This window comes from Mesoplodon densirostris, chromosome 9 (genome assembly GCF_025265405.1).
Source record: "Mesoplodon densirostris isolate mMesDen1 chromosome 9, mMesDen1 primary haplotype, whole genome shotgun sequence".
In the NCBI taxonomy this organism is placed as follows: domain Eukaryota; kingdom Metazoa; phylum Chordata; class Mammalia; order Artiodactyla; family Ziphiidae; genus Mesoplodon; species Mesoplodon densirostris.
In genome coordinates this window covers 99,140,972-99,398,332 of record NC_082669.1, presented here as the reverse complement: position 1 = coordinate 99,398,332, position 257,361 = coordinate 99,140,972, and the positions used below count along the sequence as shown (strand labels likewise).

The following is a 257,361-nucleotide window of genomic DNA, read 5'->3' as shown; positions in this document are numbered from 1 at the left end:
TGCACCAGCACCCCTCCACCAGCTTATAGCTATGGCCATATGATGGGGGTCCCATGTAACCAGTAAAGGAAGACGAAAAAGACCAAGTTGGGAGTATGGATGAGTCCCCTTAGTATGTGGGTACAAGCTGAAAATGGAAGGCAGCTACATTACAGTCATACTTAGGGGAGGCCTTGAAAAACGGTGGTGAAGGAAAATCTCCCCAATGGAGGAGCTTTGAGATGTGCACCAGGTCATCTGCGTTGTGTGGAAGGAGAATGGCCCAAGGTTAGAACAAATGTGGACTCATGGACAGTGATGTGTGGCCTGGCTGGTGGGTGGAGGACCTGAAAGGAAAAGATTGTAAAATCAGAGACAAGAAGAGCTGGAATTGAGGCACATGGATGAACTATAGGAGTGGACGCAAAGTGGGAAGTTGTTTGTATAATATGTTAAGCCCACTAGTAAATATCCATTACAAAAGATGTACCAACCAGACAAAGTAATTTGGCCAGTTAATGTAGCCAGCCTTTGTTGGAGCAGCTGTCCCACCCCTGCTACGTGATGGGTACCAAACAAAGACCCTACAGTGGCAAAAGATATGGAGGCAATACAAAAACCTACAGCGTGGACTGTCATTTACCAAAACAAATATAGCTACTGCCACCTCTAAATGTCCAATGTGCCAGCCATTAAGACCAAGGCTAAGCACTATTCCTTAAGGAGACCGATAGGATACTTGGTGACCAGTTGTGACATTGTGACATCTTTTTTCCTGGAAGGGCCAGAGGTTTACTGTCTCAGGAATAAACAGATTCCAGGTATGGGGTTGCCTTTCCTGCCTGCAGAACCTCAGTAGCACCACTCTGGAGGCTTAAAGATTGCCTGATCCACAGACATGGGATCCCACATAACACAGTATCTGACCAGAAGATTCTTTCCATTACACGAAATAGAGGAATGAGCCCATGAACATGGGATCTACGGGTCATATCACACACAGTGTAATACCAAAGCTGCTGGATAGATAAAATATTGGAATGGTCAGTTAGAGGTGCAGCCGAAGCTCCAGCATGGAGGCAATATACTGCAGTGATTACATTTCCTCCAGGACATCGTAGTATACTCCTTCAGTCAGATAACGTAGTATGGTGCTTTGTCCCCAGTAGAAAGAATAGGTGTGTCTTCCACAATGGGTGGAAGCATGAGTGGCCCCAGTTAGCATCATTCCAATGACCCATTGGGGAGGAAGAAATTTTTCTCTACCCTTCCAGTTTCTTCTGGCTGGTCAAAGAATTAAATAGACATGAGACAGATCAACAGAAGAAAATCAAAGTTTAATATCATGTATACATGGGAGAGACCCAGGAAAACTAAGTCCCCCAAATAGCTGAAACCCTCACCTTAAATACCATCTTCAGCTAAAGACAAAAGAGGATGTTGGGGGTGGTGGTTTGGAACTTCAAAGGGGAAGAGGCCATTCACACGGAGATGGAAAAGCAAATGTTTGGTAAATAAATGTTTGCCGGGTCACGCAGAAACAACGGGACACAGAGTGGACTCTGATCTCTAGGCCCTGTTTAGTGTTTCCCCTAACACCCCTAGCCCATATTCTTTGCAGGTATCTCTGGTGATAGCTCTATTTGGGAACAGACCCTCTATCTAAAAGTTTTTTAGGCAGCTGTGGGAAGGTCAGAGTTTCTTCCTGAATCTTTTGGGCCTTGATTATTTTCAGCTGGAAATAATCCACATGCTAAAGTGATATTTTGGGGCAGCAAGTTTTGCTCTCCTACAAATCCACTGAGCTTCCCTGTCCCCACAAGTCCGGGCTCTGCAAAATTAGAGGTCTTGGTCTCCAAAAGGGGCACATTCTTGCCTGGGGATACAGCAAAGATCCCATTGGATTACACGTTATGGCTGCCACCAGGCACTTTGCCCTCCTAATGGTGAGAGACCGGCAGTAAGACAAGGAAGGAATCACTGTCTTATCAGAGGTAATTGACCTGGTCAGCAGGAAGAGGTAGAGCTGCTGTTAGAGGGGAAAGGGAGGAATATGTGTGTAATCCAGGGACCAATTGTGTGTCAGTTGTTACTCTTTTGCCCAACTGTGACTGTGAATGGACAAGACAAGAGCAGCAATGGTGGTCTGAGAAGGTGCTTGGACCTCTTAGGAATGAGGGTTTGGGGTACCCACCCAGGTGATCTACTGAGACCACCTTAGGGTGAGGGGAATTAGAAATGGATAGTGGTGCCATCATCAAAAAGTCTACAAATAATAAATGCTGGAGAGGGTGTGAAGAAAAGGGAACCCTCCTGCACGGTTGGTGGGAATGTAAATTGGTGTAGCCACTATGGAACACAGTATGGAATTTCCTTAGAAAACTAAAAACAGAGCTACCATATGCTCCAGCAATCACGCTCCTGGGTATATACCTGGAAAACATGAAAGTTCTAATTTGAAAAGATACATGCACCCCAATGTTCTTAGGAGCACTATTTACAATAGCCAAGACATGGAAGCAACCTAAGTGTCCATCAGCAAATGGATAAAGAAGATGTAGTATATACAATAGAATATTAGCCATAAAAAAGAATGAAATAGTGACATTTGTAGCAACATGGATGGACCCAGACATTATCATACTAAGTAAAATAAGTCAGAGAAAGACAAATACTATATGATATCACTTATATGTGGAATCTAAAAAAATAGTACAAATGAACTTTTTTACAAAACGGAAATAGACTCACAGACACAGAAAATAAACTTATGGTTACCCAAGGGGAAGGGAAGGGAGGGATAAATCGGAAGTATGAGATTAACAGATATATATATAAAATAGATAAGCAACAAGGGTTTACTGCATAGCACAGGGAACTATATTCAGTACCTTGTAATAAACAACAATGGAGAAGAATCAAAAAAAAGAATATAGATATATACATATGTATAACTGAATCACTTTTCTGTACACCTGAAATTAATACAATATTGGAAATCAAATATACTTCAATAAAAAAAGAAAAAAGAAAAAGAAATAGATGGTGGTGGAGGGAAATGATGAGGACCAGTTGTGGTCCTACAACCAGGTGCAGTGACAGAAGCTATAGTTCATTCCATTAACTTCCCTCTTCTAAGTTATTTTTCAGGAATAGCGGCCCATCAGAGTGCTGAAAAAGCTATTTCCCAAGTATAGATGTTGAAAGAGATCCACGTGGCACAAAAGGTGGACTAGAGCGGACACAGGGCGTCACTCAGATTTCCCTTCAAGGCAGGGCTTGCTCTCCAGCTGCAAGGAGTGTGTTTAGCTGAGCGCCTCCAGCTTTAGCTCCTTCAGGATTCCAAGGCAGTGGTACAAGGGCCTAGGCTTTTCTGCCCGAGGCTAGTCTCCTGCTCCCCTTGGGCTGGCAGAGACCTTGTGAGGTCTGCATTGTGGTCTGACAGCCCTCACAGACCAATCCTGCTTCTTCCCTTGACTTTCTCTGGTGTTACACTCCAGGAAATCTGTACTCTCAACTCCATATCAGTGTCTGCTCCCTGGAGAACCCAACCTGTGACAACACAAATTTCCTAAATCTCTGCTTTTTTCCTCTCCACAACCCCTTAAATTGTTTCTCAGGGCCTCAAATTGAGGGGAATTTTATATCTCTAATCCCAACCGCTCTAGCCAAACTGTACTCTTCTCCAACCTCCTTTATACCCCGTTGCAGCACTTAACCACAGATTCCCTTATGTTTTAATGTTTTTTCATGTCTTCCCAAACATAAGCTCCTTGAGTGCAGGGACTATTTCTTAAACTTCTGTATGTTCAGAGTGACTAGCTAAAGTAAGGGCCACACAGAAGATACTGCGGTGAATTTAATCGATTTGATATTGAAAGCCCAGTCCCTGGGAACCTGTCAGACCACAAATCAGGCCAAGTGGATTAAAGGAAACTATAAAGTAATAGCTAGAGAGAACCTAGCTTTTGCTGGTTTTCATACCAAAGTACTGTATTCCTAAGAGACTCTGATCATCAACCATGAATTACCAATCGGAGAATGCCCATTAATCATTTTGAAGAATTTCTAGTTTGACAACTGAATTCTATCATTTAAAAAAAGGTTTATTACGGGGCTTCCCTGGTGGCTCAGTGGTTGAGAGTCCTCCTGCTGATGCAGGGTACACGGGTTCGTGCCCCGGTCTGGGAGGATCCCACATGCCGCGGAGCGGCTGGGCCCGTGAGCCATGGCCGCTGAGCCTGCGCGTCCGGAGCCTGTGCTCCGCAATGGGAGAGGCCACAACAGTGAGAGGCCCGCGTACCGCAAAAAAAAAAAAAAAAAAAAAAAAAAAAGGTTTATTACTTATCCCATCAATGACCCATTTCACCTGGGAGTGTTGGGAGGAAAACCTTTTGCCTCTTCCAATTTGAGTCCAGTGATTGGGTCCTGCAAATTAACTGACAATAGACAGATTAAAAAAAGAAAAGAAAAGATTCATTTAGCATGGGGGGGGGGTAGTTTCCAATAATGGAAACCTCCTGGAATAGCCCGAAGTAACTTTATATATCTCAATTTAACAAAAGGGGGGTTTTTAGGACTTCAGTGGGAGAGTATGGAAGGTTCTACTGGGCTTTTTGATGCTAATTGCAATGGACATTCTGCCTCCAGGGCAACTGAATTAGCAGGAAACTCCCTTGGAAGGGGTTTAAAGGTAGCTGTGTTTTCAGGAGGCTTTGTTTTAGTCGGATTAAGAGAAACTCAGATAAAATTTCTTTCTGTATCTTCTGTAGTTCAAATGTCCTCACTTTATACCAACTTTGGGGGTCCAAGTGAGTCCCCACTGGGGGAAAAGGTCTTGTCCAAATATCCAAAGAGAGAAACCTATCTGAAGCCTTGGGATATGTCTAAACACGCCTGCCCGACTGTGACTGATTGCTATCAGGGATTAAGCGGTGTCTGGGGCACCTCCGTTAGCGACTATAGACAGGCAAGAATGTGTCAAGAAGTGGTTCTTCAAAGAGCTCATAAGGAGGCAAAAAAGAGGGAGAGCAATCATCGTTGTCCTTTGAGAAGGAAGGGTGGTGTGAGAGAAAGTTCACATCGATCCTGGCCAGGAGGACCACGATCTGGGGGCCAGATTTGGGGAACCTCAGGTTCCCAGGCTCCAGCTTGTAGGCTGTGTTTACTCAGATTACTTCCTCAAGTAGAGTGAGGATGCCAATATCTAACTCGTGGAGTTGTAAAGATTCACTAATACCGGAGGCAGGGCGACGGGCTCGGAGCAAGCGCTCAGTTGGGTCTGTTCTTTCCGGGAATGGGTGGGGTAGAGAACCTAGGACTCCTCAAGAAAGCTCCCAAGACTCGCGTCATTCGTCACTTCGGCTGGCTTATAAAAACTCCACCAGAGCCCCGAGATCAGTTTTTAGTTTCTCTTCTTTCCGAAGAAGCCTCTCGGTGCCCAGCTGGGGAACCTGACCCTCGAGGAGCCGTCCGGTGGTCGCCGCGGTCGCCGGCAGATTAGCCCGCGCTTGTTCGCCCTTAGGTTACCGTCGCGATTGACTTTAAATCTGACACAGGACGGTGAGATTTGGCCTCTCGACCCAAGCTTACTGGGAAACCGAAACCGCTGGGCTCGGCTAGCAGCGGCGGCGGAGAGCGCACGCTCCCTCGCCCGGGGCGCGCCCAGCCCGCGCGCCGCCCGCGCCCGCCCCCGGGACTCTAAGTAAGTTTCGATTCTCCCTGGAGCAGAGTCCCGCGCCGCGGCCAGGCCAGCGCAGCGCACCATGGCTGACCCGGGGGTATGCTCCTTCATCACCAAAATCCTGTGCGCCCAGGGGGGCCGCATGGCCTTGGAAGCGCTGCTCAACGAGATGCAGCTCTCCGAGGCGCAGCTCTGCGAGGTGCTGGAAGAGGCCGGGCCCGACCGCTTCGTGGTGTTGGAGACTGGCGGCAAGGAAGGGGTCATCCGGTCCGTGGTGGCCACCACTCGAGCCCGGGTCTGCCGTCGCAAGTTCTGCAACAAACCCTGCGGAAACCTGCACCTCTGCAAGCTCAACCTGCTGGGCCGGTGCCACTATTCGCAGTCGGAGCGGTGAGTGCCCTGGGAGGGAGGGGCGTCTCCCCGGGTCCCGGTCTGGGAGGACTGTCGCGGCTGCTGCTCCGTGAGGGGCGCGCCCTCGCGGGGACCTCGCACCCGATGCCTCTTCCTCCAGCTGCTCACTCCTCTGCTTCCCTTCTTGCTGGGCCCGCGCTTCTGCTCTCGAAGGTTCCCTTCCCTCCAGCGCCTTCAGACCTTCCTTCGAATATGGCTAGCGCGCTACTGCCCCGGTGAAGACTACGATTAACTCCCCACCTCCATAAGGATAAAGTACTTTTGGGCAAGCCAGGGCCTAGACAATTTGGATGCAGGTTTGGGAACGAAAGAAAATGCCTCCATTCTCTGGAATCTTGACTCTTTCCCTCTCTGCTACCTTACCCCCTAGGTATTGTGTGGTCTTCCCAGCCCCCCAGCCGGCTCGATCCCGGGATCTGTCTCCATCGCTGCGAGCTGCGGGTCTCTGCTTGGCCTTCCTTTCCAAGCGCCTCCTTTCCCCTCATTATCACTTTTCTGATATCTGACTCTAGCCCGCACCACCAAGACCAGAATGGTTCTATTCAAGGTAACCAAATGATGGGCCCTCTTCCAGAGCTCCTTTCCCGTGGGCCCCGCGGTGGCCTGCACCGCTGACCGCCTACCCTTGGGACCACTTTGAAACAGTGTGCCGTATCTCCCAGGCAGCTGCTTCTGTGTTCCCACTTGTTCCTTTTTGCCTCCTGAATATAGGTGTGCCCCCAAGGTTTCAGTGAAGCCTTTTGATGTACCTGTGTTCCAGGCCTCTCCCCGAGAGCCCTCACTTCCTCGGGTTTAGTCGTCACATCTATAAAGATGGCTTCCTTGTGTACATCCGTTGCCCCGGCCTTCCTACCGACTCTAGGTTCTTCATCTCCAGGGGTCTGAGGAGCATCTGCCCTGAATATCCTGCCAGGCTGTGTCGAACTCATCTTCTTTCCCCCAGGGCAGGGTCTGTGACATTCCCCCCCAACCCCCAAACTCTTCTTCCTCCTTCATAATACCTTAAGCACCAAGTTCTTTTATTGACCAATCCCATCCCTTCCCTGTCTGGTTCCTACTTCGCATCTCTCTTCTAAGTGAATGCCTTGTTGAATTAATGAATGATTTTCTCTGACCATAGTCTTTCTCCCCATCTTTCCTATCCGTATGTACTTCTGCTAAATTATTTTTCTTGATGTAGTACTTGTCACACTTCCTCCATCCTTAAAGACTTTAAGTGGTGTCTTAGTGTCCAAAATGGTGGTCATCAAACTTTCCAGCATGCGTTTATTAGCGAAAAACTTTAGATTACTCACTCACAATACTTGTATGATAAAACATACAAAAGACAGATGTTTTAAATGGATGTGGTAGATGAGATAATTTAAAAAAAATTGTTTAGAGCAAAACTAAGATTTTAAAAATATGCTCCATTGTTATTAAAAAGAAATAGTTATTATGTCGTGAGGCAACAATTTGAAAGTCTATTTCTGGGTTTCAGGAAGTTACGTGTATGGAAGGAGTCATCTAAGTCGGCAAATAAAATCAGGAAGGAGGAAAAGAGGGTAGAGAATAGAAAAAAGAAAGGAACATTCTAGCACTCTACCGAATAACAATGGAGATGGAAGGCTTTGTTGTCATTTCTGTTGTGAAAAATTCTTCACCAGTTAGTGTTGACTGTTAGTTTTAAATACATAGGCTTCTTATCTTTTAATTTTTTACTATGAATATTTTCAACATACACTAAAGTAAAGAAAAGAGAATGATGAACCCCTACGTGCCCATCGGTTTAACAGTTTTCAAAGTACAGTAAGGCCAGTCTTGGTTCATTTATTCTCCCCTCCCCATCCCTGTCCTCAACTCAAACGTGTTATTTTAAACCAAAAGCCAGAGATTATTTGCTTTGTAAATACTTTAGTATCTCCAAAGATTAAACACTCTATTTTATTAGTATAACCACAGTACAATGATCACTTTTTTATGATTATATTTTCTTTTTATAAATTTATTTACTCATTTATTTATTTTTGGCTGCGTTGGGTCTTTGTTGCGGTGCGCGGGCTTCTCATTGCAGTGGCGTCTCTAGTTGCGGAGCACCGGCTCTAGGTGCGTGGGCTTCAGTAGTTGTAGCACAAGGGCTCAGTAGTTGTGGCATACAGGTTTAGTTGCTCTGCGGCATGTGGGATCTTCCTAGACCAGGGCTCGAACCCGTGTCCCCTGCATTGGCAGGCAGATTCTTAACTGCTGCGCCACCAGGGAAGTCCCTACGATTATAATTTTAATATCATATAATATCCAGTTAGTGTTCAAATTTCTCTGATTGCGCTATACTTGGACTTTCATTTTCAGGGAAAAAAACCTACACAGTCATAATTCATAATTGTTTCAATATGTTATATATTTAATATATTTAGAAACTGTTTTAATTTGTTACACGCAGTAGGTTTAGAAACTTTAGTTTTTGTTTTATTATTGTTATTATTTTGTTGTTGTTGTTTGCAACTCAAAACCATTTTAAGCTCGTAAGTTCGGTAGTTAACCTGCACTTTTTTATATTTTAAAAGAGGAATAATATGCTCTATATGAATAATATGGTCTGTAGGAATAATTTGGTCTATGCAAGTTTGGGTGGATTCTCTGGAGAATTCATTAAAGTCCTTTTTTTTTTTTCTAGTTGAGTGATAAATTCTTATTTCTTAAATGTATGGGTCCAGTCTTATTTTTTAAGATCTTTTTATATCACTTTTGAGTTTGGGAATTACAAATTTTTAATCCATTAATGTACATTGTGTCCTCATAATAAGGACCCTTGGGAGAATTCTTTTTCTTTTGCCTAAAAGCCTAGGAAACATATTTTTTCCCCAAGTATGTTTTAAAATATTTTCCCTTTCTTAGCAACTTATAAATCCTCATCTTCTAATACTTGACACGTGGGAGTCTAAGGGCTTTCTTTGTGTATATAGGTTGGTGGGCACTGTTGACCAGTTGATACCCATGTTGAGGTTACCAGTCAGTTTGGTAACTGTTCTCTGTTTGCATGAGGATAGTTTGCCTTTTGCTGGACTTCTACATTTTCCTCTGTAGTACTATTACTTATAGATGGGCTTTCTCCTATCAGTGCTACTGTTCTGGTCTTTTCTCTTATGTTGCTTTTATTTTTTAAATTTAAAAAATTTTTGGCTGTGTTGGGACTTTGTTGCTGCGCGTGGGCCTTCTCTAGTTGTGGTGAGTGGGGGCTACTCTTCATTGCAATGTGTGGGCTTCTTGTTGCGCTGGCTTCTCTTGTTGTGGAGCTTGGGCTCTAGGCGCACGGTCTTCAGTAGTTGTGGCACACGGGCTCAGTAGTTGTGGCTCGCAGGCTCTAGAGTGCAGGCTCAGTAGTGCACGGGCTTAGTTGCTCCCTGACATGTGGGATCTTCCCGGACCAGGGCTTGAACCCGTGTCCCCTGCATTGGCAGGTGGATTCTTAACCACTGTGCCACCAGGGAAGTCTCTCTGATGTTGCTTTTAACTATACATTTTAGTTGACAACAGGGCTTGCTTCACTACTGGATAATTAGTTTTGGTCCATCATTTTGGGTATTTCTATTTGCTTTGCTGAAACATACGCCCGCACGTGGAGTTCTAATCCCAGTTCTGGCACAAATAATACCTACCATTTGTTGAACAAATAACTGTCTACCAAGTACTATGATAAGCACTTTAGAGATGGTATCCAAGTTCATCTCTACTATGATTCCTGAGGTAGGTATTGTAAGTCCCATCTTTTAAAAAAAATATATTTATTAATTTAATTAATTTATTTGGCTGCATCGGGTCTCAATTGTGGCATGTGGGCTCTTCGTTGCAGCTCGTGGGCTTCTGTCTAGTTGTGGCGTGCGGGCTCTAGAGCATGTGCGGGCTCAGTAGTTGCACCTCACGGGCTTAGTTGCCCTGCGGCATGTGGGATCTTAGTTCCCTGATCAGAGATCTAACCCATGTCCCCTGCATTGGAAGGCAGATTCTTAACCACTGGACCACCAGGGAAGTCCCTAAGTCCCATGTTAATGTAAGGTAACTCAGGCCTAGAGCTGTTTAGAATTTTACCGTAGGTCACATAGCTGATAGCTGGAAAAGTTAGTGTTGAGCCCAGATCTGCATGACTTCTTAGCTTAGCTACTGGTGTCGTCAAGTAGCTGTATGAATTGTGATCTTTCATTAATTCAAGGTCAAGATATTGTTTTGCAAGCATGATTTCTGTTTAACTGTTTAAAGCAGGCTGTCTGTCTTCAACTAGCTTTGTGGTTTCTGCTAATGTGGGTGTTTCCTCCGGACTCTTTCCTGTTTGTATGCCTTTCCCATTTGCATAACTGAAACTTTGGGTGGGGGTGGGTAGATAGGAAGAAAACTAATTGAGGATTGCATAAATTGAAAAAAAAAAAACAACCAAAAAAATGCAAAGAGTAGTACAACAAGCATCAGAGTATATATATTCTGAGTATATAATGAAAGCTATGCTATATAAAAGAATATATAGTATAATAAGCTTATAATTCACCTCCCAGAATAAATATTTACATTTCCATTTTTGCTTTTTTTATTTTAAAATAAAATAAATACCATAACAGGCCTAAGGTTATTGTTTTTTTCTCTTCCCTAGTCTCATTTCCCTCTTTCCCCAGAAGCAACTTCAATCATGATTTTGGGGTGTGTCCTGCCCTTCCATGATTTAAAAATTTCCCCTCATATATATTTGTATTCATATACAAAGTGTAGTATTGTCTTATGTGTTTTAGAATTTTTACCCAGTGTTATGTTTTGAAGATCTATTCATGTTGTTATAAGGATCTAGTTTATTCATCTTAATAGTCATATAGTATTTCATCATATGATTTATACCACAGTTCAACAGTATTTCACCATATGATTTACACCACAGTTCAGCACCTATTCCTGCAATAATGGGCATTTAGAATATTTCTAATTTTTTGCTACAAAAAAGCATGCTGCCAAGACTATACATTCTCTTGGTGCCATGGCAAGAGCTTCTCCAAGGTAGATCATTAGGAAATGGAATTGCTGGGTTCAGTTCTTGCACAGCTTCAACTTTTCGGGATTCTGACAAATCAGTGTAGTAAAAGTGGTTGTACCAATTTATTTATTTATTTTTTAATTTTTTTATTAGTTTCTGCTTTATAACAAAGTGAATCAGTCATACATATACATCTGTTCCCACATCCCTTCCCTCCTGCGTCTCCCTCCCACCCTCCCCATCCCACCCCTCCAGGTGGTCACAAAGCACCGAGCTGATCTCCCTGTGCTCTGCGGCTGCTTCCCACTATCTATCTACCCTACGTTTGGTAGTGTATATATGTCCATGCCTCTCTTTCGCTTTGTCACAGCTTACCCTTCCCCCTCCCCATATCCTCAAGTCCATTCTCAAGTAGGTCTGTGTCTTTATTCCTGTTTTACCCCTAGGTTCTTCATGACATTTTTTTTTAATTCCATATATATGTGTTAGCATACGGTATTTGTCTTTCTCTTTCTGACTTACTTCACTCTGTATGACAGACTCTAGGTCTATCCACCTCATTACAAATAGCTCAGTTTCGTTTCTTTTTATGGCTGAGTAATATTCCATTGTATATATGTGCCACATCTTCTTTATCCATTCATCCGATGATGGACACTTAGGTTGTTTCCATCTCCGGGCTATTGTGAATAGAGCTGCAATGAACATTTTGGTACATGTCTCTTTTTGAATTATGGTTTTCTCAGGGTATATGCCTAGTAGTGGGATTGCTGGGTCATATGGTAGTTCTATTTGTAGTTTTTTAAGGAACCTCCATACTGTTCTCCATAGTGGCTGTACCAATTCACATTCCCACCAGCAGTGCAAGAGTGTTCCCTTTTCTCCACACCCTCTCCAGCATTTATTGTTTCTAGATTTCTGGATGATGGCCATTCTGACTGGTGTGAGATGATATCTCATTGTAGTTTTGATTTGCATTTCTCTAATGATTAATGATGTTGAGCATTCTTTCATGTGTTTGTTGGCAGTCTGTATATCTTCTTTGGAGAAATGCCTATTAAAAGGATCATACACCATGATCAAGTGGGGTTTATTCCAGGAATGCAAGGATTCTTCAATATACGCAAATCAATCAATGTGATACACCATATTAACAAATTGAAGGAGAAAAACCATATGATCATCTCAATAGATGCAGAGAAAGCTTTCGACAAAATTCAACACCTACTTATGATAAAAACTCTGCAGAAAGTAGGCATAGAGGGAACTTTCCTCAACATAATAAAGGCCATATATGACAAACCCACAGCCAACATCGTCCTCAATGGTGAAAAACTGAAACCATTTCCACTAAGATCAGGAACAAGACAGGCTGCCCACTCTCACCACTCTTATTCAACTTAGTTTTGGAAGTTTTAGCCACAGCAATCAGAGAAGAAAAGGAAATAAAAGGAATCCAAATTGGAAAAGAAGAAGTAAAGCTGTCACTGTTTGCAGATGACATGATACTATACATAGAGAAACCTAAAGATGCTACCAGAAAACTACTAGAGCTAATCAATGAATTTGGTAAAGTAGCAGGATACAAAATTAATGCACAGAAATCTCTGGCATTCCTGTACACTAATGATGAAAAATCTGAAAATGAAATCAAGAAAACACTCCCATTTACCATTGCAACAAAAAGAATAAAATATCTAGGAATAAACCTACGTAAGGAGACAAAAGACCTGTATGCAGAAAATTATAAGATACTGATGAAAGAAATTAAAGATGATACAAATAGATGGAGAGATATACCATGTTCTTGGATTGGAAGAATCAACATTGTGAAAATGACTCTACTACCCAAAGCAATCTACAGATTCAATGCAATCCCTATCAAACTACCACTGGCATTTTTCACAGAACTAGAACAAAAAATTTCAAAATTTGTTTGGAAAAACAAAAGACCCCAAATAGCCAAAGCAATCTTGAGAACGAAAAACGGAGCTGGAGGAATCAGGCTCCCTGACTTCAGACTATACTACAAAGCTACAGTAATCAAGACAGTATGGTACTGGCACAAAAACAGAAAGATAGATCAATGGAACAGGATAGAAAGCCCAGAGATAAACCCACACACATATGGTCAACTTATCTTTGATAAAGGAGGCAGGAATGTACAGTGGAGAAAGGACAGCCTCTTCAATAAGTGGTGCTGGGAAAACTGGACAGGGACATGTAAAAGTATGAGATTAGATCATTCCCTAACTCCATACACAAAAGTAAGCTCAAACTGGATTAAAGACCTAAATGTAAGGCCAGAAACTATCAAACTCTTAGAGGAAAACATAGGCAGAACACTCTATGACATAAATCACAGCAAGATCCTTTTGGACGCACCTCCTAGAGAAATGGAAATAAAAACAAAGATAAACAAATGGGACCTAATGAAACTTCAAAGCTTTTGCACAGCCAAGGAAACCATAAACAAGACCAAAAGACAACCCTCAGAATGGGAGAAAATATTTGCAAATGAAGCAACTGACAAAGGATTAATCTCCAAAATTTATAAACAGCTCATGCAGCTCAATAACAAAAAAACAAACAACCCAATCCAAAAATGGGCAGAAGACTTAAATAGGCATTTCTCCAAAGGTTGTACCAATTTACATTTTCATGTTTGATGTCTCAGTTTCCCCATTTTATAGCCAACTAGCACTTAGTATTATCAGATTTTTTTGATTTATGCCAATCTGAAGGGTATACAATGGTATCTTATTTTTTAATTTTAAAAGAATTTTCTCATTAAAGTTTTTATTATGTGATATTTAAGTCTTACGAGAATGTATAAAGCATACCGTGAATATCTGTGTACCCACAACTCAGCTTCAGAAATAAAATATTACACAGTTAAAACCCCCTGAATTCTCACCTTTGATCATCTCCCCCATTTTAGAGGTGATAACTAGAGATAAACATACTAGCTTTAGGTACGATTGACTAATAAACATTGTTTATATTTAAGGTGTACTATGTGATAGTTTGTTATATGTATACATTGTGAAGTGATTCCCTCAATCAAGATAGTTTGTTATATGTATACATTGTGAAGTGATTCCCTCAGTTAACCTATTTATCACCTCATCTATTTACTCCCATCTTTTTGATGGTGAAAACACTTTTTAAAAATAAATAAATAAATTTATTTATTTATTTTTGGATGCGTTGGGTCTTTGTTGCTGTGTGCGGGCTTTCTCTAGTTGTGGCAAGCGGGGGCTATTCTTCGTTGTGGTGCACGGGCTTCTCACTGTGGTGGCTTCTCTTGTTGCAGAGCATGGGCTCTAGGTGCACGGGCTTCAGTAGTTGTGGCACATGGGCTCAGTAGTTGTGGCTCGTAGGCTCTAGAGTGCAGGCTCAGTAGTTGTAGTGCATGGGCTTAGTTGCTCGGCGGCATTTGGGATCTTCCTGGGCCAGGGATCGAACTCACGTCCGCTGCATTGGCGGGTGGATTCTTAACTACTGCACCACCAGGGAAGTCCCTGATGGTTAGAACACTTAATATCAATGCTCTTAGCAAACTTCAAGTATACAATATTTATTATCAACTATGGTCACCATGCTGTACCTTAGATCTCCAGAACTTACTCATCTTATAACTGAAAGTTTGTACCCTTTGACCAACATCCCCTCTCCCCCACCCAGATCCCTGGCAAGTACCATTCTATTCTCCTTTTCTACATGTTTGACTTTCTTAGATTCCATGTATAAGTGAGATTATGCAGGTTTTTGTTTTGTTTTATCTTTCTGTGTCTGTCTTATTTCACTTAGCATCATGTCTTTTAGGTTCAAGCATGTCACAAATGGCAGAATTTCCTTCTTTTCATGGTTGAATATTTCATCTTCTACATATAAACCACATTTTCTTTATCCATTCATCTGTGGATGGACACTTAGGTTGTTTCCATATCTTGGCTATTGTGAATAATGCTACATTGAACTTCGGAGTGCAAATATTTCTTTGAGATACTGATTTCATTTCCTTTGGATATATACCCAGAAGTGGGATTGCTGGATCATATAGTGTTCTATTTTTAATTTTTTGAGGAACTCCATACTGTTTTCCATAATGGGCATACCAATTTACAATCCCACAACACTGTTCTGCATTTGATATTTATTTTTCCCACACATTTATTATTTTTCTACATGTGTTTATTTCTTTTTTAATTTTAAAAACTATTTATTTATTTATTTATTTATTTGGCTGTGCTGGGTCTTAGTTGCGGCACACAGGATCTTTGTTGCTGCATGCAGAATTTTCGTTGTGGCACGTGGGATCTTTTTTTTGGTCGCAGCATGCAGGATCTTTAGTTGTAGCATGTGGGATATTTAGCTGCGGCATGCAGGATCTTTTAGTTGTGGCATGTAGGCTCTTTAGTTGCAGCATGCAGGCTCTTTTAGTTGTGACATGCAGGATCTTTAGTTGTAGCATGTGGGATATTTAGCTGCGGCATGCAGGATCTTTTAGTTGTGGCATGTAGGCTCTTTAGTTGCAGCATGCAGGCTCTTTTAGTTGTGACATGCAGGATCTAGTTCCCTGGTCAGGGATTCAACCCGGACCCCCTGCACTGGGAGCACGGAGTCTTAACCACTGGACCACCAGGGAAGTCCCGGGGGCTTTCTTTCTTCATTTTACTACATCCTATTCATAGAGCTCAAAGGAGTCTGAGCATTCTAAATTCTAACTTGGCCTTCCGGGTCATTATGAAAGTATGTTTGTCAAGATAGGAAGAGAGAATACATATATATATATATACATATATATATATATATGTATATGTATATATTAGAACATATTTTATTGAACCATTTCTTAGCTTGATTAATTACTTTGAAGTGTTTAGATATTTGGTGCATGGGCCTCCAATTTTTTTTTTTTTTTTTTTTTTTTGCGGTACGCGGGCCTCTCACTGTTGTGGCCTCTCCCGTTGCGGAGCACAGGCTCCAGACGCGCAGGCTCAGCGGCCATGACTCATGGGCCCACCCACTTCGCAGCATGTGGGATCTTCCCGGACCGGGGCACGAACCCGTGTCCCCTGCATTGGCAGGCGGACTCTCAACCACTGCGCCACCAGGGAAGCCCATGGGCCTCCTTTTTTTTTTTTTTTTTTTTTTTTTTGCGGTATGCGGGCCTCTCACTGTTGTGGCCTCTCCCGTTGCGGAGCACAGGCTCCGGACGCGCAGGCTCAGCGGCCATGGCTCACGGGCCCAGCCGCTCCGCGGCATATGGGATCCTCCCAGACCGGGGCACGAACCCGTATCCCCTGCATCGGCAGGCGGACTCTCAACCACTTGCGCCACCAGGGAGGCCCGGGCCTCCATTTTATCATGCCTCAAACCCCACAAATTTTAGGAGAGAGACTGCTCTAGTTCTTTCTTTTATGAACAATAGCCTTGTTTTGTACAAACGTATTAAATTTATGTGTCAGTTTCCTTGTTATTAAAATATAGATTGTTTTCAGTTTTTTTGCTATTACAAACTGTAGTATTTTGGTACATCTTTCCTTGTGTAAACGTGCAAAAGTTACCTAGGTATCTAGTACCAGAATTCCCATATTTAAGCTTTAGGAGACAATACCAAATTGTTTTCCAGGTTTGTATACCAAGTTTTACTCCCACCAGAAAAATATGAGTATTCCCGTGTTTCATATCCTTGCCAATTGATGTCATCAGCCTTTTACAAATTGTGCCAATATAAGGAATGTGAAATTGTGCCTCATTGTGTTTTTATTTATTTATTTATTTTGGCCATGCTGTGAGGCATGTGGGATCTTAATTCCCAGACCAGGGATCGAACCCACGCTCCCTGCAGTGGAAGCAGAGTCTTAACCACTGGACCACCAGGGAATTCCCTCACTGTGGTTTCAATTCTTTATATATTCTCGGTCTCTGGCCCTTTTAAGTCGTGACACTTGTTTAAAGTTTAAAAAATATTTTTATATACAATTTTTACAGTTATTTTCATTTTCCATTTATAGTTACTACAAAATATAGGCTGTATTCCCTGTGTTGTACAATACATCCTTGAGCCTGTCTTACACCCAATAGTTTGTACCTCCCACTCTCCCACCTCTATATTCTCCCCCCGACCAATGGCAACCATTGGTTTGTTCTCTGTATCTGTGAGTTTGCTTCTTTTTTTGTTATATTCACTAGTTTGTTATATTTTTTAGACTCCACATATAAGTGATATAATAGAGTATTTGTCTTTTCCGTCTGACTTATTTCACTTAGCATAATGCCCTCCAAGCCCATCTATGTTGCTGCAAATGGCAAAATTTCATTTTTTTTTATTGCTGAGTTGTATTCTATTGTGTATATATTCTACATCTTCTTTACCCATTTATCTGTTGATGGACACTTAGGTTGCTTCCATATCTTGGCAATTGTAAATAATACTGCTGTGAACATTGGGGTGCATTTATCTTTTCAAATTAGTGTTTTTGTTTTTGTCAGATATATACCCAGTAGTGGAATTGTTGGATCATGTGGTAGTTTTATTTTTAGTATTTTGAGAGACCTCCATACTGTTTTCCACAGTGGCTGTACCAATGTACATTCTCACTAACAGTGTATGAGGGTTCCATTTTCTCCACTTCGACACCAACATTTGTTATTTGTGTTCTTTTTGAAAACCATTCTGACAGGTGTGAGGTGATATCTCATTGTGGTTTTGATTTGCATTTCCCTGATGATTAGCGATGTTCAACATCTTTTCATGTGCCTATTGGCCATCTGCATTTCCTCTTTGGAAAAATGTCTATTCAGTTCTGCCCATTTTTTAATTGAGTTGTTTGGTTGTTTGTTTTTTTTTAATGTTGAGTTGTATAAGCTGTTTATATATGTTGGATATTAATCCCTTATTGGTCATATCATTTGCAAATATTTTCTCCCATTCAGTAGGTGTCTTTTCATTTTGTTGATGGTTTCCTTTGTTGTTCAAAAGCTTTTAAGTTTAATTAGATCCCATTTGTTTATTTTTGCTTTTATTTCCTTTACTTTAGGAGACAGATCCAAAAAAAATTGCTGCAGCATAATGCTTGTTTTATTTATTTATTTATTTTTGGCTGTGCCAGGCAGCTTGTGGAATCTTATTTCCCCAACCAGGGATCGAACTCAGGCCCTTGGCAGTGAAAGTGCAGAGTCCTAACCACTGGACCATCAGGGAATTCCCAGTGCTTGTTTTTCAAGTTTGTCTTATGTGGTGTCTAATTCTTACTTGTTGCTTCTGTTTGCATTTTTCTTTTTCTGTCCTCTTAGCACTCTATTTTTGTCTATAATTGCCTTTACTATATTTAATTTTTTATCATAAAGTATACAGTTCAATGGCAATAAGTACATTCATGATGCTGTGCAACCATCACCACTATCTTGTTCCAGAACATTTTCATCATCCCCCAAAGAGGCCCCACACCCATCCACAGGCACTCCTCATTATTTCTTCTTCCCAGCCCCTGGCAACCTCTAGTCTTCTTTCTGTCTGCATGGATTTGCCTATTCTGGATGTTCCCTCTAAATGGAATCATCCAGTATTTGTCCCATTGTGTTTGGCTTCTTTCACTTAGCATATGTGTTCAAGGTTTGCCTTTTACTCTTGCATGTTGCGTGTCATTTGAGGGGGTGTATTTACCCAGGAGGAGTCTTCTTGGATGTCTCCTTTGTTCCTGATTGTGCTGTGTCCACGGAGTCTCCTTGTCAGGCTGATGCCCTTAGAGACATGCTGCTTTCTGTGATGTCACAGCACGGAGGGGTGTGTGCCCCATAAGAATCATTTGGGAATTTTTGCTCTCCTTTCAGATTTGCTTCATATTTATTTGAATTTGATCGAATTTGACTTTCAATTTCTGCAGCCTTCTGCAAAAATTAAACTAAGAAACTTAATAAGTGATACTGTGACTCATGATAAACAATCTTAAATAAGTGACAAGTAAGCATCTGATAACAAAATATTTTCTACTTTTTACATAATGTGGAGATGGCAGAATTAATGATTTAAAATAAGTATAGATTCGTTTTCCGTCCATAAAAAGTTTCTGATTTGATTACTGCTCCTGATCACATTTATTTCCAAACTGGTGTCTGTGATCTTTACCTACAGGCTACTTTGGAATTGAGAAAGGCCCCAAGATGGTGGTGGAAAAGGAGTAAAAGAATCTAGAAGAACCTAGGATTTCAAGTCCATTGAGAAATCAATTTAACCAAATTGGGGCACGAGAGTTAGACTCAGTTTGAGAGAAGAAAGTGGAGACCTAATTCATGATCTTTAAATGCTCCCCAACTAAGAAGAGATTTTAAGATGTTTCAGACCAGCGACTTCCCTGGCAGTCCAGTGCTTAAGACTCCACGCTTCCACTGCAGGGGGCATGGGTTCCATCCCGCATGCCTCGTGGCCAGAAAAAAAAAAAAAAAAAAAAGAATGTTTTAGACCAATTCAGAGCTTCAGGTTAAGAGAGGTCATCTGGGGAAGTAGTTTCCAAACATTTTGATTCCTCACCCCTGTCATTAGAGACCATTTTCAGCATGTACTCCTATTATGTATCTATTTATTTAAAAACTGTATGATGTATAACTTTTACTTTGTGTAGTAAATATTTATTAATTTGTTACCTTTTAAAAGAACTTTAAAATCAACTTTTGAGGTATGATTTACATACAATAAAATATACCCATTTAAAGCATACAGTTTGAAGAGTCTTTGAAGAGTCGTAACAAATGGATATACCCATGTAACCATCATCATGATCAAGATACAGAAAATTTTCATCAGTCCTAAAGGTTCTCTTATGCCCCTTCTAAATTAACCAATTAATCTTCCCTAATCCTTCACCTCTTTCAGCCCAGGCAATAATTTTTTACTTTCTTAGATACAAAATAAATATAAACAGTTGTAACATTTTTTCCCCACACCTTGATGGGTCGATTTTGGGTTGCCCCTGTGGTGTAGTAGGTACCCAGCTTTGGAGCAGTACTTCTCAGGCTTTGAAGTATATCTGAATCACTTGGGTAGAGCTTCACACAACAGAAATTCTGGTTCAGAAGGGGTGAATGGGGGCCTTGGAATTTGTATTTAACCATCACCCTAAGTATTCTCTTGCAGGGGTTCAGGAACCACACTTTCAGAAACGGTATCTGCAGATGTGCTTCCTGGCAGATTGCAAATGCAAGTTTTATGTGGCTTTAGAGTTTGAGGGAGTCAAAGTGAAATGCATTCTTTAGTGCTGAGTGAGCAAATGATGAAAAAAGTGTTGCATTCCTCCAAGGTTAGGGTGACATGTCTCTTACTCTTATATGATAGAACCACAAGACATACAGGAAACATCAGACATTCTACCCACTACGTCAACAAATTTTTTTTTTTTTTTTTTTTTGCTGTACGTGGGCCTGTCACTGTTGTGGCCTCTCCCATTGCAGAGCACAGGCTCCGGACGCGCAGGCTCAGCGACCGTGGCTCACGGGCCCAGCCGCTCTGCGGCAAGTGGGATCTTCCCAGACCAGGGCACGAACCTGTGTCCCCTGCATCGGCAGGCGGACTCTCAACCACTGCGCCACCAGGGAAGCCCCAACAAATATTTATTGTGTCACCAAAAGTAGGCTATTCTAGAAGCTTCTGCCCCTTTCTCACTGAAACAATCCTCAAACACCATTAACCAGTTAATTCATCTTTCTCCCTAGTTTAATATTCTTCTTAACTTCCAAAGGGATTTATGTTGGGAAGTGTGGCAGAAGGAGAAGCGTGTTCAAGGAGAGGAGCCTTGGTGACTTACTGTCTCTAATCAAGATTTTGGTGGGAATTCCCTGCCGGTCCAGTGGTTAGGACTTCATGCTTCCAACACCGGAGGCAGGGGTTCGATCCCTAGTCGGGGAACTAAGATCCCGCATACCCTGCGGCATCTCCTACCCTTCACTCTCTCTTCACTTCCTGTGCTTTTTCTCAGTCCTGATGCGGACTTAGGGCCATGGTCCCAAACTTTTGCTGCACACTGGAATCACTTGAGAAATCTTTTAAAAATACTGATGCCCAACTCCTACCCCTGGACATTCTGATTTAATTGGGCATCAGGGTTTTTAAAAAGTCCCTGGGTAGTTCTAATGGGCAGCAGAGTTTGAGAACCACTGATTAAAAGGACCAGAGAAATAAGTCAAACTGGGGAGATTGTCTACAATATTGTGGCACCTGCATTGTTTGCCTTACTCTTGGTACAGCTATAGGTTACAATCAGTTCCTCGGCCCCCCACCTCTCCCATCCTCGGTGGGCCTGGTCCCTTCTTGTTGCCCCCTGCAGCCCAGAGTCTTGCAGCCTACCAGCTGCATTCCCCTCGCCTGGCTGGGGTCCTCGGCCGTCTGCACCTAGGGCTAATCACGATCAGCAGTCAGGGGGCGACCTCTTTTTCCCACGTAATGTGTTCTGGGTAATACAGTTGTGGTTCAAGCAGGTCGATTTCTTCGGCTCCACCCTTTCTCTTCCCTGACATTGTTCCTTACCCTGTTCCTGCTCTCTGCTGGTCTACTCTGGTTCTCCCCCATCTGACTAGGGGTTCCAGATTCAGTGAACCATCCCTGCCTCTAGTAACTGGCAATTTAATCTCGAACGTCAGAAGTACAAACATATAGAGGATAGGCGTCTCATGACGTTAATACTTCTCAGGTTTTTTTTTTTTAATTTATTTATTTGTTTTTATTTTTGGCTGTGTTGGGTCTTTGTTGCTGTGCGCGGGCTTTCTCTAGTTGCGACGAGCGGGGGCTACTCTTCATTGCGGTGCACAGGCTTCTCGTTGTCGTAGCTTCTCTTGTTGCGGAGCACAGGCTCTAGGCAGGCACGCGGGCTCAGTAGTTGTGGTGCACGGGCTTAGTTGCTCCGCGGCATGTGGGATCTTCCCGGACCAGAGATCGAACCCGTGTCCCCTGCATTGGCAGGCGGATTCTTAACCACTGCGTCACCAGGGAAGCCCTCAGGGTTGGTTTTGATTGGTGACGTTTTATTCTTTAGATGAGTGTTCTCTAGATTTTATCTTTCACACATCCTGGTTCCTTTTTTTTGCCTGGCTTGAATCATGATGAGCTATTTCCTGTCTTCTATACAAATTGACTAGCTCTTTGATTTTGTCCACCTCCCACATGAGGTGTTGGGGAACAGAGCAGGTGAACAGGAGAAGAGAAGGGGTATTTTGATACAAATGACTGTCAAAAAACAAGACTTTCCTTAAGGTTATCTTTTATCCCGCTGGTCTGATTGTGGAGCCCAGGGTTGGCCCTGTGTTTGCTGACTTGTGAAGTGCTGGAGTTCACACGTGTGAGTATCTAGTTCAGGAACCTAGCTTAGAATTGCATCTGACAGGCCCAGCCAGCAATCCCAGCCTGGACTGCACATTGGAATCATCTGGGGTCTCACGTCCTGTCAAATTAAATCAATCTCTGAGGGTGTGGCCCAGGCTTAGGTATTTCTGAGCACTCCCCGGTTGATTATTATGTGTAACCAGGGATGAGAACCACTCTGCAAGCTAGACTTCATCTGTGATTGGGGGAGCATTTATTGCCAGGGTTAAAGTAACATTTTGTTCTGTGACTGGAAGAGAAGAGTGAAAAAGTCATTTGTTTTTAGGCTTTTGGCTTGAGATTCCTGAGAGACATTCCTGCCTCTTCCAAGGCCATCTTCGCTCTTGTTTTAAAAAGTTATCACCTCTTCTCCCAGCTCATGCTGTTTTAAGTTTATCTGCTCCAAGTGCAGGCAGCATTCTGCAAACACTTGTTTTCCCCTGGGCAGTTCATAATGGTTTGTGGGCAATCCGTGCCGGGAGGTGGGGAGTCCCTGTGGCTGTGAATCAACCTTCTGCCGAGCCCATTATTCTTTGCTGGAGAAGGTAGCCTTGAGCATCCTTGCTCCCAAGCATGCTCATTGGGCTAGCAGCATCAGCATCACCTCGGAGCTTGTTAGAAATGCATATTCTCAGCCCTCACCCCAGACCTACTGCATCAGAAACTGGGGTGGGCCCCAGCCATCTGTGTTCTAACAAACCCTCTAGATGATTCTTTTTTTTTTTTTTGCGGTACTCGGGCCTCTCACTGTTGTGGCCTCTCCCGTTGCGGAGCACAGGCTCCGGACGTGCAGGCTCAGCGGCCAGGGCTCACGGGCCCAGCCGCTCCACGGCATGTGGGATCTTCCCGGGCCGGGGCACGAACCCGTGTCCCCTGCATCGGCAGGTGGACTCTCAACCACTGCGCCACCAGGGAAGCCCGCTCTAGATGATTCTGATGTGAGCTAGAAGGTTGAGACTCACCCAGCAGGTCTGGGATGGGGCCTGAGAATTTGCATTTCTGACAACCTCCTAGGTGATGCTGATCAGGGGACCTCACTTTAAGAACCACTGGCTTTGAGAACTCCCAAGAGGCCTTGGGAGACTTTCACACTATTTCCTGGCTAAATCCTCCTAGCGACTATTAGGGACCTGGAGCTGGGACAGGGTGATCAGAAGAAAGTGAGAAGGAAGCTTCTGCATCTTAAACCTGAACATGGTCTCCATCAAGCCCTGACCGTGATGAGTGCTGCTGCCGAGCTTGTCTCCGCAATGCCAATCATAAGAAACAGTTTCTTTTCTTTTTTTGGCCTTGCCAGGCGGCATGCAGGATCTTAGTTCCCCAATCAGGGATCAAACCCGCGCCCTTGCAGTGGAAGCATAGAGTCTTAACGCTTGAACCACCAGGGAAGTCCCTAAGCAACAGTTTCTATCATTTATTGTGTCCCTTCTACACCGCATATGTGATTTAAAAAAAAAATTTGTTTGTTTGTTTGTTTGTTTGTTTGTTTATTTTTGGCTGTGTTGGGTCTTCGTTTCTGTGCGAGGGCTTTCTTTAGTTGCGGCGAGCAGGGGCCATTCTTCATCGCGGTGCGCGGGCCTCTGACTGTTGCGGCCTCTCTTGTTGCGGAGCACAAGCTCCAGACGCGCAGGCTCAGTAGTTGTGGCGCACGGGCCTAGTTGCTCCGCGGCATGTGGGATCTTCCCAGACCAGGGCTCAAATCCGTGTTCCCTGCATTGGCAGGCAGATTCTCAACCACTGTGCCACCAGGGAAGCCCGCATATGTGACTTATATGCATTCTCTCTCCTCATACCCTACTCTCAATTTTCTACTTAGTGCTAGGGAACAATAGTTTGAATAATCCAGAATGGCATTTTTTTTTTTTCTTTCTGGTTTGGAAAAATTTCAGACATGTCTGTTTTTGTTCATTTTTCCAGATTATGTTTTTATTTGCTTTTTGAGATCTGGGTTCAGTTATCAGCTCTTCCTCTTATTTGAGTCACCTTTGATTTCTCATTTTACCCAGTCTCAGTTTCCCAAAGTAAAAAGTAAACTGTTTCCTCGTAGGTTATAAATAACAGATGCAAGTTCCTGTCACTTAGTAAATATGTGATAAATGTTAGTGTCTGTACTTCTGGTCTTACTTCCCAAATAGGTGAGCACAAACTGCCCCGCCCTGAACAATATGTTGAAATTAGGGTGGAGATAAAGCCTCTAACAAGTTTGGAAAAGTCTAGGGAATGTGGGAAAATTGAGCAGGGCCTCCCAGGGACAGGGCTGCAAGTCAGAACTCAAGGCTAGATATGACATGCTGCTGTCTGAAGCTGAGTTCAAGGTGAGTATTATGGAATCTAGAGGAACGAGCAGTTTGCCTGAGGATGGAGATGAGAAATAAAAAGCGATCTGGGCTCTCAGACGGGCAACGTCAAGGACCCAGGCAGCGCAGCGTGTGCTGGGCGGGCTCTTCCTACAGGCATGAGTGTCTTGGGTGAGGCTGGCAAAGCCTGGACACTCAGGGCTCCAGGCAGAGGGGTTCTTATTAGATTTGTCTGGCTGCCTTCAGTTATTTAGAGGAAATGTTGACTTCCAGGACCTTGGAAGTGCCCCACTGCTCCTTGACTAGGACAGAGCAGGCACAGGACAGATATGACCGATGCTGTATCTTGCTGGGACCTGGAGAGGGACTGGGTCCTCATCTGTGACCCTAATCTGGCCACAGGAGAGGTACCATAATCTTGGCTCTGTGATCACAATATCTGGGCTGGAGCTCAAAGGGAAGAAAGGTTCTTAATTCCTCCCAGTTGTCAGATATCCCGGAGCCAGAGGGTAGAACCTGCCTAGCAGCAGGGTGTTTCAACAAGGTCATTTTCTGTTCCATATCAAGAGGATCGTTAAAGGCAGTACCCAGTGGAGTGAGATGCCTTGTGAGGTAATGAAGCTCGCAGGTATCTGGTAAAGCTCTAATAGAGGGATTTCCTGCTTTGGGCAGGAGGCTGGTCCCCTTCCTGCTGTAGAGTCTCTTCACAGATCGCCCCTCCCGTGGTGGTTGGAGGAGTGATAAGGTGGAGTCCCAGCCCAGCTGCTGAGGGCTCTGGGTCGTGGTGGCTGCTGGGGAGCAGTTATCTGAAAGCACAGACCCCAAGAGCAAGTGGAGAGCTGAGGTCAGCTTTATCAAGGAGTGCCAGACACACACTAGAAGCCAGAACTCCTGGTAGAGAAAGCCAGGAGAGAGCACGCCTGAGAAAACAGCTAAAGTACAGGCTGTTGCCAGAGCCTGACCAACCGCCCTTGAGTTGTGCATGAAGCAGTGTGTGTGGGGAGGGCTGGCTGGGTTTTAAGGACTTGGGCAGTGGCTGCCATGGTTGTTGATTCTGATTTTTCTCATGAGGTTCCACGGCTAGATAAGAAGGCAATTCTAGAGGGCTTCAGAAATGTCTTACATGCAGACAGCGTGAACAGTGTGGGACTATTAAAAGTCACTATTTGAATAGTGGCTTTTAAAGATTAATTCTTAGAGAATAACTTTTATGTAGATGTTTACATTTAAAAAATCATTGTCAATTTCAATAAGATAATTTTGCAGTCATTCGCATTTCTGTTTACTAGTGACAAACAACTAAAACATAATGGTGGCAACTGATTCATGTTTAATATTTGGGAAATGAGAGAACTATTAAAAGAAAGATTTTAATTCTCAGTAAGAAAAATAGAATAAGACTTGAATAAATGGAGAGATATTTTCTGTTCCAGAATCAGAAGATTGAATGTAGTTAAGATGACATAATATCCAATCTAATGTATGGCGTTAACACAAATTAGATTCACAATATGATCTTTTGTGGAAAGTGACAAAGCCATAATAAAATTTCTATAGAGGAAATAATAGTTAAGCACACTAAAGAGATTTTTGAAAAGGAATAAGCCAATAATAGGATAAATTATTCTGTTAATATTTAAAATACAGTGCAAAGGACATTTCAGTTGTATGGTATTGGATTCAAAGTAGAACCGTAGATTGATAAAAACATAATAAGGATTCCAATAGTTCTAAATTTGCTAAAAAGTTAACAAACAATAGTCCTCTATAACAAAATAGTAAGAAAGGAGTCCAATTTAATAGACGTTATTGGGCTTCCCTGGTGGCGCAGTGGTTGAGAGTCTGCCTGCTAATGCAGGGGACACGGGTTCGAGCCCTGGTCTGGGAGGATCCCACATGCCGCGGAGCAACTGGGCCCTTGAGCCACGGCTACTGAGCCTGCGCGTCTGGAGCCTGTGCTTCACAGCAAGAGAGGCCGCGATGGTGAGAGGCCTGCGCACCACGATGAAGAGTGGGCCCTGCTTGCCACAACTGGAGAGGGCCCTTGCACAGAAATGAAGACGCAACACAACAAGAATAAATAAATAAATTAATAAACTCCTACCCCCAACATCTTCTTTAAAAAAAAAAAATAGACGTTATTGAGAAAAGTTGATATAAAGCACTTCTGTCCTCCTCTGATGCTGGTTGTCAAAATAAGCTCCAGATATTTTAAAGAATTAAAGTTGAAAATACCTCTTTTAAAGGTGAAACAAAATGGTATAGTTATCTAGCTGTGGTGGAGGAATTAACTTCTCAAGTATTAAAACAGTGGGCTAAATTACGAACGGCGAATTGGAAGGATATGATTGTATAGAACAGCAATCAGATTGTTGAACAACGACAACCTTAATAAGTTCTTGATCAAAAGGGAAAAATGCAAAACTATTTGAAATACACAAGGCTGGTAAAGATTAGTATTAAAAAATATAAAGAACAAGGCTTCCCTGGTGGTGCTGTGGTTGAGAGTCCGCCTGCCAATGCAGGAGCGGCTGGGCCCGTGAGCCATGGCCGCTGAGCCTGCGCATCCAGAGCCTGTGCTCCGCAACGGGACAGGCCACAACAGTGGCCTCTCGTACCCACGTACCGCAACAACAACAACAACAAATATATATATATAAAGAACAGTAGTTTAGTACCCATTCTCCACTAGATAAACAGTTAAAAGATATGAACAAATACTATAAGTAAGAGGAAATGCAAGCATCAAGCCTACATTTGGGAATATTTCAGTCTTGCTAATAATTAAAGTGCAAATTAAAAGCATAAGTCTATTTCTTTAATTTTCTTTTTTTTTTTTTGGCTGCACCATGTGTCATGCGGGATCTAGTTCCCTGACCAGGGATCGAACCTGGGGCCCCTGCATTGGGCGCACGGAGTCTTAACTGCGTGACCACCAGGGAAGTCCCCCATAAGTCTATTTCCTACTTACTGAAGGAACAAAAGTGATAAAACTCTATGTTAATGTACTGGCGGGGAAATAGACATGCTCTCAGATTGCTGTTATGTTTTCTGGAGAGCAGGAGATCAAAATGAAACAGAAGCTGCAGGGAAACTGATTGTGTCCTTTGAGGCAATACTCTCAAAGGAATAAATCTCCAGAAATAATGTAAAAGAAGAAAGGTTGTTTGTACAAAGGTTGTAATGTAGTGAAAATCTGGCCATTACCTAACCTCCTGACAATTTGATAATGGTTGAGCAAACCAGGAAATATTAAGATCCCATCATATTAGCAACTGTTAAAACCATAAATCTGAGGACGTTGGCGATATTATAGGGAGTGTATGTAAGTTAAGAAGTCGAACGAGTTTGTTAGCTGAACACTGATAACTGTCTCATTATGTTTGTCTAATGAAAACATCGGTACTGTCTGGGTTTCTCAATGGTCTAAGTCAGTGCTTGTGGGACTTCAGTGTGATTAAATCATTTGGGGATCTTGTTGAAAGACGGATTTTGATTCAGTAGCACTTGGGTGGGGCCTGACATTCTAAATTTGTGACAAGCTCCCAGATAATGGTGAAGCTGCTGGTTCTCCCGCCATATTTTGAATAGCAAAGATTTAAATCTCTGCCATGCAGTATGGTAGCCACTAGTCATGTGTGGCTATTCAAATTTAAATTAATTAAAGTAAAGTAAAATAGAAAATTTAGTTTCTTAAGTCTTATTACCTATATTTCAAGTGTTCATTAGTCATGTATAGCTTACATTTTAGGAAGCTCAGATTATAGAACAATTCCATCATCATAGAAAGTACTATCAGACCTAAATCATCAGTCTTAAAGTGAAGAGGATTTTTATCTCTTTCTTTGTAGAGTTGTTTGAAATGTACAATTCTGAGCTTGTTCCATTCCTTTGTAGTCACAAATCATATAGGTATACATTGGTATGTAAGGCATAGAAGAGAGAAAGCAAGGAACAATTTCATCTAATTTAGTTTGATCAATGGAATTCTCTTTTCACATTGATTTTATTGTCAATCCATAGATGTGTTATCCTAATTATTCTTTGTCTCTCAATGGGCAGTCATTTCCACTAAATTTGTATCAGTTTCTTTGCCATTTTTTCCTCGTCCTACATTATTAACGTATACTAGAGGAGACATTGTTTGAAGAAGTATTGCAATAATTTAAAGTATACATGTGTGGGGCTTCCCTGGTGGCACAGTGGTTGGGAATCCATCTGCCAATGCAGGGGACACAGGTTCAAGCCCTGGCTGGGGAAGATCCCACATGACGCGGAGCAACTAAGCCCATGTGCCACATTACTGAGCCTGCGCTCTAGAGCCCACACGCCACAACCACTGAAGCCCACGCACCACAACTATTGAAACCTGTGCGCCTAGAGCCTGTGCTCCGCAACAAGAGAAGCCACTGCAATGAGAAGCCTGCGCACCGCAACAAAGAGTAGCCCCTGCTCGCCGCAACTAGAGAGAGCCTGCGGGCAGCAACGAAGACCCAATGCAGCCAAAAATGAATACATAAATAAATAAAGTATATAAGTGTATGATTTCTGAAAAAAATCCTCATATTCCCTTTTCCCATCTAGGTGTTTCATCAATTTATATTTTTAAAGTGTACTCTTGAAGCAGGACCAACCTGTATTAGTCACCAAAGGATGTGGGCATTGATTTTCATTGAAAGTTCCCTGGATGATTGCTTTTTCTTTTCTTTCTGTGAAGTGGAAACACTGACCATTGTCATTTACTTCCAGGAATTTATGCAAATATTCTCACGATGTTCTCTCAGAAGATAACTTCAAGGTCCTGAAAAATCATGCACTCTCTGGACTGAACAAAGAGGAGTTAGCAGTGCTCCTTCTCCAAAATGACCCTTTTTTTATGCCAGAGGTAAGTTCTAATTCCTTAGTTTGAAAAGCAGGGAGAGTGCTGTTGGCAGCGTGGCATCCTGGATGTGTTGGAATGGGAGCAGAGAAAACTGAGCACCAGGGCCTGCAGGTGGCAGTCAACAGATGATTGTTGCTGAGTTATCTGAGAGATTCCAACAATTTCCTTCCTATTGGAAGTTTTACAAGAATTGGAGTCTGGAATGCTTTCCCTGCCAGGCTGCTAGGGAACCCTGTGTGAGCCAGTGTGATCTGAAGAAATAGCAGTAGGACTAATTGGTGCCTTGCATCCGAGTGACCTCCTGGAAGAGGTGGGCTTTGAGGCAAGGTTTTGGAAGATGACAGGCTGTATTGGTTGAGGCTAAGTTATTGGAACAAAGGGACCTCAAAGTGCAGTGATTCAAATAAAATATTACTTTTTTTCTCTATCACTTGACAGTCTGGATCGGGGGTCATTAAACCATGGTCCATGGGCCAAATCCCACCTGCCACCTGTTTTTTTTTTTTTTTTTTTTTTTTTTTTTTTGCGGTACGTGGGCCTCTCACTGTTGTGGCCTCTCCCGTTGTGGAGCACAGGCTCTGGATGCGCAGGCTCAGCGGCCATGGCTCACGGGCCCAGCTGCTCCGCGGCATGTGGGATCTTCCCGGACTGGGACACGAACCCGTGTCCCCTGCATCAGCAGGCGGACTCTCAACCACTGCGCCACCAGGGAAGCCCCTGCCACCTCTTTTTGTAATTTAATTGGAACACAGCCACCCTCATTCATTTATATATTGTCTTTTTTTTGCCGCTTTCTCATGCAAGAGTGAGTTGAGTATTTGCAACAGAGACTGAATGGTCTGCAAAGCCTAAAATATTTACCATTTGATCCTTTACAGAAATAGTTTACGGACTTTGGGTCTTGCCCAGATGTAGGCAGGTAGGTATCCGATGGTCAGGCAGCTGGATTCCACGATGTCATGCAGGGACTCAGGCCAGTAGGTCAGCCTTATTATCTTATATATAATATATCCATTCTATTATTGGACCAGTAGATAATCTCTGTTCTCTTTTAACATGTGGCTTCCTCCTCCAGGTACAAGTAGACTCTTCTCACTGTCATCATTTTCTAACCAACAGGAATGTAGAGAGGGAGTAAGTGAAAGGCAAGCAGCTTTCTTTTTTAAAAGATGCGACTTGGACATTGTAAAAAGTGCATCTGCTCCATCTCATTCGCCAGAACTTATCATATGATCACACTTAGGTAGAAGGGAGGCTGGGAAATGTAGTTTCTGGCTGGGTAACTTGGTGTCCAGCTAAAACTTGGAAGCTTCTATCATTAGAAGAAAGGTAAGGACAATGGCAGATAATAACAGTCTCATCCACACAGGACTATTGACTTGAAAATCAGAGGATGCTGTTTAAAGAATGCTGTCTGACCTGAGAAAAACCCTTGTGTAGAGAAGTTAGCTTCACACTGAAAGAGAGGCATAGAAACATAATGGAAGACTCAAGTGGAATGGGTGGAAGGGACTGAGGTTAAGATAAGCAAAGGTGGGGACTTCCCTGGTGGTCCAGTGGTTAAGAATCCGCCTTCCAATGCAGGGGACTCAGGTTTGATCCCTGGTCGGGGAACTAAGATCTCACATGCTGTGGGGCAACTGAGCCCACACACGCCACAACTAGAGAGCAGCCCGCATGCCGCAACTAAGACCTGACGCAGCCAAAAATAGACAAGTAAATAAATATATATATTTTTTTAAAAAAAGATAAGCAAGGTTGAAATTCAGATGTGCTTTTATATATGACAAGATAGCTATCAGGGATATCTGGGAGGTTAAACATCTTTTGACTCTAAGCTCAGTGTGTTTCCCTTGAGGACTTAGAAACCTTAGGACATGAGGGGTGATTTTGAGTTGATCACTGAGCTCAAGAGAGATGGGAATGCAAGGCAGTCTGTAAAAATGTCTTCAGAGACGGAGAGAGTGGAGGAGGACTATATATGCCATTTCCGCAGGCATCCTTTCATTTAGGTACTTGGATTTCTCTCTCTCTCTCTGTCTCCAGGAGCCTAGGTTTAGAGGTCTTGTCTTGGGATCCCTATGGCCCTTGGCCTGTGTGCCAGCTCGGTCCCTCCTGGCTACCAGCATGGGGAGACGCCTTACACACCAACTCGTTAAAGGTCCCGTTGACTAACAGACCCACCCCCTCCTCTTCCTTTCATGTGAAGGGATGACGACAGGTGAAGTCTTGTTATGACCCTTGAGAGGAGTGTCCCTGGGGTCCAACCTTAGTCTAGTGTCAAGCTTGGAAGTTCGGAAAGGTCACTCATCAGGTTTGCTGTCTGCTTCTGTTCTCCAAAATCACCAAGGACTTTCTGTATCACGTCCCTGGAGAATAAGGGGAGTGACAGCTCTTCCTTTCTCTAGGGAAGAACCTACTAGAAGGTGGTGTTGCTGATGGATCCCAGAAAAGCCCATTGACAAAAGAGCTGGGAGGGTCCTCGTAGGAAAATGCTGTTGTCATCCTTTATCACACAGAGAGTCTGAAGTGTCATCTGAGGTTCTCTTTCCCTTTTAAGAATTCAGTACCCATGCTTAGTGGGTGGGGTGGGAAGGCTTGTGCTTGAAGTTTATTTTTAGCCAATAACTTAATTGCCATTTACCACTTGTCAGGGGTAGGATCACAGACTGGCAGACTGCACTGGTTCCTGAACCAGAGGTCTGAGGCGCTGGTTCCTGTAATGGAAAATCGACCAGAGCATCAATAACATAAGTCTCTATTTGACAATTTGGGGTAAGAGTGGTCCCTCAAGGAGTGTTTTAACTTGGGTGAGTAGGGCAGAATATTTTCAAGGTTTTAGCAGGAGGGGGTCAGCCAGAGTTCAGCTAGTTCCAAGCATAGTTGGTCAACGATGATCCTTCCATGTCTCTCAAAGTCCTGACTCTGCCACTAACCACCTCTGTGGTCTTGGACAAGGCACTTCATCCTTCTGCATCTCACTTTACTTATTGTTTGTTTTGCATTCATTCAACTAACACTCAGGAGTTCCTACAAGGGCAGGCTTCTGAAGGCAGCAGTGGACAAGACACACTGCCTGCCCTCAAAAACTTAAAATGTTCACACTCTTCCACTTTGCCTTGACCCGTGAGAACATAAAAGCATCAGGCAAATCTGACTTCCTCGTATAGAAACTTGTGTAACTGAGATGTATTTATTAAAAGGAAGAAATGATTTCATTTGTTTTGGCAGGAGCATTCTTACTTAAACATCAGCATAGAACTCGGAATGTTAACCATTCCTAGTATCATTTGTGAAGTTACTAATTATTCTTGTTTCACTCAAGCCTCTAGAACACTGGTTCTCAAGCTTTAAACGTGTGTCAGAATCACCTGGAGGGTTTGTCAAACCCAGATTGCTGGGCCCTACCTCTGGCCGTTCTGACTCTGTAGACATGGGGAAGGGCCCAAGGACTTGTATTTCTAACAAGTTTCCAGTTGGAGCTGATGCTGCTTGTCCAGGGACCACACTTTGAGAACTGTTGGTCTAGAGTCTTGAATCTGGATCATAGGCTCTATCGCAATGATATCTATTTGCATCAGGTTTAGAAGTTGTTTAGATGGCTTAAGTCCTGGTTGTTAGAGTCTGAATCCATGTCTTTGCCACTTGGATACATCATAGTGGCCCATGTTGACCTAGTTTGCTCAGAGTCTATTGAAACAGCTTATAAACGTTTTCATCTTTTTTTTTTTTTTTTTTTCTTTTTGTGGTATGCGGGCCTCTCACTGTCGTGGCCTCTCCCGTTGCGGAGCACAGGCTCCGGATGCACAGGCCCAGCGGCCATGGCTCACGGGCCCAGCCGCTCCGCGGCATATGGGATCCTCCCAGATCGGGGCACGAACCCGTATCCCCTGCATCGGCAGGCGGACTCTCAACCACTGCGCCACCAGGGAGGCCCAAACGTTTTCATCTTTAAGCTTCTTCATGTAATGATTCAAACATTTGCATCACATTTCATATTTTGCACAACACATTTATGTATTTTATTATTTAATCTGCTCAACAACTTGGTTAGGTGAGGAGAGCAAATATTTTCCTTCTTTACAGCAAAGGAAAGAGAGGCTGGGAGCAAGTAAGTAATTCAGATGTGAGGTCACATGTAGCTGCTTCCAGGGCTGCAGACTTCAACCAGCATCTTCTAGTCCTGCATCACCTGGTCTGGCCTCAGTGACAGTGTTTCTTCTGCTCTCCTTTCAGTAAGAACTACATCTTGGGCTTCCCTGGTGGTGCAGTTGTTGAGAGTCCGCCTGCCGATGCAGGGGACATGGGTTCGTGCCCCGGTCTGGGAAGATCCCACATGCCGCGGAGCAGCTGGGCCCGTGAGCCATGGCCGCTGAGCCTGCGCGTCCAGAGCCTGTGCTCCGCAACGGGAGAGGCCACAACAGTGAGAGGCCCGTGTACCGCAAAAAAACAAACAAACAGGGGCCTCCCTGGTGGCGCAGTGGTTGAGAGTCCGCCTGCCGATGCAGGGGATACGGGTTCGTGCCCCGGTCTGGGAGGATCCCATATGCCGCGGAGCGGCTGGGCCCGTGAGCCATGGCTGCTGGGCCTGCGCATCCGGAGCCTGTGCTCCGCAACGGGAGAGGCCACAACAGTGAGAGGCCCACATACCGCAAAAAAAAAAAAAAAAAAAAAAAAAAACTATATCTCTGTAGAGCTAGATATGTAGACATACCTATTTACATAGGAATATACAAATTATCTGCTTCAGTTGATCTTTTGAGAAACTGACATTCTGCCTAGCTGAGACTAGATTCTAGACTCCCAGCAGTTGTAGATAAGACCCACATGTCCTCTTTTGAAAAATTAATTAATTAGTTTGGTTGCACTGGGTCTTAGTTGCAGCAGGCGGGCTCCTTAGTTGCAGCATGTGGGCTCCTCAGTTGTGGCTCGCAGGCTCCTTAGTTGTGGCACACTGGCTCCCTAGTTGTGGCATGCTAACTCTTAGTTGTGGCACGCGTGCGGGATCTAGTTCCCTGACCAGGGATTGAACCTGGGGCCCCTGCATTGGGAGCACGGAGTCTTAACCACTGTGCCACCAGGGAAGTCCCCACATGTCCTTTTTTTTGGGCTGCACTGCACGGCATGCAGGATCTTAGTTCCCCAACCAGGGACCGAACCACGTGGAGTCTTAAACGCTGGACCGCCATGCAAGTTCCTCCACATGTCCTTTTAATAGAACAATGAATTGATATCCAAAGACAGGCCTTCCTCTTTGGGGTTCCTTTATAGCGTAGGGCTCCCTTTGGGTCCTGTTTAGTTCTATCTGTAGCTAGCCGTCTTATGTTGATTCTTCCAAAGGAGGTTAATCAAATTCAAGTTTCTTTCAGTTAGTTTGTAGGCCTCTTCTGCTGCAAATAAGTCATCGATTGAATGGAACTCATCAAAGATTGTGGAATACACATGCATTTTTTTCCTTTGATATATGTCTGCTTGCTTCTGATTTTTTTTTCTTATCAGGAAGTAAGAAAAGCTGCATTTTTATGATTTATTTATTTTTTATCGGAGTGTAGTTGATTTACACTGTTGTGTTAGTTTCTGCTGTACAGCAAAGTGAATCAGTTATACATATACATATATCCACTCTTCTTCAGATTCTGTTCCCATATAGGTCATTACAGCCGAAAGTTTTTTTTTTTTTTTCCGGTATGTGGGCCTCTCACTGTTGTGGCCTCTCCCGTTGCGGAGCACAGGCTCCGGATGTGCAGGCTCAACGGCCATGGCTCATGGGCCCAGCCGCTCCGCGGCATGTGGCATCTTCCCAGACCGGGGCACAAACCCGTGTCCCCTGCATCGGCAGGCGGACTCTCAACCACTGCGCCACCAGGGAAGCCCAGCCGAAATTTTTATATAAACTTTCCTTAACATGTGGCACATAGAGAAACTCTGGCTATTGTTTCTTCTCTGGCTATTTTATCTCTGTTTTATGTTTTATCTCTGGCTATTGTTTCTTCATTCTGTAGATATGCAAAAATTATAAGGGAGAGGGTGGAAGACAGACTTGTAACCAGCAGCCACCGTGTGAAAGGCTCCACGTCTGTGAACACTTCACCCGAGGGAATTGTGGTTATGGCAACTGCTTCCGGTCCCATAACCTGATGGACAGAAAGGTGCTGGCCATCATGAGGGAGCACGGGCTGAGCTCAAGTGTGGTCCAGAACATCCAGGACATCTGCAACAGCAGGCACCGCCAGAAGAAACCCTCTGGGTGGAGAGGTAAATGCGGTCTACTTTTTTTTTTTTTTTTTTTTGCGGTACGTGGGCCTCTCACTGTTGTGGCCTCTCCCGTTGCGGAGCACAGGCTCTGGACGCGCAGGCTCAGCGGCCATGGCTCACGGGCCCAGCCGCTCCGCAGCATGTGGGATCTTCCCGGACCGGGGCACAAACCCGTGTCCCCTGCATCGGCAGGCGGACTCTCAACCACTGCGCCACCAGGGAAGCCCTACTTTTTAATTACTAGAACAAACAAATAAACAGAAATCGCAAGGAGAGAGAAACTCTACCTATACTCACTCTACCTCATCACATAAAACTCTGTTTTCACTTTCATACGTTGTCCATATGCATACACAATTTTTACGTAATTATGATCATAGTATATGTGTGATTTTGCAACTCGATTTTCATGCTAAGCACTATCTCCCCCCACCATCAGATTTTTTAAATGTTTACCATTTTTCTAAAAGCTAATTGATAAAACTTTTTAAAAGAGGAAAATAATAAAAATTTAACAGATGGACTAGGTGTTAATATTTTGACATGGTTGTTTTATCATTTTCTCTCCATATATGTGGACATCTAGATACTCACACACACATCACATCTTTGTGGTTAAAGCATTTGAGGTATGCGGTCATCGGGAGACTTCACACCTAAATGTATCAGCATCGGCCTCCTCTAAACAAGGCTGTTCTCTTACATAACCACGCTACAACTAACACAGGACATTTAGTATTAATGCAACACTGTATACAATTTAATTTACAGTCTTCAGTACTATTATTTTGAGATTTGTTTATTTTTATTTTTTAAATATGGTAAAATATAAAAGTGGCCATTTTAATCTTTTTAAAGTGTATGTACAGTTCGATGGCATTATGTTGCTGTTGTCGTGCAAGCATCACCATCATCCACCTCCAGAACTTCATCATCTTCCCAAACTCAAACTCTGCACCCATCAAACAATAACCCTGTTTTCTCCTCCTTCCAGCCCCTGACAACTACCATACTACTTTCTGTCTCTATGAATTTGACTACTCTAGCCCCTTCATACAAGTGGAATCATACAGTGTTTGTCTTTTTGTGAGTGACTGTTTCCCTTACCATAATGTCTGCAAGGTTCATGCAATCCATGTTGTAGCATGCTAGAATTTCCTGCTTTTTAAAAAAAAGAATACATACATATAATTTTTTTTCAGTTGTGGTAGAAATACACAGAACATAAAATTTACTATTTTAACCATTTTTAAGTGCTCAGTAGCATTAAGTCCATTTACACTGTTGTGCCACCAATCTCCAGAACTTTCTTCATCTTGCAGAACTGAAACTCTGCTCCCATTAAACAGCTTCTTGTTCTCTCCTCCCCTAGAGCCCTGTGCCAGCCACCATTCTAGTTTCTGTCTCTATGTATCTGACGACCCTAGGGAACTCCTAGAAGTGGAATCACACAGTGTTTGTCTTTTTGTGACTGGCGTATTTCACTCGGCATAATGTCCTTCTTTTTGGGTGGGGGGCACTCCACCGCATGGCTTGTGGGTTCTTAGTTCCCTGACCAGGGATTGAACCTGCACCCTTGGCAGTGAGGGCACAGAGTCCTAACCACTGGACCACCGGGGACCTCACTTGGCATAATGTCCTTAAAATTCATTCACGTTGTAGCCTGTTTGAAAATTTCCTTCCTTTTTAAGGCTGAATACTATTTCACTGTATGGATATACCACATTTTGTTCATCCATTCATCTGCTGATGGACACTTGGGTTGCTTCTACCTTTTAGCTGTTGTGAATTATGCTGCTATGAACATGGGTGTACAAATATCTCTTTGAAACCCTGCTTTCAGGTTTTTTTGAGTATATACCCTGAAGTGGAATTGCTGGATCACATGGTAATTCTGTGTTAAATATTTGAGGAACTGCCGTACCATTTTCCACAGTGGCTGCACCATTTTACATTCCCACCAGCAAAGCACTAAGGTGTCAATTTCTCCACCTCCTCACCAGCACTTGTTATTTTGTTTTTTCTGGATAATAGCCATCCTATTATGATCAGTGAAGTGATCAGTACAATTTCTTAAGCATTTTGATGTTGTTTAATGGAATTAACACTTGCACTTTTTAATGTGTTTATGAAGCGGATATAGAGGAGATGAATTTTATGAAGCAAATAGAATATATAACTAAGATTCTGTGAGAGAATCTTTTTATGTTTGAGAAATGCTTTATCATTTACAAGGGACTTTCACCTAAAAGAGCTCATCATTGTTCCTCACAGCAAAACTGTGAAGCAGGGCAGGTGTATTATTGGCCTCACTTAATGGATAAGGAAACTGAGGCTTGGACATTTTAAGTGACTTTTTTTTTTTAATTAATTTATTTGGCTGCGTTGGATCTTCACTGCTGCACGTGGGCTTTCTCTAATTGTGGCGAGTGGGGGCTACTCTTCGTTGCAGCGCACGGGCTTCTCATTGCGGTGGCTTCTCTTGTTGCAGAGCACGGGCTCTAGGCATGTGGGCTCAGTAGTTGTGGCTCACGGGCTCTATAGCGCAGGCTCAGTAGTGGTGGCGCACGGGCTTAGTTGCTCCACGGCATGTGGGATCCTCCTGGACCAGGGCTCGAACCCATGTCCCCTGCTTTGGCAGGTGGATTCTTAACCACTGCGCCACCAGGGAAGTTCCTTAAGTGACTTCTATTGTGAGCAGGCTTAAATCATTTTTAGAAGAGTGAAGGGTAATGCTATGAATCAAGAAAAGTAATGTTTTCAGGGCCTCACAGGACTCGAGAGGAGCAGGGCTCACGTGTTCTGATTCCACATCTCGTGTTTTTTCTCCTGCACGACAATGCCCTCTCGACAGGGGAACATCTGGATGGACGGGTTTTGGTGTAGTTTCTCAATATAAATTTATTGTATGCGAGAGGGAGTTTTCTTTGTTGTCACTTCTAGTTAATCTACTTAGTTGATAGGAGGAGGATGCTTGCTTGTACTATATTCCTGCTGCCCCCTGGGTTTGGAAGAGAAAGGACCTCTCTTCCTCCTCTTTCCCACACACAGTAGCACAACTCACACCACATACACACACACACACACACACAGGCTCCAGCCACATGCACATAAAAACAACCACTTGCATACATACATTCCCCACACATACACAAACTTCATGCACGCACAACACATGTAACACATGCACAGGACACACTTCACACATGCCACACAAACACACATGCAATCACAGCACACAGACAGACTTCACACTTGTGCATGCTGCATACACCATACATGCATATCTCACCAACCGACACAAGTCACACACCATGCATGCAACCACACACACACATACACCCCTCACGTGTATACCACACATGCGTGTCACACACACACCTCATGCATGCACACACACCCAGCACAGCACACCCCACATATAAACATCACACACATGCACACCGCACTTTGTACGTACTCACGAACACACATGCTCACTCCCTCCCTCCTCTCTGCTTCCCGGGGGTGTGACTTACCACGTTTCTAGAGAGAGGCCAATTTTTCTTTTTTGGATATTGCTCATTTAAGCTTGGGCATTTGGGGGGCTGGATGAACAACTCTGGAAAATTCTCAAGCTTCAGTGAAATCAGACCTTTATTGTAGTTTCTTTTGTTGTTGTTGTTTTAAGTATCGTGAATCCGTAACTTAGGTACGCCTGTATCACAATATGGGCAAACTCTAAATGCTTTCGGGGAACTCCTCCCTGATTTGCACCAGTCTGTCTCTCCATTTACCCTAGCGGTGAGTGACTGGAACTAGAGAATTGTGGACAGCCCCACCTAAGAGTGTGGGCACTTGGGAGCTACATCTAAGTCCCATGAGAGAAGCCAAGCAGAGCCAGTGTCAGTGGGACCTTTATCCTAGGTCATAGGTGGTGTTTTCTGCAGGGCTGGCAGGATGACAGATTCCTGCACTCTCATAAGCACCTTCTCGAGATTTTCACACAAAAGTAATTTGATAGAAGTTCGGTAGCAAACCTGAAAGAGCTGAGGCGGAACAGGGCAGGGAAGTTAGTCACGTTAACACCAACTTCCATCGTCTGGTTTTTCTTTCCCAGGTCCTCCTTCACATCACAGAGATGCGGCATACAGAGGCCGAAGCAAGAGCAGAGACCGGGGCAGCGGGGACTCTCTTCCTTCTGCTGCGGCTTCTGCCCAGAGGTCCCGCCCCCCCAGCCCAGATCCCACCGGCCGCGGGTCTCCCGTGGACGATGGGCCTGTCAAGGATCTCACCCACAAGTTCACGCATTTGGGAAGTCAGGAGTGCCCTCCGCCTTCCTCAGGCTCGTCCGCGGCGGCCGGTCTTGGAGGAACCGGTCAAGGGGGAGCAAGCCAGAGGTTTGCAGAGAATGGCGGTCTGGAGGATCTCTTCTGTGGGAATCACAGCAATGCTTACTTCACTTTTGATTCGACATCAGCTCCCAAGTGGAAGGGCCCCGCATCCTGGCAGAATGACCAAGACACTGGTAGAGAGAGTTTGTTTTCTCCCAGTCAGGCTGTCTCCTTCTCTCCTCTTGGTTCTCCACAAACACCTGGAACCATCACCACCAGAAAGAGCACGGCCATCCTTTCCTCGGACTGCGTGAACACGGAGGGCAGACGTGGGAATCAAGACGGCCAGCACTTCCCGCTTTTTCATAATAACGTCGATGGCATGGCCACGGATGCCACTTCCGTGAGATCGTTAAATTACAAAACCACAGCCAGTAGGCAGAGAGAAAAATCGTTACCTAGGGGTCAGGACACCGGAGTGACTCGCAGTCATCTGCAGGCTGCTGGCCAAATGACAGCTGCCGACGATGGGGCCATGGCCTTTGTTAATGGTAAACACACAGAGAAGACATTCGGGGCTAGTCTGGCCACAGTGCCACCAAATGGCTCTAGTAAAGTGACAGATGAAGCTACCCGTGTAGGTAAAACTGGTGCCACTAGTTTTGGCTTCACATCGGCAGTCAGTAGGGAGAAAGATGTGTTACGCTCTGAAAGTCAGAGGCTGACAAGCCAGGTCCTGCCCACACATGGGGAGACCACTGCCCCGACACAAAGCAGCACTGACTCTGCCCAGGGTCCCTCATTGTACACCTTCCTTAAGCAACAGAGCTGCAGCCTAGGGGGCCCATGGTCGGAACTCTGCTCAAATCTCTCTTCCCCCTGCCAGCGAGATTACAACAAGGGCTCAGGCTGGGCTCTGTGTGAGTCACTGAGGGACGGAGGGGGGCCCCATGTCTCATGTCTGCAGCAGAGCAGCTAGGGCTAGTGGTTTCCCTTTGGATGTCCCTTAGCAGTATTAAAGGGCAAAGGGGTTTTGGTTAAGGAGCGCTACTGATGAGGAGATTGACATATGAAGGTGGAAGGACCGACCCTAGAACTGTATAGAATAAGTGCTACATTTATTGAGAACAGGAATAGTTTAACTATGGTTTAAGAAATAAACATAACTCTCAGGTGACCCAGATGTTCATGTTTGCTTTCATGTCTAGGCTCTCATGAGCAGTACATGAATCATAAGAATTTTCTTGAACGTGGCCCCCATTTCAGATATTCTTCCCCACTGTAAGACCAGATATCTTGATTTTCAGTTTAAATATTAGGATCAGCATACATGTATCCTCTTTTGTTTTGTAGATTCCGTGTCTGATGTTGCGAGTACCATATGTTCTACGAGGGATGAACATGGCTCAGACGAAATTTGTCTTGACCATCTGTATAAGGGTTGTCAACTTAGTGAGTAACTTACTTAAGGACTTTTCAGTTCAGAAGAGTGCGAGATTAGTGAGGGAATTCTTCTGGGAGAGATGAATTTTAGGTCAGGGCTTCAAGGAAACACAAAAGCAGTTGCCTATGCTGGAGAGCAGTTTGTCTCAGTAAATCCACATGTGGGGTGCAGAAAGGGTAACTGTAAATTTATAATCTCAGATTTCCATGTGGGTAACATGGCTTTTTGGGGAGCAGAGAATTTTGTTTTCTGATGAGTCTCCATGGGTAATAATGGAGACTGGGGCAATGCAGGTAGGGGCCAGCTTGAGCACAGGTGTAGCTGGGAAATGTGCCCGCAGGGCAGGCAGGATGGGAAAGGCAGGCCGTGAAAGGATGGGGAGAGTCAGCAGTGAACTTGGCCGAATTGCTCAGCCTTCTTTTCTGTCTTTTTAGAGAGGTGCAACAAAGTTCACTTCCACCTGCCCTATCGGTGGCAGATGTTAGATGCAAACACCTGGATGGACCTCCCGCTCATGGAGGATATTGAGAAGGCCTTTTGTGACCCCAAAGTCTGCACGTAAGTTGGTGGCTGGTCTGGCTTGTGAGATGCACAACATCATCAAAAGAAAGCCCAGTGCTATGCTTATGGGAAGAAGAAAAAGCAGTTTTCCTTCAGAATCCCATTCAGGTTAACTCTTGAGATAAAAATGACAAATGCCTGCTGAGTTAATGAGGAAAAATACGTAAGTGGGGCAGGTTTGAAGTCACTCAGAGCCTGGCTAATACAAGGGACTCTGGGAGTATTTGCTAACTCAGGTGAAATAAACAGGGACACAAATATGTGTTTAGTTATATTTGTCAGTGTGTCCTGCAGAACAGCACAATGTGTAGGTTGGTTTGTATTCCTATCAGCTCATCGTAGGACTATTAAAAGTACTAAATGATGAGCTCAGAAGAGCTTTGACTTAACTTCATAGTTTGAGAGAATGATTTGAGTCATTTCATATAGTTCTAGGGCAGGATTTTGTTGTCTACTTTAGCATTTTATACCTTCCTCTATGTTCGCTATTTTCTCTACCCTGGAGGTTTCTAAGAGGCTACCTTATATTTCTGCTTCTATTAGGGCTTATATGGGTGATACCACCCATGACCATATTTATAAGCTGCATCCTGTTTTACAAGGAAATTCTTTGGGGGGAAAATATGGATGTGTCGTCGTCTGCAAGTTTAGTGAATTTTTGGTGGAGATTCTGTGTTGCTGCATTTTGCCACTAGAGGGTGGCGTCAGCTGTTTTGCTTCTAGGTGTATTTCTCCCCCCCAGGTAAATCTGAAGCAGTGTTTTTCAACCTTAGCGCTATTGACTTTGGGGACCAAATAATTATTTGTTTGGGGGGGGCAGTTTAGCATCATTACTGGCTTCCACCCACTGCATGCCAGTTGTGATAAACAAAAATGTTTTTCGACATTGTCAAATGTTCCCTGGGTCACAAAGTCACTCCTGGTTGAACATCACTGATCTAGGAGGTGTTTAATAGAGCAGTAACTCTCAAACTTTTTGGTCTCAGGAGCCCTGTATAGTCTTAAAATGTATTGAGGATCTCAAAGAACTTCTGTTTATGTGGATTATAGCTACTGATATTTACCATATTAAAAATCACAACTGAGAAAAATTAAATATTTACTGATACATTAAAAATAACAATAATAAACTCATTCATGTTAACATAACATTTTAGATAATTATATATCTAAATTATATATAGTTATATGCACATATAACTATGTAAGTAAAACTATAAAAATAACTTTTCCAAAACAAAACAAAACCAAATTCACTGAGAAGACTGAAATAGTTATATATTTTTGAAAATCTCTTTATTGTGAAATCAAACATCATGTAGCCTCTGGAAAACTCCATTGTGCACCTGTGAGGGTATGAAGGTGAAAAAGACAGGTGATGTCTTAATATTATTATGAAAATAACTTTGACCTTGCTGGCTCCCTGAAAAGGTCTTGAACCACACTTTGATAACTATTTTAATAATAATTGAAAGAAACTGACCTACTGTGAGTTTCTAACCGACTTTCTAACAAACATTGAGCCAATCCATTGTTTTGTGTGGGCACAGTTGTCTATGGGGGATTATTATTTATTTATTTTTTTTGCGGTACGCGGGCCTCTCACTGTTGTGGCCTCTCCTGTTGCGGAGCACAGGCTCCGGATGCGCAGGCCCAGCAGCCATGGCTCACGGGCCCAGCCGCTCCACAGCATGTGGGATCTTCCCAGACCGGGGCACGAACCCGTGTCCCCTGCATCATGGGGGATATTTTTTGAGGGAAAAACACATTTTGTGACACCGTTGAATATGTGGGGTAGGCAGGTTACATTACCTCCCTGTAGTTCAGTTTTTTCTTTTATGTGTAAGACCAAAAGCTGTATAAGGGAAATTCAAAGATCCCTTTCAGCTCTCAAGGTTTAATTCTATCCTCTTATTAGGGAAGACCAGAGTGTAGAAAACAGAAGCATTTTGTTTCAGTGAAGCATTTTGTTAACACTAAACTTTTCCCTCTCAGCCTTTCTAGTGGAAATTATAAAATCAATTTCCAGAAGATGACTTGTAATTATAATCCCATCCGACGTCTGTCCACACCTTCATCTGTCACAATGCCGGCCAGTTCTCTCTTCACCACAAAATGGATTTGGTACTGGAGAAATGGAAATGACAAATGGGTTCAATATGGAGAGAAGGTGAGTACCATTCCTCCTTGTGGGTGCTCTTGTATAAACTTGCCAACTTCAGAAGAAACTAGTAGTACAGTGTCTGACACCTATGTGGTTACCCGTGGAGCAAGGACATGGTAGAGGAAGTGGTGCTTTTTTACATTATACCCAGCAAGCATGGACTCCAATTGCATCATAAAAAATTATAATTATTTTTAAGGAACTCCTTGATCCGTGAGCCAGCCAAATATCCTTCTTTCCTCGCTATCGGGGACTGGGCTGGAACCTTGAGATAGCTTTCTATGTATTAGTACATAAATGTACAGAGACTACTGCTTTCAGCCAGAAGAGGAGGCAAGACTGAGAAATCAGAAGACTGATATAGATGTTTACTAGGATGCAGTCAGAGTCTGGATTCAGATGGACTAGAAGATTCTAGACTTACCCACACAGGGACATAGTAAAGGGAGAGAAGTTTATTTTTTAAAATTTAATTTAATTTTTAAAAGTATCTTTATTGGAGTATAATTGCTTTACAGTGGTGTGTTAGTTTCTGCTTTATAACAGTGAATCAGTTATACATATACATACATCCCCATATCTCCTCCTTCTTGCATCTCCCTCCCACCCTCCCTATCCTACCCCTCTAGGTGGTCACACAGCACCGAGCTGATCTCCCTGTGCTATGCGGCTGCTTCCCACTAGCTATCTATTTTACGTTTGGTAGTGTATATAAGTCCATGCCACTCGGGAGAGAAGTTTAGATAAGCAGAGCTTCTGTCTAGTATCCTTTCTTTCCTTTGATTCATAGGATTAGAGAGAGAGAGAGAGAGGGAGGGAGTGAGCTTAAGTAGGCAATGAAATCAGAGTGATGAGAAAGAGAAAAGAAAAGCAAGAGATGAAAATGAAGCCAAAGACAAAGTAGGGATGAGGAAAGGCCAGCGTCAGATTCTCTAGGGTTAGAAGTGGATGGGCTATACATTTGGCTCTGTGCTCCCCAGCTGCCAAAGCAAGCAAAGGAACACTATCTGTTATATGGTCCCCTGTGCCTCCATGAAAAGACCATTCCAGTTACTCAGGAGAAGCACGGCTTTTTTTCTGTTAGTGAGGCCTGAGAAAAAGGTCTCCTATGGGGCCACACAGAGGGGACCTTGTGTGCTGTGGTGAGTGAGGTCCTCAGCCTTGGTCCCACCATCCGTGCAGTACATGGCGGTTTCCCAGCGGTCTTAGCGGCAGATACATGCTATCAAACAAGCTTTCACAGAACCTAAATGAGCAAACTAGGGTGAAGCAGAGCTGCCCTGTGCAAAGAGGACGGGACTCAGAGCTCTTTTCTTTCCCCTCCTGCAGTGACCTATCAAGCACCTCGGCATGAAAACCCCTGTGATATTTAGCTTTGTACGGGCTCTTCTCATATTTAAGCCGAGGATGATGTCAAAGCGCAGTTCCATAAAAGTGATTCTGTGAGGTGCCTGTGGAAATAGAAATTATAAACTCAAATTCTTGAGCCTTGGTTATTAAATAAAATAATTAAACGAAACGAAATGAAATTAAAATAGTAAACTATAGGTCTCAATGGTTCTTAGGTCAAATACTTGCAATTTTCAGTAAGATAGGGGAGAAGGGTTAGAAAATATTTGTATTCTAGTGACATCATGATCCCAGAGACCAAAAGGAACTTAAAGGGGTAAAAGGTCATGTTTAAATTTACACAAGTTCTGTCCCTCATGTCCCCTAGTAAAACATCAAGAAACTTCCTGATAAAACTTCTTTAATATGAAGTTCTCCCTGGGATATTCAGTCTGTGTTAAATGCACAGTTCTAGAATGTAACGTTCTACCTACGAACACAAAAAATGTTATAGCCATTGAATCTGTGGCACTTGTCTGTTGTAAGAAATGGAATGTGTTCTCTGAGGATGTGAATAAACTCTTATGGTCTCATATTAGTTCGACCCATCATTATATAAATTGAGTGGGCACTTCTGTTATAAAAGGAAAAAAAAAAAAGAAAGGAAGGAAGGAAAAAGAGGCCCTGGGTTTGGTGTTTTCCTTGCTGGTCATCCAAGTAAAATAAAAATGGTGGTACTGGGAGATCTGAAACACAAACATACGTTGCAGCCTGGTTTCTTTCATAGTTCAATGTATTATGGTCCAAGTTTACAGCTGTTTGATGACCTGGTTTGATCCAGTGTACAGGTTAGAATATTTAGAGAAAAGAGTGGACTGAATAGCTTTCAGACAGAGCCCTACAGGTTTTATTTCTTGCAACTGAATGTTTAATAAGAGTTGGGCATATATGTATAGCTGATTCACTTTGTTATAAAGCAGAAACTAACACACCATTGTAAAGCAATTATACTCCAATGAAGATGTTAAAAAAAAAAAAAAAGAGTTGGGCAACTGAGATTTCCGGGTTAGGAACCTCTCTGGTAGGAACTGGGAGAAATAGAAACTTTTGCCAACAAAGGGTAGATGCATATGTTTGACAGTGAACCCTCTGGAAGGTAGAATTGATATATGGCAGTTCAGGTGCTTGGTGGACCAGGAGAGGATGGTGGGCAACCATGGTGCAGGATGGAGTTACAGCAGGAGTGACGGGAGGGCAGAGCCAGGTAGCAGTCACGGGCTTTGCATCCGTCAGGGGGTGCAGATCCAGACCCTCAAGATGTTTACCAGCAGATAGCCAAGCTTAGTAGCTGTGAAAGCTGGCCTTTTGGGGCAGGAGTCCATGACCTGAGGGAATTGCCCAGGGCAAGGGCAAGCCATAACTCTAGAAAGGCAAGATCAAGGCAAACATGTAGGCACAAGACAAAAGCCAAGACCTGGTAACTGAAACTGAGGTATAAATTCAAGTCTTCTGGGAGAATGCATAATTGAAGGCTCTACCATTCATTCATTCACTCACCCATTCAGAACTGGAGTACAGTGAGGGCAGAGCCAGAGGAATGTCCCCGTGAACCATGAGAGGCTGTGCAGATGCTCAGACACTGACTTAATGGCCTCGTTCTCTCCGGTATGACAACCACTAGCCATATGTGGCTATTTGATTTTTTTTTTTTTTTTTCCCAGAGAAGGAAGGATTTATTTCTTGAAGCAAGGAAGAAGAACACTGGGGATCTTTCCCAAAGCAATGTCTCTGGGGCTATTTAATTTTAAACTTAAATTAATTAAACTTAAGTAAAATTAAGAATCAGTTGTTGTCACACTAGTCACACTTTAAGTGCTCTAGAGCCACATGTGGCTCGTGGCTACCGTATAGGACAACACAGAGAAATTTCCATTGTCAAAGAAAGTTCTAGTGAATATGGCTGATATAGACCCTAAAGCCTTGCTGGTCAAAGTCAGGTCCACAGACCAGCAATGTCAGTGTCATCTGGGAGATGTTCAAAATGCAGGCTCTGGGACTTCCCTGGTGGCACAGTGGTTAAGAACCCGCCTGCCAGTGCAGGGGGCACGGGTTTGATCCCTGATCCGGGAAGATCCCATGTGCTGCGGAGCAACTAAGCCCGTGCGCCACAACTACTGAGCCTGTGCTCTAGAGCAACTAAGCCTGCGAGCCACAACTACTGAGCCCGCATGCCTGGAGCCCGTGCTCCGCAACAAGAGAAGCCACGGCAATGAGAAGCCCACGCACCGCAAGGAAGAGTGTAGCCCCTGCTCGCCACAACTAGAGAAAGCCCGCGTGCAGCAGTGAAGACCCAATGCAGCCAAAAATAAAATTAATTAATTAACTTTTAAAAAATGCAGGCTCCAAAACTCTTCCCCCACTTCCCCTGAATCATAATCCAAATTTTAACAAGATCTGGGTGATTCGCATTTACATTCAAGTTTGAAAGGCTTTGACCTAGAGTTTGCAGATTCCTTCCAGCCAGGAACAGGGTTCTGCAGAACTGAGCAGGCAGTTGAGGGGTACAGGACTGTGGGGATGGAAAATTAAGGCAGAGATTCAAGTCATCAAACCAGGGTACCCAGGGAATTCCCCAGTGGTCCAGTGGAGGATGCTGCACTTTCACTGCTGAGGACATGGGTTCAATCCTTGGTCAGGGAACTAAGATGCTGCAAGCTGCGTGGTGCAGCCAAAAAAAAGAAAAAAACCCCAAACAAAGAAAACCCAAAAAAGTCCAGGGTGCCCAGAAATGATGGCTGCCTTCACCCACCCTTGCTCGCAGGTGTTTGCCCACTTCAGCCATTCTTTGGGGTCTGAGGAAGGCATATGGTTTCCCAGCGAATCATCTAATCATGGAAACTTAGTTTCCTACTGCCCACCCTGGATGGCAGTCTCTCTTACAGTCATCCCGATACATGTCCCAGCAGCCGTTGCAACAAACATCGTGTGGTATGACGTAACTGTTCACGACTGTAGTTCAGAAAGTTCTGCTGAAGTTAGCCTTCTTGTCCCTTCCTCCCATTTGTCCTGGTTCTACCTCCAGAAACACATCAAGTTTATTCCTGCTTTGCACTGTGTGCAAATACTTGAACCCAGTTTTCCTGTGCCACCATGTTCCTCCCCAGGCTAAGAGACCTCTCTATCTGGGACGCCTTCCTTGGAAGCTTTTGTTCTGGTTCTCCCCCCTTACATCCTGCAGGCATTTCCATTAGGGAAGGGGAATGCTGTGGATGTAGCTGAAGCCTGCAGAGTCTGGCCTGTCATTAAAGGGACCGGGAGCCCCTGCCCACCACTGGCTGCCAACAGGATCTTGCTGTCATCCTCCATTCTAGATCACGGGGAACAAGAACTCTTTACCATTAGATATCGGGAACCCCTGCTCTTGGGGGCTTATATCTGGTCTGTCATCCCTGACATAGGGTGGGGACAGTGGAATGGTGGCCTAGTCTGCCCCCTTCCTAGGATAACACACTTCCCTTTACGCAGCCTTTCTGGTGTTGAGACCCATCATATGTGCCTTGAGGCTGGAGATTATATCGTTCCATTTTGGGGGTGCCCCTTTCATTATAGCCAGAGGAGAAGGGCTTTATCACTCTCATTTGGACAGCAGTACACCTGTTGGAGTTTTACATGCCTTCATACCAGCTTTAAACGTGCTTTCTCATCGTGTGATGGGCTGATAGCTGTGACATTCTACTTCATGGCAGGGTGTTGGATTTTGTTAGACATCATGTCTGCACGTCGGGTACCAGTTGCTCTGTACACTTGAGTCATATTTTATGGAAGGTGTAAAAGACTTGCAAAGAGCTCTGCTTGTCAGGCCTCCACCAAGGGTATGGTCAGTTTCTGCAATGTAGAGCGTGCTCTCAGCCCCGCGGTGGAGACTACAGAAGGGTGTGATGTGGTCCCACCCGGGAAACTTGGCAGTCTGATTTGAGAGGCAGGGTGCATTCCTGTTCAAATCCCACGGCTAAAATAAAGTCATATAAGATATCATAGTAGACATTTCTTAAAAGCCTACCCTGAAGTCTTTACCTTTTTTTTTTTTTAATTAGAAAGACAATGAGCAAATTTCAAACATCGACTCTTCATACCTGGAGTCTCTTTTTGTATCCTGTCCCGGGGCAATTGTGCCATTTCAGGCGGGTTCACAAAACTACGAGCTGAGTTTCCAAGGTAAGTCTTTGTGTTTCGCAGTGGTGCCTGTTGCTGGAATCCGGCCTGTGGCATCCACGTGGGAGTGGGAATGGAGTAGCCTGGCGTGCTGTGCTCAGGACCCGGGTTCTTTTTAGCAAGGCAGGCAGTTCAGTGGGTGGGAGCCAGTGGCAGTCAGAAGACCCGTCCTCTGGAGTCTCGGCTCTGACACAGAGTAGCTGGGGACAGCACCGAGCACCCTGTAAAATGGGGGCATTGGATTACGTGGTCTCTGGGGGTACTTCCAGCTCTGCCATTCTTAATTTCTGACTCTAGGTGGGCTGCTTCCCAGACTGAGGCAGAATTTTCAGGTGCTGATGACTGCAGTAGAGACCTTGGGCCTGTGGGTGCCTTCTGAGTTTTGTTTTATTTTATTCATTCATTCATTTATTTATTTTAAAATTTATTTATTTTATTGTATTTATTTTTGGATGTGTTGGGTCTCCGTTGCTGCGCGCGGGCTTTCTCTAGTTGCGGCGAGCAGGGGCTACTCTTCGTTGCAGTGCACGGGCTCTAGGCGCGCGGGCTTCAGTTTGTGGCATGCGGACTCACTGTGGGATCTTCGCGGACCAGGGCTTGAACCCGTGTCCTCTGCACTGGCAGGTGGATTCTTAACCACTGCGCCACCAGGGAAGTCCCCCTTCTGAATTTTAGAACCTTGCTCTTCCTTTTAGGCTTCATCATCTAGGTCAGTGGTTTTATCCATCACCTTTTCTAAAGACTTTGCCTTCCGCCATGTTTATTTGAGCCTCCATAGGAAGATTTTCTGGTTACCTTCTACCCATCTGTCTGTTGTGTTTAGTAAGAAACCAGGGCAGAAACTGCTCTCCCTCTGAATGTATGGTCCCATCGGCTACATCCATGGGACACCCCCTGCGTGTGGTCAGATACTTGCCTTTTCAGGACCCAGCCCTGTAGGTGCTTTGAAAGAGGTAAAGGAGATTTTGTCAGGTCCTTAACATTCCCAGGTGGTACCTGAGATTTGGGTCCTGTACCAATTATGGTGTGTTAAGTCATATAGCTTTGAAGGGCCATTATACCAACTTTTGTGGAAAGCAACCTGGCAATACATATCAAGAGATATTAAAATATGTTGCTTTTTTATTTTCTCAGGAATCTTTCTAAGGAAGTAATTCACAAGAAAAAAATAAGCTATAGGCATAAAGGTCTCTGTTAAAGACTTACTTACAGTACTAAACTAGAGGAATAGCTCGTGTACCAGTAAGGTAGTGACTGAACACATTAAGGTATTAAATTTCAGTGGAGTATTGGGTGGTTGTTAAAAATTATGAAAACTGTGTAGTAAAAGCAAAATTTGATATTGTTAAATGAAGAAAACAGAACCCCAAGTTTGTATTTCTGTACTTTTTGGGTTTTATGTTATATTTAAAACAGAAATGAATTTTTAAAAAATTTAATGTGTATGATAAGTGCAGCAATGTATGCATGTGGACCAAGACTAGAAGGCAATAGAGAAAAATAAAAATCTCTTCTGTTGGGTGGTCAAATTAAAAATGCACTTAAATTAAAAAAAATTTTTTTTGGTGGTATTCTCTGTGGTGAAAGGTGGTGGAGAGATGAGAACCAATATACCTTGTTCCTGAATCTGGAGCAATTTTAGCCCCATAATTTTGTTCACTTGGTTCATAGAAACCAGTTCAGAGAAGTTTGCAGTATTCCAGACTACTTTCTTTCTATTTCTTATTTGCTCTTATTCATTAAACTAGTATTAGAGTGTCAGTTGTGTGTTAGGCCCTGTTCTGGATGCTGGCAAACCAGGCAACTTCAGAAAATAATTACAGCTACGGGGAAAATGAAGCAATGTGATGAAGCAGAAAGAGAATGGAGGAATCATGGGAGGGAGCCTGCTTTTATCTGAGGAGGATACTTTGGAAGGGAGGGGGCAGCCCATGCACATGGGAAGGAGGTGTGTAAGAGATGAGAGCAGACGTTGAAACTTAAATATTTTATGAGCTGGAAACCTTGAGAAGGTTTTGAGCAGAGCTGTGGCATGATCTGATTTGCTCTTTCTGTCATTGTTTGTTTGTTTTGTTGATGTTGATGTAAAACTATATTGAGGCATAATTGCTGCAATAAGATGCATCCATTTTAAGTGTGCAGTTGGATGAGTGCTGACAAGTGTGTGCAAATACTATTCTAATCAAGATCTAGAACGCTCCCATCAATCCAAAAAGTTTCCTCATGCCCCTTTGCAATCGGTCTCTCCTCTGCAACCAGTTTACTTTGTCACTATAGATTAGTTTTATCTGTTCTAGAATTCCATATACATAGAACCCTGTAGTGTGTACTCTGCATATGGCTCACTTCTTTCACTCAGAATACTGTTTTTCACTCATCTATGTTGTTGCATATAGAGTAGTCCTTCCCTTTTCGTTGCTGAGTAATATTCCATTGTAAGGATATACCATGGGGCTTCCCTGGTGGCGCAGTGGTTAAGAATCCGCCTGCCAATGCATGGGACACAGGTTTGAGCCCTGGTCTGGGAAGATCCCACATGCTGTGGAGCACCTAAACCCCTGCGCCACAACTACTGAGCCTGTGCTCTAGAGCCCACGAGCTACAACTATTGAGCCCACATGCCTACAGCCCGTGCTCCGCAACAAGAGAAGCCACCGCAATGAGAAGCCCGCGCACTGCAACCAAGAGTAGCCCCTGCTCGCCACAACTAGCGAAAGCCCTCGCTCAGCAACAAAGACCCAACACAGCCAAAGATAAATAAATGAAATAAATTTTTTTAAAAAAGGATATACCATGGCTTGTTTAGCCATTAACCTGTTGATGGGTATTTGGGTTGTTTTCACTTTTTGGTTCTTGTAATAATGCTACTAGGAACATTCAAACGCAAGTTCTTGTGTGGATGTAGCTTTTCATTTCTCTTGGATAAATACTTAGGAGCGGGATTGTTGGATTGCATAGGCAGTGTATGTTTAACTTTATAAGAAACTACCAAATTGTTTTCTAAAGTGGTTGTACCGTTTTATACTTTCACTAGCAATGTACGATGATTTACTTTTTAAAGAGCTCATGCTGGCTGCAGCTTAGACTTAGGTGTACAACATGTGTGAATTGAAAATGACATTTCACATTTGAGGTAGGAAAAAACTTCTAAGATACAGCTACCACATTCCAACCCATAATCGTTGATGCCTGTCATGGGTGACGTCTTGTAATCTGGACGCCCTAGCTCTCTTTACCACCTGACTTTGATTTAAAGATTAGATTAATTCAGGAATGCTCATTCACCCCTTTGTTTTCTGGGTCTTATACTAAGGGCAGTGAAGAATACAAGTTTTTATCATGAGTAATTTCCATCCAAAAGGATTTTCTCGATTCATACATGTCCAGTTGAGTCATGAATATTTGCTGTGTTACTAGCCTCTGAAAAATAACAATAAATCATTTCCTAGGACTGATTCTTGATTTGTGTTTTCTTTTTTCTGTCTAAAGGGATGATTCAGACAAACATAGCTTCCAAGACCCAAAAGGATATCGTCAGAAGGCCGACATTTGTGTCTTACTGGAATATGGAGCAGGTGAAACGTGGACAAGCGTGAGTGTCTGGAACGCCGCTTGCTGGCACACGTTTGAGATGTTAACACGCTGATCTCATTGAGTCGCTCATGAATCTGAACCCTGTTTTCTGAAATGTTCCTGCTCGCATAACACTGCAGTTTCCTTTTGCTTTAACGAGTGAGGTACTTGCTAAGCGGTACAGCGCGACTGAAAGAATTCTAGAGCAGGAAGTCTGTCTTTCCCTCCAATTCCCGGGGCACTTTGGGCAGATCTCTTACTCTGGGCTCAGCTTCTTCAGCTGTGAACGGCTGGTTGTTCCTAGGAAAGGATCAAATGCACAATTACTGGGTTTTTGTTTTGCTGTGGGTTCTTCTGGGGATCTTTAGTTTTGTTGAGTGGATTTATAGGGGCTGGGAGGCTGAGAAAGAAATGGAGAGAAAAAGGGATGTGGTAGCTGCCTGAGTAAAGGCTTTGGGGAAAGATAAAGTTGATGAAAGGGGATTTGTAAAGGAAGTTTTGCTGTGGGGATTCAGTGTGACTCTGTCAGCTCATGAAACTCAGTCAAACCTACATTGCTCATGAACATTTTTGGAGCTGGATTTTTTTTTTCCTGGGTCATGAGTGATTATGTAAAACAGACGTCAATGCAGGTGTGAAGTCGGTGTTCTAATTAGGTCCTTTTGGTTGTAAGAATTAAGGTATTGCATGGAAACGGGAAGTTACTAAAGGGATAAACGTGGTGTAGTAGGGAAAACAAGGTCTTACAAGAAGCCAAGGCTGGGGAGCTGAGCTCTCTGAGGGCCTTAGGACCGGGAGTTGGGTCCAGTGCTGCTTTAGGGCCTGAGGAGCCTGGGGTCACAGATCTTTGCCTGTGACCAGGTTAACGGCCGGACTCTGGAGCTACATGTTTAGGCTCAGATTCTGCCTGCTGCTTATTAGTTGTGGACAATTAGATTTGGACAAACTAATCACTCTGCATCCCCCCATCTGTAACATGGGCTTGATCCTAGTACATTTGTCAAGTAAATCTTAGCTGCTTTTCTTCTTATTCTTATTCCCCTGCTAAGAGACTCAGCAACCTTATCTATATGTGCATATCTGTCTTTATATCTCCTAAGACTTTTCTCCGGCTAATGCTTGACAATTTTAACCTCATTATTCCAATCTTTTTTTTTTTTTTTTTTTTTTTTGCGGTACGCGGGCCTCTCACTGCCGCGGCCTCTCCCGTTGCGGAGCACAGGCTCCGGACGCGCAGGCTCAGCGGCCATGGCTCACGGGCCCAGCCGCTCCACGGCATGTGGGATCCTCCCGGACCGGGGCACGAACCCGTGTCCCCTGCCTCGGCAGGCGGACTCTATTCCAATCTTTATATCCCTTCAGCTGTACCTTCTGCCGCTACTACCCAATTTTCTCTGAATTTCTTAATTCCAACTCCCAAGAATTAGAATCGGATCAGCCTAGCCAGCTAAGGTTCCCTCCAGTTCTTTTAACATTCAAATGAATAAAGTAAAAATATCGCAGGGTTGAGAGGCGTCAAGTACACTCCCACCTGTCTCCCCTAGCATAATCCTCCACCTCTTCCCTCCCCTCCACAAATATCAGCTCCTCAAAGCTCTTGAAATACTCTGTATGATGAATGGTACATAGTGATACTAAATAGTCAGCTAAGTGAGTGAGTGAATAAAATGAATTGAGAAAACTGTTCGTGGGCGGCTGTGGAGAGAACCAGCTTGAATCCTGCTGTCATGAGCCCAGAGGGGACACACTGCTTTAGGACAGACTAAGGGCTGTGAGTATTATTCTGAACAGCCCGAAGAGAAATGAACTATAGCGTTGTTGATGAGCACCTTACAACGTATTAATTGAATTTGTTCTGCACTGTACTGGCATAGTATGGAAATCAGAGCTTAAAATATAAATTGGGGCCAATTTCTTTCATTCCAAAAGAATCTTCATTTTACAGAAGGGGATCTTTCTTTTATTTTTTATTTTATTTTATTTATTTTTTTATTTTGTGGTACGCGGGCCTCTCACTGTTGTGGCCTCTCCCACTGTGGAGCACAGGCTCCGGACGTGCAGGCTCAGCGGCCATGGCTCACAGGCCCAGCCACTCTGCGGCACGTGGGATCTTCCCGGACCGGGGCACGAACCCGTGTCCCCTGCATCGGCAGGCGGACTCTCAACCACTGTGCCACTAGGGAAGCCCCAGAAGGGGGTCTTTAAAGAGTTTTTTTCCTTAAAGCATTTTTAAAATTTTAATTTTCTCATTATGGAAAATTTCAAACTTAAAATTGTACAATAAATCCCTATGTATTGTACATGTTAGTAGAGAACGCCCACGTGTATGGTTTCTCTGAAATACAGTTCATCCAGGAAAGGCAGGATTCTTTCCCCTGTACCCCTATTTTAGTGTTTATCACTTGACAAAGAAGCTGTAAGACAAACTTACTTAATGCTAACACATTAGGACCTTTGAAGGTTAAGTAGAAATGTAAAAAAGAGTCAAGGCTTTTACATTTTAAATCAATGGGAAAATAACAATTTACCAAATTATGAATGATTACCACCTTTTTTAAAAGCATGATTACTGATATGTGTGTACCAGGAATATGCAGGGATGTAGTCCAAAGAAGATACAAAGGGGAAGTTTTCTGAGGAACCTCACCTTAGTTGAAGTTAAGCACAGAAAGTGATTTGGGCACATGAAACAGGGAGCCAGGTGAATTTCTTTCTCTGTCTTGTTTGCAGCCATCAGCAGGTGAGGACCCAACCAGAGCCTTTCATCTCAGTATTTCTTCCTCAACAGGACACGTGCGTCTCATCCTCGAACGGCTATGAGGTACTTGGTTTTTACTTTTTAGTGGGTGAATTGTTTAAAGATGGGACAAAGTACGTTGCTACAAATGTGTGTATTTGAATGAATGAATGAGTGAAGGAGTGAGTGAATCGCTTCTGCAAAACCCTTGAATCAAGATTCAAAGGCTGACATCTAAATGGTGATTGTGTCATGTGCCACTTTCCCATAGAACAAGTCTTCTCCAGAGCATGTCATTGTTTCTAGAGTCCAGGCATATACGATCTCCTTGGGATAGATCCTCACAACAAACCTGTAAAATAGATATTCGATTCCCTACCTTACAGATGAGAAAACTGGAACTTACAGTAAAAGCGACTTGTCATTAGTTGGAGTTAACAAACAAGTTTCTATGGGAGTTGAAATGTGCCTTACCTCATCACCTCGCCTGGTTGGGGCGAGACTCTTCCTGGATCATTTAGCCTCCACATCAGACTCCAGCTTTGGGTGCAGGCAGCTCTGCTTGGGCTCCTTGGGTACCTCCAATGCCTCTGCCCCTGCACTGGCTTTAGGCAGAGAACTCACCAGGTCATTGGACTAACTAAGTCACACACCTGGGGATGGGGTGGGGCCGCTCTGTTAGCCTGAAGTCAGCCTGAACAGACGGGCTCCATGCCATGTCGTTCATCACTGGAATGGACTGCCAGATGTGGAAAGCCTAAGCCAGCTTCTTCCATCTGCTGTCAGAGGCCTGGCAAGGATACTCCATGGCACAGGCAGCCATACATTTGGACATATCATGCCTTAAATGTTTCCTGTTTCACACTCATATATTTTTAATTTTTTTTAGTTGTTTGAGATCAATAATGGCTCTCTGGAATATGCCAAAGTGAATGAGCGTTTTAAAGCTTCCATGAAAAATTTCAAGATTGAAAAGATAAGGAAGATCCAGAACGCAAAGCTCTTGAAGGCTTTTGAAAGGTTGGTGGCCACATTATCAGGTGTCTTGACATAAAGTTTGAGAGGATTAGTGAAGATCTATCTTTTAAGATTTATATTCACTGGTTCATTTTAGTAGTCAACAGTTTCTTCCATCTCTAGTTGTGTCTTCATTGTGTCCACTCAAGCTTCTCTCTTTCAGCTTTAGCTTTACAATTAAATGCTTTCATGTGTCTGTCATTTAAAAGTTTTCATATATTTACTTTTTACAGCTGTTGCCTTAATGTTAGTAGCTCCATTCTGAAAGCTAGCAGAATAAAATTTTAAGATGATTAGACTTTACTTGGGATTAATGTTATTAACTGGAGTGGATGAGGAACGTTCCCGATACTAAGTCTCACATTTCCTATATTAGGAAGAAAAAGGAGATGAAGAGAGACGAGCAAATCCTATTTTGTGCAGTGAGACGCACCCATGTAGAGTCTATCTGTGAGAATAATTTTGACCGGGTCTTACATGGAATTTGTGACACCAAATATGGAAAAGGTTTGTATGGGATAGAGAAGCCGAACTAGTAGAACCATCGCTCAGGCTCTACACATGCTCCTATTATGAGGTATATGTAATTATTTTGTATTAACCAGCACATCCAGGCTTTTACAGTCATGGAGACAAAATAAGCTCATGTTAACCTGAAATGTCCAAAGTAGAGTGGGAAATTGCCGTGGGACTTGATTACTGCACCTTAGCCCTGCTTCCCGTCTGTCTTCTGTGTTTTGCGGGAAGGGCAGGGCGGGGAAACCAAGGCATGTCATACATCTTGCAATTGTTGATGCATCTTGCACCCTTGTTGGTGACTTTGTCTACCATTGCTACTCAGTTCCGGCCATGGCTCTTCCTGACCTATGCCCATCCTACTGCCACTGCTATGTTCTAATCAAAGATGGGAAATGAGGCCTCTCCCAACTCAGGCCACACCAGTGGTCACACAAAACCTTTTCAGCTCTTTCTTTTTGTTCCTAAATTCCTTCATGCAACTCAAAAACCAAAAACCCAAAACCCAACCAAACAAAAACCAAAGAATCACTCATCTTTTTTTCTTTCTTTAAAAAAAATTTTTTGGGGGCTTCCCTGGTGGCGCAGTGGTTGAGAGTCTGCCTGCTGATGCAGGGGACACTGGTGCGTGCCCTGGTCCGGGAAGATCCCACATGCTGCGGAGCGGCTGGGCCCGTGAGCCATGGCCGCCGAGCCTGCGCGAACGGAGCCTGTGCTCCGCAGTGGGAGAGGCCACAACAGTGAGAGGCCCGCGTACCGCAAAAAAATAAATAAATAAAATTTTTTTTTTGGCTGCGTTGGGTCTTTGTTGCTGCGTGCGGGCTTTCTCTAGTTGCAGCGAGCGGGGGCTACTCTTTGTTGTGGTGCGCGGGCTTCTCATTGTGGTGGCTTCTCTTGTTGCGGAGCACGGCCTCTAAGCGTGTGGGCTTCAACGGTGGCAGCATGTGGGCTCAGTAGTTGTGGCTCACAGGCTTAGTTGCTCCTTGGCATTTGGGACCTTCCTGGACCAGGGATCGAACCTGTGTCGCCTGCACTGGCAGGTGGATTCTTAACCATCGCGCCACCAGGCAAGTCCAAGAATCACTCATCTTAAGGGAACAAGTAATAGTTTATCACATTTTCAAAGGGGGCTCAACTCATATAACTAAGATTAAATTCAACGGCCCCCCCCAAAAGCAAGAAGCCAAACAGTCAGTGAACAAATATTTTTGAGTGCCGTCTATGTGCTACATGCTGGGGACACAGTGGCGAACAAGTTAGACATGCTCCCCCCCACCATTACTTCACATAATTTAATGATTGCAAATGTTCACCTGCTGTAGATGAAAAGAACAGGCCCTGTGGACACCTGAACAGGTTGGAGAGGTATTCCTAAGAACAGGTGGTGTTCACCAGCCTCAAAGAGTCAGGAATAATTGGTCCAAGACATGGCCACGCAATAGACTTGACCCCAGGGCATGGGAAGCTAATGAAGGGTTTTAAGCTGGGGAATGACTAGATGAGCATTTCTTAAGTTTCTTAAGTTTAAACACATCACTAAAACCTACTGAGAAATGTTTGGAGAAAGCGGAGTAACCATCTTGAGTGAAATATAACATGTGTGACATTTAAACCCATCAGTTTCTCATGAGTCTCTTATGTCAGAAGTCAAACAAATATTTCTCCTAGAAAATGGAAATACAGTATATATATATATATATATACATGTTCCCAGGTCTTGGCCATAACTGGCTCTGATAGTGACATTCTTGGATGCTTAGTCTGTTTCTCCTCTTTTATGAACAGAAGAGTGCTGAAACGCTCTGAAATGTATTTGGATGGCTTGACAGTGTTACTCACTGGCTGTCATTCTTCCTTTAATTTGGTGAAAGGGGAGAGTTGTTCATGGCCAAGTATACGCCTTTGTGTAGCATGGATGCAAGAGGCCAGGAGGGCCCCCCTTGTTCTCCGGATGTGCAGGGTGTTCCTCAAGGAACCTTTCCCCATGCCACCCTCCCTTGTGAAGGTCAGGGAGGGGTCCTGCTCCTTGGCCTGTCTCCTGTTACATGGAATTAGGGGGTGTTTTTGTTCTGTTTGTGTTTTGTTTGTTTGTTTGTTTGTTTTTGCGGTACACGGGCCTCTCACCGCTGTGGCCTCTCCCGTCGCGGAGCACAGGCTCTGGACGCGCAGGCTCAGCGGCCATGGCTCATGGGCCCAGCCGCTCCGTGGCATGTGGGATCTTCCCGGACCGGGGCACGAACCCGCATCCCCTGCATTGGCAGGCGGACCCTCAACCACTGCGCCACCAGGGAAGCCCCTGTTTGTGTTTATTTTTAATGTTGGTTTTCCAGTCCTGTCTCCCATGATGCTGTTAATACGGTCTAGATAGACTGGTATGAACCACTGGGCCCATAATCTTAAAAAGATCAGGCAGTTATCTTAAAAGAGGCCAAGGGGCAGATCTCAAAGAGATGGCTACTCTCTGAGGGAAAAAAAAAGAACCCCTGTTGCATGCATGAAACCCCTCTGGATAGGCTGTTGTCTGTCTAATTTATACATGACTATGTGTAAGAGGTGGTAAGACATGCCTGGAAGGATAGAAGGGCTCTGGGTTACATCTTGATAAACTGGAGTTGGAAACCAGGCATGTAACAGGACATAGATGAGAAGAGTGGAAGGCAGGTGAGTAAGCAAGTTCCTACAGGCTGGAAGGTGGCCCAGAACTGATCAGACTGGATTGAGGAGAAGAACTGCAGCAGTTAGGTGAAAGCCACCCACCTTAACAGCAGAGGAGATTATAAAAACTCAGATTTGGATAAAAAGCAGAAGCAAAGTGAAATTAGAAAAAGAAGCACTTGTTTGGGGGGCTGCTACGCAAGGAAGGACCTGTCCTGGTACCAACTGGATTCAAGACCCTAGACGGGACATGTATAAGGTCAGGGAACATGTTTAGGATCCAGGGTGCAAGATTCTGCAACCCAGGTACCTCAGGATGCCAAATGGTTAGAAAGAAGGAAACAAAAATGTCAAGATAATCTGAGTGTCTATGTAGAAAACTCCAAAGAGTCTCCAGGGCATTGGAATGTTGGTGTTCTACCAGGGAGTGCGATACACGCATTCCTCTGCTCCTGGACTCCCCTGTCATCTCTGACTTTTAGTCACTGATCACCCTCTGGGCCCAGACCCAAGGTCCCTGAAAGACTGAGTCAGAGCCAAGTTGGCCCTTTTTGACTCTCAACCGGGAGAGGGTTCCTTCTCCTGGTCTTATTCAGAGTTCTTTCTAGTTAACAAAGTCTGCCATTTTTTGCAATGTATTTCTAGATCCTATTTTGGTAATCAAAAGCTGACCGTAATTCTTTCTCCTTATATATTCCTTCCAAGATTCTAATTCTCTTTGAGGCAAAGTATGTGTCTGGCTAAATGAAGGATAGTTGTGTATAAAGAATTGGAGGGAAAAAAGCATAATATTTTGACAGTATTATCCCATTACATCAGTTATACTGAATGAATGAAAAAATGAATCACAGTAGACTCTAGAAAATCAGCACATTGTGAAGTCTAAGTGTGATCTCTAGGACAAACAAAAGCTAGCTAGGAAAAAAAAAAAAAAAGTTGAGAGAAGAGTGTTTATGAAGACGAGAGATTGACAAAGGCCAGGGAGGCTGTGGACAGCACAGCACAGCACACTTAAGGTGTGGTGAGAGTGACGAAAGATGAGGTTGTAGCCGTAGGTTGGGGTCAGATCCTGAAAGACCTTGCAAGCCATGCTAAAGGGATGATGGATTTTATCCTGAGGACACTTGCAAACCACCAATGGCTTTAGGAAAGAAATGACATGTCTCTGGCTACAGTGTGAAGAGAGGATGGGCAGGACCAGGATTGCAGGTGGAGAGAACAATTAGGAGGTTGTTTCAGGAGTCCTGGCCAGAAATGAGGGTGGCCTACAGCCACGCAGTGGCAGAAGGAGGGAAGAGGATGTTGGATTTCAAAGGATCTGTTCCTTGAAAGGGGTATTTGCAACAAGACAGAGTCAGGTCTTAGGAGAGTGGGCTAAAAGGTTGGGTCTTTGGTTTGGATCATTTAAGCTTATGTAGACTCCAGATTATATAAGCATGATTTAAAAACAACTGATGCTGTGCTCGCTTCAGCAGCACATATAGTAAAATTGGAACGATACAGAGAAGATGAGCATGGCGCCTGCTCAAGGATGACATGCAAATTCGTGAAGCGTTCCATAAAAAAAGAAAAGAAAAGAAAAGAAAGGAGAAAAAACTCGGATGCTTTCTTTTAAAAATCAGGTTTTTAGGGTGATGGTTACTCTTTTCTCAATGGAGAATGATAAAAATATCCTCCAAAGATCTATAATGCCTGTATAAAGAGGCATTCTTCATTCAGTTATCATTGATAAACAAAAATAATCATATTAGCACACAGACTTTCTTAGAAGATAGAAAAAATTTAATTGAACAACTGTAAAAAAAACTCAGTGCCGTTAGGACATATGTACAGCTATCCCTGAATGTCGAAAATAGGTTTTATGGTTAATTCCAGTTGCTTTAAGTCAAATCTGTTTTTACCAGTAATTCCATACTATTTACACCTTTTACATGCATAACTGGAATTCACTTATCTGTAAATGTTAGCATTCTGGAATGTCTCTCAGGGTCTGAAAGAGTGAACAACTGTGTATAAGTAGCCCATGTTGTCATAAAATTCCTGTGCCAAAGATCATGTATGTTTATCCTTGGGAGCTCCCCAGAATCCATTTAGTCTTATGCCAATAACAGTGTTTTTTTCTCAGCCCAGCACGTGTGTGGAGTGGGAATAAAGAGATACTAGAGGCAGGCAGCAAGAAGAAAGTTAATAGCTTTTAAGTGGAGAAGGAGGAAAAATGATCTGCAAGGCACAAACACAATTTTTTTTTCTCATGCTGGAGTCATTAGTATAGGAGAAAACAGCTCTATCCACCTTAGTAACTCAACAGGGCATCCCTCTGTTATAACACCATATGTCAGAATTAATATCTGCATCTGAGGTATTAGTAAAATAAAGGGTAAAATGAGTTTGTTCTGTTTTTTTAAAAGCAGAGAGGTGTGTATGCTTTAGAAAGATTTCATTCCAAAACAGCTTGAATTGTTTAGAAGTTCTAGAAATTGACATACGAGGAATTGCTCTTTGTAGACATTTAAGAAATGAAGTGTGACTGTCCTGTGATGCAAAGAGGTGGGCAGTGCATACAGAATATGTAGTGGGGGTCCATCACAGTGAGAAATAATACAAATAAAGAGGGCACAGCCTCCAGTCCTAGTTTGCTTGCGGAGGCTATAACAGAGCAGCACAGAATGCAGCTGAAGGAGCGTCTCGGGTGGCACAATAGAAATGTGCCACTTTCTTTTGTTTGTATCCCTGGTCATTTTCCAAGTACCTATTGGCTCACTGCATAAGACTGTAAAAAGATCTTGATGGACCTACTAGTTCTTGAATTTAAGCTTGTTTTGGTCACACATCGGTAAGAAAAAGACAATACAACAGGAAAAAAAAAAAGATGAAAAAGCAGTTCAGAGAAAAAAAAGATGAAAAAGCAGTTCATATATTGGCATATATGAAATATGCCAATAAGCATATGAAAAGATGCTCAGTATACTAGTATTCATAAAATGCATATTAAAATCAGATCTTTTTGCCCAGTATATTGACAAAAATTAAAAGGATAGATAATATCCAATGTTGGCAAGAATGTGGAGAAACATGATTTTATTATTGGTGGTAACATTTTTAGATCACTTTTAGAGGGCAATTTGTGATATCAAACTTAATATGCTCGTATCCTATGACTCAGCCACTATAATTTTGCAGTCTGTTCTACAGAAATATTTATATGGGTTCTCAAAGGTATATTTACTAGGATATTTTAGCATTTATTTAGAAGTGTTACTGGTAATAGACAAAAAAAAGTGAAACCAACCTACATTTTCATCAGTCAATTTCAGGAGTAATTAAACTATGATGCATTCTTACAGTGGAATCCTATACAGCCATTAAAAAGAATGAGTTGGGGTTAGATGTACTGACATAGCAAGATTTCTTGGACTAAAGTGGGAAAAAAAGTTGTAGAACAGTTCATATAGCATGATCCCATTTAGGAACAAATAAACATAAAACTTATCAGAGTTTATGTACATATGTGTATGTAAATACATAGAAACAAGTGTGAGAGTATTCCCACCAGGCCATTAACTGTGTTTGGGAAGGAGAGTGGGAGTGTAAATGGTAGGTCAGTATAGCCAGACTTTTAGTTTTTAATTCTAAATATAGCTGAACATCATTTACCCAGAATGGCCTGTATCTGACTTATTCAGGATAAGCAATATTTCTGGAATTCAAACATCTTAATTATGAAAAAAAAATCAATAATAACACCAAGCAAAATAAAAGAAAAATGGGGCTTCCCTGGTGGCGCAATGGTTGAGAGTTCGCCTGCCGATGCAGGGGACACGGGTTCGTGCTGCGGTCTGGGAAGATCCCACATGCCGCAGAGCGGCTGGGCCTGTGAGCCATGGCTGCTGGACCTGCGCGTCCGGAGCCTGTGCTCTGCAACAGGAGGGGCCACAACAGTGAGAGGCCCGCATATCACAAAAAAAAAAAAGAAAAATGTATTAAACATGTGTCATCGTAAATACAGCAAATTCATTTTACTTATTAATTTTTGCATAGAAAATCAGAATTTGCAATATATACTCCTTTCCTTTAAAGAGCAGAAAAACATTGGGCAATAATAAAAATAAAAACAGGAAATTTTAATTTGTCAGGAAATGGTTGTTGATCTGCTGAGTTTGGAAACATCAGTGATTATCAGAGGTTGTTTTAGAATTGAGGATGATGGATCAACTGTCTGAAGAGCTCTGCCAGGGTCAGTTGTTTGCTCGTGCTACATCTCGTCTCCCTTTCTCTTTTTCCAGAACCTTCCCATAGTAGTAAATGACTTTTCCTCCTTAGAATGTACACAATATAATACTCTGTTAGAGTATCTTTGGTTTATCAGTTACAATTCAACTTGCCTTGCATGAATTGGGCCACTGTGATATCAGCAGTTGCTCATTGTATCCGGTGGCTTAACACCATACCTGTGGATCCTGCAGAGTAACAAATGTTTCTGTTATTTCAGTAGGGTTATACACTGTATTCAAGTTTACTTGCGTAATGAACATTTTTTTTAAGTACAATGGAAAGTTATAAGTATCAGTAAGGTATTGCTGACATATATACTTGGTCAATGCCTATCATGTGATTATGTGTAAATGATCTTATAAACTATATACCTTCTTTTATAATAATTCTTAACCTTTTTCTTTTTCTGATTATTTCTAGGAAATTACTTCACAAAAGATGCCATTAATTCCCATAAAAATTGCCTGTGTGATCCCAAAAACATCGTTATGTTTGTAGCCCGAGTCCTGGTTGGAGATTTTATTGAAGGACATAAGGCTTACATGAGCCCTCCTCTGCGGTATGACAGCTGTGTGGATACAAGGTTGAATCCCTCTGTTTTTGTCATCTTTCAGAAAGATCAGATTTACCCAGAATATGTGATTGAATATACGGAAATAGACAAAGCCTGCGTGATTAGTTAGAAATGGTGGCTACAGCGTCATAAAGGATGCCATAACCATTCTGTTCACTTATAGAATCAGACTGCCCCAGATATAAACTTACATTTCCTCTCCTATAAATGCCTTTGATCAGTGGTTCCCAAACTTTGCTGCACATTTGAATCATCTGGGAAGCTCTAAAAAATTCCACTGTCCAGATTTCACCCCATTCCAACTAAATCACTTTTTTCTGGGGATGAGAGCCAGGAAGAGGATTGAAACGTGTCATAAAGTTTTCAAATCACTGCCTTAGATGTAACTGGTAAAGACTCACTTCTAAAACTTCTGTAATTGCAGCAAACTTTCTCTCCCAACTACTCGTTTAGTTTATTGCATGACATGGTTTTGTTTTGGTTAAACTGAAAGAAAATTAATTTGGGAAATTTGAGAGAAATCTAAAAATGCCTATTGAAATAAGGACATAAGACAGTACAAGCAAATCTTGGATGGAAGATTGTGAAAAGTTGGTGGAAAATTCTTAGGGATACACTGGGGGAAAAAAATGTAAGGGCAATTTAAATGCTAGCACGGACATAACTGCAGTACTCTACTTTTTCTTTGTGGTGAAACTGATTTGGGGGCATGCATTTCTTTATCTCTACGTTTATTTAGGACACTCCATCCAGGTTGACTCTTTCTGAAATTCAATAAAAAAAGCTGCTAAGTGGGGCTCAGAGAGAAGCAACCAACTGGAGTTAACTGCCCATTTGGGCTCTATGAAATTATGGCAAAGTAGACGTTTATATTCTAACTAATATGATTACAGAGAAGGCTTTTTTCAGGTCAGACTTTCATGAAGTGTTGGTTGGTATTTTGGGGGCCTGAGTTGCAGTAACCAGATTCACACAAGCACGACTGAGAAATCTGAGTGCTGTTGTAGTTGTTCGCTGTGGTAGTTGAGGCTCATCAAGAAATTAGGAGCAGGGCCATCTGCTGAAGGATGAGCCCCTAAGGAGGTGAGATGAGTGTCCTAGTGAGACAGAATCAGAACGAAGAGAACAATGCCCCAAACAAGCCTCGCACCTGCTAGGGGCTTCTTTTTCTAAATATGACGGATTGTGTGGAATTGCAGCACAATCAGTTTTTAGAGCAGCTGAGGTGCCTGGACCAAGAGTTCCTTTCTTATTATGAATCAGGGTTTTCCTTCCAATTTTCGTTTTCAACATTGCATACGAGTCGCCAACATTTCCTGTTATAGTTCCTTCCAGCAGGCATGTTATAAAAATTAACTAGCATTAGAGTTGATTTTATACTAGATTTTAGAGCAGTGCAGAGACCTCTACAGCTCCTTGGCTTTAAAGGACTCCAACAGTAACAAATGTATAAGATGTTTTAGGGTAGGGTTATTTTTTGAGAGGCTTGCCAAAAATATTTTCATTCACTTATTTTTTTCATGGTAGCTTCTGTTTTGGAGTGTTCACTTCCTGATCTTGACCCTCACATTGAGAGATGCTATTTATCCAACTCTCCGACTGCCCATTGGACATCTCTAGTTGAATCTTTCACAGCCATCTCTAATTCAGCATGTCCACAATTGAGCTCTGCATCTGCCTATCTCAAACGAATCAGTTTCTCCCCCAGAAAAACATCTGCTCAAGCAGAAATCCAGAAGTCATCCTTTCTTTCCCTCCCCCTGCACATCTAAGCAGTTCCCATGTTTTCCTCTTTAAATATCTCTTTGTTGCCTTTTAAGTTGTTCTTTGCTTAGCAGCAAGAATTTAAAACTTTTTACTTTCGAAACACAAATCTGATCATGCCTTTAGAATTAAGTTCAAAATCATCATCATGGCTCCACAGGCTCTCTCCCTTCCCTGTCCTCTCATTTATTTTCTTTCACAGTCACCCTGGCTTTCTTTCAGTTCTTCGGTGCCCCTTTTAACCTAGCTCGGTGGTTCTCACCCAGCACTCCTGCCTTTTTTTTTTTTTTTTTTTTTTAATGACAAATACTTTGTAACATCCTCTTCATTATCCTCAAAATGCAATTCAGCGGTAATATACTCTACCTATAAACAATTTTAGAAGGAAATTAAAAATTAAATAAAATTAATATCAACATAAAAGGGAATGAAAGGTACATAACTTGGGCACGACTATACTACAAGACCTCATTAAGTAGTCAGACGTTTACATCTACTTATAAAGAATAAATTTGAACTTAACAGAAGGTAGGAGATCAGAAGCTATTCTGCCTAAAGAAGTATGGGAAAATAAAAAAGCAGGGATACGAGTGGACATTGGAATAAAAACTAGTGATACAGTAACTTTTCTGCATATGATAATACTTATTTCTATAAGAGAACAATGCCCCAAACAAGCCTCGCACCTGCTAGGGGCCTGTCATCGAACGAAACCACCTTAACTGAAATGAAGATACTACGCAAGAAAATCTAGGGACTTCCCTGGTGGTCCAGTGGTTAGGACTCCATGCTTCCAATGCAGGGAGCAGTAGTTGGATCTCTGGTTGGGGAACTAAGATCCCACATGCTGTGTGGTGCAGCCAAAAAAATGAAAAAATTAAAAATTAAAAAAAATAAAATAAAATAAACTTAAAAAAAGAGAAAATCTACAGATTGTCGAAATGGAGAAAATGAGGAAATAACTATATTCTTGCAGGCGAGCTGTAGGTTATACACGAATGTCTAGTGAGACATTCAAAATTCGTATAGCACGCAGAGTAATTACCTATTGTGAGGAGCTGTCCAACGTATTGCAATATATTCAGCATACTTGGCTCTCACATACTAAATGCCAATAGCGTCCTCTCCCCCACTGCCATTATGGTGGCAACCACAAACCCTATCAGATCTATTCACCTTTTTCAGAGCAATTTGTAACATCCCCTTTGCTGTCCTGAGATGATTCAGATACTACAATCTACATGAATTTCTTAAGAAATCAATTTACTGCCCCAACTATTATAATGGAGAAACGGAAGGAAAGAAGTTTGTAATAAAGATAAAATGAATATCAATGTGTAAATACTCCAGCATGACCACGCTATATGACATCATGAAATAGATATCTACTTCTACTTACAGTGAATAGGTTTGGACTTAAGAGTCGATCAGGGGCTATTTCCCGTAAAGAAGTACAGGAGAAGGAAAGCTTATTAGTATGGGTGACACCAGCATGAAAACCAGTATTAGGGTAAGTCATAACGGACCATATACCTTCTCCGTATGTGGTAAGGGAAAGAGCGGAATTACGTTAATTGAAATAAGGATAATAGGACAAGACAAATTACAGATTGTCGAAGAGGAAAAAATGAATTATATTTTCTCAGGCGAGCTGTAAGTCCTACATACATGTCCAACAGGACATTAGAAAGTCGTATAGGGTACCGAATAATTCTTTGTGTGGGACTAACCCATACACTGCAGGGCATCTGTTTTCCCTAGCTCCATCCACTCAATGCCAGTAAAAGTCAGCAATTATCGTGAAGCCAACAATCCATCAATTTCTAAAATACCACAGTGAGAACCACTCACTTAGTTAACACCTAGCATCTTTAGATTAGCTTACTAACCTCCATAAGGAGTCCTTCTATAGATTAAATTGGATGCTTGCCTCCCGGATCTCTGGGTTTTAAAACACTTTGCACCTTGCTTTGTTCATTTTAAGCATCTATCCAACCTGGAGTTGTCTGCTTTCCATATTAGAATGTGAGCTCCATGAGAGCTGAGTCAACCTGTCTTGTTCACTGTGCCACCCCAGATACCTAGCTGACTGCTTGATATGCTGATACATTGGATAAATTTTGTTGAATAAAGTAAGCTCAACTTCGTATAATTCAGTAGTTGTATTCCTTCTTGTTCTTCTCCAAGCTCCATTTGAGATTATCTAATAAAAGGAAATAAATATTAATTTTGGCTCCGCTGCTTTTATTTGCTCTATTTCCAGGTATCTCCAAAAAGATAATCAGTTGCAGACACCGGTTTATTCAGTGGGGGATAGAGGATGTGTGTTGCCCCTTCCAGCTTCATCATTCCAGGACTCAATGACCAAGGAGCCTTTAGCACACTGCCAGGGGAAGGTGGGGTGGCTGTGATGCCGAAGCCTGCAGTTGGTTGGCACATCTTTTGTCTAGGGGCTGAGACAGGGAGACGCTGGAAACTGCTGACGCACCTTAGGGGTGGGAACAGGGCCAGGCTGAGGCACAAAAGTTAAAAAAATGTAAATGATCTTCAGCAGAATTGTCCTATCAGTCACTCCTTCAAAAGCCCTTCTCCACTCTTTTTTTAAAATTTATTTATTTATTTATTTATATTTATTTTTGGCTGCGTTGGGTCTTCGTTGCTGTGCGCAGGCTTTCTCTAGTTGCAGCGAGTGGGGGCTACTCTTCGTTGCGGTGCATGGGCTTCTCATTGCGGTGGCTTCTCTTGTTGCGGAGCACAGGCTCTAGGCGCATGGGCTTCAGTAGTTGTGGCACGCGGGCTTCAGTGGTTGTGGCTCGCGGGCTTTGGAGTGCAGGCTCAGTAGTTGTGGCGCACGGGCTTAGTTGCTCTGCGGCATGTGGGATCCTCCCAGACCAGGGCTCAAACCCGTGTCCCCTGCATTGGCAGGTGGATTCTTAACCACTGTGCCACCAGGAAAGTCCCCACTTATTCGTTTTTAATCATAAAGCTTTGGATGGAGAGAGAGAACCTTTATATGGCAACATAGATATGATTAAAGTGAAGGTAAAATTTGCCATTTGATATGGACTTCAATGTAAATAAAACAATGTATAGCCAACCCATTGCTGTCAAAAACACCTACATTCAAATATACAAAGTGGCATCAAACCAAGCATGAGCAGATGTTTGAGTTTTTCCACTTAGTTATTTGTTCCATTTGTTTATTTACTTTGCCATAGCAGGCTCTCAATTTTTCAGAAATGTTTGTTGTTGCTACTCCCCAAGGTTCTATCCTCCCATCTCTGTTCTTCACTTTATTTGTGCTGAGTGACCTTATCAACTCTCACAGCTCCAATTACTAGTACTGTGATGCCACTCAGATAGTCTCTTCAATCTTTCTTAAGCTTTTGACTTGTAAATACAACTGCCCACTGAGTATCTTCTCTTGGATTGTCCACTGCAAACAACACAATAAAAATTGAGATGATAATCCCTCAACTTCTGTTTCTCTTCTGTTATTATCCTGTCTTGCTTTTCTAGAAATCCATTCTTATTACTGCCAGGGATCTTTCTAAAACACTGATCCTACATTAGAAGTGTTAAGGAAAGTTACAGTTACTTTTGTTAATTATGAAAATGATGTTAGGATTATGTAGGAAAATTTACCATTTTTAGAAATCATGCCTACTGAAGTATTTAGGATTGAATTATCTAGAAATTGAAATTGAAACTTACAAATTCTCAGCCAAAACAATCGGGCAAATAAAATAGGACAAAGTGTTAAGATTTTGTAACACGAGGAAATAGATATATATGGGTGCTTATTTCACTGTCTTCTAATTTCCTGCTTGAAAAATTGTCTACTACAAAATAAAATAAAAAAAAAACAAAATAAAAAACATCTATCCTACAATATAGCCAGGCACTGTTTTTAAGTGTTGGGGATACAGCAAGGAATAAGACACACAAAATTCCTGCTTTCACACGTTTGAATTCTACAAATATATAAATAAGTAAGAAAAACATGAGTGATAAGTTGCATGCAGAGACCTGGGTGCGACTTTAGGAAAGGCCTTGCTAAAGAGAAGACATTTAAGCTCAGAGTTGAATGACAAAAAGGAGACATCTAGAAAGGGGTGCGGGGGAGCATTCTAGGCAGAGGGACCACCGTCACTCGCCAGCGGAAATTCCTTCAGTAGCTTCCCAAAGTCTTCTGTAAGTCCAAATTTCTTAACACGGCAGAGAAGGTCTTCTGGCATCTGGAAGCTAAAGTGGGCTTCCTCTTTGGCTTCTTTATGTGACATTAACTCATTTAATCCTCACAACCGCCCCTGTTAAGACGGCAACTCGGCTAGTTGAGTTCCTCAATTATGTTTTTTTTTTTTTCTTTCTTTTTCGCGGTACGCGGGCCTCTCACCGTCGCGGCCCCTCCCGTTGCGGAGCACAGGCTCCGGACGCGCAGGCCCAGCGGCCACGGCTCACAGGCCCAGCCGCACCGCAGCACGTGGGATCCTCCCAAACCGGGGCACGAACCCGCGTCCCCTGCATCGGCAGGCGGACTCCCAACCACTGCGCCACCAGGCAAGCCCCTCAGTTATGTTTTATTCATCTTTATACTCTGTTGCTGCATTAGCGGTTGGCTCAAAAAATAGTCATTAAATCAGCATGGTGTTGGGCAAAAAGATAGCTCCTTAATAAATGTACAGGTCTAAACAGGTGCTGTCCAACAGAAATATAAAGTGAGCCATTTTACATTTTCTCATAGCTACATTAGAAGTAAAAGAAACATGAAATTATAATAACGTTTTATTTAAATATTATGAGTTTAACATCATGAATATGAAGTTTACACTCTGCATTCTAAAGCTTCCAAATCCGGTGTATGTGTATTTCACACTTGAAGCACATTCCAACTCAAACTGGTCACATTCCAAATGCTCAACTGTGGCTAGTGGCTACATCCTGAAGTCTTCCTCTCCCAGCTACCTAACGCCGTCCAGCTAGGCACCTTCTACCACATTCCCTGTTTCATCTTCTTTGTAGCCCTTACCAGTATCTCAAATTCCTCCCGACTATACGAGCCCCTCCAGGCGAGGACTTAACCTTGAAGGGTGCCTGGCGCAGAGCAGGCGCTCAATCAAGTCTGTCCCCGCCCGATCCGCGCCCAGGGTGGACCCAGGCCCTGGGACCCGCCTCTCTGCGCCGCGGCCCACGGGCGGCCGCCCCTCGCCCGCCCTCCCCCCAGCCCGCCCCGGGAACGGGGTTTGTAGTCGTGGACGTGACTGGGAGGAGTCTGCCCGCCTCGGATTTCCGCACAGGGAGCCGGGCCGCGACCATGGCGGAGCCCACCGTGTGCTCGTTCCTTACCAAGGTGCTGTGCGCCCACGGCGGCCGCATGTTCCTGCAGGATCTGCGCGGCCACGTGGAACTCTCGGAGGCCCGGCTGCGGGACGTGCTGCGCCAGGCCGGGCCCGACCGCTTTCTGCTGCAGGAGGTGGAGGTGCGGGAAGACCCGTGGGACGCCGAGGCCGAGGTGGCGGCCGGCGAGGGCGGCGCGGGCAGCGGCGGCGGCCCCTCGGCCTGGCGGGTTGTGGCTGTGTCCTCCGCGCGCCTCTGCGCTCGCTACCAGCGCGGCGAGTGCCAGGCCTGCGACCAGCTGCACCTCTGCCGCCGCCACATGATGGGCAAGTGCCCGAACCGCGACTGCTGGTGAGGCTGCGGGCGGGGCGGGTCGTGGCGGCGGGCGGGACGCGGCGGTCAGGGCGCACGGGCCGCGGGCCTGGCCTGGCCAGCCGGAAGCGGGACCCAGCTAAGAAGTAAGAAAAGGGGTCGTTGGTCCGGGCCGGACGCCCGCCCCCCCCCCCCCACGTAAGGGCTGAAGGAAAGCCCCGGGAAAGGGCCCCTCCGGGTCCTTCGCGCTCCCAGCTTAGGAATGAGGCGGAAGATCGTCCAGACTTGGACTTCTCAACAGCCTCCCCCCGCCCCAGATTGCAGCTTCTGCTCCCCTCTTCCCCGCCCCCCGAGATCCTCCACAGCACGGCCGGGATAAATCAGGTTAGGACTTTTGCGTTCATTTCCACCAGTGGCCCTTTGGGGGCCATTTGCGGACCCCATGAGATTCATGGATCCTTTATCCAGAGATCGGCCCTTCCCACTTGAGCACAGAGTTTTACAGACGCGAGTCTGTGCTCTCTAGGTTTAGAAAGCGCGATTTAGTTTGACACCCCCCTCCAGGAAAACTGAGGGCTGGATGATTTGGAAGACGTCGTTTGAGGCGGCCTCCTAACTCCAGTCTTCCTCGGTTTCCTCTAGCCCCCCCAAAGCGGGGTGGGGCGAGGAGGCATGCATTCTGTTTAAGATTGGTGGATGGTGGGGTGCGCAGCCGCTTAGGGTGAAGAAGGCCCAGTGCGGTCCTCTGCAGAACCCACCCACGGGCACCCTCTGTCAAGGCAGGTGATTGGGGGAGGGGGTCCCTTTGGCCTTAAAGCATCCTCATTCAGAATTAAATGGCTCTGGGAGGGGAGTTGCTTCATCCCAGCTTTCTTATTATCAGAGCTTATTAGACTGTAGTATCCATGGGTTCATGGAAAATTGTGTAACTTCACCTGCAAGTTGAAAGTGACCCTAGGGAAGGGATTCGACAGTCTGGCCCCTTCTTCATCTGGGCCTCTGATCCAGACCTTTGTGTTCTAGGTCTACCTGCACCCTTTCTCATGATATCCACATACCTGTCAACATCCAAGTCCTGAAAAACCAGGGACTGTTTGGTCTCAATGAGGCCCAGCTTCGGATCCTTCTTTTACAGAATGACCCCTGCCTTTTACCAGAGGTGAGTCACTAAGGAGTCACCCTCATATAGTCTGCACCTTGAAAAAAGTCAGGGGAGAACATCAACAATCTGCTTACAGAGGACAGCCTGAGGGGAAGGGGGGTGGGTATGATACAGTGCTGGCCTTTCTGCAGTCTATGATTTTATTGGGCCTTGATACACAGAAGTGTGGTGTAGAAATAATAATAATGGCTACTGGTTTTTTTGAGTTCTTACTGAATGTTGAGTAATTCATATACCTTAGCTGATTAATAGCCTATGAGTGAGGTATGCCTGTCCCCATTTTACAGGTGAGGCAACTGAGGCTCGATTAAATAACTTGCCCAAGATCACATAGAAAATGGCAGATTTGAATTTAGTTTTAACTGATTACGAAGCCTGTGTTCTGTGAATTACCTGTTTATACTTTTATTGACTTTTCTATCCAGGCGTTTGTCTTTTCCTGTTAATTCATAAGATGTCTTTAACGATACAGATCCCTTTTTGGGTCACATTTGTTACAAATATCCCCCCCATTTACTTTTTGGGGGCTTTAGATATTAATTTGAATTGTTTTGGAACTACATTATGTTGTTCCAAAGATGCCCATTACAACTGCTATAATGGCAGAATTAGCACATTTGTATCTGTTTAGCTATACACAAAGAATTTTTTAAACAGAAGGGTTGGAATCCCCAAAGAAAGTATTACGAGAGATCTCGGCAGGAAGGGAGAGGAGGATGCGGCAGCTATAGGGAGGTGGGGGGGGGGCGTTCTGTTTTGTCTCCGAGAGAAGGGGCAGTGCAACTTCTGTTTACCTTTAGTGTTTATGAGTTTTTTTGACTTATAGAAGCTTAACATTTTTCTGTTGTTAAACTTATTGCATTTTTTTCTTTATGGCTTCTACCCGAGTACCCTGGGTCCAACCTCATCTTGTCATGTTAGACTATATCAGTGTTCTGTGAGCAGTTGATGGGTTGGCTGCGTTTAAGACAGGAGCCTGCCTTCCGTCTAATCATCTGGAACTGGAGGTGCGTGGCACGTGGCACAAAACACGGCCACTTAGACAGCAGGGACCGTGGACAAGCACAGTGGATGAGGCAGGAGTGTACCTCACATCTCGTGTGTGAAAATACCTGGTGATTCCTTTCTGCCACACTCCTAAAGATTCAGTATGTAATATAGGTACAGTACACATAAAAAATCAATAAGGGGCAAGTATTGTGATATTGTGATTTATAATAAGAAATACATATTTGGTCTTTGTCTCTGCCCCTGGCACAGAGCTCCTAAGACCCTTGGAATTTCCTAAATTTTTTTTAACTTTTTATTTTATATTGGAGTATAGTTGATTAACAATGTAGTGATAGTTTCAGGTGTACAGCAGAGTGATTCAATTATACATATACATGTATCTTATTTTTTTTCAAATTCTTTTCCCATTTAGGTTGTTACATAATATTGAACAGACTTTCCTGTGCTATACAGTAGGTCCTTGTTGGTTATCCATTTTACTTTTTTTAAATTAATTAATTTATTTATTAATTTTTGGCTGTGTTGGGTCTTCGTTGCTGCGCGTGGGCTTTCTCTAGTTGTGGTGAGCAGGGGCTACTCTTCGTTGTGGTGTGCGGGCTTCTCACTGCGATGGCTTCTCCTGTTGCAGAGCACAGGCTCTAGGTGCGCGGGCTTCAGTAGTTGCAGCACCTGGGCTCAGTATTTGTGGCTCACGGGCTTCAGTAGTTGTGGCACACAGGCTTAGTTACTCCCTGGCATGTGGGATCTTCCCGGACCAGGGCTCGAACCCATGTCCCCTGCGTTGGCAGGCAGATTCTTAACCTCTTCACTACCAGGGAAGTCCCTGGTTATCCATTTTAAATATAGCAGTGTGTACATGTCAAACGTGAGAGCGATAAAAAGTGACTTTTGTTATGTTCATGTGGTGACTTTTGGAAAGCCTCTAGGTAACCTAGGGATGGGAGCTGGTTCCCCTAAGAACCAGTCATGTGATTAGAAGTTGGAACTTTCAGTCCCACTCCCACCTCCTGGGAGGGAAAAGGGCCTAGAGATTGAGTTCAATTACCAATGGCCCGTGATTTAAACAATCGTGCCCATGTAATGAAGCCTCCATAAAAAACCCAAAAGGATGGCTTTGGAGAGCTTCCAGGTTGGTGAACATGTGGAGGTGCTGGGAGAGTGGCGCCCAGATAAAGCATGGAAGCTCCACACCCTTTGCTACATACCTTGCCCTATGCATCTCTTCCATCCAACTATTCCTGAGAGTTATATATCCTTTTATAATAAACTGGGCATAGAGACTCGTACCATCATATCTTAAAATATAAACTACTTTCATTAAACAGTGTGATACTGGTTCCAGAATGTACAGGAGATCAAAGAAAACAGATCCTAGACCTAGCCCCCAAGTCAGAATAATCTATTGCTTCAAGATTTACTAGAGCTGAGCAATAAGACCATATGTGCTTAATACTGTCTTGTAGAAGGCTTAACTTATACTCATTTTGTGAGTTTTTTTACATTTTTACTTTAATGCTTTTATTTTTCAAAAAACTGTTCTGGCTTCCTGTTTCTTCTTTTGTGTGTGTGTGTGTGTGTATGTTACGCGGGCCTCTCACTGTTGTGGCCTCTCCCGTTATGGAGCACAGGCTCCGGATGCGCAGGCTCAGCAGCCATGGCTCATGGGCCTAGCCGCTCCGCGGCATGTGGGATCTTCCCAGACCAGGGCACGAACCTGTGTCCCCTGCATCGGCAGGCAGACTCTCAACCACTGCGCCACCAGGGAAACCCTCTTCTTTTTTTCATTAATTGATTCTCACTTCTTTCCTTTTTCAGATGAGCTTTGGAATCATTCAAATTCCTAAAACTATTTTATAGGAATTCTTTGGGGGAGGTAGGAATTGCACTAAAATTATGGGTTCATTTTAGAAAATTGGCATCGCAATCATAGGCAGCATACCATTTTTTGGCTTACTGATTGAAGTATAATTGATGTGCAATATTATGTTGGTTTCATATGTATGACATTTAAATACATATGGAATGATCACCGTGGTAAGTCTAATAACCATCTGTCTCCATACAAAGTTATTACAGTGTTATTGACCATATTCTTTATGCTGTATATTATATCCCCATGACTTAAAAATTTTTTTTTATTGGAATATAGTTGATTTACAATGTTGTGTTAGTTTCTGCTGTACAGCAAAGTGAATCAGTTTTACATACACATATATCCACTCTTCTTTAGATTCTTTTCCCATGTAGGTCATTATGGAGTATTGAGTAGAGTTCCCTGTGCTATGCAGTAGGTCCTTATTAGTTATCTGTTTTATATATAGTAGTGTGTATATGTCAATCCCAATCTCCCAATTTATCCCTCCCCCTTCTTTCCCTTCTGGTAACCATAAGTTGTTTTTTTTTTTTTTACATTTGTGACTCTATTTCTGTTTTGTAAATAAGTTCATTTGTATCATGTTTTTAGATTCCACGTATAAGCAGTATCATATGATATCTTTGTCTTACTTCACTCAGTATGACAATCTCTGGGTCCATCCGTGTTGCTGCAGATGACATTATTTCGTTCTTTTTTTTTTATGGCTCAGTAATACTGCATTGCATGTATGTACCACATCTTCTTTATCCATTCCTCTGTTGATGGACATTTAGGTTGCTTCCATGTCCTGGCTATTGTAAATAGTGCTGCAATGAACATTGGGGTGCATGTATCGTTTCGAATTACGGTTTTCTCTCAATATATGCCTAGGAGTGGGATTGCTGGATCATATGGTAGCTCTAGTTTTAGTGTCCATACTGTTCTCCATAGTGGCTGTATCCATTTACATTCCCACCAACAGTGCAAGAGGGTTCCCTTTTCTCCACACCCTCTCCAGCATTTATTGTTTGTAGATTTTTTGATGATGGCCATTCTGACAGGTGTGAGGTGATACCTCATTGTAGTTTTCATTTGCATTTCTCTAATAATTAGTGATGTTGAGCATCTTTTCATGTGTCTCTTGGCCATCTGTATGTCTTCTTTGGAGAAATGTCTATTTAGATCTTCTGCCCATTTTTTGATTTGTTTTTTTGATATTGAGCTGCATGAGCTATTTGTATATTTTGGAGCTTAATCCCTTGTTGGTTGATCCCATGACTTATTATTTTTTTATTTTCTGAAAATTTTTATTGAAGTATAATTATTTACAATATTATATTGGTTTCAGATGCATAACATAGTGATTCAATATTTTCATACATTATGAAAAAATCACTACAATGAATCTCGCATGACTTATTTTATAACTGGAAGCTTGTACCTCTTAATTCCCTTCAATTCTTTCACCCATCCTCCACCCACCTCCCTTCTGGCAACCATTTGTTCTCTGATATCATTTTGTTTTAAACCAGGTCATTTGTGTCCACTGGAATTTTCCCACATTTTAGGTTTGACTAATTGTGTTCCTCTAATATCATTTAACATGTTCCTCTATCCCCTGAATTTACTGTAAATTGATAGATCTAGACCTTTGATTGGATTTGGGCTTGATTTTGTAGCAAGAATTCTTTGTATATTTGGTATATTGTTAGGGTGACTAACGGTCCCTGTTTGCCTGGGACTGGGGAGTTTCCAGCCATGTCAGACTTTCATGCTAATACCTGGAAAGTTGTATTTCCTATTGCATCATCTCAGGAGGTACACAATGTCTGGTCCCAGTGCAAACATTAATAGTGCTCCCTGAAAAATGCCCTAGTTTGGATAATAAATTATCTGTTCACGCTTCCAGGTTGGTTTCCCTGGAAGCAGGGCCTGACATAGTATTTTAGGTGCATGTGATATATTGAAGGAGGGATGCTTGGGGAAAATCTGTAAAGTAAAAAAGAGGGAAGGGGGGCTTCCCTGGTGGCACAGTAGTTGAGAGTCCGCCTGCCGATGCAGGGGACACGGGTTCGTGCCCCGGTCCGGGAAGATCCCACATGCCATGGCGCGGCTGGGCCCGTGAGCCATGGCCGCTGAGCCTGCGCGTCCGGAGCCTGTGCTCCACAATGGGAGCGGTCACAACAGTGAGAGGCCCGCGTACCGCAAAAAAAAAAAAAAAAAAAAAGAGGGAAGGGAGAGCTACAAGCAAGGTGAAGTCTGGCCTTGACTTGATTCATGCCGGGGCTCTAGAGGAAAAATCACATTGAAGAATGGTTCTAGCCTTGAGGCAAGGGAGCCAGCCTTTTATACCTGCATAGACGTCACTCATTGGCTACAGGCTCTGGGATAGGAGGGCGGGCCAACTGAGAGTCAAGGTCAGAGAGGGGCAGCTGAACATTAGTAACAGCTAGGGGAGATGTAGGTGGAGGAACTATTATATACCCATCTGCCTTTCACCCATGATGATTTTAATAGCCACTGATGATCAGAAGGTGCCATTTAGAGAAGCTGTCCTTTATTGGCTTAAGAGATACAGTGAAAATGAATGTCCTAAGTGTTGCTTCACTTCTGTACCAGGTCTGTTTGCTCTACAACAAAGGTGAAGCCCTGTATGGTTACTGCAACCTGAAGGATAAATGCAACAAGTTTCACGTGTGCAAGTCCTTTGTCAGGGGAGAGTGCAGGCTGCCGAAGTGCAAGCGGTCTCATCAGCTAATTCACGCTACATCCCTGCAGCTGCTGCAGGACCAAGGACTGAATATTCCAAGTGTCGTTAATTTTCAGATAATTGCTACCTACAAGCACATGAAGCTGCACAAGATGCTTGAAAATAAAGGTGAGACTCTCAGAGGTAGACAAAACACTGTCAACAGTGTAGTGCTGAGCTGAAAGTGAGTCTGGGGAAAAAGCACTTTCCTAGGTTAATTGCTGCTCTGTCCTTGGGGAAGCTTCATCAGTCAACATTCTATGATATGGAACTGTGATTCTAACCAAAGGAGGGAAGGGATGGAGTTTATTTTCAGTGCTGCCAGCTAATAGCCTCTGCCCAAGTGTTTGAACAGTGTAGCTCCTCGGTAAGTTGGGGGTCAGGAAGTAGGAAGAACAGTCTTAACCGCTTTGGTAGGAGGAAAGAGGAGGGAGGTAGGCTAGTGACTAGAATCTAGGTAAGGATAATGTAGGGATGGCTTTCTTTTATTAAATTGAGTTAAAGTTTTTTCTTAAACTTTTAGGAAATTTTAACCACATTACAGAAGAATTTGGAAAATAGAGAGTAAAAATAAAAATCACTTATGACTCCACTCACTCTAATCCATAATAATTGGTAGTATTTAATTACAGGCCCTTCAGTCCTGTTACTAGAAAATACTAGTCCAGTGGTGGTCAAAGTCTGCATTAGTTTAGTATCTTTCATTTTCACGTTCTACAACATCATAAATATCTTCTCATGTTGCCACATAGTCTGTCCTTTTTTAAGGTCTATAAAGTGTGGCTTGGTCTTCTTAAATTACAATGCGAGAGTACTTATTCCATTAGATTTGCTTATAGCTGAAAATCAGTTTCATTGGGTGGTGGGCTTTGGAGAATTCCTGATAGGAAAACCAGATCATCAAAGTCAGAGCCCCTAAACTTTAATATGGAATTTTCTTGTGTTGGGGTGGTAGTGGCCGACTATGAGTGTGGTTTGAAGGTAGGGAGGGCTCTGCGTGTACCAGTGTCAGAGGCTGTGTAGATGTGTCCCTGAATGGTGGCAGGGACGTTCTGCCCTGTGGGTAGGGCCTGTTATTCTCTTCATCTGGTCTTGTTTAGTGGGTCTCTCCTAGCTATGAAATGTGACTTTCTGCTTGCTGTTGAGATATATAAATATTTATGTATATTTTCCTCCAGAAGACACGAACTCTCCAAATGCAAAGTGTTGGGAGTTTTATCTGTGATCTGATTAGCTGGGCTGATGCTCCCAACGTAGGATGAAATTTAGAGTGATGAAGGGGTATGTCAGGAAACCTCATCTCTTTCTTCTTCTTTTTAGATAATTCAGCTTCTTCTGCTGAGCATTCCCAGAGCCTTGAGAAACAAGGAGTACCCGTAGCTAGGGCTGCAGAGGCCGGTCCTCTGGTCTCTGGCCCTGCTGAGTCAGCCAAGAAGCCATGTGCAGGTAAACCTTAGAGGACGTCAGTGAAATAAGAAGAACGTTGTCCAGTTGGAAGGTCTGAAAACAAAGCTTCTGTTGAGATTCAATTTGTAACCATTCATTCATTTAATCGTTTATTAATAATAGCCATAATGATACCTACCTCACAAGTTGTGGTGAGAATTAAAGAAGATGGAAAAGGAGAAAATGCCAGATTGGGAGGATAAAATTGGGGGTGCGTGGTTGAGGATGAGGTTAGACATTGAACAGGCAAAGGGAGAGTAAAACCTGAGAGTAGATGAGGTCAGTCCTGGGCAAATCCTGCGGTTCCTGAGAGCTTTCCCCGGGCTGGCTGGCCAGAGCTCTTAAAGAGGCAGGCTCCTGCGGACTTGTTCTGCGACCCAGCCAAGTGCTTTTCTGTACGCCCATACACATAGTTTTTACATTGTGGTATTCAGGGAGTACATACACTTTATGCTCTTTCTTTTTTTTTTTTTTTTTTTTACTTAATATTCCATAAGCATCTCTCCATATTTGTTCACATTTATCATGCGTAATCATTTTCATGCACAGATACACTAATATATCATCATTTGCTTAACTAGTTCCATTATTCTGGGATTTTTTTTTTTTTTTGTACGCGGGCCTCTCACCGCTGTGGCCTCTCCCACTGTGGAGCACAGGCTCCGGACGCGCAGGCTCAGCGGCCATGGCTCACAGGCCCAGCCACTCCGCAGCATGTGGGATCCTCCCGGACCGGGGCACGAACCCACGTCCCCTGCATCGGCAGGCGGACTCCCAACCACTGCGCCACCAGGGAAGCCCCATTCTGGGATATTTTGATTCTAACAAATTTTGAATATAACTCTTTTCTTAAAATCCACACAATATTAAATTTTTACGTTATTCTTTACTTTTGCTTCACTTACAGTTGCTGAATGATACTCTTGATTTTCATTTCTTTAAAAATACATGCGGGAATTCCCTGGCGGTCCAGTGGTTAGGACTCTGTGCTTCCATTGCAGGGGGCATGGGTTAAAAAATATATATATATATATATATATGCAAGTAAATATTCTTCCGTATGTCTTCTTTCTATATGTCTTTATTTTGTGTAGTTTGTACATGCCCTTTAATTGCTGGGGCCCTCCTCTGTGCTGATGTGACTTGGCCTTTAATCGGCTCCTTAATTTTCGTAAAAGCATATTGACTGTATATGATATGATATCCAACTCTCGTGGATCCATCCTCAGCCAACACCGCAGAGTATATAACTTACGGGTGCTCACCAGAGATTTCTACCTCACTCTGTGTACTCTCCATTTCTTATTAAACTTTTACCAAAGTCTTAGATTCCTGTAGTATGAAGGATGCATAGCTCATACATTCCTCTAAGTTGTACCCATTCTTTCTGTGATCAGGATGGACCATCAGAAATCTATATACCTCGCCCATTCCATACTGACTTCTCCCTTCCCCCCTTCTCTCTGCCCTTGCCCACCCAGCTGTCTCTTTTTAGTTGTACCTGGTGTTTATTTCCTTGTTTTCATCAAGGGGTACCACAGAGAAGCAGCTTTGTGAAATTCTTTCCTGTGTTTGTTGTATTAATAACCACAAATATTGGTGTGTAAAGTGGTTTTTTTTTTTTAATTTAACTGTCTGGCAATAACATAACATTTGAGAAATAGGGCCAAAGTAGTGAGCTTTTCATCAAGCTAAATTTATTTAATTTAGAAAATTTTTAATCATGGAAACTTTTCTTTTCCATTGGGGGAGGTGTGCAAAACTGTCCTTTTTAAAGTGAGAAGGTGCTGTGTTTTCTCCTAATGGACAGTAAGAGTCACGCAACTTATGTGAATCTCTTCATTTTGATTGCCAACAGCAGTATTTCTGAAAGCTCTTATGTTTTGTGTGTCTTGCTTCTTTTTTCTTAGTTACGATTTCTCTGGTGCTAATTAAAAAATTATCTTTATATTTTATTATTATTATTTACGTTTTATTCTTTTACTGTTATATTTCTTTTGTAAGCCATGTTAAATCCTTAATGGAAACAGTATAGTGTATAAATGCATATTCTTTACATTAAAAGACTTAGTAGATTTTTACATTATTGTGTTCTTTTTATATATCTTATAATTATGCCTTTATATATGAAGTTATTGACCCTTTGTAATCTTTGTTGCAATATTTTATTCAATTCTATAATATTCCATTTTAATCTTAGTTCCATTGGTATTCATCCTATAAAAACATTTTATGTAATCATACCTGTCTCTTATTTTAATTTGATGATTCACCTGTTAGAGAGTTATCAGATTAGAGTTTCTTTGGCAATTTATCAGGGCTTATGAGATGAAGCTGCACATCTGTAGGCTTCACAAATTCCAAATACCCTAAATTGAATGACTGACTTTCCTCCAGACTTGTTCCTCCTTTTGTTCTTTATTTTGGAGTGTCAGCACTAAATGACTTAAGCCCCAAACCTGCAAATTGTCCTATACTTTTCCTTTCTTCTTATTCCCTGTGTCAGATTGGTTACCCTGTGTTGCAGAATTTTCCACTTTAAAAATCTTGCAAATTTTTATCCTCTCTACCCCTTTCTTTCCATCCCCAACACACTGCCTTTTTCTAAACCCTCATCACCTCTTACATTTATTTTACAGATTCTTAACTCAGTGGTTTTCAAGTCTGTCTTGTGAGAGTTTTTTGTAGGAAGTGCGAGATGGACCTCTGTTCCACTTCAAGGATGGTACCCCCATTGTAATTTTTAATATAATAGGCTTTTGTGGATGTCATTGATCTCCTTACCACCCTTCTCTCCCCCTGCTGCCTGGTTGACCTTTTGAAATGCAGACCTAATCGTATTGCTTTTTTCTGCCATAACCTTCATTGGTCCCCATCACGGAGGATAGAAGTCATAAAACTCAAATCCCTACAGGGACTAGAAAGTTAAGATAAATGGATAAAGTGAGGTGGATGTGAGAAGAATGGGGGAAGAGAGGAAGTGCTGTGGCAAACTGTCCCATCTAAAAGGGACAGCTGCCTCTTGCTTCCACGTGGGAATGTGGGGCCCAATTTGATGTATCATCCAATTTGTCAAAAGCAGCCACAAATCCAGAAATTTTTATGAGAAATTTTCTGATTTTAAAATATTGCCTTTTTTTTTTTTTTTTGCATTACACGGGCCTCTCACTGCCGCGGCCTCTCCCGTTGCGGAGCACAGGCTCCGGACACGCAGGCTCAGCGGCCATGGCTCACGGGCCCAGCCGCTCCACGGCATGTGGGATCTTCCCGGACCGGGGCACGAACCCTTGTCCCCTGCATCGGCAGGCGGACTCTCAACCACTGCACCACCAGGGAAGCCCTAAAATATTGACTTTTAATTGAGTTCTTAAAATGCAGACCAGTATTGCGTGTATTGACCTACTTGCAGTTTTTGGAATGTGCCATTTTATCTTGAGACTCTATTTGTAAATGATGCTCCCTCTAAGTGCCACTCCTTCCCTCCTCCTGCCTCAAAACCTGGCAAAATTAGATTATTTAAAATGTCAGGTTAGCCCTTCCTGACCCCAAGACAGGCAGCTCTCCTAGTGTTCTCAAAGCTCTAGCACTTAGTACATTGCATTGCAATGCTTTTATTCCCCGGCTTTGAGCAAAAACATTATTTATTCTTTTTGGTAATTATAACACTTGGTAGTTAAATATTTTTTGCCGTATAATGAATTAAACTCTGCATTTGAATCTGTTGAATCAGTATCATATTGCTCTCATTGATTCTTTTTCTCCTCACATATTTTTAGTATTCAAAGAATCTTTTTTTCCCTAAGGAATGTGTTATATAAGGTAAACATCCTTTTGATGCTTCGGTTTGCATTGTCTAGGTCTAAAATTAACTCTTTATGACTTATGTTTATGATACTAATCCTTTCCATCAAGGAATTAAGTCTTCATTGTTGACGTATTTCTTGATTTCTTTCATTATAATTTGTTCATGTTTTTATCTAGGTCATGAATATCCCTTATTGCATAAATTCTTTCTTGGCTAAATATATCTGTATTGCTACTAAGTATGGGAATCTCTATCTTCAGAATGCTATTGATTTTCAAAATATTTGTCTTTAGGTGAGTTGTCTTTGTTCTAACAGTATTAGATGGCTTGTTTGGTTTTTTTTTTAAATATAAAATTGTAGCTGCAAAAATATTTGTCTTATGTAGTTCTATTATATCTTTTTGTTAAATAAAATTGTAATAAGATATTTCGGGATATTTCTTCATTTAATATGAAGTTAATTATTGGTTTTAAACAAATATTCTCTATTATAATAAGGGAAATAACATCCTTTTTCTTGTTTATTAGAAGCTTTTGGTAGGAATTGGTATCTTTTGATATAATCATATAATGTTAATCATTTAAGTTACCTAATATGATTATATTCATGGTTTTCATATTAAAACATCCTTAAATTCTTGAGTAAGCTCCACTTGATAATGCCATATATTCTTTTAATGTATTTTTTATCCTATTTGGTAACTTGCAAGTGTATGCATCTAAACATTCATAAATAAATTTCATTTATATGTTATGTGTGTATGTAGTAATTTCCTTTTTATTGCTGTATTCTCAAAATATAAATTTTATTCTAGGTACTGTTTTGAGTTTTTGTAAATTGATTTGTAATGTTATTATAATTTTTTTTTTTTGCGGTACGCGGGCCTCTCACCGCTGTGGCCTCTCCCGTTGCGGAGCACAGGCTCCGGACGTGCAGGCTCAGCGGCCATGGCTCAAGGGCCTAGCCGATCCACGGCACCTGGGATCCTCCTGGACCGGGGCACAAACCCGTGTCCCCTGCATCGGCAGGCGGACTCTCAACCACTGCGCCACCAGGGAAGCCCTATTATAATTTCTATTAAATTTTTTTTCCAGCTTTATTGAGATGTAACTGACATATAACACTGTGTAAGTTTAAGGTGTACAAGGTGATGATTTGATACATCTGTATACACATATATATTGCAAAGTGTTTACCACAGTAAGGTTAGTTAGCACATCCATCCCCTCACATTCATTATTAGTTTTAAAATAATGTATTATGTATCCTTGAATTACTCTTATTATTTAGGAATATTTTTCCAAAAGATTTTTTTTTGGGGGGGGGAATACTATAATATTGTAGAAATTTTGGAGAATACAGGAATTAAGTATTAAGAAGGAAGTCATATAATCACCCATAATATGACTGTGTAGAGACAATCACTGTTAATAATGTAGGATATTTCTTTCAGTCTTTTTCCATGTACATATTCTTAAATATTGAGAGTGTACTATAAATACAATTTCATATTATGCCCTTCTGGATTGATATTGTTTTGTAAGCATTTACCGACATAATTGAAAGCATTCACAATTATATTTGATAGCTGCATTATATTTTTTAATGTATCATTTATTAATCATAGTCCTATGATTGGGCATTTATTATTTGCTACATTTTAGTACACTCGATTTTTTTATTTTTTTTGGTTGCGCTGGATCTTAATTTTGGCAGGCGGGCTGCTTAGTTGCAGCTCGCCAGCTCCTTAGTTGTAGCATGCAGCCTTCTTAGTTGTGGCATGTGAACTCTTAGTTGCAGCATACATGTGGGATCTAGTTCCCTGACCAGGGATTGAACCCGGGCCCCCTGCATTGGGAGTGCGGAGTCTTAACCACTGTGCCACCAGGGAAGTCCCACACTTGATTTTTTTAGAGTAGTTTTAGGTTTATAACAAAATTAAGAGGCAGGTGCAGAGGTTTCTCATATACCCTCTGCTCCCACACATGCATAGCCTCTCCCATTGTCAAGATCACTCACCAGAATGGTGTATTTTTTAGCAAGGATGCACCTATTTTGCTTTTTTTTAGATGTTTTTTTTTTTTTTTTTTTTTTTTTTTTTTTTGCTGTACGCGGGCCTCTCACTGCCGTGGCCTCTCCCGTTGCGGAGCACAGGCTCCGGACACACAGGCTCCGCGGCCATGGCTCGCGGGCCCAGCCGCTCCGCGGCACGCGGGATCCTCCGGGACCGGGGCACGAACCCGCGTCCCCCGCATCGGCAGGCGGACTCTCAACCACTGCGCCACCACGGAAGCCCTAGATGTTTATTTTTAAAAATTTAAAAAATTATTATTTATTTATTTTATTTTTTAAGGCAAATCCATTTATTCATTATTTTTGGCTGCATTGGATCTTTGTTGCTGCACGCAGGCTTTCTCTAGTTGTGGTGAGTGGGGGTTACTCTTCGTTGTGGTGCACAGGCTTCTTATTGTGGTGGCTTCTCTTGTTGTGGAGCACAGGCTCTAGGCACACAGGCTTCAGTAGTTGCAGCACACGGGCTCAGTAGTTGCGACGCATGGGCTCTAGAGCGCAGGCTCAGTAGTTGGGGCACATGGGCTTAGTTGCTCTGCGGCATGTGGGATCCTCCTGGAGCAGGGCTCAAACCCGTGTTCCCTGAATTGGCAGGCAGATTCTTAACCACTGCACCACCAGGAAAGTCCCAGGATGTACCTACTTTTACACATCATCATCACCCAAAGTCCATAGTTTACCTTAGGGTTCACTGTTAGTGTTGTGTATACTATGGGTTTAGATAAAAATATAATGACATATATCCATTATTATAATATCATACAGAGTATTTTTACTGCCTTAAAAAGTCTCTGTGCTCTGCCTGTCATCTCCCCTCCCCTGCCCGGCAAACACTGATCTTTTTATTGTCTCCATAGTTTTGCCTTTTCCAGAATGTCATATAGTTGGAATTACGCAGTATGTAGTCTTTTTAGATTGGCTTCTTTCACTTAGTAATATGCATTTAGGTTCCTCCATGTCTTTGGGGGCTCATTTCTTTTTGGTGCTGAATGATATTTCATTGGATGTACCACAGTTTATCCATCCACCTACTGAAGGACATCTTTGTTGCTTCCAAGTTTTGGCAATTATGAATGAAACTGCTATAAATATCCATGTGGAGGTTTTTGTGTGGACATAAGTTTTCAAGTTCTTTGGGTAAATACCAAGGAGTATGATTGCTAGATCAAATGGTAAGAGAATGTTTAGTTTTATAAGAAACCACCAAACTCTTCCAAAGTGGCTGTACCACCCTTTTCTTGTCTTACTGCATTAGCAAGGACTTCAGTTCCACGTTGAAAAGAAGGGCTGAGAGGGGACAACATCCTTGTCTTAAAGCTTTGAGTTTCTCACCATTAAATATGATATTAATTGTAGTTCTCTTGTAGATAGTCCTTATCAAGTTGAGGAAGTTCCCCTCTACTTCTAGTTTACTGAGAGTTTTTATCACTAATGAGTGTTGGATTTTGTCAGATGCTTCTTCTGCATCTATTGATACAATTATGTGATTTTTCTTTTTCAGTTGGTCAGTGTGATGGATTATGCTGGTTGATTTTCAAATGTTGACCCAGCCTTGCATATCTGTGATAAATCCTACTTGGTCATGCTGTATAATTCTTTTCAGACTTTTTGGGATTCGATTTGTTAATATTTTATCAAGGATTTTTGTACATATGTTCATGAGAGATATTGGTCTGTAGTTTTCTTTTCTTATTATGTCTTTATCTGGTTTTGCTATTAGGGTAATGTCAGCCTCATAGAATGAGTTAGGGATTATTCCCTCTTCTACTGTTCTCTGAAAGAGATTGTAGAGAATTGGTATAATTTCGTTCTTAAATGTTTTGTAGACACCCATGAACCCATCTCAGCCTGTTGCTTTCTGTTTTGGAAGGTTATTATTATGGATTCAATTTCTTTATGATCTATATGATTTAAAAAATTAATTATAAGTATTACTTTGATAAACACAATAAAATTTTTTAATAATGTGAAATTTTTAAAAACCAACAAATTTCTAACAATGCTGGCAGTCACTGTCTACTGAGCATGATGAACTAGATGTTCACAAGTAGGACATGGAGATTTATCCCAGTGATTTTCCTTGCACAGTTCAATAAAGATCAATCTGATATTGACCAATTACTGGTAGAAGTTCTCAGGGAAAGAAACCTGAGTAAGTAGGTGGCACGAGGAGCCAGTTCTCATTTGCTACCTTATTGAGGAAACTAAGACTGTGCTTAAATGGAAAAGAGCTGAAAACATTTTCCATAACATTTGCCTCATTAAAATGAGGCTAACTGCTAAACTTTGCTTCTTGGTTCATATTTCATTAATTCAAATATTTTATAGATAAAGATACTGATATAATTATGTCATTAAGAAAACAATACATTAACGATTCTATGTTTGTTTTTTTAATATCAAAGGTTATTTATGTGAATTGCAGGTTTCTAACATGGTTGCTGCCCTAAATGTAAATTCACATTTTTTGAGCTTGTTTCTAAGGTATAAAGGATGACCTATAAAGTACAAACACACTTTTTTGTAGTATCTACTGGAACTGACAAAATTCTCTAAAATACAAATGAAAGCATCAGAAACAAAAGCTTCAACATCAAAAATCAGTAGAAAAACACTCAAAGAAAGAGGAAAGGGAGAAAATAGCCTGAGACCAATTAAAAAAAAAATGTAATAGTGCAAAAAGAGCAAAACCAAAACCAACTGTAGAAATACAAATTTCAAGCAGAATATTAGATCTGCTTGGGATCTCATGAAAATACTAGAGGAAAAACAGATTAGGATAAAACTACTTTAATGTATTTGTAAGTGCTATAAAAATTAAGATAATACTTAAATGTTTTATGCTTATTAAAAGTATATAACTGTATAATTAAGTCTATACTATAGCCAATCAGTAATGCCAAAGATTAATTGAAAAACCAAATTCAAGACACGGAAGCACTGAGTAAGAGAGTTATAGTATTACCAGCACAATTATTGACCTAAGCATTCGGACACAGCAATACAATTGTAGATTTTTTTTTTAACTTTTTTATTGGAGTATAATTGCTTTACAATGGTGTGTTAGTTTCTGCTTTATAACGAAGTGAATCAGTTATACATATACATATATCCCCATATCTCTTCCCTCTTGCGTCTCCCTCCCTCCCACCCTCCCTATCCCACCCTTCTAGCTGGTCACAAAGCACCGAGCTGATCTCCCTGTGCCATGCGGCTGCTTCCCACTAGCTATCTATTTTACATTTGGTAGTGTATATATGTCCATATATACACTACCCCTCTCTCTTTGTCCCAGCTTACCCTTCCCCCTCCCCGTGTCCTCAAGTCCATTTTCTAGTAGGTCTGCATCCTTATTCCCGTCTTGCCCCTAGGTTCTTCATGACCTTTTTTTTTTTAGATTCCATATATGTGTGTTAGCATACAGTATTTGTTTTTCCCTTTCTGACTTACTTCACTCTGTATGACAGACTCTAGGTCCATCCATCTCACTACAGGTAACTCAATTTCGTTCCTTTTTATGGCTGAGTAATATTCCATTGTATGTATGTGCCAACAACTGTAGATTAAAAAGAATTTCTGAGGAAGTACTAGACTAGCAGCTTAATCAGGGTTGTAATGAGGAGCATTTCCTAGAATTGGAAACAAAAATAAGCCGAGCCTGAAGTTCAAAAGTGTTCCCAGTGTCCTGTCAGATATTATCATTTAAAACAAGAAATCTGAATAAATATTTTAAATTGTTGAACTTTAATAATAAAGAATGTTTTTGGCAACCAAGACGGTATAGATAACATTTAAAGAAATAACAAATAAAATTATTTTGGAACTTGGAATCTAAATAAAAGGCCATAGGGCTTCCCCGGTGGCATAGTGGTTAAGAATCCGCCTGCCAATACAGGGGACACGGGTTTGAGCCCTGGTCCAGGAAGATCCCACATGCTGCAGAGCAACTAAGCCCGTGTGCCACAACTACTGAGCCTGCACTCTAGAGCCCGCGAGCCACAACTACTGAGCCCAAGGGCCACAAAAACTGAAGCCCACGCACCTAGAGCCCATGCTCTGCAACAAGAGAAACCACCCAATGAGAAGCCCGCACACCGCAAGGAAGAGTAGCCCCCGCTCACCGCAACTAGAGGAAAGCCTGCGCACAGCAACAAAGACCCAGCGCAGCCAAAAATAAAAATAAATAAATTAATTAAAAATAAATAAATAAAAGGCCACAGGGACTTAAATCAGTATCCTTAAGATACATAAAGCTAATATGTCTCATCAATGTTGAGAAATAGTGATAATTATAACAGCTTCCATTCATTGTACCTTACCTGTGTGACAAGTACAGTTCTAAGTCCTTTTACTCATTTAATTATCAAAACATAGATGAGTTAGATCAATACTGCCCTTAGACCTGGGCAAGAGGGCTCTGCCTGGGCCTCTACTTTAGAGGCTTCTCTCTGCTCATGATTTACCATTTAGGCTCCAGGGAAATGTTTTCCCACATCTCTTATACTATGTCCTCAACACAAAAGGTGATTGCTTCTGAAAGCTGTGCAGGTCCTTGGGTTGTACCCCTGCCAACATTGGAAACGTGGTTTTAAACTTTCCAGGGGATTTCACTGATGTAAACATGCAGGTAAACAAAAACAAATGAACTTATCAAGTCCTGCCTTTCAGATAGCGTGGATTCAATAGAATCTTACAAAATGAAATATCTTTTTCCCAGTAGTTTCCAGTGTCCATTTTCCCTCCTCTTTGTGTTCTGGAGATACTCACAAATTGTATAGTGTTTGCTGCAAGTGCACATGGCAGCTGGGGAACATTTTTCGTTATTAAGCAATTCATACTCCTCTTCAACATTTATATAAGTAGTTTTCCATTTAGCACGTGAGAAGCAGGATATCAGTTCTTTCTATTAGCATATTGAATGTGGGTATTGGATAGTTTGATGTTTTGCTTTTATAAAAGTATCCTTAAGATTTCATTAAAGTTTCAAAAAATTAAACGGGGAGCTGTACTTCACCTCATGATGTAGGAAGTCCCAAGAAAAAGCTAGGTAACCTACAAAATCACAGCTTTTCTTGAGCCCAGGAGAACTGTGGTCACAAGTCAACCAACTTCACTGAAGTCCAAAGAGTGGCAAGATTCTGCAAAGAGAGATGTGACCCCAAAACGATTTCACCTTTGACAGAGCATAGGGGTAGAGGTGGCCCTTACGCAAATGGGTAAGATGAAATCAGGTAAATTTTAATGAATTCTTAAAGACCAAGTGTGGGCTAGCATGTCAATTTATAATAGGTATAGCAGAGGAAAACACAAAAATTATTCAAGAACAGCCAAAATAAATAGACTAAAATGATTAATAGGTAATCTCTCCCTAACACACACTTTTGAAGATATGACTCCATATTATATCAGTGTTTATGAACACACCAAAAGACAAAAAGAAACGATAATACCCAGTTGGCCAAGGGGTCTGAAGGCTGACATTCTCATGCACTGCTGGAGGAAGAGGCTATTGAAGACAAGTTGGCAAGATCGTAAAAGATCTTAAAAATATACATCTCTTTGATCAAGTAATTCCAGTTTCAGAAATTTATCATGTGATGATAATAAAAATATGTAGAAGGATTTACTTACAAAATTGTTTATATTTCTTAGGGTCCTAGCAAGAAACAGATGGCACACTTAAACTGGGTAAGTGAGGAGAATGTAACGAAGGACTATTTACAAAGACATGAGTCAGATTCAGGGAAGCCTACAAGTGGAGTACTTGGGCTAGCAGTGATGGGGACGCCACCCTACGCATGAAGGTGCAAAGGGAGGGACTGTTACAGGAGCCCAGGGAGAGTAGCCATAGGACAGAACCTCCCACCAGATGAATTCAAGTTCTTATGTTGATGGACACCACCAACTAGTAACCCTTCAGGGAGGACCTGGGGAAATAAATACGCTTGTGTCCCTCTTTTTCTGCTGTCTAATTTCTTGCTCGTGCCTCCCATTGATCAAACCCACAGGAGAGGGAGGAAGGTCAACGAGGCAGTCTTGCAAAGGTCAGCTTCCTGAAGCAAATAGCATGGTGGAGACGGGTAGAGGATGAACATGGGCTAATAAAATATCTAACACAATGTCTGATGCAGCACTGCTTATGGTGGTAAAATATTGTAAACTACCTATGTGTCCAGCATTAGGGAATTTGCTGAACAACTTAGGATAGGTTCATGTATGGGAATACAACGCCACCATTAAAAATGATGTCCTGGGGCTTCCCTGGTGGCACAGTGGTTGAGAGTCCGCCTGCTGATGCAGGGGACACGGGTTCGTGCCCCGGTCCGGGAAGATCCCACATGCTGCGGAGCGGCTGGGCCCGTGAGCCATGGCCACTGAGCCTGCGCATCCGGAGCCTGTGCTCCGCAACGGGAGAGGCCACAACAGTGAGAGGCCTGTGTACCGCAAAAAAAAAAAAAAAAAAAAAAAAAAAAAAAAAAAGATGTCCTGGAAGTATTTACTAAGGTGAAAAGATGCTCATAATATATTGTTGAATGAAACAATTTTATGTACAGTCTGATCCCAATTTTATATCAGTATTCTGTGTGTGTGTGTGTGTGTGTGTGTGTGTGTGCGCACATTTATGCATTTGAAGTGTCTGGAAGAGCGTATGGTCTAATGTTAACAGTGCTTCTTTTGGAGTGGTGAGATTACAGATAATTTTAATATTCATAACTTTGCTTCTTGGTATATTCTGCTTTTTCTACAATGTGTAATAAAAAAAATTAAGGTTCCTTTTTAGAAAAATGAGAAATACGGCATAATCCCAAATTAATTCTGTGAGTTAAATAGGTGCTGTCCTTAACACTGACAAGGAAAAATCCTTAAAAATTCTATTAGAAGCCAATTTCATTTTTGAACATAGTTACAAAATTCTTAAATGAAATTCCAACAAAGAATTGAGCAATAATAATTACTGTATATAATTAGGTGCCAATTATAATACTGAGTGACTTACCTGGTTATCTTTTTCATACAACACTATGAAGTAGGTATTAACATTTCCATTTTTAGGTGGGAAAACCAAGGCTCAGAAAAGTCATGACCAAAGTTACATGGCTATTAAATGATAAAACAGTATTCAAAGTCATAAACCCTGTCTTTACCTAAACCCTGTGTTGTCAGCCATACTGTGACTAAGCCGAACTTATCTCCAAGCTTACAAGATGAGCAGATCACAAAGAAAACTCTGAGTATATTACTTCATGTCAACAACAGAATGAATAGTGAACATCAGAAGATTATAGACACTGCACAGGCATTGTATAATATTTAACAGACTCTCAGAAGATAGAAGCAGGTAGATACTTTATTAACTTGGCATCTATATCTTTAAAAACAAGTTAACATGTGTACATCAACTATACTTCAATTTAAAAAAAGGTCAACATCACACTATAAATTAACTGGTCGCTGTGATAATTATTTAGAATACTTTTAGGGATTACTGTCATTGCTTTAAGGTGGCAAAAGTGGTTAGGAAAAAAAAAAAAGATCAGAACATGTGTCTAGTAGCCTGATGGAAATTCAGTCATTAATTCAGTAAATATTTACTGGGACCATACTATGTGTCAGGCACTGGACCAGGCATTGACCAATTAGTGGCAAAGGATAATAATAGCTAACATTAAAGTAGAGCTTGCTATATGCTAGCTTTTTTTCTAAGCACTTTAGATATACCAACTTGTTTAATCCTTATACAACCCCATGAGGCAGTTACTATTACAATTGTTCCATTTCATGGATGAGGACACTAAGGCACAGAGGGGCTAATGCATCATAGCTAATAAGTGATGGGGCTGTGACATAGCCTAAGAGTCTAAGCAATTAACCATTGTGTAAATACCTCTCTCTAAACAAGAAGTAATGGTCTCTGTCCTCAGGGAGATTTATGATTTAATGGCAAACAAAGACATGAAACCAAACACAAAATTAAATACACAGTTTCAAATAGTAAATGCTAAGGAAGAAGAGACTAACAGGAATCGCTTACTTAGATGGGGGCAGGGCAGTCAGGGAAGGCTGGGCTGAGGAGGAGCCCATCAGATGAAGGGTGGGTGAAAGGCCAGGGCCAGTGGGAGAGCCCGTTAAGAGGCCCTGGGACGGTGCCTGGAAGGATGGTCCCAGCGGCTGGATGTCCCTGCAGGAGTCTGTGAACATTTGCAGGTCATGCTGAGCAACTGGTTTTATTTGAAGAGTGATGGGGAGCTTTTGAAGTTTTGTTTTTATATTAATGAAGTGTTTGTTTTCACTACAGATGTTTCATCTGCAGATGTCTTTTATTTTTTATTCACCTGATGGCTAATCCGTCCTGCACATGGGACTCACTCCAACATCTTCTGTGGTCATGGGTGATGGTGCCTGAGTTCCGCTCTGGCCTGAGTCTCAGACAGACAGCCTCTCACACCCAAACCTGGATTTGAAGTTGATTCTCAGAAGTTTAGAGGGACACAGTACTGAGGGTGGTATGACATAGTTACTATTATAATTATTCCCATTTTGCAGATGAGGAAACTCAGGTACAGAAAGTGGTGTTTGCCATAGATATCAAATGGCCATCATAGACCAAGTCCAGGATTTATTATTGAATCTGAATAGCGAGTTCTACATTGGCAGTTTCTGTATACTTAGTTTACCACATGGCAGTCATTGTACTTTTATTTCATGGTCAAGCTGTGCGGTCCAATATGGTGGCCACTAGCCACATGTGGATATTCAACCTTAAATTCATTAAACTTAAACAACATTAAAAAATTCAGCTCCTCAGTCACACTGGCCACACTTCGAGTGCTCATAGCTATTTGTGTCTAGCAGCTACTTCACTGGACAGCACAGATTTACAGAACAGTTCCATCATTGCATAAAGTTCTTCTGGACAGCGCTGATCTAGAAATTTCTTAATTTCCTCTTTTAAATGGTGAATGAGCTCCACACAGAGCTGTTTGTGGGCAGGTAATTTTATCATCCAGCTTCTCACAATTTTCATCCAGAGCCTATAAAATTCAAATTTTGTAAGCATATTTTAATCTTTGGAGATTGTCATTTCCTAAAGGGCAGATATTGTGTTCTTTCTCTTTTTCCATGAAGAGCCTTTAAGTTTATTCACTAAATTTAATAAACTTTTGCTGATGCCAATTACTATAGCTTAAACTCTGCAGGAGGCTGAGCTAATGTCATGTCTGAAGTGACCTTTTATGTTTTTTCTAAAATAAATTTATTTATTTTATTTTTGACTGCGTTGGGTCTTCATTGAGGTGCGCAGGCTTCTCTTGTTGCGGAGCATGGGCTCTAGGTGCACAGCCTTCAGTAGTTGTGGCTCACAGGGCTCAGTAGTTGTGGTGCGTGTGCTTAGTTGCTCTGTGGCATGTGGGATCTTCCCAGACCGGGGCTCGAACCCGTGTCCCCTGCATTGGCAGGCGGATTCCTAACCACTGCGCCACCAGGGAAGCCCCCTTTTATGTTTTTTGAACAATCTCTTTTATTTATTTATTTTTGGCTGTGTCAGGTTTTAGTTGCAGCACACGGGATCTTTCCCTGTGGCTCTTGGGCTCTTCGTTACAGCACGCAGGTTCCTCTCTAGTGTGGCATGCGGTCTCCAGAGTGCGCGGGCTCAGTAGTTGCGTTGCAGGCTTAGTTGCCCCACGGCATGTGGGATCCTAGTTCCCTGACCAGCATTGGAAGGTGGATTCTTAACCACTGGACCACAAGGGAAGTCCCTTTAAGCAATCTCTTGTTGCTCGTTCATACTGTGTAGCACAGGAATCAGCATTTCTTGACATACTTTGAAGTCTGTGAAGTTACTCTGTCAGTGTAAGAATGGATAAGTAGATGCCGTGGTACATTCTTCTGGCTCTGGTACCAAAGGACTATGGACAAACTCATGCTCCCCTAATTAATTAATTAGATTAATTGTTAATGGGGGCAGGGAGGGGTGAGGTGAGGGAAGAGACTGGCTTTGAACTTGGTTCTTGTACCTCCAAGTATTAATTGAGCCCTACAACCTGCCAAGCATTGCACTAGACACCCAGGAATAAAGAGGTGAAAACAAGAAGGTCTCTGCCTTTGAAGAACTTACAAACATATGAAGATTTACTCCACATGGACAGTGCCGTGACCGAGGTATCCCAAGGGGCTGTGCACAGAGGAAGGGCAACACACCCGGGTTGGGGAGATCAGGGACGGATGAGTGGAGAAGTGATGGACACAACTACAGGAGGCTCAAGAGCAGAGATCTCTCCTAGGAAGGGTATCCCTCTAGGGATTTGAGTGAGGAAAGAGTTTTCCAGAAAAGCGGGGAGATTAAGACAGATCCATAGAGTGGGTTTGGCTTTCCTTATGCATGTAATTGATCTGCACTCATGACCAGAGGGAAGACCAAGGAACTGAGCTAGGGTATCATCATTATTCTCCTTCTGAACTTGAGCCAGAGTCGATGAGTTTTAGAACGCAGTCGGATGTGAGTTGCAGTTAGTAAAATGCCAGAGAAGGAGGGTGATTCTTTCACCAACTGCTGCCACGATTCTCCTATGGAGTTTTGGCACGTCTTAGGAGAGCTGCCCGTGGGTTTGGGGCTATATTAGGAAACGGCCATGGAGGGTGTGGGCAGAGGATTGAGCCAGTTGATCTGTGACAGTTTGTGTGTGTGGCGGGGAGGGGACTGGGGGAAGGAGGTAAGGGAAAATGCAACAGAGAGGTGAGGCCTGGAAACCTGCTTCAGGGACATTCTTACTTGCCATTATGGCCACCAGACTGTGCAAGACGGACAGACGTCTCCAGTCCAATCCATCCATGACAAGGATCTTGGTTTTAAACCTTGTATCTTCGGTCATGGGCACTTTGTGGATCTCTCTTTTTCCATTGGCTTCCCTTTTTTTTTTTTTTTTTTTTTGCCGCCCGCGGACCTCTCACTGTTGTGGCCTCTCCCGTTGCAGAGCACAGGCTCCGGATGCGCAGGCTCAGCAGCCATGGCTCACGGGCCCAGCCGCTCCGTGGCATGTGGGATCTTCCTGGACCGGGGCATGAACCCGTGTCCCCTGCATCGGCAGGCAGACTCCCAACCACTGCGCCACCAGGGAAGCCCCATGGCTTCCCTTTTGATAGGCAGGAGGTCTTTCCTAGGGATTGAGGTAAATCGAGGTAGTTATTTGGTTTGGATCATGGCAGGTTTAAACTCTTTGCTTGCTACAATCTGACCATACTTGCTCTTTTCCCAAATATCTCTAAATAGCGCTTTCTTCAGTTAAGCAAGTGGCCCCACCCTGTGCCCACATTCTGTTCATTTCTACCTTCTTGCCTTTGCAGTTTCTACCTTGCCTTTCTTTGCCTTGTCTCCCCACCTTTCTTTTCTCTGCAATACCCTCTCTCCTTTTCTTCCTCTTTCCTTTCACAAACTTTACCATTGTTCTCATTGTTCAAGACCCAGCTTAAGCCCCATGTAGTCCATGAAAACTTCCCTACCTACTGTAGGCCACGCTGATCTTTTCCTTTTTTTTTTTCAATTTTCCAAAAAAAAAAAAAAATCCTAAATTTATAGTCCAAATCCTGCCAGGTAACACTGAGACTTAGGGTGCTGAAGAGGGAGAAATCACTTTAAAGACCACCGAAGCCCTTCATCTTGCCCCATCACCATCTGTCCTTTCCTGTCTTCTCTTGGAGGAAGACTTTTTTACTGAAAGCACAAATATAACAACATCAAAGGACAGAACGCTCATAATCTCATCATCTTAATACAGCAATTTTAAGTTTTATACAATTCCTTTCAAGTCATACTCATCGCTTTATGTCAATTCATAAACCATTTTATATTTAGTTTTTCTCCATTTAACATTATAACCCAAACACATCTTATGTTTCCTCACAGTTATTGTAACAGAAGCATAACATTGCCTCTTGTTACTGTAATGTAATTAATTGTATCAAGCCACTCTCCTGATACTGGACCGCGGGTTGCTGGCTCTGCCTTTTCAAAAGAATTACATGTTTCTCTTAATTCCATCTCCTCTGAGCTCTGAGAATTTACTCTGTCAATTATCTTTCCCTTGCATTTTTTAAAATAGATTTTATTTATTTATCTATTTTTGGCTGTGTTGGGTCTTCGTTGCTGCGGGTGGGCTTTCTCTGGGTGCGGTGAGCGGGGGCTACTCTTCGTTGCGGTGCGCGGGCTTCTCCCTGCGGTGGCTTCTCTTGTTGCGGAGCACGGGCTCTAGGTGCACGGGCTTCAGTAGTTGTGGCTCGTGGGCTCTAGAGCGCAGGCTCAGTAGTTGTGGAGCATGGGCTTAGTTGCTCCGCGGCATGTGGGATCTTCCCGGACCAGGGCTCGAACCCGTGTCCACTGCATTGGCAAGCGGATTTTTAACCACCACACCACCAGGGAAGCCCCTCCCTTGCATTTTATTCTCTCGCTGTCTTCAGACACCTTCTGTTCTATCTACAGGGATGTTCAGGCTTATCTATCCTAAAACATATCTCAACCCTGCCAGATACCTTTCTTTGTAGCCTCCATTATTTCCCAACCAGCTCATTCTTTTACTCTTGTTATTACCCTTCTCCATCCCCATTTCAACAGAAAATTTCTTTTTAATGACCATGTCATCGAGTCCAAAGAGATCTTCTCAGTCCTATTGTCCCTGACATTGACCATGGCCTTCTGAAACGGCCCTCTAGGCCCTTGGTGACATCACATTTCAGTCATTCTCCTCAACTTTCTCTCAGAGTCTTTCCCTGCCTTTTTCATTGCCTCCTCTTCCATTTTTCCAACATGAAGCTCTTTCTCAAGGGCCTGTCTTCAGCCCTCTTCTCTGCTTTCCTCTCTTCCCAGGCATAGTCATTCACTGTCACATCTTTAGCTAATAATTCTGTGCAAATGATTTCCATATCTGTACTTTTAGCCCTACCTGCCTTATCTCCCAAGCCTGAGGCTCACCTCCACCACCCACCACTCGTGCTAACATCACTCCCTGAGTGCTGGCCCAGCTCCCCACAGCGCATTCAACACCCAACCTTTTTCATCCTCCACCCCAGCCTCTCCACTGGCTTCCTTTGATCTACCCTTGCACATATGGCCTCAAAACCTCTGAATCATCTTTTATTCTTTTCTCTCCTCATATTTCATCAGCTGATTTAACATCCAGAATGTATCTCATCCATTTTCTGATTTCCCCTCAAACTCACAAAGTGTTTAGTTAAAAAAAGTTTAAATACAAAAGCAGTATGCTTGTGTTAAAAATGCAAATGATGTAATATTATTAGAGTCAGATGTATTCAGATATAGAGTAACAAATGAATGTTCCTCTTCATGAAAGTGAACATTTCTCTTCAAATATTTACTCCTCAACCCCTCTCTGAATTCTATTTCTTTTCCCGGTGGGAAAGTGGATTTCCAATCAATACTTCTTTTTTCATTAGTGGAATTACACTATACTGTAATCTTGCTTTCTCCCCTCCCTCATATGATAGATAGATTTTACAGGGAACAGAATAGAAAGTCCAAAAATAGACCCACATGTACATCGTAATAAATTTTGAAAAAGTATAAAATTGATTCAATGGAGAAATGGTAGTCTTTTCAACAAATAGTGCTATAATAACTGGACACCTTATGCAAAAAGTTAACTTCAAACTTTATCTAGCAAAATACATAAAAATTGACTCAGATGAGTTGTAGAGCTAAAACATTACATTTTTAGAAGGAAACATAAGAGAAAATATTTGTGACCTTGGGTTAGATAAAAATTTTCTTAAATAGGACATAAAAAGTATAAGCCAAAATAAAAATTACAAATTGGACTCCATCAAAGTTAAAAACGTCTGCTTTTCAAAAGATACTGTTAAGAGAATAAAAAGACGGGCCTCCCTGGTGGCGCAGTGGTTGAGAATCTGCCTGCCAATGCAGGGGACACGGGCTGGAGCCCTGGTCTGGGAAGATGCCACATGCCGCGAAGCAAGTAAGCCCGTGCACCACAACTACTGAGCCTGCGAGCGCCCGTGAGCCACAACTACTGGGCCCGCATGCTGCAACTACTGAAGCCCATGCACCTAGAGCCCGTGCTCTGCAACAAGAGAAGCCATCGCAGTGAGAAGCCCGCGCTTCACAACGGAAAGTAACCCCCGCTCGCTACAACTAGAGAAAGCCCACACACAGCAGCGAAGACACAACACAGCCAAAAATAAATAAATAAAATAATAATTTTTTAAAAATCTTAAAAAAAAAAGAGAGAATAAAAAGACAAGCTATGGGGGCTTCCCTAGCAGTCCAGTGGTTAAGACTGTGCGCTTCCACTGCAGGGGACACAGGTTCGATCCCTGGTTGGGGAAATAAGATACTACCTGCTGCATGGTGTGGCCAAAAAAAAAAAAAAAAGACAAGCTATGGACTAGGAGAAAATATTTGCAAAAATACTTATCTGAAAAAGAGTTTATATCCAGGATATGTAAAGATACTTACAACTTGATAATAAGAACACAATGCAATTATAAAATTAGTATAAGCTTCAAACAGGCACTTCAAAAAAGAAATATTAATGGAAAATAAGCACATAAAATATTGCTCAACATCATTAGTCGTCAGGAAAATGCAAATTACAGACCACAACAAGATATCACTACATGGCTACTAGAATGATTCGAATAAAAATGACTGATAAAACCAAGAGCTAACAAAGATGTGGAACAACCAGAACTCTCATAAGTTGCTGGTGAGAATGCAAAATATTATATCCACTTCGGAAGACAGTTCGGCAGTTTCATATAAAGTTAAACATACATTTGCCACATGACGTAGCAATTCGAATCCTAGGTTTTTACTTAAGAGAAATGAAAATGTGCCACACAAAGACCTGGAAGCAAATGTTTATAGCAGCTGTATTCATAACAGCCAAAACAAAACAGAATTGAAGACAACCCAAATGTCCATCAGTTGGTGAGTGGATAAACAAATGGTGGTATAGCCGTTCAATGGGATACTAGTTAGCAATAGAAAGGGACAAATTACAGATGTATGCAACAACTTGGGTGAATCACAAGACATTATGCTAAGTAAAGGAAACTAGACACAAAAGGCTACATACTGTGTTATCCCATTTATATGAAATTCTGGGAAAGGCAAAGCTATAGAAACAGAAATCAGATTGGTGGTTGCCAGGGATTGGGGTAGGGGCAGGGGATAGACTGTAGGCTGGCACAAGGGAACTTTTTAGGGCAATAGAAAAGTTCCATATCTTGAATGTGGTGGCAGTTACTCACGTCAAAACTCATTGAGGGGCTTCCCTGGTGGCACAGTGGTTGAGAGTCCACCTGCCGATGCAGGGGACACGGGTTCGTGCCCCGGTCCGGGAAGATCCCACATGCAGCAGAGCGGCTGGGCCTGTGAGCCATGGCCGCTGAGCCTGCGTGTCCGGAGCCTGTGCTCCGCAACGGGAGAGGCCACAACAGTGAGAGGCCCGTGTACCGCAAAAAAACAAAAACAAAAACAAAAAAACTCATTGAGCTGTATGTACACTTTAAAAAAAGGTGAATTTTATCTGATTGAATTATTATTTGGTTGAATTTACCTGTCAGAATTAAGGCTGGCTAAAAAGAAAAGAAAAGAAGGAAGGAAGGAAGGGAAAGAAAAGCAAAAGCAAAAGCAAAAAATATATATATATATATATATATATTTTTTTTTTTTTTTGAAGTGGAATTTTCTGCACCAGATGGTGAGCTGATTTTAAATTCTGATAGATAAGGCTAAATCATCCTCCCAAATGGCTATACCAATTTACACCTCCACCACTAGAATCTGAGAGGGCCTATTTCCCCATACTCTGGCACAAATGGATATAATCAATTTTTTAAAATGTCTGTCTATTTGATGGTGAAAAACCTTATGATTCTTGATACTTCAGTCATGCACTGCTAAGATCTTATCCTAATTGGTCTCTCCACTTGTAGTCTTTTCTCTCTCCGAATCATCTTATATATTGTTAATAGAGTAATCCTTCTTGTGCTTAGTTCTAATATCTCCAAAAATCATTAATGATACCCCATTGCCTACAAAGTTAAATCTAGATCCTTCAGCCAGATGTCTGAGTCCTTATTCTATCCCAGCTTCCCTTTCCTCTCTTCTCTACTTCACCTAAGTGTCTGTCTTATCATTTTTCTAGATCAGGATCTTAGTTCCCTGACCAGGGATTGTACCTGTGACCCCAGCATTGGAAGGCAGAGTCTTTACCACTGGACTACTGGGGAAGTCCCCTGAGCTCCATGTTTTAGATTTCATAAATAAGTGAGATCATACAGTATTTGTCTTCCTCTGACATATTTCACTTAACATAATGCCCCTAAGGTCCATCCACGTTGCTGCAAATGACAGGATTTCCTTCTTTTTCATAGCTGAATAATATTCCTCTGTGTGTGTGTATGTGTGTGTGTGTGTGTGTTCGTGTACATTTATCCATTCACCTGTTGATGAGTGCTTAGGTAGTTTCCCGGTCTTGGCTATTGTGAGGAATGCTACACTGAGCGTGGGAGTACAGATATCTCTTCACAATAGTGATTTTCTTTGGATATTCACCAAAGAGTTGTGGCGCACGGACTTAGTTGCTCTGCGGCATATGGGATCTTCCTGGACCAGGGCTCGAACACGTGTTCCTTGCATTGGCAGGCGGATTCTTAACCACTGAGCCACCAGGGAAGCCCCTCAGCCATATTCTGAGGGAGGGCTATTTCTGATTCTCCAACAATCTTACCACCAGGCAAGAAGCCTAGTTGGGCTGATGCTGCAAGGCTGGGCCCAGCAGGGAAAGCGGACTGGAGAGCAACGTGCATCCTTTTGTTAATGTGGATGATTCACATTTTCCACTGTCCACTATAGCTTCCTGGCAATACCATAGTGTTCCCAATTCACACCTTTCATAACCTGATTGGTGCAAGCATTCCAATGGGATGGCAAGATCCAAAACTGCCAATTCCACGTTCCAGGGCCTTTAATCCCCCGGGCGTCCTCGGAGCTCGATGCCCGGCGCATAGCAGGTACTCGACAAATGTTAACTCCCTCCATCGCTTTCCTGATCCCAGCCACCCACCCCGAACTCTACCCCGCCAAATGTTGATCCTTTGACACTCTCTTCACCTCCCAAGAGCGTTGCTTTCCCTAAAAGGGCCTAAACGTGTGTGGTTCTCTCCAGCTCTGCTTCAATTGGATTCTGCAGGCGCCTTCTGCAGGCATACTACGTGCGCGGTTTGCGGGTTTCCCAAACTCAGAGCATCCTGCATGTTCCTTTCCCAATGACCTGGACAGGAGGCAAGACCTCTAGACGGGAGACAGGATGGGTAGAGCTGTGTGCGCCTTTTCTCGCCTCCTCTACTGCACGTCGAGCTCCTGGGAAGGGAGACCAACCTTTCCCTTGCTTTGTCCCTGAAGGTTGTCCTACCAACGCAGGCGCCCCACTCACACCTGCTGCCCCGAACAGACTCGAGCCAGAGGAGGAGCGAGAAGCCCGTCACGTTCGCGCCGGCCAGGTTTTCCGGCTCTGACTCCTCCTCGTGGGCCTCCCTCCCGGCGGGCGCCCCCGGGGGCGGGACGCGCCGGGGCATCAGGGCGCTGACCGGGTGTTCTGTGCGGGTCGGGGCGGCGCCGGCTGCCGGCCGGGCCCAGGCCTCCAGCGTCCCGCGCGTCCCCACCCAGGAGGCGGATCCCGGGGGCGGGCCGGGCTCCGACCCCGCGCCGCGCAGCCCCCGTGCGCCCGCGCCCAGCGCCTGCCGCCGGCAGCCCCGCAGGCAGGAGCCCGGTCGGCCGGGAGGTGGTGCTCGCCTACCCGCGCCCGGGCCCGCGCGTTGCCGGGCAGCGGCTTGGAGGCTCCGAAGGGGGCGGAGCGGCGAGGCCGGCGTGCGGCTGGCGGCCCCCGTCCGTCCGCGGTTCCGGCCCCCGGCCAGCCCCCGCCTCGCCGGCCTCTCTCCGCGCCGGTGCGCGGCGCCCCGTCCCAGCAGTCGCCGCCGCAGCGGCCGCCCCTCCCGGGCCTGAGAGCGCTGAGCCGCGAGGCCGGGCCGGGGCGCCGACCGGGACAGCCGGAGGCGCGGCGCCGACGCCGAGGCGCGGCCATGGAGGGGAAGACCCGCGCCGGGGTCGCGCTGGTCCCGGGGCCGAGCGGCCGCGGGCCTTCCGCCCGCCGCGCCCGCCGCCGCCGCTCGGGGCTGCTGCTCCCCGGCCTCTGGCTGCTGCTGCTGGCCCGGCCGGCCTCGTGCGCCCCAGGTAAGCACCGCGGAGACCCTCCGGCGCGACCCTGCCTTCCTTCATTGCTGCTATTTTCAAAATCCGGCTTTCCCCGCCCATCCCCTTTTATTCTCCACCGCTCCCTCGCCCTCCTTTCTTGAGATGCTTTTCCATTCTTGTTGGGCCCAGCAAATAAAGACACGCAGAAAATAATACGAAAAAGCAAGCGGGTTCTGGCCAATCTTGCTGAAGGTCTGCAAAGCTATTCTGTTATCCAGGGAGCCTGTGGCGGGTCTGGTGGCTTCATCTCAGAATGTGCCTTTATTTTCCCTGCAGAACGCAGGCACTGGAATTGTATTGTGCGTGCCTATATGAATGTGGTTACATCAAATTTTTGGAAATACTTTATTGTCGGGGCGAAGGGGTACATTCGGCGTGTTTGCTTGAAAACAGTATTGCATTACTCTGGGTGGCCCTGCGTCCCCCCGATGCAGGCAGCTGGCGGTGTCCCCCAGTGCACCAGGACACAAAGAACATTCAAAGAGTATCTCTTGGAAAGCGCCCTGGCCATGGATCTTTCCAGGGAAATAGCTATTGCTGTTACTTCTGCAAAGGCATTAATACAACAGAGTGTGAAAATATTGTGGTTCTTAAGTGTCAGGGCATGAAAGGAGTAAGGGTTGTTTTTATAATAGATGCAGTTTAGTGAATGTTACCGTGGAATTAGGAGGCATGATTTATGAAGAAGCCTGTGGGCGGGTTTTGTTGTTGAGGAAATGATTTAATTCATATTGCTTCTCTGAAATGTTTATTTGTCCACCCCGAGCCTACACACAGGATGGCCTGGAAACCATCTCTGAGATGACATGCTGCAAGCCAGTGATTGCCCCAGCACACACACACTTGACCACTTTGGGGGCAGGAAAGGTGGAGTGAGCAGTGCGCAGAGCTGCTGCACACTGAACAAAACCAGAAAGCCGTGGAAGCCACTCCAAATCCTCCCTTCTCATGGGAGCAGTGCCAGAGGACTGGCAAGTGGCTTTGGAAGGAAATGGAACACATTGAAGGTGTCCCTGGACCTCACTGTCGGAATTCTAACCAGTGCCAGATAGAGGATGGGACAAAAAAGCATAGGAAGGGACTTAAGGGATCATAGAATGGAACTGCTCCTCTGACTGAAGAGGAAACTGACAGAGAAGTGACTTGCTCAAGGTCACAGGCTAGTTGGTGCAGACTCATCTCTTTTCCATTCTCCTTATGGCTCTTAACCCATGGACTTAAGCACACCTGAGACCTCCTCATAGATTTCCCATAGCTGGGAAGAACCCTGCTTAGGGAGTCACACCAGAGCTGGGGGGACAAAATGGGTCTCTTTCAGGCAGTACACAGAGAGTGTAAACAGCTTTGTCTGACCTAGCCCCTCAGCTCTCAGCCCTGCCTCTGAGTGTCCTAGCCTGTGTGTCCAGAGGAGCGGAGACCCAGGGCTTTCCATGAGAAGAGGTAATCATGAAGAGGGCTCTTGGCGTTAGTCAACAAAGCAAGCCCATCTGATACTCATGGATTCATCTGCTGGGGGACACGGCAAGCTAATGGTTCCCATTTACTGAGTGCTTGCTGTGCGCCAGGTGCTGCATTTTACTTACATGATCCAATCACACTCATTTTACAGATGAGAAAACTAAGGCTTCAGGAGTTTAGGTTAGTTTGACTCCAGACTCTACTCTTGTAACCTCTCTTCAGCTTCCCCATGTGAACATGGCCATCTGGATGTGCTGCAGATGTTGTGGATAATATAAGTAATTCTCTTGAGAAATTTAGAATAAATGGAGCTGTTTGTACTGTCCCTCCATAACTTTCTCGTCGGTACAAGTCTGTTCCTGTTCCCCCTTAACCCCCAATACAAATATGCAACCTGGTGACTTGAAATTATATTTCCGCTCTAGAGCCAACAGCACGGAAGCTGTCTTCAGCACGGAGACTTCATCATTTCATGGGTTGGTGTATTGGGCTCCCCTGGTTGAGGCACACAGAAAATCATAATAATAAAGCTGCTTCTAGGCTGGGTCATAGGATAGGAACTGAGAAGGGGAGGGACACAGCACCTGTCCTCAAGGATCCAGGTGGAGACCCAGAGCAGCGCATAAGCAGGTGCAGACCCCTGCACGGACTGTCCCAGGGCAGCAAAGGCAGTGAGTGAAAGGGCTCCTTAAAGAAGACCTCTTAAAGGTGGCCCCATCCACTTGAAGGCTGAGAGGAGTGATATTGGTGGAGGGTGGCTTCCTGATGTAGGATAGCTGGGCATGGTGAGTGGCAGGTGATCCTGAGGAGATGCTGCATTTCAGTCTACGTCTTGTCTCTGTGCCACCAGCACCCTCTGGCTCCTCTTCCTGAGTGTTGTATTTTCATCACTGGAGTGGGGCTGGGGGAGGCTTTGCCGAACCTGCCGTGGTAGTTCTCTTTCTGAAGAGTAAGTGGTATTAGTCAGAAAGTGGCATGTCTTACTCCTGCCTTGGGTCTCCTAGGGGAGGCTGTAGTCCCTTCTGTGGCTGCCTGCAGACTCTCGCCTCCTTCCGCAGGTTTGTCTTTCCTTGTTAACTTTTGTTAAATGGAGTCCACCCTCCAGTTGGTCCCCTTATTTCAGTCTTTATTTAAATTTCTGTTTTATTGATTTCTTGTCTATTTCTATTTCATTCAGCATTTTGATTGTGCCCTTTTTTGTTTGCCTGTTTAAACATTTATAAGTTTGGTCTTTTGGAAACAAATTGTAATATTTTGGACTTGTTTTTGAATGGAGTCCTTTTAGGAGATCCTACATCCACAATATTAAAAGAAAGGGTTGTGCCCATTTCTTCATCTTATTCAGGGATGTGTCTTTCTTTTTTTTTTTTTTTTTTTTTTTTTTATGGTACGCGGGCCTCCCACTGTTGTGGCCCCTCCCGTTGCGGAGCACAGGCTCCGGACGCACAGGCTCAGCGGCCATGGCTCACGGGCCCAGCCGCTCCGCGGCATGTGGGATCCTCCCAGACCGGGGCACGAACCCGTATCCCCTGCATCGGCAGGCGGACTCTCAACCACTGCGCCACCAGGGAAGCCCAGGGATGTGTCTTTCTTAAAATAATAGTTATGAAATTGATAACTTCGGAAATTATTGGAAGGTACAGAAAACAGGTATCCATAATCCCATAACCTATAGCTAACACTGTAAATAATTTTGTCTTTCCTTTGTTAACGTTAAAAAAAAGAAAACTGAATTATATGTATTTACTTTTTTCACTCAATATTTAACTTAAGCATTTCCATATTCATTAAATATTGTTCAAAAACAGTTTCCATCTTAATAATTTACTTAATTATTCTTTTATTATTTCCAGCTTTTTCTGCTGTTATAAATAATGCTAGGATGAATAGCTATGTAGGTAACGCTTTGTCTATATTTCTTTGTGCGTGGGCTCTGCTGGGTGCCTAATACGTGTCTCAGTAGGTGGTTGTTGAATGAATCAACTTTTTATGTAAAGCTGTAATGCTGAAATTAACCCAAGCAGTTTATGCAGTTCACTGTTTCACTTCATCATAACCAGCATGGAATATTATTTTTAAAACTCTTGTTGCTTTAATTTTTTATTACTTTTGAGTTGAATTTTTTAATATAAATTTATTTATTTTATTATTTTTGGCTGTGTTGGGTCTTTGTTGCTGCACGCGGGCTTTCTCTAGTTGTGGCGAGCAGGGGCTTCCCTTTGTTGCCGTGTGCGGGCTTTTCATTGTGGTGGCTTCTCTTGTTGTGGAGCACGGGCTTTCTGGGCTTTCGGTGTACAGGCTTCAGTAGCTGTGGCACGTGAGCTCACTAGTTGTGGCACGCGGACTCTAGAGTGCAGGCTCAGTAATTGTGGTGCACTGGCTTAGCTGCTCCGCGGCATGTGGGATCTTCCTGGATCAGAGCTCGAACCTGTGTCCCCTGCATTGCCAGGCAGATTTTTAACCACTGCGCCACGAGGGAAGTCCCTTGAGTTGAATATTTTCTGTTTATTTTGTATTTGTATTCTGCAAATTTTCTGTTTTTGCTTATTTACCTGTGATATACACACACACACACACACACATATATTTAAAGTTTCTCTTTATATATTAAAGATAGCAACATTTTTTTTCTCCTTTTTGTTGTGTTCTCCCCCTCCAAATGGATTTTCTTTTAAATTTTATATAATCTTGAAATTTGATTATTTTGATTAGCAAAATCTGCCATTTTGTTTTTTTCATTGCATTTATGCTTCATGGCATGTTAAATTTTTATCTTAATGCACTATTTTATTATTAGCTTTTTGAGGTGAATATTGTTATACTTTTTGAGTGGTTTAGTACCTATAAACAAAGACTTAGATAAATGTTTCCAAGGTGTGATCCCTCGAGCTTCTTTGGGACGTGTAGGTGCTTGATTTCTGTGGCTCACCCTTGGCCTACATTAGAATCTTCGGTGGTAGTAACTGGGAATCTTCCTTTTTAACAAGTTCACAGCTGATTTTTAGGCACTTTCACCTTGGAACCAATGATCCAGATACCATACACCCCTAATTGAAAGTTAATGGCATTTCACTTAATATCTTGCAATTGTCTTTTAACTGTTAGAACAGTTGATTTTAAATTGTGACATTGAAACTGTTTTTGGTTATATCTTGTTTGCTTGGTTGTCTTTGGGTTGAGAATCAAAGGGCATAGAGGACGTCATTTTAAAGCCTCACCTCCTGGCCCCTTGGGAACAGCTGCTGCAGTCTTTGTCAGGAAATGCCTCATTTAATCCTGAAAACAGAACCCAGCAGGGGTTGTGAAAAGTCACCGGGGACCTGGGAGCCACAGGTTTTCTCTCAGTGCCTTGGGTGCTAGAGGCAGCTAATTACTGTAATTATAATTACACTAGGTTGATTGTCCCAGATAGGAAGATGCTGTTCTCACTGATCTAATTTGCTTCCAAGTTGTGATCACCCACCTTTCATCTGCAGCTCACTGTGACATGATTTCTCTCTCATGTGCTTAGGCAGCATGATTTGTTGGAAAGCACATTGAACTGCGAGTTAACAAACCAGAACGTGCTCTTCTCAGCCAGTGATTTGCTGTGTGACTGTGGATAGGTCACCGTGTCCTGGGTTATTTCATCGGTGTAATAAGGGGTCGCTGAGATGATCTCTAAGTTCCTTTTAGCTCTCATATTTCAGGTCCACAGGTTGGATACCTTGGAATGTACTTGTTATAGCAACTGTCCTGCTTCTACCGAATGTTTGTGATTGTCACTGTCTCACTGTCCTGTAGATGTTCTAGCCCAGTGACCTACTGAGGCCATTGTATTCAATACTTCTTTTTTAAAAAAATCCTCCTCCACTCTTCCCTCCTGCATCCCCACCCCCAGGACACCCACCATGTCCATTTTCTCCTGATCCCTTGCATCCTAGATCCCCACTCCCACCCCACCTCATAAACCTAGTACCGAGAGCACAGGCTGTGGAGTCAGACTCGGAGGGTCATGAGAACCACGGGAGCCCCTGCAGGTGGTTAAGCAAGAAGGAAGTGACGTGACCAGATTTGCCACCTGTCACTTCATGGTGGCGTGGGGTTGATGGAAATTTTGAAAACATGTATAGACTTGGTCATGTTTATAGGCTTCAAGGAAGAATCAGTAAAGATACAGTGGTTGAAGATTTAAGAAAGAGTAGAAGTAACTGAAGGGTAATTCCTGCAAAGTGAAGAAGCTCCTGTGGGCAGAGGCTGGCGCACCATAGCGAGTGGGGGAGAAATAATAATGCGGGAAGGAATCGGAGGAGACTGACTGGTGGAAGGTTGGGAGTGAAGCCTAAGGTGATGGGAGAAATCTGTAGCGTCGCCAGTGCACATGTGATGCCGTTTGTCCTGTAGCATCTGACTGGCCATGTGTGGCCAGGGAAGGTGGGCGGTTGGCTTGAGTCAGGGTTGGGAATCTTGGGCAGACGCGGTGAAGGGCCGAGGGCAGTGGAGGATCTGTGGTGGGGATGCCGCCCTGTGGAGTCTGGGCCGGATAAGGATGGAGGGGGAAGCAGTGGATGGAGCAGTGGGAGAAGAGCGGGGATGTAGGACATGCGGGCGGGAGCGGGGACTAGGACGCGGCGGGTGCTGAGTATTTAGAACGTTGGTGCTGAAAAGGGCCAACGAGAGGGGGAAGTGAAAGGATTTGAAGCCTGAGACTTGCCCTCCTCAGATCGAGGCTCAGCCGCAGAGAGGCTGCTTTTCAACTCCAGTTTGTGCTTCGTGGTAACCGGCCGGCAACTGCCGGAGGGCCGAGTCCTGCTTTGGGGGGTGCTGTGTCTGTTCACGGGGGTGAAATAAGGCAGGACGTTAAGGGAGGGTGAAGGGGGAGCCGCAAGTAGGAGTCCCTGGGGCCGATGAGGAAGGGGAGGAATCGGCCAGTACGGGGTGGGCTGGAGGAGGAGACAGATGTGGCTGGAAGGGGCGGCAGTGAGCGCCGGAGCGAAGGCTCCCGGGGGTTTGGAGGGGATGAGACCCAGGGAAGAGTGGAGGGATTCACTTTATTTATTTTTTAAATAAATTCATTTATTTTATTTATTTTTGGCTGCATTGGGTCTTCGTTGCTGCGCGTGGGCTTTCTCTAGTTGTGGCGAGCGGGGGCTACTCTTCGTTGTGGTGCGCAGGCTTCTCATTGCGGTGGCTTCTCGTTGCGGAGCGCAGGCTCAGTAATTGTGGCGCACGGGCTTAGTTGCTCCGCGGCATGTGGGATCTTCCCGGACCAGGGCTCGAATCCTTGTCCCCTGCATTGGCAGTTGGATTCTTAACCACTGCGCCACCAGTGAAGCCGTGGAGGGATTCACTTTAGGCTGGAGGAGAGCAGGAGGAGGCTAGACCTGGGGGCAGAGATGGGCTGGTGACTGACCCCCCCGTTCGTGGGGATGGTGGATGATGCCCTCTTCTGAGAAGAAGGCAAGTGTGAGAGGGGCTCGGGAGCGTGAGGAGATACCACTGGTCTCCGGAGGAGATGGAGAGGAGGTGAGTGGACGAATCGCCGGGCGGCGTCCGGCCCGGTTGCAGTTCGGAGGCCTGTCTCGGCAGCAGGCCGGGCAGGCGCGCTCTGCTTGCCTTTCCTGCGGCCCTGGTGGCCCAGAGCCTGGGCATAACGTGAGGGGGTGACAGCCGTCCTGGGCGGTGGGTGGCACGTCTCGGCGGGAGGTCGGGGCTCGGGGGCCTCCTGCTCGTGGTGACGGACAGGTGTTGGCGGCCCTGTGGAGCCACTGGGAAACTCTCCCTGCTCCTTTCTTTGTTCTCGTGTTGGGGCCTGTGGAAGGAACCCTTCATTACTGTGGTTTTGGGTGCTGGGATTAACTTTGGAGCCAGACAGCCTGAAGGGCCGCTGTAAACGCTGGGAAATCCTGCTGCGGAGCCTTCGAAGGGGGAAGACACACACAGACACACACAAAACTTTGGAGCCAGACAGCCTGAAGGGCTGCTGTAAACGCTGGGAAATCCTGCTGCGGAGCCTTCGAAGGGGGAAGACACACACAGACACACACAAAACTTTGGAGCCAGACAGCCTGAAGGGCTGCTGTAAACGCTGGGTAAATCCTTCTGGGGAGCCTTCAAAGGGGGAAGACACACACACAGACACACAAACACACACAGACTTCCACAGCCAGCTTCTAGGAGAACTTGCACTGAGCCCAGCAGACAGGTGTGGACGGGGTGGGGGAGGGGAGGGGAGGTGGCTAGGCTTTTGCCTGCGTGCTGCGTGCTGCGTGCTGCGTGCTGCGTGCTGCGTGCTGCGTGCTGCGTGCTGCGTGCTGCGTGCTGCGTGCTGCGTGCTGCGTGCTGCGTGCTGCGTGCTGCGTGCTGCGTGCTGCGTGCTGCGTGCTGCGTGCTGCGTGCTGCGTGCTGCGTGCTGCGTGCTGCGTGCTGCGTGCTGCGTGCTGCGTGCTGCGTGCTGCGTGCTGCGTGCTGCGTGCTGCGTGCTGCGTGCTGCGTGCTGCGTGCTGCGTGCTGCGTGCTGCGTGCTGCGTGCTGCGTGCTGCGTGCTGCGTGCTGCGTGCTGCGTGCTGCGTGCTGCGTGCTGCGTGCTGCGTGCTGCGTGCTGCGTGCTGCGTGCTGCGTGCTGCGTGCTGCGTGCTGCGTGCTGCGTGCTGCGTGCTGCGTGCTGCGTGCTGCGTGCTGCGTGCTCAGGAGCGCAGTAGGAAGCCCCGCACCCAGGTTCCGCCCGGATCTACTGAATCTACTTTTTAAGGACCTGCCTTGGTGATATGTCTGCGCACTAAGGTTTGAAAAGCTCTGGCCTAGGCAGTGTCTCCTTGAGGTTGGGTGCATTTCCAAGACTTGGTTGTTGCCTGTTAGTGGGGAGTCTTTAGTTCGTAAACATTCAGGTTTCAAGTTGGTTGGGAAAACTGAGGGAAGGGGCAGCCGCGGGTTCAGAACTGGGCTGGCGTCTGGTGGGACACGTCGCTCAGAGAACTGCTCCTGCTGCTGTTTCCCCTCGGCCTGGGCGTGTTGGGAGGCCTTTCGGCCAGCCCTGCATTGCCCTGCAGTGATCTTGGTGGTGACAGCTGAGGATTACAAAAGCACCTGGAGGCAGCTGAAGCAAACAGGTGTCAAAAGTGAGGTGAACGTGGAAGCAATTCAAGTGCCTATCAACAGACATGAACAAAATGTGGTCCGTCCGTACAAGGGAGTTATTATTCCTTCTTACAAAAGAAGGAAGTTCTCATATAGGCTGCAACATGGATGAGCCTTGACATTAATGCTAGGTGAAGTAAGACAGTCACAAAAAGACAAAAACTGTATGACTCCAGTTATGTGGTATCTAGAGTTGTCAGAATCACAGAGACAGAAAGTAGAGTGGTGCCTGCCAGGGGCTGAGGGGAGGAGGGAAGGGGGAGTTAGTGTTCAGTGGGAGCGGAGTTTCAGTTTTGCAAGATGGAAAGCGTTCTGGAGATTGGTGGCACGACAATGTAAATGGGCTTAACGCCACTGAACACTTAAAAATGGTTAAGACAGTAAATTTTATGCTATGGGGGTTTTAATTTTATTTTTTAAAAGCATTTATTTATTGTCTGCGTTGGGTCTTCGTTGCTGCGTGCGGGCTTCCTCTAGTTGCGTTTAGCGGGGGCTACTCTTCGTTGCGGTGCGCGGGCTTCTCATTGCGGTGGCTTCTCTTGTTGCGGAGCACGGGCTCTAGGCGTGCGGGCTTCAGTAGTTGTGGCTCGCGGGCTCTAGAGCACAGGCTCAGGAGTTGTGGCATATGGGCTTAGTTGCTCCGCGGCATGTGGGATCTTCCCGGACCAGGGCTCGAACCCGTGTCCTCTGCATAGGCAGGCGGACTCCCAACCACTGTGCCACCAGGGAAGCCCCTTATGTGGGTTTTAAAAAACTACAGTTATTAAAAAACCAAAGTGAGGCACAGTAGGAACTAGCTGGTTGGGTAGCAGGAATGAACATTGGTCAGCGCTGGGAGCCGCGGTGGCCTGGGGGCAGGGCAGGAACACAGGACAGGTGCTCCTGTGGGAACGTGCTGGCTGAGGCAGCTGACAGGCTGGGGTGGAAAGGCCTCTGCAGACCATCAGAGGCCAGATCTGGTGGGGGCGAGTCGGCAGCTGGTGGCTAGGACAGCAGTCACATTTCCTGCACTTGGCTCTGTGGCACCGTCAGGGATCTCCAGGTCTCTCAGCCTCAGGGCCACTTCACCTCACGTCACCTCATCCCTCATCCCTCACTTCTAATCGCACCTTTCACCTTACACTTTATCTCTCACCTCACCTTTCACCTTGTGCTTTATCTCTCACCTCACCTTACCTATCCCTCATACATGCTTCTTACCTCACCTCTCACCTCACCTCACCTGTATTGCTGAGAAAGCCATTTGATGGAGGATGAGATGGGGATGGGGCCGGGGAAGGGGACTCTTGGAAGGGGTCGGAGTTTTCATCCTGGGCCTGAATAGAGTCTTAAGAATTTATAAAACCAGATTCTTCTTCCTTGCCGTTGGAATTGGGCTTTTAAATATTTGGATGCATTTTCAGACTTACAATAGTTTTATTTTTTTTCTGATTGTAAAAATGGTATGTGTTCATTCCACTAATGTGTACTTACTGTTCCCTCTGCCTAGAACATTCTTATCTTAGATATGATCTCCATGGTTTACTGCACCCCTTCCTTCAGGTCTCTGCTCAAGTCTCACGTCATCAGAGAGGCCTTCTCTAACTCTCTTTTCAAGAAACAGCAGCTCCTCCATAATTCCTTGCACCTGACCCTGATTTGTCTCCACGGCGCTTATCACCATCTTACACGGGTCTGTTTATTCTCCATCTCCCTCCACTAGACAGTCAGCTCCGCCAGGCCAGACTTGATCTGTTTGGCTCTGAGTTGTTTGTTTACCTGTGCAACAAATCTTTCTGGAGCGCCTACTCTGGGCCGACACTGTGCTGGGCCCTGGGGATGCATCAGTGAACAAAGGTAATTACATGATGTGTGACAAGGTGATAAATGCCGTGAAGAAATGGAGCAGTAAAGGGCTTGGGAGTGAGGGGCTGAAGTGTGGATCTGGGTGGTGGGGGAGGCCGTGTGGAGAGGGTGACTGTATTAGCTGCTGGGGCCTCCATAATGAAGGGCCACAAACCCGGCGACTTAAACACCATAAGTTTATTGCGGCAGCGTTCTGGTCACTAGACGTCCCAGACCAAGGTCTGCAGGGTCGTGCTCCCTCTGAAGGGCCGTGGTGGGGAGGATCTGTCCAGCCCTCTCTCCTGGATTCTGGCAAGCCTTGGCTTGTGGCAGCGAAACTCCAGTCTTCATGTGGGGTTCTCTCTGTGTGCATGTCGGTGTTCAAATTTCCCCTTTTTATAAGGACAGTCATTGGGTTAGAGGCCCACCCTCACCGGTATGACCTCATCTTAGCTACCTACATCTGCGGTGACCTTATTTCCAAATAAGGTCACATTCTGGGGTATTCGGGGTTAGGACGTCAACCTATGAATTTGGTGGGGGGCGGGTGGGACATGGTTCAAGCCATAACGGTGACATTTACTCTTAAGATTTGAAGGAGGCCAGAGGGTGAGCCAGGCAGGCCTTTGGGGGGCGGTGTTCCCTGCAGATGAAGCAACCAGCGCAAAGGTGGGAGTGTGCCCGTGTGGGGGGATGGGAAGGAGGCCAGTGCACCCAAAGCAAAGACGGTTGGGGAGGGGAGTGGGAGGAAGTGGGTGCTGAGTGGGAGTGTCACGGGACTGGTCATCACCCCAGGTAAGGTGGGAATTAGAATGAGAGGAGTGAGGTGACGAGGCTTAACACATCGGATTTGTTGCACATTTAATGAATTCCGATGGTACAAAAAGATGTGAGTTAGAAAGTGAAAATCACCTCAGGTCCCTCCACTCAGAGATAACCACTATGACGTTTTGGTGTTTCTCCTTTCAGACTTTTTTTTCACACATATAAGCACACACATACACGTGAAGGAACAGTGCTGTCTTCTACGTACGTGTTGTTTGCTGACTCGCTTTTTGTCACTTCACACTTTATCATAGAGCCTTTCCTTTGTCAGGAAATACAGATCCACATCATGATTTTACTCAGTGTTGTGGATGTTCTATACTTTATTTACCCGGTTCTCTGTTGATGGATAATTATATTGCTTTCAACTTTTGTTGTGATAAGAAAACACCACTGGGCTTCCCTGGTGGCGTGGTGGTTAAGAATCCGTCTGCCAGTGCAGGGGACACAGGTTCGAGCCCTGGTCCGGGAAGATCCCACGTGCTGCGGAGCAACTAAGCCCGTGCTCCACAACTACTGAGCCTGTGCTGTAGAGCCCGCGAGCCACAACTACTGAAGCCCACACACCTAGAGACCGTGCTCTGCAATAAGAAAAGCCACCGCAGAGAAGCCCACGTGCAGCAACGAAGACCCAGCACAGCCAAAAATAAATAAATGAATAAATAAATAAAATTAAAAAAACCAAACCAAAAAACCCCCATTGCTATGGGCATCTTTGTACATTTATTTTGGCACGCTTTTCCAATTATTTCCTTAGCATAAATTCCTGGAAATAGAACTGTTGGATTAGGCAGTATTCATGTATTAAATCTTGGTATATATTGCCAAATTGCTCTCTAGAAAGATTGAAGCAATCAACATTCTCTCTAGCAATGAATCTGAGTGCCAGTTTTGCTTCTACCTTTCCATAATATAGGCTGTTACCAATCTGTATTATCTTTGCCAAACTCATAGGTAAAAAATACCTACTTTAAAATATCTCTTTTGCATTTCCTTGCTTGTTAGTAGGCACTCAGGCCTTTGATTGAGGTCCCCTTTGCGTTCCTTTCTCTGGTTTCCCTTGCAGAAATCTCAGGGCTGACCTGGGAATAATAATACCCAACAATTACAGAGCGCTAGCCGTGTGCCAAACATTGTGCTAGGTGCAATGTATCGTGTTTAATCCATACAGCAACTCCATGAGGTAGGCACTATTGTTATCCCCATTTTACAGATGAGGAAAATAGAGGTTAGAGAGGTTCACAGACTTGCTTAAGGTCACAATTTGTGGGAGGAGTCCTCACCCTGGGAGTTTCCTTCGCTCTGGGTCCACGTTAGAGAATGACTCCATGATCTCTGCCATTGAAATGCCCACTCACAGTCTTTGCTTGCTTGGTAGAGTGAGCTCTGTGGATCCAGAGCTGCTGTCAGAGCCACCTGGGGCCCCTTGCCCGCCCCCTGCCTGTGTCAGAAGTTCTGGCTGTGAAGGCACACCCAAGGCCGGGCACATAGAAGAAGGTGCCCACCAAATATTGGTTAAGAGAAATGAAGGAAGCAGGCTTTTGAAAGTTAGGGTATTATGTGAAGGTGCCATTTTGTTTTACTTCAGATTAAAAATTTTAAATTTCAAAAATAGAAAGTTTCAGAAAGTTAAAATTCATATTATGAGCCCATATTCCATATCCTGCAGCACAGAGGGTAATTGTTTTCCTAATACCAAGTGACATTATCTTTCTCTTTTTTTTTTTTGCTGTATGCGTGCCTCTCACTGTTGTGGCCTCTCCCGTTGTGGACAGGCTCCGGATGCACAGGCCCAGTGGCCATGGCTCACCGGCCCAGCCGCTTTGCGGCATGTGGGATCTTCTGAGGCCGGGACATGAACCCGTGTCCCCTGCATCGGCAGGCGAACTCCCAACCACTGCGCCACCAGGGAAGCCCTGCATTTCCTCTCTCTTATCATGTCCTGGATAATATCCTTGTGGTTTTGATAATATTTCTACTTTGTTTCAACTGTACTATTTTTCTGTAGCTTGTTTCTGACAGCAGAGTGTGTGGTTGTCATACATCCTCTTTATTAATAAACTGGTATATACCACTGGTTTGAAAATTAATTTCTCATTAACTTTGAAATTTTGGTGGGAGGAAGTCGATACCTTAAAATAAACACATTGTTTGAATCCCAGCCAGTGCACCAAGCTGTCCTACTTCCATTGTTTTATTTGCCCCTTGAGCCTTTTTAGTTCTTCATAAAACACAGCGTCTTAACACCTTGAATTCTTGCCTGGATCTGGTGTTAAAGTTTAACCTTCTAAATAATTTCCAGAAATCTTAGGCCTGAAACTGCTCTTTTTTTTTTTTTTTTTTTTTTTTGCGCGTTATGCGGGCCTTTCTCTGTTGTGGCCTCTCCCGTTGCGGAGCACAGGTTCCGGACGCGCAGGCTCAGCGGCCATGGCTCACGGGCCCAGCTGTTCCATGGCATGTGGGATCTTCCCGGACCGGGGCACGAACCCGTGTCCCCTGCATCGGCAGACGGACTCAACCACTGTGCCACCAGGGAAGCCCCCCCGCCCCGTTTTTTTTTTTTTTTAATCAGTGTATATAGACTTTGACCATTGACATCCTTCAACTTCCTCTTCTCCCTCTTCCAATTTAGGGTTCAGCTCCTCATGAGAACAAAACAACATATAATTGTAGAATATGTATTCTGTCACTTAGGATAAACTAGTTGTGCTGCAGAAACAACCCTCAAATCTCTGTGGCTTTCAGTTTGTGGCTTCTGGCTTCACCATGCTGATCTTTCCCTTTATCTCTTTGCTGTACCTTTTGAATCCGGTTCTTGAAATTTTGCTTTCTTGGATCCTATGTTTTCTTCCATATTTGTCTTGGGTTTCCAGTGCCAGAATGCATGTCTGCAGGTAGACCAGATGTATGGAGGTCCCATTCATTCACACACGCATGCATTATTCAGCTAACACTTTTTGAGCACTCACCACCACTTGCTGAGTGCGATGCTGGATGTGGGGATACAAAGGTAAACATGGCAGTCAGTCATGGCCCTGAAGGAACTCAGTCCAGTAGGAGAGATAGTCCTATACATAAATAACTATCCAGCAGTATGCTAAGTGTTATAATAGAGGACTGCAGTGGTGATATAAAGAAGTCAGTAACTGGTAGTAAATGTAGGATGGAAGAACTGTGGGATATTTTGTTTTAAGGTGGGATGTATGATGGAGCATTCTTTTAGTGCTGAAGGGAAACATTGTTTCAGTTATCTGTTACTGCATAACAAGTCACATCAAGATTGAATGGCTTAACACAATAATGGTATTTTATTTCTAGTGGTTCTGTGGGTCAGGAATTTGGACAGGGCTCAGATGGGTGATTCTTCTGCTCCATGTAGCCTGGCCTGAGGTCCCTGACTTGGCTGAGTGTGGTTGGTACTGGGACTGGGCTGGAAGGTCCACGAGGGTTTCCCGCACATGTCTAGTATCTTCGTGCTCTTCCACATACCCTCCCTCTCTCTTCCCACGTGACTGTCTTGGGCTTTCTCAAAGAGAAGTGGTCTCGGGGTAGTAGGCTGTCATATTTGACTTCCAAGAGGGACGAAGCAGAAGCTGCCAGTTCATTTAAGATCTGGGGCCTGAAAGTTCCCCTGCGGCATTCTCTTGGTCAGAGCAAGTCACAGGCCAGCCCAGATTCAAGAGATGGGAGGGAATAGGATCTACCCATTGGTGGATGGAATAGCATGTGCTTTTGAATTGATGGTGGTCATCTTTGGAGATTATCTACCACAAGCACAAATTGGTTGAAGATAATGGGGAAAAAGGTACAATTACCAGGGTAAGTTCTCAGAAGAGACAGAAATAAATGATAAAAGCATTAGGAATTATGACAGCTAACCAACATTTAATGTGCACTTACATATGCCAGGCATTCTTCTAGTCACTCGACATGTATTAATTGTATTAACTTATTTCGTCCTGGCAACAACCCTATCAGCTACCATTATTAACTCCATTTTACAGATGAGGAAACTGATACACAAGGAGGTGAAGTAGCTCGCCTTATGTCACACAGCTAGTAACTAGGACAGGAGGGAACTCCGGAGCGTTCTTGGACAGGAAGAATGGTGCCTCTTCCACTGAGACAGATAGGACAGAGGGAGTGATGGGTGCAGGTGTGGGTGGGTGCAGGTGAGGGGTGGGGCGATGATGCCGTTGAGAAACTTAATGTCTGGTCGCCTCATTTCTTTTTTTTTTCTTTTTTTTTTTTTGCGGTATGTGGGCCTCTCACTGTTGTGGCCTCTCCCGTTGCGGAGCACAGGCTCCGGATGCGCAGGCTCAGCGGCCATGGCTCAAGGGCCCAGCTGCTCCGCGGCATGTGGGATCTTCCCGGACCGGGACACGAACCTGTGTCCCCTGCATCGGCAGGTGGACTCCCAACCACTGCGCCACCAGGGAAGCCTGCCTCATTTCTTTTTGACGGTAGGGTGGTCATCACTTCGGTGCGATGGGGCAGGAGCAGGTTGAGCTTTGTGCAAGGAGTGGTTTGTGGGTCAGTGGACCATAGCAGAAGGAATAGAGCAGGAAGCTGTCAGGTGATGGTGACGGTTGAGGGCCCGCGGAGGCGAGGGTCCTTTGTGTACAGCAGCATCCTCCCTCAGTCCCGTGGGGATTTCTGCAGCAGGGTTGTCAGGTAGAGAAGCTACATCTTGGGACTGGTTCCATAGTGGCTCTTTCAGCCCATAAGAGTATAATAGATCTTTTTTTTTTTTTAATTTTATGTTGATGTATAGTTGATTTAATAGATCTATTTTCTATCCAGCTGCTGCTATGATTGCTTCGGTCTCACAAGATTTCCCTGGTGGCTCTCAAAAAGCAGCATTTCCATCAGTGATTTGAAAAAATCCCCCTGCATTGACCCTATAGATGTTTCTTGCCCTTTAACTGGGTGCCTATTTAAAGTACCCTTCAAGTGCCAAACTTCAAGTCTTGAGACACCTTTTAGGACAACTTAGAATTGGATTTCAGCCACCTGCTGTGCCCCCAGAAGAGACTCTGCTCTTTTTGGTGGGCTGGGGGGTGTGGGCATTGGCTGTCACCCAGGTCACAGGGAGGGGGAGATGGCTTCCGCTCTTCAGGTCATGCTGATGGCCTGCATGGGGCCCCTCTGGTTATGAAGGCACTGAGGGAGAGGCTGCATTTTGTGTCCATCCATTCCCTTTAATTGCCCTTGTTGTGTGGGGTCTGTAGTGCTCTTGCAGTTTCCCAGCACTCCGACCAATTATGTTCCTGGAAGCTTTGACTGATTCATAGGAGTATATCTTCATAATAGTTCGATCGCTTTGGAAAGTCCGGAAGGCACCTCCGCCTCTCTTCTTAGTTCTGCGTGCCTTAGAAAGCATTTCTTGAGAAAAGCACATTCCATACGGAAGAAAGAGCTTTACCTCCAGGAGGGCTCTAGATAAACTCCCGTGAGGTGCCTGCCACTGCTGCCTGGGCTCCAGCCTGGGTGTCTGGGAGGTTCAGCCTTCTGCTGGGATTGGAAACATTTTAGTGTGTATTTTCTGATACATCATCTGTACTATCTCCCATGCCACAGAGTTCCAGGGGTTAATTCTGTTTCTCTTGGACCCTGGTAGCCCCCCTCAATTGGTCAGCCTTTGAGCAATTGAGCCTGGGACATCACTCTAATTCCTGCTTTGATTCACCCTATCTTGGATTAACTTTTGAAGCTTCTGACCAGACCAGATTTTATCCATGTCAGGAAACTGGCATTCTTTTCTATCTTTGTCCTCTAGTCCTGAGCACTGACCTGATACAACACAGCCATGACATTTGGAGCTGAAAATTATTAGTCCTTGAGTGTTTAAAGAGGGATCATGTCTAGCTCAGAGACAACAGTTCCCTACACAGTTGCTCTGTGATCATCATATACACTTTGACCCTGCAGTTTAGCTCTTTGGAATTTACTAACTTATAACTCTGACAGTAACATTTACATGATTTTATAAAGAGATTTGTTAATGGATCATCTAATCAAGAAAAAAATGTTTCTAATTTAACATAAATTTAAATCTTATTTTGTAACCAAACATTCAAGACATATTTCATGCTGAAATAATTGATAACCAATGTCAACGTTAAAAATGATCATAACAATGATTACATTTTCTGCGTTTATAAAATCTGGGTTCTAATTGCAGGCTTTTTATGGGAAATAAATACAAAGACTCTTTGCCCTGTGCAGTTTGGGCCTCTCGGCCACACACCTTCATTCCCTTTTCCTATGGTGGGGTCCCTGTTAGAGTCACCTGTATTCCACAGTGCCCAGCACTAGTAAATGAGTGAGTGAATGGATGGATCAATGGTACTTTTTCTAGTTGTTGATGGTCATGATTTCTGGTAGTCTTTTAGTTTTGATTGTTGGCTAATTGCCAAGAGGGAATACATTCATATACACCAGGTTTTTATACTACTACTAAGGTTGTTTGGTTAAAAAATTAGGAACTTTTGGCCACAGTGCAAAAACAAATGTGTACTTCTCTTGTAGTGTAACTTATGTGCCTACCTGAACAGGAACAGTTTCTGAGCTCTGCCACATTGTTTGGGTCATATTGGATTGTTGCTGAGTGATCCAGAAGTGTCTGCCGGCCACATTAGTTAAGGGTGACTAGGCAGAAGCCGGTCCTCTCTGGAGCTGGGAGAGGAAGAATAGCTGGTGGGAGAGTGAGGCAGCAAGAAACTGAACGGGGGAGGGAGAAACACAGTTTTAAAAATAATCCCGGGCAAAGCCGTTGTCATGGGGAGTGTGTGACAGGTTGTAAAATAGTTCCTGAATCACAGAACTTTACAGCTGGGAAGTTATGTAAATGTTCATATGTGTTTCAATTTCTACTTCTGTGGCCCTGACAAGATGCCCCAGGACCCACACCTTCACGATCCAGGCTGTAGAAGTCGGAGACTGTTCCTTTAGGGCACAGCCAACAGGATGAATTTCAGCCTTTATTATTATTCTGTTCAAGATTCCAATTCTGGGGGGAGAGCCTGGGGCTTGGGTTAGGTGCCCATCCCTTGACCATGAGGGAATGGGCATCTTGGGTGACAGTGGTACCTCGATCATGGTGGAGGGAGTGTTCCCCAAAGCAAGACTGGGGGAGTGGGTGCCACGCAGGCTGAAGCTGCAGATGCCCGCTCCTGTGGCCTGCGTGTGCGTCACATGCCCACTCACGCTCGGCACGTCTTTTCACCTGTATACACACATGTACTCACAGGGGAACAGGCGTGTACGTACACCCAGAGGAAGACATTCAGGCAAAGATGAGGAAAGACAGAAATATGTATTAACAGACATTTTCACAAATACAACATTCACAGACACGTGAGTACATAAAGAAGCCTCATGTGTACAAGTATACAGGTTAATAGCAGTACATATACCGATACACCTATAGATAGATACATGGAAATAAATGTTTAATTCTATAGACAAACCCAGGAGTCCATGCCTTTGGCAGAGTGCCTGGGTGCTTGGAGATAAAATGCGCTGTGGAAGGAAGGGTGAGTACTAGAGGGTGGGAGAGGGAGAGAAAATAGAGGGACAGCAGAGATAAGGTCAGGGCAGCGAGTGATATGGGATGTGAATGGGGTCCAGAGTTACATGCGTTAACAACGTAGTTGGCTGAGATTTATCAGTTGACTTTGGGTTTCTGCTTGTGTTTTCGTTCATGGGCCTCTTGGCTCTGTTCCTAGTCAGCGTGTTCACTAAGTTCATTTGATCAGAAGGGCAGTGTGATGCCGCAGATGGCAGTGTCCTTGGTTTGTTCAATCTTCATTTTTCTCGATCTGCCTATAATAGTGGAGCAGCCTTTTCTCCCCTTTCCTGCCTCTCCACCACACTGCTCTGGCCATATGGTCATTCCCCTAAGCGGAACTACACTGAGTTCTTGATGTCTCAGTGCCTTTGCACATGCTGTTCCTATGCTGTTCCTTCTGCTAGAATGCTTTTTCTCTTCCTCATTTGCCTGATTTTTCTTCCTCCTCAAAAATCTCAGCCCAGATATCACCTCCTTCAGGAAGCCTTCCAGGAATCCCAGAATGGTTTAGACGCCATCGGTCCACATGCACCCCTCTGATGGCACTGACCACTCTGAGCAGTATTTGTTTCTAATTAGATCGGAAGCTTCCTGAGGGTAGAAAAATGGTGCAGTTTTTGTCTTTGTGTCCTCACTGCCTAGCACCATGCCTGGCCCTCAGTGAATGTTTGTTGACTACTTAAATGGGTGATTGAAGAAAAGAATGATCCTGTCAATGGATGATTGAACGGATACGTGATTGTATGAGTGATTGAGTGAACCAGAATAATGACTCAGTGAATGCAGTACCCTGGACTCATCAGCCGCTCCTTAAAGCTAGACTTTCTTTTTTTTTTTTTTTGCGGTACGCGGGCCTCTCACTGTTGTGGCCTGTCCCGTTGCGGAGCACAGGCTCTGGACGCGCAGGCTCAGCGGCCATGACTCACGGGACCAGCTGCTCCGCGGTATGTGGGATCTTACCGGACCAGGGCACGAACTCGTGTCCCCTGCATTGGCAGGCGGACTTTTAACCATGGCGCCACCAGGGAAGCCCTAGACTTTCTTTTATCTTTCACTGCCGCTCCCTCCTCCTGAATCCTAACTCAGAACTCTTTTCACACCCTCTTTTCTTTCTTAAAGATTTTAATCAGTATCTTGGCCCTAGGAGTCACCTCTATACATTTGAGCCTCAAAACTGCGTCTTTGTCCCAGACCTAGTCCTTGAACTTGAAACCCCTGTGCATGTTAAATGTCATTTTATTTTTTTTAATTATTATTTTTTTATTTTTATTTTTTTTTGCGGTACGTGGGCCTCTCACTGCTGTGGCCTCTCCCGTTGCGGAGCACAGGCTCCAGACGCGCAGGCTCAGCGGCCATGGCTCACGGGCCCAGCCGCTCCACGGCATGTGGGATCCTCCTAGACCGGGGCACGAACCCGTGTCCCCTGCATCGGCAGGCGGACTGTCAACCACTGCGCCACCAGGGAAGCCCAAATGTCATTTTAAATTTAATACTGTCAGTGTCCAAGTTTTCTGCATATCGTTGACTCCTTCTGTCTTGGGGTAAGAAAAGTTTATTTATCTCTGATTATAAATAATACTCATTTATATTTTCTTTGGAAAATATGGAAATATATTTAGAAGAAAATAAGCACCTTTATTTCTACCATCTAACAATATCTATAGTATTTCATGAACAGTTTGATATGCGTCTTTCCCATCTTTTAAAAAATGTACATACAGGTATATATAATAGACTTTTTCATAAAATGGGATCATACTATCTATAATTTTTCCATATTGCAATTTTCATTTTCTTATAAACATTTTCTATGCTATTACATACTCCTTAAAATATTTCTTGATGGCTGCATAGTAGTCCTTTGCAGAGCAGAATTTTTCAAGCCATTCTTGGTTTGGTGTCTATATTGGCAACTCATTCTTTGCCATTTTATACAATGCTCTGATGAACCTCTTTGTACATAGACCTTTGAGCTTCTGGTTATTTCCTTTAGGATGGGTTTATAGAAGGAGAATAACTGGGTCAAAAAGGAAAAGCCGTGTGTGTGTGTGTGTGTGTGTGTGTGTGTGTGTGTGTGTGTGTGTGTGTGTGTGTGTGTGTGTGTGTGTGTGTGTGTGTGTGTGTGTGTGTGTGTGTGTGTGTGTGTGTGTGTGTGTGTGTGTGTGTGTAAAAACCAGAATAACTATTCCAAAATATGCCCTCTGTTTGGGGATTTTAGAAACAGATTGATAGTTTGTGTAGTTCAGCAATTTTCCAGAAGGAGAATACCTGGCCAGGACTATTATTTCTTCCCAGCCGTGTTGTCTGGTTATCTCCTATTTCATCTCATCATGAACAGGTGTTCACCCATAAAGGGGTCACTACCCTGTTCATACCTTTCAAGATCCAGAGCCCAGGAGTCAGAGGGTGTTTGGCGGTGGGAATCTTGGTCACACCAGGGATGTGATCCTGGGGGACTGAGGGTATGATCTGGGGGTGGGAGGATGGGAGCTGGAGGAACACAGGCTCTTTTCTGGAATGTCCCCTCTGCTCAGCCTTCAGGGTCCAGCCCCAGCTGTCTTTCCTTTGATAAGTACCTCTTTGCTGACCCTTCTTTGTCTTCAGCTGTGTTCAGTATCTCTATTTGACCGTTCCCACGGTGTATTACAGTGATGGATTGGTTATCATGGTAAGAATACCTAAGATTTACACTTTAACCATGGTTAAGGGTACAGTTTTTCAGGGTAGTAAGTACTCCCATTGTTGTGCAGCCATTGCCACTGTCTAGCTCCAGAACTTCTCATCCTCTCACACTGAAACTCTTACAGCGACTTACTTTTAATTTTGTTTTTACTCTCAGACTAGGAGCAACTCGGGGACAGGGACAGTGTCTCCAGATTCCAGAAGCCTGGTGCTGTCTCTGGCACATGGTGGGGGCCTGTCAGCGTTTGTATGAAGGGATGGAGGAGCCACCTGAGGGCGCTTCAGAGGAGCGCGGCGTGGGTGGTGACTTAATGAGTCCTGGCTGATCTGTTTGGGGGTCTTTCCCGCGGCGTCATCAGCCTCTCGGGCATCGCAGCTCGAATGCTCCATGGCTTTGTTGTCTCCCTGTTCTCACCCTGGGTTGCTGGATCTGCCTTCCATCTGCGGCTTCTCCTTTTCCCCCCCTTAGTCCCCATCTCCTGATCCTAACACTGCTCAGTTTCTTCTGCACTACACAGATCTTCCTGTAGTTCTTGCTTTTCTTTTCCGCCAAAGTTCCTCTGCTGGAACTTGAAAGTTTGTTTATGATTTATTTATTTATTACTTATTATTGTTTATTTATTTTGGTTGTGCCAGGTTTTAGTTGTGGCACACGGGATCTAGTTCTCTGACCAGGGATCGAACCCGGGCCCCCTGCATTGGGAGTGCCGAGTCTTACCCACTGGGCTACCAGGAAAGTCCCTGGTTCTTGCTTAAGGCCATCTTTTCCCGAAAATTGAGGAGCTCTGCATGGTCCAGATCCCTTCCTAGAGAGGCAGAAGCTTCAGTGAGCCAGGAAGGGTGGTCCAAGACCACATCTGGAGGGGAAGCGGAAGTGGAAAACCCACTCTGGCATCCTTTGGGAATAGAGGGGCCCAGAGGCAGAGAAATTCCCTGAAAGACGTAGGGGAGGAAGCAGACCATTTTTGGCCAGAGGGCAGGCGCCCGGGGAATTTCTTTCAGCTGTTGCCTGCATCTTGGCAGGGGGTGGATGTTAAGGATGCCAGGCCAGCTTGTTGGATCAGTTCCAAACTGCTTAGTCTGGCAGTGCAGGTCCTCAAGAGTCTCACCCCCTCTTCCACCCTGTCTCCCATTACATGAACGCCTGAACTGCCCACCTGACCCAGGTTAATTATGCCCCAGATGGGCCCTCTGCGTTCTACATTTAACATCTTACTCATGCTGTTTGCCCCAGAGGCAACACCTGCCCAGGCTCCCCCAGTTTGCTAAATTCTGACTATCTTCAGAGCAAAGTTCAGTGCTTAGTTTTTACTGACAGAGTTCAATTGCACAGATGTCTTCTGCTTCATATTCTTTTAGCAGTTTCTGTTTATTACATCCATATCACATACAGCCCCTGTTAAGAGCTAATTTTAATTATTATTAATCTAATTTTCTCTGCACACATCCTATCTCTGTGATTAGATTATTGGCCCCTTGCCTTGCACATAGTAATATTATTTCTGATTACTAATATAATATTTCATTGAAGCTAGGATGCCATCAAGAGTGCGATGGACCAGTTATTTTCTGTGCCTCTGAGGAAGAAAAATCATGAAGAAAAAACATTGCCACTTAAATGATGGCACACCCTTGGTTGCAAATGCATCCTAATTTCAGATGTCTTAGAATGTGAAAAAAAACGCTCCTTTGAATGGATGAGTCATAATAGATGTGAAATAAGTGTTTGTTTATTTTGTTTCATGTGTGTGTATTTGTGTTGTGTGGAAGATAGATGAAATTACAGGAAAAGGTCTTGAAATTTAATTTCTTGAAAATTTTAAAGTCCCATAGATTCTCTTTTTGGGAATGTGAATCATGTAACCTCCTTTTTTTTTTTTTTTTTTTTTGCAGTACGCGGGCCTCTCACTGTTGTGGCCTCTCCCGTTGCGGAGCACAGGCTCCGGACGTGCAGGCTCAGCAGCCATGGCTCACAGGCCTAGCCGCTCCGTGGTATGTGAGATCTTCCCGGACCGGGGCATGAACCCGTGTCCGCTGCATCGGCAGGCGGACTCTCAACCACTGCGCCACCAGGGAAGCCCTAACCTCCCCTTTTGAATGTAGTACTACATTCTTTCCTAAGGTGGCTTTCCTCATTTTATTTCACTCATGTTTTCTTTCATTTTTTTTGTTTTTCACTATGGATTTTTCAGCTTGTTTGTTGTGAGGTTTTTTTGGGGGGGGTGGGCAGTGCTTCATGTAGGAAAGGTGACTTTTTTTTTTAAAGCCTTATAGGACCTTTTAGAACTCTTCTTCAAGGAACCAAGAATCTTCTCAAGATTATCACAAAGTGACAGAAGTGATAAGAGTTAGTGTCTCTCAAAGTGAGAGAGTGGTAGTGTATATGTGGACATATATACACTCCCAAATGTAAAATAGATAGCTAGTGGGAAGCAGCCGCATAGCACAGGGAGATCAGCTAGGCGCTTTGTGACCAGCTAGAGGGGTGGGATAGGGAGGGTGGGAGGGAGGGAGAAGCAAGAGGGAGGAGATATGGGGATATATGTATATGTATAGCTGATTCACTTTGTTATAAATCAGAAACTAACACACCATTGTAAAGCAGTTATACTCCAATGAAAATGTTAAGAAAATAAAAAAATAAGTTACCAAAAAAAAAAAGTGTGTCTAATGCCAAGTGCAAATTTCAGTGGGTGAAACATACATTTCTAGACTAGAGTATAAATATTTTGCTAAAGTGGCCCATTAGGTGATTATTATATTACTGGCTGGTTAGAGCTTCAGGCCCTGGGAGTTCACACCAACAACTTACAGTTCTTCCTCCTTTACCCTGAGTGAGCTTCATGAACATCACTTGATATATAGAGTCCTTAACTTATTCCTAAGAACATTTTTCTGATTTTACTAGCTGAGAAGAGCAGAACAAACCTATCTTCCCTTTCAGGTTCCTGATGATTAAAATGCTCACTTGCCTTAGCCCGATTCTTTTATGTACTTCATCTTTTTTAAAAAAATAATTAATTAATTAATTAATTAAGTTTTGGCTGCCTTGGGTTTTCGTTGCTGCGCGCGGGCTTTCTCTAGTTGCAGCAAGTGGGGGCTACTCTTCACTGCAGTGTGCGGGCCTCTCATTGCGGTGGCTTCTCTTGTTGCGGAGCACGGGTTCTAGGTGCGTGGGCTTCAGTCGTTGTGGCTCGTAGGCTTCTAGAGCGCAGGCTTAGTAGTTGTGGTGCACAGGGTTAGTTGTTCCGTGGCATGTGGGATGTTTCCAGACTGGAGATCGAACCCGTGTCCCCTGCATTGGCAGGCGGATTTTTAACCACTGCACCACCAGGGAAGTCCCTATGCGCCTTATCTTGTTTAGACCTAGAGCCCCGAATTCTTCTTTTCCCAAGCCATATTATGAATGATCATACTGATACCTGGCATTTTGGCGGGATGGCTTGCCACGTGTTTGTTCATTGGTTCTTGACCTTGTGCACATTAGAATCATCTGCAAAGTTTCAAAATTCCAGTGAGTACCCAGAAAGTTCAGTCAGAACCTCTGGGATTGGGACACAGCCATTAGTATTGTGTTCGGAGCCGCAGACGATATTAATATGCAGCTAAGGCTCCCCTGCATTGTTTTAGTCTATCTAATGACACTCTGGAGTGTGTCTTCTTTTCCGCATTTTATGGATGGAAATGCTGAGGACAGGATTGATCAACCCAGCATTAGTGGAGATTCAAACCCAGTTTGTCTGATTCCAGAAACTGTTCTTTCAATACATATTAGTTATGCTTTGGAGCCAGACTGTTTGATTAAAACAAAGCAGTGGGGCTTCCCTGGTGGCGCAGTGGTTAAGAATCCGCCTGCCAGTGCAAAGGACATGGGTTTGAGCCCTTGTCTGGGAAGATCCCACATGCTGTGGAGCAACTAAGCCCGTGCGCCACAACTACTGAGCCTGCGCTCTAGAGCCCGCGAGCCGCAACTACTGAAGCCTGTGCTCCTAGAGCCCATGCTCCCCAACAAGAGAAGCCACGGCAATGAGAAGGCTGCGCACCTTAACGAAGAGTAGCCCCTGCTCGCGGCAACTAGAGAAAAGCCCGCGCACAGCAACGAAGACCCAACACAGCCAAAAATAAATAAAATAAATGAAAAAAAAATGCAGTGGCATCCTGCAATATTGACAGAGGTAACTCTGTAACATCAGTTCATCAGTACTTTTAAATTCCTGGCTATTGTTCAGGCATCTGTATTGTGTTCCTTTTTCCTGTAGTTTGCTCATCAGGACATATAGAATTTCTGTCGGTTCAGGAGTGTTTTCCGATTAGCATTTGATTAACTCAGTCCCTGAATGATCCCAGAGGGATGATTTGTTCAGTTTTTGGTACTTTGTTAAAAGGTGTACTTATTTGGAATCATTTGTTCTGTGGAGAGAGCAGGTGTTATCATCTAACGAGTGGGTTTATAGCTTCAGCCCGTGCAGTTGCTCATTTGGGAGCTGCTTGAGAAACTGCGGAGATGGACGTAAACTGTCCCCTGGGCCAGCCTCGTGAATGCAGAGCTAACAAAGAGGAAGTGAGGGGAGAGGAGGCCAACTGTGCATTCCAGGAAATGCCCAGGGAAGGGAAGGGAAAAAGAGAACTGGTGCCCGGAGCAGCAACAGGGTTAAGGGGACAGTGTTCCAGGGAGAGAAGGCCTGTGATATTAGAAGGCGAGAGAGAAGATCTGAGGAAAGGGGAGAGATGAAGAAGCCGGTGGAGGGAATGTCCTCCGGAGCCTGCGTTCTGTGATGCCATGTTTGGGGTTCAGGTTATTCGGAGGAGAAGATGTGTAGGTGGGGGAGGGGGAGGCACACCTGACCTTGGGGATGAAGGAGTGATAGGGAGGTAACTGGCGACGGAGTGGGCTGAGGTGAGGTTGAAGGTGGCAGGGACCTCGTGTGATATGCTGCTGATAGTTTCAGCAAAGTAGGAGAGATTATCTGATGGGGGTGTGAGGTTTCAGCCCCAGGGGAGGGCAGGAGCATAGCAGCTGTGTTGGGGACCAGATCGCCCAGCAGTGACATCAGCACAGTATTGGGCCTGAGCTGGGGGGCCGAGGCCTTCTCAGTGCAACCAGGGATGGGGGATGCTGCACAGGAAGATAAACTGGAAGTGATTATTCTTTCATAGTCTTTAAATGAGGAGTCCCCTACGGCGTTCAAACATAATTCCGATCCCAGAGGTTGTTTTCATACAGCTTTTTGAGAATTCATCTCATGACCCAAATTTAAGCTCACAAAGTGTATTATTCTCTTTTCTTGAAGACTAGTAAAGCTAGACAGAGGGAAGACTGTAGGCAGCCTTTCCTTTTTCTAACAGTTTAGTTGAGTGGCTTTAACTAAGTGAGCGGCTTAGTGTGAGTGTTTGGATCTGTTAGAAGTGTTTTAAGGATTTTACAAATTTGGTAGAAATTTAGCTTTTGAAATTGTTTGTATTTCTATCTCTACTTATCTATCTACACCTTTACTTGTAACTAAAAGTATAACGTATACACAAAAAAGTGCTCTTAAGTGTAGAGCCCGACGAATTTGCACAAACAGTACAGGCATATAACAACACTGAGCTCAAGCAACAGAGCATCATCTGCCTTTCAGAAGCTCCCCATGTGTCCCCTTCCCCCAGGGTAATCCCTGTCCTGGTCTAAGAGCTGAAACAGTAAATTAGCATGTGCACTCATGTCATACACAAATTTGGTTACAGCGTGTTTTGCCAGGGTAACTAGTTTTGTGCAGATCTTGAAATAAGACAGCCTCAGCTGTCTTCCTGCAAATGTAGCGTCAGTCAGGAGGCTTATGGCTGGGCACAGGCCGTTGACTTCAGATCTGTTCCTTGCACTTGTGAACTTGTACAGGCTGTCCCCACGCCCCGCCGGGGGTTTGCTTAGCTGTGTTAGCTTGATGTGTGCGACATACCCATGGGTCTCTAGGAGCCTGGTGTGTTGCAGGCGGTTCTGGGATCTGTCTCAGGTCCTGGGCGCCCCTGGGCCTCTGCCTTCATCGCAGGGAACACAGGCGATTCTTAGGTAACTTTAGGAACTCTTAACTTGATGCAAACATCTCTTCGTACTCTGCCTTCGAGCTGGAGCCTGGCAAAGTGGTTTCATTGCCTTCAAGATTTATTTATTTTTTCTAAATGTTGAAAGAATTGCCAACATTTAAAAATCGGGAGATTTCACATCAAAATGTAGATTTGTCTTCTCTTGGAATGACTGAATACCTGGCCTCACCAAGCCTGCTTTCCTGAATTGCGGCTCTGGACCCAGGATGAATCTCTGTGGCCCCCTTTCCTTGACCCTGTGCCCTTTATTTTGTGAGGTTCACTCCTGGAACTCTTCTGTCCCTTGCTTCTCTAGGCATTTGTGTTTAAGAGTCTCCTAAGATTGCAAATGGAGAGCTTTCAGAATCTCTGCAACTTAAAAAAAATAAATTTATTTATTTTCGGCTGTGTTGGGTCTTTGTTGCTGTGCGCGGGCTTTTTCTAGTTGCAGCGAGCGGGGGGCTGCTCTTCGTCGCGGTGCGCAGGCTTCTCATTGCGGTGGCTTCTCTCGTTGCGGAGCACGGGCTCTGGGCGCGTGGGCTTCAGTAGTTGTAGCACATGGGCTCAGTAGTTGTGGCTCGTGGGCTCTAGAGCGCAGGCTCAGTAGTTGTGGCGCACGAGCTTCGTTGCTCCGTGGCATGTGGGATCTTCCCGGCCCAGGGCTTGAACCCATGTCCCCTGCATTGGCAGGCGGATTCTTAACCACTGCACCACCAGGAAAGTCTTTGTATCTTTGACTGTGGGTTTTCTTAGTACCAGTGACTTAACTATTTTCCAGTAGGTATATTATCTAAAGCATGGATCCCAAGCTTCCAGCCAGAATCAGCAGGCATGCTATTGTGTTTTGTTTAAAAATTTAAAAAATTAATCTAGCTCTTATTATGTCATATGTTCACATGGTTCAACATTTACTAATGGAGTGTGTCACCCCATCAGTTTGGAGACCACTGCCTGGACTGTCTGACCAGAGGGATCAGAGGCACAGGGCTGGAGGCCCACGTGCAAATCCCAGTTCCACGGCTTACCGAACAGCTGGCCTTCGCAGGTTCCCTGACGTCTCTAGCTTCAGTTTCCTCGTTTATAAAATGTGGTGTTGGGGAGATTAAGTGATATGATACCTGCAAGGCACAGAGCTTGGCACATAGCAGGCAGTCAACAGATATTAGCTCTCATTGATTCTCCAAGTGAATGCAGTGCTGTGGTTTTCTTACACTGGTTGGCAATGGGGGTACCGCCGTGGGTGACTTGGGGGTTTACTACCCTCCCCAGGCCTCCCCAGTGAAGATGCAGCACATGGCAGTGGTTTTTAGCTGGGCCAGGGTCACTGCAGGGGCATTTGTTGTCATTGTCAGAGTGGGGTGAAGATTACAGACAATTGGTGGGGTCAGGGATTCCAAAGAACTGGGGACCTCCAGGTGCCTCTAACAGGACTGCTATAAAGCCTTTATTTTCATTTTTTTAAAGTTAAAATTGTGTCTTAGGGTATCTTTGGTCTATGAGAGACTTTTTGTCCCTATAGCCAAGCAAAAGAAGGAGTGATTGTATCATGACAGTAGAGTGGTTTAAAATTCTCACTGAGGATGCCCTGTGTTCCTTATTTAAATAGCATCAGTAATCAAGAGGCTTTTTCTTTTTAGAGGCCACTGATTCCTCTAGAGAAGTCATCCAAGGCTTACATACAAGCAAAATAAAGTTGTTTTTTTTTTAAAAGAACAAATTGTAACCAGTGTTTAAAAGCAGAGACTAGAAACCTCCCTCTGTAAATGTAACAATGAATATACTTTATTATTTGGTTTCAAATTCTTATGTGAAACCAGTTGAGGAAAGGGAGAAGATGAGAGGCAGATAAGAACACAGGGCTGGGGAGAGGCTGGCAAAGGATGGGGAGAGGCTGGCAAAGGATGGAGAGAGACTGGGGCAGGGGCGGAGTGTGGTGGGTTAGTGAGCTCAGAGATGGGGGGACCTGCTTAAATGTGTTCTTTGCCACGTTTGCTGTTGAACTAGACTGTGGATATATTTTAAAACGGCCACTTACATATATTAAAAGAAACCCTTTATAATTTTATGTTAAGATTGGTGTGTTTTGAAGGATTTTAATACGCCTAGAAGAAAACATGTTAGCAATCTGGTTTTAAAGTGGGGATAGTCAGAAATCAAACATAGTCTTTGGGTAAGATGGCATGTGTGAGTTCATGCTTTAAATATGGACAGTACTTTAAATACATAACATTGGTAGATGAAGTACAAACACAGAAAACCCGTCAGCCATGAGGCTCATCAGCCTCAAAAACAGGATAGCCACCTCTGTGGACCAGAAGTGGAACCAAAAAAGAACTTCAAATAGTGGGGGCCAAGGTCAGCTTCTGCCGGGGGAGGGGTGCCTTGACTTGGAAAGTGCAGCTGAGTGCTAAACACAGCAGATGCTAATGGCTCAGAGGTGGTACCCAGACAGCAGCTGCCAGCAGGTGGGAAGGGAGTGATTAACGCTTTCCTTTTGAGAAGCTTCAGCAACTGGCTTACTGGCTGGAGGGACAGGGATGGGAGTCTTAGAGGTGGTGCTAAGGCACTGGGGCATGTGTTAAACTGTGCATTTCTGAGTCCCGCCCCCTTGGAGAGGCCTGGAAATCCATATTTTAAAAAGATCTTCAGGTGATTCTGAGAGCAGGACCACTCTGAGAAACATTGCGCTGGTAGAAAGGAAAGACAGCTTGAAGATAATGAGAACTTACCAAAGGTAAGTTGGGATAAGAATGTTTACTTTGCACCAAATACAAATGTTTTTGTATTTGAGCCCTGGAATAGGTTGCCTTTTTAAAAAATTGTAGTAAAATACACATTACCTAAAATTGCCATTTTAACCATTTTCAAGTCTGCAGTTCAGTGTCATTAAGTACATTTTGCAGTATTGTGTGTGACCATCGTCACTGTCTACTTTTGTTGCGCTCTCTCCAGCCCCGGCAACCGCTGATCTGCTTTTGTGTCTGTCGGTTTGCCGATTCTGGATATTTCATGTAAATGGAATCATAACAATATGTGTTTTTGTGGGTGTGTCTGGCTGCCTTTCACTTAGCATAACGTTTTCAAGGTTCGTCTGTGTTGAAGCATGTATGAGTACTTCATTCTTTTTTATGGCTGAATAATATTGCATCATATGGATATACCACACTTTATCTGTTGATGGATATTTGGGTCATTTCCACCTGCTGGCTATTGTCAGTAGTGCTGCTGTGAACATTCCTGTACAAGTTCATGTTTGAACACCTGTTTCCAGTGCTTTTAAGTATATACCTTGGAGTGGAATTACTGGGTCCTATGGTAATTCTGTGTGTAAGTGTGAAACTCTTTACCGCAGTGAATGCACCAGCAGTGTATGAGGAGTCCAATTATTCCACATCCTCCCCAGCACTTGTTTTGCCTTTTCTTTCTTTCTTTCTTTTTTTTTTTATTTAAATCCTGGCCATCCTAGTGGGTATGAATTGGTATCTCACTGTGCTTTGGATTTGCATTTTCCTAATGACTAATGACATTGAGCATCTTTTCTTGTGCTTTTTGGCAGCTCTATTGCTTTTAAGTTAAAATGTGTTCAGATGGGTGTCGTTTTCTTAATTCAGGGTCACAGTTTTGTGTGTCGCTTGTGCTGGAGGGTCCTAGTCCCGACTCTTGCCAGGCTTTGGGCAAACTAGAACTCTCCATGCCTGCCTTTGGTGAAACGGCAGTGTTAACAGTACCTTCCCCGCCTAGGGCTTTGTGAGCATCAGGAAGGACCCATTAAAGCATCTGGGCACACAGTGAGCACTCTGGAGCTGTTGTCCTCATCGTTGTCACAAGTGGGAAGATCTGTCATTATATCCCTGATTCTTTCTTGCGGGTCTAGCAAGCTGCTTTAGCTTCCTCAACTTTGAGGATAGGCAGCCTGGAGGGACACACTGTAGTTGCCCATCTGCTGTATGAGGCCCCGGGGAGGTAGCGGTCCTCTGTATTCATTGCTTGAGTTTTCCTGCTTCCAGCCCAACCTCCAACTTACCCTGACAGGTAGGGGAGTGAATGTGTTACCAGCCCAAAGCCTAGGAAAGCCTGTCAGCGGGAAAGTTGCCGTGGATCTGAGCAACCTTAATCAGTTACAGGTCCTTCCGTGGCAACACCTTCATGCAGTCCTGATGCAGAGCTGACCCAGGAGCTAGCTTCATGCCCCTGTGGATTTTGTGTCAAGATGTTATTTTTCCTGTGTGGTTCTTTTAAAAATGGTTGAATGCCCTCCAAGTTGATAGGGCTGTATTGGGTTGCAGTGAGCATAGTTTTCTTTTCACATTGGGAAGCCTTTTTTTTTTTTTTTTTTTTTTTTTCTTGAGGTACGCGGGCCTCTCACTGTTGTGGCCTCTCCCGTTGCGGAGCACAGGCTCCGGACGCGCAGGCTCAGCGGCCATGGCTCACGGGCCCAGCCGCTCCGCGGCATGTGGGATCTTCCCGGACCGGGGCACGAACCCGTGTCCCCTGCATCAGCAGGCGGACTCTCAACCACTGCGCCACCAGGGAAGCCCAGGAAGCCATTTTTAATATATAGAATTCTTGTTTGCTGTGTAATTATGAAGATTTTTGTGTATAGCTATTCAAGAATGATGATTAGGGGCTTCCCTGGTGGCGCAGTGGTTGGGAGTCCGCCTGCCGATGCGGGGGACGCGGGTTCGTGCCCCGGTCTGGGGGGATCCCACATGCCGCGGAGCGGCTGGGCCCGTGAGCCATGGCCGCTGAGCCTGCGCGTCCGGAGCCTGTGCTCCGCATCGGGAGAGGCCACAACAGTGAGAGGCCCGCGTACCTCAAGAAAAAAAAAAAAAAAAAAAAGATAAAAAAAGAATGATGATTAGAAATGCCCCCTGAAAACTCTTGGGTGCAATTCAACAGACCTCCCCAGAGAGGCAGCGTGGTGTTGTGAGACAGCAAGGGGCATAGGCGGCTTTCGGATCCAGGTTCAGATCCGAACCGCGTACTAAATGTGGGCCTTGAACAAGTTAGTTCATCTTCTGGAGCCTCGGTTTCTTCACCAATAAAGTGAGAAGGATAAGATCCTAGCGGCTGTCGCACAGTGGTGGTTGTTGTTGACAAGAGCCTGTAAACCTCTCAGTTGACCATTGCAACATTTTGTTTTATTGTGGTAAAGTATACGTAACATAACAGTTACCATTTTATTGTTGTTGTTTTTTTTTTTTGCGGTACGCGGGCCTCTCACCGCCGTGGCCTCTCCCACCACGGGGCACAGGCTCCGGACGCGCAGGCTCAGCGGCCATGGCTCACGGACCCAGCCGCTCCGCGGCATGCGGGACCCTCCCGGACCGGGGCACGAACCCGCGTACCCTGCATCGGCAGGCGGACCCCCAACCACTGCGCCACCAGGGAAGCCCAACAGTTACTATTTTAATAGTTTTAAAGTATACAGCTCAGTGGCAGTCATTGCCACGTTTTTTTTTTTTTTTTTTTTTTTGCGGTACGCGGGCCTCCCACTGCTGTGGCCTCCCCCGCTGCGGAGCACAGGCTCCGGACGCGCAGGCCCAGTGGCCATGGCTCACAGGCCCAGCCGCTCCGCGGCATGTGGGATCTTCCCAGACCGGGGCACGAACCCGTGTCCCCCGCATCGGCGCATCGGCAGGCGGACTCCCAACCACTGCGCCACCAGGGAAGCCCTGCCACGTTTTTTTTTTTTTTTTTTTTTTTTTTTTTTTTTTTTTTGCTGTACGCGGGCCTCTCACTGCTGTGGCCTCTCCCGTTGCGGAGCACAGGCTCCGGACACACAGGCTCCGCGGCCATGGCTCGCGGGCCCAGCCGCTCCGCGGCATGTGGGATCTTCCGGGATCGGGGCACGAACCCGTGTCCCCTGCATCGGCAGGCGGACTCTCAACCACTGCGCCACCAGGGAAGCCCCCTGCCACGTTTTTTTTAACGTTGCCTTATTTCTTCTCTGTGGAGATAAGGCTCTTTCATCATCCTCCCTGGAGGTCACACCTGGGGACAGGGTGCCGTGTCCTCTCCCCTCCCAATCGCCCCAGGCTGGTGAAGTTCAGTGAACTGCACGTTCCATAGTGGAGGGAAATGCAGGCACCCTGGGAGGCTTGGCTGTTAATAGAGGCTTTCTCAGGGGCACTAAATGATTCTTCAGACGGTATTAAATTAACTCTCATTGCCAGGTTTGGAGGTGGGGAGGGTTCCTGCTTCTGTCCACACAGGTGTTATACTGTTTATTAACACCTCTATGAGTATGGAATAGGGAAGAAAAAGATTCAGATTCTTTTTGGCTGTTTTCTAGAAACTCTAGTTAAGAGCTTTGGGAAGAAGTAGAAATTGAAACTTTAACCATCATGTCTTTTATTTTTTTTTAATTAATTTATTTTTGGCTGTGTTGGGTCTTCATTGCTGCACGCAGGCTTTCTGTAGTTGTGGCGAGCGGTGGCTACTCTTCACTGTGTTGCGCAGGCTTCTCATTGCAGCAGCTTCTCTTGTTGCAGAGCATGGGCTCTAGGTGCGCGGGCTTCAGTAGCTGTGGCACGTGGGCTTCAGTAGTTGTGGCATGTGGGCTCACTAGTTGTGGCATGCGGGCTCTAGAGCGCAGGCTCAGTAGTTGTGGCACACAGGCTTAGTTGCTCCACGGCATGTGGGATCTTCCCAGACCAGGGCTCGAACCCATGTCCCCTGCATTGGCAGGTGGATTCTTAACCACTGTGCCACTGGGGAAGCCCAACCATCATGTCTTAAGGTTATTTTAGTACTTCATGAATCTCTCCTTTGGAAAGGGACTGAAATAAATGTACTGCTTTGAGAAGTATTCTGCCATTTCTATTTCCTCCTCCCCTGCTCCTTCATAATTGGCGTAATTGCCAAGATTTCCTTTACTCCTTATTCACTGTCTTTTTGGAACTTTGAACTCTAGAGAAAGAGAGACAGACAGACAGACAGACATAGAGCTTTAGTCTGTGCAAAGTCAGTGATTTATAAGTAATCCTTCTAAAGAACAGTCTAGAAGTCAGCATCTTTGTATTGAATTCCTAATTAGGTGACTTAAGAAATGTTCTCAAACACACACAAATATGTTATTGTTTCAGATACCAAATGATAATTATTCTTTCTGTAATCGTATGTCTGAGCATTAGGAATATCTTTAATTACGGCAGGGTTAAAAATCCCAACCTCCCTAATGAAATAATGGATTTAAGCAGTGATCATCTTGACTGCTTCATCATTAGGTGAGAAGATGATGGGAGCTTTATAATGACTAGAGCAGGCTGTCACCACCTCAAGCCCTAGCTAGATAAACGTTAGTATCACTCAAAGTGGGACAGCCAGGTATTAGGCACCTCCTGTGGTGATGCAGTGACAGGTACAGAGGACCACCTGGAAAGTATTCTTGCCAAAAACATTGATCCTGAATCTAATGAAGCCTCTTGATGTAACACCCAGTTTATAGAAAATCCGAGGTTTGGAAGAACATGTTAAATGACACCATGAGAATACAGTCAGCCAAATATAGAATGTGGGCTATCTACAGGGACAAACAGCCTTCTTCTCTTGCAAGTAAACAGTGAGAGCTTAAAAAAAGAAAAAAAGGAGGGGAAAACTGTTATCGAGTAAAAGAGACTTGGGAGATACATCTACCAAAGAAATGTGTGTGCCTGTTTTGGATCCTAATTTGCAAAAAGCAATTGTACAGAAATATTATGAGGCCATCAAGGACAACTAAGTGTGGAATGGATAATTAGATGATCTTAGGAATTACTTTTAATTTTGTTGGCTGTGATAATGATTGTAGTTATGATTTTTTTTTTTTTTTTTTTTGTGGTATGTGGGCCTCCCACTGCCGTGGCCTCTTCCGCCGCAGAGCACAGACTCCGGACGCGCAGGCCCAGCGGACATGGCTCACGGGCCCAGACGCTCCGGGGCTCGTGGGATCTTCCCAGACCGGGGCATGAACCCACGTCCCCTGCATCGGCAGGCGGACTCCCAACCACTGCGCCACCAGGGAAGCCCTGTAGTTATGATTTTTAAAAGTCCTGTAAGTGATACTGAAGTATTTACTAGTGAAATAAATGGTGTCTGGGATTTGCTTTACTTTCATTTAAAAAAAAAAGCTGGGGGGTGGTGTAGATGAAGTGAGCATAGCAGAAAACTGGTGTTCACGCTGGGTAATGGGTTCCAGTCTTTCAGCTTTTGTGTATGTCTGAAAATTTCATAATAAAAAGTTAAAAATGCCAAAATTGGTTTATTGGTGGCATTTAAACACTTCACTTTAAATAGCAAAAACAAATAGAGAACTCTCCAGGCTGGTAGAAACCTCAGTTTTGGAAAATTGCCTTTTGGCTTATCTGCATATTTGGTCTGGTTAGTTTCTTGGCAAATCAGTATTTACGTTAACTTCATGTTATTCCTCATCCTGAAGTCCCAAGGAGCCCTCAAATAAACCGAGAGAGGTCATAATTACAGAAACTTAGAGAGTTAACACTGTGGATAATTGCTAATCAGTAGACTCTTCATACCAATAAACAGGCAGAAAAGGGGGTTTGGGGAAGACTGTCAGTGAATGGAAATAAATTAAGTAAAGATGAGAATAATTTGTGTGCTCGACTGAGTTAGCTTGTAGAAGTGTGTGTAAACAGCGCTCTATTTGGTATGATTGCTAAAGGGGGCCCCTTCAGGCTGCTGTAGAATATGGGGTTCTCCTGCCACCCCTTAGATGAACGTAGCACTGTAGAGAGTGGCGATCAAACTTTTCTCTCTCTCTCTGCCTTGATGGAGTCATTTGATTTCACTTATCATCTTTCTGCAGGTAATCACCAAATCTGTATCCTTGGCCCCCATTACTGTTGGGCACCAGAATCACATTTCCACCCCCCTGGACTTGGTTCCCTGCCTTCCACACCAGCCTCGCCTGAGCCAGGCCCCCCTTGCTGGCTGTGCACCATTTGCAGCAGCTCTTTTCACATCTCTCCAGATCTTTCCCGCGTCAGGCCTTTTGTACATGCCATCCCCTCGGCCTGGAGCAGTCTCCCACTCTTCTTCTCCTGCCTTCTTGTTCTTTAGGTCTTGGCTCACACATGACCTCCTCAAAGTCATCTTTCTTGACTTTCTTTGCCCGTCATCCTCAGCCATAGCACCTTGCTTGTTTCCTTAGCCATCTTCTCAGTTTATAGTTATTGTCTCCTTTCTCCACTGTGAGGTCCATGAGCAGAACACCTTTTTGTCTTGGTTGACACTTCACACCCAGCACTTAACTTACATGACCAATAGACATTTGTTGGATTTATGAATGAATGATTGATGAATGAATGGACACGTCAGGCTTTGGGCTAGACCTGGGAGGCAGACTGGTGAAAGATACAGTTTTTTCCTCCAAGAAGCTTATAGTCTACTAGGGGAGGGAGATGAACAAGCCAAGTGTTGCCATTTAAGTTTTATGAGAAAAGCACACACAGGGTTCTGGGGATGATGGAAAAAAGAAGTCTGGGAGCGTGATAGGAGTTAGGGAAAGGAGGGATGGGTGTTTCCAGGAGAGGGAACAGCCTTTCCAAAAGCGTGGTGGTCAGAGAAAATGCTGAATGGTGGGAGTGTGGGCTGATTTTGGGCAGGTGACACAAGCAGGACAGGCAGTGACCGGAAGACGAGGGCTCTTGTGTCACAGCTGAGGACTTTGGATTTCTGAAGGCTCTTAGGAACCCATGGGGGATCTTAAGACTGGAATGTCATTGAAGGATTATTTCTTTTCTTCCTTTAGATAAACCTCAGATATACAGAAATGGATTGATCGTTTCTGCATGCCAGAAAACTCTGGATGGGTTGGAGGCGCTAGAAGAGGCTTAGGCGTTTAGGGTAGGTTATGGCTGGTAGGGAGAGACCACAGCCTCGACTGATTTCCGTGGCCAGGAGCACACTTCTGATCAGGCAGAATTTCCTACAATTACAACATTTCCTAGCACAATTTCCCTTGGCCCTCGAGCCCTAGGGGCTGGGGCGCATGGGAGGGGGTAGTCACACAGCTCTAGGGACGCTGTGCACTAATAGAAAATTGTCATATTGGAGGTGCCCAGCCCTTACTGGGCCACCACCCTTTGCACTGGGGTGTACCACACCACTCAAGAAGCACTTATCGAAGCAGTCTCTTCTCTGTCATTGGGAGGACTGTTTACGGATGCTCTGGGTTCTCCTGGTTCTTGAACCAGACTCAGGGTGAGCAAGGAAGCAGGTTGGTGTCCAGGGTGTCAGAACGTCTCTACGTCCTGTGCTCTGCGGTACCTTGGAAAGCCCATCTCCTCACAGAGGCTGTGAGCAAGCAGTGGTAGGGGCCCAGACCTTAGTAGTGGTGGGGATGAAAGGATTTGAGAGTTAACTACAAGAAGCTGACTGTGAGAAGGACTTATTAACTGGCACAGAAAGGGAGGATCAGGGTTTTTTAGGGGCCTGTTAGATACTCAAATGGAATTGTCTGTAGTGGGCAGTTGAATCTGTGACTCAGAATCTCCTTGGACTTTTTCTTCTTTTCCTGCCCCATCCATCTCATCAGTAGCTAATTTTATCACCAGCCTGCTGTGCAGTCTCTCTTGTAACATCTTTTCCATGCCCATCTGGTCATACCCTCCTCATTCCTTGCCCCGTCGACCGTGTACCTGTGTGTGCGGTAGATCGATGTTTTGTGCTTCTCTCCGCTCTGCCAGGTTACTTTTTCTGCAGTGTAACTTTGATAAGAAGGCCACTTTGCCCCAAATATCCAGTGGCTCCCCATTGTCCACCAACATTCTCACGCTCCTCAGCCAACTTTTCTAATATTCTCTCCAACCAAATGGAGCCACTACTGTTTGTTATGCAAACACACTCCACATTGTCCAGACGTGGAGCCTTTGTCCACGCTGCTGCTTCCAGCCGGCATGGCCCCCTCTCTCTTTTAAGCCTCCTGCTCCCTTTGATATAAAATAAAAGCTTAATTTAGAGCTGAATTAAGGAATTGAGCCTGTAGCATAAGCTCCTGACTGTTTGGTGGGAGGAGAACCAACCACCCAGGAGGCAGTGATGTCTCCTGGTCACTTGGTTTTGGGCTTGTGTGTTTGTGTGGAAACTACTGGCCTCGGGCTCCTGTGTCTGGGGGCGAAGTGCCTTCTCATGCTTAGTCATGGGACGTCGTGTGCCATTCCAGCTCCGAGTGTAATTGGAGACGGAAGATTATCTTGAAGCTGGTGGTGTCCTTTTCCTTGTTGTTACGGGACTGTGTTTTGAATTAAATTATTTTAGAAACAGATGGCTGACTGGGAGCTTTTTCACCTTTCTTCTTACTGAATTGAGTATTTAGTTTAGTTTGTTTTGGTTGCTTAAAGTGCTGACAGCCTTGCTTTCCAGGTTGGTAAAAGAGGATTGCACTTTATTTAGAAAAGAATAAAACAAAACAAAGCGCAACAGAACATCTTCCAATAAATACTCTGGAACATGCTTTGAATTAAACCAACATTTTAATATCCTTACTTCCTCACATGAGAAAATCATGCAGAGATAGTGTCCCAAATCCCAGCAGGAAGCTATCCTGGTGTTTTTAACTATAATAGTATGAGTTGTTAAAAAGCTTCATGGTACCATTATTTCAGTATTGTTTGGTTGCAGTTTTGTTTTCTGAAGTTGCTCATTTAGTTCTCTTCATGGTTCAGTGAAGTCACTAATCGTTATCTGTATCGCCATCTCTAGAGGAGGAAATGGAAGGGGTGACTAACTGCAAGATTTCTTCAGGGGAACCGAGCAACTTTGATGCAGAACAGGACGCAGTTCTGTTATCTGTGGAAGGTTCTGGAGCTGTTCTCTCTCTCTCTCTGACTGGGATTGTATTATACCAGTGCTATGCTTTTTATTAGCTTGGATTTTTCCAGCTAAACCTGAAGCCCCCCCCCCCCCCCCGCTACTGATGTAGTACCTGTTTGTCATTTTGGGGATCACTCTTTCCCTTTCTGGGGAATCCCTATCGTGTGAGGGTCATAAGGCTGCAGGGTTGACAGGCAGTGTGGCATGTGACCTAGGCATGGCTAGTGGGGCACTCCCAGCTGGACTTTGAACTTCGTGGGAGTGATGCTGTGAAGCAGAGGCCTGGAAGGTCTGTTGGCAGCTGTGCTCCGCAGTGGTCCCAGCTCAGTGTGATCGGCAGATGCTCCCTGCAGAGACCCTGGTGAGCCCCTCTGCTGCCTAGCCTCACTTGGTTCTCGACTCTGTTCTGAACCTGAACCACCTTGTCCGTTGTGTGGCCGCTCTGGTGTCCTCCCGTTGAATCCCCTCCTGCTTATGTAGCCAGAGTTGTTTATACTGCAGCAGAGAATCCTGATGGAGAAGCCCTTACAGAATAAGTAAGCACAGGGTCACATGTCAGGCCTGTGCATGGAAAGTCCACACTTTAACACCCATTTTTCAGGTAGTAATTTTCAGTAATGCTGTATCTTATGAGCAGAAGAGGGACCTGAGACCCAGGATCAGGCAGTGAGTTACTCAGGGTCGGCAGTTAATGAACTTGTGGGAGAGCAGGGCTGGCTGGACCCGAGGCCCGCAGGCTCTTGTTTCCTGTAATCTCTAAGCCATCACAGAGCTTCTTGCTTGAACCAGGAATGAAAGATGTTGTCTTGGTCACTCGAGCTGCCATAGCAAAACGCCAGACTGTGTGACTTAAGCAGAAATTAATTTTCTTCATTCTGGAGGCTGGAGGTCTATGATCAAGGTGCCAGCAGGGTTGGTTTCTGGTGAGGCTCCCCTCCTGTGCTTAGGGATGGTGTCTTCTCGCTGTGTTCTTACGTGGCCTTTTCCCCGTGCAAGTGCACCCAGGGCCAGCGAGCTCTGGTGTCCCTCTTCTTATGAGGGGGCAGGTCCTGTTAGATCAGGGCCCCACCCTCACGACCACATTTAACCTTCATTACCTCAGTAAAGGCCCCATCTCCAAACACAGTCACAGTGCGGGTTAGAGCTTCAACATAGATTTCTGGGAGACACAGTTCAGTTCATGACAGATGTGAACTGTGGCGATCCAGACAGTTTAATGTTGTCTGTGACTTAATAAAAGTTGAGAAACAAAGGATGTCAAAGGAAGATTTCTTTTTTTTTTGGCTGTGTGGCATGCAGGATCTTAGTTCCCTGACCAGGGATTGAACCTGTGCCCCCTGCAGTTGAAGCGTGGAGTTTTAACCACTGGACTGCCAGGGAAGTCCCCAAAGGAAGATTTCTGAAAGAAGTTTTTACATAGTCCTGCGGTCTTAAAATACTGAGGATAGGCCATCAGTTACTCTTCTTTTCCCGTGGGGTTGATTCTTTTCTGTGCAGAGAGCTCTTTAGTGATTGTTCTTTGGCTGAGTCCCTGTATCCAACTGCAGCTTTAAAACACTGATTTGGGAACAACAGTTTTCCTCGCATGGGACCTGGGAAGCCTGCTCTCTGGTTTCAGACTGTAGCTCCCACTGTAGAGCCTGCCCATCTCATTTCATGTGTGGAGGCAGCCCCTCCTCTGTTTGTTTCACACATTCTCCACTGTACTGGTCACTCTGCCGTCCCCACCCTGGACCAGAATTCCCTTAAGTTCTCCTCAGCAACTCTGTGCGGTGTGTCCTCTCTGCCCTCACCCTCTCCTCCAGGTGAGGATCAAAGGCCACTTCCCCTCTGGATCCCATTTCCTTCTTCCTTCCCTGCCGCCTGGACTCATCACTCATCCTTTGTCTCTTCCACTTCTTCCTCTCTCCTGGATTGTTCCATCAGCATTGCTCCTAATCCAACCCTTTACAAAGAAAGGTCCTTGTACTCGGGTTAGAATTACCCGTGGCGTGGTTTAAAACACAGATTCCGTGACAGTAGGAACAGCAGCAAACACAAATACCCACACCGAGTCCTGAGCCCCAGGCCCAAGCTGCTGAATGAGAACCTGAGTTATTTTAGTTTTTATTTGGAAAGCGTTTTAGACATCTAGCAAAGTTGCTAAATTAACAGAGTTCTCATAAGCTGGTTACTCAGCTTCCCCTAATATTAACATCTTATAAAATCATACTAGAGTTATAAAAACTAAGAAATTAACATTGGTACAATATTGTTAACTAGATTACAGACTTTACAGGATTTCACTCCTTTTTCCTCCACTTTTTCTGTGCTGGAATCCAGTCCAGAGCCCCATTGCATTTGGGTGTCCCATCTCATTAGTCTTCTCTAGACTGTGACAGTTTCTCAGTCTTTCCTTGTCTTTTATGAGCTTGAGATCATTGAAGAGTCACATCTTTTTTTTTTTTTTCTTTCAATTAATTTATTTTTGGGTGCGTTGGGTCTTCATTGCTACGCGCGGGCTTTCTCTAGTTGCGGCCAGCGGGGGCTACTCTTCCTTGCCGTGGCTTCTCTTGTTGCAGACCATGGGCTCTAAGTGTGCGGGCTTCAGTAGTTGTGGTGTGCGGGCTCAGCACTTGTGGCTCACGGGCTCTAGAGCACAGGCTCAGTGGTTGTGGCGCATGGGCTCACTTGTTCCACGGCATGTGGGATCTTCCTGGACCACGGCTCGAACCCATGTCCCCTACATTGGCAGGCAGATTCTTAACCAGGGAAGTCCAAGAGTCAGGTCTTTCATACAACGTCTCTGGGTTTGTCTGATGTTTTCACTTGTTGAGGTTGACATTTTGCATTTTTAGAAGCACCTTTCATGAGCTCCTTGGTGATTCTTATCTATTGTCTGAGAACCAAACAACCTTCCCTGGACTCTCCACTTGCCGTCTCTCCCCTCCCTTGTCCTACACAGCTAAACCACTCAAAAAGTTGTCTGCACATAATCCCGTTTCCTCACCTGTCATTCACTCTTCAACCTGTGGCAACCTGGCTTCTGCCACCACAAGGCCAAAGAACCCTGCTGTCATATGTAGGGGGTGCTTCCTTTTCTTGACCTCTCAGGGTCATTCCACACAGGTGACTCCGCCTTGCTCCTGAACACCTTTGCTCTTGTCCTCGCACATTCCTGGTTCCCCCACCTTTCGGACTTCCCCTTCTTACTTTTTTTGCAGGTTTATCTCTAGGTGCAGATATTCGCTTGCAAACTTGATACTTCCACATGGATTTCTCTAAAATAAATCGTAGGCTAGTGCCTCCCACTGTAATGGGCGCACAAATCACCTGGAGCTCTTGTTAAAAGCATTTTTGACTCAGTGGGGTCTCGATGGGCCTAAGATGCTGCATGTCTCAACACTCCAGGTGATGCTGATGGTCTACAGGCCACAGTCTGAGTAATAAAACTCTAAAAAAACCCCACCATAACCTAAGGCACCATCATCTCAAGCTTCAACTGCTGTGATCGCATAACTGATCACTCTGCATCTCCTTTTGGCCCTGGTTAACCTGTTCTTCACACTGCAGCAGGAGGGACTTTTAGACCATTATTCTGATCGTGTCATTCTCATGCTTTTATTTATTTATTTATTTAACATCTTTATTGGAGTATAATTGCTTTACAATGGTGTGTTAGTTTCTGCTTTATAACAAAATGAATCAGCAATACATATACATATATCCCCATATCTCCTTTCTCTTGCCTCTCCCTCCCACCCTCCCTATCCCACCCGCTAGGTGGTCACAGAGCACCGAGCTGATCTCCCTGTGCTATGTGGCTGCTTCCCACTAGCTATCTATTTTACGTTTGGTAGTGTATATATGTCCATGCCACTCTCTCACTTCATCCCAGCTTACCCTTCCCCCTCCCCGTGTCCTCAAGTCCATTCTCTAAGTCTGTATCTTTATTCCTGTCCTGCCCCTAGGTTCTTCAGAACCTTTTTTTTTTTCAGATTCCATATATATGTGTTAGCGTATGGTATTTGTTTTTCTCTTTCTGACTTACTTCACTCTGTATGACAAACTCTAAGTCCATCCACCTCACTACAAACAACTCAATTTCATTTCTTTTTATGACTGAGTAATATTCCACTGTATATATGTGCCACATCTTCTTTATCCATTCATCTGTCAGTGAACACTTAGGTTGCTTCCATGTCGTGGCTACTGTAAATAGAGCTGCAATGAACATTGTGGTACACGACTCTTTTTGAATTATGGTTTTCTCAGGGTATATGCCCAGGAGTGGGATTGATGGGTCGTATGGTAGTTCTATTTTTAATTTTTTAAGGACCCTCCATACTGTTCTCCATAGTGGCTGTATCAGTTTACATTCCCACCAACAGTGCAAAAGGGTTCCTTTTTCTCTACACCCTCTCCAGCACTTACTGTTTGTAGATTTCTTGATGATGGCCATTCTGACCGGTGTGAGGTGATACCTCATTGTAGCTTTGATTTGCATTTCTCTAATAATTAGTGATGTTGAGCATCCTTTCATGTGTTTGTTGGCAATCTGTATATCATTTTTGGAGAAATGTCTATTTTTTCAGCTTTTTTTTTTTTCTGCCCATTTTTTCAGCTTTTTTTTTTTTCAGAATAATTCTTTATTTGTATTTATTTATTTTTGGCTTTGTTGGGTCTTCGTTTCTGTGCGAGGGCTTTCTCCAGTTGTGGCAAGCGGGAGCCACTCTTCATCGTGGTGCGTGGGCCTCTCACTATCACGGCTTCTCTTGTTGCGGAGCACAGGCTCCAGACACGCAGGCTCAGTAGTTGTGGCTCACGGGCCTAGCTGCTCCGTGGCATGTGGGATCTTCCCAGACCAGGGCTCGAACCCGTGTCCCCTGCATTGGCAGGCAGATTCTCAACCACTGCGCCACCAGGGAAGCCGTTCTGCCCATTTTTGGATTGGGTTGTTTGTTTTTTTGATATTGAGCTGCATGAGCTGCTTGTATATTTGGGAGATTAATCCTCTGTCAGTTGCTTCATTTGCAAATATTTTCTCTCATTCTTACGGTTGTCTTTTCGTCTTGTTCATGGTTTCCTTTGCTGTGCAAAAGCTTTTAAGTTTCATTAGGTCCCATTTGTTTATTTTTGTTTTTATTTCCATTTCTCTAGGAGGTGGGTCACAAAGGATCTTGCTGTGATTTATGTCATAGAGTGTTCTGCCTATGTGTTCCTCTAAGAGTTTTATAGTGTCTGGCCTTACATTTAGGTCTTTAATCCATTTTGCATTTATTTTTGTGTATGGTGTTAGGGAGTATTCTAGTCTCATTCTTTTACATGTAGCTGTCCAGTTCTCCCAGCACCACTTATTGAAGAGGCTATCTTTTCCTGAAGTCAGGGAGCCTGATTCCTCCAGCTCTGTTTTTCTTTCTCAAGATTGCTTTGGCTATTCGGGGTCTTTTGTGTTTCCATATAAACTGAAATTTTTTGTTCTAGTTTTATGAAAAATGCCATTGGTAATTTGATAGGGATTGCATTGAATCTGTAGATTGCTTTGAGTAGTATAGTCATTTTCACAATGTTGATTCTTCCAATCCTAGAAGATGGTGTAACTCTCCATCTGTTTGTATCATCTTTAATTTCTTTCATCAGTGTCTGATAGTTTTCTGTATACAGGTCTTTTGTCTCCTTAGGTAGGTTTATTCCTAGGTACTTTATTCTTTTTGTTGTAATGGTAAATGGGAGTGTTTCCTTTATTTCTCTTTCAGATTTTTCATCATCTGTGTGTATGGGAATGCAAGAGATTTCTGTGCATTAATTTTGTATCCTTCTACTTTACTAAATTCATTGATTAGCTCTAGTCCGTTTCCGGTAGCGTCTTTAGGATTCTCTATGTATAGTAGTATCATGTCATCTGCAAACAGTGACAACTTTACTTCTTCTTTTCCGATTTGTATTCCTTTTATTTCTTTTTCTTCTCTGATTGCCATGGCTAGGACTTCCAAAACTATGTTGAATAATAGTGGTGAGAGTGGGCAACCTTGTCTTGTTCCTGATCTTAGTGGAAATGGTTTCAGTTTTTCACCATTGAGAACCATGTTGGCTGTGGGTTTGTCATATATGGCCTTTATTATGTTGAGGTAAGTTCGCTCTATGCCTACTTTCTGGAGGGTTTTTATCATAAATGCATGTTGAATTTTGTCGAAAGCTTTTTCTGCATCTATTAAGATTATCATATAGTTTTCTCCTTCAATTTGTTAATATGGTGTATTACATTGATTGATTTACATATATTGAGGAATCTTTGCATTTCTGGGATAAACCCCACTTGATCATGGTGTATGATCTTTTTAATGTGCTGTTGGATTCTGTTTCCTAGTATTTTGTTGAGGATTTTTTCATTTATGTTCATCAGTGATATTGGCCTGTAGTTTTCTTTCTTTGTGACATCTTTGTCTTGTTTTGGTATCAGGGTGATGGTGGCCTCGCAGAATGAGTTTGGGAGTGTTCCTCCCTCTGCTGTATTTTGGAAGAGTTTGAGAAGGATAGGTGTTAGCTCTTCTCTAAATGTTTGATAGAATTCGCCTGTGAAGCCATGTGGTCCTGGGCTTTTGTTTGTTGGAAGGTTTTTAATCCCAGTCTCAATTTCAGTGCTTGTGATTGGTCTGTTTATATTTTCTATTTCTTCCTGGTTCAGTCTCAGAAGGTTGTGCTTTTCTAAGAATTTGTCCATTTCTTTCAGGTTGTCCATTTTCTTGGCATACAGTTGCTTGTAGTAATCTCTCATGATCCTTTGTATTTCTGCAGTGTCAGTTGTTACTTCTCCTTTTTCATTTCTAATTCTGTTGATCTGAGTCTTCTCCCTTTTTTTCTTGATGAGTCTGGCTAATGGTTTATCAATTTTGTTTATCTTCTCAGAGAACCAGCTTTTGGTTTTACTGAGCTTTGCTGTTGTTTCCTTCATTTCTTTTTCATTTATTTCTGATCTTTGTTTTTTTTTTTCCTTCTGCTAACTTTGGGTTTGTTTTTTTTGTTGTTGTTCTTCTTTCTCTAATTGCTTTAGGTATAAGGTTAGGTTGTTTATTTGAGATGTTTCTTGATACTTGAGGTAGGATTGTATTGCTATAAACTTCCCTCTTAGAACTGCTTTTGCTGCATCCCATAGGTTTTGGGTCATTGTGTTTTCATTGTCATTTGTCTCTAGGTATTTTTTTATTTCTTCTTTGATTTCTTCAGTGATCTCTTGGTTATTAAGTAGTGTATTGTTTAGCCTCCATGTGTTTGTATTTTTTACAGATTTTGCCTGTAATTGATACCTAGTCTCATAGTGTTGTGGTCAGAAAAGATACTTGATATGATTTCAATTTTCTTAACTTTACCAAAGCTTGATTTGTGACCCCCAAGATATGATCTGTCCTGGATAATGTTCCATGAGCACTTGAGAAGAATGTGTATTCTGTTTTTTTTGGATGGAATGTCCTATAAATATCAGTTAAGTCCATCTTGGTCATTTAAAGCTTGTGTTTCCTTTTTTATTTTCATTTTGGATGATCATTGGTGAAAGTGGGGTGTTAAAGTCCCCTACTATGATTGTGTTACTGTCGATTTCCCCTTTTATGGCTGTTAGTATTTGCCTTATGTATTGAGGTGCTCTTATGTTGGGTGCATAAATAATTACAATTGTTATATATTCTTAGACTCATCCCTTGATCATTATGTAGTGTCCTTCTTTGTCTCTTGTAATAGTCTTTATTTTAAAGTCTGCTTTGTCTGATATGAGAATTGCTACTCCAGCTTTCTTTTGATTTCCATTTGTATGGAGTATCTTTTTCCATCCCCTCACTTTCAGTCTGAATGTGTCCCTAGGTCTGAAGTGGGTCTCTTGTAGACAGTATATATATGGGTCTTGTTTTTGTATCCATTCAGCCAGTCTATGTCTTTTTTTTTTTTTTTTTTTTTTTTTTTTGCCGTACGCGGGCCTCTCAGTGTTGTGGCCTCTCCCGTTGCGGAGCACAGGCTCTGGACGCGCAGGCTCAGCGGCCATGGCTCATGGGCCCAGCCGCTCCGCGGCATGTGGGATCGTCCCAGACTGGGGCACTAACTCATGTCCCCTGCATCAGCAGGCGGACTCTCAACCACTGCCCCACCAGGGAAGCCCTATGTCTTTTGATTGGAGCATTTAATCCATTTACTTTTAAGGTAATTATCTATATGTATATTCCTATTACCATTTCCTTAATTGTTTTGGGTTTGTTTTTGTAGGTCTTTTCCTTCTCTCTTGTATTTCCTGCCTAGAGAAATTCCTTTAGCATTTGTTGCAAAGCTGGTTTGGTGGTGCTGAATTCTCTTAGCTTTCACTTGTCTGTAAAGGTTTAATTTCTCCATCAAATCTGAGTGAGATCCTTGCTGGGTAGAGTAATCTTGGTTGTAGGTTTTTCCCTTTCATTACTTTAAACATGTCCTGCCAGTCCCTTCTGGCTTGCAGAGTTTCTGCTGAAAGATCGGCTGTTAACCTTATGGGGATTCCCTTGTGTGTTATTTGTTGTTTTTCCCTTGCTGCTTTTAATATTTTTTCTTTGTATTTAATCTTTGATAGTTTGATTAATATGTATCTTGGCGTGTTTCTCCTTGGATTTATCCTGTATGAGACTCTCTATGCTTCCTGAACTTGATTAACTATTTCCTTTCCCATATTAGGGATGTTTTCAACTCTAATCTCTTCAAATATTTTCTCAGTCCCTTTCTTTTTCTCTTCTTCTTCTGGGACCCCTATAATTCAAATGTTGGTGCGTTTAATATTGTTCCAGAGGTCTCTGAGACTGTCCTCAATTCTTTTCATTCTTTTTTCTTTATTCTGCTCTGCAGTAGTTATTGCCACTATTTTATCTTCCAGGTCAGTTAATCGTTCTTGCCTCAGTTATTCTGCTATTGATTCCTTCTAGAGAATTTTAAATTTCATTTATTGTGTTGTTCATTGTTTGTTTGCTCTTTAGTTCTTCTAGGTCCATGTTAAATGTTTTTTGTATTTTCCCCATTCTATTTCCAAGATTTTGGATCATCTTTAGTATCATTACTCTGAATTCTTTTTCAGGTAGACTGCCTGTTTCCTCTCCATTTGTTTGGTCTGGTGGGTATTTACCTTGCTCTGTCATCTGCTGTGTGTTTCTCTGTCTTCTCATTTTGCTTAACTACTGTGTTTGGGGTCTCCTTTTCGCAGGCTGCAGGTTCGTAGTTCCAGTTGTTTTTGGTGTCTGCCCCTAGTGGCTAAGGTTGGTTCAGTGGCTTTTTTAGGTTTCCTGGTGGAGGGGACTGGTGTCTGTGTTGTGGAGGATGAGGCTGGATCTTGTCTTTCTGGTGGGCAGGACCGCGTCCAGGTGTGTGTTTTGGGGTGTCTGTTACCTTATTATGATTTTAGGCAGCCTCTCTGCCAATGGGTGGGGTTGTGTTCCTGTCTTGCTAGTTGTTTGGCATAGGGTGTCCAGCACTGTAGCTTGCTGGTCGTTGAGTTGAGCTGGGTCTTAGAGTTGAGATGGAGATCTCTGTAAGTGCTTTTGCCATTTGATATTACATGGAGCTGGGAGGTCTCTGGTAGACCAATGTCCTGAACTCGGCTCTTCCACCTCAGAGGCACAGGCCTGACACCCGGCTTGAGCACCAAGACCCTGTCAGCTACATGGCTCAGAAGAAAAGGGAGAAAAAAAGAAACAAAAAAATAAAATAAAGCAATTAAAATAAAAAGTAATTATTAAAAATAAAAAAATTAAAGTGTAATGAAAGAAAGAACAACCAAACCAAAGAACAAATCCTCCAATGATGACAAGTGCTAAAAAGTATACTAAAAAAAATGAAACAAAACAGAAACGGACAGACAGACCCCTAGGACAAATGGTAAAAGGAAAGCCATACAGACAAAATCACACAAAGAAGCATACACATACACACTCAGAAAAAGAAAAAAAGGAAGAAAAAAATACATTGTTGCTCTCAAAGTCCACTGCCTCAATTTTGGGATGATTCGTTGTCTATTCAGGTATTCCACAAATGTAGGGTACATCAAGTTGATTGTGGAGATTTAATCCGCTGCTCCTGAGGCTGCTGGGAGAGATTTCCCTTTCGCTTCTTTGTTCGCACAGCTGCCGGGGTTCAGCTTTGCATTTGGCCCCGCCTCTGCCTGTATGTCGCCTGAGGGCATCTGTTCTTCGCTCAGACAGGACGGGGTTAAAGGAGCCTCTGATTCGGGGGCTCTGGCTCACTCAGGCCCGGGGGAGGGAGGGGTCCGGATGTGGGGCGAGCCTGCGGCGGCAGAGGCCGGCGTGACGTTGCACCAGCCTGAGGCGCGCCGTGTGTTCTCCTGGGGAAGTTGTCCCTGGATCACGGGACCCTGGCAGTGGCGGGCTGCACAGGCTCCCGGGAGGGGAGGTGTGGAGAGTGACCTGTGCTCGCACACAGGCTTCTTGGTGGCGGCAGCAGCTACCTTAGCATCTCATGCCCGTCTCTGGGGTCCACGCTCATAGCCGCGGCTCACGCCCGTCTCTGGAGCTCCTTTAAGCAGCACTCTGAATCCCCTCTCCTCGCGCACCAGGAAACAAAGAGGGAAGAAAAAGTCTCTTGCCTCTTCGGCAGCTCCAGACTTTTTCCCGGACTCCTTCCCGGCTAGCTGTGGCGCACTAAGCCCTTCAGGCTGTGTTTACGCCGCCATCCCCAGTGCTCTCCCTGCTATCCGATGGAAGCCCGAGCCTCAGCTCCCAAACCCCGCCCGCCCCGTAGGGTGAGCAGACAAGCCTCTCGGGCTGGTGAGTGCAGGTCGGCACCGGTCATCTGTGCGGGAATCTGTCTGCTTTGCTGTCTGCACCCCTGTTGCTGCGCTCTTCTCCGTGGCGCCGAAGCTTCCCCCCAACCCGTCTCTGCCAGTGAAGGGGCTTCCTAGTGTGTGGAAGCTTTTCCTCCTTCATATTACCTTCTAGAGTTGCAGTTCCCGTCCTATTCTTTTGTCTCTGTTTTTCCTTTTTTCTTTTGCCCTACCCAGGTACGTGGGGGAGTTTCTTGCCTTTTGGGAGGTCTGAGGTCTTCTGCCAGCGTTCAGTAGCTGTTCTGTAGGAGTTGTTCCCCATGTAGATGTATTTCTGATGTATTTGTGGGGAGGAAGGTGATCTCCGTGTCTTACTCTTCCGCCATCTTGAAGGTCTCGGCCATTCTCATGCTTTTAAATGGGTTTGATGGCTTCCTGTTGCATTTATGTTATTGTTCATTGTCTTCAGCATCGTGGCTTCCAAGCCTTACATGTTCTGATCCCCCACCTCCCTCTGACCCCATCTTGGAGCTCTTTATCTTTCCTTCCCTTCCCTCCCAAATTCCTGCTCTTCTCTGTTCTTCAGTGGCCAGTACTGCCCCCACGCACCCCACCCAACCTGTGCCTCATGCAGATCCCACATCCTCTGCCCAGGAAGTACTGCACAGCGAGCTGGCCTGCAAACCCTTGTTTCCATCCAAGTCAAGATAAGGAGCTTAGACCAGAGCATGAATCGACCCCTCATGGAACATGCTGCCTGATTCAGCTGGCATATTTTTGTAGCAGGACCTACTCTCTGAAGGAGCAGTGCACACACACATGCACACACACACGTGTGTGTGCGTGCATGCATGCACCTTATACCTCCAGGCATATTTGACTTTAAATGAGAGAGGCAAAACCTTAAAACTTTTAGGAGACAATATAGAGGAATATCATTCTGGCTTTTAGTGTAGGGAAGAATTACTTAAACTTTCCATCTTAATACACACACAAAACTCAAACAATAATAGAAAAGATTGATAAATTTGACCATATTAAAACTGAGAACTTCTGTTCATCAAAAGACCACATAAAGAGAATCAAATAAGCCACAAACTGGGAGAAGCTATAACTGACATAGGATTAGTACCTAAAACCTATCAAGAATGCCTTTGGATCAGAAAGAAAAAGATAGACAACCCCATAACAAAATGGGCAGTAGAATTGAAAAGACACTAGAAGAGACAACGTGAGTGGCCAGCAGATAGGACAAGGTGATCAGTCTATTGTAATTAGAGATATGCAAGTTAAAACCATAAGGTTTCATACGGGCCAGATTAGTAAAAATGTGAACATCTAGGAGTATTAAGTATTGGTGAGGATTTGCAGCAGTCAAATGGGAGGATAAATTTGTTCAACTACTTTGAAAGATTATTTGGTATTATTTAGAAAAGCTTCAGATGACCATATCCTCTGACCTGGCAGTTCTCATGGGTGCATACACATGTACATATATGCACACACATTAATACACACTCATACACATACACCCACACCCCTCATGCTTACACATATACACAAAAACACATACATGTATGTACTTGCACTACACACATGCATGTACACACATATATATACCAACACAGAAACACACACATAAATGCACATATATACACACGAACATACATAATACTTTATATATACATATGTGTACCAGGAGATGGGTGAGAAAGGTCATATAAGAAATGTCTGGAATAATGAAAATTGGCAATAGTCCAGCTGTCCATCAACAATAGATAGATAAATACATTTTGGTATATTCATATGATGGAATTCATGTTGAAGTGAAAATGAATGAATTATAGCTTCATGCCAAAAAAACCCACTCACGGGTGAAAAACAATATGGAGTGAAAAAAATAAGTTGCAGTAGAATATATGCAGTATAATTCCATCTTGATAAAGTTTGAAAACATACAAAGCTGAAGAATATACTTTTTAGGGATGCATACATATGGTAAGACTATAAAGAAAAGGATATGAGAGATGCATAGTTCCAAATGGTGGTTCCCTCAGTGGGAAGGGAAGAGATGGGAAGGGGTACATGGGGGATGCCAGAAGTAAGGGTAATACTGATTTTCTTAAACTGAGTGATGGGAACTCAGGTGTTCTTTATATTACTATATATACTGCCTGATAAATATATCTTTATAAATAGTAGTTCCTATCTACTTGATATTTGATAATAAAAACAGTACCAGTAGGAGGAGAGAGTAACCTTCCTGGTAGAAGGTATTTAGTATACAGTTGGGGTTGGAGAAGGAATGAGAAGAGAGACACTCTTTTCTAAACCAGGGAGATAAAAATGAAAAGTAGGAAAAGGAGAAGGATGGTTTTAATAATGGCACTAAAATCCTACTTTGGACAACCTGAGAACTAGAAGGATAAAAGTTGCTGAAGATTTGCCAAATTGGGTATTGGTTTAATTATCTGATTACTTTTTTTTGTTTGTTTTGGTATTTATTTACTTATTTTGGCTGCCCTGGGTCTTAGTTGCCTCATACGGGATCTTCGCTGTGGTGTGCAGAATCTTTCGTTGCGGCATGCAGACTTTCTTAGTTGCAGCATGCTGAGTCTTAGTTGCAGCATGCATGCAAGATCTTGTTCCCCAACCAGGGATCAAACCCAGACCCCCTGCATTGGGAGCGTGGAGTCTTACCCACTGGACCACCAGGGAAGTCCCTGACTACTTTTGTTTTTAAACACCTGGAAATTCAGGTGGGCTCTTGTTTTGTGGTAGACTTAATATCCAAAGAGCTGAGATGACTCATCGTGTTTTGAAAACGCCACAGTTTAGCAGAGAAGCAAAAGTAATGGTTCTATTTGGATTAAAGCTCTTTAGAGATTTTTTTATATATATATTTTAATTTTATTTATTTATTTGGTTGCTCTGGGTCTTAGTTGTGGCTTACTGGCTCCTTAGTTTTGGCAGTTGGGCTCCTTAGTTGCAGCATGCATGTGGGATCTATTTCCCTGACCAGGGATCGAACCTGGGCCCCCTGTATTGGGAGCGTGGTGTCTTACCCACTGGACCACCAGAGAAGTCCCTCTTTAGAGATTTTTGATGCTGCTGTCCCTTGGCTTTTCCAGCCCAGCCCTCAGAGGATGTTTTGTTTTCTGAGCGCCCATGCCTGCAACTGTGAGCTGTCCCATGTGGACGGTGGGCCCTCACAGTTCAAAAAGCGTGCCTTGCATAGGTTTTGGTAGCACAGAATTTAGCATATGCTTTCAACTCATTTATAACATAACTTAGCATGTTTTTCAATGTAATTTATTCACTAGCAGTCTTAATGAAATGGGCTGATGTGACTAAACATGGTGTGGTGTGAAGAATATTCAACCACTGAGGACTTATGAACCTGCCTTTCTAGCCTGGCTCTGCCTTGATGCTATTTTGAGCAAGTCAGCTTACACTCTGAGCCTTGTTTGCATTGCGAGGGGATTGCCGAGGTCTTAAAGGATCCATTCAGCTTGAAAAGTTCATGATTCCATGATCGACTACTATATTTAGGGAAGATTTCCAGATGGAAAAATATGACTTTCAAAAAGGGTAAATATCAGTAAAACACCGAATTCTGCATTGGGAGTGAGACCAAAAAATTCCTAGAGACAGACATCTCGATCCTCATGAGTTTTTTTAAAAAGTTGTTTGTTTGTTTGTTTGTTTGTTGAAGATTTCATTTTTTTTTAAAGAGCAGTTTTAGGTTCACAGCAAAAGTGAGAGGAAGGTACAGCGATTTTGCACATACTCCCTGCCACCACCCATGCTTAGCCTCACCCATTGTTAACATCCCCACTAGAGCAGTACATTTGTTAGAACGAATGAACCTGTGCTGACACAGCATTGTCACCCACAGTTTGTAGGTCACTTTGGGGGTTCACCTTTGGTGTTGTGCTGTCTGCGGTTTTGTCTCATGAATTTTTAATCACCGTGAATCTGCATGGCACCAGGGCAGTTCCTGCTCTGTTACATATAGCATGGCAGGGACCTAGCAAAGGAGGAGGTACAAGGTCGGCACTGGATACGTATGTGTTGTACCATCTATACTGGCTTAGTGCTTGCTACTCAGAGTGTGGTTAGGCCTGGCCCCCCCGGGAACCATGCAGAAGCTCAGCGGAGGCACCCCCAACCCCAGCCCTGCTGGACAGTGCCTACATCTTAACGAGATACCCCATCACGCGTGTATCATCCCCATTCCTTTCTCTCTGTCATCACAGAGAGAACCTTTCACTCTTGTCTGACCTAATGCTTGAGAGCTTGAAAATGGATCTGCAGAGCTTGAAATTAGAGTCTCCAAAGCCTTTTCTGCCGGGAGAGACTCACCTGGGTTTTCTAACCTCTCCCTGAATTAACTACAGAAGTGATTCCCATGGCATTTCAGCAGCTGTCTCTTTAGAGTTGATTTCTGTCTCTTGGGGCTTGGCCAAAAGGAGGGGGAAAAAAACCTTCACAGCTTGGCTCACCTCACAGTTCTTAATAGAAGATTTTGTTTCTCAGTTTTACTAGCTAGGAGAATTTTTCATTCTTTTGATCACTTTGCCTTTCCTGTTCCTTGTCCTTTGTAGGCAGATTTGATTGAATTCTAATTTGCATCAGATACTTGGGCTCTTAAATTAGCCATTAAACGCTCCTTTCTTTGCTATTTTATCTCTTGCAGTTTTCCAGTGCACTTACTAATATGTTTCTGATTCATTTTAAAAGGGATCTTGCTCTCTGTTCAGGTCTTGTATTTCAAAATAAATCATATCATAGCAGAGTTTTAAAACAGACACATAAAATAATTTATTCTTAGGAAAACTTTAAAATCTTTATGCTACATAGTTGTACATATTGTCATTTTATTCTCAAATTTATAACTTTTTAACCTTTACTGTAGAGAAGAACAGCTGCCACTTTACTGTTGTTGTAATAAGTATCATTTTTACTTTTACCCATGCTTGGAATGTGTCAGGTAAATAGTAAAAGCACATAGACAAGAAATCCTAGAGCCAGGTTGTATGGAAGACAACAAATGCCTAATAATATTGCTATGAGATAACCTAAAATCTCTGAGAAATGGTTTTCTTCTTTTATTGTCTATTCATTTTTAAGTCATATTCCATATGAAGGAGCGTGACCCTTTAAAGTAAGCAGCTTCTAACATCTACCCTTCTGAAACTCTTCCAAAAAATTGCAGAGGAAGGAACACTCCCAAGCTCATTTTCTGAGGCCAACATCACCCTGATACCAAAACCAGATAAAAATGTCACAGAAAAAGAAAACTACAGGCCAATATCACTGATAAACATAGATGCAAAAATCCTCAACAAAATACTAGCAAACTGTATCCAACAACACATTGAAAAGATCATACACTATGATCAAGTGGGATTTATCCCAGGGATGCAAGGATTTTTCAATATCTGCAAATCAATCAGTGTGATACACCACATCAACAAATTGAAGAATAAAAGGAATATGATCATCTCAATAGATGCAGAAAATGTTTGACAAAATTCAACACCCATTTATGATAAAAAAAACTCTCCAGAAAGCGGGCATAGAGGGAACCTACCTCAACATAATAAAGGCCATATATGACAAACCCACAGCAAACATCATTTTCAGTGGTGAAAAACTGAAAGCAGTTCCTCTAAGATCAGGAACAAGACAGGGATGTCCCCGCTTGTCACTATTATTCAACATAATTTTGGAAGTCGTAGCCACGGCAATCAGAGAAGAAGAAGAAATAAAAGGAATCCAAATTGAAAAAGAAGTAAAACTGTCACTGTTGGCAGATGACGTGATACTATACATAGAAAATGCTAAAGATGCTACCAGAAAACTACTAAAGCTCATCAATGAATTTGGTAAAGTTGTAGGATACAAAATTAATGCACAGAAATCTCTTGCATCCCTATACACTAACAATGAAAGATCAGAAAGAGAAATCAAGGACACAATCCCATTTACCTTCACATCAAAAAGAGTAAAATACCTAGGAATGAACCTACCTAAGGAGGCAAAAGACCTGTACTCAGAAAAGTACAAGATACTGATGAAAGAAACAGAAGATGACACAAAAAGATGCAGAGATATACCATGTTCTTGGACTGGAAGAATCAATATTGTAAAAATGACTGTACTACCCAAAGCAATCTACAGATTCAATGCAATCCCTATCAAATTACCAATGGCATTTTTCACAGAACTAGAACAAACAAATCTTAAAATTTGTATGGAGACACAAAACACCCTGCATAGCCAAAGCAGTCTTGAGGAAGAAAAATGGAGCTGGAGGAATCAGGCTCCCCGACTTTAGACTATACTACAAAGCTACATTAATCAAGACAGTATGGTACTGGCACAAAAACAGAAATATAAATCAATGGAACAGGATAAAAAGCCCAAGGATAAACCCACACACCTATGGTCACCTAATCTATGGCAAAGGAGGCAAGAATATACAATGGAGAAAAGACAGCCTCTTCAATAAGTGGTGCTGGGAAAACTGGACAGCTACATGTAAATGAATGAAATTAGAACATTCCCTAAAACCATACTCAAAAATAAACTCAAAATGGATTAAAGACCTAAATGAAAGGCCAGATACTATAAAACTCTTAGGGGAAAACGTAGGCAGAACACTCTGACATAAATCGCAGCAAGATCTTTTTAGATCCACCTCCTAGGATAATGAAATAAACACAAAAATAAACAAATGGGACCTAATGAAACTTAAAAGCTTTTGCACAGCAAAGAAAACCATAAACAAAATGAAAAAACAACCCTCAAATGGGAGAAAACATTTGCAAATGAAGCAACCAACAAGGGATTAATCTCCAAAATATACAAACCGCTCATGCAGCTCCATATCAAAAAAAACAACCCAATCAAAAAAATGGGCAGAAGATCTAAATAGATGTTTCTCCAAAGAAGACATACTGGCAGCTCAAAAGCACATGAAAAGATGCTCAACATCACTAATTATTAGAGAAATGCAAATCAAAACTACAATGAGGTATTATTACCTCACACCAGTTGGAATGGCCATCATCAAAAAAATTTACAAACAATAAATGCTGAAGAGGATGTGGAGAAAAGGGAACCCTCCTACACTGTTGGTGGGGATGTAAATTGGTACAGCCACTATGGAGAACAGTATGGAGGTTCCTTAAAAAAAAATAGGGTGCCATATGATCCAGCAATCTCACTCCTGGGCATATATCCAGAGAAAACCATAATTTGAAAAGATACATGCACCCCAGTGTTCACTGCAGCACTATTTACAATAGCCAGGACATGGAAGCAACCTAAATGTCTTGTCAACAGAGGAATGGATAAAGAAGATGTGGTACATATATGCAATGGAATATTACTCAGCCATAAAAGAGAATAAAATAATGCCATTTGCATCAACATGGATGGACCTAGAGATTGTCATACTGAGTGAAGTAAGACAGAGAAGGACAAATATCATATGATATCACTTATATGTGGAATCTAAAAAAAGCATACAAATGAACTTATCTACGGAACAGAAATAGAGTTACACATGTAAAAAACAAACTTCTGGTTACCAGGGGGGAGAGGGATAAATTGGGAGATTGGGATTGACACATGTACAGTACTATGTATAAAATAGGTAATAAGGACCTACTGTATAGCACAGGGAACTCTACTCAATACTCTGTAAAGACCTATATGGGAAAAGAATCCAAAAAAGAGAGGAGATATATATATATATATATATATATATATATATGATTCACTTTGCTGTACACCTGAAACTAACACAACATTGTAAATCAACTATACGCCAATAAAAAATAAGCAGCTTCTATCTGCTTCAAGTTTTTAACTTTCAGATGCTAATGGAACCAGCTAGAAATATTTCATCTATATAAATATATGACTAAATATCACTTAACAGATTTTGGTGTATACACACAAAATCTGTTCATAGAATTTTGTCTTAACTCTTGATTTTCATCTCTGCTAATGAGTCACAAATTCCTCTGGACGCCCCCGTTTCAGCTTCTGTGCAATGTAACAAGCTATTTTAACTCTATATTATGTCTTTTGTAACCTTACAAATTACGTAGTATAATTGTTCATTTATACCATCAATGTTTGTTTAGATTTAACCATATTTTTGTCATTTGTTTATTCTCTGTTTGGTCTCGGATCTTCCCTCTGAGATAATTACCTTTTCTTTTGAAGTGTAAATGTATCCTTGTTTAGAAAGACTTCTTCTGTTGGTATAACCACTTTTTTAAAATCTGAAAATGTCCTTATTTTAACAAATGGAGAGTATTGCTGTTTATTCAAATCTAGGTGTCAGTGTCTTCTCTCAGCACTTTGAAGATGTTATTTCATTGTCAGTTGGCCCCTAGTTCTGTGAAGTAGTTATCTCATGGTGTAATTGCCATTCCTTTTCTCTGACTGCCTGTACAATTTCTCTTTGTCTTTGGTGTTCTGTGGTATCATCATGTGTGTAGGTATGGGTTTTTTAAGAAAAATTCACCTGGTTTGGGATTCTTTGTCTTCCTGAATTCAAGGATTCATGTCTCCTACTGTTTTGGACAGTTCTTAGCACTGTCTCTTTGAATATTGTCTCTGCTCAATTCCCTCCATTACTGTTTTTTAAAACTTTGATCAAATATGTGTTGGACTCATTCTGTGTTCATATCTCTTCTCTTTTTTACATTTCTCCTCTTTTTGTTTCTCTGTGCTACATTCTGAGTAATTTCCAGGTCTGTCCCCCAGTCCACTAAATCTCTCTTCAGCTGTGTCTAAATTGCTATTTATTTTTTATTACATATTGTATATTGAGTTTAAAAATTTTAATTATTATATTGTTCATTTCTAAATATTCTTTTGGTTTTTCAAATCTTTCTGACCATTTTTCATAGCCTCTTGCTCCTTACTCATGTTTTCAGTCCCTTCTTTATTATTTTAAATGAATTAAACACACTTTCAAAAATGTATCCTATAATTCCAATATCTGAAGTCCTTACAGATCTGATACTGTTTGTGTGGGTTTCTTCTTTTTTACTTTTGGGGGAGGTTTCTCTTGACTCTTTTTCATAATACCTTATTTCTTAGGTGTTTTGTAATTTTTAACTTTGCAGTCATGCTTGAGCACCAGGCTGTCTGGTGCGGTGTCCCTCTAAGCTCTCTGTTTCAGTGTTCCTCTAGGACCTGTGCCCTGGGCCTTCATCAGGGGTCTGGGCCATCACATTTCCTGCCTCTCTATACAGTGTATCTGAATTACAGATGGAGATACCTAAGCCACTTAAATGATAGTGACAGCTGTCACAAGGATGAAGAATATGAAAGTTTGAGAGGATGATGGGATGCTTTTGGCACGTATCAGAACTTGGTCCTCAGACACCATTCATTCATTCATTGATGTATTCATTCACTTAACAGATGTTTATCGAGCTCTTAGTATAGGTCACTCACTGTGCTAGGCACTGGGGAAACAGATCAACAGTTTCTGTCCTCAAGAATCTCAGAGTATAAGGAGCAGACAGTTCATTTCAGTGGGGCACGATCAGGGATGGGACAGGTAGAACCTAGGGAGAGGCACTAACCCAGCTTTGGAGTATTGAGGAGGGAGGTAGTATCTGTGCTGCATCTGCAGGGCCGGTAGGAGTAATCCAGGTGGAGAGCCTGGGAAGGGCATCCCAGGCAGAGAGAGAAGAATGTGCCAAACACCAAGCCACAGAGAATCTGGGTAGCTCATTCGGCCAGAGCATAGTTGGGAAGGCGTGAGAGTGGAGCAGGGAATGATGAGAGGAGAGCCTGGAGGTAGTCTGAGGTCTGGATGGGGAAGGTCCTATAACTAGGGAACTGCTGAACCCTCTTCCCTGGGTAGTGGTGATGCTGTCAGAGTGGCCACGATCATTCCTCGTAAGAGCCAACTCTTATGGAAGAAAAAGGACATGGGCTTGGGGGTCAAGGCAGGCTTATGCACGGATTCCAGCTCCACCTCTGTCCGGGTGATCATGTAATTGATTTAGTTACCTGCTCTGAGCCTCTCTTTCTCATGTGATAAGTGAGAGAGAACAGGCAAGACAGGCCCGTAAGGCCTCTTCCATTTATAGTGTTCTGTGGTGTTGCTAGAAAGTAAGAGAAACGTGTCAGTGTGCACACGCGCACACACACACGCACGCGCTTAAGTAAAAGTGGTGCTCAAATTTACGACTATTCACAGGTATTACGCTGACAGTAACTGTGGCAATTTCTGACTTCCAGTTGGTTGTTTAACTTCTAACCGTGAATCGTGGCTGTTCACAGTGAGTGGATATCTGTTGATTGAGGATATTTTTATATCTGAAACAAAATGTTAGCAGTATGACTTTCATTGCCTTGCAGCTAAACTCAGCTGTTGTTTTCTTTGTAGATGAGCTCCCTCTGGAACAGCACAACCTTTCTTTATCCTCCTTGGAGTTCATGCCAAGGGAAAGCACCGTGCACGGCACTGCACACGTGGCCTTAACAGAAACCACTCCAGGGTCCCAGCAAAGCAGTTCTCTCCACGTGAGATCATCTCCATCTGCCAGTACTTTTGATACAAACTTTTTTAACCAAGGAAAATGGACCCAAAGTACAGCAGATCACAGCATCTTTGTGGCAAATTATGTGTCAGTGACAAGCAACGAGGTCATAGATGATGATGAAATGGATAACTTTTTGCCAGAGACTTCCTGGACCACTTCCCGCGTGGTTTCTCCCATACGATGCGTCACACTCGGTCTGCCAGGGCTGCACAAAGAAACGTTAGACTCCGTGCCCACTCCATCGTTACCCATCATTTCTTTACAAGATGAAGAAGTGACATCAGCCTGGCAAAACACAGTGCAACAACCAACAATGTCTGCTGAATCCCCCAATCATTTCAGTGCTTTTCGGTCAGCTTTTCCCACCTCCAAGGGCATAATTCCAACTCCTAGTAGGAACTTGGTGTTTTATCCTACTGACACGTACGGGCACGTTTCAAGTAGGACTTTGCCGGAGATCATGGCTTCAGGAGCAGAGGGCACAGAAACCCTCCTTCTCAGCTCGCAGTATTCCGAGCCTCGACCACCACGTGATGGTGTTACTCGGCAGCCTGCTCCCCCGTCAGGGCAGGTCTTGCCTCCTCCAGAGGATGCTCTGGCTGCAGGTACAGACAGATACTCTGATGTGACTACTCCTTTGGGTCGAAGTCTGGATGAAACCGTCTCTCCAGGCACACACCGCTCTGCGGCTGTGTCCCAGACGGCCCTTGCCTTTGGCAGCAGCAGTGCACGTTTGGCTTTGTTTTCAACTCCTCTTGTGTCTGGATTGTTCTCTACTCAATCAGCCGGTGTTTCATATAACCCCTGTCTTCCCGCCAGCTCCATTGAGGCATCAGAACTGCCTGGCCATTCAGTGGTCCCAAGTCGTGCGGGTGACACTCACGTCTGGAGCCCAGTGTTTTCGTTCAGACCATACACGTGGTGCGTGTCCTGCACTGCGGTGTCGCCTCGGCACGTGCTGTCAGCGAGCCTCACGGAGAAGGACGTGGGGTCGGGGGATGGTGCTGAGACCCTGTCCCTGACCCTCTCAGAAGTGAGCAGCATCTCTCCACCGAGCAGCGTCACGGTGGACTTCTCTGAATTTGACGAAGGCCCGCAAGAATTTCATACACTTTTCCCCTCAAGACCGATGGTTCCCCTCTCTTCTCCATCTGTGGAAATCTCAGCAACGAGCGTCGCTATTTCAGCTGAGGGGGGAAAGAGTAGTGTGATGACCACACAGATATACCCTCCCCAGGGCCACCTCTCTGTGCCCGTGTCACCTGACGCTGCTGCTTTTGCCTCTTCCTCTGTCACCAAAACTCAAGTAATGCCATCCAGTGTGACAGCTGTGCTTTCCTCGGTCACCCCAGGTGGTCTCCTTGACTCTTCTTTCCCCATCACAGCAAACAAAAACACCCCATCGCTTGCTGTCAGAGGCCCAGGTCTTCTTACGTCTTACAGTTTGGACCTGTCGGCACAGCCTTCGCTTTTTCCTGACCGAGAACCTGCCAGTTTTTCCCAACGTGAAAGTGCAAGTATTTGGGATTTTACATCCAGCTTTTTCTCCACTCCACCGCTGGAATTCAGCAGCTGGGTCTCTCCATCTTCAGAAGTGCTTGCTTCTCCGTCTCCGAGCTCAAGTGATCTGTCCACCTTCATTTCTCAGGCATTTTCTACCTTGGTTGAGACACTTTCGTTGACCAACTCTATCAATTCTCGGTCACCTCAGCTTTCTGTTCCCAATTCCACAAACCTTGAATTTTCTCAGCTCTGGCCAAGCTCAGACCTTCCTTTAAGCACCTTCACTTTTCTCCCTAGTTACTCTGAAATGTCACTACTCTCCAGCTTTCCCTCCAGTTCTCCAGAGTTTTCTGAAGCACCCACAGTGTCACCCACAGATGCCGAAGCTCATTTTACCTCAGCTTTCACTGCAACTACCTCCTATTTTGAGTTTTCACTCGTGTCCCGTGAATCTGCAGCCACCACACTGGCGCCCTCCAGCTCTGAGCCCATTTGGACTGCTGTTCCTACTACACCCGTTTTAACTGAATCTGCTGTCTTTTCAACCCTGACACCTTCTGATGATGGTATCAGTGCTATGAACAGTCCCATGTCCGTCTTACCCTCTTTCTCTGAAGTCAACCCTGTCACCACAGTGCTGGTCAGCACTGGGTACCTGCCATCAGCATCATCGTTTCTTCCTGAGGTGATCCGCTCGCCTCTGCCTACAGAGCCAGATGGTACGCGTGGCCCATCATTCACACCCACAGATTTACCGAGGAACACCTCCACTGAACCGAGCACATCTGATAGCAGTGCTGTCCCTGAGAATTCTGTTCCCACCACCCTGAACAGCAGAACCGTGAGTCAGAATCGCCATGAGGGCAGCACGGTTCTCCTCCCGCCATCCCTTCATCCCGTGACCACCCCCGCTCCCGAAGCGACGGTTCATACTCCAGCGCTGGTCACCACCAAGTCGCCGTATGTGTGTGATATTACGGTTCCTGATGCCTATTTGATCACAACTGGTAAGGCCCTGCTTCACATCACTTCTCTTGGTTAGGGTGATCTTCCAAAAGCGTTTATACGAAATGCTTATGTGATATATAGCATCGTGGCAAAGAGTGTAGGCTTTGGACCCAGACAACTCCTGGGTTGTAGTCCTCACTGCTTTGCCAGCTCCCATGAGTTCTCCAGACAGTTAGACAGTTAGGCTTCTGTAAGCCTCAGTTTCCTCAACTATTAAGCAGGGATGATGGTGCCACCTACTTCTTTGGGTTATTATAAAGATTTAAATGCATCAGTGCATATAAAATATTTAACCCAGTGCCCAGCATATAAGACGCGCCCACAAAATATTAGAAATTAGTAGCAATGAAAACAAAGGAGAGATTTAAATGAGCCTTAGAAATGTTTGCTAGGATGTTTGTCTTTGGAGCTCATGACCCATTGGATGCGTCGATGACACGGTTAAAGCAAAACGCCTTCACGTTTCGTTCAAGCAGTTAGTTGGGCAAATGTGTAAGGGCCCCCGTTGCAATTTCTTACTAATTTACTGTTCTGACTTTTCCTGGAAAAGAGGGGGCACTTTGTTCTTATATAGTCCTGTAAATGTCACTTGGAGCAGAGGGACATGGAGTGGCTCAGTATCCTCTGAATTGGGTCACAGACTTCAACCTTCTCCCCAGCCTGCAGTCCGAGTCACCAGCCGACAGGCAGCAGCTTCCCTTGCAGCTGCCGGCTGCTTTAGTCACATGAAACTGGAATACCTTTGATGTCATGTCTGAACAAGTCTGGTGACTGTGGCCCCTTGATCAGACTCTCCCACTCGTTCCTCCTGAGAAGTGCCAAGTTGCGCATAAAGTCGGTGCCCTGTTAATATGTACTTAAGTACAGCATGTGGTTGATCAGTAACCTGGCTCTGTGTATTGGTGTCGATGGGGATGGGGGACAGAAAGGAAGAAGGAGGAGAAGGTGGCAGGAGAGGTGGAGCAGGAATGCAACGGACGGACAGGGAAGGTGGAAGGGAGGAGGGAGGAGTATGCGCTGCGTCTTTCTTCTCCATGCTGAGACCAGGGAGGGCCGTGGATCCTCTGCCTGTTCATAATGACACTGAACTGATTTGCAGTGCTGGCGCGCAGAGCTGTGCAGGAGTACATCATTATGTCCATCAAAGAGGTGTTGAGGAGCCACTTCAACCGTGTGGTGGAGCTCAAGGTGGGTGCCTGCGGCACGGAAGTCTGGTGGGGGAGTCCGAGTCGAATGCACATCATAACGGGAGTGGGACATTTGCTTTCCTCTCTCCCCTCCCTTCTTCTGGTGGACACCTACTCATCCTTTGGATCTCTGCTCAAACATTGCTTCTCCAGGGAAGCCCCTTCTGACCCCAGATGAGGCCAGGTTTAGTCCATCACGGGGATGTGCTGGCAGAGCTGGAACAAAGGGCTCTAAGACCAGAGTTTGGGGTGATGACCTAATGATCTCGCTTCCCTTAATTTACATGGAAGGGCTTGGATTAGAGTTTAGAGTGAGTGCATATGTATGTTTCTGTACGTCGAGTGAGATAGAGATAGATTTCTAGATGTTTTTTGCTGGACGTCTGCCGGTGCCTTCTCTCTCCTGATAAGCTCGGAAAGCCCCGCTTTAGGCCTGCACCATCCCGAACAGAGCCACGAGCCACGTGTGGCTGTTGAGCATGTGCAGTGGGGCTTGTTCCAAGTGAGATGTGCTGTCAGTGCAAAATACACACCAGATTTCAAAGACTTAGTGCAAAAAGGAATGTAAAATAGCTCAATAATTTTTTGCATTGCCTACAATTGAAATGACATGTCAGATATGTTGGGTTAAGTAAAATGTTTTTAAAATTAGTTTCACCTGTTTCTTTTTATTTTTTCTTAATGTGGCCACTAGAAATTTAAAAATTGCATATGTGGCTCACATGTTTCTTTTGGACAGCTCTACTTAGTAGAGTAAGTGCTCCTTTTTATGGGGGGAAGTACAGTAAAACACCTTGAATTCTCCTTAGTTCTTTATTCAGTTCGTATTATTGACTCTTCTTCTTTTTCACTGTCCTTGCTCTTGTAACTTTGTGCTGTTTTTGAGAAAGTTGACAGGTATGTAAGAGGCATAACTAAAATAAAATTTTAATTATCTCTGAAGCAATACCCCTTCATTTAAAACTATTTATTTTTTTAACTTGATGATTTTTCTACTCAGTATGATTTCCTTTAAGTTTGAATTATGGTACCCTCAAATTTAATAATTATCATCTTTTGCATTTTTTATTTTCATAGGTTTATGAACTGTTTGCTGACTTCACTTTTCTGGTAACATCTGGTCCCTTCGTTTACACAGCGATATCAGTCATAAATGTACTTATAAATAGTAAACTTGTTCGTGACCAGACTCCTTTAATCTTGGCTGTGAAACCCTCCTTCCTTATGCCAGAGTCCAGGTTCCAAGTTCAAACGGGTAAGAAAATTGAGCATAGTTATTTTGATTTGTAAATAGAATTTCACTTTATTTTTTGTGTTTCAAAATAATTTGGGGAGGATTATGTTAAAATTTGTTATTTAAATTTCAAAAAACTTCATAATTATGGAGAATTTCCAGCATATACAAAAGTACACAGAATAGTTTAATGCACCCCCAGGTACTCATTGTGTGGCTTCAAAATTTTTCAGCTCCTAGCCACTTCTGTTATATCTACACCCCCATCGACACTCCCTCCTCTCATGTTATTTTGATACGGCATCATGTTGTCTCATTCATAAATATTTCAGCCTATGCCTCTAAAAGATAAGACTATTAAACATATATACACATACACATAACATATGCACATACATACATATACATGCATACATACACATACATTTGTCCACAATATCATTATCACACCCCCTAAAATTAACAGTGATTCCTCAATGTCATTTAACTTTTTTTTTGGCCATGCTGCACAGCATGCGGCCTCTTAGTTCCCCGACCAGGGATCGAACCCATGCCCCCTGCAGTGGAAGCATGGAGTCTTAATCACTGGACCGCCAGGGAAGTCCCCTCATTTAACTTTTTATTATGGACTTTTTTAAACATATACAAAAGTAGAGAGAATAACATATTTAGCCCACCCATGCCCGTACAAACTTTAAAAATTATCAACATTTTCCCAATTTTGTTTCATCTATCTCACACAAACTTTTTTTGAGGAAGCTAGAGTGTTTTAAAACAATACCAGGTATCATGTCGTTTCACCCATAAATACTTAAGAATTCATCTCTAATGAATTTATTTCTATTTGAAATGTTTCAGTGTTGCATCTTTTGATGCTCCAATTATTATCTTAGATATTTTTCCATTTTAAAATGATACAAGTCACCTTCACCTTGTGTGTAGTCATTTGGTACAGTTGGCTTTCTACATTTCCATGATATGATACATATAAATAACACATCATAGACCCTCATACACTGTTGGTAGGAATGTAAATTGGTGCAGCCACTATGGAAAACAGAATAAAGGTTTCTCAAGAAACTAAAAATAGAACTACCATATGACCCAGCAGTTCCACTCTTGGGTATGTATCCAAAAAAACCCCCACTAATTTGAAAAGATACATGCACCCCAGTGTTCATAGCAGCATTATTTATAGTTGGCAAGACATGGGAACAACCCAAGTGCCCCTCAACAGATGAATGGATAAAGAAGATGTACACACACACGTGTACACACACACACACACACACACACACACACACACACAATGGGATACTACTCAGCCATAAAAAAAGAATGAAAATTTTGCCATTTGTAGCAACATGGGTGGACTTAGAGTGTATTATACTAAGTGAAATACGTCAGACAAAGACAAATACTGTATGATATCACTTATATGTGGAATCTAAAAAATAAAACAAGCTAGTGAATATAACAAAAAAGAAACAGACTCATAGATACAGAGAACAAACTAGTGGTTACCAGTGGAGAGAGGCAAGGGGGGAGGGGAAATATAGGGGTAGGGGATTAAGAGGTACAAACTACTATGTATAAAATAAATAAGCTTCAAGGATATATTGTACCATACAGGGGATATAGCCAATATTTTATAATAACTATGGATGGAGTATAACCTTTAAAAATTGTGAATCACTGTGTTATATACCTGAAACTTATATAATAATGTACATCAACTATATCTCAATTAAAAAATAATAACACATCATAGTACTTAATCCTGTACTATGGATCAGAGTTCATTGATTTACACACTATTTTGTCCCTCTCCTCGTTACTTCATACTAAAGAAACACCTTGTTCATGGGACTGTGATACTGTCCTTCTTTTCAGTACTGCAGTTTGTGCCTCAGAGTGTGGATACGGGCTTCTGCAACTTCACCCAGCGCATTGAGAAAGGCCTGATGATAGCTCTCTCTGAAGTGAGAAAACACCACCAGGGGACGTATAACCTCACGGTGCAGGTAAGAATAGCATTGAATGCAGAACAAGATGCTTTATCTTTTAAAGAGGAGCTAGTTTCATAATGTGTTGTTTAAGACACACTTAACTCTTACTAATTCCCTCCAGCAGAGGAGATTTAGTTCACATGGATTAGAAATCATCTCTTTCCATGGCATCGAGTCCACAGAGCATGAATAGGTTAAGTATATTTGAACATTGTAGAGGAGCCCAATAACCAGGGAGTTCAGATATGGTGAGCTGAAGAGAGATGAGCCTATGTAGGAAATGCAAGAATGTTCCAGAAAAGAACTTAAATATCAACTTCAAGTATCAACTTAAATATCCAATGAGGGAAATGCCTAAATACACTAGTGTTTCATATTATGGAATTTAGTTTCATGGAATACCATGAAATGCAGTTCTTCACTCTAAAAACAGAATATAGCTACTAATCAAAAGATAGGTTTTGTATGTATCATGTGGAAACTGCTGATATTTTTACGTTTCTTTGATATTTATCCCTCCATATTCTTTGTTCTCTCTCAAATTCATTTTAAGTAGATTTTGGTGATCCTGGATTCACCCTCCATATTTCTTATTTTTTCCATTTCTTTTTTAAATTCCCTATTTTTACAGATTTCTAAACCTTGTCCTCTAAGTTATTAATTTAGTCTTCAGATGTGTTCATTATGTTATCCAATCCCTCTATTGAATTTTCTTTTAGCCATCATTGTTTTTTCATTTTTATTTGCTCTTTTTTCATTGCAGCCTTTCCTGTTATGATGCAGGCTTATCTTGAATGATGATACAATATTTCCTTGAAAGTTTCTGGAGACATTAATTAGTATTTTCAATATGTTGTCTTCCATGTACTAAGTTGTCTCTGTTTTCTCTGCATTCTTTGCCACTGTTCTGTGTTGATCTTGGTCCTTGACCTTGGTGCTGTTAGGTTTCTGTAATCACCTGTAGACCATTGGTGGCTGTCTCTAGGAATGAGGAAGCAGGTGGTTAGTTTTGGCACCTTGTTCATCTTTCCACTTCAGCTGTAGAGTCTGTGTCTACATAAGCCTTGTCTCCTGATGGGAGGATTCATCGGAGCCCTGGGTACCAGGCAATGTGTGGTCATGGACAGGCAGCGTGGGCACCCCTGCCCGCCGTGTGAGATGAGGAGGCTGTACCCTGGGGATGGAGTTAGTGTGTTTTTCATGGCAGAGCTGCTCTTTCTTTCACTCTCTTTCCTTCTTTGTCTCTTGTGTGCACTGCGGTTAACTCCACCCACCTTCCTGCCTAGGAGGTCATGCCACAGTGGGTCTTCAGTCCTCTCAGTCAGGGAGCTCATCTTCTTCGGGCTCCTGGGGTGAAGGTGGAGCTGCTAGCACTTCAGAGTCGGCCTGGGTGTGAAGTCGGAAGGGAGCGAGGCAACCGACTCAGCTGTTGGCACTCAGTGTTTAATTAGTGACCCGGATCGCGGTCTCAGCTCCTGCAGATCTCTGCCCTGGAGGCCTCCTGGGGCCCCTGAGGGAGACCACTCTCAGTCTACTGTGGTCTGTGCCTGTGTGTGTTTGGGGTCTCGGTTCCCTCCGTTCTGGTTTGTATCAATGTGATCCCACCCTCTCTCCATCTTTCAGTAATTTGACAGAAGCTCTGGTTTTCTTCCGTTCTCAGTGCTGTTGTGGATTTATTCCCCTTTGTTCATCTTGTTGTTATTTCAGTGGGATTTGGGGTGGGAAAGAAAAGGGGAGGGACTAAATACCTGTGCTCACTTCCCCACTTAATGTAAAAAACATTTTCAATAAGCTAAGGGTTTAAGAGTGTTACAAAAGGGAACCAGGTTGTGAAGCCAATTACTCTTCCTTTAAAAATGCTCCTTTAAAAAAAACTTGGTGAGGGAAATTGTGAGAGCAAAATCCTAGTCAGGCTTTTGGCTAGACATTTTAATTTAGTTGAGAAGCCCGTTCTGATCTCTTCCTTTCAGATCTTGAACATCACCATGGGGTCTTCAAGGCCTGCTCCTCGCCGGGGCCCAGTGAACATCGTCTTTGCTGTCAGAGGCTCGCAGGGGTTTCTGAACGGGTCTGAAGTGAGTGAAATGCTGAGGAACTTGAGCGTGGTGGAGTTCAGTTTCTACCTGGGATACCCAGTGCTGCAGATTGCCGAACGTGAGTGCTGCTCTCCCGGGGACGTGGCTGCAAGTGCTTGTGTTGGTGGACCTCTTCTTTTCAAATAAAATAGCTAACAGAAATCTGGAATATAAATTGGAGCTTCTCAGATCATGCCAGGGTGGGCTTCCAGAACCCTCCTCTCCCACTGGGCTTGCTTTATTATTCTCTTTAGAGAGCCAAAGGCACTATCAAAGATTATACCGGTTCTGGAAAAGGTGAAACCAGAGAGACTGAGAACAGATTTGTGGTTTCCAGGGGTGAAGGATGCGAGGAAAGCAATTTTCGGGGGGGGGGCGGTGATGAGAATGTCTTGTATTTTTATTGTGGTGGTGGTTCCACACGTCCATGCATTTGTCAAAACGCATAAAACTGTACACCAGAAGGAGTGGGGCTCACTTAAAAAGAAAAAAGAAACAGAAATGAAAACAAACAAAACCTTCTTTCCTGGTGGAAGAGATTTAATTCACAGTACAAATGGAGTGGAGGTAGAGGAAACGTTTACTTCAAAATGTTTAAAATACAGTAGATTCCACCCCAAATACAGTAGATTCCAGAGTTGAAGTCAGGCAAAAAAGATATCAAATTCTTTTTCAGAATGGAGCAGCCAGAAGGTTTAATGGTTTTTGTCGTATTTTCGTGTACTGTTAATTAAATGGAAAGGAATAACTTGTAAAATGCAAAAGTAGATAGGGGTAAAATGGCTATTTACAAATAGCAACTTTCAGTGATAGATAGAAGATTGTCACTTTACCCTGCCTGAGTCATTGCTGGGAAATTCCAGGGCTCTGAGGTGCATGGTGTGAAAAATTCATTGCTCTGGAACAATGACATTTCAAGGGGAACTTACGGGTGAGCTCTCTGTGAAGTAGTGTCCCATCGTGTTACTTGAGTAAGCCCTTTCTTTCTTTTTTTCCCTCTTTCTCCCGGAGACTAAGGTGCTCAGGACCCTCCCACTGACCCTGCCTTCCCCTGAGCCTGGCACTTTGTTCTTCCATAGGCAGAGCTAATTAGTATAGGAGAGGCAGTGTGCTGTGACTTACCCAGTGCTCCCTAGAACACTCACCTTTCTGACTGTTGCAAACAGGTTTTTTATGTATCTTTCTCCCTTTCTCACCCTTTCCTTTCTGTAGCCTTCCAGTACCCACAGCTTAACTTATCGCAGTTGTTGAAGTCCTCTTGGGTAAGAACAGGTATGTTTAACTTACGTAATGTTTTTGGGAACTGTAAGAGTGAGAAGTCTGTGGGGGGGTATTGAGAAGGATACTGCCTTTCCTGTTTCTGACTCCTAAATTCAGGGCAAAATGTACCTTAGATTCTTGCAAAGAATGAATGAGAAAGGGATTCAAATTTGGCTGTGGGAACGTGTCCCACTGAGTTATGGCACAAAAAGGATTGGCTTTCTTTAAAATTCATACATCAAGTTCAGGGCAAAGTCTAACAGGAATTGACAATCTTCTGACCAGAATAGGACAAGGTTCTGAAGCAAGGATCTCTTTTTTTCCCTAAAAGCCTCATATGTCTGGTTTTATAAGGACAAATAAGGTAACTTGGTGAGCCAATAAGAAGCATGTTTTAAAGTCTTGTGGGCCTGGGTCAGATACTTATAGCTATGGCGTTGCAAATAAAGGCTTTCTAACTTGGTATGCAGAAGTGTAAAAGATAGTTGGATGCTCAGCGGGTACCCAGCATGTAAGCAGCACAGTGAGTAAGCAACTGGTCGTGGGGAGGAAACTTGTAGAATGGGGATTGTCACCACTGACAGGTTCCCAGACCCTGCCAGCTCTTGTTGCTTCACATACAACATCGCATATAAAAGCTCCACCTCATGCATGGTACAGTGGCCTTATTTTCCAGATAATTTTCATAGTGGTTAAGTGACTTGCCCGTGGTCCTATCTCAAAGGGGATTTGAGCCAGTTCTGGCTGGAAAGCACAAGCTTTTTTCTCCTGTAAAGGCTGACAAGATGTTGTCTGTTTAGATAATCTAGATGTCTGAAGACAGGCCTCCTTCTCGAGTCAGTTAATGAGTCTAAATTTTGAGTCAGGATAAGATATGAACTCAAACCATTTCCAGAAATTTTGAAATAAGTGCAGACAAAACGTTTGATCTTGTGTAGGAGCTCTGAGCTCCAAAGCTCCTGCACTGCTGAGCTTCTGGGACTTCTGGCCACCGGTCTTTGTAAACTTTAGAGATAAGACCTGTGGGCTACCCTTCCTGGACTCTCCCGCACCCCGTTCAGCTTGCCTCTTTCCCCTTTTAATGTCTCCTCTATGGAAACTGGCATTTTATGGTAATCCTGTGTTAATTTCTCTTATGCACACATCCTTTTCTCTGCGCTGCCAACTTGTTTTGGGGCCTGTGTGTGTTTCACCTTAAATGTAGTCCTCCTGGGTGTTGTTGAGAAGCAGCTCCAGAATGAAGTGTTTCAAGCTGAGATGGAGCGCAAACTGGCCCAGCTGCTCAGCGAAGTTTCCACCAGAAGGCGGATGTGGAGAAGGGCTACCATCGCTGCCGGGAACAGCATGGTGCAGGTAAGAAGAAGAAGGCCAAAGGAGTGGGGAGGGGAAGGAGAGAGAACCATCTAAAAATGGGCTGTATTTTCATGCAAATGGAAAATGCCAGGAGAAAATGCTGCTAAATAGACTGATTGCTATCATAGGCAGCCACTGAATGTGTCAGCATTTCAGTTCCACTGGAGTCTAGACAGATGTTTCCCGAGTCCTTAGTAAGGGTCCGTACAGCAAATGGCCTTGTGGGGACCACAGCAAAAGAATATATAAGTGGGTTGCTGTACCATTGGTTGACCTGATTTTTCAAAGAGTAGTTTTTTATTTTTTTATTTTTTAATTTTTTTCGGTACGCGGGCCTCTCACTGCTGTGGCCTCTCCCATTGCAGAGCACAGGCTCCGGACGCGCAGGCTCAGCGGCCATGGCTCATGGGCCCAGCCGCTCCGCGACATGTGGGATCCTCCCGGACCGGGGCACGAACCCGTGTCCCGCGTATCAACAGGTGGACTCTCAACCACTGCGCCACCAGGGAAGCCCTCAAAGAGTAGTTTTTTAATTACCAAAAATGTAGTCAGTTTTATGGAATGGTAAGCATTGTTGATAGCGTCATAGAGACAAATCGTGCAGCTGGAAGAGACCTTGAGAGGCCGGAAGGAGGAAAATGTTCCGCCCTCCATTCTGGCACGCTGTCCTCTCTGCCTCCTGCCAGCCCTGCTTGTCTCACGTTACCCAAATGGCCTTCACTACGTAAACTGGCACAAAGTTACAAATGACAGATTCATTTGAATCCCAAAGTGACCCCTTTAAAAATGCACACACTCAGAGCTGGAGGTTGGGCTGTAATTTCTTCCCATCTCCATGTGAATTACGTTATCTTGGATTTTTTTCGTAGAGCTAGGAAAAAGGGATATTTAGAGCTATGGCGTTTCAGAGACAGGAAGCCAGGGTGAAACCCTGGTGTTCAGGGGTGGGGAGGTTGGTGGTTTAGAGGCTTTAGAGAGAGAGATGTGAAGCTGACACTGGGTAGGGGAGCTGGGCAGTTTATGGAGAGCTGACATTATCATCATCCCTCAACCCTTTTACCAAGTTTTCCCCTGTAAGTGTTGCTCTTTATTTTCCCTCCCAGAAAGGTGGTTGTTAGCTTTCTAAAATAGTTCCCTTGCCGGATGCAGTAGAATATAGGGAAATATAAAAACTCATTTAAAAATTGAGAGCAATATTAAATAACTATAAAACTAAGAATAAAAATGAAAATGAATTATAAAAGCCTTGCTTTATTTAGCGGCTCTGGCTTCACAGAGCTCAAGGTCTGGGTGGAGGTTAATTTATGCACATAAAACAGTTACAGAGTACCATAAAACTACAGAATGAGATGCTTGTTTAGTTCTGCAAGTTCCCTGAGATAGAAATGCGGGATTCATGGAAGTTAACCAAGGCATCCCAGACTAACGGTGCCATCTGATGGATTGCTTAGAAACCGTTCCCCTACGTCTCTTCCCCTTTAGAATGACCAAGCATGAAGATGTAGATAAGAATTTATGTACAACAGTACAGGCCTCTTCATCAAAACAAAATGTGGGGCCTCCCTGGTGGCGCAAGTGGTTGGGAGTCCGCCTGCCGATGCAGGGGATGCGGGTTCGTGCCCCGGTCTGGGAGGATCCCATGTGCCGCGGAGCGGCTGGGCCCGTGAGCCATGGCCGCTGGGCCTGCGCGTCCGGAGCCTGTGCGTCCGGAGCCTGCGCGTCCGGAGCCTGCGCGTCCGGAGCCTGTGCTCCGCGACGGGGGAGGCCACAGCAGTGAGAGGCCCGCATACCGCAAAAAAAAAAAAAAAAACAAAATGTGTAAAAGTGAAAGTACTGGAACAACCTAAATGTCCAGCAATTGGAGAATGGGCAAAAAAATTGTAGTGAAATCTTTTTATGTTGGAAAATCCCGTTATCTTTTTTTTTTTTAATTAGTGAGGGAATATAGAAAAAAGCTCAAGTGAAGAGAGGCTACAAAAGAATGTGTGCAGTATATCGAAATATTAATATACAAATCATGAAAAAATAACAGGAGGAAATATGCCAAAATGCTTACAGTGATTTTCTTTGATTGAATTTCAGGTGATTTTTGTTTTATTCTTTATAGTTATTTTTCATGTTTTTCAAAATTTCTCCAACGAGCATATAGTTTGTATAGTGAACACGTGATTTTAATCAGAAAATATTTTTAAAAATGAAATTGAAAATGTTGCCCCAAATGATGACTCCATTATACCATGGTTTTATGGATTCTAGATATGAATCTGATAAGAAGTCATCTAGAAAGGATGCTGGGATTAGATTTTACTGACTGTTACTTTCAGATTGGAGAAGCTTATAGAATTTTTTTTAAAATAGGTTTATTTGGCTGTGTTGAGTCTTAGTTGCGGCATGTGGGATCTAGTTCCCTGACCAGGGATCTAACCCGGGCCCCCTGCTTTGGGAGCGTGGAGTCTTAGCCACTGAACCACCAGGGAAGTCCCTAGAATCTTTACTCAAGGTGGCTATCACTGGATATTTGGGTATATGGTTTCTGCAAGAAGAAGCATTTCTAAAACTTATCAGAACTTTAAAATGGAATAAATAGGCATGTAGGTAGAGGGACAGGTGGATATAATCTATTGCTTTTCAGTAGCCCTTTATAGTATTCCATTCTGAAGGCTAATAAAAATGAACCACTGCAGCACAGTTCCAGGGAAAGAAGTAGGTGGTTAGGGAGCAGAAGTGGTCAAGGAACTGGCCTAGAAACAGCAAACAGAGGGCTGGACAGGTGAGCCGTTATCAAGATATAGAGTTGTAAAGAACAGGTTCTCCAGGGATGAGAGTTTGGACCTGTGTTAAGGATCTTTATACATGATCTGGAAGTAGGCGTTCACAATGAAATCATGAAATAGTTGATTTGACAAAAGTTTCCAGTGGTGAAGAAGGAGGCCAGCAGCTGTGTCCAGAGCACAGGGCACTATTACAGTTCTGTACATGTGGCTAGAAAAGTAGCAGCTGCATTTTGCCAATGGCAAATGTAGAGACCAAACATTCAAATTACGTGTACAGAATAGAGGGCTTGGAGTTATCATTGATCTTTTTCTCAGAACGTCAGTCCACCATTTTGCTGCAGTCTAAAAGGGGCCATGAAGTTGTTGCATATTACTAAGAGAAATAGCAACAAAATAGAAAGCTATATTTATGCAAAACAGTGATATATCGAGTGTACTAGATTCTAAAGTACTAATGTAAGAGTACTTCACTGTTAACACCAGAGGGATATAAATTTTGGGACAAATCAGAGTACTGTTTGACCCAGCAGATTATGAATTTATGAAATTTTTTCCAGCTTGATTATGATATAATTGACATATAACATTGTGTAAGTTTAAAGTGTACAGTGTGATGATTTGATATATGTATATATTGTGAAATGATTACCACAATAAGATAACATATCCATCGCTCACATAGTTATCTTTTGTGTGTGTGTGTGGTGAGAACTTTTAAGATCTACTCTCTTAGCAGATTTCAAGTATGCAATACAGTATTGTTAACTATAGTCACCATGCTGTACTTTAGATCCCCAGAACTTTATGGCTGGAAGTGTACCCCCTTTGACCACCATCATCCATTTCCCTTACTCTCCACCCCTGGCAACCACCAGTACACTCTTTCTGTGAGTTTGGCTTTTTTAGATTCCACATATGTGTGAGATCATACAGTATTTGTCTTTTTCTGTTGGACGTATTTCACTTAGCATAATGCCTTCAAGGTTCATCCTATGTAGTTGAGAATGACAGGATTTTCTTCTTTTTTATGGATGAATAATATTCCACTGTGTGTGTATGTGTGGGTATGTATCATGTATCATATCACATTTTCTTTATCCATTTGTTCATAGATGGACAGCTAGGTTTTTTCCATGTCCTGCCTGTTGTAAATAATGCTACAGTGAACATGGGGTGCAGATATCTTTTCAAGATAGTGATTTCATTTCCTTTGGAAATCCCAGAAGTGGAATTGTTGGTCCATATGCTAGTTCTAGTTTTAAATTTTTGAGGAACCTCCATACTGTTTTCCATAGAGGCTGTACCAGTTTACATTTCCACCAACAGTGCATGAGGGTTCCCTTTTCTCTACATCCTCACCACCACTTATCTCCTGTCCTTTTGATAATAGCCATTCTAACAGGTGTGAGGTGATACCTCACTGTGGTTTTTGTTTTTTTTTTTTCGGTACGCGGGCCTCTCACTGTTGTGGCCTCTCCCATTGCGGAGCATAGGCTCCGGACGTGCAGGCTCAGTGGCCATGGCTCACAGACCCAGCCGCTCGGCGGCATGTGGGATCTTCCCGGACTGGGGCACAAACCCGTATCCCCTGCACCGGCAGGCGGACTCTCAACCACTGCACCACCAGGGAAGCCCCTCACTGTGGTTTTGATTTGCATTTCCCTGATGATTAGTGATGTTGAGCACCTTTTCATGTACTTGTTGGCCATTTCTATATCTTTGGAAAAATGTCTATTCAGATCCTATGCCCATATGTTACTCAGATTTTTTTTTTTTTTTGCTATTGAGTTATATGAGTTCCTTAATATATTTTGGATATTAACCTCTCATCAAATAATGATTTATAAATACTTTCTCCCATTTCATAGGTTGCCTCGTCATTTTGTTGACTGTTACTTTTGCTGTACAGAAGCTTTTTAGTTTGATGTAGTCCCATTTGTTTATTTTTGCTTTGTTGCTTGTGCTTTGGGTGTCTTATCCAAAAAATCATTGCCAAGACGAATGTCAAGGAGCTTTTGCCGTATGTTTTCTTGTAGGAGTTTTATGGTTTTAGGTGTTTCCATTTGGAGTTAATTTTTATGAGTAAGATGGTGTCCAGTTTCATTCTTTTGGATGTGAATATCTAGTTTTCCTAACAACATTTATTGAAGAGACTATCTTTTCCCCATTGAGTATTCTTGGCTCCTTAGTCACCAGGGTCTTTTGTGGTTCCATATGAATTTTAGGATTGTTTATTTCTGTAAAAAAAAAAAATGCCATTGGAATTTTGATAGGGATTGCATTGAATCTATAGATAGCTTTGGATAGTATGGACATTTTAACAGTATTAATTCTTTTGATCCATGAACATGGGATGTATTTTCATTTATTTGTGTGTTCTTCAGTTTCTTTCATCATGTCTTACAGATTTCAGTATACAGATCTTTACCTCCTTGGTTAAATTTATTTCTAAATAGTTTATTTTTTTTGAGGCTATTGTGAGTGGGACTGTTTGTTTCTTTTTCAGATACTTTGTTATTAGTGTATAGAAATACAACTGATTTCTGTATGTTTATTTTATATCCTGCAACTTTACTGAATTCACTTACTCATTCTGATAGTTTTTTGGTGGAGTCTTTAGGGTTTTCTATATATAAGATCATGTCATCTCCAAACAGAGTTGGTTTTACTTCTTCCTTTTCAATTTGGATGCCTTTTATTTCTTTTTCTTGCCTGATTGCTCTGGCTAGGATTTCTAGTAATGTGTTGAATAGGAATAGTGAGAGTGGACAGTCTCATCTTATTCCTGATCATAAAGGAAAAGCTTTCAACCTTTCACCATTGAGTACAACGTTAGCTGTGGGTTTGTCATATATGGCCTTTTCTATGTAGAGGTATGTTCCTTTTATACTCAGTTTGTTGAGAGTTTTTATCATGAATGGATGTTGAATTTTGTCAAATGCTTTTTTTGCATCTATTGATATGATCATGTGGTTTTTATCTTTCATTTATTAATGTGATGTATCATATTCATTGATTTGCATATGTTGTTGAATCTCACTTGATCATGGTACGTGATCCTTATAATATGCTGTTGAATTTGATTTGATAATGTTTTGTTGAGAATTTTTGCATCTGTATTCCTTAGAGATACTGGCCTGTAGTTTTCTTTTTTTATAGTGTCTTTACCTGGCTTTGGTATTAAGGTAATGTTAGTGTTGTAAAATGAATTTGAGAGCGTTTCCGCCTCCTCAATTTTTAGGAAAATTTTGAGGATTGGCATTAATTCTTCTTTAAATGTTTGGTAGAATTCATCAGTGAAACCATCTGGTCCTGGGCTTTTCTTTGCTGGGAAGTTTGTGATTACTGATTTAATTTCCTTACTCATTATTGGTCTGTTCAGATTTCCTATTTCATCATGATCCAGTCTTGGTAGGGTGTATATGGCTAGGAATTTATCCATTTCTTCTAGGTTGTCAAATTTGTTGGCATGTAATGTTCATAGTAGTCTCTTTTAATCCTTTGTATTTCTGTGATATCTGATGTAATGTCATCTCTTTTATTTATAGTTTTTGAGTCCTATCTCTTTTTATTGGTTAGTCTAGCTAAATTGTCAATTTTGTTTATCTTTTCAAAGAACCAACTCTTAGTTTTGTTAATCTCTTCTATTGTTTTCCTATTCTCTATTTCATTTATTTCCATGCTAGTCTTTATTATTTCCTCTCTTCTGCTAACTTTGGGCTAAGTTTGTTCTTCTTTTTCTAGTTTCTTGAGGTGTAATGTTAGGTTATTATTTGAGATCTTTCTTTTTTCTTGATTTCATTTATAGCTGTAAACTTTCCTTTTGTAAGTGCTTTTGCTGCATCCCGTAAGTTTTGATATATTGTGTTTCCATTTAAATTTGTCTCAAGATATTTTTAAAATTTCCCTTTGTTGTTTTTTTTTTTTTTTTTTTGGTTCACTGGTTGTTCAGGAGTGTGTTGTTTAATTTCCAAGTATTGGTGAATTTTCAAGCTTTCCTCCTATTATTGATTCTAGTTTCATACTGTTGTGGTCAGAAAAGATACTTGATATAATTTCTGTCTTTTTGGAATTGTTGAGACTTGTTTTGTGGCCTAACATATGATCTGTCCTAGAAAATGTTCCATGTGCATGTGAGAAGAATGTGTATTGTGTTGCTACTGGATAGAATATTCTATATGTTTGTTAGGTTCATTTGGTCTATAGCATTGTTCGAATCTGCTGTTTGCTTATTGATTCCTGTCTAGATGATCTATCCCTTTTTGAGAGTGGGATATTAAAGAATTTATGGTATTTATTATTTCAAGAGCAGTGGTTCTCAACTGGGGATGACTTTGCCCCCCAGGGTACATTTGGCAATGTCTGGAGACATTTTTGGTTGTCACAACTGGTGAGGAAGGGCATGGCTGTTGCTACTGGCCTTGAGGGAGTAGAGGGCAGAGATGCTGCTAAACATTCTACTATACTTGGGATAGTCCCCCACATCAAAGAATTATCCGAATCAAAAATGGCAATAGTACTAAGGTTGAGAAACCCTGCCCTGGAAGAACAGGGAGAAAATGCTAATAGATTTGAGAAAGGATTGGCTAGAACCATCACTAGTTTCAGAGAACCAGGAATGTACCTAACCATTATGGTTGGTGTTGGGAGGACAACAGTGCCCTCCCATGACCTGTTGTTGGAGCTGGTTGATGGCTATTCTAGGCTGGACTTGGTATGTTCTGTGTACCCTGCTTGCCCCTTAGTCTCAGAGAAGACTTCGAGCAAGACAAAGCACATTTGTTATTCTGCACAGAGGAACTTTCATTTTGCCTGTTCTTCTTCCCATCAGGAGAGCGTCTTGGGCATTCTGGGATCTGGAATGGTGTAATGATCTTATTAGGGATAGGAATAAACCCTGACTAACACAGTCAAGATTGAGTGCCCCAAGAAAGGGCATCTGGAAACGTGAGCTTCTAAAATGCTAACAGTTTCTGTTATCTTTCAGGTGGTAAATGTGTCAAGGCTCGAGGGAGATGATAATCCCGTGCAGCTCATCTACTTTGTGGAGGATCAAGATGGAGAAAGACTCAGTGCAGTCAAGTCTTCAGATCTGATTAACAAGATAGATATCCAGAGAGCAGCCATCATCTTGGGTTACCGAATTCAAGGAGCTGTTGCCCAACGTAAGTGGGTGAGGTGTGGCCCCTCACAGTCATCTGTGCTGTGCTGGGGTCAAAAGCCAGTCTTTTTCTGACAATAAACTCTGAATTTAAAACATTCTTTTGTGTGCGTAGTAGATATAAGAGGTCAGTCATTAAAATTAATTTGCCAAGACCTTCTTTATTTTGATTGCATGCAGATGTATCATTCGCTGTTCTTTTTCCTACCCAGCATTTTATATTCGTAGTGTTATAGTGAGTTTTAGTAGCTTGAGTTAACTTTAATAATTTTCCTCTCCTCCTGTACTATTTAAAAAATTTTTTTTGTCTTAGGTAGAATAATGTGTTTTCTCTGTATATATTCCAAAATCTTACATGTCATATTTTGAATGTTGATGGGGACAGTGAGTCACGCAGGAAGCTGGGAGGTGCCCTCTGCATTTATTGGCTTCCTTCTGGGTCTTTTAACACAAAGAAGTCCTTGATTCTTACCCTTTTCAATCCTGTTTCTCTCCCACCCTGTCCTCACATCACTCATAATTTAGAAAGAGGTATTTTGGTATTTCTTTATTATTGTTGGAAGAGTCTAGGCTCCTGCTCCCCTGGCAATGGCTACTCTCAGTGCCGTTTTTCCCCAACTCACAGATTTTGGGTATTTAAAATTAAGAAAAGGAGAGGCATGGAAGAGTATATTTCTCTAAATATTCCTTTATGAATCAGACTACTATTTTAATGTGGGTGTTTTTCCTTTATAATCCTGGGAGCAATCCTTGTAAGAGCTCAGAGAAACTTGCTCCCAACAGTAAAGGGATAACTAAATGTTTAGAAGGAATTTAGCATCAGAGAGTGTTGAAAAAATCCCGAGAAACTTCAGCAATGAAGGCAGTTTTTAACAAATGACAGCTTTGAAATTATCCTCCATGATGGAATGTCCTTTGTAAGAGCTATACTTGACCCTGGAAACTAACCAGGATGAGGGCTATGGGCACACTTTCTCCATTTTATAGGTGATGATGGGAGAGTTGAAGCAACTAACCATTGGTGCTTGGTGTTTGTGTGTTTGAGATATGATTGTATATTAGTGTGTTCTGTTTCAAAGCAGTGAGAAAAAAAATAATGAAGCATTTACTTGTATTTCTTCATATATGACATTTCTGATTGTTGGAGAAGTGCCCCACTCCAGCTAAGCACTTCACTTTTTAGAAAAGATTCCTTGCAGTAGGCTCTGGGCACCTTTTCAAGACTCCTTGCATCTGCTCTTGCACTCCTCTTGCCTCAGTTTCAGGCTGAAAACCAACAGTCCTGGGATTGGGAGCCTAAGCCAACACCAGGGCCAGCCCCAAAAGAGCTGCGGACTTGATGTCAGGCCCTCATTTTGACAAGTCACAGGGTTTTACTAGGTTAGAACTAAGAAGAGGATCCAGTTGTCTCAGCTCCTCGGTTTGGTTGTGTCACTCCTATATTGTCAGCTGTTTTCATGCAAAATGAACTACATATACAAACTATATTCAGGTCAAATTAAAAAATGCAAAATTTTAACCCTTTGCCACTTTCTCCATTTCCCGCATAGTCTTTGCTTTGTGATTTGTGCTTCTTTCGTAGTGCTTGTCCTTGAGAGGGCTTGCTCCCGTCCCTGGTCACTGTCTAAGGGGCCTAAACCCAAACTTAAAGATGCACTAAGCATCTTTTTATTGTTACATCTTTGAGTAAAAACTTTCTGATCCCGTAGCACGTGTTAACCATTAGAGGATATGAAAAGAGTGTAAAAGTTAGTCCCTGCCCAGCAAGACTGATACATATTTGAAGAGACAAGGCTTAGAGTCATGACCATATTAATGAGCAAAGTGGTATAGTATATCAGGATGATACATTTATGTAATAAAATGCATTGTAAAAGAATAACGAGGTGCCATTTACAAGACCAAGACAACCAAGGACAAAAGAACTTAGACAAGGGCAATCTAGTGTGGTCATGGAGAGGTCGTTGTGAAGTGGCCCTAACGGATGAGAGAGTTGGGCAGGGAAGGGGGGCATTTTGGTTTTCAGAGCCTGGTGATTGGATCCTGAGCTTTAAGAGGACCCGGGAAGCAGTTTTAAGAAGAGCTGAATCTTGCAAGAGGTTGAGTACGGAATGAAGAGGATGAGGGCCCAGGACTGGGAGGCCGGGTTAGGGAAAGGAGCTGGTGAAGGAAATTAAGGAGGACACAGTAATTGAAGCATGATCGTCCAAGGCCATGAAAGATGGGGGGCTGAGGCAGGGGAGGGGGTGGGGAGGTTGGGGAGTGGAGGATTCAAAATAAGTAAGTTGATTTAATGTAATTTAAAAATTGACAGCTGGTATAGCAGTTTCAGTTAAAAGTCATGTTTTAATTGAAGGGTTGAGGGAGAGATCTGGGTAAGGAAATGAAGGCAGTGCTCATAGACTGCTTACTGGGACTTCTGGTTTTTGGTATGGCAACATTCCTGCAGTGAGAATTTAGGGAGGGACCTGGTAGAATCAACTGGACATCAGGAGACGTGGAATAAACCTCACTTTGCCATTGAATTAGCCATGTTCCTTTAGACACGTCATATATGTTACTGTGATCCCTACTGTATTGTAGGTGGAATGTGTTGTGTTTGTTTACTGCGTCCCATTCCCTGTCATCAGGAGACCACAGTCTCTCCCCAGTTGTCTTGAGCTGAAATGACGGGGGCTTTCGGGGTTTCTCATGGAAGAGGGCACATTTACTGCCCAGAAGGGCTGTCCAGTAAAGGAATGCAGAGGACTCACCGAGAGACCTTTCTTCCTCATCTGCAGCTGTGGACAGGGTGAAGAGGCCGTCCCCTGAGTCCCAGAGCAGCAACCTCTGGGTCATTGTGGGCGTGGTCGTGCCAGTGCTGGTGGTGATGGTGATCGTCATCATCCTCTACTGGAAACTCTGCCGCACGGACAAATTGGACTTTCAGCCTGACACCGTGGCCAACATTCAGCAGCGTCAGAAGGTAAGGGACAGACCCCTGCCCCCGCGTTCACGTGAGCGTCTTGTGGACTGGGGTAGGACAGGTCAGGCTCCTGGTCCTGAAGGACAGGGGAGAGAGCTGGTCAGGAAATCTTTTGGCTTTAGTGGTGGTGTCCCTTTGCCTCCATGTTTGCTTAGAAACCCAGGTCTTCTGTAGTATTAAATACATGCCCAGAAAATGAAGCCTTGTAAAGGCTTAGCAATGCTGTGGGCTCTGAGTTCCACTGTGATTTTATTTTTGAGATGTTCAGTTAGAAGATCACATCCATTCTGTGTATGAATTCTGATCTATTTTAACCCTGGATATTTTCAGAGAACAAGAGCCAGGGAAGATTTTCTTTGATCTATGTATCTATTACTTTCATACGCAACTCTGCTGGCCGGCTTCTTTATTTTCTGTCCACCATATTGCAAGCCTACTTGTCCACCTTGATCAAGACCACATAATCATTAAAAAATGGTAATACATGCCTTAAACATTTTAACTTTATACACACACACACACACACACACACACACACATATTAATTAGTCTTTATTTGATAATCTTTAAAAAAATTTTGGAGTATTAGTCTACCAAAAGGAATTCTGTGTGGTCTTTCTTGTGAAGAAACAACGCACGTAAGGCATCAGCTGCAGTTTCCTGTTTGGGTTTCTTTAGGGAAGAGCAAAGGAACCTGAGTACAAAATTTTCTAGATTTTTTTCAATATCCCCCCCTCCCACCCTACTCTGCAGTCTTTTAGAGTTAATTCTCCTACACCTAATTTGACAGCAGTTTCTTTTTTCTTTCTTTTTTTTTTTTCCAGCAGCTCCTTTTCTATGTCTTTCCAAGGCATTCAATTTAGTTTTTATGGTAATAGCAGTTCTCTTGTCACACTTAGGTTTTGATAGTTTCTGCAGTATTTGTCACATACCAATTTCAGAGCGAAGACATAGCCTCTTGGTCAGTATCCAGCTCCCCTGGTGAGCAAGAACATGCCAAGTAAGAGAAGAGCTCATTAGGTGCAAACATTGAGCTCAGCACGCAGGTCAGCCACACGCAGGGCGTGGGAAGTGGTGGTCGTGGACTCTGTTTATTAACATGTACCCACTATGGGTCTCACACATTTAGAGGACTCACTAGACTCTAAAAGTTTGCTAAGAAAAAGCAAGCCTGAGGCAGAAGAAATAGAAGTAAAGGATCGCCCTATTAACCTTTTAATTTTACTCTGATTTTCTGGGTATAAAAAAATTCTGCACATTATCAACCTAGACCTGATGGATGAAAAAAATAAGTATTATTTTAAAATTGATTTTGTTTGTAAAAGTAAATGAAGAGCATTCTTTTTCTTACAAATTAAGTAAGAAATGAAAACTCTTGATTAAATTGCAAGCTTATGGTTACCCAGTATTTTGGAAGCAGTTTCTACTAAGGTTATATTTATTACCTATCTTCATTTATTATTTACATAGTCTGCTAAGGTCGTTTTGTTGTTAGACTGGTGAATAGCACGGAAAAAACCTGGAAAAAAGTCCTTACTATACCAAGTGATTCACAGTGTGAATTTCATCGTAATGAGATCAACAGTAGGTTTGGAAATGCTTTTGTTCTGGTGAAAAGAGTGTTGTTACAGAGAGATTTAACCAGTGTAGATGGTTATATGTTTAGGTCAGTAATGTGCCGTGCTTCCTAACATAAACACTCCTGTGGAAGCCCATCCATTGTCTGTTACTTCAGTAAACTATCAGAGGACAGCATCCCTTGAGTTCACAGCAGACTATTCCGCAAGCTTTCGCCTTCTCCCACTTTTACTTCTGAAAGAGTCTCACGTCCCAGATGTTGCTGTACATCAAAATGGACAGTTTCCAATAGAACTTCAAGCCTTTGGAGTCTCTCTTCTGCAAGTGCTGCCTGGATTTGTGCATTCCCTTTTACAGCATCTTTGCAGGAAAGGTCTTCTGCATGGAGGACTCCCTGAGAGAACAGGTGTTTTCTGACCCTGTTAGGAGTGTAGCAGGGTCTTTGTTTTGCTGGCAAAGGCACTCACCATATAGATCTTGTCATGTTTTTTTTTTTTTTTTTTTTTCTTTCGGTACGCGGGCCTCTCACTGTTGTGGCCTCTCCCGTTGCAGAGCACAGGCTCCGGACGCGCAGGCTCAGCAGCCATGGCTCATGGGCCCAGCCGCTCCGCGGCACGTGGGATCTTCCCAGACTGGGGCACGAACCCGTGTCCCCTGCATCGGCAGGCGGACTCTCAACCACTGCGCCACCAGGGAAGCCCCTTGTCATGTCTGTATAGTGAGAAAATGATGATTTCTATTTAGTTTAAAAATAAATATCTCTACTTCATAAGCGTTTCTTCTGAGATTATCTGGCAATAGTGAAAGGCCTCCAGCCTATTCCTTGGAGCAGTTTGCAAAGGTACTGTCTTCCCTATGACTGCAAGAGCTCTTTTTCCTTCTTGTGCGGCTCTGCGTTTCCTCTCTACGCTCTGCTCACCCTGCCCCCTGACGGCGCTTCACCACTACTCTCTGAAATCTTTTAGCAAATCCCAGAGCTGCAAACATCTGGAAACGATAAATCTGCTGACCCAAAATCCACACCCCCTTCTTCTTGTAACCAGAAGGAAACCTCTTCATATTGTCTGGGAGTAGATTAGTTTTGAAATATGATGAGAGAGGCCATTCTGTCTTATTCTGAAGCAGGGTCTTTTAAAATTTCTAGTGAGAAAGAAAAAAAACCCTAACCCATGTCTTTCTTTTATCTGTATTCCCTTTAATCTGTAGCCCAAAGGCATCCCTTTTTTACTGCTCCCAGTAAAATTGCAGCTTGGACCCGCCTCGCCCTTTTGAGGTTCTATTTAAAGACATGAATGGCGTTGGCTAGATGCTGCCGGCCCTGTGGAAACTTGTTCCTTCTGCCGGGGACAGTCCACACCCCCTGGTTGGCCTAGGACCCTGGTTCCTAGCCGGCTGGCACTGTGGGCAGCCAGATGGAGCTGCCTCAGCCACTGCCTGTTCATTCACCAAACACTGAGCATTTGCTCTCAGACAAGCAGGGCTGGGCTGGGTGACAAGCACAGACAACATGCAATCCCTGCCTTCGAGGGCTTTCATAAGGGAGAAGGACAAGCAACTAAAAGCTGACACGCAGCAGCGTAAGTCTGTCCAGGGCGCTGAGGGAGTACGGGCAAGGGGCAGCCACCCCTGCGTCTGGAGGGTGCGGAGGTGAAGTGGGCCCAGGCAGGAAGGATGGAGCAGAGGTGAGTGGAAGGAGGGGCACAGCCCAAACCGAGGCCACGGAAGTAGGCAAGAGCCATTCTTGGAGGGGTTTATGGGACCTGTCAGGGGGCGGAGGGGATGCTGTAGGCCCTGGGAGCCACTGGGGGTGGGTCTCGGGTTGGGGGGGGCTTGGACACATCTGTGTTTGGAACCGCCACTGAAGGGGCTCAGCGGGTTGAAGCGTAGCTCCGAGAGCGTTTCTTCCATCTGAGCGGAGTTCATCTCCCATTCTGTAAGGATCCTGGTAACACCGAAAGTGTTGGTGGTTTCAGTGTACCCACGTGATTTGCTGCGGCCTGGGGGCGGGAGAATCTTGGAGGACTGCTCGCCACCTCCTAGACCTCAGGGTGACCAGCGGCCCCATGCTGGGCTGCAGTGGAGACCCGCAGATGGCAATAGGTTCGCCTTGTCTTCACCTCCTGAATGGAAGCAGCATGGTGGCTGTAGTGACTTTTCACACACCACACCCATCAAATAGCAAATGCTTAAACAATGGCTCTCTCTTCAAGGCTGCACATTTTTATTCAGCCACTTTGGGGATTTGCTCTGTGGTTTCTCTTGTCATCTTAACTGCTCCTTCCCAGGGGTTCAGGCTAACCCGAGTACTGGGGACTTCACTCTGTCATGTTCCATCTGGGTCGCATTATATTTATGGCTTACATGTTTTAAAATTCATCAGGCATCTCTCCTGTTACTTGGCTGACCTGCTCTACCAACCCACCCTGACTTGTCAGCGACATATTCCGATGAGATACAGACAACGGGGTCTGTCCCTTTTGTGATATGTTAAAGAAAGAAGGAACAAAAGAGCCGTCTTTCCTCAGAAAACCTGGGTCCTAATGGGAATATTGAAGGCACTAATGAATTGTGACTTTTATAAAATGCTGATTGACGCTTATTTTGCACGTGGAGGCTGGAGGCACAATACAGCCAAACTTAACTCTAGATTTTTTTTAAGACTTGGAAAAACTAGAAAAAGTGTTCCAGAAAATAAGGATGAAACAAAAGGAGCCAATTCCATAAGTGAGGAGGACAGTGTTTTCTCTAATTTTTTCCTTCTCTGTAGACGGCTTTTGTTTTGTGTGTAAGCAAAAAAATTTCTATTGTTATAGAAGGAGGTGACTCACCCATCCTGAGAGAAGTCAGGGATCTAATGAACCTATTTAAAGATATTAGTCGGGGGGCTTCCCTCGTGACGCAGTGGTTAAGAATCTGCCTGCCAAGGCAAGGGACACGGGTCTGGGAGGATCCCACATGCTGCGGAGCAGTTAAGCCCGTGTGCCATAACTACTGAGCCTGCGCTCTCGAGCCCGCGAGCCACAACTACTGAAGGCAGCACACCACAGCTACTGAGCCCGGGTGCCACAACTGCTGAGCCTATGTTCTAGAGCCTGTGAGCCACAACTACTGAGCCCACGTGCCACAACTACTGAAGCCCGTGCGCCTAGAGCCCGTGCTCCGCAACAAGAGAAGCCACCGCAATGAGAAACCCACGCACCGCAACGAAGAGTAGCCCCCCGCTCGCCGCGACTAGAAGAAAGCCCGTGCACAGCAATGCAGCCAAAAATAAATAAATAAAATATAATAAATATATAAATATTATATTTATTAAACATAATAAATAAATAAACATAAAAGTAAACTAACCGCATTTCCATAAAGACAAGCAAAAAAAACACCCCAAAATTTAAAAAGATACTAGTCAGAATTAACAAAAGCCAGCAGGACTTTAAGGCTATAACGGATGTATATTTCATATGACATCTACCCTTTTCTTGGTTCCCCACAAAATCCAGTAAGTTTGGTGCTTCAGCTGACCTTTTTGAAACTCATTCAGTCATCAGATATTTATTGAGGGTTTACCACATGTCACGTCCTGTTGCTGAATTACAAAATTTTGTATCTAAATTTATATCTATAGCTTTATCTGGTCTCTGAGAACTCTCAGCTGACTATATTAACTGCTTGACGTTTCATTGACCAACAGCAATAACATTGCTGTCAATCTCATTTGCATGATGCCTTGGCATTTATGAAGCATTTTGACATTGTCAAAATGGAAGAAATGTTCTAGGTTTTCCTGGCTGATCTACAAATTAAATTGACCTGAGACAGGTTAACAGGAGGAAATCACAGAAAGGTTTAATAACATGTATACATGGGAGAGACCCATGTATAGAACTGAATAACTCACCAAAATGACCAAAACCCTCACCTTAAATATCACCTTCAGCTAAAGACAAAAGAGGATGTTGGTGGTGGTTTGGGACTTCAGAGGGGAGGAAGGCAGTTCACATGGAGATGGAAAAGCAAATGTTTGCTAAATGAATGCCTGCTGGGTCAGTCAGAGACAGGGGACGCAGAGAGGAGTGGTGATAGCTCTCTTTCTGGAATAGGTCCTCTGTCTGTATTCTGTTAGGCAGTTGGTGGGGGAAGGGAATATCAAACTTTCTTCCTGAGTCTTTTGGGCCTTGATTGTTTTCAGCTTGAAATAATCCGCATGCCAGAGAGACATTTGGGGGTAGCAAATTTTGTTTCCCTATGACATATACATATGTACAATATGTTTCTTACATGAACCTGAGATCGTGTCAGGGAAGGCATTTAGTTCCTGGACTTGGGTACAGACTGCACCAAGGAAGCAGTGCTGTCCATATTTTTCCCTTATCACTTTGGAGACCTTTGTTTAGAGGAGGCAATCTGGGGCTCCTCCTTCAATTTTGATAAAGCAAATCATCTAAGTTGCAAAAGAGGTGATGTTGATGATTAAATGACTGTTGATTATATCTGTTACTCTTTCATTTATTTATTTAAATATTTATTTATGTATTTTTGGCTGTGTCTGGTCTTAGTTGCAGCGCTTGGGCTTACTTGCCCCTTGGCATGTGGTATCTTAGTTCCCCGACCAGGAATCGAACCTGCACCCCCCTGCATTGGAAGGCGGAGTCTTAACTACTGGACCACCAAGGACGTCCCTATTGTTTCATTTAGAGGCACCTTATGGAGCTAAAATGAGGTGCACCTGGGGTAAAAGCAGACACATGGATGACGGGTGTGCTACTTCTATGAAGTAGGAGAAGGATTCTTCAGAAAGGAGAAACCAAAAGTTTATATACAGAAATTGTCTGTTTGGAATTTGATTTCTTTAAAAGGGCCACATGCCCCTAGGAAGGTATACACCCCCAGAGATTTGGGGAGCCCAGCTGAAGATGGCTGGTAGGTCGGGGGGAGTCATGGAGCTACAGGTTTGGGCTCATTGTTTGGGAAACAGCGTTTGTGAGCCGAGGGCTGCGTGCCACTCACAATCTGCCCTTGTGTGGTGAAGTAGACTGCTGGTAACACGATATCATTAACTTAGAAAATATAGGCACGCCAGTCCTTGCCTTTTGTTTCTGAGCAGTATCTTTGTGAACTCTATTTATAGTAAGTTCTGTCCCCCTCTGCTGGCATAAGCCATTATTGCAGGCTACTTTCCTTCTACCCATCCAGCCTAGATTTTTAGTGCTAAAAGACCTTAAGAGACCACAAATCGAAGCCACTGATGTTGTCACTCATCTGTGCATAAAATTAGCACAAATACGCCAAAACCTTTCACTTCTACATGCAGTATATTGTCTAGAACAGCTCCTTAGATGGGTTAGCCTTTGTCTTCTGAATGATAGGACCCTCTGTGGGTGTGGAATTCAGCCCGATGGGGCTGAATTGCATGTGGGGCTCCTCCCAAGGAGACCCTTGGGACAACTACTAATTTGTGGTTTGTTTTCCTCTACTTTGTAAGCTCGAATAAAGGAAACGGTTAACACCCACCTCTGGTACTTTCAGTGTCACCAAAATAGTGCCTCACCTTTATTGCCCACATTTCTGTTCCTCTTCAGACCTCTTTCTGTCTTAGCACAGGCTAGAAGCTGACCCTGGACTCTGTGGTCACAGGGCTCACAGGGTTTTTGTTGTGGGTTTGCTTTTGGTACTGGGTATCCCCTGGTAGGGCTTCTGCATCCACCAGTGTGAGGGGTGCACTTGAGAAGACTCCTCTCTCCTTCATCTTTGTGCCCCCATTACTTCCATTGGCCACTGCTTTCTAGAAATTCTTTATTCCCTTGGCTTCTGTTACATTGAAGTTTCTAAATTCTTCTGTTTCTTTGAAGTCGCCTATTTTGTTCCTGGCTTCCTTTTCCTCCTCTTAGCCGCAAACTGTTAGATGTTCTCCAACATTTTATCCATAGGCTCTGTTTTCATCTTGGAAAAATCTCAACTCCCCTACGTGTCACCTTCTATACAGATGCTCTCAAGGTCACACCTCCAGCCTGAGAGTTCCCCCAAGCTTGTCCTCTGTTTCCAGCTACGCTGAGCTACTTTTCTTTTTTTTTTTTGTAAAGGTCAAGTTTTTTTTTTGTTTTGTTTTTTATAAATTTATTTATTTGTTTATTTTTGGCTGCATTGGGTCTTCGTTGCTGCGCGCGGGCTTTCTCTAGTTGTTGCGAGAGGGGGCTACTCTTCGTTGCGGTGTGTGGGCTTCTTATTGCGGAGGCTTCTCTTGTTGCAGAACACAGGCTCTAGGCACACGGGCTTCAGTAGTTTTGGCACACAGGCTCAGTAGTTGTGGCTCACGGGCTCTAGAGCACAAGCTCAGTAGCTGTGGCGCACAGGCTTAGTTGCTCTGCAGCATGTGGGATCTTCCCGGACCAGGGATCGAACCCATGTCCCCTGCATTGGCAGGCGGATTCTCAACCACTGCGCCACCAGGGAAGCCCTGAGCTACTTTTCTTTGGAGCTTTTCCTGCCATCTCAAACTAAACATGTGTGGAGCGAAACCTGTCTTTTTACCTCTTTGTCATCATTCCTTCACAACTCACCTTTTTCTCTTAATGTCACGTCTACTGTTCGGGATACCCTGAATGTAGCTTCATGTCAGCACTGGAGTCTTTCTCCCCTTTGCCTCTCGGGTCTGTCTTCAGCTTCCATGTCCTTCTGCCTGGTCTCTAGAGCTGTTCATTCCTCCCCATTTTCCAGAGCTTTTTATTTCTTCCCATTTTCATTGCTGAGGTTTGGACCCAGGCTTTTGTCATTTTGTGCACATAGTACTCTTGGGCCCTCTGACTAGTCTCCTTTCGTCCTAAATGCTTGCATTTTAGAAATCTGCCTCTTTAGAAACATTTAGTGGTTTTCTGCTCTAGAAGCTGGCATGTGGAGTCATCTACATACAGGCTGGCCTTCCCTCATTCCCCTACATCCTGACCGTTCTAGTGCAGCTAATGTAATCTTTCCCCAAACCTCAAGTCTTCTCTGGTCCTTGACACAACTTAGAACAATCTCTGTGTAGCCACCTCTTTTTATTTCCAAGTTCGGCCTGTCTGAGGTCTGGCACAAGTCCCCAGTCCCTAGGAAGAATATCTCACCCACGTCACCCTCTGGAATTGTGTAGCTGCTCTGACAGCAGTCAGGGATTGTCTTGTGATGTCTTTTGTATTATGGTCTAAATATTTAATCCTTGTACTTGAATCTGTAGCAAGTATCTGTCTTTTCTGCAAACTCTAGGTATAAACCTTACACAGGTCAGTGCTTTAGAGATGCATGTTGAGCTGGATGGGTAGAATTGCAAGCACACTCCTGGATCAGAAGCTGGCACTCACAATCTTGCCAGCCCTCACAATCTCATCTTATATTCCTCAGATTCAGATTGATTTCCTGTGTGTGTTTGTGTATGTCTGTTTCAGTTGCAGATCCCTAGTGTGAAGGGCTTCGACTTTGCTAAGCAGCATCTGGGTCAGCACAATAAAGATGATATACTGATCGTTCACGAGCCAGCACCGCGGCCAGGACCTGTGAAGGACCACACCGCGCCCTCTGAGAATGGAGATGTGCCGAGCCCTAAGGCGAAGGTCCCTTCCAAGAATGTCCGTCACAGAGGAAGGTTCTTACTGGGCTTTCTGTATTGTTCTCTATCGTGGCATGCGTTTCTGTTTTCCATTTGTCAGTTTCCAGTAGCAGAAAGGCTGATGGTGAGTGTTGTCCGGGTCTGCAGCCTGGAAGACTGACAACGTTTGCCCAAAGTCAACGAACCTGATGGCTCTTGATCCACTCTAATGGACTCTCAGAGGAGGCCTGTGTGCTTTCCTTCCCCAAAGTGTTTAAGATTATAAATCACTGTCCAACATGGTTTGGTGGTCCGCCTGGAACTTCATTAGGGATTGACCAGCTCTAGGGTACATATTGTGGGGTGACCATGCCAGGCCCTCTGGAGGTGATATTAGGAATAATGTATAAAAAAATGCATGGCATATGATACACACTCAGCCAGTATCAGCTTTGCCCTTGTCCGTTATGCCAGCCACTGGAGCTGTGGCTTCCTTGCTCGGTCTGCAGGTGACCTTCATCATATCCTTCTTTCCTTGCTTGGCTTTTCTCCATGTACTCCTCTTGTCCCCCATGTTAGCATGTGTGCGTGGATTCTGCATCGCCTCCCCCTGCCAGCTCCCCATTCCCAGCTAATTCCCATTCCACTTACCAAAATTAAGTGCACAGAGAACTGCTTGCTAACAGACTACCTACCATCACCCTGTGACCCTGTGAGACGGGCTAGAGCTGTGTGAAGACACGGTTCAGAATCAGGTTTTATTAACTTGACTTTAGATCAAAGCATGTTCAGGCTTTGGTATTGAAGCCTCAGATTATCAGCTTTCCTTTGAGTTTAGGAACTCGAAATCCTGATTTTCTGCTGAGAAGGGGAAAGTGTGTGATCATACCAACATTCAAAATGATCTTATAATTTCTGACTTAACAAAAAACCTACTGCAGGGTTTCTGGCCTAGTTTTAAGAATTTAATGAATGTTAGAACACACTCTTTACAAAAGAAGATGAATAATGTAGAGAGATATCATTTGCTTAATTACTTTGCAGAGTGAGAGTAAATCAAATCATTAAAGATTATTGAATATGCTAGTACAATATAGCAAAGTCTTTTTTTCTCCTCTGGTAGCTTCATGCTAAACATTTAGCACAACATCTTAATGTTCTGCATGGTTAATATCATATTTTAGCATGTCTCGGGCACCAGAATGTCTCGGCATTTCAGGAAGCCCAAAGAGAAGGGGTGTTAACTGATTAAGGATTTTCACTAGCCTGGTGCAACCTGGGTTCTGTGACACCCTTGCTTTTTATATATAGAATCAAATCTCAGAGATAATCATTGCCTTTGTGTTGTAAGTGTAGGCTTCTTCCAAAGATTTGGAGTTATATGGGGTGACTGCAGAACTACCCTGGCTTCCTAGGAAGTCTGCAGACCCAGCTAACGCCTAACCAAGCTTGAACTCCAGATCCTCTAATCCAACCCACGCCAGCCCCAGACTGCCAGTCCAAGCCCAGGGAGCTGGGGGACCATCCTCCACTGGGTACCTGGTTTCCTACCATTTGTTGAAATGAGCCCACTGAGCCATTTAGTCAGCTTTGTCAAGCTGTCTTCACAAGGTGACTGTGTGCTATTAATGTGGTCCTTGAAGATGCCATGCCATGAAACAATGTTTTGGACTGTTTGATTTCTCCCAGTTTTGCCTGGAAGCCTGACTTCCACATCCAGATGAATGTGACCTTTCCCCCCCTTTCTTTCTTTTTCCTAATGTTTGTATTTGTTTTGTGTCTGCAGAGTTTCTCCCTCAGATGCTGACTCTACAGTAAGTGAAGAGTCCAGTGAGAGGGAAGCAGGGGACAAGACTCCAGGAGCGGTGACCGATGGCAAGTCCCACAGAGCCCTACAGAGTGGTCTGTGACCCTTCTTGTTCTCCACTTTAAAAGTAGTAATTATGAGGGAATTCCCTGGTGGTCCAGTGGTTAGGACTCCGTGCTTTCACTGCTGAGGGCTGCAGGTTTGATCCCTGGTCAGGGAACTAAGATCCCACAAGCTGTGCGGTCTGGCCAAAAAAAAAAAAAAAAAAAAAAAAGTAATTATGAGGTTCCAATAGACTAGGGTTTTATACTACTTCAAATGCAGAACATTAAAAAAAACACAAAACCTGTGCAGTAGAATATTCATCATTCATTTAGTGACTTTCTCAGATTGACTGTCACCATCTAACACTGTTCTTGTGTCTGCATTGGGATGGGGCCATGCTAGAAGTTAGAGATTCACTGATATATTTTGAGGTTAACAGTCACCTTCTACTCTAGTGGCAGCTCGTAACGATTTTCCTCTCCGAAGGACAAGGAGGAACCAAACTAAAGAGTCTCAAAAACTGCATCCAGGATTCAGTGACCTTTTTGGGAGCCTGTTCAAGTATTTCACAGTTGTCACTGTTAGAAAGTTGATTATTTCTCATAGGTCCAAGTGCATTATATCTGGTCCTGGTCCTAGACCTGTCTTCCAGAAATAGTTGCGTGTGATTAGATGGTTTAGCATATATTTACATGTGTTGTCAGATGCTGTAACTCCTTAGGCCAGGTATGAAATGTACTTCACTCCCCTTCTAAAGAGTATTGTCATAAAACTTATGCCCTGCAGTAGAACTAAGCCCATAGGTCTTAGTAGACTTGGAGCATTTTTTGGCCTGATGACAAGGTAGCTTGGTTTTAGTTGAATTGATTCTGTTAAATGTGCTAGTACAGCTCTTATACTTGCTGGAGCTTTATTTATGCTTCAGGGTTGTGTTTTAGTAATGCAAAGAAAATTGGGGTGCCTCAGGATATCATTTTTATTTTTTTAAATTTATTTATTTGGCTGCGCCACTTGAGGGATCTTAGCTCCCCTACCAGGCATTGAACCCAGGCCCTTGGCAGTGAAAGTGTGGAGTCCTAACCACTGGACCTCCAGGGAGTTCCCAGGATATCATTTTTAATAGTAATTTTTATACTTACATTTTCATCACAAATTTCTTTGTATAAAGATGCAGTACAGAGTGAACTGTATTCTATTAATGAATAGATTCCAGTTGGAAGCTGGAGGGGCTGTTCTATCACTGTCATGTTTGTGACTTTGTGTGTCCCTTAGTCTTTGGGGCTCCTGTGGGACTAAACTAGCTGGTTTTTTGAAATTCCTTCCAGTTGTTTCTTTTTTTTTTTTTCTTTTTTTCTTTTTGCGGTATGCGGGCCTCTCACTGTTGTGGCCTCTCCCATTGCGGAGCACAGGCTCTGGACACACAGGCTCAGCGGCCATGGCTCACGGGCCCAGCCGCTCCGCGGCATGTGGGATCCTCCCGGACCAGGGCACTAACCCGTGTCCCCTGCATCGGCAGGTGGACTCTCAGCCACTGCGCCACCAGGGAAGCCCTGTTGTTTCTTTTTTAATGTTAAAAAAATACCCCTTAGAATAAGGGAAGAATAAAGAATTTTTTATTTAGCTCTAATTTCATAGAATCTTAAAAATTATTTAGCATTATGGTAACAGGTATACTGTTTCAGATAGATAGGATTAAAATCTAATTTTGATTCTGGGAAAGAAATATTTGGGGGAAAAAATCAGCTCTGGAGTTTCTTAATTTCTGTTAATTGCATATCTGAGAAAATCTTGCTTTTATTTCCTGTTTTTAAGTCCTTACTGATAGTATTAGAACCAGTATATTCTACATGGCTAACAAAAATCAAATATCACTCTCAACATATATTTAAAATCCAAGTAGTAAGCATGTCAGTGTTGGGACTCGACTCAGAGTTGGCCATGGAAGGAGACAAGAGGGCTAGATATTCTCCTGGGTCCTAGAAGCTCAGATGCCGCTATTGTGATTTGAAAATGCACCAGAATTTCTACATTATTTTCATACTTTAGAAAGATGGTTTTCTCACTACAAATATCAATTCACCTGTAAAAATTTATTTACTTCTTAAAAATTTTAATGCTGCCATAAAGGTGTTTTATTGCTTGCCTAGAACTTAGTTAATTAAATACCCTATAAAAATATTCTGAATTTTTATTCATAGCTTTTAAATTATTTTGTAATTCACGTAAAAATCCATCTTGTGTTGCAAATCCTAATGAAATACAAATTAATGGAGGTGGAAGATTGCTTGAGAACCATTCTGGGTCCCGCCTCCATGCTGCCCTGGGACCAGTGTTGCCGCTCACTACAGCGGGTGGCATAGCTGCTGCGTCTCTTTAGACTCCTTGGCAAGGCTTTTGACGGCTGTCACAAGTCATCCAGCATTTTCAGGACCCACCTTGCAATGGAAGCTGAGACAAGACCATTGTTTTGGTTTTGCATCAGTTCAAGGTTGTACTTTATTCCTTCCCAGCTAACCATTTTTGGAAGGTGGCTAGACCATGATGCATACCTTTACAACCTTCGAGACCCTTATGAGATTATTCACTCTGTGTTCAGTGTCCCTGCGTTCACAGTTATTGCAGTTTTAGAATAAGTCACATCATTACCACTGCTTCCCCTTAGCAAGTTGTGAAGACGGCTGAGGTTTGGAGTAACACACGTTCCTTAAGTGAAGGCAGCTACGTTCAGGCTACCAGTGCTGTGTCCAGGCATAATTCTAGTTTTCTCTGTCTCTTCTTTATCATCAGGAATAAACCCTGTAGGTAAGGATGGCAAATGCTGAGTATTTTCTTTATGCTCTCCGTAGGTTGCATGTATGCAAGGCTGTGATTTTTAAGTATTTTAAGTATTTAAGTATTTAGAACTTCATTAATTTGAATTCAGCAAGCCCAGATTCTGGAATCTCACATAGGAACTAAGCTGACATTTACTTTTGCACATGCTAAAGAGTTTGCAAAGCAAATTAAATTTTTAACAACATTGTAGAGTGACTATTTTGACTACATCTAACATCAGAGTTTCTCAAGTAATTGTGGAGGACACATTTATAAAATGATTGAGACCATAAATTATAACTCTCCTCTTTTCATTATAGTGAATTCCCAGAGGCCTCTTCGAGGTAGAATTTTATAAACTTAGTTGAGATGGCTAGTCATTTACTCATCCAGTTAGCAAATGTTTATTAAGGGCCTGTGATGGGTTAGGTGCTGGGATAGGATGAAGACGAAGAGACAGATGTGATCCCTGCCTCACAGGATATTAGTGTGGGTCACAGGCCTTAGTATTAATGCAGTGTGATGTATTTACCTGTAGATACTGAAATTATTATTTCTTTAAAAATGTTCTATTGCTTCGGTGTTTCAGTAATTCAGATTGCCTTTTCCTGTGTCATTCTGCTTTGTGGGCATTATCCTATACTGTAATTTCTATCATTATATATATATATATATTTTGTTTGTTTTATAATATTTGAAGAGAAAGGACTTTAATCCAAAGTCCCTACTTGCCTTAAGGCAGGAGTCACACAGTATTGATCTCTACGTAGCCCTTGTACTTCCCATTGGTCGTTATTATCCAGGTAGTTTTTTTAAAAAAAAAAATTGTGCAATGCATAGCAAACAATAAAAATAACTGTGTTTATAATATGTATTATATATATATTTCTATGTATAATAACCCAGTTTGTTTATATATATATGTATGGAGATATATGTATGTGTGTATATATAATATATGAATGTGACAAATAACAAACTGCTCTTCTCAGCCTTTTGGAAGGGCTGGGTTCCAGGCAGTATAGAAGTTGAGGGTTTTCTGCGTGTCCCCTGCTTCTCCTGTTGCAGTTGGTGCATTATAGAGTGAGGATCCAGGTGGGGAGTGGGATGGGGCATGGACAGGAGTCAGACACAGGCCTGCAGCTCCCTGGACCCAGGCAGGCAGACAGCACAGCGGGGAGGGGCCTTTCTTCCTGGTCACCTTTGCACCCTGATCTTGTTACCATCCTGGAGGAAAGCAGTCTCAGCCTTAGGTATCAGTAGCTTAATGGGACACCCTTGTGACATTTGCTGTCACTTTAAAAGTTTGGGTTAGCAAGGCTAGCCTTATCTGGTGAAGCTAATTATCTCCTTCTAGGCTTCTTGCCTGTAATTTGAGTAGCTGAAGGGATGAATGGCGGTGTCTGGCTGTGCTTGTATTGTGCAAATGATCAGGCTCCCTCCAGGCTGGGAAAGAAAGCTGGAGAATAGCCTGAATCCAGACAAGTTTGCCTCCTCAACAAGAGAGATGTCTTCATTCACAGAGCTATGCACATACTTTCTAATCACTTGGGATAGCAAATGAATATAATTCAAATTGAGAGGAAGTACAAAGATTTATGTACCACTGATGTGCATTCCTTCTGTACAATATCAACTACTACCCCTTACTGCTTTGCTCAACACTTCTTTTTTTAATTTTTTAATTTAATTAAAATTTTTTATACAGCAGGTTCTTACTTGTCATCAATTTTATACACATCACTGTATACATGTCAATCCCAATCTCCCAATTCATCCCACCACCACCCACCCACCACCACTTTCCCCCCTTGGTGTCCATATGTTTGTTCTCTACATCTGTGTCTCAATTTCTGCCCTGCAAACTAGTTCATCTGTACCATTTTTCTAGGTTCCACATATATGTGTTAATATATGATATTTGTTTTTCTCTTTCTGACTTGCTGCACTGTGTGTGACAGTCTCTAGATCCATCCACGTCTCAACAAATGACCCAATTTTGTTCCTTTTTATGGCTGAGTAATATTCCATTGTATATATGTACTACATCTTCATTATCCATTTGTCTGTCGATGGGCATTTAGGTTGCTTCCATGACCTGGCTATTGTAAATAGTGCTGCCATGAACATTGGAGTGCATGTGTCTTTTTGAATTATGGTTTTCTCTGGGTATATGCCCAGTAATGGGATTGCTGGACCATATGGTAATTCTATTTTTAGTTTTTTAAGGAACCTCCATACTGTTCTCCATAGTGGCTGTATCAATTTACATTCCCACCAACAGTGCAAGAGGGTTCCCTTTTCTCCACACCCTCTCCAGCATTTGTTGTTTGTAGATTTTCTGATGATGCCCATTCTAACTGGTGTGAGGTGGCACCTCATTGTAGTTTTGATTTGCATTTCTCTAATAATTAGTGATGTTGAGCAACTTTTCATGTGCCTGTTGGCCATCTGTATGTCTTCTTTGGAGAAATGTCTATTTAGGTCTTCTACCCATTTTTGGATTGGGTTGTTTTTTAATATTGAGCTGCATGAGTTGTTTATATATTTTGGAGATTAATCCTTTGTCCGTTGATTCATTTGCAGATATTTTCTCCCATTCTGAGGGTTGTCTTTTGGTCTTGTTTATGGTTTCCTTTGCTGTGCAAAAGCTTTGAAGTTTCATTAGGTCCCACTTGTTTATTTTTGTTTTTATTTCCATTACTCTAGGAGGTGTATCAAAAAATCTCTTGCTGTGATTTATGTCAAAGAGTGTTCTTCCAAAGTTTTCCTCTAAGAGTTTTATAGTGTCCAGTCTTACATTTAGCTCTCGAATCCATTTTGAGTTTATTTTTGTGTATGGTGTTAGGGAGTGTTCTAATTTTATTCTTTTACATGTAGCTGTCGAGTTTTCCCAGCACCACTTACTAAAGAGACTGTCTTTCCTCCATTGTATATCCTTGCCTCCTTTGTCATAGATTAGTTGACCATAGGTGCGTGGGTTTATCTCTGGGCTTTCTATCTTGTCCCATTGATCTATGTTTCTGTTTTTGTGCCAGTACCATGTTGTCTTGATTACTGTAGCTTTATAGTATAGTCTGAAGTCAGGGAGTCTGATTCTTCCAGCTCCGTTTCTTTCCCTCAAGACTGCTTTGGCTATTCGGGGTCTTTTGTGTTTCCATACAAATTTTAAGATTTTTTGTTCTAGTTCCATAAAAAATACCATTGGTAATTTGATAGGGATTGCATTGAATCTGTAGATTGCTTTGGGTAGTATAGTCATTTTAACAATATTGATTCTTCCAATCCAGCAGCATGGTATATATCTCCATCTGTTGGTATCATCTTTAATTTCTTTCATCAGTGTCTTATAGTTTTCTGCATACAGGTCTTTTTTCTCCCTAGGTAGCTTTATTCCTAGGTATTATTTTTTTTGTTGCAATGGTAAATGGGATTGTTTCCTTAATTTCTCTTTCAGATTTTTCATCATTAGAGTATAGGAATGCAAGAGATTTCTGTGCATTAATTTTGTATCCTGCAACTTTACCAGATTCATCGATTAGCTCTAGTAGTTTTCTGGTGGCATCTTTAGGATTCTGTATGTATAGTATCATGTCATCTGCAAACAGTGACAGTTTTACTTCTTCTTTCCAATTTGTATTCCTTTTATTTCTTTTTCTTCTGATTGCCATGGCTAGGAGTTCCAAAACTATGTTGAATAATAGTGGTGAGAGTGGACATCCTTGTTTTGTTCCTGATCTTAGAGGAAATGCGTTCAGTTTTTCACCATTGAGAATGATGTTTGCTGTGGGTTTGTTGTATATGGCCTTTATTATGTTGTAGTAGGTTCCCTCTATACCCACTTTCTGGAGAGTTTTTATCATAAATTGGTGTTGAATTTTGTCAAAAGCTTTTTCTGCATCTATTGAGATGATCACATGGTTTTTATTCCTCAATTTGTTAATATGGTGTATCACATTGATTGATTTGCGTATATTGAACAATCCTTGCATCCCTGGGATAAATCCCACTTGATCATGGTGTATGATCCTTTTAATGTGCTGTTGGATTCTGTTTGCTAGTATTTTGTTGAGGATTTTTGCATCTATATTCATCAGTGATATTGGTCTGTAATTTTCTTTTTTGTAGTATCTTTGTCTGGTTTTGGTATCAGGGTGATGGTGGCCTCATAGAATGAGTTTGGGAGTGTTCCTTCCTCTGCAATTTTTTTGGAAGAGTTTGAGAAGGATGGGTGTTAGCTCTTCTCTAAATGTTTGATAGAATTCACCTGTGAAGCCATCTGGTCCTGGACTTTTGTTTGTTGGAAGATTTTCAATGACAGTTTAAATTTCATTACTTGTGATTGGTGTGTATTTTGTTTCTTCCTGGTTCAGTCTTGGAAGTTTATACCTTTCTAAGAATTTGTCCATTTCTTCCAGGTTGTCCATTTTATTGGCATAGAGTTGCTTGTAGTAGTCTCTTAGGATGCTTTGTATTTCTGCGGTGTCTGTTGTAACTTCTCCTTTTTCATTTCTAATTTTATTGATTTGAGTCCTCTCCCTCTTTTTCTTGATGAGTCTGGCTAATGGTTTATCAATTTCCTTTATCTTCTCAAAGAACCAGCTTTTAGTTTTATTGATCTTTGCTATTGTTTTCTTTGTTTCGATTTCATTTATTTCTGATCTGATCTTTATGATTTCTTTCCTTCTACTAGTTTTGAGTTTTGTTTGTTCTTCTTTCTCTAGTTCCTTTAGGTGTATGGTTAGATTGTTTATTGGAGATTTTTCTTGTTTCTTGAGGTAGGATTGTATTTCTATAAACTTCCCTCTTAGAACTGCTTTTGCTGCATCCCATAAGTTTTGGATTGTCGTGTTTTCGTTGTTATTTGTCTCTAGGTATTTTCTGATTTCCTCTTTTATTTCTTCAGTGATCTCTTGGTTATTTAGTAACATATGGTGTAGCCTCCATATGCTAGTGTTTTTCCGTTTTTTTCCCTGTAATTGCTTTCTAATCTCATAGCGTTGTGGTCAGAAAAGTTGCTTGATATGATTTAAATTTTCTTAAATTTACTGAGGCTTGATTTGTGACCCAAGATGTGATCTATCCTGGAGAATGTTCCATGTGCACTTGAGAAGAAAGTGTAATCTGCTGTTTTTGGATGGAATGTCCTATAAATATCAGTTAAATCTATCTAGTCTATTGTGTCATTTAAAACTTCTGTTTCCTTATTTATTTTCATTTTGGATGATCTGTCCCTTGGTGTAAGGGAGGTGTTAAAGTCCACCACTATTACTGTGTTACTGTCGATTTCCTCTTTTATGGCTGTTAGCATTTGCCATATGTATTGAGGTGCTCCTATGTTGGGTACATATATATTTACAATTGTTATATCTTCTTGGGTTGATCCCTTGATCATTACGTAGTGTCCTTCCTTGTCTCTTGTAACATTCTTTACTTTAAAGTCTATTTTATCTGATATGAGTATTGCTACTGTAGCTTCCTTTTGATTTCCATTTGCATGGAATATCTTTTTCCATCCCCTCTCTTTCAGTCTGTGTGTGTCCCTAGGTCTTAAGTGGGTCTCTTGTAGACAGCCTATATATGGGTATTGTTTTTGTATTCATTCAGCAAGCCTGTGTCTTTTGGTTCGAGCATTTAATCCATTCAAGTTTAAGGTAATTATCGATATGTATATTCCTGTTATCATTTTCTTAATCGTTTTGGGTTTGTTTTTGTAGGTCCTTTTCTTCTCTTGTGTTTCCCACTTAGAGAAGTTCCTTTAGCGTTTGTTGTAGAGCTGGTTTGGTGGTGCTGAATTCTCTTAGCTTTTGCTTGTCTGTAAAGCTTTTTATTTCTCCATTGAATCTAAATGAGATCCTTGCAGGGTAGAGTAATCTTGGTTGTAAGTTCTTCCTGTTCATCACTTTAAGTATATCATGCCACTCCCTTCTGGCTTGTAGAGTTTCTGCTGAGAAATCAGCTGTTAACCTTATGGGAGTTCCCTTGTGTGTTACTTGTTGTTCTTCCCGTGCTGCTTTTAATAATTTTTCTTTGTCTTAAATTTTTGCCAATTTGATTACTATGTGTCTTGGCGTGTTTCTCCTTGGGTTTATCCTGTATGGGACTCTCTGCACTTCCTGGACTTGGGTGACTATTTCCTTTCCTGTGTTAGGGAGGTTTTCGACTATAATCTCTTCACATATTTTCTCTGATCCTTTTTCTCTCTCTTCTCCTTCTGGGACCCGTATAATGCTAATGTTGTTGTGTTTAATGTTGTCCCAGAGGTTTCTTAGGCTGTCTTCATTTCTTTTCATTCTTTTTTCTTTACTCTGTTCTGCAGCAGTGAATTCCACCATTCTGTCTTCCAGGTCAATTATCCGTTCCTCTGCCTCAGTTATTCTCCTATTGATTCCTTCTAGTGTAGTTTTCATTTCAGTTATTGTATTGTTCATCTCTGTTGTTTAATTCTTCTGGGTCTTGGTTAAACATTTCTTGCATCTTTTTGATCTTTGTCTCCATTCTTTTTCCGAGGTCCTGGATCATCTTCACTACCATTATTCTGAATTCTTTTTCTGGAAGGTTGCCTATCTCCACTTCATTTAGTTGTTTTTCTGGGGTTTTATCTTGTTCCTTCATCTGGTACATAGCCCTCTGCCTTTCCATCTTGTCTGTCTTTCTGTGAATGTGGTTTGTGTTCCACAGGCTGCAGGATTGTAGTTCTTCTTGCTTCTGCTGTCTGCCCTCTTGTTCAACACTTTTTTTACACTGAGGGGAAACCTGTATATTTTTCACTTATGTTCGAGGTTTCAAAACTTATGCTTTTGTTTAAAAATAGTTTCAGCATGCCTTCACTGCTTCTCTTGGCCTGTTGGCCGTTTATTTTCAAGCAGTGTCCAGAGCGTCTAGAGGTGACCTGTGGCTTAGAGGGAGGGCATGAGGGATCTTAGTGTGTCTAACTGGAGAGTTCTTCCCATCCATTCAGCCCCTCTTCATCTTTTTCTTTGCCTTAAAAAAATTTTTTTTTTAATTTATTTTTGGCTGCATTAGGTCTTCGTTGCTGCATGCGGGCTTTCTTTAGTTACAGTGGGTGGAGGCTACTCTTTGTTGTGGTGCGCGGGCTTCTCATCGCGGTGGCTTCTCGTTGCGGAGCATGGGCTCTAGGCATGTGGGCTTCAGTAGTTGTGGCATGTGGGCTCAGTAGTTGTGGCGCACAGGACTAGTTGCTCCGCGGCATGCGGGATCTTCCCTGACTAGGGCTCGAACCCATGTCCCCTGCACTGGCAGGCGGAATCCCAACCACTGCACCACCATGGAAGACCCTCTTTGCTTTTTTAAAATTGAAGTTTATTAGGATTATTTCTGTTATAAAAGTAATACTGACTAGAGAAAATCCACGTTACAGAAAATACAAGAAATTGGAGAACATTACTCATTATACCAAAATCCAGTCCCTGTTAAAGTGTTTTTCTGTCTTTTTCTCTATACATTTAAATATTTTTCTTCTTTGCAGTTCTGGTTACTTAAAATAATTCATTGTGGTAAAATATACATACCATACAATTTACCCTTTTAACCATTTTTCAGTCTTCTCTTCATCTGTTTTGTTTTTTTTTTTGCGGTACGCGGGCCTCTCACTATTGTGGCCTCTCCCGTTGCGGAGCACAGGCTCCGGACGCACAGGCTCAGTGGCCATGGCTCATGGGCCTAGCCTCTCTGCAGCATGTGGGATCTTCCCGGACCAGGGCACGAACCCGTGTCCCCTGCATCGGCAGGCGGACTCTCAACCACTGCGCCACCAGGGAAGCCCCTCTTCATCTGTTTTTAAAGTGGGAACTAATTCCGTGAAGGCAGCAGCTTTTTCTTCTCCTGACTCTTCATTTTCTTTCTTCATCAGAACTGAAAAGCCAGAAGCCTTAATCATTCACCGGTACTTGCCAGCAGGTCCACAGTCCCCTGGTCTTTTGTTATCTCAACAGTGTAATTGCCTTGCAACTAAATTTATATCACTTCAAATGAGCATGGACATTCAGAGTTGCCATAAGTGTTGTCCTCCAAGTTCTGTAAATTGCTACTGGCCTACCCACGTCAGGCTTCTCCTGTCCTTTACCCTGTCTTACTGAAGACTTTGAAACACCTTTAGACAAAACAGGGCCATTTGGGGCACAAAGTGTCATAGTGATTTTCATATCTTGCCTACGGATATTTGTCATTTTTAATGAGGCTGAAGGAGATACTACTTAACCCAGACAATTTAAGCTCGAATAGTGACATTTCAAGTACTCTGCCATGGAGTTGGGGATGTGTTTTTGGTCAGGGGCCCATCTGATGATTCTTTAAGAAATCCCTAATTGTGATGATTTGCTTTCTTTACAGTGACTTTATTTCTTAATTTTGCTTTTCCTTCTGTTCCAGGGGCAGCACCCAGCTCGGGGAATGAGCAGCATTCCTCAGCCTCCATCTTTGAGCATGTGGACAGGATCTCCCGCTCCTCGGAGGCCAGTCGGCGGGTCCCCAATAAGATTCAGCTGATTGCCATGCAGCCCATCCCAGCACCTCCAGTTCCGCACCCCATACTGGCCGACCGAGTGGCCGAAACCAACAAAATTAACAAAGAGGTATTTGGTTTTATGAAAAAATACATTAATTTAAAAAAAAGGGCTTCCCTGGTGGCGGAGTGGTTGAGAGTCCGCCTGCCGATGCAGGGGACACGGGTTCGTGCCCCGGTCTGGGAGGATCCCACATGCCGCGGAGCGCCTAGGCCTGCGTCTGGAGCCTGTGCTCCTCAGCGGAAGAGGCCACAACAGTGAGAGGCCCGTGTACCGCAAAAAAAAAAAAGCTTAAAAATGAAGTTAGTGTCAAAAATATGAGCTAAAGATACGAGCTGCTCACAGATGTTCTTAATTTTAAATCTGGTACTCAGTGTTTTTAGATCAGATACCATTTAAGGACACTAGTAGGCACACTGGTGGATGTGCAGATTAAAGACCAGGGGCGGCTATCCTTAGAATGTCCGCCTTAGCCCATGGCTGGGGTTTGGGGATTTGGATCTTGGAAAGATTCCCACCATTCCCAGAATGGAGTGGCTCGCTGTGCCTGCACTGTTTGTACAAACAACATGATTTATGCTGAACAACTCTTGCTTCTGGGAGTCTGGGATTTTGGTACATGCTAGGCAGAGGGTTCCTATGTGACCAGCCTCCAGTAAACATCCTGGACATTGAGTCTCTAATGAGCTTGCCTGGTAGACGTTTCACATGTGTTGTCACAGCTCGTTGCTGGAGGAATTCACATCCTGCGTGACTTTTCTGGGAAAGGACTCTTGGAAACTGTGCCTGGTTTCCTCCAGACCTCACCCTGTGTGCCATTCCTCTATGCTGATTTTGCTTTGTATCCTTTTGCTGTAATAAATTGCACTTACATTCTGAGTCCTGAGAGTTCTCCTAGTGAATCGTTGAATGTGGGGTAATCTTGGGACCACAGTAGACTCTGTGATCCCTGATAGATCTGCTCTGGCCCCAAACATCTAGGTAAGTCTTGGGAAGAAAATGTATTTCCAGTGACTCCTGGAACAGTGAGTTAGATCTGCTTTCCTCCTAAGATTTGGGGAACAAGAAGGCCAGGTCAGGTCACTGTTAACTTGAACTTGAGGAGTTTGACCTGGGCTGGACCATGAGTGGAATGAATGCTATTTAGGGTTGCACACATGGTAGCATCATGACTGTCAGTTTCTTGCCTATAAGAGGTACCTGCTGCTGTTGTGAGTTCTGCCAGGTGAACTAATAATTGATGCAATTCAATCCTTAAAGTGGATCATCTTACAGAAGTCTTAGCAAGAGTTCTTACACATTCTCCTCGCCACACCTCATTGGCTCCTTGCCAAGGACATGACCAGAAGAACGTGCATCATGGATTCAAAGTGACACGTGCTGTCCCTTCTCACTGATACTCAGGAGCCCTGACCCTGCATGACGCCGGTCCTAGCCTAGACCCATGACCCCATCAGTCCTGTGTTGCACGTGCCTCACACGGCCATGAGTAAGCACCCTGGAGGGGGTTCTCCGTGTGGCCAAAAAAAGAAGAGAAAGAGCTCACCAGGCCTCACAACTGGATAGCACTCATCGCCACTTTTTTCTTTTACTGTCTTTAAAATGTATTTGATGCATGCATATGGTATAGGAAACATATATATTGATTATAAAGTATAAATTGAAAACCCAACTTAAGAACAAGAGCATTATCAGTACTGGTGCACCTACCTATAGGCTCCATACATCTCAGTGGAAATGTTTTCTTATTAGGAGGTTCTGGTGCAGATTCCTAGCATGTCTTGGTCCTCCTGTGGGGACCTCTTATATTTTAAAGAACAGTTAGATCCTGATAGAGTAAGAGGGGCTTCCTGAATCCTCCTGCTGGGAAGTTGTCAAGAATCTCATCCACCTGACCCTCCCTCAAGCAGTCGCAAGGAGCGTGTGGCTCCTCGTCCACCGTGCCCTGGCCAGGAGCGTCCCACCTTGTCTTAGACGTTGCTCCTGCTTTCTTCTCCCAGTTGGATGCCTAGTTTGGTTTCCCTTTTTCCCTCTGTCTCCATCTCGCTTGCTGTTAAGTCCTCTGAAGCAGGGCTAAGGGCTTAGAAAACAAGGGGATGCACCTCCATGAAGGAAAGCATTCCCCGTCTGCTCTCCCCGACAGCTCAGCCGACCTGCCGCTCCCGGAGCTGTGGCCTCGTTCCCCCAGACCGGCATCTGCATTCCTGCTTCTGGCCCTCAGCACCTTGGTGCCTGCCCTGCACACCCTCTGCCCACTTCCCTCCCTGCCCTGCTTCAGAACCAGCCGGCTCTTGGAGACCCAGTTCAGGCCCCTTGTAGCCAGCGAGGATGTGTTTCCACACGTGTCGATTTTCCTCTTTGAGGAGGGGTGTCTCATGGCAGGGGGCTTGTTTTGGTAACACTAAACATCATTAGTAAATGGGTATTATATAATGCAAATATCTTCTTTCACCCTGTCTTAATTTAAAAGTCTCTAAAGTAGTGATATTATTGGGTATGGAAAATATTTACTCTTGGGGAGTATGACATATAGTTGTCACTGTCCCTCAGTATCTTCAAAGTTGCCACTGGCCTGTTTCCTGGGTTTGAGTTCTTTTGCCCTGTTGGGGGGCAGATACCACGGCTTCCCGCGTCCCACCCACCACGTGGAGTGTGGGGATACAGCTCCGGATGATGGAGGTTCCCCATGCCCCTTGTGGGTGTGCCTGTCCCTGTTACCCCTTCGGGGCCTCGTGGGAGCCTAGGACAGCCGGGGGCGGGGGGAGGAGAGTCGCAGGAAGGCCTCCCAGCTGCTTTCTCTGCGTGGTCCCAGAGACCGTCAGAACATTCCGTCTGTCTCATTTCCCAGATCCAGACAGCGCTGCGGCACAAGTCGGAGATCGAGCACCATCGGAACAAGATCCGGCTCCGCGCCAAGCGCCGCGGGCACTACGAGTTCCCGGTGCTGGACGAGCTGTCGTCGGGAGACACGCGGGAGCGGCACCGCGTGTACCGCAGGGCGCAGATGCAGATCGACAAGATCCTGGACCCCACGGCCAGCGTGCCCTCTGTGTTCATAGAGCCCAGGAAGAGGTGGGCCCCGAGCCAGGCCGGAGGCCCCTGCTGCAGGGCTACAAGGGCTCGGCCGTGGAGGGGGCGGGGAGAAGTCTCTGGAAGGGACTCCAGGCTGGGTTGGCTGGGAGGCTGCCATCCCGCCTGGAGGTCACCTGTGGTGAAGGCTGCATTCATTCCGCCCCAGTGGCCCCGGAGCATCTCCCTGGGTTTCGTTTCTCCTGGAATTCAGACTTCTGAAAAGGTGGCGCCGTCCTTCTCAGAGGGCTCCAGGGCTGCCTCTCCCTGCCTCTCTTCTTCAGCTCCCACCCGCAGCATCCCCACCTCCCGCGCTTGGTCACCAGTTTGGCTGGGCGCACAGCCGCTCTCAGAGTCTCGGTCTCTTGGTCTCCCAGGCCCTTGCCCCCTAATGCAGAGGCATTTCCTGTAAGATCAGTTCTCATTTGTGTCTTGCTCTGCTCACACCTTTGCTGGCTTGGGCTGCCTGCCGGGTGGACCCTGGGCTCCTGTACCTAGCGGGGCACTGCCTTTCACCCAGCTGCTCCCCTACTCCCAGCAGCACAGAGGAACTGCCGCCCCCTAGGCGGTGGCCTCATTGCCCCCCAAACATTGTCTGCATTCCTGTTTCTGGCCCTCCACACGGTCCTGCCTGCACCTCACACTCTCCCCACTTCCCTCCTCGTCCGCAGATCCTACTCATTTTTCAAGACCTAGATCAGGCCACAGGTAGCCAGCGGTGATATTATTCTCTGTTGTTCCGTGTGTTTAGTATAGTCTGCCCAGGTGGACTGTGAGCTTTCTTAGAGCAGAGACTGTGTCTTACACATTGTTTATATCCTGTGGGGTGTTTACTACAGTGGCTAGCAGGTCCTAGGTGCTCAGAAAATACATGGTGTTTAGTTGATGAGCCCATGGCCGGAAGGTTATTTCCTATGAAGATAACCTCTCTTTTCTCCTGGCAGCTCCAGGATAAAACGTTCTCCTAAACCACGCCGGAAACATCAGGTCAATGGCTGCCCCGGAGATGCTGAGAAGGACAGACTTATCACCACAGACAGCGACGGCACTTACAAACGGCCCCCTGGTGTCCACAACTCTGCCTATATTGGTTGCCCGGTGCGTAATGCTGAGCCTTGCTTCTGGTCGCTCTTAGGGAGAGGAGAATGAGCAATGATGGCTGCTGCCCTGGGTGATGTTGATGCCCAGTAGGTGATGCTCCAGGGCCAGCTAGGTTGTGAGGCATGTAGGGTGGGGAAGGGGTGGGCACTTCCTTTGAAGAAAGATTCGAGTCATAGAGACCAAGGGGCTGCTGGGGGAGCCCTCTGGAAACACACTCTGTTTTTACTTCCTATAAGCAAACCCTGTCCTCTCAGGCTTCAGAATGGCAACTTCTCGAGGTTAATTGGAAAACAGAGAGAAGTGTCCAGAAGGTTTCTTTTTTCTTCCCGTCATCAGAGAGTTGTTTGGGTTTCATGGTGGTAGGAGGGACATTTAGGGTTTTGTCCCATCTTCTGTTCTTGGAGTGCTAAGAGGATATTACATTTGCTAATATATGTATCTAGTTTTAATGGAAGAAAGAGCTTAATGGAAATTAAGGAATAGGGAGTTAAACAATTTTTTCTAAAGGAAAGGGGCACAGAGTTGCTTGTAGTGTTAAAGCAGACGTTGACAGCATTAAGACACATACAGACCCCACTGAGCAGGGAAGAAAGGGCCAGCCTCCCCAAGGGGCCATGAGAAATACAGACACAAAGACACCCCAAGACAGAGCAGGAGCCCTACGTTCCCAGTGTGTCTAGCAGCACCGGGACACACAGTGCACGTCTGTAGCCCTGTGCCAGGGTGAAGCCCTTTCTCGTTGCACAAGACCACCTTTCTCCTTCTGGAGGCAAAGTTACAGACCCATCCTTTTTAGAGAGAAATCAGCAAAAACACATCCTTGGAGAAGGAGTTTATGATGTACATGATCACTTCAGTTAGAGCTTATGTAACCAGTGATTCCTTATTTGAGTTTTATATTTTATCTCTCAAATTACACAACTAACACTGAGAGACACTAAACATAATTACACATATGTGCCAAATACCATACTGACATCGGGGCTAAGTATAATTGAGTCATGATCATCCGAAAGAACCAGGCTTTTCCTTTGGAACTTACTGTGTTTCTGGTGTCCTGAGACTGACCATCCCTTTGTAACTGGCTCATGAGGATTGGTGTGATTCCCGCGGGTTGGCAGGTCTACAAATTAGGCTGCTTTGCTCCACAACAGAATGAATGCCTGAGGTGGGGGAACCTCAGGCAGTTCTCACAGTAGATGGCGCTCCTGAGCCGCTGCCATGTTTTTGGACAGGTGTTTGGGCGTCTGTGGTGTTTGGCTTGATCTGGGGAGGGCTGTTCCCTTGGCTCCCCAGGATGGTCCCCTGGAGCTTTCGTTTTTGTCTCATACGGGATCTCAGAGATCCTGTTGTGTGAAACCAATGAGCAGAAGAAGGGGGAGCATTTCTTCTTCCCTCTTAGCTACCAGAGCCCCAGGGCTCCTTCTCTGAGACAAATCTGTAGGAGAGCCTTTGCAGTCCCGCACGTTATTTTTTCAGTAGCCCTGAGTTCCATCATCCAATGCCACTGAGTTTTGTGAGGGAATAACCTGTCCTCCCCTTGCCCTCTCAATGACCATAAATCAGGCCTCTTTCATGGTGGCCCAGACTATCCTTTTTCTCCTTGCTTTTTTTCTTAGTAGAAAGCACAGAGGTTCCTCCCTCAGGTGGTGGGAAGAAGCCCTTCCCTGGAGAATACTAACTCAATCAGCTGCTTCATCCCACGTGGCTCCATTTTTCAAAGATTCCCTAATAAGAAATTCTTCCTGGGCTTCCCTGGTGGCGCAGTGGTTGGGAGTCCGCCTGCCAATGCAGGAGACATGGGTTCGTGCCCCGGTCCGGGAGGATCCCACATGCCGCGGAGCGGCTGGGCCCGTGAGCCATGGCCGCTGGGCCTGCGCGTCCGGAGCCTGTGCTCCACAGCGGGAGAGGCCACGGCAGTGAGAGGCCCGCGTACCGCAAAAAAAAAAAAAAAAAAAAAAAAAAAAAAAAAAAAAAAAAAAAAAGAAATTCTTCCTCAGATGGACTTTTTACTTTCTCTCCCTAAAAATTCTGAAACATATATCTTCTTTTTTTTAATGCTTATATTGTATGATTTTTGTTTATTTTTTATTTTATATTGGAGTATAGTTGATTTACAATATTGTGTTAGTTTCAGGTGTACAGCAAAGTGATTCAGTTATACATATACATATATATATTCTTTTTCAGATTTTTTTTCCCATATAGGTTATTACAGAAGATGGAGTAGGGTTCCCTGTGCTGTACAGTAGGTCCTTGTTGTATATGTTAATCCCAACCTCCTAATTTATCCCTTCCCCCACCTTTCCCCTTTGGTAACCATAAATTTGTTTTCTAAGTCTGTGAGTCTGATGAAACATATACCTTCACAGATAATGCCTTTTGGGGAACTCACCTTTTCTTAGGTAGTATTTCATCTTGAAGGTTATAGTAAACATACTTTTTTTTTTTTTTTTTGCGGTACACGGGCCTCTCACTGTTGTGGCCTCTCCCGTTGCAGAGCACAGGCTCCGGACGCGCAGGCTCAGTGGCCATGGCTCACAGGCCCAGCCGCTCCGCGGCATGTGGGATCTTCCCGGACCAGGGCACGAACCCGTGTCCCCTGCATCGGCAGGCAGACTCTCAACCACTGCGCCACCAGGGAAGCCCTAGATATACATGTTTTTGAACTATCTTGAATTTTATGCTTTTGCCTCAAAATATCTTCTTCTTTGAGCTCTCTTCTCCTGAGGTGAAAGAAATATTTCTGGACTTCTTGTAACTAGGGCTACCACTATAATTCAAGCCTCAGCAAACATTGACCCTCAGGCAAATCCAGCCTGCTGTCTGCTTTTGTAAATAAAGAACACAGCCACACCCATCATTTTTGTGTTATCTATGGCTGCTCTTGCTACAGTGGCAGAGTTGAGTAGCTGTATGGCTCACAAAGCCTAAACTATTTACTCTCTGGCCCTTTATGGAAGTTTGTCAATGCCGATATAATTTATTATCCAAGCCAGACACTTGTGAGGGTGAAAGGAGATGCTGTTAATTATCCTGGGACAACAAGCATGAACTGAACTTGTCCTGGGCCAACCATGGTGCATGATCACTCTTTTATAATACGAAGGATTGCAAAGAGGCACCAGAATACATCATCTCTGATGACTAAAGGTAAAAAAGTTCTCATGTATTTCTGTGGAGTGATAGGTGAACATGTATCTGTGCAAAGGAAACAAGTTGAATATCAAAGTCGTCAAACTTGGGGGCTTCCCTGGTGGCACAGTGGTTAAGAATCCGCCTGCCAACGCAGGGGACACGGGTTTGAGCCCTGGTCCGGGAAGATGCCACGTGCCATGGAGCAGCTAAGCCCGTGCGCCACAACTTCTGAACCTGCGCTCTAGAGCCCGCGAGCCACAGCTACTAAAGCCCGCGCTCCTAGAGCCCATGTTCCGCAACAAGAGAAGCCACAGCAACGAGAAGCCTGTGCACCACAAGGAAGAGTAGCCCCCACTCGCCGCAACTAGAGAAAGCCTGTGCGCAGCAACAAAGACCCAACGCAGCCAAAAATAAATAAATAAAATAAATTAAAACAAAGTCGTCAAACTTGGATTCAAGAGAATGGAATTCAAATTCCAACTCAGGGATCTTGGGTAAATCTCAGCTTCTGAAGATCACAGTTATTCATTTCTTATTAAGTACCATCTACATGTGAAACACTGTGCTGAATGTTGGGACATAGGAAAATGAACAAGACCTCTTCTTGGCCTGCAGGTTGCTAATAGTCTAGCCTGCGAAGTGTGGAGGCAGCAAGAAGACCAGAGAACAGGAAGCTCTGACATCACGGCTCTGTAGTTCTTTGCCTTCTTGGCAGGATTCGTGGGATCAGTGAGACTCCAAGAGGACCTCTCTTCACGCCTTCACAACATGTCTCTCTTGCTGTAAAAGTTAAACCTTCTTTAAAGTTATGACTACTGAGGGTGAGACTGGCAGTGGCTATAGCTCTTAGGGACTCTCTTCAAGTGTATGTAGGGTTTGTCCCCCACCTTGAAATCTCGGTTTAGGCTGTGACCACACCGCTCTCTTCCTTGCAGTGCGGTTACCCAGTCAGCTACTGGAACCACCGTCAGGAACATCGCTTCTGGCTTTGGAGAGACCCTATTACTTACCAGTAGGATGTTTTTACAGACATGCTTCTCCTCTTCTCCATGAAGTGTTAGGTTGGGGGCTCTCTACTGACTACGTTCTTCCCCGTCTGCTCCTCGAGAAAACCAAGGACGGAAGAAAGGCACGAGTGTGGGCCTTTTTTTGCACCTTGTAAGGAGAGGAACACAGAGTCTTTTCAATACTACGTCATAAACCAGAGACCTTAGGGGCCCCAACTCCTTACCTTGATGACTAAGTCATTTAGTAGAACTTTACTGGGATATTGTGTTTCAGAGAAACAGCCTCACAGGACTAAGTGTGTATTGTACCTTGGAGTGAGACCATCCACTCGCTGTTGGGAAGGGCAGAGCACCTGCCCGTCTCAGGGGTGCAGCCTCTACTCAATGGCACTTGTTTCTGTAGAGGGTGAGGGCCCAGTGATGCCAGGGCTTCCAGGTCTGCCAAGAGAATCCAGAACTCTTGAGTTTTAGCAGGAAATTTTCAGATTTTAAAAATATTGCCCATCTATTTTTTAAAGACTGGTGCGGGCTATGCAAAACAAGTCTGTGAGCTGTTGGTGGGTTTGCCAGTCCGCTATCTGGTTTCCTCTCTGTTTGGAGTTAAGCAGCTGCTGCTGTTAAGTGTTTGACGCTGGTGTGAATAGTAACGGATCATTGCTGGACAGACCATAGTCATTACGAAGCATTTTAGACAGTTGGCTAAGAGGAAGGACGTGTCTCTGCAATAGAGATTTTCTTTGTAAGGGACTCACTGATCCAAAGAGATATGGGAATGCCTTCCTTTGGCCCTCATGTAGAGTGATCCAACGAGCAAAGCTAAACCGTGGACCAGTAGGGCAAGCAGAGCATTCCAGAAAAAGACACTTACACTTCTTCATGGAGGGCATGGAGTCACCAGCCCGTTGAGCAGAACCTCTTCTCTTTTCAGTGTGTCAGTTGTAGTCATTGTGATGTTTGGGCTTCTGGGGCCACTGAGACCAGGAAGGCCTCTTCTTCCATTGGTCCCTTGCTTTGTCTCTTACAGTTTACCGAGTGTATATTACGACAACATTTGGCTCAGAAGGTAGTATCAGGAAATAAGATTTTTAAAAAATCTTAATTGTTACTTATGTCCCTGCCTCTTTGACAGTGGTATAGAATATAATTTTTTTTTTTTTTTTTTTGGCGGTACGCGGGCCTCTCACTGTTGTGGCCTCTCCCGTTGTGGAGCACAGGCTCCGGACGCGCAGGCTCAGCAGCCGTGGCTCACAGGCCCAGCCGCTCCGCGACATGTGGGATCCTCCCGGACCGGGGCACGAACCCGTGTCCCCTGCATCGGCAGGCGGACTCTCAACCACTGTGCCACCAGGGAAGCCCCTAGAATATAATTTAAACTTGTTGACTCATGTTATCCAGGGATACCACCATTTAAAAGAAGTTAGCTTCTGAACAAATAATTGACACTATATTTACTCTTTGTAAAGAGTCGTAATAGGTATTAAAATGGTTTATACACACATAGTTGTAATATCGTGGTGCCTTTGAACTCTTTTGCGGGTGTATAGGGCTATTCTTCCTATTGTTAATAGTCAATAGACTGCTTTAGTTTTGGGTTTCTGTATCTAGGGAAAGTCAACTAGGTATTTTAGTATATAGACTCTGTCACATCATTTTTGGTTGCTAGGGGCTTTCAGGAAAACGTGCACTTCCAGGTACTGAGATACATTTCAGGGAGTTGATTGAGTTTTGCTGGACAAATGACTGTTGAATAATTTTACTTTTTTCTTTCTTCTGATTCAAACTTTTTGCTCCCATGAAAGGTAATGCACATTCCTCAGCTGTGATTTGAAAAATTCTTATGGTAAACCCATTCCTCAATGTCAGTGAAAAGTGTTAAATTCTTTTTTAGTCCTAGAGTTTTGTTTTTGGGTCTCCACAGAAGCTCGTGTCTGATTCTTCACTTTGCTGTTTCCCCCGCTGTAGTCTGATCCCGACCTCCCAGCAGATGTGCAGACGCCATCTTCAGCTGAGTTGGGGAGGTATCCAGGCCTGCCCTTCCCGGCCTCCCAGTACATCCCGCCCCAGCCGTCCATCGAGGAGGCGCGGCAGACCATGCACTCCCTCCTGGATGATGCTTTTGCCCTCGTGGCCCCCAGCAGCCAGCCCCCTAACACTGTGGCTGCAGGCCCTGGGGTCCCAGCCGGCCTGCCTGTGAACAGCACCCCTTCCCGGGAAGAGAGACGAGCCACCCAGTGGGGGTCCTTCTACAGCCCAGCTCAGACGGCCAACAACCCATGCAGCGTAAGTGTGGACCTTCTAGAATTCTCTTATGGGCAAGATGTTGGAGCTTTGTTGCCTGACTGCCTCATTTTCAGGATCCCTGCAATACTCTTGTTGGATTTGATTGGAATTAAAGCTTGGATGATGAATCTTAGTTTTTATTATCTTCTAGGTTAATTCTCAGTGTTGAAAGCATTCTTTTGTGCAACTCAGGTGTTTTGTGGAGGTATCTTCCTGAGTTCCCTTCATTATCATGAAATATAGGTGGAGTATGTGTCAAAATATATTCTCATTGATGTATCCATAAGAGGTACAGTTAAGAATGTACTAGAATCATTAAGTTTTTTTGTGTAGGCCACCTGGGACTGAAGAGGTGAGGTGAGGGTCTGCGAGTGTAGGCAGCTAGTCCGCAAGTAGCCAAGCACAATCATTTTCAAATACCAGATTTCCATCTTGGGAGTTGACATTTCAGTGTTTCATCTGTCTTTGTGATCCTTTATTTTTTTCATATTCAGTCAAACCTTTCAAATGTACCTTCTCAAGTCACGGAGAAGAAGTAGAACTCAAGGATGTAGCATTAAATATTATTTTTTGCTAATTTCAGATTAAGCGATCAGACTGAAACATTTGACTCTGGAAAGATGTTAATAGGTTACAATTTAAATTTCTTCTTCAAGGAGTGTTTATACAGGGTTCCTCTAATTTTGTTAACCATATTAAGGTTAAATTATATGGCTGATAATAAATATATGTTAAAAGAATTTTCATCTCTGAAATTGGTATGAATTTTGAAAGTATGCTCTTCTCAATAGATTGTTTCCTTCAAGGCGTGGTGGGCCTGAGGTATAGATAACGGCTACCATACAGGGGACAAATACTCAATCTAGTCATTGTTGTTTTAAATATAAAAATATAGATTGTTTCAACAATAAATATTAAACTACTTCATAATTACAGTCTGTATATAATTGTAACTGGTAGTTTATAATCTTTAAGGATATGGATGATACAGAACAAAACTCGGTGATAAAATGAATTTGGCTATAGCTGCTATCTCTTTAAGCATCTCTCATTTGTTTATTCATTCAAATATATTTATGGAGCACCTGCCACGTTCTGGGTACTCGGGATACAGAGGTGCATGATGCACAACTCCAGCTCTTACATCCCAGTGCGGGTATGTGGACAATTGAAGCAGTAACTTAGTACAGCACAGTGTGGCAGGTGTCATGGCAAGATGGAAGTATGTGGGGGGAGCACTTGACTGAAAGTGCTTGGGAAGGATTTTATAGACAAAATGAAATCTAAGTGGAAGTCTGAGGGTAATTAGTGGTTATCAGTTAAAGAAGAATATTTCAGGTAGTGGGGAAGCTATCAGAGACACAGAAGTGAAAGTGTCTGGTACAAACTCCCTCTTCTGGACAAGATGGAGGAAAGGATCTAGATTTACCTTCTCTCCAGAAACAACTAAAATAACTGAACAAAATATATGGGTTTTCACAACATTGGACGTTAGAGATGAGTAGAACCCTACAGTCACCCCAACTGTCTTGAGAGAGTTTCTAGCTATGGTGCAGGGTGGAAGGCCCCAGGCAGAGCTCAGTGGTCTCCCTGAGTTGAGAAACCAGAGTTGAGAGTCTGGGGAGGAAAAGGCAGCTAGAGTTCACAGTAGACAGTGCAGGAAAGCAGAGAGATGCACAGAGAGATAATTCCAGAGAGCTGCATGGAATCTTCATTTGAGTACTGACCAGTTTTAAGTACAGAACTACCCCCAGAAGATTAGCGGGAACAATCCTCAGAGCTCACATAAGCGTGGGAATATGTTCCTGCTGTGGACTGAATTGTATTCCCCCCAGATTTGTATGTTGAAGCCTAAACCCCCATGTGAATATATTGGAGATAGAGTCCTGAAGGAGGAAATTAAGGTTAAATGGGGTCATAAGGTTGGAACCCTGTTCTGATAGAACTGATGCCCTTAGAAGAAGAGCAAGAGACGCCAGAGCTCTCTCCACCGTGTGAGGACACAAGAAGGCAGCTGTCCACAAACCAGGAAGAGAACTCTCACCAACAACTGAACCCTGCTGGAAACTTGATTGTGGATTTTCCAGCCTCCAGAACTGTGAAAAAGTAAATTTCTGTTGTTTAAGCCACCCAATCTGTGATATTTTGTTATGGCAGCCTGAGATGACTAATACAGTTTCTTTTGTACCAGTGTGAAAGACCTCATAATTCATGGAGCATCGATTAGAGTACTCAGAGCTGCTCTCATTCTACCTAACACAGAAAAAAGTAAGACCTGAACCAGAACAAAGCTCAAGAATATTTATAAAGAAAACCAAAAATATACAGTATCCAACAAGGTCAACTTAATAATCAAAGTCTGGCATCCAGTCAAACTAACCAGACAAGCAGAGAAGCAAGAAAATGGCATAGATGGTAGCATTAGTAGACAAAGATATTAAAAGAATTATAATGGAGCTCTGTATGTTCAAGAAACTAGAGTGAACATATTAATTAGAAGCATTGAAAATATTAAAGGAAACAAATCAAATTTTGAAATGAAAACTATAATGTCTGAGATGAAAAATATGTACTGGATGGGATAAATGGCAGATTAGATTTGCAGAACAAAAGATGAGTAAACTTGAATGCATAGTAATAAAAACTATCCAACATGAAACAAAGAGAGTAAATATTAGACTAAAAGATAAATAACTCATTAATGAGCTGTGGGACAACTTTAAGTAGACTAATATACATGTAATTGGAGTTCTTGAAGGAGCAGAGAGGGTGTCAGAAAAAAATAAAAGAATAATTTTTTTCTGAATTTGATTGAAACTGTAAATCTGCAGATCCACAAAATTTGATGAACCATATGCACAAGAAATATGAGGAAAACTATACCAAAAATATGAAATTGCTTAAAATAAGTGATAAAGATCTTTAAATTATCCAGAGAAAAAGGGCAGATAACATACAGTGGAACAAAAGTAAGGATGACAGCAGAATTCTCATTGTCCAGAAAACAGTGGAACAAATATTTAAAGAACTGAAAGCAAAAACTGTCAACCTAGAATTCTATATCCAGTGAAGACCTCTTTCAAAAACTAAGGTGAAATAAAAGCTTTTTCAGACACAAAAAAGCTGAAAGAATGCATCACTGGCAGACCTGCTTTACAAGAAATGTTACAGAAAGTCCTTTAAGCAGAAGTAAAATGATACCAGATAAAGATCTGGACCTTCATAAATGAATGAAAAGCACTAGAAATGTAAATATGTGGGTAATTATAGGAAACTTTTTTCTTCATTATTTAAATCTTTTAAAAAGGTAATTGACTGTTTAAAGCAAAGTAGTAACAAAGTATTGTGGGGTAGAAGTAAAATGTATGAAAACGATAGCACCCAGACCAAATGGGGAGAAGTAGAAGGGGACTGTTTTAATGTTCTTATACCATGCACAAAGTGGAATAATAACACTTGAAAGTAGACTGTGATAAGTGAAAAATATATAACATATACCCTAAAGCAACCACTAAAAAAATAATAATAATTGTAGCTAATAAGCCAACAAAGGAGTAAAAATGAAATAATAAAAAGGTAGTCTAAAAGAAGGTGGAAAAAGAGGAACAGGGGAACAAGGAACAGGTGGGACAAATAGAAAGCAGATACCAAGATGGTAGATTTAAATCCAGACCTGTTGGTAATCATATTAAATGTGAACAGTTTAATATCCCTATTAAAGGGCAGAGATTGTCAGATTGGATAAAAAGCAAGATCCACTTATCCACTGCTTACAAGACACCCACATTAAATATAAAGGCACAAGTAGGTTAAAAGTATGAAGAAGGATATACCATTGCTAACGCTAATCACAAAACTTGGAGTGGCTATACTAATGTTAGCCAAAATAGTTCTCATAGTAAAGAATATTAACAAGGATAAAGAGGATTATTTCATAATAATAAAGTGGCCAGTTCATCAAGAAGTCATAAAAATCTTCGAAAAGACAACCCTCAGAATGGGGGAAAATATTTGCAACTGACAAAGGATTAATCTCCAAAATATACAAGTGGCTCATGCAGCTCAATATCAAAAAAACAAACAACCCAATCCAAAAATGGGTGGAAGACCTAAATAGACATTTCTGCAAAGAAGATATACAGATTGCCAACAAACATATGAAAGGATGCTCAACATCACTAATTATTAGAGAAATGCAAATCAAAACTACAATGAGGTATCACCTCACACTGGTCAGAATGGCCATCATCAAAAAATCTACAAACAGTAAATGCTGGAGAGGATGTGGAGAAAAGGGAACCTTCTTGCACTGTTGGTGGGAATGTAAATTGATAACAGCCACTATGGAGAACAGTATGGAGGTTCCTTAAAAAACTAAAAATATGACTACCATATGACCCAGCAATCCCACTACTGGGCATATACCCTGAGAAAACCATAATTCAAAAAGAGACATGTACCACAATGTTCATTGCAGCACTGTTTACAATAGCCAGGACATGGAAGCAACCTAAGTGTCCATCAACAGATGAATAGATAAAGAAGATGTGGCACATATAAACAATGGACTATTACTCAGCCATAAAAAGAAATGAAATTGAGCTATTTGTAATGAGGTGGATGGACCTAGAGTCTGTCATACAGAGTGAAGTAAGTCAGAAAGAGAAAACCAAATACTGTATGCTAACACATATATATATATATATATATATATAGAATCAAAAAAAAAAAGGTCGTGATGAACCTAGGGGCAGGACAGGAATAAACATGCAGACATAGAGAATGGACTTGAGGACATGGTGGGGGGAACGTTAAGCTGGGACGAAGTAAGAGAGTAACATTGACATATATACACTACCAAATATAAAAGTGATAGCTAGTGGGAAGCAGCTGAATAACAGGGAGATGAGCTCGGCGCTTTGTGACCACCTAGAGGGGTGGGATAGGGAGGGTGGGAGGGAGACACAAGAGGGAGGGGATATGGGGATATATGTATACATATAGCTGATTCACTTTGTTATACAGCAGAAACTAACACAACATTGTAAAGTAATTATACTCCAATAAAGATGTTTTTAAAAAAGTATAAAAAGAATTTTAGAATAAATGGATCTTTTTAAACAAAACAAAACAAAAAAGAAGTCATAAAAATCTTAAATGTTTATGTGCCTAGTAATAGAGCTTCAAAATATGTGAAGCAAAAACTGACAGAACTGCATACATGTATAAGCAAATCTACAATTCTGGTCAGAGATTTCAACACTCCTTTTTCAGTAATTGATAGCAGGGTTGCAGTCAACCCTTGAAATTAGTTCTGGGGAACTAATGGGAAGTGGGAAGTAAAAGTGGTGAGATGTGAGGGAGGAGACGGACAGGAAGAAGCGGAGAGGTTAGGAGCCTAGACCTCATCCTGAGGGTAGTGCCTGGATACTGAAGGGTTTTGAGCAGGCTAGAGACATCATTAGGTGTGCCTTTTGGAAAGATTGCTCTCATTTTACACTGGAGAGTGGTTTGTCACAGTGCAAGAGAGGATCAACACGGCTTCAGCATGTTTAATTGCTGATGGCACTGAGCCAGTGTAGGAGGAGAGCTTGCTGATACAGGAAAGGGGATCCAGAGTACTGGTGGAGGAATTATCTTTAGAAATGAAGGGATATATTTCTTCCAGTTTAATGGGAGGGAGAAAGAATTGGGTGCAAGTACAGTCAGGTTTGTAGTTGGGTGGCAGTACATTGCAGGACCACCCATCTCACGGTTTCTATTCTCATGCAGAGTCATCTGTTGAGAATGAGACAAGTGTGGAAAGGCAAGAGGGTTGAGGGAGAGTAGAAACTTGAAATACTTATTGTGGAGAATGAGAGAAAACAGATTAGGGACGTGGGAGTAATTACTTTAGCATTGAGGCCGCTGTTCAGACTGACAATCGTGAAATTATAGTGACACAAATTAAAGGTCTGTAGTTTTGTTTATCAGCATTCAGATACCCAGGTGTAGACAAGGAGAAAACAGGCAGTTGGATTGATCTGGAGCTGGGGCTTTATCAGGCATATGTGATGAAAGGACAACTGGGAAGAGATGTGCAGATCAGAGGGTGCATTTGAAGTGATGACAGACGATACACTGAAAGGGAAAGTAGTGGGCAATTAAACATGCTGGAGCTTTGTAGATTCTTCCTCTCAAATCTACCCACTGCATTACACTGGTTGGAGCCATCATCATCTCTCACCAAGATTATTGGAAGATGTCCTAATCATCTCCCTGCCTGTGGTCTTGATAGTAGGATGTCAGGGTGGTGGCTGACAAGTAAAATGACGTTTATTGGTGTTGAGCAGACCAAGAAGCTGAGAGGCTAACACAGTAGATGCATCCTATGGGTGACAGGAGGACTTGGAGTGAAGAGGGAGACCTTCCAGGAGCCTTTTTGCTTAGTCGCGTCTTTCCAGAAGGAGAGCTCTCATCTCACTTCCCCACCTGAACTTGTTCGCTGCTGGCATCTACGTGTTGCTTCTCTTTGCTCCTTGAATTGTTCAGCACAGAAATTTGTGGCCATCTTAATTTCTCCCTTTCCGATAGAAGATGTATATGTCATATCCTCTAGGAAGCGTAAATAGTTCTTGGCATTCAACCAGTTTTTCTGAATCATTTTCCGCCCTTAATAACCAACGTCCATTTTATCTTTGGATTCAGTTCTTTCATTCACCTCAGGGAAACTTTCTTTTATTTCTGAAATAATTGTCTTACTCTGTTCTATTTATTGGAGCTGAAGTTACCAATTATTTTTATGTTGGCTCATCTTTGTCTCTTTTCTGTATCTGTCATTTATCTCTAGTTGCTTTAGCTACTTTGTTCTTTTTTCTCTGCCTTCAATTATGGTTATCTTGGGCCTTTTCTCTGTGGCATTGATTTGCTTTTAAACCATATCTGTTCTTTTCCCCATTAGTTGATTTCTTAAATTCATACTGGCATTATTTTGGTCCTCACATTATTTCCATAGTTCTGTGGTCTCCCATTTTTTGTTTTATTACCACATCTTTGAAGTTAAAAAGAGGAATGGCTATTCTTATTAAGTTAGGGGCCACATTTTGCTGCCAGAATCTTTCTTCCCCCCCTTGGCTACTGCTTTTCTCAGTTTATGGCATATTTTACCCATTTATTTACTTGTTTGGTTTCTGCTGATCAAGTGGAGCAGTAATTTTTGACAGATTTGTATTACTATTTTAATTCTTTCCTCATTGTTCATGCATGTTGCAGATTAACGATTCAGTGATAATGCCTTACTCGTCCATCTTAACCAAAAATGCAGACCCATGGCAAGATTTTTATAAATACTCTTATCGAGTGGTTTTGATGTGAACTTTTGACGTTACCCTTCATATTTTGATGGGAGTGGTAGCAACTTAATCTAGTGGAAAATCAGAATCATTGGTTGTATTTGGGCATATCTAATGTAACTTCAACGTGTTTATAAATTGGTTGTAAGGTTACCGTTTGTTGGCAGGAGGAACCTGATCACCTTTTATTTGCTCCTGCTGATTACGGTGAAAAACCACAGGAATGTGGATTTCAGGGTGCCTTCAGTTACCCCATGAACCTTTTATTTACCATCTGATGACATTTTTATTTCTTTTTTGCCAGCGTAAAGATGTTAGTTATACGTTGGTGAGTCAGGCCACTTAATAGGTGGTATTTCTGCTTTCCTGAGTAAAGTTAACCTCCGTGGAGTTGTCCTCTAAGTAGCAGGTGTGAATACCTGAGCTAAGATATTTTATGAGCAGACCTTACCGTCTGGTTGCTTTACCTCAGGCCCCTCCAGACTCCACTCACCACTTGCTCTGTTGGCTTGTTTTATACTGTATAGAAAGAAAGGATGCATTAAAATGGGATTTTTATTCGCCTAGCTGATTGAAACCTTAAAGTTCTCTTCTGTCCTCCAAACTTTTTTACACGTGTGACCCACTTAAAGGAAATGCCTGCCATCTGTCTGTGATTTTTTTTAAAACCTTTCCACTGGGGGCATGTAGTCTCTAGAAAAATAGTATCCTTTTTCTGACTACAATAGATTGGAAATGCCTAGCACTACAATAATAAAACAGTTAAAGAGTAGATAGCTACTTTGCATTGATTTTCTTTTAGTTTATCACTTATTAGATCTTTTGAAATCCTGATAGGTAAACTGTTAAGCCTTGATCCTTGTTTTTGGTTTTATTTTGCATGTGACTATGTTTAAAAAGTCCAAACTGTGCTGAAAGCACAAGGGCCACTGTAAATAATCTTTATCCAGTCTCAGATTTCTGTTTAATTATTTGGAAAAGGAATTGACACTCCTTTTCGTCCTATTTCTCTCTTCTTCCATAATCCCCTTTGGCTTTTTTACCTCAGTTGAGGAACTCTGCAGGGTTCTAATCTCTCTCCCTTTGCCAAGGGAAGGGAAGCAGTGAGGGCCAGAGGTGAAGTAATTTGAGCGCAGTTTCATGTCTAATAATCCCTTCAGAACTCTGTGAGGTACAGAGATTGTTCTGTACTTCTTGGCCTAAGGAAATATACCAAGGGAAGTGGAGTAGTTTGGTCAGTGTGTCTGACTCCAAAACTCCTATTCCCCGCCAGACCCCGCAAAGTAGTGATTTATTCAAGAGGGAAAGTCTGGTTTTAGGAATTATGGGTGGTGCAGCCCAGTGGTTAAAAGCATGTCAGAAAGATAAATTAGGAAATTGTTTAACCTCCTTGTGTGTTGGTTTCATCTGTAAACAGAGATAGTGAGCACTTTTTTGGGTTGCTGTGGGCCTCAGTTAGTGTTCATACAGTGCATAACAAAATAATAATTCAGTAAATGGCAGCTTAGAAAAATAAAGATCTAATATTAGAGCAGGTCCAGAAGCAAGGCTGACTTACTAACTTAACTTGGATCTCCTGATGCTGGACAACCTATTGGTTTAAACTGACTGGAGTTGGATGGATGCTGTCCAGAGTTACTGTCCTGCTAAGATACCTGATTCCAAAATAATGATTCATAGTTGTTGAAAAGAATTGTTAAAATCCGAGTCCCACGTATGCTAGGGTTAAGATATGTTGATTTCATGAGGATTGCAATATAGGTCTAGGTTTCTTTAAATCTGGGAGACTTCCTTGGTGGCACAGTGGTTAAGAATCTGCCTGTCGATGCAGGGGACAGGGGTTCGATCCCTGGTCGGGGAAGATCCCACATGCCACGGAGCAACTAAGCCCAGGCGCCGCAACTACTGAGCCTGCTCTCTAGAGCCCAAGAGCCACAACAACTGAGCCCACACGCCACAACTCCTGAAGCCTGTGTGCCTTAGGGCCCACGTGCCGCAACTACTGAGCCCGTTTGCTACAACTACTGAAGCCTGCATGCCTAGAGCCTGTGCTCTGCAACAAGAGAAGCCACCACAATGAGAAGTCCAAGCACCACAACGAAGAGTAGCCCCTGCTCGCCCCAACTAGAGAAAGCCTGCGCACGACAACGAAGACCCAACGCAGCCAAAAAAAAAACCACAAAAATTCTGGTGCCATCTTGTTTCAGTCAAAGAGCACTTGGTTAGTGCAAGTTAGTTCAAGTAAAAATAGTTGATTGAAGGATACACGGACACCTTATGGAATTTAAGAGCAGGGAGTATTGGCTGGGCCTCCTTGGTACTAGAAAACTGTCAGAAACTGAAGGTGTTCACTTCACCTTTTAGAGTCTAATTTATGGTTCTCTTTATATTCTTTCTCTTTTTATAGCATTCTACAACGTGGTACAGCATTTGCATTGTTTAGTTTCTTGAGTGTATTTGAATTGCATTGGGCACCCACTAGATCTGGTGACCATTGTGGCCCATGTTGATAGAGTCATTTGTACTAAATGTGGCCATTTAAGGCCCACCTTCTTAGCAGAAGATACAGGTTTGTAGAGGATAAGCCTACAGAGAAGAGCAGGTGCAGAAACCCTGTCTGTTATTAATATTTTCACAAAAGAAAGAAAGGTCTAGAAACTAGTTGTGTGTTTATTAGCCCAGTTCCCCAAACTGAAACTTCTAGCATTACTTGATGGCAGAATGCCCTGATAGCATGCTAACTTTTTATGAGAAAATAATTCTCTTGGAAGTTGATCCTGCAAATCTAAGTTTGTAAGTTTGCTGTTGTCACTTTATAATAAGTATTGAATGTTAATCTTCATCTTCTTTTGAATTTCTTCCAGAGATATGAAGACTATGGAATGGCTCCCCCATCAGGCCCATTACCAAGGTAAGGTTTTTAGGAGAAAGTGTATCAGAACTTTCTCACATATGCTGTTTCTTAAATTTTGCAAATTTGTTTCTTTTAGCTAATGTGAGCAGATGAAAAACTCTTGAGTTGTATGTTTTCTTGATCTAACCAGAAGAGGAGGAAAAAAGTTGGAATTTAAGTCCTGCTTCCAATAGTGACAGACTAGATAATTTGCTGATGATAACTGGAAAAGCTAGACAAGATTTAAAAATAAAAACAAAAAACCAGGTGGCTAACAGGGCAGTGAAGCAGTATGGGGCCAAGATCCAGCAAATTCAGAGAGATGAGCCCTGCCTTTCTCCCATGGATACCTGCTGATTCCAGAGGAGGTGGCTGAGAAGCTGAGCAAAACTTTTGACAGACTCATGAGGCTTGGAGTCTTGAAAATGCACCATATCGAAAGTTGTGTGTTACATCTAAAGCCATGTTATTGGGGCACTTTGATGTCTTGAAAGACTCAAAATATATTTGAAAAGAAAAATGGCTGAAAATCAGTAATCTAAGTGTCTGTCTCAATGTTAAAAAAAGACCTAATAAACCTAGGGAAGTAGAAAACAAATACCATACTAGAGAAGACCAACAAAGCTGAAAGTTAGTTCTTTGAAAAATTCCTAGAAAGAGAAAACCTGAATAGTCCTATAACTATTGAGATTAAAGTCATTATTAAAATTCTTCCCACAAAGGAAACTTCAGGGCCAGGTGGCTTCAACAGGGAATTCTACCAAACACTGAAGGAATAAAAGATACCAATGTCATACAAACTCTTCTAAAGAACAGAAAAAAGAGAAAACACTCCTCAACTCGTTTTATGAGACCAGCATAACCTTGATAGCAAAGACAAGAAGGACAAGGACATTGCAAGAAAGGAAACATTAAGGGCCAGTTTCACTCCTGAACATAGATGCCAAAAATTTGAAACTATATATTAGCAAGTATATCCAGCAATATAATCAATAGGATATCTATCATATCATAATCAAATTGGATTTTTTTCCAGCAGTGCAAGAGTAATTTAAAATCTTTAAAAATCATTGTAGGGGGCTTCCCTGGTGGCGCAGTGGTTGAGAGTCCGCCTGCCGATGCAGGGGACACGGGCTCTTGCCCCGGTCCGGGAAGATCCCACATGCCGTGGAGCAGCTGGGCCCGTGAGCCATGGCCACTGAGCCTGCGCGTCCGGAGCCTGTGCTCCGCAACGGGAGAGGCCACAACAGTGAGAGGCCCGCGTACCGCAAAAAAAAAAAAAAATCATTGTAATTCTCCAGTTTGCAGTGAATAAAGGAGGAAAATGTTCTCATTTCAATAGATACAACATTTGATAAAGTTCAACATCCATACATGGTAAAAATCTTAGCAAACTCAGGATAGATGCAGACTGATAGTAATCTGATAAAAAGGTATCTTGGCAAATATTGCTTAATGGTGAAATGTTAAAAGCTTTCCTCTTGAGAGCAAGAGCAAGACAAAGATGCCTGCTTGCATTACTTCTATTCGGCATTGCCCTGTGGGGTCCTAGCCAGTATAATAAGGCAAGAAAAACAAACAAAAGGATTAAGGAATTCAAAGAGAGAAATAATACTGTTATTATTCACAGGTGATATAATCTTGTAGCAGAAAAAACTAAAATGTCAACACATGAATTGTTAGAAGTAAGCGACTTTAGCAAGATGGCTAAATAGCAAGGTAGTTAAATTACAAGGTAGCTGGATACGAAGATTACAAAGATCAGTATACAGCATTATAAGACCGGTATACAAAAATCTGTTCTGTTTATGAGCAGTTACAGAAAATAAAAAATTTTAAAGATACTATATAAAATAGCATTCAAAAATATAAAATACCTCAGGATAAATCTAACTGAAGATATTCAAGCCTTCTAAAGAAAGATATTCATGGATTGTGCAGCTCAGTATTTTTTAAATGTCAGTTCTCCCCAAGTGATCTATAGATTTATTGCAGTCCCATTCACAATCCCAGTAGTTTCTTGAGTTTTTTAATACGTGGAAATTGACAAACTCACTCTGAAATGTATGTGGAAATGCAAAGGGCCAAGAACAGCCAAGATATTTTGAGAAAGAAGAATAAGATGTTAGGATGGTTCTAAATGTTATAAATTACTGTCAAGGAATTAAGAGTGTGGTATTGTTATAAAGCAAGACAAATAGACCATTAGAACAGAAGAGAGGGTTGGTAATTCAGACCCACATGTGAATAGACAGTTGATTTATTTCAATGAAGGAATTGTAGATAAACAGTTAGTCTCAGAAATCATATTCAACTATCCCTTTAATGATCGGAAGTCACACAGAAGCAGGAATGTTATCTGCTTCCTCCTTACTTTTTCTTTTTTTAAAAATTTATTTATTATTTATTTTTTTTTGGTTGCATTGGGTCTTTGTTGCTGTGTGCGGGCTCTCTCTAGTTGTGGCGAGCGGGGGCTACTCTTCATTGCGGTGTGCGGCTTCTCACTACGGTGGCTTCTCTTGTTGGGGAGCACGAGCTCTAGGTGCCCGGGCTTCAGTAGTTGTGGCATGCGGGCTCTGTAGTTGTGGCTCGCGGACTCTAGAGCACAGGCTCAGTAGTTGTGGCGCACGGGCTTAGCTGCTCCGCGGCATGTGGGATCTTCCCGGACCAGGGCTCAAACCTGTATCCCCTGCATTGGCAGGCAGGTTCTTAACTACTGAGCCACCAGGGAAACCCACTTTTTCTTTATTTGCCCTCATTTTCAGCAGGGTTTCTCTTATTTTTCCCCAACTCTCCTACCCCACCAAGGCAGTGCTTTGTGGTCCAAAGGCAACAAAGTAAAGGGAACAGGTGGAGATTAGGTGATCCCGGGCAGAAGCTAATGATAGGGGGACCAGGTGATCTGATTTGCCCAGTTCAGTCCTAATTTACAGCTGTTGTTCAGCATAATTATTAATAAATTTCACTCTCAAAAGTGTTCTGGTTTGGATGATAAATTTTACGGTCACCCAAGATAAAAGATACTAGAGTATTTGGAGTGCACTGAACTATCTGAGCACACAATTTAGGATTAAAAGGATGCAAATGTAGGCAGGAGGGTGCTAATTGACTGGGTAAAGCAGAAATAAGTAAAGGACAAGAGATAGTTCCTGGGTGGATGGTCCAGAGATTATGATTAGGTTAGGTGAGCTCCAGTTTACAGATCTGGAAGAAGGAGTGTGCATTGCATAAGCTCTTAGATATGTAAGGCCAGAGGGGTCAGACATCTGTTTCTGAGGTCAATCTAAAACAGCAGCAGTTATTTAAAGAGATTAATATAGGTAGCCTGAGTTTCAGTTTATGAGCTGTACTCCAGAAATCACAGTATAGAATAAGGGCAAGTTAGTGTACTTTCTCATCGAACAGGTATAATCTATTAATTACTAGTTAACTGTCATTTGCAAGAAACTGTAATTAAATTATCATCTTTTTTTAATTCTTAAATTTCTTTAGAAGAGTGGTTCTCAGGGTGAGATTCTTAGATCCCTAGAAGGTCCTTGAGAACCGTTCAGGGAGGTCTGTCAGGTCAAAACTATTTTTATAATAATATTGTTATCTGACTTCTCTCATTCTGTTGACCCTTGCACCAAGGTGCGAAAGCAATGGTGGGTGAAACGGTGGTGCCTTAGCATGAATCCAGACAGTGGCACCCAGCTGTTGAAGGACTCACTCCAGTGTTCTTCACTGCTGGGCAATCACAGTTTTTTTTTTTTTTTTTTTTCGCGGTACGCGGGCCTCTCACTGCTGTGGTCTCTCCCGTTGCGGAGCACAGGCTCCGGACGCGCAGGCTCAGCGGCCATGGCTCACGGGCCCAGCCGCTCCACGGCATGTGGGATCTTCCCGGACTGTGGCACGAACCCGTGTCCCCTGCATCGGCAGGCGGACTCTCAACCACTGCGCCACCAGGGAAGCCCCACAGCTTTTTTTTAAATGCCAGTTTTATGTTAGTATGTCATTGATGAAGTAGTAAAAATTAATTTTATTAAACCTAGACCCTTGAGTCTCTTAACAGTCTGGGTGACAAAAGAGGAGATGCATATAAAGCACTTCTGCTGAATATGGCCTTTTGAAGAAAGGCACTTGTTCAGTTGTTTGAGTTGAGAATTGAACTAACTGGTGCCATGTTTTTGCTTGAACAAACAGCCAGCGGACTTGGGTGTTTGACCTCGAAAATGAACCTGTTACTTCAAGGAAAACAACTGACAGCATTTGTTGCCAATAATAAAATTGAGCTTTCAGGTGAAAATTAGAATTTTGGAAACTTGTCTGCCACCGTGCAATTGACAGCTTCCTAGTACTTAAAGCCTTCTCTGATGAGCTCAATGGTGATATTAATGAATGTGATTTGGGGTTACTGTAAAATAAAATGTGTCAATAAAATAAAAGTCTGCATAACTCATTGAACCAATATTTTCCAAATGACCAATGTCATAAAACCATGCATAGGTCTATTCAAAGTGCAAGAAAGACCAGTGGTTTTAATGTAACAGAGATGAAAAGTTCATTGATACTGTTTCAGAGTCTGTATTGCCACTCACCCTTAAGGAAATATTGTTGAGTTCTGGTGTGGTTTCAAAGAAGAATATTTATCCAAAATACTATTTGAATATTATCTGGAAAGGCTGTTAAAATCTTCCTCCTTGGGCTTCCCTGGTGGCGCAGTGGTTGAGAGTCCGCCTGCCGATGCAGGGGACATGGGTTCGTGCCCCGGTCTGGGAGGATCCCACATGCCACGGAGCGACTGGGCCCGTGGGCCATGGCCTCTGAGCCTGCGCGTCCGGAGCCTGCACTGCGCAACGGGAGAGGCCACCACGGTGAGAGGCCCGCGTACCACACACACACAAAAAAATCTTCTTCCTTTTCCCAACTACGTATTTATGTGAGGTGAACTTTTCTTTTTAAAATAACTGATGGCAACTGATTGAATACAAAGTTTATGAGAATCCAGATGTCTTCTCTTAAGGACTTTTTTTTTTTTTTTTTTTTTTTTTGTGGTACACGGGCCTCTCACTGCTGCGGCCTCTCCCACTGCGGAGCACAGGCTCCGGACGCGCAGGCTTAGCGGCCATGGCTCACGGGCCCAGCTGCTCCGCGGCATGTGGGATCCTCCTGGCTCGGGGCACGACCCTGTGTCGCCCGCGTCGGCAGGCGGACACCCAACCATTGCGCTACCAAGGAAACCCAAGGACATTTTTTTTAAATGTAGAATTCTTTTCATTTAATTTTTTTCGGGGGGAGTGGAAAATATAGTTAATTTTATGAAAAACGTTGACATGTAATAGGTTTAATATTGTTATTTTTAAATGAATTTTTAATTTTTTCAGTTTTAATTTTGAACATGAAAACTATCTATAGATACAATCCACATAAACAAAAGCTCTTGGGAGTCCTCATTTTTATGAGTGCAAACGGGTCCTAGAAGTAAATAGTTTGAGAACCACTGCTTTAGAGCACTGGTTTTTAGCCTTGATGAAGCTCAGGATCATCAATGGAGCTTTAAAAACTACCAGTGTCTGGGTCTCACGTCTAAAGAGTCTGTTTTCATAGGTCTCGGGTGCAGCATGGGCTCCCCAGGTAACGCTACCATGCAGCCAAGGTTGAGAACCACCCCTTTAGTTGGGTGCTGGAGGTGAACAGGCCCTGGAGCTTGAACCACACCCTCTTTGGGTCTGTAAACTAGAGCATTTCTTCTTCAGTCATCCAGCAGATTGGACAAGCATCAGCTGTGTTCCAGCATGTATACTGGATGGTATATATACTTTTCATAGCACCGGAGATTTGTCAGTGAGCAAATAGAGTCCCTGCCCTCAGGGAGCCTGTGTTCTGGGAGAGGAGATGGATAATAAGCCAACAGACAAATAGATCTTATTTTTCCTTAAGGGCTGAGGGTGGACCTAATAAAGTGCCAGAGTCAGGCAAGTGTGGTTCTGACGCTTGGGTGCGCTTCGCTTTCAGACCAGGTTTTGGCCCCGGTTTGCTGCAGTCTGCGGAGCTGCTGCCTGCTGAGCCCCAGCAGGCCCAGGCCTCGTCTGAAGCCACCTCGTGTGCTGCCCGAGGGATCTACTCGGAGGAGGTGCCATCGGTGGCCCGGCCTCGGCCTGTCGGGGGCACCACAGGTACATGTGGCTATTTACCTTGCATTTCTTTTTAGCTAACTTCTGCAGAGATCATTTTCGACTTCCCAGAGTATCAGCATCCTGTTACTGGCCTCTTCCGCCGGTAAGAGCCGCGTCCCCTCAGATCCCGGTAAAGATGTAGGGCTGGGGAGGTAGGAGAGGAGAGAGTGGCTGAGATCCCAAGACTGATGGCCTCTGATTTGTTCCTGAGTAAGTGTCTCGAAAACAGTCCCTTCACATGGAATTCACACCCACACCTCTTCCAGGGAAAACGTTTCTGAAGTCTTACAGTGAACTGAAAGACCCATTTCTGAGTGCTTGCAATGGCACGAAAACAAGCGTTTATTTTAAAGAAGGCACTTTTCCAGTTTGTAATAAACAACCTAAAAGTTGATGGAAAGTGACCAGAGGGAGATTTGTGTTTTATTTGGTCATTTCTGGGAGGGTATAACCACTGTTTTCTCCTTGAGCCTTAATTACCTCCCTCATTTTTTCCCTTCTACCTTTATTAATAATCATCTTTTTCTCATTCTAAAACGTCCTTGTCATTTTCCCATTCCTCTATGCCTGTCCCTTCCCTGCTATCACACATGAGCAGAGTTGGCAGTGGAGGGCCTGGGGAAGCTGGTGGCCACATGGAACTGTTCTAGGTTTTCTTCCACCTCCTCTTTCAAGTCATCATTAAAAGAACAATCTTAGTGTCATTTGTGAGTAACCAGTGCAGTCCTTTACTTGGTAATTCAACAGTGAGAGGTCACATTTTCTGAAGTTGTCTTCTAATTCATTACTAAACTTTTAAGTCTTTGCACACTGTTTTTCTTTACTTACAGTATTTAGGTTTGCTTTAATTATCTGTTGGAATTCAAATAAAAATCTATACCAGATTATCTCCACATAGGAAATAAAAGTTCTCAGTTTATGTTCTTGAAAGAACATAAAGTGCCCAATTTCTGGAGCTCTTGAAGCCGGAGAGAAAATATGTTTTATTTTTAAAGGATTCTAAAATATATTTTAATTAGTTGTTTGAGAAATATTACACATAATGTGGTTTATTTGTAAAACTACAATATTTAGTATATTCGGTGTAAAGATACAGGGAATTTTTTTTCAGACCAAAATTAAAATTTAGGGATTAAAATTTTTTCATATATTCAGTTTTGCTTTTTTAGAAAAAAAGCTATAAATACCAGTATTTTAACAATCTTTTTTGTCAGTTTTTGAGATGCATGTAGAGATTTGAGGAAAGGAAGAGCCCTTAGAATTTTGGTAAAGCAGAAAAGGTATAATGGTTTCTGAATTGAGTATCCTCAATAATTATATCCAGATTAGGAATAAATTTCAGAAAATGAGAAGAAAAGAAAAAAATACATTTGTCTCAGAGTCTCCTGGGAATTTTGTGATAATAGTTGAACCCACAAGAAATCCTCATCAAGTTCAGTAGATGCTTGACGTTTATGAGGGATTCATTCTGAGATCTTTGTAAATCCCAAAAATTTCAAACACTGCTAGACCTCATAGTTGATTTCCCTAATCAGTCCAACAGAAGCGTAAGTGGACCAGCTAAGAGACCCTTTCCAGACCCATAATGAGAGACACTGCTGGTCGTTGACACACAGCACCCAGCATGGCTGAGCTGATATTCTGACAAGGCAGTTGGCTGGTTGGCCTCCACTAAGTTGCCTGAGACCCAGTCTTGTGCCCCAGATTACAAATCACTGTTGCATGTCATGAAACTTCATCTCATGAATAGTTGATACTATGAACACTGATTTGTGCATATCACTCAGTGTTCCCCGAGCTCTTTGCATTTCTTTCTTTTTTTTTTTTTCTTTCTGTTTCTTGTACAGCTACTCTAAAAAGTCCTCAAAGTTCATTATTACTCTGTCTTACTGCATTTTCTTACCAGGGCTCAGAGCCCATCTTTTATTTTCCTAGTTCACTTCCTTCCTTTTGGAGGCTGATGCTTTAATAAGAGGAGCCATTACATGTTAAATAATTTATTTTCTCATTTTCTGGAGAATATACAGTTTTATAATGTCATCAAGTAACTAGTTTAGGCCAATTCCATATTTGTGATAATTGATGGATAATTATCCAGTGTGGTCTTTTCTTGTATTTTGCATTGTCTGTCAGTCAATCAGCAAAACAAAGAATGTATCCTGATAGCCTACATGTTTCCCATACCTTGCAGGTGCTGTGCTTTGCAGTGGATCTTGTTTCCCTTATTAATTGTTTTGTATTTGAACCTTGTTGCATAGCACTTATACCAAACAGAATATTCAGACATATTCATTTTTAATCTGGAGGAATATAGAAATTATATGTATGAGATATTTGAAGAAGTTATTTTCTAATAATTTGCCATAAGAGATTAAATTGTGTAAAAATTTGAAATGGAAAAAATACTAAGATATACTAGAAAAGTTACTTTTCTGACTATGTAAAATTATCAAATATGTATATGTCTAAAAATTACCAAAAGCAAAAGGAAAGTAGTACCTAGGAAGGTTTACAGCAGATATGACCAAGAGGTAGTCTTATTATAGAGAATGGCTCATAAATTGATAAATGGGCAAACTGCAAAAGATAAACAGGCAAAGGACAGAAAGAAGGAATGCACAAAAGAAATGGGTATATATCATATGAAAGTAAACATGAAAAATGTCCAGTTTTGAAAATGATTAAAGAAATGCAAATTAAAACCATGATGAGCCACCATTTCAATCATGAAATTGTTTTTATAATAATGTGATGTGGTAAAATTAGCATTCGGTTTCTTTATCTGTACAATGGGGATAACATTAGTACTTACCTCTTATGGTTATTTGATGATTGAAGAAGATAACAAATGTAAAGTGCTTAAAATAGTGCATGGCATATAACAAACTTTAATAAATATTAGCTGCCATTATTATTACTGTTATTTCCGGTGATGGTGTACATCGTTAAACTTTCGGAAAGCAGCTTGGCAATATAACTTCATGAGCCTTTGATTTGGTAAATTTGGGAATATAGGCTCCCCTCACTGAAGAAATGCAAAATACTGGAGAAAAACTACATGTACAAAGATGTTTATTGGAGCATTATTCAGAATAGCAAACAACTGTGAGCTCCCTCAATACCCAGTTATAAGGGCATCAGTTGTAAACTGTACAGCTATTTAATATGAAGAGCTCAGATAGAGCCAGAAGAAGGGAATTTAAGATTTCCTGGTTGCCTCCTATGCATTTGGTACTTGACCTATTTTATCTCTTTTAATCCTTGAAATAACACTGTGAGGTAGACTTTTAAACTTCATTTGAAAAGTGAGGCATTGAGGCTCAGTTGGAGTGATTACTGGGTGTCCAGGGTCGCGGGACGTGTCAGTGGCTGAGCTGCAGTGCAAACCCAGGCTTGCTCGGGGTGATGGGCCACTTGAATCATGGGGGAGCTTGTGCTGTCTCGTTAAGTGAACAAAGCAAGATACAGAATCCTGTCTGAACTATGACCTCAACTACTGTTACAGTTTTAACACAAAGGTACGCTTTTCTCCCTGTGCAGCTGTCTGAACCTTTATAAGTGATGGGGAACACTGTGCTGCATTTCTGTTCTTTGCGAGATTTGCTCAGACAATGTCTGTTGGGCAAACAGTACTGATAGTTCTAATAATTTTAATACTGTTATGAATCTTCAGTAACTGACAAGCACTCCTGCAGAGTACGTTTTTAAAAATGTATTTGATTAACGGAGGCTGTTAATTAGGCAACTAGAGTAGGAGTAGACTTGAAGACAGAGGGGGCCGCCTCCCTTATCTCTGTGAAAACCCTCAACCTTTGTGGGACCAGTCTGAGCATCACAGATGAATTAGATGATCCTAGGAGCATTTGGAAATTGGTATTTTATTTCACAGTGTTTAAAGATCTGTTTTTCCTCCCTCCATCTGTTGAAAAGAGATATTTCCATATGCCGAAGTTGATGGGGGAGAAAAATATGTTGTTGAAAGCCTGGCTTTCATAGCCACACAAGGCCATAGCGAGTCTGAGTGTAGAATGAGTGCTAGAGATCATCTGTCTTTGCTATCAGTATACCTCAATGAGAAGGCTGTGTGGGTGGCATTAAATTTTTAATTATGATATGACTAAGTTATGAAAACAATGTGAGTATAACAAAAATGTACTTTAACATTCTGAATTCACACTCTGCCTGTTAAGGAAACAAAAGCATATTGTGTTTTCAGCTCCTTGTGAGTCTCAAAGCCATAAGCAAGAACCAGGTTTCAGCTTCTTTGTGGCTCCAAAACCTTTCACTCCTAATAGATAAGGTCATCCTTATTTGTAGCTGCTACAGAAATGAATGGAAGGGCCCTCTGTTATGCCCTTTATTCCCAGTCCTTTGATGTCTGTCCGGGAAAATATGAACATCACTATTAGCCAGTGTATTGAAAGGAAGTAAAAGCCTGCAAACCCAGAAACTCATGGTCTGTCTTTCTTAGGAAATGTGTTCTCTGGAGGTAGAATTGGTGCCATGTTTGAGCAATGCTCATATCCCCAGGGCGTGCTGTGGTCAGAACCGAAGTGTCTTACTGGGCAGCCTCACCCCCCTACCAGTGTTCACTGGGCCACTCATTGTGTTCCTCCAGGCTCCCAGATCCAGCACCTGACACAGGTGGGAATTGCCAGCAGAATTGGAGCTCAGCCAGTGGAAATCCAACCAGGCAGAGGCAGCCAGTATGGGGGACCAGGCTGGCCTTCGTACGGGGAGGATGAAGCCGGCCGGAGAGAGGCTGTGAGTACCTTGTGTTGGGATCATTGTTGAGAATTCAGACATGATCACTTAGTGTAGCTGCTGCTGCTTCTGCTCAGGGGATCTCTTTTTAAAAACCTACATAAAGTTTTAACTCCCCTCACTTTTTTCCCCCTTGAATGTGTTTTTTTCTTGCAGTTTTTAGATGGTAAATTCCCTCTGACCAGAGTGGGAGAGTATTGGCATTGAAATTTGGGAAAGTATATAATTTTTCTTGAGGTAGCTTTTAGGCTTGAAGTAGTGAGTTTTAAAAAATAACTTAAGAGGACAGAGTCAACATGGTGGTGTGGGAAGACACCAAGTTAGCGTCTCCCCACAACTAGGGCACCTGCTGGCTGCTGGTGGGGACCCTGACGTCCAAGGAGACGGGAGGAACCCCCAAGTGAACCGGTAGGATGTGGAGGGACAGAGAGGGGAGGAGAAGTGGAGGCCAGGCAGGATTGGTGCCCCTGAGGCTGGGGAGATCAGGAGGGGCAGGCGGGAGGGGCCCTCTAGGAGGTGTGGGAGAGGAGTGGAGGACGATTGCCCCGCCCACTCGGGCATGGGGAGCCTGCTGGGATCCCAGGTGAGGTCCCCTGCCCTCTGAGAACAGGGTTGGGGGGCACGCCTGGGCCCCTTTTGTTCCTTGAGCCTAAGCCCTGCCCCCAACAATCCCCAGGGCCTTTTCCAGCCCTGTGGGTCCTCAGCATAGGCCCTGCCCACTGCCCAAACCTAGCCCTTGCTTAGGCCCTGCCCTCCACAGCCAAGGCCTTTCCCCATTTTTTCTTTTTTTTTCTTTCTTTTTTTTTTTCTCTTCTCTCTCCTCTTTTTTACAATTGTGGTTCCATTGTACCTTCTGGTTGTTGATTCATCTATTTTTATTTTTATATTCTTTCTAACATATCTGTTAGTTTCCTAGTCTAATTTTATTTTTACTTTGTTATTGTTCTCTCTCTCTCTTTTTTTTTTTTTTTTTTTTTGCCACCCCACGTGGCTTGCGGGATCTTGGTTCATGAGCCGGGGACCGGGCCGAAGCTCCTGCGGTGGGAGCTCCATGTCAGAACCACTGGACTAACAAATAACCTCAGACCCCAGGGAATATTCATTGGAGTGAGGTCTAACGGAGGTCCTCATCTCAGCACCAAGACCCAGCTCTACCCAATAGCCTACAAACTCCAGTGTTGGAAGGCTCAGGCTAAACAACCAGTAAGACAGGATCACAATCCCACTCATTAAAAAAAAAAAAAAAAAAAAAGAGACAGCAAAAAAATATGTCACAGATGAAGGAGCAAGGTAAAAACCTACAAGACCAAATAAATGAAGAGGAAATAGACAATCTACCTGAAAAAGAATTCACAGTAATGATAGTAAAGATGATCCAGAATCTCAGAAATAGAATGGAGGCACGGATTGAGAAAATAGAAGAAGTGTTAAACAAAGATCTAGAAGAACTAAAGAACAAACAAACAGATGAACAACACAATAACTGAAATGAAAAATACATTAGAAGGAATCAATAACAGAATAACTGAGGCAGAAGGACGGTAAGTGAGCTGGAAGACAAAATGGTGGAAATAACTGCCAACGAGCAGAATAAGGAAAAAAGAATGGAAAGAAGACATTCTCAGAGACCTCTGGGACAACACTAAACACACCAACATTTGAATTATAGGGGTCCCAGAAGAAGAAGAGAGAAAGAAACGGTCTAAGAAAATATTTGAAGAGATTATAGTCGTAAACTTCCCTAACATGGGGAAGGAAATAGTCACCCAAGTCCAGGAAGCACAGAGTCCCATACAGGATAAACCCTAGGAAAAACGTACCAAGACACATATTAATCAAAGTAACAAAAATTAAATTCAAAGAAAAAATATTAAAAGCAGCAAGGGAAAAACAAAAAATAACATATGAAGGAACCCCCATAAGGTTATCAGCTGATTTTTCAGCAGAAACTATGCAGGCCAGAAGGGAGTGGCAGGATATACTTAAAGTGATGAAAGACAAAAACCTACAATCAAGATTACTCTACCCAGCAAGGATCTCATTCAGATTCGATGAAGAAATAAAAAGCTTTTCAAACAAGCAAAAGCTAAGAGAATTCACCACCACCAAACCAGCTTTACAACAGATGGTAAAGAAACTTCTCTAGGTGGGAAACACAAGAAAAGGACCTACAAAACCAAACCCCAAACAAGAAAATGGTAATAAGAATATACATATCAATAATAACCTTGAAAGTAAATGGATTAAATGCCCCAACCAAAAGACACAGATACAAAAATAAGACCCATATAAAGTGGGTCTGAATGGATACAAACACAAGACCTATATATATGCTGTCTACAAGACATCCACTTCAGACTTCGGGACACATACAGACTGAAGGTGAAGGGATGGAAAAAGATATTCCATGCAAATGGAAATCAAAAGAAAGCTAGAGTAACAATACTCGTATCTGATAAAATAGACTTTAAAATAAAGACTATTACAAGACAGAGAAGGACACTACATAATGATCGTAGGATCAATGCAAGAAGAAGATATAACAATTATAAATGTTTATGCACCCAATATAGGAGCACCTCAATACATAAGGCAAATGCTAACAACCATGAAAGGAGAAACCAACAGTAGCACAATAATAGTAGGGGACTTTAACATTCCACTTAACACCAATGGACAGCTCATCCAAACAGAAAATAAGGAAACACAAGCTTTAAATGACACAATAGACCAGATAGATTTAATTGATATTTATAGAACATTCCACCCCAAAGTGGCAGAATACACTTTCTTCTCAAGTGCACATGGAACATTCTCAGGATAGATCACATCTTGGGTCACAAATCAAGCATCGGAAAATTTAAGAAAACTGAAATTGTATCAAGCGTCTTTTCTGACCACAATGCTATGAGATTGGAAATCAATTACAGGGAAAAATCTGTAAAAAGCACAAATACATGGAGGCTAAACAGTGCCCTACTGAGTAACCAAGAGATCACTGAAGAAATCAAAGAAGAAATAAAAAAATACATAGAAACAAATGACAACAAAAACACGATGACCCAAAACCTATGGGATGTAGCAAAAGCAGTTCTAAGAGGGAAGTTTATAGCAATTCATTCTCACCTCAAGAAACAAGAAAAATCTCAAATAAACAATCCACCCCTACACTTAAAACAACTAGAGGAAGAAAAAAGAAAACCCAAAGTCAGTAAAAGGAAAGAAATCATAAAAATCAGAGCAGAAATAAATAGAAACAAAGAAAATAGCAGCAAAGATCAATAAAACTAAAATCTGGTTCTTTGAGAAGATACTTATCAAGAAAAAAAGGGAGAGGACGCAAATCAATAAACTTAGAGGGGCCTCCCTGGTGGCGCAGTGGTTAAGAGTCCGCCTGCCGATGCAGGGGATACGGGTTCGTGCCCCGGTCTGGGAGGATCCCATATGCCGCGGAGCGGCTGGGCCTGTGAGCCATGGCCGCTGGGCCTGCGCATCCGGAGCCTGTGCTCCGCAACGGGAGAGGCCACAACAGTGAGAGGCCCGCATACCGCAAAACAAATAAATAAATAAATAAATAAATAAATAAACTTAGAAACGAAAAAGGAGAAATCACAGCTGACACTGTAGAAATACAAAGGATTATAAGAGACTACTACAAACAACTATAAGCCAGTAAAATGGACAACCACGAGGAAATGGACAAATTCTTGGAAAGATACAATTTTCCAAGACTGAACCAGGAAGAATTAGAAAATATAAACAGACCTATCACAAATAATGAAATTGAAACTGTAATTAAAAATCTTCTAGCAAACAAAGGTCCAGGACCAGATGGCTTCACAGGCAAATGCTATCAAACGTTTAGAGAAGAGCTAACACTGATCCTTCTCAAACTCTTCCAAAAAATTGCAGAGGGAGAAACACTCCCAAATTCATTCTATGAAGCCACCATCACCCTGATACCAAAACCAGAAAAAGATATCACACAAAAAAATTATAGACCAGTATCAGTGATGAACACAGATGCAAAAATCCTGAACAAAATACCAGCAAACAGAATGCAACAACACATTAAAAGGATCTTGCACCATGATCAAGTAGGATTTATCCCAGGGATGCAAGGATTCTTCAGTATACGCAGATCAATCAATGTGATACACCACATTAACAAATTAAGGAATAAAAACCATATGATCCTCTCAATAGATGCAGAAAAAGCTTTTGACAAAATTCAGTTCAAAATTCATTTATGATAAAAAAAAACTCTCCAGAAAATGGGTGTAGAGGGAACCTACCTCTACATAATAAAGGCCATATATGACAAACCCACAACAAGCATCATACTCAGTGGTGAAAAACTGAAAGCATTTCCACTAAGATCTGGAACAAGATAAGGATGACCACTCTCGCCACTCTTATTCAACATAGTTTTGGAAGTCCTAGCCACAGCCATCAGAGAAGGAAAAAGGAATACAAATTGGAAAAGAAGAAGTAAAACTGTCACTGTTTGCCGATGACATGATACTATACATAGAAAATCCTAAAGATGCCACCAGAAGACTACTAGAACTAATCAATGAATTTGGTAAGGTTGCAGGATACAAAATTAATGCATAGAAATCTCTGGCATTCCTATACACCAACAATGAAAAATCCGAAAGAGAAATTAAGGAAACAATCCCATTTACCATCGCAACAAAAAAAATACCTAGGAATAAACCTCCCTAAGGAGGTGAAAGACTTGTACTCATAAAACTATAAAACACTGATGAAAGAAATCAAAAACGACATAAACAGATGGAGAAATATACCATGTTTTTGCATTGGAAGAATTAATATTGTGAAAACGACTATACTACCCAAACCAATCTACAGATTCAGTTCAGTCCCTATCAAACTACCAATGGCATTCTTCACAGAATTAGAACAAAAAATTTTACAATTTGTATGGAAACATAAAAGACCCCGAGTAGCCAAAGCAATCTTGAGAAAGAAAAATGGAGTTGGAGAAATCAGGCTCCTTGACTTAAAACAATACCACAAAGCTACAGTAATCAAGACAGTGTGGTACTCGTACAAAAACAGAAATATAGATCAACGGTACAGGATAGAATGCCCAGAGTTAAACCCATGCACATATGGGCACCTAATTTATGACAAGGGAGGCAAGAACATAACAGTGAAGAAAGTACAGCCTCTTGAATAAGTGGTGCTGGGAAAACTGGACAGCTACATGTAAAAGAATGAAATTAGAACATCACCTGACACCATACACAAAAATAAACTCCAAATGGATTAAAGACCTAAATGTAAGACCAGACACTATAAAACTCTTAGAAGAAAACATAGGAAAAACACTCTTTGACATAAACCACAGCAAGATCTTTTTTGACCCACCTCTTAGAGAAATGGAAATAAAAACAGAAATAGGGCTTCCCTGGTGGCACAGTGGTTGAGAATCTGCCTGCTGATGCAGGGGACACAGGTTCGTGCCCCGGTCCGGGAAGATCCCACATGCCGCGGAGCGGCTGTTCCCGTGAGCCATGGCTGCTGAGCCTGCGCGTCTGGAGCCTGTGCTCTGCAACGGGAGAGACCACAACAGTGAGAGGCCCATGTACCGCAAAAAAAACCCCAGAAATAAACAAATGGGACTTAATTAAACGTAAAAGCTTTTGCACAGCAAAGGAAACCATAAACAAGATGAAAAGACAACCCTCAGAATGGGAGAAAATATTTGCAAATGAAACAACAGACCAAGGATTAATTTCCAAAATGTACAAATAGTTCATGGAGCTCAATATCAAAATACAAACAATCCAATTTAAAAAATGGGTGGAAGACCTAAATAGACATTTCACCAAGGAAGACATACAGATGGCCAAGAGGCATGTGAAAAGATGCTCAACATCACTAATCATTAGAGAAATGCAAATCAAAACTACAATGAAGTATCACTTCACACCAGTCAGAATGGCCATCATCAAAAAATCTACCAACGATAAATGCTGGAGAGGGTGTGGAGAAAAGGGAACCCACTTGCATTGTTGGTGGGAATGTAAATTGATACAGCCACTATGGAGAACAGTATGGAGGTTCCTTAAAAAACTAAAAATAGAACTACTATATGACCCAGCAATCCCACTACTGGGCATATACCCTGAGAAAACCATAATTCAAAAAGAGACATGTACCACAGTGTTCATTGCAACACTATTTACAATAGCCAGGACATGGAAGCAACCTAAGTGTCCATCGACAGATGAATGGATAAAGAAGATGTGGCACATATATACAATGGAATATTACTCAGCCATAAAAAGAAACGAAATTGAGTTATTTGTAGTGAGGTGGATGGACCTAGAGTCTGTCATACAGAGTGAAGTAAGTCAGAAAGAGAAAAACAAATACTGTATGCTAACGCACATATATAGAATCAAAAAAAATGATGCTGATGAACCTAGTCGCAGGGCAGGAATGAAGATGTAGACATAGAGGGTGGACTTGAGGACATGGGGTGGGAGGGAGCAGCTGGGGCGAAGTGAGAGTAGCATGGACACATATACACTACCGAATGTAAAATAGTTAGCTAGTGGGAAGCAGCAGCATAGCACAGGGAGATCAGCTCGGTGCTTTGTGACCACCTAGAGGGGCGGGATAGGGAGGATGAGAGGGAGGCTCAAGAGAGAGGGGATATGGGGACATATGTATGTGTATGGCTGATTCACTTTGTTGTACAACAGAAACTGTGTTGTGAAGCAATTATATTCCAATAAAGATCCATTAAAAAAACTTAAAAATAATAAAAGCAATATTCATTATGGAAAATCTGCAAGAGGCCTAAGAAACAGTTACTTTTCCTACCATTTTCTTCAATTATGGTAAAATACACAGAACATAAAATTTACCGTTTGAACCATTTTTAAGTGTACACCTCAGTGGTTTTAAATACGTTCGTAATATTATGCAACAATCCCACCATCCATCTCCATAGCTCATTTCATCTGAAAAACTGAAACTCTATACCCATTAAACCCAAACTCCCCATTCGCCGCTCCCCCCAACTCCAGGCAACCACCATCCTACTTTCTGTCTCTATAATTTTGACCTTTAAGGAGTGTGTTTGAACCTATAAAATCTGGACTTGATCTTTGGTGTGATCACTATATAAATATTCATGATCTCACATACCTCCTTGCTCTCCATTTGAGCTTTATTGTGGGTTTGTTAATGTCATTTCCATTATAACCACCGTGAGTAGGTGCCTTTGCCATAAGCAAACTGTATGGGACATCGCAATACATAAGTCATCTTCTGGAGGCTTCTTATCACTGTGGTCACTCCTTGATAGGAGTGGAATCAATATGGGCACTGGTAATTTCTACAAATGCTTTCATTTTTCTCAAGAATTTTATACTGAAGGGGATTAAATTAATGAATTTGAAAACACAAACCAAAATAATATTTTTTGTTTGATCCTTATCACTCTGCCTCAACTTTCGTTGCACTTACATGCTTTTCCAGCAGATACACTAAATTCCCTTTGTGACTGGATGCTTTTACTCAGTGGAAAGAAATTAACTTTAGAATATAATGTTCCCCTGAAAGATACATGGCTATCCTTATAGCCTCAGGTCTCTGCTTTACATTTGCTGACATTTTGCTCTTTCTGTGCCCAGCTTAGTTTCATGAGGTGTTCTGGGTTTTCCCGTCAAATCTGACAGGGACTTTTAGAGGGCCTCTTGGTCATGATTTGGAGAAGTGAAATGTAGAAGTTTTTCTAGGGCTTGACTGTCATGTTTACCAGGCTATCAGGTTGCTCTTTGCACAAGTGAAACCACAGACGTAGTGTGTGTGTGTGTGTGTGTGTGTGTGTGTGTATGTAAACAGATTTTTCACTGAAAAAATACGGAAAAAAATCACTGAAAAGTATAATTCTTGTCAAAGGAATGCTCAATCTAAATTTTGCCAACGTCAGCAAAACTATTGTATGTTTTAGCACAGATAACTTTTTAAAGAAAAGGCTCTATGGAGCACTGATATACAGACACACGGACAGATAGGATGGAAGATGACTTTGTGATCTCGTTGCTGTCCCATGGGCCCAATCTGTGTTCTCATCATACCTTCCTTGGGCTCTGGACTCTGAGCAAAGGCAGTTGCTGTTCCCGTCGGTCTGTCTGCCAGTATGTGCTTATCGCTTTGAGCAGACATCTTCATCCGACCTTCCCATCCATGGGCTGCTCTGGCCTCCCTCTCTTTCCAGCTCTTTAGGGCCCTTCCTGTTTCCCCAGCAGCCCACTCACTTCCACACACGGCAGCGTAGGGATTAGCCAGTGGGGCCGACTGCACATTCATTCTTTCTGTCTGTCTTTAAGCAAGTGCTTATAGCCCCTTGTTTTCTTTTTTTAAAAAAAAATTTATTTATTTATTTAGGCTGGGCCGGGTCTTAGTTGCGGCATGCAGACTCTTAGTTGTGGCATGTGGACTTCTTAGTTGTGGCATGTGAACTTTTAGTTGCGGCATGCATGTGGAATCTTGTTCCCCAGCCAGGGATCGAACCAGGGCACCCTGCATTGGGAGCACGGAGTCTTACCCACTGGACCACCAGGGAAGTCCCTAGGCCCTTGTTAAGTTCATGGGCTTCTTTATTGTACTGCTCTCCCTCGAGCAATTTGTCTGCAGTTACTTCTCTCCATTCCTGTCCTGGGAGGCTGAGTTGTCGGGTGGGAGATGGTCGGAGCACGTCCAGTGCCAGTTTGCATCTGATCTTCCCTCCTGTTTTCACGTGGGAAGTATAGTAACGTTTGCCATGTTTTTCAGACACACGTGCTCGGACATCAGGAGTATTCGTCACCGCTGTTCCAGGTGCCAAGGACTTCAGGTCGGGAGCCCTCGGCTCCTCCTGGGAACCTCCCGCACAGGGGGCTGCCGGGCGCTGGGCTGGCCTACCCTGCCAGCTCCACGGAAGACCTCCAGCCCAGCCACTCCTCAGCCTCTCTCATCAAAGCTATCCGCGAAGAACTGCTCCGGCTCTCCCAGAAGCAGACCACCGTGCAGAACTTCCACAGCTGATTGGCCTCACCTTGCAGATTTGCCAAGTATCCGCTTCCCATGGAAGCAAGACTAAAAGGAGATCAACTGAGCAGGTGTTTGGAAGAGGACAAGCATCTCCTGGGCTAAGGGCCCAAGTAAGGGAACAAGTTGCAATCGTAAAAGATGCCATAAGTCACGTGACAGCTCATGATGCTTTTAATACGTTGGCAATTTTGTGACCACCTAGGTTCAGTTGAAATTTATGTACTTTTGGCCAAAAGCCAGCAGCACTTAACGAAAGACAAACCACAATTCTAAGCTAATGAAATGACTAAGTTAGTCTCTTTTTTAAAGGTGAAAGATGAAAACGTGTAGATGGTGTAGGGATTAAAGGAATCTAGTATTCCCGTGGGAAGATGTGATTCAGACTGGTTTGTACAATGAACCTGCTGCTTTGTTTTCTGAGAACAGAGATTTGAAGACATTAACAACTTAATTTCCCTCTTTTCCTCCATAGGAACTTATTTTAATAGTAATATTAACAACATGAATACTAAGACTGTTTGGGAATTTAAAAAGCTACTAGTGAGAAACCAAATGATAGATTGTAGAGCCTGATGATTCCAAACGAAGCCATCAACTGCATTTTCCTTCTACTTCTGGTGCTACAGCTCCAAGAGCCCTTCACCTCGTCTGTGAAATGCAACTTTGGCTTTCTCAATGGAAGGATATGTGGAAGGTTTCATTTTGTTCTAGAAAGGGGAAGAAAAAAAGCCTCCCAAAATGGAAGGAGCTTAATATTTATTTGGTTATTCAAAATACATATCAAAGTTTAGATTTACATTCTTAATTGTATTTGTGGTTTGTGGATCGGACACATGTAACTGCCCATTGCATCTCATTTGAGTACATGTCTTCATCCAGGCCAGGCCTAAAGAATGAGGCTTTCAGGAGGTCCTCATGAATCCTTGCACTTTGCTGATGAGTTGCTCCCAAATTATGTTTGAATGAGAAATCCTACATAAGCAAAAATGATCTGTCAAAATTCCTAGGACCACTGAATGGTTGGTTATCCATGGATGCATTCATGGTAATCACATTTCCTGTGTTCAAGACCTGGAAATGAAACTGAGTTCTGTTCAGCTTCTTCGTAATGAGTCAAGAAAGGAAAGAAGAGCTTTGAGACCACGAGGGAGAAAAAATGTTGCTTCTAATTTCTGATTTTATTGTCCCTGACTCCGTCTAGTGACTGTTAAAACCGTCTTTGGGCCCAACAGAGGGGTCCTCCCACTTGAGATTGACCCCTGGAGGAAACATTTCTCCCCTTCCCAAAGTGGAGTAAGGAATAAAGTAGCAGGGGCTGTTCTGTTTTCTGGGACCTGAGTGAAATGAAGAAGAAAGATAACAAATTTCCATGAATCCTTTTTTAGTAGATCAACTAATATCTTTAATTAAATAACAGATAAACGGGCAGAACATGGGGTTCTGACTGGTCAATATCTGTGTATCTGTGTCAAGTTTTAAGAACCCTGAAGCAGCTAAAATAGGTTCCTAAAGTGTAATCATTGGGTTTCAGAGTCATGTTTCAGCCCTTCCTTAATTAAGCCTGTTGTATAGACTCAGAGTCTCACAATCCAGGGAAAGTTGATTCTGGGAAATTGAAATGTAGCCATTTTCATCTTTGCACCTCTGAAAAAGGGGGAGTGCAGGAGGACAAGTCTCTTGAGGATGCTAAATAAAGGAATGGGAACTCCTTTTTAGGCGACCCCCACAGGCTCCAAAGAGCGGGGGAGAGAAGACCCTGATCTGGGCTTGATTTCTTACCTCTTGGTCTTGGTTTAATACCAGACTTGCCCAGAGCGGAGATTCTCCTTGCATGTCATTCAAAAATATCAGGTTTCTTGAATGTGTAATTAAGAATTTCAGAGATCCAAGCAGCATTTTATTACGGACACCTTACGGTGAATTCAGATTGAGTGCTAGCTGATGGGGTAAGTGCTGGCCCCTCTCCTCCCATTCTGCTCATCGTCCTAAGTGTTCACACGCAGATTGTACGAACATGATTACCTCCTTAGAACATGGCAGGAATGGGCCTCTGTTTTAAACAGGGCTGCAGTAGCAGTTTTGATGCCTTTCAAACTAGCATAAGGGGATTCTACCTATATTTTTCTTTTTAGAACTGATACACTTAAACCGACGTCAAGACCAAAGATGACGTGGAATAAACAACCGGTGATGTGTGGTGGGTGTGAGCAGGCTGGTGGGATCCCTGGCACTTTTGTGTTGTCCGTAAGGCATACTCAGTTTGCACTCAGTTTTACCATCGTGAGACTCAGAACAGACTAGCCGTCGTGGGGAGCACCACTCAGTGAATGGGATCTACGTAACGAAAGGTCCTCGTGGCAGTCATGCGTGGCTCTGGAGTTCCATTTATTGAAACACCACAAAATGAAAAGTTAAACTTTACGTCTGTTCTTTTTTCCTCTTTGAAAAGTTCTAGTGGTAATAACGAGAGCTATAAATTTGAGTCAGAATTTTAGAGAAGATTGTTTGGAGAAATGATCATTTTCAGAATCTACACAGTCACTAAGTCACTAACTGGCTGTGTCAGGTCTCTGAGCCTCATTTTCCCCATCAGCCAAACGAGAACAGGCCTCCCCTGCCCTCCTCCCAGGAAATTTCTCATTGAGAGAATCAGATGTGGTCACATGTGCAAACGTCCCTTGAGGAGGGAGCACAAAGCACTGAGAATGTAGACTATCTGTGTGATTGCGGTGGGATGGGTGATCTGATCTGCTGTGGCCTCCCAGCGAGCGAGTTCCCGTGGAGGGAACCAAAGCAAAACTAGAGTCCCCGTGTGACTCCGCTTCCTCTCTCCTGCTTTGCTTTAAATTCACTTCCTTCACCGTTAACTTTCAATTGTCATGCATCTTTCTGCTCCTGATTTTCTGCTGTTGGCTGGCACCAAATAAGTCAATAGGAGCCCTGCCTTCTGAGATGTTAGAATCTGAATCAAACAATACCCATGGCTATAAAAGATGGAAGAAAAGGAAAAATAACATGGTTTAAACATCAGTAAGATTCACTGAAAGTGCACAAGTGCATTAGGCACTCAGAAGGAGGAATGGAAGTTGCACATAGGGAAACAGTGGGATCTTGGGGAGAACTCAATGTCAGAAGCTACGTTAAGGAAGACAGGAGCTTCCCAGGCGCATGGTGAGGTGGTGTGGGAAGAGCCGGATGGACAAAGTGGGTGAAGCTGCCACTGAAAATAACCTTGATCCTGATCTGCTCCAATATGGGGACAAAATCCCTAACTGCATGGTCGAGGGAGTTTTATAAGAGGAGGAAGTGATGCTATGAGGATACACTTGCAGGAATACAGCGAGAAAATGACCAGGCTTGGGAAGAAGGTCGGCGGAGGAAGAGATCCATTCTGAAGGGGAGGGGAGAGTCCCAGGAACTGCTGGATGACCAATGTCAAGTGTGAAAATAGACTTCCACCGAGGTCTACTGCTTAGAGCAGATCTCAAGGGTCAGCCATTCGGCCACATTTAATCCTTTGTGGAGCATAGTAGGTTATAAATAAATATATTTGACTTCTATACAGCTGCCTACATATTTTCCTCCAGATTATACTTAATTTCAGAGTGTGTTTTCATTTTGGTGGTACGTGGCTTTTGAGCAGCAGACTAAGCTGTTTTTTTGCCAACCAGATTTTTCAGGGCATGAGGCCTGTGATGCAGGGCACAGGTGAAGGGACACCTGGAGGCTTCGGGCTGAAACAGGTAATTCTGTGCTTTATGAGCCTCCTGTTGAACTGTGTACAGGGTCAGTGTTTACTGTGTTTGCACAACTTAGTGCTCCAGTGACCAAACCAGTCACTTGGACACTGATTTGCATTTGCAGTACTTCAGGAGTTAATCATTAAATACACTTCTCTATCTCCTTCATACGAGATTCCTAGACATGAATGAATCTGTTGGTTGGAAGGAGAGCTGGTTAAGGTTCTGGGTGGGTGGTCAGGGGGCTCCAGTGTTAAGTACCATGCCCGCTTTCACTGTAGATGTTTTAGCCATTTCATTTCTACCTCCAGAGCAAGTCCCCAAAGCCAGTCTCCAGAGCCCACTTACCCACCTTTGTTCCAGGCAGGAGCGTGAAGAAGTCTACTTCTGCACCTGCATGTAGACCATTTGAACACAAACCACATTTTGGGGTTTTTTTTTTTTTCTAAGCACGTTTTTATGGGATGGTAACTTGAACTTCATTTTTACGTTTCATCCAGCACCGTCATGGATATTCTCGTAACAGGTGAGGGGTTTCTCTGAGCAACTGCTGTAACACACTCATAAACTGTATTATTAGGCTTACACTTGTTACCTAGCATACAAGGAGTGTGTGCATTTCAGGTTTCTTTTGATATCCTTGGTGATGTTCAGTGTTTAAACTAGGACTCCTTTCTCTAATTTTATGAAAAAGACTTGAAAACCGAAACCTCACGGTACGATCCTCATTCCACGCTGTGTGTGTAACAGAACACTTGACAATTTATCTTAACACGCAGCAGCATCGACATTTAGGAAAAGAATATCAGATGCCTTGGAAACATGAAACAAAGTTGGGAACCAGTGAGCAAGTGAAAGAAGGAAGGAATGTCTCCCTCTGAGGCACTCTGTCCAAATTCCTTTCCCACAGGGTAGATAATCATGCAGGCTCTTTGCTTTTCCTTCTTCCTCTGTTTTTCTGCTCTGGGGCCACTTCACATTTAAAGAAAGAGTGGATTAAGTAGAAGGGACAGTGAAAATTGAAGTGATTTGCATCTTGAGGTCCCTGATTCCACGGAATCTTTCTGGACAATTTGGAACATCATGAATAGCCCCTTCTCATGTCCAGCAGATTTCCAGCATCCATAGCTTGACTCCCTAAGTGTGCAAGGTCGGAATAGTACAGGGCCAACTTATAGCCAGGCTCCCTGTACTGTTCCTCCTGCAGATGTGGGGAAGGAGGAGGGGGCACTAGGGGGAACAGAGGCTCCACCAATGGGCTCGGTTGCTCTAAGCAACAGAGGGTTAATTTCAGAAAAGGGGAGTAGAAACTCTCCACTTTGCCCTCCTCCGGGCACAGTCTGGGGATCAGGCGAGCCTCGCCCTTACGGGAAAGGCTGCTTAGCCGAGCCTCTCTGAGATGCCTACTTGTCTCCGACGTTGTCAAGGTTCATGTTCTTATGACTTTTCCTGCACCCTCATTCCTAGATTATGAATATTAATGTACGAAAATATGCAGAGTAAGTTGAGGACACTCGTGGGCAGTTTGAACTTGACAATCATGGTTTGCTGGTCTCAAACGGGCCCTTAAATTTCAGTATGGGTATATGATTTAGTCATCGAACCCTCCCTTTGCTGGTTATGTTTCTACCCTTCAATTAGCTGCACTGTTTTCTAATGTGCTGTAGAGTTTTTGAGATAATTTATGCAAGTGTTTGGTTTCCATGTTTACAATTTATACAGCTTTCCTAGCATTTTAAATGGAAATGTCAATAAATGCTATGAATTGGTGTCAAGTGATACTTTCTGTTTATTTCCTTTGCAACATGATAATTCATTTGCGAAGTGTGAAAGCTGCGTGAGATGTTTTTCTCTAATTTCCGTGTCCCTCATGAGAACACCTAGTACTTTCATTTTCCAAAGAATTAAGTTGAAAGCAGTCTATTCAGTGTGTGGAATTTGCAGAATTCTCACATTGGTCGGTGCCTCTCCTTCCTACTCAACTGTTTTGCTTTACGGCTCCCCGCTAATCAAATTGATGCTTCCATTAAGAGCAGATTCATTTTGGAATTAAAAGATTAGGACTGCAGTCTAGAAAGATAACTGAGAAGATCGAAGTTTGTATAATCTTGAAACGTAATAGGGTAAACCTGGAGTTGTTTATGAAAAGAAAATAAAAACCCCTTGAAACTGAGAACAACAAGAGGAACTACAAAACACAGTGGGACACAACAAAGGAGTGAAATGTGGAA

General features: G+C 43.3%; 3 protein-coding genes and 1 non-coding gene across 6 annotated transcripts; all 4 read left to right on the top strand.

Moving 5' to 3' along the window:
• The first annotated feature begins 5,263 nt into the window (after positions 1-5,263).
• ZC3HAV1 (zinc finger CCCH-type containing, antiviral 1) lies at positions 5,264-69,214 on the top strand. The gene is made up of 13 exons (XM_060107584.1): positions 5,264-6,052; positions 29,469-29,604; positions 35,604-35,856; positions 39,956-40,720; positions 41,523-41,621; positions 42,048-42,171; positions 44,170-44,344; positions 49,762-49,882; positions 53,369-53,471; positions 56,183-56,273; positions 57,079-57,209; positions 57,583-57,713; positions 65,070-69,214. The coding sequence occupies exons 1-13, from the start codon at positions 5,745-5,747 to the stop codon at positions 65,330-65,332; spliced, it is 2,700 nt and encodes an 899-aa protein (XP_059963567.1). The 5' UTR covers positions 5,264-5,744; the 3' UTR covers positions 65,333-69,214.
• Positions 61,837-61,943, top strand: LOC132496539 (U6 spliceosomal RNA). Its single transcript, XR_009533440.1, has one exon. It is a non-coding gene; the product is annotated as a U6 spliceosomal RNA (small nuclear RNA).
• A 3,035-nt stretch (positions 69,215-72,249) lies between the features above and the next one.
• ZC3HAV1L (zinc finger CCCH-type containing, antiviral 1 like) lies at positions 72,250-82,885 on the top strand. The gene is made up of 4 exons (XM_060107586.1): positions 72,250-72,675; positions 73,660-73,795; positions 79,284-79,542; positions 80,734-82,885. Exons 1-4 carry the CDS (start codon positions 72,302-72,304, stop codon positions 80,868-80,870), a joined length of 906 nt encoding a protein of 301 aa, XP_059963569.1. The 5' UTR covers positions 72,250-72,301; the 3' UTR covers positions 80,871-82,885.
• Positions 82,886-104,828: 21,943 nt separating this feature from the next.
• Positions 104,829-256,817, top strand: KIAA1549 (KIAA1549 ortholog). 3 transcript variants are annotated; one of them, XM_060107935.1, is made up of 20 exons: positions 104,829-105,000; positions 165,565-168,231; positions 169,332-169,420; positions 170,497-170,674; positions 172,547-172,677; positions 174,633-174,816; positions 175,950-176,009; positions 177,202-177,350; positions 185,112-185,289; positions 188,066-188,250; positions 197,244-197,440; positions 199,170-199,285; positions 210,441-210,643; positions 213,423-213,646; positions 214,588-214,741; positions 220,852-221,169; positions 231,365-231,411; positions 237,388-237,548; positions 242,167-242,312; positions 251,133-256,817. In XM_060107935.1, the coding sequence occupies exons 1-20, from the start codon at positions 104,850-104,852 to the stop codon at positions 251,382-251,384; spliced, it is 5,790 nt and encodes a 1,929-aa protein (XP_059963918.1). In that variant the 5' UTR covers positions 104,829-104,849; the 3' UTR covers positions 251,385-256,817. The 3 variants fall into 3 exon arrangements, with proteins under 3 accessions (XP_059963918.1, XP_059963917.1, XP_059963916.1); XM_060107934.1 differs by having other exon boundaries at positions 104,928-105,000; positions 174,609-174,816; positions 199,170-199,258; XM_060107933.1 differs by having other exon boundaries at positions 104,928-105,000; positions 174,609-174,816.
• The last annotated feature ends 544 nt before the right edge of the window (positions 256,818-257,361 follow it).

Excerpts from the sequence above, each read along its gene's own strand:
- ZC3HAV1 (XM_060107584.1), top strand. The coding sequence starts at position 5,745 with ATGGCTGACCCGGGGGTATGCTCCTTCATCACCAAAATCCTGTGCGCC. Across the intron at positions 40,721-41,522 it reads GGCCATGGCCTTTGTTAATG|ATTCCGTGTCTGATGTTGCG; the intron begins GTAAACACACAG and ends TTTGTTTTGTAG. Across the intron at positions 44,345-49,761 it reads GGGTTCAATATGGAGAGAAG|AAAGACAATGAGCAAATTTC; the intron begins GTGAGTACCATT and ends TTTTTTAATTAG.
- ZC3HAV1L (XM_060107586.1), top strand. The coding sequence starts at position 72,302 with ATGGCGGAGCCCACCGTGTGCTCGTTCCTTACCAAGGTGCTGTGCGCC. Across the intron at positions 72,676-73,659 it reads TGCCCGAACCGCGACTGCTG|GTCTACCTGCACCCTTTCTC; the intron begins GTGAGGCTGCGG and ends TTTGTGTTCTAG. Across the intron at positions 73,796-79,283 it reads ACCCCTGCCTTTTACCAGAG|GTCTGTTTGCTCTACAACAA; the intron begins GTGAGTCACTAA and ends CTTCTGTACCAG.
- KIAA1549 (XM_060107935.1), top strand. The coding sequence starts at position 104,850 with ATGGAGGGGAAGACCCGCGCCGGGGTCGCGCTGGTCCCGGGGCCGAGC. Across the intron at positions 105,001-165,564 it reads GCCGGCCTCGTGCGCCCCAG|ATGAGCTCCCTCTGGAACAG; the intron begins GTAAGCACCGCG and ends TTTTCTTTGTAG. Across the intron at positions 231,412-237,387 it reads CCATCAGGCCCATTACCAAG|ACCAGGTTTTGGCCCCGGTT; the intron begins GTAAGGTTTTTA and ends CTTCGCTTTCAG.